The sequence below is a fragment of the Myxine glutinosa genome, chromosome 1 (assembly GCF_964187855.1).
Source record: "Myxine glutinosa chromosome 1, kmMyxGlut1.1, whole genome shotgun sequence".
In the NCBI taxonomy this organism is placed as follows: Eukaryota; Metazoa; Chordata; class Myxini; order Myxiniformes; family Myxinidae; genus Myxine; species Myxine glutinosa.
In genome coordinates this window covers 217,157,909-217,446,266 of record NC_136261.1, presented here as the reverse complement: position 1 = coordinate 217,446,266, position 288,358 = coordinate 217,157,909, and the positions used below count along the sequence as shown (strand labels likewise).

Genomic DNA, 288,358 nt, shown 5'->3' with positions numbered 1-288,358 from the left:
CTGGTGAGTTTCTTTTACGCTTCGGTGATTTCTTTGTTAAAAGAACCATGTCACTGATTGTTTGTCGCAGCAAGAAGTCAATAACAGGATTATATCACAGGTGGCGTGACAAAATGTACAGACAGGTACATTTGACGATTGGCTTCACAGTCGGGTATACAATGGTTGTTGCGTTCTGTATTAGTGGAAAACAACTGCTGCACGTCTACAAAAGTTATTGCCGCTTCCTCTGGAGATGGCCCGTCAACTCGACAATGCTGTTTGTCATGGAGTGGTGGCTTTACGAAATTCCGGCATGAAACAGCGTGCTATTGCTCGGCAGTATGGCATCACTCAAGGTCAGGTGTCAAAGATCCTGAAACGAAATGTTCAGAGGGGTGTCCCTACTCCAATACCGAGGTCAGGACGTCCCCGCAGAACCACAAGGAGGGATGATCGCCAGCTGCACCGGTTAGTCCGCAATGGCCGTACCAAGTCAGCTAATCGGCTTCGGGCTGAGTGGCAGCAACTGACAAATGTGCCTGTATCCAGAAGGCTAGTCAACCAACGACTGGTTCAAGCAGGCTATCGTGCCAGGCAGGCGTCCCCTGAGAAAGCCACGTCTAACCAGACAACACCGCCAGCACCGATTGCAGTGGGCCAGAGAGCACCGTCAATGGCAGCCAGGACACTGGAATCACGTGATCTTCAGTGACAAGTCTAGATTTCTGGTCTATCATCAATATGGCCGCGTCCGAGTGCGCAGACAAGTGCATGAAGCCTACAACGAAGATTGTATAGTGCCAAGAGTCCAAGCTGGAGGTGGTGGGGTGACCGTTTGGGCTGCTTTTCATGCAGGGGGCAAAACTGACCTGGTTGTTCTGAATGGAAACCTGAACCAGTTCAAGCACAGGGCCATTCTGGAAGAAACATTGCTTCCATTTTTCGTGCAGCCTTTCGAGGAAACTTTGTCTTCCAAGATGACAATGCACGGCCTCATCGTGCTCGCATGATCCAACACTTTCTTGCTGACCATGGTGTAGAGCATATGGAGTGGCCTGCCATGTCCCCGGATATGAATCCGATAGAGAACCTGTGGGCAGAATTAACGCGTCAAATCGACAACTTGGACCAGCAGCCTGCCTCTGTGCGTGAATTGCAGCAGGCTATTGACACTGCATGGCAAGCGATTCCTGTCCAAACCTTGGCAAATCTCGTGAACAGCATGCCTCGATGTGTATGTGCTCTCCTGAATGGCCGTGGGGGTTACACGAAGTACTGAACTGTAATTTTACTGTCCGTAATCCCAGTCGTAATTTAACTTTTGTTTTTGTTAAAAAAAATTTTTTGGCTAATGTGCAAAATAAAGACATACTTCTGGAAAACGCACAGAAGTTTAACACAGTACTGTCCGTGAATTGAGTTCGATATCAGTTTACATCACTTTCAAGGATCAATTTATTTGCTTCGAAATGTCAAATGTGGTTTTTGTTTCTTTTAAAGGTCACATTAACAAAATCTAGAATAATTTCAACATAATTCCAATGAACTTTTGGTTCTAAGTCATCTTGAAAAGTAAGTTCACCCCCACAAAAAAAATATTCCATATTAAATGCCAAGTCTGTATATTTGAGTTTTGGTTGAAGAGTGAATCGTGCTCAAGCAGGCTGTGAAGAATCTGACAACCAGACGTACCAACCATACTGGTCTTACAGATACGACGGGCATTGAAAAGTTTATATGAATACGATCAATACGTGAGCGTAATGGACAAGACACGGATAACATGTGGACAAGACACAGATAAGGTGCAGATAAGACACGGATAAGATGTGGATAATATGTGGACGAGATATGGACAAGATGCGGATAAGACATGGATAAGATGCGGATAAGATGTGGATAAATCACAGATAAGATGCGGATAAGACAGATAAGCTGTGGATAAGACACAGATAGGATGCGGATAAGACAGATAAGATGTGGATAAGACACAGATAGGATGCGGATAAGATGTGGACAAGATATGGATAAGATACAGATAGGATGCGGATAAGACAGATAAAATGTGGATAAGACACAGATAGTATGTGGATAAGATGTGGACAAGATATGGATAAGATACAGATAAGATGTGGATAAGACACAGATAAGATGTGGATAAGACACAGATAAGATGTGGATAAGACAAAGATAAGATGTGGAATAAGACAGATAAGATGCAGATAAGACAGATAAGATGCGGATAAGACAGATAAGCTGCAGATAAGACATAAGATGCAGATAAGACAGATAAGATGCAGATAAGACAGATAAGATGCAGATAAGACAGATAAGATGTGGATAAGATGTGGACAAGATATGGACAAGATGTGGATAAGACATAGATAAGATGCGGATAAGACACAGATAAGATGCAGATAAGATGCGGATAAGACACTTGCTATAAAAGATGACAACCCAGGTATTTTTAAAAATACATAAATATTTCTACATATATATGTGTATATATATGTGTATATATATACATATATATATATATATATATATATATATATATATATATATATATATATATATATATATATATAGTCACGTGAAAAAGTAAGTACACCCCATGTAAAGTTTTGACTTTTTCAACATAATTCAACATACAGCTATTTGATCTTCATTTGAACAATATTGATGGATAAAGGTGATATAATATAACAAATATCATGAAACATTTACAGTTTGTAGTCCATTGTATAATTTAAATAAACATAAATGCAAATTTCGCATTTGGAAAAAGTAAGTACACCCCGACATTTATCATTACTTCAAATACCTAAAATTAGTATCAGGTGCACCAGCTCAGGTGCAAATGATTAGAAATCGTTAGAGAGGATCTTGGAGGAACCTGTCTTATTTAAACGTCAGACATTTAGTTTGTTTTGCTCTTTGTTGTTGAAGTGTGCGGCGTCACCATGCCTAGATCAGAAGAGCCTCAGAAGAGCCTATATATATATATATATATATATATAATATATATATATATATTGTTACGGTTCTATGCCGCCCTTCTTCCCCTTACCAAAGGGGGGGTTAATCCCCTTGTTCTTTCTGGGCTTGGCGGAACCGAGGCTTGACACGTCCCTTCCGGGCAAACGCAGAGTAGGGCCCGGGATCAATTCTCGCTCGTACCTAATATCCTGCGCCGCCACGGAAGCGAGGAAGCAAGCCTCGCATGAGCCACGTGTGGTTTGTGTACGCCGAGCGGATTGAGTATCACGTGGTCTGTGCAGTCTTAGGTAGTGGAACCCGATTTGAGCGATCCTATTTGTACCACGCTTAGCCAATGAAGAAACCACAGAAACGATCGAATGGAAGAAAGGAAGAACACAGGTTTAATTATTGCCACACGTATGTACAATGATCGGGGACGCAGAGACACAGGGCAGCACTTAATCAATCTTATCTTATTCCACGGACTCGGGCCCGTCACACTCACAGGGAATTGCAGATGTTGATGTTCAGCCAAACGCGTCGACATGGTCCTCCAGGAACGGTCCCGTCCGGCTCTCCACAGTCCCAGCACGTCCCACGAAGATGGCAGCAGGCGATGGAAGGAACCTCATAGCGCGTCTCCTGAACAAACGCAGCCGATGAGGTGGAATGCAAATGCGGGACTTTCAGCCTGGCTGGCAATTACACAGCCGTTCTCACTCGCGCGGCTTAATGCACCGTATATGGATCGGCCTCAAACTCAACCGAGCGTCACTTATTAATAGCGCGTCTTTCGGTTCATGCGCGTCTGGCTTCGCCCGCGTAGCTTGCACAGTTCTCTGGTGCTCACAACTCCTCTTCCTCGATCCTCTAAGTTGGTTAGTGCATGCGAGTTCTCCCCTGGGCACGTCCTTTGCTCATCAGCGAGGGTCCTTTCAGGCAGCAGTCCTGTTCAACGAGTCCCTTGGTGCAAGTCCATTCACCAATCCTTTTTGCGTGAGTCCTGTGGGGGGCTTTGTACAGCGGGTTATATAGCTACACCCCCGAACCTTCTGGAACCCTCTCGGACCTTCTCACCACGCCCTGTGATGCAACGCCGCCGCCACCACCTCTGAGCCCTGATTGGCGGCTCGTGCTTATCGTCAGCGCTTCTGCCGCTCCGCCTCCGGCTCCGCCCCGACCCTCCTAGCCTGCCTCGTGTTAATTCGCCCAAAATGAACCAAAGTTAGCGCAAAGGGGCATGAGGCTAGGGAAGCTGGAAAGTCGGTGGAAGTAGGGCCTATTCTACTGACTGTACTCAATGCAGAACTAACATAGGAGAAGGACTAATCTCACAAATACTAAGACATAACTATACTATCGAGAGGCTACGCTACATGTTGCTTGTGTGACTAACTATGAGGGGGAAATTTTAACCTTTATTAAACTCACTGTACAAACTCAAAACCACAACAATATATATGTATGTGTATATATATGTACATAGATATGTATGTATATATATATATATATATATGTATATATATACGTATATCTATATATATATATATATATATATATATATATATATACAGACTTGGCATTTAATATGGATATTTTTTTTGTGGGGGTGAACTTACTTTTTAAGATGACTTAGAACCAAAAGTTCATTGGAATTATGTTGAAATTATTCTAGATTTTGTTAATGTGACCTTTAAAAGAAACAAAAACCACATTTAACATTTCGAAGCAAATAAATTGATCCTTGAAAGTGATGTAAACTGATATCGAACTCAATTCACGGACAGTACTGCGTTAAACTTCTGTACGTTTTCCAGAAGTATCTCTTTATTTTGCACATTAGCCAAAAAAAATTTCAACAAAAACAAAAGCTAAATTATGACTGGGATTACGGACAGTAAAATTACAGTTCAGTACTTCGTGTAACCCCCACGAGCATTCAGGAGAGCACGTACACGTCGAGGCATGCTGTTCACGAGATTTCCCAAGGTTTGGACAGGAATCGCTTGCCATGCAGTGAAAATAGTCTGCTGCAAGTCACGCACAGAGGTAGGCTGCTGGTCGAAGTTGTCGATTTGACGGGTTAATTCTGCCCACAAGTTCTCTATCGGATTCATATCCGGGGACATGGCAGGCCACTCCATATGCTCTACACCACGGTCAGCAATAAAGTGTTGGATCATGCGAGCACGATGAGGCCGTGCATTGTCATCTTGGAAGACAAAGTTTCCTCGAAAGGCTGCACGAGCAAATGGAAGCAATGTTTCTTCCAGAATGGCCCTGTACTTGAACTGGTTCAGGTTTCCATTCAGAACAACCAGGTCAGTTTTGCCCCCTGCATGAAAAGCAGCCCAAACGGTCACCCCACCACCTTCAGCTTGGACTCTTGGCACTATACAATCTTCGTTGTGGGCTTCATGCACTTGTCTGCACACTCGGACGTGGCCATCTTGATGATAGACCAGAAATCTAGACTCGTCACTGAAGGTCACGTGATTCCAGTGTCCTGGCCGCCATTGACGGTGCTCTCTGGCCCACTGCAATCGGCGCTGGCTGTGTTATCTGGTCAGGCGTGGCTTTCTCAGGGGACGCCTGGCACGATAGCCTGCTTGAACCAGTCGTTGGTTGACTAGCCTTCTGGATACAGGCACATTTGTTAGTTGCTGCCACTCAGCCCTAAGCTGATTAGCTGACTTGGTACAGCCATTGCAGACTAACCGGTGCAGCTGCCGATCATCTCTCCTTGTGGTTCTGCGTGGATGTCCTGGCCTCGGTATTGGACTAGGGACACCCTTCTGAGCATTTCGTTTCAGGATCTTTGACACCTGACCTTGAGTGATGCCATACTGCCGAGCAATAGCACGCTGTTTCATGCAATAATTTCGTAAAGCGACCACTCCATGACAAACAGCATTGTCAAGTTGACGGACCATCTCCAGAGGAAGCGGCAATAACTTTTGTAGACGTGCAGCAGTTGTTTTCAACTAATACAGAACGCAACAACCCTTATATACCCGATTGTGAAGCCAATCGTCAAATGTACCTGTCCTTACATTTTGTCACGCGACCTGTGATATCATCCTGTTATTGACTTCTTGCTGCGAAAGACAATCAGTGACATGGTTCTTTCAACAAAGACATCACCGAAAGGTAAAATAAACTCACCAGATTGATATACTGAGTTCAGAAAGTAAACCCAAGTCAAGAAAAAAAAACTATTCCATATTAAATGCCAAGTCTGTATATATGTGTATATATATATATATATATATATATATATATATATATATATATATATATATGTATATATATACTGTATATATATATATATATATGTGCAGTCACGTGAAAAAGTAAGTACACCCCATGTAAAGTTTTGACTTTTTCAACATATTTCAACATACAGCTATTTGATCTTCATTTCAACAATATTGAAAGATAAAGGTGATATAATCTAACAAATATCATGAAACATTTACATTTTGTAGTCCATTGTATAATTTAAATCGACATAAATGCAAATTTCGCATGTGGAAAAAGTAAGTCCACCCTTGGCTCTAATGGGTGGTATTGCCCCCTTTGGCAGAAACAACCTCAAGTAGGCGTTTCTTATAACTGTCCACCAGAGTCTGCTCTCAGGCTGAACTTGCTGGGGTGGCCTGGCCTGAACAAGTTGGCAGTTGTTTGGAATCTTCTCTACTTGTAGATGATCTTCCGGACAGTCGAATGATTGATTTCAAATTGTTCGGAGATCTTTTTAAATCCCTTCCCAGACTCGTAAGCATCTATAACCTTCTTTTTGAAGGCCTCAGAGAGCTCTTTTGATCTCGGCATGGTGACGCCGCACACTTCAACAACAAAGAGCAAACCAAACGAAATGTCTGAGGTTTAAATAAGACAGGTTCCTCCAAGATCCTCTCTAACGACGTTCTAAACATTTGCACCTGAGCTGGTGCACCTGATTCTAATTTTAGGTATTTGAAGTAGTGATAAATGTAGCGGTGTACTTACTTTTTCCACATGCCAAATTTGCATTTATGTTTATTTAAATTATACAATGGACTACAAAATGTAAATGTTTCATGATATTTGTTATATTATATCACCTTTATCTATCAATGTTGTTGAAATGAAGACCAAATAGCTGTATGTTGAAATGTGTTGAAAAAGTCAACTTTACATGGGGTGTACGTACTTTTTCACGTGGCTGTGCATATATATATATATATATACACTCAACCCTCGGCTATCGCGCCTAATTGGTGCCGCTATCGGTGCGCGTTAGCCGAAATCGCGATAGCCGAACTGAAGAACATATGGTAATAATTCTAATTGGTGCCGGGACCCCCAAGTTGACCACATATTTAACCTATTTTTGCCACTTTTTTACCAAGTGTTTCTACCATATAAAGAAACATTAATATATAAAGAAACATTAAAACAAGAATGACAATATGTAAATAAAAATAAAATGGTAAAAAAGTACTTTTTTACCATTTTATTTACCTTTTTGGGGACGATGAGGGGCTTAGGTGGTTGGGTAGGTTCCGAAGCTTGGGTGGAGTCTTATTGACCACCCCTACGTGCCTCTAACTCGTCCAGGATTGCGTCAGCTGAAGCACCAGAGAAGCGCTCAACGTCAGAGGGCTCGTGAAAGACAGAGGGCTGTGCCTCGTTGCGATGCCGTAAGCAGGGTCGGTGTCATGTGGAGGGGGGGGGGGCATTCGCGAGCCACACCCACCCAAATTAGTTATTGTGCCCCCCCTCCCCCCCCACACCCACCCACAGGCCAAGTCTTTGGCGCCAAACTTGCACGTCGGCTATATTTTGTGGTGTGTGTGTGTGTGTGTGTGTGTGTGTGTGTGTGTGTGTGTGTGTGTGTGTGTGTGTGTGTGTGTGTGTGTGTGTGTGTGTGTGAAAGAGAGAGGCTTTGCAGCATGTTTTTAAATTGGAACTGGGTTGGTGTGTTGGTTGTTGATGGCAAACTCTTATTATCAAGCATTTATATCATAGATTGAGTTCTCGAACGGCAGTTTGTGCCCCCCCCCCCCCCCCCCCGCAGTTACCCTAATGTCCCCCGATTAGACTTGTTCTGACGCCCAAGTCTGGCCGTAAGAATTCGGTGATCTGGCGTTGGCGGAGGGAGTTGACGTGGGCATGATACTGCTCCTCATAACCTGCCAGTGCCGTATTAATAAAGGAGCACCTTGCTTCAGTATTCATTGTTAAATCTTATCTACGTTTCTACGATAATCAAGGTTTTGGTAAATACCTCGCACTGTTGACTCATTTATCCCAAATTTCTTTCCAACACTTCGCTTTGTTTCACCATTGTCTATTAACTTCACAATTTCGAATTTCTGAGCGTAAGTTAGGTTCTTCCTCTTCTTGATTTCCCTTGATTTCTCTTTCCCCACGCTCGGTGATGACGTAGCACCCTTTCCACCATTTCCGGTGCGCTATAGCGCGTATTTGGGGCGCGATAGTCATGTGTTGCGCAGTTTTTTAGGTAGCCGGGATAGCAGAGAAACGCGATAGCTGAGTTCGCGATAGCCGAGGGTTGAGTGTATATTGTTGCGGATCTCCCGAAGCCCGTTTATGTACAGAGGGGGGAGGTTAAACCCCTTTTCCCCCTCGGGTCTTCGTGTCCACGAGGCCGAGTCACCACTCCCGCAGCGAGCGTGGAAAAGGGTATTGGGTCGACGCCGCATGTACCTTTGATACCCACGCTGCCATGGAAACGGGGACCGGACCTCGCACAATCCACGCTAATCGAGTACGCCCGAGCGGTGTGCGTATCACGTGACTCGTGCCGTTACCTTTTATTGAACCCCATTCGAGCGGTTCTGTTCGTGCGATGCTAAGCCAATAGTGAAAGGACGGGAATGATCAAATAAGAGGAAGAACACGGTTTATTCACTATGTACAGGCGAAGAGACACAGAGCAGGCACTTAAGCAATCGTAACAAACCCAGACAAAGGGCCCACTCACTCACGCGGGGGAAAAAGAAGGAAGGAAGTTCGCACGCCAAACGCGCCTTGCCGTCGGTCGCTCAGGGACAGCTCGCCCGGCGTGGCCCTCTGGTGGTCACGGCACGTATGCAGGAAGCCCAGGTAGGAGGATCGTCGGCGTAGGCGGCTCCGGAATGGATCGTCTCCACAAGCGCGATTAATACAGCCGCAGGGCAAAGGGCACGGGGAATTTGTGTACCGCGAGGCTATAACAAGCAATTCAATTCAAGCACTCCGACTCGTTCAGGGGCTGGGCGACTCTGACTGACTCTCTGGCTCTCGCTGGCTCTGACTCTCACAGGGGGCTCCGACAACTCAACTGAGGCGGGGGGCCTGGGGCAGGGTTTTATGGCTCCGCCCCGGCCTTACCCGAATGTTCCATGCCCCTCCTCCCGTCGCCGTGGTAAGCCACTCCCGTCGACCACCGATTGGCTGATCACGGCTTACCGGCCACTCCCCCTGCAGCTCCTCCCTTCGGCCTTGCCAGACTTGTTCAGGCCGAGCACATGGCATCCTAGCCCAATTGAGGCCTACTCACTGGCCTGCTCAATGCACAACTAACACAGGAAAGGAGACTACGCTTACATTTAAAAAGAAATAACTGAACTACAGCGAGGGTACATGTTGTGGTGCAACTACCTATGTGGGGAGGGGGGAGGGGGGGGGGGGTCATCCTTTATTCTCAAAACCACAACAATATATATATATATATATATATATATATATATATATATATAATATATATATATATATATATATATATATATATATATATATCTATCTATAATTCCAGTAATCTCTGTGTGTATGTATGTATGTATGTATGTATGTATGTCTGTATGTCTGTGACCGCTGTTTCTCGACAACCACGGGTCCGATATACTTTAAACTTGCCAGGTATATTGCTGGGGACCCGAGGATGTGCCTTTTCAAGGTTTCATATTAATCGGAGAAGTAGTTACCGAGCTATGTCCAAAAAACGATTCAACCAATCAGAGAGCAGCGAGCTATCACGTGTGCCGAACGTGGCGAACAGACTCTGCCTCGGACGGCACATTTGAGAGCGTATTCATTTATTTCACGTTGGCAAACTATGTTGGCGTTAAACTATGTTTTAAAACTAATTAAAACTAATTTGCGATTCATCGTAACTGCGATTTGCGACCTTCCGGACAGTGAAGACTTCACTTCCGGCAGCCAATCACAGAACGCGTTGTTGCGTAGGCGTGGCCGATGTGAGAGCGAGCCGAGCCGAGCGCGTGCGCCATTACGGTTCGTAATTCGATTTCTTCCGGAGAAAATAATAATTTCTCGATTTCTTATGCGCATTATTTCTCCCAATTCAGTCAGAGCGAAGGGCGGAAGCGAAGAGCGTTGTTTTTTTTGTTTACGGGCGTACGGGCGGGGTAGAGCGTACGGGTAGCGTTTTTTTTTTTTTTTTGGCAAGGAACGGGCACCCACGTACGGGCATGCCCTAGTATATATAAACACAGTCATGTTAAAAAGTAAGTACACCCCATGTAAAGTTTTGACTTTTTCAACAAATTTCAACATACAGCTATTTGATCTTCATTTCAACAATATTGATAGATAAAGGTGATATTGTGGTGAGCACAAAGGACAATAATTCCGCGCACCAGTGGGTGGCGCGAGCATCCAGGCGGGGAACGAAAGCGCATGCCCTGCCTTTCGACCGATCAGCCACGCTCGGGAACAAGGCGTGGCCTCGGGACATATATGCGGGCTCTAAGCTCGAGCCCGCCCAGTGCTGAAGTGCGAGCTCTTAAAAAAGACTCTGTTTGTACCAACGCGTTGTGGCCTACCTCTCTGGCAATCGAGTCGTGTGTGCACAGCACCACACTGGTGACCCCGATTGGTTCAGCCGTTGCTGACCCCCGAACGCGCCATGGCTAACCACGCCGTCGCCGTCAAACTCCCGGAGTTTTGGGAAGCACAAGCCGACGTTTGGTTTGTGCAGGCCGAAGCTCAATTTCAGCTCCGAGGCATCACGGCAGATGAGACCCGGTACTACCACGTGGTCGCCGCCCTCGGGCCCGGCATTGCCACCCGAGTCGTGTCCATCCTTCAGCGCCCGCCGGGCGACAACAAGTACGAGGTGCTCAAACATGTCCTCCTCACCACGTTCGGGCTCACGGAGATCGAACGGGCCGACCGCCTCCTGGACCTTCCCGCCCTCGGCGACACACGACCATCCGTCCGGATGGATTACATGCTGTCGCTGCTTGGAGACCAGCGCCCGGATTTCTTGTTTCGCGCACTTTTATTCCACCAGCTACCGATACAGGTGCGCCTCGCGCTGGCCGGTTCCAAAATCACGGAACCCCGCGCCCTGGCCGGAGAGGCTGAAAAGTATTTCGCGGCCTGCGACATGCGGTCGGTTTACGGTGCTGCCATAGTGGATCCCGGGGCAGAGGCTACAGCGCCCCCGGCTTCCCTCGTGGCCGCTGCCGCGCCCCGCCCACTACCACCGCCGCCACCAACACGGCCGCCGCGGCCCTCACCGCCGCAAACCTGGTGCTACTACCACGCCAGGTTCGGCTGCAAGGCTAAAACGTGTCGCCCGCTGTGCTCTTTTGACGGGTCGGGAAACGACCGGGCCAGCGCTCATTAGCGGCCCTGAGCGTCAGCCATTCCGGCAGCCTCCTGTTCATCATGGACACCTTGTCCGGGTGCCGTTTCCTTTGCGACACAGGAGCGCAAGTAAGCGTCCTCCCCGCCTCCACGTCCGACAAGCATGCCGCAGGCTGGGGCCCCGCTTTGCTTGCCGCCAACGGTACACCCATCCGCACATTCGGGAAGCATTGCCTCTCACTGTGGTTCAGAGGGCAGCACTTTCAATGGTCATTCGTGACCGCCAGCGTGCCAATGGCCCTGCTGGGCGCGGACTTCCTATGTGCGCATGGGCTGTTGGTCGACGTGAAGTGCAGGCGTCTCGTCCAGGCCGAAACCTTCAGCTCGCTTGCTTGTTCGCTGAGCGGCTCGTTGAGCGGCTCACTGAGCGGCTCACCGAGCGGCTTGCCAAGCGGATTGCTGGAAGGTTCCGTCCCGGCGAGTTTAGTTTGCACGCTTCCGGCAGCGGACGACTTTACCCGCCTCCTAGCCAGTTTCCCAGCCCTCACGCGGCCCACCTTCTCAGCGGTGGCCGTTAAACATGGGGTGGAGCACCATATACCCACGGTCGGGCTGCCGGTCTACGCCCGGGCACGCCGACTCGAACCCACGAAGCTCGCCGTGGCGAAAGCGGAGTTCGCCACGCTGGAGCGGCTGGGGATCGTACGGCGCTCCAACAGCGCTTGGGCTTCTCCTCTGCACATTGTGCCGAAGCCCGGCGGGGGATGGCGGCCGTGCGGGGACTACCGCCGGCTCAATGATGCCACCACCCCCGACCGCTACCCGGTCCCGCATATCCAGGACTTTTCCGCACGGTTGGCAAACACGACCGTGTTTTCCAAGGTGCACCTCATCCGGGGCTACCACCAGGTCCCCGTACAATCGGGCGATGTCCCGAAGACGGCCGTCATCACCCCTTTCGGCCTCTTCGAGTTCCTGCAAATGCCTTTTGGGTTGAAGAATCCGGCCCAGGCGTTCCAACGGCTTATGGACAGCGTCTTGCGTGACTTACCTTTCCTCTTTGTCAACCTGGAAGACATCCTACTCGCGAGCGCGTCCCGGGAGGAGCACCTGCTCCACCTCCGCACGCTTTTCGAACGCCTGGGCCAGCATGGCCTAATCATCAACCCCGCAAAATGCCGTTTCGGCGTCGCCACCATCGACTTCTTGGGGCACCGCATCACCAGGCACGGGGCCATCCCTTTACCGGCCAAGGTGGAGGCGGTCAGGGATTTCCCGTGACCCCGCACGATCAAGGGGCTCCAGGAGTTCCTGGGCATGGTAAATTATTACCACCGCTTCGTGCCCCACGTCGCCCAGCTCCTCCGCCCCCTGCACGAGGCCCTCCGGGGCAAGCCGGGCAAAGGTGACATCGCCTGGTCGGAGCCGATGGCCGCGGCGTTTGCAGGCACTAAGCTGGCCCTGGCCAACGCCACCATGCTGGCGCACCCGGCGCCCGATGCGCCAATCGCCCTCACCGCCGACGCGTCGGACTACGTGGTGGGCGTGGTGCACGAGCAGTGGGTGCGTGGTGCTTGGCAACCGCTGGCGTTTTTTAGCCGGCAGCTTCGCCCGCATGAACGCTGCTACAGCACCTTCGACCGCGAGCTGCTCGGGCTCCACCTGGCGGTCCGACACTTCCGTCATCTGCTGGAGGGCCGCCCGTTCACGGCTTTCGTCGACCACAAGCCCCTTGTGTTCACGATGGCCAAGGTCGCCGAGCCATGGTCGGCACGGCAGCAGCGTCACCTCTCTGCCGTGTCCGAGTATACGACGGACATCCGTCATGTGGCGGGTAAAGACAACCCGTTGGCGGATTGCCTTTCCCGGTCTGTCGCGCACGCGGTCCACCTCGGGATCGGCTATGCCCGGATGGCGGAGGACCAGACCACCGACCCTGGTGTCCAGGCCTTGCGGACCGCCGTCACGGGCCTCCGCGTCACCGAGGTGCCGTTCGACGCCGCGGGCGGGGCCCTCCTGTGCGATGTCTCCCTCGGCCGGCCTCGCCCCATTGTGCCCGCTGGCTGGCAGCGCCCAGTGTTCGACGCCATCCACGGCCTGTCCCACCCGGGCACGAAGGCCTCTCAGAAGCTCGTCGTGGCGAAGTTTGTATGGCATGGCCTCAGGAAGGACGTCCGCGACTGGGCCAGGACGTGCCTCGCGTGCTAGCGCGCAAAGGTCCACCGCCACACCCAGGCGCCGTTGTCCCCGTTTGTGGTGCCCGAGCGTCGATTCGACCACGTGCACGTCGACCTGGTGGGACCTCTGCCCCCCTCGCGGGGGTTCACCCACCTTCTCACCATGGTGGACCGCACCACATGGTGGCCGGAGGCCGTCCCATTGGTGGTGACGTCTGCGGCTGAAGTGGTGCAAGCCTTCATCGCCACTTGGGTTGCCCTGTTCGGTGCCCCCTCGGACATCTCGTCCGACCGCGGCCCCCAGTTCACCTCGGAGCTCAGCCGTGGTGGCGCAAGGGCTCGGCATGAAACTACAGCGTACCACGGCCTCCCACCCCGAGGCCAATGGCCTGTGTGAGCGCTTTCATCGCTCGATGAAGGCCGCGCTCCGGGCCAGCCTCCGCGACGGCAGCTGGGCTGACAGGCTCCCCTGGGTCCTGCTGGGCCTCAGGATGGCGCCCAGGGACAACCTGCGCGCGTCCTCGGCGGAGCTGGTCTTTGGGCAACCACTGCGGGTACCGGGCGAATTTATCCCCGACTCCACGGCTCCTTGGTCCGCGGCCCAACAGCGCTCCGCCCTTCAGGAGACCGCCCGGAGGTTCGCCCCGGTGCCGACGGCACACCACGGTTGCCCGTCTTCCCACGTCACCCCGGAGCTTCGCACGGCGGAGTACGTCTTCGTCCGGCACGACGCCCACCGGGCACCGCTACGGCCCCCGTACGATGGGCCCTTCCGCGTGCTGGAGACCGGGGACAAATATTTCACCATCGACATCGGCGGTGCCCCGGATCGCATCTCCGTGGACCGCCTCAAGCTGGCCCACCTCGATCTGGACCACCCCCCGCAAGCAGCTCTGCCTCCGCATCGAGGCCGCCCCCCAGCGGTCAGACCCCGGCACCCCCCATCCCCACCGTCCCGCTACCCCCCAGCCCTGCACCCATCGCCAGGGGGCGTTTCGGCTGGGTCATCCGGCTTCCCCGCAAACTCACCCTTCAGGTGCGCGGGAATTCTGGGGGGGGCGCGTGTGGTGGGCACAAAGGACAATAATTCCGTGCACCAGTGTGTGGCACGAGCGTCCAGGCGGGGAACGAAAGCGCATGCCCCACCTTTCGACCGATCGGCCACGCCCGGGAACAAGGCGTGGCCTCGGGACATATATGCGGGATCGAAGCTCGAGCCCGCCCAGTGCTGAAGTGCGAGCTCTTAATAAAGACTCTGTTTGTACCAACGCGTTGTGGCCTACCTCTCTGGCAATCGAGTCGTGTGTGCACAGCACCACAATATAATATAACAAATATCATGAAACATTTACATTTTGTAGTCCATTGTATAATTTAACTAAACATAAATGCAAATTTCGCATATGGAAGAAGTAAGTACACCCTTGGCTCTAATCGATGGTATTGCCCCCTTTGGCAGAAACAACCTCAATTAGGCGTTTCTTATAACTGCCTACCAGTCTCTGACATCGACTGGGAGAAATTTTTGCCCACTCCTCCATGCAGAATTCTTTCAGCTATGCGATGTTTGAGGGGTTTCTTGCATGCACAGCTCGTTTCAAATCCCCCCACAACATCTCGATGGGAATTAGATCCGGGCTTTGACTTGGCCTTTCCAGAACCCTTCATTTCCTTCTTTTCAGCCATTCCTTGGTGGATTTACTGGTATGTTTAGGGTCATTGTCATGTTGCAAGGTCCACCCTCGGTTGAGCTTCAGCTTTTCGACAGATGGCCTCACATTATCCTCAAGCACCCTCTGGTACAATGAAGAATTCATAGTGGATTCTATGATGGTGAGCTGCTCAGGCCCTGATGCAGCAAAGCTGCCCCAAACCATAATATTTCCACCACCATGCTTTACAGTTGGTATCAGGTTCTTGTGGTCAAATGCTGTCTTTGGTTTTCGCCAAACACGTCTTCTGGTGCTGTGGCCAAATAGCTCTACCTTTGACTCATCTGTCCAGAGCACATCATTCCAGAAGTACTGGTCTTTGCCTCGGTGTTCATTGGCAAACTTTAGTCTTGCCCTGATGTTCTTTCGGGACAGCAAAGGTTTCCTCCTGGCACACCTACCATGTAGATCAAATTTGTGCAGCCTCTTTCTAATGGTAGACTCGTGCACTTTGACATCAACAGTGGCAAGAGCTACCTGTAGATCCCGTCATGACATTCTGGGGTTCTTAGAGACTTCTTTCAGCATCTTGAGGTCTGCTCTCGGGCTGAACTTGCTGGGGCAGCCTGGCCTGAACAAGGTGGCAGTTGTTTGGAATCTTCTCCACTTGTAGATGATCTTCCGGACAGTCGAATGATTGATTTCAAATTGTTTGGAGATCTTTTTAAATCCCTGCCCAGACTCGTCGGCATCTATAACCTTCTTTCTGAAGGCCCTAGAGAGCTCTTTTGATCTAGGCATGGTGACGCCGCACACTTCAACAACAAAGAGCAAACCAAACTAAATGTCTGAGGTTTAAATAAGACAGGTTCCTCCAAGATCCTCTCGAACGATGTTCTAATCATTTGCACCTGAGCTGGTGCACCTGATTCTAATTGTAGGTATTTGAAGTAGTGATAACTGTAGGGGTGTACTTACTTTTTCCACAAGCGAAATTTGCATTTATGTTTATTTAAATTATACAATGGACTACAAAATGTAAATGTTTCATGATATTTGTTGTATTATATCACCTTTATCTATCAATATTGTTGAAATGAAGATCAAATAGCTGTATGTTGAAATATGTTGAAAAAGTAAAAACTTTACATGGGGTGTACTTACTTTTTCACGTGAATGTATATATATATATTGTTGTGTCTTAGACTATTGTAACGCTTGTTCGTAGAACATTTCCAACACCCTTCATATTACACATTCATACAATTTATACATGCATTATATTTTTAACAATTAAAAATTGGTTCAAATTTGCTGTGAGAGAATCCCTTCAAAAGTCTCCAAGATGGCGGATCTTTGGCAACAAACAATATGTCCACGCTCAGTTGAAGGATTGCTTTGTCGTCGTTGACTTTTATGGATGCATTGGTGAGAAATTCGCAGTACGCGGACAATCGGTAAGTGTGGAAGGGGGTCTTGAGGAGGGTTAAGGAATTGCCATGATTTAGGGGGTAGAGTGGTGGGACAAGAAAAAGGTGGGGAGAAATGTGAGCAAGATAGAAAGGGAGGAGGTGATGGGGAGGTGTGAGTGAGGTGAGGAGAGGGGGGTTGCAGGCTGGCCCCTTGGTCCCACAAAGCTAGTTCAGGAAGGAAGTCGTTTGGAATAATTGAAATCAGCTTTGAAATAAACACGCGGGAACCGCAGCTCGTCTCGATCTCCCTCCGCCTCAGAGTTAGCAGTCACGGCTACAGGTGCAGCTCGATTTCCGCAACGCACCGGCACCCCCATCGCAATGTCCTCAACAGCACTCGGTCACCATTACTAGACATTTACAGCTACGTATACCATGCTGGGTTATCTCGAGCATGACGTCAACAAAATCGCACTTGATCACCACCACAGCATATCATCACGATGCACCGTGTACGCACTACGCACTACACCATGGAGCCATCACCACACCTCCACCCCCAGCTATACACGACTGTTAGTAAAGGCCCTTTCCTTAAACATAATGAAAACCATACGAACCAGCTCGCATAAACGAATAACAAACGACTCCCCTGATAAAACTAAACATTTTGACACAATGAAGCATAAACCTTTTAGCTTTAATCTTCAAGATTAGTTAATTACATTTATTCAACATCTTGCTGTCGTTTTGATTTCATTTTAATGTGGTATCACAACAAAATAAACGGAAACGTCATCTTAACAAATTAAGGGTTATGGTACAGGTCTGTCTCTGTACACTACATGACCAAATGTATGTGGACACCCGAACATCACACATCTCATTCCAAAATCATGGGCATTAATATGGAGTTGGTCCCCCCCCCCCCCCCTTTGCTGCTATAACAGCCTCCACTCTTCTTGGAAGGCTTTCCACTAGATGTTGGAACATTGCTACAGGGATTTGCTTCCATTCAGCTGCAAGAGCATTAGTGAGGTCGGGCACTAATGTTGGGTGATGAGGCCTGGCTCGGTCGGCGTTCCAATTCATCCCAAAGGTGTTCGATGGGGTTGAGGTCAGGGCTCTGTGCAGACCAGTCAAGTTCCTCCACACCGATCTCAACAAACCATTTCTGTATGGACCTCGCTTTGTACACAGGGGCATTGCATGCTGAAACTGGAAAGGGCTTTCCCCAAACTGTTGCCACAAAGTTGGAAGCACACAATCGTCTAGAATGTCATTGTGTGCTGTAGTGTTAAGATTTCCCTTCACTGGAACTAAGGGGCCCAGCCCGAACCATGAAAACCAGCCTCATACCATTATTCCTCCTCCACTAAACTTTACAGTTGGCACGATGCATTTGGACAGGTAGCATTCTCCTGGCATCCGCCGAATGCAGATTTGTCCGTCGGACTGCCAGATGGTGAAACGTGATTCATCACTCCAGAGAACACATTTCCACTGCTCCAGAGTTCAATGGCGGTGAGCTTTACACCACTCCAGCCGACGCTTGGCATGGCGCATCGTGATCTTAGGCTTGTGTGCGGCTGCTTGGCCATGGAAACCCATTTCATGAAGCTCCCGATGAACAGTTGTTGTGCTGATGCTGCTTCCAGAAGCAGTTTGGAACTTGGCAGCGAGTGTTACAACTGAGGACAGACGATTTTTTACACACTATGCGCTTCAGCACTCAGCGGTCCTGTTCTGTGAGCTTGTGTGGCCTAACACTTTGTGGCTGAGCTGTTGTTGCTCCTAGACGTTTCCACTTCACAATAACCGCACTTACAGTTGACCGGGGCAGCTCTAGCAGGGCAGAAATTTGATGAACTGACTTGTTGGAAAGGTGGCATCTGATGACAGTGCTAAGTTGAAAGTCACTGAGCTCTTCAGTACAGCCCATTCTACTGCCAATGTTTGTCTATGGAGATTGCATGGCTGTGTAATTAATTACCTGTCAGAAATGGATGTGGCTGAAATAGCCGAATCCACTAATTAGAAGGGGTGTCCGCATACTTTTGGGCACGTAGTGTATATATATATATACATATATATATATATATAACTCAGTTTGTGTGTGTGTAATGTTACCGATAGACTCCTAAACGGCGAGGCTCATGTGCTTGATATTTGGCATAGACATGGCCATTGAGCCTGGGAAGAACATGGCCTACCTAAAGATATTTGACGAGATCCATATTTTTTATTCATATTTACCTCAGCGCATTTCAGCGAGGAATATTATACACGGAATCTGAGCCGGTGGCAGAGCAGCACGCTGATTCACTCAGAGCGATCACGTGATGTTCCATCCTTGCCGCCATAAACTCACAGTTACGCGTTCGCACGTAATTCAGAGCGAAAAGCGATTGCGTTTTTTCCATTTCAGCGAGGAACATTGCCATTCACACAACATAGGTTTTTTTTTCTTTCATCTTTAGATCCATATTTTTTGCCATAACGTAGCGCATTATGGCTCGCTCGAGCTCGAGTTAGCCAATCACCTGGGAGCATGAGGCCACGTTGGCCATGCCCAGGACACGACGCAGAGTTGCAATCTTGCGTTTGCGTCGTTTGTTACCACGTGTAAACGTAAAAGTGAAAAAAATTGAATTTGTCTACGAGTGAGTGACTGGAAGACTGACTGTGATAAAGGCAATGGCACCGAAGAAAAGAAATTTGTCACGTTCAACCTCCCGAGCAAGGAAAATCGCTGATCGGAGACTCCATGAAACGGATGAAGATACTTTTCACCATCGACAAGCCAATCAAGAACGTGTCTCTAGATTCAGACAGCAAGAGACAGAAGATGAGACAGAGGCACGTCTAAACGCCAATCAACAACGTCTGGCGAGGGCCAGACAGCGAGAGACAGAATATCCAGAAGAAGACAGAAGAAGTACAGAAGGCAGACAGAAGTCAGACAGGAGACAGAAGTCAGAGACAGAAGGCATCTCCTCTATGGTCAAAAGTGACGAAGTTGAAACTCAGCACAAACATGCGTGTCACCCTTCATGGAGTAGCCGCAGGCGCCTTTTCAGCGAAGCTGTTACAGATCGGAAACGGAGATTTGGAGACGTGCTCTGAAGATGGACTGGACATCGTACCATGCGGCAACAATGTCACCACGGCTGACGAACTCAAGGCGAACGTCTTCCCCAGCATCCCCGCCAACTACCGAAATCACTCCTGGCTCTGTGAAAGGGCAATTCTAGCCCCAAAGAACGATGCAGTGGACAAAATCAATTTGGATCTTCTGCAGACTATTCCTGGGGATCTAAGAACTTACCGATCTGTCGACTCAATGCAAAACGACCACGAGACTGTCCATTACCCGGTAGAGTTCCTCAATTCGCTACAGCCTCCCGGTGTGCCTCCCCACATACTCCATCTAAAGGAAGGTGCTCCAATCATGCTCCTGAGAAATATCGATCCTCCAAAACTGTGCAACGGCACACGACTGGCTATCAAAAAGTTGATGCCTCACGTAATTGAGGCCAACATACTTACGGGAAACTATAACGGGGAACAGGTCTTCATTCCGAGGATACCAATCATACCATCTGATCTGCCATTCGAGTTCAAAAGGCTCCAATTCCCCGTACGGCTCACCTTTGCCATGACCATCAACAAGGCGCAAGGACAATCTCTCAAGGTGGTCGGACTGAACCTTGATTCCCCGTGCTTCTCCCATGGCCAACTATACGTAGGATGTAGTCGGGTAGGACAAGAGAACAATCTATACATCCTATCCGAACAAGGAAAGACAAAGAACATTGTTTGCAAGGAAGCACTGCGTAATTAACTACGTGTCTGGTGTGTTGTGATGATTGTGAGAATATCGATTCTGATTCTGATTCTGATCTGATTTTTATGTGTATTTATGTGTATTTTATGTGATTTTATGTATTTATGTGTATTAAAAAAACACACAAAAAAAGGCACGAAGGAAAATAGTTAATTACTCCGACACATTTAGCTGCTGTGATTGAAAAATCACTGGACAATTATTGTTGCTGTTTTGATGCTTTTTACTGCTGTTTTGATGCTTTTACATTGCTGTTTTGATGCTTTTTACTGCTTTTACATTGCTGTTTTGATGCTTTTACATTGCTGTTTTGATGCTTTTTCACTGCTGTTTTGATGCTTTTTCACTGCTGTTTTGATGCTTTTTACTGCTTTTACATTGCTGTTTTGATGCTTTTACATTGCTGTTTTGATGCTTTTTCACTGCTGTTTTGATGCTTTTTCACAGCTGTTCTGATGCTTTTTTGCCGTTTTTTAAAATATAAAAATCTCATTAAAAAAAAAAAATCCAAAAAAATCTCACAATGATGACATATAATTCAGAGAAAACGTTGAAGCAACCGCGTAATATTGCGGTGTTGTTTAACTCTGAGTGAGAATAGTTCTAAATTTTAAAAACTTTCATCTGATATTTGTGATTTATTTCAAACAAACTGTATTTCCCATCTACATGGCCATGTATTCCTATTAACGTTATGTAAAGTACATAAATTGTGTGGATTACATCATTTGTGGATGTGATCAATTGTGACCATCTATATCCCTCCCCTCCCCTCCCCCCTCCCTTCCCCCTCCACCCTACCCTCTCCACTTCCCCCCTCCCCCTCCCCTTTCTGTATTTTCTTACATTTCTGTATTTCATTTTCAATAAATTTGTCGAAAATTCTAAAAACATGTTTTCACTTTGTCATTATGGGGTATTTTGTGTCGATCGGTGATAATTTAAAAATAAATCTTATCCATTTTAAATTCAGGCTGTAACATAACAAAATGTGAAAAAGTCAAGCGGTATGAATACTTTCTGAAGGCCTTTTTTAAAAAAATACTTTTTCTGAATATATATATTATAGACATATATACATATATACATGTACACACATATAAACATGAACACACACATATATATATATACATATATACTGTATATATAAATATGTGACCGGCTCTGGCAAAAGCAGACACTTGGGGGCATTTCTCTTAGCGAGAAAAAGCCGAAGAGAGTCAAAATATGACCACAGGGACCAAATTGAGAACTTTATATGGATAGAAAGAGTAACTTCTCCAGATTATTATGCACCAAAACATTTTTCCAACAAACAACAGAAAAGTTGTGAAATTCGATGAAGAATCGAAAATGTCATTCTCAAAATGTGCTCAAAAAGATACGAAGATCGTGAAATTTCGATGTTTTACTACGAACCATACATCGTAATTCGAAGGAGATCCCTGACATACATAGTTGGTATGAATGAAAAGCTCGACGTGTGCACATTCTTTGTGCGTGTGAACTGTATTGTGAACTTTGAACCTAATTATCTCCATTGTTTAAACGAAAATATAATTGTCATTAAAATACCATAACTTCGTTAATTTTCATCCAATTAACATAATGTATATATCAAATGAAAGAGAAAAGCATGGGGAATCAGATGATATCGAAGTCTCAATTTTGATTTTTGCCCCCAAGTGTCTGCTTTTGCCAGCCAGTCACACACACACACACACACACATATATATATATATATATATATATATATATATATATATATATATATATATATATATATATATATATATGTAACCCTACCCTACCTAAAAGTCAAGCGGTGTGATAACTTTCTGAAGGCACTGTACATGTATATATATATATATATAACCCTACCTGAAGTGTGGAGTTGCTGCTATTTCTCACAGTTTATATATAACTCTGGTCTGGTCAGATCTGACCTATCCCACGACATTGAATTAAACATACGGGGTAGCTTAGATCGTATTGGGGCGCAATGTTGTCGTTTCCACGGGCAAATGGACGCCACCGTGACAGGGTCTCTGTAAGACAGGAAATTGTAATTTGTTCATGGTGTCGGCGATAATTTGCTTACTCTTCGTGGAAAGATGCCAACCTATGCGATCTTTAACGTCCACCAAATCATGCTGGCAGATGGGACACTCGGCGTAACGTCCATCAGAGGGATGGTGCACTTTGTGGTGCAACAACTTGACTGTGACGCACCAATCCTACAGTTTACAGTCGGGTCGGAAATCGAACCAAGACGAAACACCTCAAAGTGTGCGCTCGCTACCTCTAAGCTCTGCTGTTTGATAAATCGGCTTAATTTGCTAAGTAAAGAATTTTCAAACCAGAAAAAGTACGATTGTTGATTAAAGAACTGTTGTAAACGTATTGTTACAGACACGACTTTGATGTTAAAGTGGGCCGAGCGGAATGGCCGTCGTGTCCGCACAAATTACCCGACTATACTCGACGTTGACGAAGTCGCGCTACGCTGGCTCAATAAGGAAAAAGAAGACACCCGGCTGGCTTACAATGACATACGACACCAATGTTTCAATTCTCAAGACCTCCGGAGGAGATTATATTCGTACGGAAAGGTTAGATTACAGGGACGAGAGGTACATCATAGAAAGACAGGCACTTAGACACACTCTTATATTAACCCTAGACAGACGACAGATAAACGGGACAACGGCTGACTCACACGGGGATTGATTGCAGGGAAAGGCAGGTATCGGTGGCTCCAGGTGCACCTGTGCTCAAAGGTTAGAATCGACCCGGTCCGGTCCAGAGATGCGGGGAGGTTTCGTCGCAGCGCTCAGAGGTGACGTTCTTTCTCAGGCGGGTTCTCTTCCTCTCAGCGGTCGTAGGCAAGGCAACGTTCTTTCTCCAGCTGGGGGCGCATCTGACGTCACGTCCGCTACGTGGCCGCGTATATCCGGCGGGGAGTGACACGCCCTCGGCTCGCTAGCGCCGCCCCAGATGGAATCGGTCCGCCCTTCTGATTGGGTGCGGGGGGTTACCAGGCTCCGCCCTTGAGGAGGAGCTGACAGCCAGCCCCTCCGTGGTAACCCCGTGGAGCGCGTGGTCAATGGCGCTAATCGAGCCGGTGTGAGGACGCATCCTCCCCCGCTCCGCCGCCATCTCCTCTGTTGTTGTTGTAATTGTTGGGGAAGAAGATGGAAGGAGGTATGGGAAAGGTCCTAAACTCACTACTGATGCCATATAATCACATTCTGGTGCAACGAAGAGTCATAATTAATGGAGACGAGGCCTTAACTGACATAGAATAAGAATAACTAGGAAGATGTCCGAAAGTTGTCTACGTGTGGTGCGGTGGACCTGGGCACGACATTTAATGGGGGAATAAGGGGAAGGTCGGCTCTACTGATTGTTATTTACATGCAATGGGACTAGGGAATGGGGGATTGGGGAAAGTTGGGGAGTATTGGAGAAAATAGGGGAATATTTACAAGCGGATATGGAGGCCAAATTCCATATTCGCAACATTGCACCCTTCTCTACCCTCGGGGCGTCCCGACCCGATAAATTTTTACCTACTTTAGTGTGGCACGCAATGTAGTTCCCTCTACTATTAACTCTACCCTGAGTGCGACAGTTTTACAGATATTCACAAATGAGTAAATATGTCCCCCTGCGACGTTGCACCCTTCTCCTCACAGAAACACACCCACAGGATAACCGAATCCGGAAAGAATTCGCAAACTACACATACAGCCGGTAGGGAGCATTATTTACAAGATTACGCTGATATCTACACTACGATCCAGGACCTGTCTTTGGAGGAACACATGCAGATGTTATGCATAGAGAGAGCGCGCTTGCCAGCATCGATACACCAACCCACGAGTGCTCTGTGGCCGACGGCCTTTAATAACGTGCAGAGCACCCTTTCCCAGCATCAAAAGCACCACCCCACCACCAATCGGTGCAGTCACCATTGTTCATTGGAATAAAAATAAATTCGACAACCCCTAACCCTGCAGGTGTCTCTTGCTCTTCGTGTGGCCTTCAGTGGTGTTAATTAACAGTGGTTCACCTTTATGGCATAGGTGCCACGTTGACCCATAGGTCCATCCCCGGGTGGTGCTTGGCCGCAAACGAACTGCGGTCCATTGTGGGTGGCCACAAACATTGCGGTCCATATGGTGTATCGATCCCGGCAGCAAACAGCGAAAGTGCAGGCCCACAACTGCGCAGCCAGCACCTCTCTCTCCTCTCTCTCTTCCCCAAAGCCAGATCCTCGGAGGTGGGAGACAAAAGAAGCAGACAAGTGAGTAAGGTGGTAAGGGCGCAAAAGTGCACGCAATGTAAGGTGATGCACACTGGGGGCACATGGGAACCAGGTGAGACAGGTACGTTCCTATCGTACGCCCCCCCCCCCCCCACCAGGTAACCTACATGGCCCCTCCCTTACCCCTTACTGTATCCACAAAACACAACACTACCCATAAACATCTACTTTACAAATCAACAAACATCCCTACTGTCTTCCCCGTTCCTCCCATAAACCAAATTCGTCTTCTCTCCCTCCTAACCAATCAAATTTGCCATTTTCAACTCTCATCAAAATTTGCCATCTCCAACTGCACATCAAAATTTGCCATTACCAATTCATCATCAGTCCCTCCTAGGGAGGGAGAGATGGAATCACCCCAATGTCTCATCCACGTCGTGATGCGTCTCACAAATCCTCACAATCTCATTTCCTGCAACAAAACAAAGAAAACACAGGTGTGGAGTCATCATCACCACAGGTAAGTGGCTGCGTATGGTGCGACAGGTTCATCAATCCTAACTATTTCCTAAATGACTAACAACTTTACACTACCCGGGGTCTTTCTCCGGCCAAACCATTGGCCCTCTTACACTATGGGTTCTAAAAACCAATTCCCATTGGCCAAACTGTGGTGCTTTCCAATTTGGGGTCTCACTCCCCCGATTCATCTCCCGGTGCCCTCGCACAATTTCTGGGCTGTGGCGTGTACCTCTCCCAGTGGGTCTACCCACCTGCACACCTCCACCACTGCGGTTGCCTCCGAGCTTACCTGCTCCTTACCCTAACCTAACTACCTGGGGAAGGCCCTCTGGCACTCTCCCCACTCGGTGCCCTCTCTGGCACTGGGCTACCCGGGTCCATCCTCCGGATCCTCGGGCCCCATCCACAACTCTACCGGCTCCCAGAGCCCACCTGCGGCCTCACCTGGCCGACATCCTCACAGTGGTGGAGTGCCCAACCAACTACACACACTAACAGGCTACACGCCCAGCCATTTCCACAACACTAATGCACCCATCCACAACACCATTCTGCAACCGCACCACAGATGCCAATATCCAACCACAATTTACCTGTACCCTCTACCTAACACTTACACTACCCGCCCCGGGTATCCGTGATGGGGGTCCACTCTTCCCCCATTCACACCTTCGCACCATGCACACCACTCCGTACCACTCACTCCAACTCTCTCCACACACCTGTACCTGCACACCTGTGCTCTCACACCTGGTGCCACCTGCACCCTTCTCTCCCCAAGCGCATTCGCGCTGATCCACCACACTCACTACTCACACACTGCTCCACACACCTGTCCAGTTGCACACCTGTGCAATCACACCTGTTCAATTCTCACACACACAGCATCATCTCAGCTAACTACTCCCTTCTGAAACTTGCGCTTCCCAGTCGTCCCTTTAAACTATTGCGCTCCCACGTCATTATCATCCACACTAATCTACCTGCGTCCCCACTACAGGTATCAGTCACTAACTAACCTTAACGTCACCTAATGTCATCTTCTAGGGCCCTATTGATATAACCTAACCCACCCGGGCTAGTTTTCACTGCCATACACCCCATAAACTATTGCTCCTTTGCCCCCACCTGTGAGGGATGGTGGATTTGCCATCCCACCACATCGGGGGTCTCTCACTACCAATTTTGCACATCAAATTTCAACAAATTAAAAATTTGCCAATCACTGCCCATCATCTGCCAATCACTACTGCCAATCCTTTGCCAATCATCAAATTTTGTTTTTCTCTAATTTTGGGTCCAAAACACTAACCTCATCACCCAGTCGACTCACTAATACCTCTCGGTGCGCCAATCCCTGTCCAAAGCCCGGCTTCGTAAAGCCAAGCAATGGGTGCTGGTTGTTTTGTGCCAGCGGCTGGATACATCCCGCATTCGGTGCAGGGAAGGAGGTTTACCCGGGCCGAGATCCCACGCACCATCTCGGCACGGAGCCATCCCATGGCTCGATCTCGGCCTGCCGGAATGCCTCAACAAAAAGTGGTCGCCATGACGACTCTTTCTATCGGGCCGCCCGCTCCGCCTATTGGAGCACAGACGCGGCCGTTCAAAGCGAGGCCCAGCGTGGATCGCGCACGGCGGTCCTTTCGAACCCGCCGTGGCTCGGATCCCCGCTGGTTCTCGCGGCACGCGAAGCCCGGCACGCACCGAGGGCCCGATTCGGCTATAAGTCGTTCTAAACTCTACCCCGTCTAACGTCGATGCTTCACCTGCATGCTTACATCCCGCAGCCCGTTCCTTGCTCACACATCCCGCCGTGCCCATGCTCCTCGTACCTTTCCTTACACACCCAGGTACACCCATTCCACTCACAGCCTTGGTCACACACCTGACCACTGAACACTTTGGCACACATTCGTTGGTCGCACACCTCACCAAAACACCTCTTCGCGCCCCCTCCTCAGTCACCTCCTCTGTGACAATCACAGGTGTGCCCTCATTCGCACACCCAACCACGTGCCTCACCACCAACTCCAGCGTGCATTCCCACTCACGCTCTACCATTCCAGGTGTGCATCCTTCCATCCCAGGTGTACATCCTCGCTCACCTGTCACAACCAACCCACTCTCCTTGTCACTCTCACTACTCTCACCTCCATTCTTGACAGCGCACTCACCCTTACTCTTGACAGCGCACTCTTTCCTCATGCACCTGTCCGTCACACACCTTTCTCGCGCACACTCTCCCGTTACACCCTCTGTAACACTCACCACAGGTGGACACTCTTCCTTACTTCTGACAGCGCACTCTTTCCTCATGCACCTGTCCGTCACACACCTTTCTCGCGCACACTCCTGCGCACACTCTCCCGTCACACCCTCTGTAACACTCACCACAGGTGGACACTCTTCCTTACTTCTGACAGCGCACTCTTTCCTCATGCACCTGTCCGTCACACACCTTTCTCGCGCACACTCCTGCGCACACTCTCCCGTCACACCCTCTGCAACACTCACCACACCGCGCTTCCACGTGCTCCCTCGCACACACGCTACGACCGACTCACTCTCGCCAGCACACTCACTCCTTGGCACGCACTTTTTCCTCACACACCCCAGAGTCGGACTTTCTTGCACCCCTCCTCTTTCGCACACCAGACCTGTCGCACACTTCACCAACGGCCTCTCACGAACACCCGGGTCTATCTTGACCCCCAAGCTCCTTAAATCCCCTGGCGCATCATACGCACGACCATATTGGTCACCACTTACACCGGGTCCTCTTCCTCTTCGCTTCTCCTCCATCACCTGCGAATCCCTCATTCGGTTAATGAGCACATCACGATCCAAACACAGACTTTGGACCAATTCTTTTATCTCCTCTTTTATCTCTTTGTTATCCCCTCTCCGTCGCTTCTTAATTTCGCTCATCCCTTCTTCCACTTCTTCTAATTTGTGCTTCACCTCTTTTATTCCCCGGTACGTCTCCTCAAGCTCATCCTCTAAGGCTACCTTGACCGTTTCCAGGTGCGTCCTCACCTGCCGGTCCTTCGTCTCCATTACCTCTATCACCTCGTCCAACCTCGTTGTCAGTCCCTCACGTACCATCTGACATTCCCTCTTTGTCGCTATCAAGTCGTTTTTTATGTCGTTTTGTGTCGCTTTTAAACCTCCTAATACCGCAGTGTTCCTTTGAACCTGCTCCACTAACTCCGTTTGTCCCACCGTCAGCTGCTCCACCTCCTGCGTCAGGTCCTCTATGCCCCCTTGTAACTTTACAGTCCCCTTTCTCACCTCCTTCTCCATGTGCTCCTTACAGTGCCTCACCTCCTCGCGCACTCCTCCGACCTCCTCACTCACTCCTCTTCTGATCTCTTCTCCCATCACTTGCATCTCCTGCCCAGATGCCACCCTCATCTGCTCCATTTCCTCCCTGTGAGCATCCAGTTTGGCTTCTACCCCCATTCTGACCCCCTCTATCTGCTGCCCCATTTGGTTAACTTCCCTTTCCGCTTGGTCCCTCATGTCCCTCAATTTGCCTTCCATGGTGTTTTCTAACCCCTCTAACCCATTTTTCACTCCCTCTATCTGATTCTCCTGGGCAGCCATTCTATTTTCTACCCCCATTAACCCATTTTTCACTTCTTTTATCCCGTTGTCTAACCCCTCACCGGTACCCCTCGCTTCGTCCCTCATTACCCCCATTTGCTCACTCTGAGCCTCCATCCGGTTCCCCATTACCCCCATTTGGCCCTCCAATCGCTCACCCAATCGCTCAATTTGGCTCCCCATACTCATCTGTACAGCTGCCTGTAGCTGCGCAATGAGGGCCTGTATGTCAATCGGCTGCATGTTAAAGCCCGTTGATACAGCGGGCTCGGCTACCGCGCGCTCTTGCGAGGCGCCATTTTGCGTGCCTGCTACCCTCGCTGTTTCGCTCTCCTCATGTCCCTCATGTCCCTCAATTTGGTCCTGGACCGACCCTGCTTCACTCTCCCCTACCGGACCCCAGCCGTCTTGATCCGCCATAGCGCGACTTGCAAAATTCGAGTTTCGTAAAACAAATCCAAATTTTTTTTTTTTTTTTCGTTATAATTTCGGCGAGCGCAGTAACCGCGGGACCGCGCTCCGGCTCGATTTTGTCGAGCGCAGTACGCGCTCCGAACCGATTTTCCCTCCCAAAATTTGGGCCTAACTAATTTAGTCCCGGGTCCGAATCTCACTCCTCGACACCAATTGTTACTCTAATAGTACAATTGGTGTTCCAAAATTTGGGCTAAATAAATTTAGTCCCAGGTTCGAATCCAACTCCTGACAACCAATTGTTACAGACACGACTTTGATGTTAAAGTGGGCCGAGCGGAATGGCCGTCGTGTCCGCACAAATTACCCGACTATACTCGACATTGACGAAGTCGCGCTACGCTGGCTCAATAAGGAAAAAGAAGACACCCGGCTGGCTTACAATGACATACGACACCAATGTTTCAATTCTCAAGACCTCCGGAGGAGATTATATTCGTACGGAAAGGTTAGATTACAGGGACGAGAGGTACATCATAGAAAGACAGGCACTTAGACACACTCTTATATTAACCCTAGACAGACGACAGATAAACGGGACAACGGCTGACTCACACGGGGATTGATTGCAGGGAAAGGCAGGTATCGGTGGCTCCAGGTGCACCTGTGCTCAAAGGTTAGAATCGACCCGGTCCGGTCCAGAGATGCGGGGAGGTCTCGTCGCAGCGCTCAGAGGTGACGTTCTTTCTCAGGCGGGTTCTCTTCCTCTCAGCGGTCGTAGGCAAGGCAACGTTCTTTCTCCAGCTGGGGGCGCATCTGACGTCACGTCCGCTACGTGGCCGCGTATATCCGGCGGGGAGTGACACGCCCTCGGCTCGCTAGCGCCGCCCCAGATGGAATCGGTCCGCCCTTCTGATTGGGTGCGGGGGGTTACCAGGCTCCGCCCTTGAGGAGGAGCTGACAGCCAGCCCCTCCGTGGTAACCCCGTGGAGCGCGTGGTCAATGGCGCTAATCGAGCCGGTGTGAGGACGCATCCTCCCCCGCTCCGCCGCCATCTCCTCTGTTGTTGTTGTAATTGTTGGGGAAGAAGATGGAAGGAGGTATGGGAAAGGTCCTAAACTCACTACTGATGCCATATAATCACATTCTGGTGCAACGAAGAGTCATAATTAATGGAGACGAGGCCTTAACTGACATAGAATAAGAATAACTAGGAAGATGTCCGAAAGTTGTCTACGTGTGGTGCGGTGGACCTGGGCACGACATTTAATGGGGGAATAAGGGGAAGGTCGGCTCTACTGATTGTTATTTACATGCAATGGGACTAGGGAATGGGGGATTGGGGAAAGTTGGGGAGTATTGGAGAAAATAGGGGAATATTTACAAGCGGATATGGAGGCCAAATTCCATATTCGCAACAGTATTCAACGTAGAAATAGTTATATTGTTCGAAAAGTAACTTTCGTTACCATAATCGTTTGAATGTTTATATTATTAATAGGCTATCCTTTGATCAAAGCACGATCTACCTGATCAATACTTGTACACCTTGAAGATTGCATGTATGTGATTCTGAGTAATGCCATAAAGGGAATTAGGACTAATCAAGAAAACCACCAAGATCCCTTATAAACACCGGTATAATCCATAGAGGGTGTTTCAAAAGTACGGAATCCGAGGAAACATTAATTATTTTAAAAATTGTGACGATGCTTTTGAGTTGGATAGTACGTCCTAGACCGACAGAATGCCCCCACCGAGTCCAGATTTAACACCACTTGACTGTTTTTCTTTGGGGACATCTGAAGTCAGTGGTTTATAGCACGAGCGCGAGGCCACGTAGGCTACTATTGAATATCTAAAGAATGACATTATAAACGAATGTGCTAAGATCGATGTGGCAATGCGTAGTTCCCGTGTTTGTGCTAATATAAATATATATATATATATCAACCCGGCGTGCCCTAGGCCTCCACTAGCTTTTATCAAGAGTAATTCCCTTGTTTACCTCCTCCCAGATATACCTGGGGGAAGGGGTGGGCCTATTCTGTCAACCAATCACAAAGTTGTGTTGCGAGACCTCATGACCATTGACCTGTGACAAGCTTGTGTTGCAAGTGTTTTGTGCGTGTTTGAGAGTTGTATTGTGTTTGTGTTTTGAGAGCTCAAACACGCACAAAACACTTGCAACACAAGCTTGAGATTTCATTCTTTGGTCCCTCTGAAATCTGTCTGTTGACAGAATGGCCGGGCTTAGGCCTCCGGGACGGAGGTGACGCTTTGGTCTAGGACTTCGGTCCACAGGAGATCGGGACAGCGCTCGTCACGCTGTTATGTCATTGATTATTATCCCGGCCGATCGCACCGCACCCCCTGGTTTTGGTTTGTTCTGGCGGGAACGATGATCTGAGTGGCAGACTTGGTTGGTCCCTTGCGGATTATGCGGTTTCTACAGTGTGAGACATAATCCGTGGCTGGTGCTCACCATTAAAGCTAGGAGGTGCCTTGATTCATATATATATATATATATATATATATATATATATATATATATATATATATATATATATATATATATATATATTTAAAATATATATATATACATATATACAGACTTGGCATTTAATATGGAATATTTTTTTTGTGGGGGTGAACTTACTTTTCAAGATGACTTAGAACCAAAAGTTCATTGGAATTATGTTGAAATTATTCTAGATTTTGTTAATGTGACCTTTAAAAGAAACAAAAACCACATTTGACATTTCGAAGCAAGTAAATTGATCCTTGAAAGTGATGTAAACTGATATGGAACTCAATACACGGACAGTACTGTGTTATACCTCTGTGCGTTTTCCAGAAGTATCTCTTTATTTTGCACATTAGCCAAAAATTTTTTTTAACAAAAACAAAAGTTAAATTACGACTGGGATTCCGGACAGTAAAATTACAGTTCACTACTTCGTGTAACCCCCACGAGCATTCAGGAGAGCACGTACACATTGAGGCATGCTGTTCACGAGATTTGCCAAGGTTTGGACAGGAATCGCTTGCCATGCGGTTGCAATAGCCTGCTGCAATTCACGCACAGAGGCAGGCTGCTGGTCCAAGTGGTCGATTTGACGCGTTAATTCTGCCCACAAGTTCTCTATCGGATTCATATCCGGGGACATGGCAGGCCACTCCATATGCTCTACACCACGGTCAGCAAGAAAGTGTTGGATCATGCGAGCATGATGAGGCCGTGCATTCTCATCTTGGAAGACAAAGTTTCCTCGCTAGGCTGCACGAACAAATGGAAGCAATGTTTCTTTCAGAATGGCCCTGTCCTTGAACTGGTTCAGGTTTCCATTCAGAACAACCAAGTCAGTTTTTCCCCCTGCATGAAAAGCAGCTGAAACGGTCACCCCACCACCTCCAGCATGGACTCTTGGCACTATACAATCTTCGTTGTAGGCTTCATGCACTTGTCTGCACACTCGGACGCGGCCATATTGATGATAGACCAGAAACCTAGACTTTTCACGGAAGATCACGTGATTCCAGTGCCCTGGCTGCCATTGACGGTGCTCTATGGCCCACTGCAATCGACGCTGGCGGTGTTGTCTGGTCAGACGTGGCTTTCTCAGGGGACGCCTGGCACGATAGCCTGCTTGAACCAGTCGTTGGTTGACTCGCCTTCTGGATACAGGCACATTTGTCAGTTGCTGCCACTCAGCCCGAAGCCGATTAGCTGACTTGGTACGGCCATTGCGGACTAACCAGTGCAGCTGGCGATCATCCCTCCTTGTGGTTCTGCGGGGACGTCCTGACCCCGGTATTGGAGTAGGGACACCCCTCTGAGCATTTCGTTTCAGGATCTTTGACACCTGACCTTGAGTGATGCCATACTGCCAAGCAATAGCACGCTGTTTCATGCCGGAATTTCGTAAAGCCACCACTAAATGACAAACAGCATTGTCGAGTTGACGGACCATCTCCAGGGGAAGCGGCAATAACTTTTGTAGATGTGCAGCAGTTGTTTTCCACTAATACAGAACGCAACAACCCTTATATACCCGATTGTGAAGCCAATCGTCAAATGTACCTGTCCGTACATTTTGTCACGCCACCTGTGATATAATCCTGTTATTGGCTTCTTGCTGGGACAGACAATCAGTGACATGGTTCTTTTAACAAAGAAATCACCGAAGCGTAAAAGAAACTCACCAGATTGATATACTGAGTTCAGAAAGTAAACCCAAGTCAAGAAAAAAAAAAATTCCATATTAAATGCCAAGTCTGTATATATATATATATTCAAACAACTCCATGGTAAGATCTCCAACCTTTAATTGAACCAACAATGACTCAACGTTTCGGTTAACAACATGTGAAAAACCACATGCATCCGTTAACCTTCCTCAAGAGTGATAAAATAACCTCAAAACCCCCCTTATATACTCTAAGGTGGGGGTGGGCAAAGCTGGACAACCAATCAAAACACATATTCACATCGCTCTCGTGAACTCAGACCGTTATCATCAAATTTATAAATTAACAGCAAATTAACGGCTCAAAACCATAATGTAAATAAAACAATAATGTAAATAAAACAATAATGTAAATATCTCTCTATAATTCCAGTAATCTCTGTGTGTCTGTCTGTATGCGACCGCTGTTTCTCGACAACTACCGGTCCGATATACTTGAAACTTGCCAGGTATATTGCTGGGGACCCGAGGATGTGCCTTTTCAAGGTTTGAAATTAATCGGACAAGTGGTTCCCAAGGTATGGTCACCGTACTCGCAAGCCGTTCGCTTTGGCTTTGCGAATGGACCAAACCATTTCATGTAAATAGAGGGGGGGGGGGGGGGTTCTGTGGTCGTTACTGCCACGTGGTTTCAAAGTTTTTTTTTGTTGTTGTTGTTTGCACGCATGTTTTTTTGCATGCACGTACGGGCAAGCACGTACGGGCAAGCACGTACGTGCGGGCACGCCCTAGTAACCATAATGTAAATAAAACCTAAATGTAAATAAAACCATAATGTAAATAAAACTACAATGTAAATAAAACCTTAATGTAAATAAAACCATAATGTAAATAAAACCACAATGTAAATAAAACCTTAATGTAAAAAAACCATTATGTAAATAAAACCATAATGTTAAAAAAACCATAATGTAAATAAAACCATAATGTAAAAAAACCATAATGTAAATAAAACCATAATGTTAAAAAAACCATAATGTAAATAAAACCATAATGTTAAAAAAACCATAACGTAAATAAAACCATAATGTAAAAAAACCATAATGTAAATAAAACCATAATGTAAATAAAACCATAATGTTAAAAAACCATAATGTAAATAAAACCATAATGTTAAAAAACCATAATGTAAATAAAACCTTAATGTAAATAAAACCATAATGTAAATAAAACCACAATGTAAATAAAACCACAATGTAAATAAACCATAATGTAAATAAAACCATAATGTAAATAAAACCATAATGTAAATAAAACCACAATGTAAATAAAACCTTAATGTAAATAAAACCATAATGTAAATAAAACCTTAATGTAAATCAAACCATAATGTAAATAAAACCATAATGTAAATAAAAGCACAATGTAAATAAAACCACAATGTAAATAAACCTTAATGTAAATAAAACCATAATGTAAATAAAACCACAATGTAAATAAAACCACAACGTAAATAAAACCACAATGTAAATAAACCATAATGTAAATAAACCATAATGTAAATAAAACCATAATATAAATAAAACCACAATGCAAATAAAACCATAATGTAAATAAAACCTTAATGTAAATAAAACCATAATGTAAATAAAACCATTATGTAAATAAAAGCACAATGTAAATAAGACCACAATGTAAATAAACCATAATGTAAATAAAACCATAATGTAAATAAAACCTTAATGTAACTAAAACCTTAATGTAAATAAAACCATGATGTAAATAAAACCATAATGTTAAAAAACCATAATGTAAATAAAACAATAATGTAAATAAAACCTTAATGTAAATAAAACCACAATGTAAATAAAACCACAATGTAAATAAAACCACAATGTAAATAAACCATAATGTAAATAAAACCATAATGTAAATAAAACCATAATATAAATAAAACAATAATGTAAATAAAACCTTAATGTAAATAAAACCACAATGTAAATAAAACCACAATGTAAATAAAACCACAATGTAAATAAACCATAATGTAAATAAAACCATAATGTAAATAAAACCATAATGTAAATAAAACCACAATGTAAATAAAACCTTAATGTAAATAAAACCATAATGTAAATAAAACCATAATGTAAATAAAACCACAATGTAAATAAAACCATTATGTAAATAAAACCATAATGTTAAAAAACCATAATGTAAATAAAACCATAATGTAAATCAAACCACAATGTAAATAAAACCACAATGTAAATAAAACCACAATGTAAATAAACCATAATGTAAATAAAACCATAATGTAAATAAAACCATAATGTAAATAAAACCACAATGTAAATAAAACCTTAATGTAAATAAAATCATAATGTAAATAAAACCTTAATGTAAATAAAACCATAATGTAAATAAAACCACAATGTAAATAAACCATAATGTAAATAAAACCACAATGTAAATAAAACCTTAATGTAAATAAAACCATAATGTAAATAAAACCACAATGTAAATAAAACCTTAATGTAAATAAAATCATAATGTAAATAAAACCTTAATGTAAATAAAACCATAATGTAAATAAAACCACAATGTAAATAAACCATAATGTAAATAAAACCATAATGTAAATAAAACCACAATGTAAATAAAACCTTAATGTAAATAAAACCATAATGTAAATAAAACCATAATGTAACTAAAACCTTAATGTAAATAAAACAATAATGTAAATAAAACCATAATGTAAATAAAACCTTAATGTAACTAAAACCTTAATGTAAATAAAACCATAATGTAAATAAAACCATAATGTAAATACAACCATAATGTAAGTAAAACCTTAAAGTAAATACAACCATAATGTAAATAAACCATAATGTAAATAAAACCATAATGTTAAAAAAACCATAATGTAAATAAAATCATAATGTAAATAAAATGTTAATGTAAATAAAACCATAATGTAAATAAAACCATAATGTAAATAAACCATAATGTAAATAAAACCACAATGTAAATAAAACCATAATGTAAATAAACCACAATGTACATAAAACCACAATGTAAATAAACCATAATGTAAATAAACCATAATGTAAATAAAACCATAACGTAAATAAAACCACAATGTAAATAAAACCTTAATGTAAATAAAACCATAATGTAAATAAAACCAGAATGCAAATAAAATCATAATGTAAATATAACCATAATGTAAATAAAACCGGATTATAACCCAAATGTTTAGCTACACTCTGGAACAATCAGTAAAAATTTTAACAAGTGATCATAAGTTAGTGTAACCCTATTAGTTAGTGAGATGAAAGCACAAAATAACCTGTAATGGTATCAATATCAACACATGGCCATTGGCCATATGCTATGGGTAAAGATGTGGGGAGAAACAAAGGGGGGTGGGGTGGTTTGGGCGATATTGTCCTGATAAAAACCTTGGATGACAACATTATGTGGAATCTCTATTTAAAGTCAAGGAATCCTCGCTCCGCTCCGTTTACGCAAGAGTGGATCAAATTATGATTATTGGCGGATCCGACTACTTTTGAGCAGTTAATCTCAGACCCAACTAAGAAGGAGGAATGAAGGTTGAACACATTGCTTACCGTACCAGAAATAAAGTGACTGGCGGACTGTAGACCATGGTATCCAGACGGCTATACAGCAGCAATGGAGTGGCCCCCAGGGCGTACGGGCTACCAAAGGTGCACAAACAAGGAGTCCCATTACGATTAATCGTCTTGTATTAAAGGACCATCATATGCTTTATCCAAATTTTTGGCCAACAATCTCAAACATTTGGTAGGGGAAACAGAGCGATCCTTACACAACAGCACCCACCCCCTTTGCTGAAAGTGAAGTATCTCACAATCGAATCGCACGAGACCATGGTATCCATGGTATCCATGGTATCGTTTCACGTTGTCTCGTTATTTACCATCGTGCCCACAGCCCTGTCGATCGAGGTGGCGAATCGACGTTTGATGGAAGATGATCGCTGGAAACAGACTGCAGGAGCCTTAATGGACGTATGTGACATGCTTTCTACTCGCCTCTCTTCCACCTACTTTGTGTTTAATGGGGCATATTACAAACAAGTTTTGGCATCGCTTTTGGTTTCCCGGTATCGGCCGTGATTGCTAACATGGTGATGGAGGATTTGGAGGAACGCACCATTCCATCCCTACGAGTGCAGCCACGTGTTTGGTTCCTGGTTCCGTTACGTGGATGACACATTTGTCATCTGTCCCTCTGATAAATTGGACATCAGACATGAGGCCATAAATAATACCTTTTTCCTCCATTAATTTCACCCTTGAAGAAGAGAGAAATGGAACCCTCTCCTTCTTGGATACGCTCGTAACAAGGGATCCCGAAGGAGCCCTAAATGTAACAGTTTACAGAAAACCAAGTCACACCGATCACTACCTCGATTCCTGCCATCCAATGGAGCACAAAAGATCGGTGGTGCACACCCTCTAAAAAAGAGCACGTGAGTTACCATCTACCTTCGAAGACAAGATGAGAGAAGTAGACCATCTTCAGAATGTGTTGAGGGCAAATGGTTACCCTGACAGCTTGTTACCAAAGAGGAAAACGATAATGGCTGCACCACACAACAGGCTGGGAGCGAAAGAACAACCAAGGTGGTTTTGTGTTCTGCCCTTTATACCGGGGGCTTCACAGAGGGTCGGCAGAGTTTTGAAAGCGACAGGAGTGAGGGTTAGTTTCAAACCGGTTTTCACCCTTAGACGAAGCTCTTATGAGGGCCAAGGAGAGGCTTCTCAGGAAGGATATGGCAGGTGTGGTGCACACGGTGCCCTGTGTTTGCGGAGCCGAGAATGTGGGAGAGATGGGGAGGACCTTAGGTCAGCGTATTACTGAACACAGCTAGGCATTTCAATGCAATTATCCCAACAGATCTGCTATTGCCAAACACGGTCTTAAGGAAGGGCACACACCTTTGTGGGATAGGGTTAATATTTTGGGTTCTACCAATATATATATATATATATATACACCAGAAGATATACATATATACCAGATATACATATATACCAGATACACACATATATAATATATATATATATATATATGGACATAGATATACCAGAAGACGTATCTTGGAGGCTTGGCACACGGAAGAAACTGCAAAAGGATTATGTCGATCACGCAGGAGGTGATTGATTTACCATTAGCATTTGATCCACTCTTGCAAAAATGGAGCCGGGATTCCCTAACTTTAAATTGAGATTTCACATAATGTTGTCATCCAAGGTTTTTATCAGGACAATATCCCGCAAACCACCCCACTCCTCCCCCACCCCTTTGTTTCTCCCCACATCTTTACCCATAATATATGGCCATGTGTTGATATTGATACCATTACAGGTTATTTTGTGCTTTCATCTCACTAACTAATAGGTTACACTTTACACTAACTTATGATCACCTGTTAAAATTTTTACTGATTGTTCCGTAGTGCAGCTAAACATTTGGGTTATAATCCAGTTTTATTTACATTATTGTCTTGAGCCGTTAATTTTTAAATTTGTTGATAACGGTCTGACTTCACGAGAGCGAGGTGATTTGTGTTTTGATTGGCTGTCAAGCTCCCCCCCCCCCCCCCCCCCCCCGCCTTGAGTATATAAGAGGGTTCTGAGATTATTTTATCACTCCTGAGGAAGTTTAATGGATGCATGTGGTTTTTCACGCTGTTAACCGAAACGTTGAGTCATTTTTGGTTCAATTAAAGGTTGGAGATCTTACCATGGAGTCGTTTGAATATATATATATATATACAGGGTGAGTCAAAAGTAGTACCGATTTCTATTTTTTCGGCTGTCAGATTCTTTCTGGGATCTCATGTTAATAATTGTCTTGCAGATTGTTAATTTTCTTAATTTTTTTTTTGCAGGTTATTGCTGAGAGTTTGGAAAGTTACTGAATTTGCACCAAATTGAACCATGAATTACCTTTCAATGAATCAACGCATTGCGGCCGTGAAACATTACTACAAATGTAATGAACAACCAACGATGGCGGCACGCCGTTTGGCACAGGAATTCGATATTAACCCACCCCAGGGAAGAAACATACAATTGATTGTCGAGAAATTTGAAGCAACAGGGTCGGTAGCCACTGCAAAGAAGTCCGGTCGTCCGAAAACGGCAACGAATGTAGCTAAGGGTTTCCCCCGTAATAATTTTCCATAATAATTTTCCCCCGAATAAGGTTAGATAAACATGTCATTCATTTATTTCTACCTTCTTGTACACTGTAATACAAATGGCAAACAAACAATCAACTGACAGAAATATATATATATATATATATATATATATATATATATATATATATATATATATATATATATATATATATATATATACATATATATATATATATATATATATACATATATATATATATATATATATATATATATATATATATATATATATATATATATATATATATATATATATATAAACAGAAATTAGGCGCTACTCTTGACTCACCCTGTATGTATATATATATATACAGTATATGCCTACCCTGATTGACAGGGACAGGTCAATTCAAAGCTACTAAGGCAATATGTTACCTAAGTTGTTTTAAAGGTGTAAAATGTTTAAATTCGCTAATTTAAATATACAATACAAGCTAACACTGGTGTGTAATTTACTTACATGTGCATGTAATAGCCTATATTGGTGATCAATAATTCCGTGACAAGTACAGTATTAAATGCAGTCATTCTCCTTGTGCTGCTGCTCTGCCTGAAAGCATGTTCAGTGCGGCCAAAGGAGGGTCACAGCAAGGATTACACTGGGTGGTTTGCCTTTGCGTTTTCGGCGATAACCAGGGCAGGAATTTGTCATGTTTATTTGTCATGAATTTTGTCAGGTTTATTTGTCACTGGAGTGCCGGTGATAACTTCGTGAAAGACACCATGAGATTTTTAACGTCCACTAACGCCAGCAGACGAGCCATTCACTCGGTTTAACGTCCCTCCGAGCAACAGAGCACTTTGCGATGCAACAACGCACAACATGTGAAGCACCAATCTGACGGTCGATGGTCGTGTTGGGAATCAAACCCTGACTTGACACCTCAAACCCATAGCTTCAAGGTATACAGTACATGCGCTGCTTCTGCAACATCTCATAAAACACAATGAATGGGATGATTAAACATTTAATTGGTACAAAATGACTGCGAAAGAGAGCTTATAAATAGACAAAGAGAAAATTCAGAAGAAAACGCTTCGGTCATGGTCAGTCAATGATTTTTAATGTCACGCAACGGATAGATTTGCCCCTTGTATGAGTCATGTCAACTGTCGTTTAACCTGTACATACATACCTCATCGCTACCTCATATGTCTGATGTACAATTATTGCTTGTAACGTCACAACGAAGTCCTTTCTCCATCACCTTGATCTACCTGATAGTAGATATTTATATGAAAGCAATAACGACTGTAGATGTACACTTTGCCATCTCAGCGCAACCGTGTGTATATATATATACATATATATATGTTCAAAACACACCTGGTCACAAGTGTGCCGCACTGACCGGGTCCTCAGTCGAGGTCCTCAGCATCATCCCGTTTCGGCCCTTCAACCTCGATACGGTCAGCTAAGGTGGGCCAGCAGGGGCACGTACACATCCACATGCAGCAACTGCACCTGGATGCGTACATACCCCCACCCCCAGCCAGTGATAACCATGGATTAAATCATCCTAAATAAATAAATTAGGAATAGGATTCATCAATAGCATCCTATTCATCATCAATCCATCCAATAGATTCATTCAATAGCATCCTAAATAGGATTTTTTACAAAACAGATATCCAATATATATATATATATGTATGTATGTTTGTGTATATATATATATATATATATATATATATATATATATATGTATGTTTGTGTATATATATATATATAATATGAATACAATAATATAATAATATAATAAATAATAATATAATAATATAATATAATAATATAATATAATATAATATAATATAATAATATAATAATAATATAATAATAATATAATAAATAAATAATAAATATATTATAATAATAATATAATAATATAAATATATAATAATATATATCACTGAAGACTACCTAGGGTTCGCGAGACTCACACTTTGGCTCCTGGGAGAGGATACGGACATTGGTACAGGCTTTTGTGCTCCTGGTGCTTATCACCACGCGAGATGGATGGCAAAAGGGATTTATTGTCTTAAAATCTTTGGATTTCGCCATCAAATCCACATGAGCAAGCGCGAGATGGACTCATTGCGACAAATTTGTTTGTTTGTTAGTACAATCTATGCAAGCTTCTGGTTTGCAGCACCTTTGGTGACAGCTGCTCCTACAAATGACTTATTAATGCTACAGCTGATCGAAGATTACCATCAAGTTGACAGCAAAATTGCCAGAGTCGCAGAAAATAAAATGCGGCTGCACTTGTGGTACCTAAGTGAGAACCTTGCAGCACTCACTGCCTTTGTTCAGCGATGACAGCACTGATGAAGATAAGGGGGCTATCGTCAATGCTCTGCAGAGAGATCCACTCCCAGAAGATGTTCCACGTATGGCTCCAAACAAGATCCCCGAGTTCCGGAACCTTTCCGTGGCACAGTTTGTCACACAGCGCTCGCTCACCCTCTTTGAATCACTTCATTTGTCACAGGAGTTCCTGACGGCCGCAGTAGACACATGGTTCGAGCGTGATGACTACATTGCAGCGTGCAAGACTGTTCGTGCGCTCAAGGTGGTGAACGACTGTGCAGAACGTGCAGTCAAATTGGCTACTGACTTTAATGAAGTCCTTACCAAGAATGACCAGCAGCGCCAGCTCCTCTACCAGGTCGTTGAGCATCATCGGAAGCTTCTGCCAACCAGTGCCACTAAAAATCAACTGGTCAAGAGCACCAAGTAACACTGATAGCCTGACTGCCCTGGCACCATTGTTTTGTTACTAAAGAGATTTTGTTTTTAAACACTGTTTTTTTTTTGTGTGTGTTAAAAGAATGCAGTTTCACATTCACAATTATTTAAATAAAGTGTGTTTGATTTTGGACTCGATGATGTTGTTCATGGGGGACTTTGGGGCCATTTGTGGGTCAATGGGGATGATGTGTTTTTTTTAAACTGAAAGGACTTATTAGATCAAGCTAAAATTTGGGTCCACATGGAGGCTGGTGTAGATTTGAAAAGAATTGGCCCAGAGAGAAAAAAATTATGGACACCAGAAATATCAACGAATCCGGTCTTGCAGAGTACTTTTAGAGGGTTGTGGGAGACCACTTACTCTTGATGGAGTGCCCTAAGATTTGTACGGTGCTATTGTTTCATCACGACACCCCACATGAGAGGATGTGCGATATACAATGCAAACATTTAATTTTCGGGCCACCCTGATTTATATATATATATATATATATATATATATATATATATATATATATATATATATATTTATATATATATATATATATATATATATATATATATATATATATATATATATATGTATGTATATATATATATATATATATATATATATATATATATATATAAATATATATATATATATATATATACTAGAATATAAGGCCCTTCACTTCACTGATGGAAATACCAATCTTTGCTGCGATGGCTAATCTACGAGGGAAAAAAAAAAAAGGTTTCCTGGGAGATCATGCTCTCCGTTCAGAGATAACCAACATCAAGTGTTGGCATTTGCAGTTTTGACACACGTATCCATGTACCGATAAAGATATGTATGTAGATATGATTATTATTTGTTTTTGGATCACAAACACTTCCGGGAGCTACCCGAATCCACCGTAGTTGGATTTATTGAAATCCGTTAATCCGTTCTCAAGTTATAACACGACAGACAAACAGACAGACACGGCTTCTTTTATAATATATCTTCTTCTCTATATATAAAAGAAAGGTTTTGTTTGTTTGTTTGTCTGCACGCACTAATCTCCTGAACGGTGAAAGATAGGAGGAAACCTCAAACAAAAAATGTTGGGACGGGCCCCGGGAAAGTTATAGGCTAGGTGGTGAGGCCGGTCGAGGCCGTTTCGGCTGGGCTGGGCCCATTTCGCAATTAAAAGCTGAGCTGAATTAATCGTTGTCAATCTTCTACGGCCACGAGTATAAGCTGAATTATAGTAGTAAATTCATTCAAAAATAACTAAAAATATCGGGACGGGCCCCGGGAAGGTTATAGGCTAGGTGGCGAGGCCGGTCGAGGCTGCCTCGGCCGGGCAGGGCCAATTTCGCAATTAAAAGCTGAGCTGAATTATTGTAGTCAATCTTCTACGGCCGCGAGTAAAAGCTGAATTATAGTAGTAAATTCATTCAAAAAGAACCCAGGCAACGCCGGGTGCTTTCGGCTCGTATATAATAATATACACTGTATATATCTGTGCAGTGTCTGTCACTGAACTACTCCCTCAAACTTTTATGAAATGGCACTCAACTTCCAGTCTGTACCCATATGTATGTCATGTGCTAAGGGGTTTATTTTTAATTTCTTGAAAAATAAAATTTGAAATATTTTGGGAAAAAAATGGAAATGTTTTCGAAAAAAAACAACATTTTCAACCTAAATCTTCAACTTAAATTGCATATAAAAATGTAATATCACGAATATTAGAAATAAATTTGTACAAAAATGTTTGTATTATGATTGGTGTGAATCATTGCAACACAGCATCTTACATAGCCATTATCCTGTGTTAAAACAAGCCCATACCGATGCAGCGATGTGTGGTGAGGCGAGCGCAGCAAGCTGATCCACGCTACTACATATATATATATATATATATATATATATATATATATATATATATATATATATGCCCATGTACATCATCTGGTAATGTATATATTGAAGGTGCAAACGGTATTGTAAAATGAATAACACAATTTGTATAGATTGAGGTGCTGTATATAATATTTATCATTATAACAACGGGTCCTTGAGACCATCTTTTCAAAGGTAAACTGCATGTGCTGCAGGTGCATCAGACCATCATTGGTGGTGCATTCATGTAATAACGGTACAGAGTAGTATACAGCAGTACCATAACACGTGTAGACAGTGGAGTGGTGTGGGCGCCGAGTATCACGGACTGCACTGTCAGCCATGAGGTATTTAGGACTTTCGATATTTAGGTTCGGCTAGTAATGCACTTCATCACGATGGACATCAGGAGTACGCTGCTGCGCCCGTAAGATCGCTTAGATTCCTTCGAGCTGTGTGTTCTCTCCTTGGGGATGTCCATCTTCGGTTCCAATCTCGACAAAGCCATAAAACTCGTGTGTTCCGTCCCTCGGAGACCCGTTTGTCACCGCCAGTCGTTGGTGGACAAAGAAGATCCTAAGGCGTTTTTTTGTTTTTTTTACAAAGAGCAAGTGAGTTATCGCCGGCATTCTAAACAAATTTGAAATACCTGCCCAAATAACGTTTATTTGAACGTCATGCCTGGCCAGTCGGTTCGTGAAAGACCTAGGCCAAAAAGGTTCCTTGGCTGATTCCACAAGAAAGTGGACATTATTGGGGTCGTTAAAGGTAGTTGTAGTAATAGTAGCAGCAGCAGAGCGTATGCAGGGCAGGCCGGATTCAAAACCGACAGTTACAGACCAGACAACCTGAGAATTGGAGTCGATCGGGAAAGTGCTCCAACTTGCCCGAAACTTTCAGGGTAAAAAGTAACTAAAGTTACTTTAAATTAAATTTCAATACTTTCGGGGGGGGGGGGGGGGTGAATACTATTATTTTTCAAGTTGCCAAAACAGGCCACATTGGTTGTCAAACAAAACGTTGCGTGTGGGATTTTTCGAGATCCGCAAAACTCTCCCATCAAGGGTAAACGGCATTTATTAGTTCGTGCATCTTACAGCAACGGTAAAATGTTTACAGTACAGTATACAATGCCAAAGAACAAATACTGTATATATTAAATTATAATCACTTTTCTGACTATCGAAACGCTCTCCAAGCGTCGTTCTGGACACTTGCACGTTCATGTTCCTGGCGAGGAACGAATGCAACAGATATGTACAGGTGCATCCATGACATCATATATATATATATAAATATATATATATATATATATATATATATATATATATATATATATATATATATATATATATATATATATATATATATATATATATATATATATATATATATATATATATATATATGATCTGCTGCTCGATGTCGGAGGAACCGGCTATGTGGTTCGGATGGAGGTGATTGAGATCATTCATTGCGAGGAACCTCGGCCGGGTGAGCGGAGGGCGACGAGAGCCTGGCTTCGCGCTTTTAATGGCTTTTCCACTCTTTTGTCAATGGCTTCTGCAGACGCGCAATCCCAATGTTCTGAACATCAATCTGACGTCGGTTGTGTAAGGGAGCAGCGCTTTCCCAGGCCGGGGGCTCCTTGCAACTCAGGGATCTGGAATGGAATCCGGGACCGCAGCGATGTCGAAAGGAGAATTTGTACATGGGATATGTACGGAACTCGTGAACGATCATTTAGATATTCGACATCGGGTCCAAGAAGATGATGGAGGTGTCTGCCGGCTGCAAGTGCAGATTCACGAGGCGCCATTGTCCTGCAACGTCCAGTTCATTTATTCAAACTCATTCGAACTGCAGGAGACGCTTGTCGAAGTCATCTCAAACAGATAACTATCATTCGGCCGAACGTGTTTTACTTTTACGAGCCGTGTTGTCCAGCATACGCACGTTGTACAAGCGAGCAGGATGTCCCGAGATGCGGACTGCGCGTCCAGGGGGATCCTCAATGCGACGCCATGGACCAGGCTCCCTCCATCCTCCATACGGAGAACGCGTAGCTCAAGCGCTCGTGGGCAACGTAGCTGCAACTGGCCATCTTGCTGTCCATCTGGTCGCTCTGCAGCACCTGGTACAGGAAGTCGATGTAGCGCGAAGCCAACTTGAGGGTCTGTATCTTGCTCAGCTTGTCCGAGGGCAGCGTCGGGATGATCTTGCGCAGCGACGAAAACGCCTCGTTCAGGGACTGCGTCCTCTGGCGCTCACGGACGTTGGCGAGGACTCGCTGGTTCTGCACCTCTTCGAAAGACTGGGCGGGCAGGCTCACCTTCTTGGTTCGCTTTCCCAGGTGCAGACTGCCCTCATCCTCGGAGGACCTGCCCGAGCAGCGTTTGTGCGGGAGCCTCCGATGGAACAGCCGCTCGGTGTCCTCCTGGTCGCTCGTTCCCGCGCTGTCCCCTGGCGATACCGGACACCCGTCCATTAGCATGTTGAACGTGCTCTTCGCACCACCTCGAGTCACAACCTCGGCCCAGCTCTTATATCGTGCCTCTCGCCTTCGCCGTACTGCCTGGCGGCGAGTACAGCCGTGTCCCCGCCCATCACCGCGGGGGTGTTTTTGGGGGGGGACCGCGTAGGGGTTGGAACCACGTGGGCGGTGCTTAGATCCAGCAACACCGTTGGCCCAGCAGCCTTTACGCACGTAGCGCTCTATCCAGCACGGGCAGCGCGTGGGGGGTCACGGGGGCACGCCTGGGGGCACAGAGACGCGCTGAGCGTCATGCCATCCAGAACCATTGGAATTGTCCACGTTTTTTTGGAATAGCTTTTATATCGCCGAAGTGACCATCGAGGTCCCGTCAATTGCACAGCTGGTCCAGGCGAGATTTAAACGCAGTTTGAACACGGACTTGGACCTGCTCCCCCATACTCCGCAGAGCTCCCACTTTGTCTGTCATTCCAAATGCAGCCTACATACTACATGTGTAACTTGTAGAAGTTCATGAAATTTCCAGTCTGGGACACAATTCCCATAAACACTTTATGTGATAATAATAAAAAATAATAACTAGAACGGCACTCAGTAGAGAGCATACCTCCGCCAGGTGAACAGTTTACGTTTTGTATCCCAGAGTAGACCAGAAAATCACAATACAGAATCACATTTAATCAAAATCGTCCGTCAAAAACTTTATGATATATCCTGCTATGTATCGTTTTATGTCCAATCTGCCAATGGTGAAGAATCACTGAAAAAATTATACTAGCCGGATCCGGATCTTCACCAAACTTCAATCTATTTATTTCTTGTCACACACACAACCTGTCCACCAAGTTTCGTCCAAATCCGTCCATAACTTTTTGAGATATCCTGCTATAAGTTGGTTTTAGCCCCATCACTCGATGGTGAAGAATCACTTCAAAATTAAATAACTTCTATATCCGAATCCATATTCAGATCTTCACCAAAATTGAATCAATTCTTCCTTGTCACACACACAACCTCTCCACAAAGTTTCGTCCAAATCCGTCCATAACATTTTGAGATATCCTGCTATGTATTGTTTTTGGCTATGTATCGTATCAAACTATATTCCCAAAACACTCGTTGATCATGTGCGTGAAGTTTCACATCGATCTTCGACGCCGTTCTGGAGAATATAATATTGTAAGTTTTCTTCCTCAAACAATTAAAACATTTTCGCTGCCAGACCGTGCGTCCGATCACGTTGAAATATTAAACATGAATTCCACTTGACGTGACTAGAACATGCATATAAAGTTTGACTTCAATATATGAAGCGGTTTCAGAAGAATCGTTATTTATTTGTTTGAATTTGATCCAATATGGCTGCCCAAACACATGACCAATGACATCCAAAATTAACACTCCGCCTATGATTGGGTAGGAGATCGCGTGTATGAAGTTTCGTGTTGATCGGAGAAGGTTCGTTTTTCTATCCAAGATGGCTGCCAAACCACGTGACATGTGACGTCATCGTTTCCACACTATATGCAGCAATGGTATGAGATGATATTTATCAAATTTCATGTCGATAGGACAAGCGGTTTTAGAGAAATAATTTTTTGAATATTTTCCTTAAATCCAATATGGCTGCCAAACGATGTGACTGATGAGTTTTTTTCCAACATTATATCCCCATGGGTAGTTGGACATATGGTTAAAATTTCGCATCGATCTGTTCAGTGCTTTCAGAAAGAATATTTTAAATTTTTGCATAAAATCAAATATGGTTGTCAGACCACGTGGCCTCTGACTTGATCGTTCGCAAAATGTATTTCCCAAGGCTAGTCAATCATGTGTGTGGAGTATCACATTGATCTAGTAAGCTGCTCTTGAGAAGAAGATTTTTGAAGATTTACATTTTCAATCCAATACGACTGCCGAACCATTTGACCAATGACGTCATCAATTTAATTTTCCCCATGCAATTTTTTTGCAGAGATGACGCTCAATGAATTTCATTCTTATGGGATCAAGCATTCTACTTGTCGAATTATGACGTCATAAAGGAGGAACCTATGACATCAATAACATCTTATTCCCCATGGGGAGTACTTTACAAGGAGACATGTGTCAATATTTTCCATGGAGCGGTTTCGGAGATGTAGAAGGGTAAAGTTTTCCAGTTAAACAGTATCACGGTATTTTGAACCAATTTCAATGGTTGCTAGAAGACAGGGCAGCATGTACAAGCATACTAACATAATCATAAGACTTTAAACAAACAAACAAGAAAATACCTATTTGGGGGGGGGGGGGGCGGCGGCAGAGTAATCCCTCCCTCCCTCACTGAACACCCCTTCAGGTCCTGATGTTTTTGATGCCGTGAACAAACTTTGGTACGTCACGGGTGTTGAAAGTTGTGGTGAAGTTTCACCAAAATTGTGTGCGTAGTTTCTGAGAAGAAAGCAAATACCTATTTTGAAGGGTAACCCTCGCCATAGACCAGACCCCCCCAGGGCCCGATTTTTTTTTTAATGCCGTGAACAAACTTTGGTACATCACGGGTGATGAAGGTTGTGGTCAAGTTTCATTGGAAAAAGCAAATTCCTATTTCTGGGGGGATCAAACCTGGATCCACTTTGACACCCGGTAGACCCCCTTAGACCCCTTTTTTTTTTTTTTAAAGCTGTGAACAAACTAGAGTAGCAACATACGAAATATCATTTGTGCCAAGTTTGGTCACAATCCCATCAGCGGTTTCGGAGAAGAAGTTGCATGTGTTTACGGACTGACGATGCACCATCGCATAAGCTCCCCGGAACTTCATAAGTTATATATATATATTCGCTAATTCGCACCACCTCGAGTACATGGTGTAATAAGTGAGCTGACAGAATTACCCTCTCCCTCCCACAGTTCTCTCGATGTCCCTGCTCTCAAATGTTGTGTTTGTGTGCTTCTGCCTCTCTCCCCATCTTGTCTACCGCTCCCCTTATTATATGTTTTATGTGTCCGTTTTTTTTTTTTTGTGATTAATGTTAGCTCTTTCACGAGCCTCGATCTTGTATACAAAAAAAAATAAAAAATAAAAAATAGTGATTTGCAATTAAACCATCAGCCCAATATAGACTACCAAATAACTCATGAGTGTATAATGTACGAAAATGCTCAAAATGCTGAATGAATATTTTTTCAAAGCTCCATATGGGTTCCCTTACAAGGAACTTCAACGCAGGACGAGGCAATTTAGCCCATTATGCCTGCGCAATGGTTGCCAACCTATGGTTGTCTGTTCGTGCTCCATTCTTTTTAAATGCTGAGCTTTAAGCAAGGAAGCGGCACGTACCTGTTTGTTAAGTCTTCGGTATGACTCGGCTGGGCCTCTTCACCTACTAGTCAGGTTCACTATGTTTTTTCGTTCAAAATTTTTGGAGATTAGCAAAACTATACATTTCTGGAATATTCAGAGCGTGAGGAATCCAAAAATTAATGTTTACATTTGCGTAGACACCTTTGCGAAAATGACCCTCGGGACAGTGATTAAGATCTGCAAAAGCATATTCCTGAACGGTGTAGACCTCGTAGATCCTGCGTATCGGACTTATAGTTCAATCTGATACTAACAAGGCTGCTTTCTTGCTTTATAAACCCATACCTATAACTTCAAAGGACTTGCAATATCATGTATTATGTAATACAGTTATATCACAAATATAAAGACAATGGTTTTCAATTACCTTTGTTTGTTGCTTTTCTATAATCCTGAGCACTATTTTGAGGCCTTTATTGGATTCCTTAACCCAGAAAACATAGGATTAGCATATTTAATTAAGTCTCTAGGTTGACTAGAAGCCGAGATCGCGCAAAATATGTATTTTATGGCGGCCATTTTCAAAATCCAAAATGGCGGCCATGCAGGTGTCTGTGCAAATGCCAACATTTATTTTTGGATTCCTCATGCTCTGAAGATTCCAAAAATGTACAGGTTTGCTAATCTCCCAAAATTTTGAACGAAATTATATTTGTTAACATAGTGAACCTGACTATCTTCATCACTGTCCTGAGTGTCATTTTCGCAAAGGTGTCTACGCAAATGTAAACATTAATTTTTGGATTCCTCATGCTCTGAATATTCCAAAAATGTACAGGTTTGCTAATCCCAAAATTTTGAACGAAATTATATTTGTTAACATAGTGAACCTGACTATCTTCATCACTGTCCTGAGTGTCATTTTCGCAAAGGTGTCTACGCAAATGTAAACATTAATTTTTGGATTCCTCATGCTCTGAGTATTCCAGAAATGTATAGTTTTGCTAATCCCAAAATTTTGAACGAAATTATATTTGTTAACATAGTGAACCTGACTATACCCTCCATCCTACCACCCCAGTGTATTGTAACTTTACCTGCAGGATTTAATAAACCGCCCCAGAGCATCCCCTACAATTATTGATGCTGAGATCAAAGAAAATAAAAGTACGTACTGCAATTATTAGCTCACCTGGAACGAAGTTCAGGGGAGCTTATGCGATGGCGCGTCGTCGGTCAATCAGTCCGTCAGTAAACACTTGTAACTTCTTCTCCGAAACCGCTGATGGGATTGTGACTAAACTTGGCACAAATGATATTTATTATGTTGTGACTAAATTTTGTTCACGGCATTTTTAAAAATCGGGGTCTAAGGGGGTCTACTGGGGGTCAAAGTGGATCCAGGTTTGACCCCCCTAAATATATATTTGATTTATTCTCTGAAAGTACACATACAATTTCGATGAAACTTCACCACCCGTGATGTACCAAAGTTTTTGCACCGCATTAAAAGAAGAAATCGGGCCCTGTGGGGGTCTACATGGGTGAGGGGGGGGGGGGGGGGGAGATGGCCCTCAAAAATAGGGGGGTTTTTTTGTTTGTTTGTTTAAAGTTTTTTGATTATGTTGGTATGATTCTGCATTTTTGCCCTGTGTTCTAGCAACCAATGAAATTGGTTTAAAATACCTTTAGTCAGTTCCGTATACTGTTTATTATACCAGGTGAGCACCCAGGGCATATTGCCCCTATGTTTTTTTTAGATATGAGAGTAGAGTATCTGGTACTTTGGCATATAAAAACATCAACTATTGTGGGGAAAAAAAGTGGTCGATGAAATACACTTTCATTGATCAATTTCTAACTTAGCAATCTCATTCACAAGTACCGACAGTGTAATTGATGTACCAAATAACTATTGACAGCGGGTGCTGTCTAATAGCTAGAAATGAACAAAACGCATTAGCATTACCCTTTAGAACCCTCTAGAAATACCCTTTACAATGACATTTATAACCCTTTAGAATTATTCTTTAGAATTACAGTACTCTTTAGAATTACCATTAAGAATTATGCTTTATAATTACCCTTTAGAATTACCCTTTAGAATTACCCTTTGGAATTACCCTTTAGAATTACCCTTTAGAATTACCCATTAGAATTACTCATTAGAATTACCCATTATAATTACCCTTTAGAATTACCCATTAGAATTACCCTTTAGAATTACCCTTTAGAATTACCCATTAGAATTACCCATTAGAATTACCCATTAGAATTACCCTTTAGAATTACCCATTAGAATTATCCTTCAGCATTACAGTACTCTTTAGAATTACCCTTTCTAAATTACCCATTAGAATTACCCTTTAGAATTACCCATTAGAATTACCCATTAGAATTACCCTTTAGAATTACCCTTTAGAATTACCCTTTAGAATTATCCTTTAGAATTACCCTTTTGAATTACCCTTTAGAATTACCCTTTAGAATTACCCTTTAGAATTACCCTTTAGAATTACCCATTAGAATTACTCATTAGAATTACCCATTAGAATTACCCTTTAGAATTACCCATTAGAATTATCCTTCAGCATTACAGTACTCTTTAGAATTACCCTTTCTAAATTACCCATTAGAATTACCCTTTAGAATTACCCATTAGAATTACCCATTAGAATTACCCTTTAGAATTACCCTTTAGAATTACCCTTTAGAATTACCCTTTAGAATTATCCTTTGGAATTACCCTTTTGAATTACCCTTTAGAATTACCCTTTAGAATTACCCTTTAGAATTACCCTTTAGAATTCCCATTAGAATTACTCATTAGAATTACCCATTAGAATTACCCTTTAGAATTACCCATTGGAATTATCCTTCAGCATTACAGTACTCTTTAGAATTACCCTTTCTAAATTACCCATTAGAATTACCCTTTAGAATTACCCATTAGAATTACCCTTTAGAATTACCCTTTAGAATTACCCTTTAGAATTACCCTTTAGAATTACCCTTTTGAATTACCCTTTTGAATTACCCATTAGAATTACTCTTTAGAATTACCCTTTCTAAATTACCCATTAGAATTACCCTTTGGAATTATCCATTAGAATTACCCTTTAGAATTACCCTTTAGAATTACCCTTTAGAATTACCCTTTAGCATTACCCTTTAGAATTACCCATTAGAATTATCCTTCAGCATTACAGTACTCTTTCGAATTACCCTTTCTAAATTACCCATTAGAATTACCCTTTAGAATTACCCTTTAGAATTACCCTTTAGAATTACCCTTTCGAATTACCCTTTAGAATTGCCCTTTAGAATTATCCTTTAAAATTACCCTTTTGAATTACCCTTAAGAATTATCCTTTAGAATTACCCTTTTGAATTACCCTTCAGAATTACCCTTTAGAATTACCCTTTAGAATTACCCTTTCGAATTACCCTTTAGAATTGCCCTTTAGAATTATCCTTTAAAATTACCCTTTTGAATTACCCATTAGAATTATCCTTCAGCATTACAGTACTCTTTAGAATTACCCTTTACAATTACTCATTAGAAATATCCTTTAGAATTACCCTTTAGAATTACCATTTCGATTTACCCATTAGAATTATCCTTTAGAATCACCCTTTAGAACCCTTTAGATTACCCTTTAGAATCATACTTCAGAATTACCCTTTAGAATTATTCTTTATCATTATCCTTTCGAATTACCCTTTAGAATTACCCTTTAGAACCTCTTCGAATTAACCTTTAGAATTACCCTTTAGAATTACCCTTTAGAATTACCCTTTAGAATTACCCAATAGAATTATCCTTTAGAATTACCCTTTAGAACCCTTAAGAATTACCCTTTTGAATTACGCTGTAGAATTACCCTTAGGATTACCTTTTAGAATTAACTTTTAGAAATACCCTGTAGAATTACACATTAGAACGACCTCTTAGACTTAGAATTACCCTTTAGAATTTTACTTTAGAATTATGCTTTAGAATTATCCTTCATAATTATCCTTTAGAATTACCCTTAGGATTACCTTTTAGAATTACCCTTTAGAATTACCCTTTAGAATTATCCATTAGAATTACCCTTTAGAATTACCCTTTAGAATTACCCATTAGAATTACCCATTAGAATTATCCTTCAGCATTACAGTACTCTTTAGAATTACCCTTTCTAAATTACCCATTAGAATTACCCTTTAGAATTACCCATTCAAATTACCCTTTCGAATTACCCTTTAGAATTGCCCTTTAGAATTGCCCTTTAGAATTATCCTTTGGAATTACCCTTTAGAATTACCCTTTTGAATTACCCTTAAGAATTGCCCTTCAGAATTGCCCTTCAGAATTGCCCTTTAGAATTATCCTTTAGAATTACCCTTTAGAATTACCCATTAGAATTATCCTTCAGGGCTAGTGGCTAGGAGTGCTGGCTTAGGATTCCTAGGATCCTGGGTTCGAATCCCGGTCAATCACTGAATTAACACCAGGGGGATTGACTCAGCCTGTTTCATTCCTTCCGAGGTCGGCTAATTGAGTACCAGTTCACTGGTAATTCCCTGTTTGTCGTTAAAGGCAGCAAAAAGGGTTGGCGTCAGGAAGGGCATCCAGCCGTAAAACATTGCTTCAAAAAGGGGACCAAAAAACAACAACCACGGTTCCCGAAAAAGTGCCAACCCCTGCTTTGCGGGGAAAAATGGCTTCTAAAGGTGGTTATTTATTTATTTTATATTACAGTACTCTTTAGAATTACCCTTTAGAATTACCCATTAGAAATATCCTTTAGAATTACCATTTCGATTTACACATTAGAATTATCCTTTAGAATCACCCTTTAGAACCCTTTAGATTACCCTTTAGAATCGTACTTTAGAATTACCCTTTTGAATTATTCTTTATAATTATCCTTTCGAATTACCTTTTAGAATCACCCGTTAGAATTACCCTTTAGAACCCCTTAGAATTAACCTTTAGAATTACCCTTTAGAATTACCCTTTAGAATCACCCAATAGAATTATCCTCTAGAATTACCCTTTAGAATTACGCTGTAGAATTACGCTTAGGATTACCTTTTAGAATTAACTTTTAAAATTACCCTGTAGAATTACACATTAGAATGACCTTTTAGACTTAGAATTACTCTTTCGAATTTTACTTTAGAATTATGCTTTAGAATTATGCTTCATAATTATCCTTTAGAATTACCCTTTAGGTCCCTTAATAATTACCCTTTAGAATTACGCTTTAGAATTACCCTTAGGATAACCTTTTAGAATTAACTTTTAGAATTACCCTGCAGAATTACACATTAGAATGACCTCTTAGACTTAGAATTACCCTTTAGAATTTTACTTTAGAATTATGCTTCATAATTATCCTTTAGAATTATCCTTTAGATCCCTTAATAATTACCCTTTAGAATTACGCTTTAGAATTACTCTTAGGATAACCTTTTAGAATTAACTTTTAGAATTACCCTGTAGAATTACACATTAGAATGACCTCTTAGACTTAGAATTACCCTTTAGAATTTTACTTTATAATTATCCTTTAGAATTACCTTTTAGAATTAGCTTTTAGAATTACCCTTTAGAACCCATTATAATTATCCTTTATAACCCATTAGCTTTACACTTTAGAATTAAACACGGTGGTTTGGAAAGGTTCTTCATTTTTGACGGACGGATGGACGGACATAGCCAAATATTGAAGTGGCTTTACCGCTTAAAAACCTGCACACAATCACCCTGAAAGTTCGACAAGTTGGTGCAAAGGCAGCGGAGTGCGCTCACGTCCGATGTGATGTACCGTACTAGAGCGTTGGTTCTGCCCAAGCAGTTTGTCGGCCAGGATCATACTGGGTGGTTTGCCATCCTTCTCCCAGCAGTTGTCAGGGCAGGAATTTTGGAATTCGGTAATGGTGCCGGTGATGGCTTGCCTACTCTTTGAGAAGGACACTGTGGAATCTTTAACGTCCACAAAGTATTGCCGGCTGATGGGGCACCCAGTTCAACGCCTTTCCGAGGGACGCACAAACACTGATGAATCACCTTGCTTGTGTAACAATGACATTGTGTCGGAATTTGTCGGAATAATAGCTGTGTCGGAATTTGAACCCGGACTAGACAGCTTAGAGGCAAGTGTGCATACCTCAAGGCCGTCCTCTTACGTGTCTAATCTGGGTTCGATTCCCAATCTGACAAAACCAGTCGGATATCTTGCTTGGCAGGCAGGTGTGTTGCCTTGCAAAGCATGCCATCCCTTAGGGCTTCGGTGGATATTAAATTGGCTGTCCTCTTTGCTAGCATTGTTTGGTGGACGTTAAATTCCCACCCAGTCTTTAGCAAAGAGTAGGTGAGTTACTACTAGCACCATGAACAAATTACAAATTCTGTCCCAAATCATCTGCAGTCGAACGACAGGCCTGCCCAGCCAGTTAGTGAAAGACTTGTGCCAAAAGCGGTCTCCGGCTGAGCCCACAAAAAGGAGGGCATAGATGGAGGCATTAAAAAAAAGTTAGTAGTAGTAGTAGTCCTAGTAGTAGTTGTAGTAGACACAAATCGCTAACACCCCCTCACCACCCCTCATTCCCTCCCAAGTTGTTTATTGTTTTTTAAAGTGAAGGTTCAAATGTAAACAAAATAAAACCACAAAATGTTGAAATGATAATGTATAGAGATGACTCTCAGCAATTCATACAAAGCCTAAACTATGGGAGAGATGAATGAAGGTGGTGGTGGTGGCCTTCGGAAGAGAATGTCCATAATGTGCAAGTTCATTCGAAAAGGGTGTGGATAAGTGAAATCAAGTTCATTGTAACAATAACATTGGGATAGAAAGCCAAGAGGAGTTGGATAGTCATGGTAGCATTGTAAGGCTGGGAAAGAAAAACAAGTGAATTTATAGATTCATATGCAGTTTGTCTCAGCTGCGAGCATCATCAATGGGAGTCGGGTTTGCTGCTAAAACAGTGCCACCTGTAGAGTAGGCAAGGAATTTGTAATGTATTCAGAGGGTGCAGGCAAGAAGTCATCTACTTTTCATGAAACACATGTAATCTTTAACGTCCACCAGCTAATTCTAACCGAGACAACAAGCTTAAAGTCTATCCAAGGTAAGGCACACTTTGTGATACAATGCCCTCCCTACCTGTGAAACACGAATCCAACAGATTATAGTCCAGATAGGGAATCCAACCTAGCCTGTGCACAAGTTAATGGAGTGTTGATATGGTACAGTGCAGGCATGTATGTTGTCCTTAGTGGTCTCCTCATCTGTCTTAAGCTCAATTTTAGAGTATGGCATATCCTTGTATGACAAACAAAATGGAACTCAAAGGAGACATGAGAATTCCAAAGTACCAGAATCTACATGAAATTGAAATAAATACTTAAATAACAGGAAAGATTTGTGCAAAAATACTACAAATAAAATGTTAAGATATTGTCACGTCAGAGGCTCGCAAATGCGATATGCCTCAGCTTGGCATATTTGATCCCACAAACAGCCAAAAGGTGGTAATCTAAACTGCGTTCAAATACGAATTACCCTGCGCTCGGATTCACCTTTCGATGCCCCAAGGTTATTCCCAATTAAGCCAAATTTGGCAGTTGAACATGTGCGCGAAGTGAAAAATGGGAAACATCTCTTGCCCTTATAATGCTTTATTTTCGATAAAAAGAAAAGAGATATGGGGAGAGGAGGTGGATGAGACATGGGGAACGGAACAAACCATGCAACATAACAGACACATATAGGGAGAGGGAATGTACAAATTTATATACAATGATAAATAAACAAAACAATCCTAACCTAGCTATGACGCCACACACCGCACTCTTACTAACAAAGGGAAGCAGGCCAAGACTTTCCAATTGCACAATGGCGGTCGGGCGTTGCCGCGCGTGTCACTTTCTGGATCGGGGCAAACAACATGAATGCACTCTCCTCCTTGTTCCATGGCAGCGACAAAGAGAGTGGGACGGCGCTCTCTCCCTAGCGTTCATCCCACCATCCCACCCCCCCCCCCCCCATCCAGAATGTTCCTGCAGTTCTCAGGCTGTTTACTACATCATCCACCTCCTGCCCTTGGCAGATTCGCTATAGCTGCTCTGCTGCCCAACTCATCGCCATGGCTTGCTTGCAATGGTCGGACAGTTCGTAATCAGTGGTGTTGATTACGAACTGTCTACAAGTCCTCACCTTGTCCCACCTACTCCCACCTACTGTTTATAAGAGTAAATCTGCACGAGACAAATCACACGGACCATACCATAGGTTTACTATACATTCTAACTATGGATCCCAATTCCACCCTCCACTCCTTCCATGTACATATTTGTATATATATATATATATATACATCTATATATATATATATGTATATATATTGTTGCGGATATGAGGACTGTATATTTTTTTGATTGTGTTGTATTGTGGTAAATTGGTGTGAATTATTATTATTGTTGTTATTGTTATTCTGTGCCTCCTGCCTCCGGAGCTGTGTAAAGATCAAAAGGGCGTTCCATAATTAGTCCACAAGCATACACGTCAGCCAATCATAGAATATCCATGTTCGATAGTTATATCTTATTCTGTGTTTTAGGATAAGGCTGTGTCTTCCATTAATAGAAATACTCCATTGCACCAGTGAAAGAGATAGATTCCCTTCATTCCCACTCCCAAAACTTCCATTCCCATTCCCAAAACCTCCCTTCCAATTGCCTTCCGCATTTTGGGCGGTTTTCTTCAACCACCATTGGCCACGAGGCAGGGTTGGGGAAGAAAGGCGTGTCTCCACCTCGTCATAGAGGGGAGGAGTGAGCCAGCCCCACTCGACCAACCATGAGCCAGGGGTTTGGCTAGAGAGGGCGGAGGAAGAGCGATCGGGGAGGTTCGCAAAGGTTGAGGGGCGGGGGCCTATATAACCCAAGGCAGGGCGTGTCCAAGGGGGAGATGCGCTTTTACAGAGGAGAGCAGAAGACAGAAAGGCCTTGAGTTGGACTAAGCAAGAGAGGAAGTTGTTGGCCTGGGTGGGACTAAGGAAGAGGGAGAAAGAGTCCTGAAGCTTGTGAGGGAAGGAGAGAGAACCCGTCACACCAACCTCCACCAAGCGTTCACCTCCACCAAGCTCCGCGTTGGCTCCACCAAGCGTTCACCTCCACCAAGCTCCGCGTTGGCTCCACCAAGCTCCGCGTTGGCTCCACCAAGCGTTCACCTCCACCAAGCTCCGTGTTGGCTCCACCAAGCATTCACCTCCACCAAGCTCCGCGTTGGCTCCACCAAGCGTTCACCTCCACCAAGCTCCGCGTTGGCTCCACCAAGCGTTCACCTCCAGCCATCCACCTCCTGCCATTCCTGTCATTCCCCGCGTGAGTCAGTGTCTTGTTTGTTCTGTCCTGGGTTAATTAAGACTGTAGGTAAGCTAATCATTTTCACTGTGTCACCTGCGTCTCATGTGCCTGTAAATAAACGTGACTGCTTGCTTTTTGCTTGTGTGTAAATAATAATAAACCCAGTCACTCTTCTGTCCGTCTTCTCGTTTTATTCCTTTTCCTCTTTGCATTCGGTCGTTTTAGTCTTTTCCAGATTGGGCAGCTACGGTGCAATACGGCCAAAGTTAGGGTGGAATCGGGTAAGTTTGTTAGGTCGCGGTCACCAACCGCTCGGTCTACAACATCTAACCGCGATCTGTAACAATTGGTTGTCAGGAGTTGGATTCGGACCTGGGACTAAATTTGTTAGGCCCAAATTTTGGAACACCAATTGTGTTATCAGTAACAATTGGTGTCTGGGAGTGAGATTCGGAGCCCAAACCAAATTTTTTTTTAAAACATCTAGAAAAAATTTGGTCAAAAATTTGGAGCGGCCGAAATTTGTTTTGTTTTACAAAACCTGAATTTTGGAAATCGCGCCATGGCTGGTCAAGGCGATCGGATGCCGGTGGGTGAGCTAGAGGAGGGGTTAGGAGTAACCCAGGATCAAATGGAGGGGAGCAATGAGGAGGCGGTTGAGGGAGTATCAGACGCACAAGATGGCGTCCTCGCGCACATGGTTGTTGCGGCACCAAATTTAGTCGCGGCAGCCGAGCCCGCAGTGCCAATGGACTTTTGCCTATTTATGACGCATTTCATGGCATCTATGAAGGGTGATAGTAGGGGATTGGATGCAATGATGGCTACCCAGGGAATCGACATGAAAAAAAGGAGGAAGGAAGCAAAGGACAACCCGAAGGAATATCGGGAGCAAATAAACGACAGCATAAAAAAAATGGGGGAGTTCGTAGACGGCATGGGAGGCGGGAGAGGCACATCGGTGCACGACGAGGTAAAGCAGGTCGAGAAGCACTGGTTGAACGAAGTGGAGGAAAGCACGGGTAACCGGACCGGGGTAGAAATCGCGACACGGGGTTTGGAAAAGCCGGCGACCGATGAGGTAGAGGGAATTTTATTAAAGCCAACGGTCGTCGAGGTGAGTAAAGAAAAAGTGGAAGTGGGCATTGAAATTGAAGAGACCGGGGACTTAGAAAACCACTCGCGGCGGGAGGAAAAGATGGAATATGTGCAAAGTCCCTGCTCACATCACGATGCTGTGCTTAACCCAAATGGAAGTTTGCAGGTTTTGGTGCAGGGAGGAAGAAGAACCCCGAAGGTGAGACGTGCTGTGTATTGTGCGGGAAGATTTTGTAAGAGGATGTTTGGCGACAAAAGAATTTTCGCGCGCTTGGGATCGAGGAGGCATCCGGGCGTTGGTGAAGGGTCCCGTGTGAGTGGAAATGGCACGCGTGGGAGGAAAAAGTGTGCGTCGGCGAGTGGGTGTGCTATAAAGTGTGGGAGTGAAACCGAGTGCGAGCGAGAATGCACGTCGGGGTGTACGGAGTGTACGTGCGAGGGTGAGAGTGACACGAGGAGTGAGTTGGTGGTGGAGCGGGTGCGAGAATGCACGCTTGGAATGGTTGAGGGTGTGCGAGGAAGCACACCTGAGTGGGTCATGGCGCGAGTGTGGGAGAGCCCATCTGAGCGCGTTAGTGGGTGGATGCCAGAGTGTACGCCCATGGTGAGTGTTACGGAGGACGTAACGGAGGAGAGGTGTGGACCGAAGTGTGCGCAAGAGTGTGCGCGAGAGGTGTGGTGTGTAACAGAGAGAGCGTTGGTGGAATGTACGGACGGCGTTGGAACGCCAGGTTTTGGGAGGGTGAAAGGGGTAGCGTATGCGTGTGAGCATGCAAGTAAAGCATCGACGGTAACCAGGTTAGTGGTTAGGGCGACGGATAGCCGATGCGAGCACTCGGGGCGCGGGGTGCTTTGTTGGGTGCGAGGCCCGGCGCGGGTCGATGCTGCGTCGCTTCTCTTCGAAGCGTCGTTGCCGATTCGGGCTTGGCCCCGCCCCGCACGGTCGAGTCCGGGCTTTGTCGGGCGAGGCGACCGGTCCGGTTCAAGGGCGAGTGGGAGGAGGCGGAACGGTGCCCCCTCGTGGGGACGGGGTTCCGACCGGGGGAGATTGAGCCATCGGGCCCGGGACCGCAAGGTGCCGCGCCGAGATGGTGCGTGGAGCCTCGGTCCAACCAAACCACCTCCCTTGAACCGAAAGCCGGACGGATTCAACCTGCAGGCAACCAAACCACCTGAATTCATTGCTCGGCTTTACGAACCGAGTTTAATGATGTCACGACGCACCGAGGCTAGGATATAGTGGACTGTGATGATGATAGTAGTGATTTGATACGAAATTTATAATAGTGGGTAGAATTGGCAGTAAATGGAAAATTTTTGAATTGGTTGGAATCTGGACGAACAAAATTGATAGTGAGAGACCCCCGATGTGGTGGGATGGCAAATCCACCATCCCTCACAGAGTGGGGCAAATGCGCTATAGGTTATGGGGTGATGGCAGTGAAAACTAGCCCGGGTGGGTTAGGTTATATTGATAGGGATCTAGCGAAGATGACATTAGGTGACGTTAAGGTTTAGTTAGTGACTGATACCTGTAGTGGGGACGCAGGTAGATTAGCGTGGATGATAATGACGTGGGAGCGCAATAGTTTAAAGGGACGACTGGGAAGCGCAAGTTTCAGAGGGGAGTAGTTAGCTGAGATGATGCCGTGTGTGTGAGGATTGAACAGGTGTGATTGCACAGGTGTGCAACTGAACAGGTGAATGGAGCAGTGTTTGAGTGATAGTAGTGGTGACTGTGTATTGTGATGACCAAATGGTCCAGGAAGAAAGGAGGGTGCAGGTGGCACCAGGCGTGAGGGCACAGGTGTGCAACGACAGGTGAATGGAGGACAGGTGTATGGAATAAATGGTATGGAGTATTGGAATGGATGGTCGTGGAGTGAGTATGGTGGAAATTGTGGAGTGGAGTGGATGGTGCGAAGGTGTGAATGGGGGAAGAGTGGACCCCCATCACGGATACCCGGGGCGGGTAGTGTAAGTGTTAGGTAGAGGGTATAGGTAAATTGTGGTTGGATATTGGCATCTGTGGTGCGGGTGAAAGAATGGTCTTTGAATGGGTGCAGTAGTGTCGTGGAAATGGCTGGGCGTGTAGCCTGTTAGTGTGTGTAGTTGGTTGGGCGCTCCACCACTGTGAGGATGTCGGCCAGGTGAGGCCGCAGGTGGGCTCTGGGAGCCGGTAGTAGTTGTTGTGGATGGGGCCCGAGGATCCGGAGGACGGACCCGGGTAGCCCAGTGCCAGAGGGCACCGAGAGGGGTGACAGAGCCAGGAGGGGCCTGCCCCAGTTAGATAGGTTAGGGTGAGGAGCTAGGTAAGCTCGGGTGGCAACTACAGTGGTGGAGGTGTGCAGGTGGGTAGACCTGCTGGGAGAGCTACACGTCGCAGCCCAGAAATTGTGCGAAGGCACCGGGAGATGAATCGGGGGAGTGAGACCCCAAAATTGAGAAGCACCACAGTTTGGTCAATGGGAATTGGTTGTTAGAACCCATAGTGTAAGTTGGCCAATGGATTGGCAGGGAAAGACCCCGGGTAGTGTAAAGTGTGTTAAAATCATTTAGAGAATAGTTAGGATGAAGGATCTCCTCGCACCATCTGCATCCACTCACCTGAGGTGACAGGTACTCCACACCATGCCATGGTTTGATTATTTTTTATGATGCAAATGTTTGGATTGTGAGACGCATCATGACGTGGGTGTGACATTGTGCTTTGTTGTTCCATCTCTTCCTCCCTATGAGGATTGATGATGAATTGGGTGATGGCAAATTTTGGTTAGAGGGATTGTGGAGACGAATTTGGTATAGGAGAAATATGGGAAAGACGTGACAGTAGTGACGAATTTGTAAATGAGTAGATTTTTGTACATATGGGGTAAGGGCAAGGGTAGGGTAGGTGACAGGGGGGTGACGTACGGTAGGGACGAGCTTTCTCACTTCGCCCTCCGTACGCATTTCGCCTTGCATTGCCTTATTGATGTGTACCCTTGTGACCTTACCCCTCGCTCAATTGTCTTTCCCCTTTTGTCTCCCACATGACCTGTGCGCCATTGGGTGCCGAGGGGAGCGTGCGTGGGTCGGCCATTGTGCGCCCGAAATTCCCAGAACCAGCTGTCTGCATCGATGCACCACATTATGGACCACATGTCTGTGGCCGAGCACCACTTATGGACCCCATGGGTTGGGGCATGGCCCCTCTGCTGGAACCGGCCATGAGGGCCCGAAATCTTGCTGGTGGACCTTGGCCACAGGGCACCGATGCCCCACAGGTGAACCACACATAGTCGGCCCTGTGGGCCATAAATAAAGAAAATAAAAAGGACACATTGGGCACACTTTATTGCAAATAGGCCGCCAGTAAGCAAAGCAAAAGAATGACAACATCTGGAAGACAAATAATAATAACCAGCAGAGGGAGCCGAAGAGCAAGAGATCACCTGCAGGGTTAGGGGTTGTTTGGTTATTTTTATTCATGAACAGTGGTGACTGCACCGATTGGTGCTTGGGTGCTTGTATTGGTGCGTTTTTGGGTGCGTTCATGGTGCGTCGATGCAGAGCAGACTGTCTCCCCTCCAGAAAGAACAATTACAGGTCCTGGGTTAGTCTTGTAAATAAAAGTAGCATCAAGTGTAAATAATGCTTCCCACCGTCAGTGTGTAGTTTGAAGACCATTCCGCAATTCGGTTAACTGTGGGCGTAAGTCTGTTAGGCAGGGTGCAATGGAGCAGCGGGACACATTTATTTATGTCGCACTCAGGGTCAGGTTAAAAGTAGAGGGAACTACACCTACGTGTCACACTAAAAGTAAAAGTTGTAGGCCCGGGTCGTGCCTAAGAGGAGGAGGGTGCAGTGTTGCGGATATGAGGACTGTATATTTTTTTGATTGTGTTGTATTGTGGTAAATTGGTGTGAATTATTATTATTGTTGTTATTGTTATTCTGTGCCTCCTGCCTCCGGAGCTGTGTAAAGATCAAAAGGGCGTTCCATAATTAGTCCACAAGCATACACGTCAGCCAATCATAGAATATCCATGTTCGATAGTTATATCTTATTCTGTGTTTTAGGATAAGGCTGTGTCTTCCATTAATAGAAATACTCCATTGCACCAGTGAAAGAGATAGATTCCCTTCATTCCCACTCCCAAAACTTCCATTCCCATTCCCAAAACCTCCCTTCCAATTGCCTTCCGCATTTTGGGCGGTTTTCTTCAACCACCATTGGCCACGAGGCAGGGTTGGGGAAGAAAGGCGTGTCTCCACCTCGTCATAGAGGGGAGGAGTGAGCCAGCCCCACTCGACCAACCATGAGTCAGGGGTTTGGCTAGAGAGGGCGGAGGAAGAGCGATCGGGGAGGTTCGCAAAGGTTGAGGGGCGGGGGCCTATATAACCCGAGGCAGGGCGTGTCCAAGGGGGAGATGCGCTTTTACAGAGGAGAGCAGAAGACAGAAAGGCCTTGAGTTGGACTAAGCAAGAGAGGAAGTTGTTGGCCTGGGTGGGACTAAGGAAGAGGGAGAAAGAGTCCTGAAGCTTGTGAGGGAAGGAGAGAGAACCCGTCACACCAACCTCCACCAAGCGTTCACCTCCACCAAGCTCTGCGTTGGCTCCACCAAGCGTTCACCTCCACCAAGCTCCGCGTTGGCTCCACCAAGCTCCGCGTTGGCTCCACCAAGCGTTCACCTCCACAAAGCTCCGTGTTGGCTCCACCAAGCGTTCACCTCCACCAAGCTCCGCGTTGGCTCCACCAAGCGTTCACCTCCACCAAGCTCCGCGTTGGCTCCACCAAGCGTTCACCTCCAGCCATCCACCTCCTGCCATTCCTGTCATTCCCCGCGTGAGTCAGTGTCTTGTTTGTTCTGTCCTGGGTTAATTAAGACTGTAGGTAAGCTAATCATTTTCACTGTGTCACCTGCGTCTCATGTGCCTGTAAATAAACGTGACTGCTTGCTTTTTGCTTGTGTGTAAATAATAATAAACCCAGTCACTCTTCTGTCCGTCTTCTCGTTTTATTCCTTTTCCTCTTTGCATTCGGTCGTTTTAGTCTTTTCCAGATTGGGCAGCTACGGTGCGATACGGCCAAAGTTCGGGTGGAATCGGGTAAGTTTGTTAGGTCGCGGTCACCAACCGCTCGGTCTACAACATCTAACCGCGATCTGTAACAATATATATATATATATATATATATATATATATATATATATATATATATATATATATATATATAATCATGATTTGTACACTTTAATGACTTATACATAAACTATCTTCACTTCTAAATCGCTATCAAACAACGAAAAATATGAACAACCATTCTTATACACATTTACACTGCATTCTCAATACTTTTACTTTTGTGGGGGTAGGTGGGATGAAATAACTTAGTCGAGATATAATCGTGTAGATTTAGAGAGCTCCGCACGTCGCGAAGAAAAAGAACCTCGATGTAACTAAGTTGGGACTCTTTATAGTATAAGATCGTATATGTGTCTCCATATGAGGGGTGAAGCTATGCTAATTAGGTAGGGCTTAAGGATAAACCCCAGTGTGTAATTGCCCTGTGATTTTTCACTTCGTTGTTATTGCATCAAAAAGGGCCGCCATTACAATAACTACAACGATCGCACTGTAAATGGATTCATTCGCTCACAACGCCGCCAGGGCTAACGAACACCCAGCACATTTGCCGATCGGCACGCCAGCCCCGCCTGACGGCCTGGGAGGCCACGCCCCGGACTTCGTGATTGAGTTGCGCTCGGTGATTGGACAGAGAGTGTGACGTCATCGTGGAACATTCAAGAGTGAAGAGAAAAGACACCGTCGTGCCATCTTGCTTTTCTGGTCCTGGCTTTGATAGTGGGCAGTCACATTTCCTCCTTGTTCCGGTTTGGTTGCGGGCGTGTGGTCTTTGGTTCGTGTGCGATCTTGGGAAAGGGCTGGTGAGAAACAGCGGTTCGGGACAGTCGGAACTACAAGGCACAGGATCGACGTCAGCGGTAGACTGGGTCCTTGTCGTGTTTCCTCTAGATGTCGAGGAGCGCGATTCCGCGCAATTTTGTGTGTTTCCCTCACAGTGGTTTGAAGGCGACGAGCGACCAGCTAGCCTTACCAGCCATTTGTGGACGCAAAGCTGAGTGCCGGCCGATTACCAAAGCATTATTTATTTTCTTTTACTTTCGTTTTCCCCTGTTTGTATACAAGTCTGAGTGGAGACGTCGCAATTAGCAATTTTAGTTTTTACCTCACCTTCCATTGTTATTTGCATTCAGTTTCATTAAATTTTTATTTGTCGAATTTTACTTTTCATGTATCGTGGATTTTGCTGTCCCTTCTTTGTGGCTGTGGGTTTGGATTAACCCCTGCGTGTGTTCTCAATTAGATAAGGCTTGGGCCTTCCCGCACACGCCAAAGACAATCCTGCCAAGGTTCGGAGTACGCCTCGGAATTTAAGCTCATTACGGCTATCCGTCAGCTCGGGCATCTTAATCCCTGGCGACGCGACAATACATAATACCCAATTTTGTCATAATTTGCTGTATATAGCATCTTCTTTCGAAAAAATATATTGTAACAAAAATGACTTCCAGGTTAATGATTGTAATTCTGATGAATCATACTCTGTTAGAGAGCATCGGTGCTGCCGAAGCAACGAGGATTATACTGGGTGGTTGGCCATTGCTTTGACAGCAGTAAGAGCAGGAAGTTGGAATTTGTCCATGGTTCCGGCGATAATTCGCCTACTATTCGCGAAGGCCACCGTGGGATCTTCAACCTTGACCAATTAATGCCGGCAGATGGGACGCCCGGTTTAACATCCATCTGTGGGACGTGATAGGGATATTTTTTAGACAGTAGTATGTAATAGATGAATCAAGAAATTCAATGTCCATAACCTTGTCAGAAGATGAATCACAAATTTTAATTCCCGAGGAGGACAACACTTTCTGTCTACAAGGAAATACACAGCCAGAACCAATAACCTTTATCAAACCACAGAAGAGCATATTACAATTCACAAATTACATTGCAAGATTCACAGAAGGTCCCAAGTGAAATCCTGGTACAGTAGAGATGTACATCAAAGGAAACATCATAGAGATACAGTAGCATGCACAGTATACAGTCAACATACAGTGTAACCATACAGAATCGACCAGCCAAGCAAAACATCCTAAGTACAACATTTACAGCATTACAAACCTAGTGAAAATCCTAAAGTACAACACACCAACATCTTACAAATCCAGTGATAATCCTAATATTTTGACGTCAGTCCTGATTTTTATACAATCTGAAGTGGGAGGAGCAAGTGGAGGGGAGAGGAGCGAAGAGAGGGGAGGAGAGCAGTAGGATTGGTTGGGCAAAGTTTGGGTGGGAGGGAGCAAGGATCGGGGGATACAATGTGATTGGTCGAGTGAAATATTGAGATGAGAGTACTCCCCGCTGAGAGCAGGTCTGCATTTTCAAATTATTTAATGCGGTTCTCTGTTTTCCCATTGTCTCCTGCCAGACATTTCGGAGCCAGCTTCCCTCTAATCCTGTATGAAGACTTCAAGAACATTTGAAGGTCATTCTCAGCGAAGTGGATATATCTTTTACTCATTTTCGACACGACAAGAACAAAGACCACTTACTTTATTTCAAAGCACATCTTCAACAATATTATCCTTAGTCATAATTAAATAATTACAGTGCCTTTATTATTAAAACTATACCAAATGATTTACCATTCTGTGGTTTTATCTGTAATTCATTTATTGTTTGATGCAAGGGTTATCACACAATATTGCAAATTAACACACTAGTAACATGAGTTTTAATAAGTCATGTTAAAACTTCAAAACAGGCATGCAATTAAAAAGTCCTTATTTAATCGATAGGTCACTCAGTAGCTATGACAACCACATCCTTTTTCAATCTGCAAACTCATTTTTTCCCTCATAAGTCAAAATCATATTAAGAGGTATGAACCTATATACTGCAATCCCACAAAAAGAAATCTTTACTGAGAAGATATTGGATCAGAGAGCCAGAGAGAGCTAGCCTACATGGATTTTTATAGGATTTTATACTTTAGACTAACCTTTATCAAATACTAATAAGCTTTATAGCTTATTTTGATTCAGTGTTTAATTATCGTTCTTTTGAAAGATTTTACTGAGAACGTTGACAATTTCATGAAACTATCTATTAGATAAACTACAAGTGGAAAAGAAAAAAGGGTGCGCTGAGCTTATCTTAACAACGGCCAGCGTAGAGCGATTCATCCACTCCCATTGTTCAACTCTGCAAAATAATTACCATACTAGTTCACCAAGCACAATGGGATTTTGAAAACAGTTCAGTGAATGCTAATTACTTCAGACGCCCAGCTCAGACATTGTGGCATCAGTTGTATTATTTAATTATTTACCAAGAAAACAATATGTTTTCTCCAATTTGCTTATATAACTCAATAAGACATACTCGATCTAACATTACATTATTTCCAAAAACCCTATTTGTAATCATATTACCCTCAGTCATAAAATGATTTTGCCATGACAATATGTGATCTACCATTGCCTCTACTAAGAATTTTACTTTTCTCGAGCAAACGAATTTGATCAGTGTCTGAGATGACTTGCCAACTGAAGGAAATCCCAACTTCTGCATGGAAACCACAAAAACACTTGCACACGAGGAGAGCAGGTTGGAGCTCATAGAAATTACTTGATTTGATAAATTTTACACTTCCACAGACGGCACACACGATGAAGAATCTGCTAGCATACTGGGCCCAACAATGGTGAGGTAACACCTAACAATTCTTTTAGAGCGGAGTAACCTGCAGATCTGTTTTCAGCCGAGGGCACTTGTGTTAACAATTCTCAAAGAGATGACTTATAGGTGAGGGAAGTAAGCTGTAACACGTGCCCTTTTGTGGTTTGTTTTCAACGTATCCACTCACGTGACTGTTGTCGCGAAGGGTGCACTAACCGGAAGTTACGTAGTTCCGCGGGCGGCTATACAAACATTTCGTATTATTTTTCATAAAACTTTATATTGTTAGAAAGAGAATTACTTCTAGCTTGTCGGAAAGTTAAAATTTTAAAGATCAGACAAGAATTAAGCGAGTTATGATCAAATAACCTACACCGTTTCCTTAATTTCCGGCTGTAACACGTGTCCTTTTGTGGTTTGTTTTCAACGTATCCAATCACGTGACTGTTGTTGCGAAGGGTGCACTAACCGGAAGTTACGTAGTTCCGCTGGCGCCTATAAAATGGGTTGTGATGTCCGGATGTCTGTCCGCCCGTTAACATTTTCATATTTTTGCTACTCCTCCCTTATCACCCGGCTGATTGTTCTGAAACTTGACAAATGAATACAAGATAGAATCGTGCACAAATGCTTGGGCTTCAATTTTTCGATTTTGGATCATGAGGGCTCCCAGGGAGGGGGGGGGGCAAGGGGGGAGTGGTTACCCCCCAAACTTCGGATCCCTACCCAATTGATCTGAGACCCAATACAGCCCTTCTACTCGATGGCCCACGCGAAGTTGCCCCCTTAAACTTCAGATCACTACTCGTTCCTTATTCACCAGCCGATTGCTCTGAAACACGATACAGCCCTTCTTCTCGATGGGAGAGGGCAGGCTGACCAGGTGTCCCGTATTTTACGGGATTGTCCTGTTTTTTACTGAAATGCCCCGTGTCCCGTTTCAAACCTTCCCGGGACGCCATGTGGCCCGTATTTTTCATCCTCTAACGATATTTGAAAAGGGAAAGGAAAGGCGGCATGCAGCGCTGATGCGTACGCTTCCATCATGGCAACAATATGCCGTCAATAAGGCCAAACAGCAGCTGGAAATGAAACACTGTCAATCCTGTCATGGCGTCATGGGACTCATCACATGGGACTGGGATTGATGTAATCTTAAAGGGCCAAAGTTCACTGAAAAAAAAGAAGGCGACCACAAAAAGGACGTGTGTCTTTCGTGATGAATGGATGTGTTATGATTGGTTGATGAAGGGTACTGAAAACTGTCATGGAGCTTACTGTACAGTTACAGTATGCTCGCGGATTTTCTCCATTTCCCACGGCAGCTTATCCAATATCAAGCAGCAGGAAGCACGCACAAGTCTACATTGATGGTGTTACACTCGTGGGGTGGATTGATTAAGGATGGTACACTCATGGGGCTGGGTTTGCAATGGCGAGAAGCTGTGATCATTGGGGTGTACCTTATGTGAAATTCCGGGCCGGCTGTGAAACCAGATTTTGCTCTTTTTTTTCTTCCTTCCCTATAGATTTTATTTTTATTATTTTGTTAAAAGAAAAACAAAGATCTTCCTTATCGACTTTCTCCCTCCCACCGGAGCTCTACATAATTGAATAGAGAAAGAACCTTTGGGAAGAAAGAAAGAAGAGGAGATGGAGGAAGAAGAAGAGGGCGTCTGATCGGTGGAGAAAGGCGAAAACTGAAGGCAGGACGCGTGGTCCAAATTTTGATGAGAAACTCCGCCTGTGTGAGCTTTTTGAGGCTTTGATTAATCTCTCTGAGGGCTGCCTGTTGGAGGGACAGTCGGTGCAGGAGAGATTTGGGTGGAGGAGGCTTTTCTCGGTGCATGCGGCAGGGGCGCCGCCAGGGATTTTGGGCCCCATGAAAAGATATCACAATGGGCCCCTATGAAGCACGTGCGCACATTTTCCCCCCGACATTTTTGCCAGGAGGTTGAAACAATGCTTACATTTCTGCATACAGTATGGAATTCACTATTTGATGCAAGACTGATACCCACACAAGAAATGTGCTAAAGGCCATCTTTTACAGTCTAAATGTAATTTTAATGGTAAGAATTACAACATACATTAACCTCTTCAATTAAAATAAATTAACATTATCTATAGAATGATATAACAAACAAAATAATAAAATCAGCAACAGAGTATACATACAAGTGTGCACACCAAGTGTAATGATCCAATATCCACAGCCATGCCATTTAGTTATCACTGGTCCTTGCTCAGCCTTACACACCAAGAGCCCAGCGCCGAGCCTTGTTGCCAGCAAAGTCACTGATCAAGTCTTTGAAGTCCAGCTTTCTAGCCAACTGACTTTCAATGGACAGCATGGCAAGACTGCAAAGCCTGGTTAATAATTTAATATTGAGAATTTTTACCTAATGTTCTAATAATTTTTAGGGCCCTTGTCAGTGCAGGGCCCTTGTAATCATCCTAACTTTCTCCCCCTTACAGCGCCCCTGCATGTGGGATCGATCGTGAGGAAGTGGGAGAGGCAGCCAGAAGCTTGTGCTCCTCATCAAGTTTCGTCAGAGCCGACCAGAGGCAACGTGCGGCTTCATGGTCTTGCAGGAACTGCTCTGGGCAAGTCGTTCGTGGAGTTTGAGGACACCCACTGAGAAAGAGAAGAGTGGAGGGGAGGCGCCACCCTCGGGACACGTGGCTGGGGCGAGGCAGCCATGACGCCATCTGAAACAGGCCTGAATTCCCCTCCTCCCTTTCCAGTTTTATTTTACCTTTTATTTCCTTTATATCCTGGCGAATATTTCTTTGTTATTTTGCTACCCTCTCCCTCCCCTTTGGGATTAGCTAGGGATACTGGGTGGATCGTTTAATTGTCTTGTCTGTTTTGTCTTGGCGCCTGTCTGTCCTTTAATTACTTGATCTTTGCTGCTTTTTCAGCAGGATTTATTTTCCTTATGATTTATCTTTTCCTTGGTGTTGTACCCTGTGTTTTTTTTCTTCATTCTGAGTAAAGGATTTGCATTTATTCCCCTGTTTGAATTTGCATTGCATTTCTGAATTGGCATACTGTGTGTTGAGATTGGGGGGGGGGGGGGGGGGTGTAAAAAAATTGCGCCAGCATTTGGATGGTAGCTTCGCTCGGTCACTTCTGATTGCTCATATGGCGCGACCCGCCCACGGGGAACGTATTGGTCTCCCGAGCACATCGATTAGGATCTCCGGAGCAATAAGCGGTACCCCGAGCCCTTCACACAAGGGCTCGGTTGTAACAATGGTTACCGCATATCAAGCAGCAAGCTGCAGCAAGTACGCACAAGTCTACATTGATGGTTACCGCATAGCAAGCAGCAAGCTCCAGGAAGCACACAGAAGTCTAAATTGATGGTCGCCACAACAAGCCAAGTGATCAAAACCTTCTTCACAGTAAAATACTCTTCAGAAGCAGAAAAGGTAACCTGGATAATAAACATTCTAAAGAAAGCTTGGTAATTATTTACTTTTTCATGTAAACCTGTTGTGATTCGCATTTTCTCATCAGACTTGATAAGATGAATTTCTAGCGTTTTCCCAAATTTTAGTGCAAGTCTCCATTTGGAAACACGTTGTTTTCATGTTATTACTTGAGCAGAACATAGTTATTTCAAAGAGTAAAGATCGAATTACTGAAAACTTTTTTGCCTTAATATGTAAATACTACGTATGGCGCTGCTTATCTATTTGATCGAAGGAGCAAAGAACCCGATGGACGGGATAATTCCCACACTTTTATAATGTCCCCTCCGTCCACCCTGAACAACCAGGACTTCTAATGGGTTCTAAAGGGTAATTATGAAGGGTTATAAAGGGATCTAAAGGGTAATTCTAAAGGGTTCTAAAGGGTAATTGTAGTTGGTTCTGAAGGGTAATTGCCTGTGTCCCGTATTTTTTTCCCTCGGACCTGGTCACCCTGGGAAAGGAGGGAGGGAAGAGCGTGAAGGGAGAGGCTGAAGTGTGAGGGGAGAGGATGAAGTGTGAGGAGAGAGAGGGTGAAGTGTGAGGGAAGAGGATGAGGAGGGAGGGAAGAGGATGAGGGTGGAGGGAAGAGGGGAGAGGGTGAAGGGAAGAGTGGGTGAAGGGGAGGGAGGGGACAGGGGTAAGAAAGGATGAAGGGGAAAGAAGGTTAGAGGGAGAGTAGGGGAGGGAGGAGGCAAGGGGAGGTGAGAGGAAGGAGGGGGGGGGGGGTGAGTGGAGAGGATGGAGGGAGACGATGAGGCCAGAAGGGCGAGGGTGAGGGGAGAGGATGAAAGGTTAATAGGGAGGAAATGGGGAGGATGTCGGGGAGGAGGAGGAGGAGGAGGAGGGAGGATGTAATGTCCCCAGGATCCACTATCACTCCTTGAAGTTCATCAACAAATGTTTATTGTAAGCGAAAACCAAAGTCATTGATCAGCAGGCAGCAATAATCACAGCAAACATCTCCATTGCCAGCATGGCGCGCTCCCTGAGCTCCACCCTTCCGGATCCGGATGTATATTTTAAAAACTTCAAATAGCACAATAAAGCAAATTAACACAATTAACTTATAACACTATCTCACAGAGGTGGAGGGTGAGGAGAGGGGTAGAGGGAGAGAGGGGTGGGGTACAGGGAGAGAGGAGAGGGGTAGCGGGGACGGGAGGTGGAGAGGAAGGGGACGGGAGGCGGAGAGGGAGGGGACAGGTAGGGCGAAAAGGAGTATGAGAAGGAGGGCGAGAGGAGTGGGGGAGAGGGGGGAGGGAAGTGGGGGAGAGGGGGGGGAGGGAAGTGGGGGAGAGGGGGGGAGGGAAGTGGGGGAGAGGGGGGGAGGGAAGTGGGGGAGAGGGGGGGAGGGAAGTGGGGGAGAGGGGGGGAGGGAAGTGTGGGAGAGGGGGGGAGGGAAGTGGGGGAGAGGGGGGGAGGGAAGTGGGGGAGAGGGGGGAGGGAAGTGGGGGAGAGGGGGGAGGGAAGTGGGGGAGAGGGGGGGGAGGGAAGTGGGGAGAGGGGGGGGAGGGAAGTGGGGGAGAGGGGGGGAGGGAAGTGGGGGAGGGGGGAGAGAGGGGGGGAGGGAAGTGGGGGGGAGGGAAGTGGGGGAGAGGGGGGGAGGGAAGTGGGGGAGAGGGGGGAGGGAAGTGGGGGAGAGGGGGGGAGGGAAGTGGGGGGGGAGGGAAGTGGGGGAGAGGGGGGGAGGGAAGTGGGGGGGAGGGAAGTGGGGGGGAGGGAAGTGGGGGGGAGGGAAGTGGGGGAGAGGGGGGAGGGAAGTGGGGGAGAGGGGGGAGGGAAGTGGGGGAGAGGGGGGAGGGAAGTGGGGGAGAGGGGGAGGGAAGTGGGGGAGAGGGGGAGGGGAGTGGGGGAGAGGGGGGAGGGGAGTGGGGGAGTGGGGGGAGGGGGGAGGGGAGTGGAGGGGAGTGGGGGGGAGGGGAGTGGAGGGGAGTGGGGGGAGGGGGGGGGAGTGGGGGAGAGGAGGGGAGGGAGAGTGGGGGAGAGGGGGGAGGGGAGAGGGGAGAGGGGGGGGGAGTGGGAGAGGGGGGGAGGGGAGTGGGGGGGAGGGGAGTGGGGGAGAGGGGGGAGGGGGAGAGGGGGGAGGGGAGAGGGGGGGAGGGGAGTAGGGGGGAGGGGAGTAGGGGGAGGGGAGTAGGGGGGGAGGGGAGTGGGGGAGATGGGGAGGGGAGAGGTGGAGCATAGGGGAGGGTTAAGGGGGGTGGAGGGTGAAGGGGGGGAGGGTGAGGGAGGGTGAAGGGGGAGGGTGAGGGAGGGTGAAGGGGGAGGGTGAAGGGGGAGGGTGAAGGGGGGGAGGGTGAAGGGGGGAGGGGGAGGGGGAGGGTGAAGGGGGAGGGTGAAGGGGGGGAGGGTGAGGGAGGGTGAAGGGGGGGAGGGTGAAGGGGGAGGCAAGGTGAAGGGGAGGAGGGTGAAGGGGAGGGAGGATTAGAGCCTTAGAGGGAGAGTAGGGGAGGGTGAAGGGGAGGGGGGCAGAGAGGATAGAGGGTAGGGAGGATGAAGGAGAGGGAGGGGGAGAGCCTTAGAGGCAGAGTAGGGGAGGAGGTGGAGTGGGTAGAGGAGAGCGAGGGTGAATGAGAGGGAGGAGGGAGGGGAGTGGGGGAGAGGTGGAGGATAGGGAGGGTTAAGGGGGGTGGAGGTGGAGGGTGAAGGGGGGGAGGGTGAGGGAGGGTGAAGGGGGAGGGTGAGGGAGGGTGAAGGGGGAGGGTGAGGGAGGGTGAAGGGGGAGGGTGAGGGAGGGTGAAGGGGGAGGGTGAGGGAGGGTGAATGGGGAGGGAGGAGGAGAGCCTTAGAGGCAGAGTAGGGGAGGAGGTGGAGTGGGTAGAGGAAAGGGAGAGCGAGGGTGAAGGAGAGGGAGGAGGAGAGAAAGGGAGGAGGGGAAGGGGAGAGGAAAAGGAGAGGAGAATGGAGAGAGGGGAGGGGGAAAGAATAGGGAGGGGTCACGTAAGGGCATTATAGATTCTGGTAGATCAATGAAACGTCTCTGAAACTTAGGGGGAAAAAAACAACAACAACAACAACAGCAGCACAAGTGGGAGAAGAAGGCGGAGTAGCTTTAATAGTCACCTGATCCATGTAGGAAGTAGTAGAATCCAGTTTGCAGTCGGATCTTTTTCGGTAGTTACTCCAACCAAGGTGTTTTTTTGTTTTTTCGAAGTCTTGCTCTCTTTGTTGTTTGTTGTGGAGATCGAGATAAACGCGGTCTCGTCTCTCACATATGACATATCGCTGCGAATTACTGAAGGTACATTTTTGTATTATTACATTGTACATTGAAGGTACATTGTTTTTTGAAGGTATTTTTGGATTTATATCCAAATGGAATCGTGTGCGGAAGCTGCTGTTTGACCAGAAGTAACTCAAACACAACAACAGGAACAACAACAACAACCAAATGGCTTTCCAGGTCTTGCGTTTTGTGCACTGCTTCATCTGCATCTGTCTCCTTCACAAGGTAATAACAATTCAATATTTAAAATCGGGATAGCGATCTTTTGTTTACTAATAATACCGTGGGCAGTAAAATAGCTTGGCTGTCTACTCACAATCGGTGTTTAGTCTGTGTTCGATTCCCGCCTTGGTCGCTCCAAAAATGCAATACATTTCTGTGACGATCAAGTGCCAGCAGGGGGGGGGGAGCTGCATCGCTGAGCACGCCTTCCTTCGGACGCGCATTGGACTACTCTCCAAACTAAATTTATGTTAAAGACGTGAAATACCCTCGAAAATAGCAGGTCATTGTGTGGAGTAACTTGGACAAATTAAGTAAACTTTCTTGTAACTTGCCTTGGGTTTGCTGTACGTATTAATCCACCTCCTGTGGAGTGTTGAGCACAAGCATGTTGAGCTTAAGAGCCCTTCCATTGTGTCCTTCTCAAAGTATTTCTTACAAAAAGTTAATGAAACTGGTGTATATATATATGTATATGTATATGTATATATTTAACTAAAGAAGCACACTAACCCTATGACATGACGCTGACATCATGTGCATAAATTATACCAGCATTTCCCAACCTGAGGGAAATTTCCCCCTGTGGGGAAATTTTAGGATTTCAGGGGGGAACTTTGTGTGTGTGTGTGTGTGTGTGTGTGTGTGTATGTTGCTATATTTTTATGTTATTAGTCCCCTACCGGTGTGCACCGGAGGGGACTATAGGTTTGCACTCCGTCCCTCCGTCCGTCAGTCCGTCATGCAAAGAACAGTTTTCCGGACTTTTTTTTCTAAACGCTTAACGCTAATGATTTCAAACTTGGCACATGGTTTCCTCATGATAAGTTACAGATCGAGATCGAACTTCTTGACGTTTCGATCATTTTTGACAAAGTTATGGCATTTTGAACTTTGGTAATTCTGATAATTCTGATGATCCTTAACTCAGTGCCATTTTAAGTTTTAATTTCCTTTAAAAAAGATTTTCTCTGCAATAATAGGACCGATTGAGATCAAATTTTCACTGTAGGGGGGACTCGGCCTGTAGAATATTTTAATGGTAATTATGACGTCACAGGGCACGTGGTTCGGCCGCCATATTGTTTTTTGTGAAAACACAAAAAAACCCTTTTTCTCTGCAACGGCTGAACAGATCGAGGTCAAACTTTGCAGGCAAAATCGCATACCCATGACGAACAAAAAAGTCAGCGAGCGTGACGTTATGCGTCGCATGGTTTCAGAGTTATGACGTTTTTAAGCATGAACCTTTAAAACCGAGCCCCTCCCTCATTTTTGATCCAATTGAGGGGAAACTTCACAGATCTGTTCAGCATGTCAGTCTACTAAAATGTCCTTTTGGAATTTGTGATAGGGCACGTGGTTTGGTAGGTTTCGTTAATAAACGAAAATATTTTTTAAAATGGATATCTCTTGTTTATTCTAAAGTTCTCAAGCCGCACCGCACGCCCTCAGCCTCATCTCGCGAACGTCAAAAGCGCGACACAGCGCGCGCTTTCGTGAGGGGCGGAGCCAAGCCGAGCAACATGTATATACACATCGATCATTGATCGTGAACCGGAAAATATACTAAATTACTGATATTTAGCGACTGGAAAGGTTCTTTATCAACAACTTATTTTCTCGTGCTTCTGCTGACCTGTCTGCAAGGTGTATAAATTGAAGTCCCGAGTGCGAATCGCAGGTGAGCCCATCCTGAGGTAATTAGCGATTGGGAACGATTCAGAACCTGTGGCTAAATAACCCTTGGTAATTTCCCCAACAGTTTTCCGGACGACATACTGCCGGTAGGGGACATGTATTGCAGCGCAATACTCAGAATGCTTGTTTATTATGTTATTTATGTTATTAAGCAAATACATTTTGTGTTTTGGCTACTTTTTTCTTTGTTCATATACTGTATATATATATTGTTACGGTTTTGCATGACCCCAGTTCCTTTACCAAGGGGAGATTAAGCCCCTTGTTCTTCTTGGGTCGTCGCAACCGCGAGATTTGAATCGCCACTCCCGGGCAGATGCAAGGTTGGGTTTCGGGACAATTCTCGCACGTACCTAAATACCTGCGCCGCCGCGGAAGCGGAGATCAAGCGTCGCACGAGCCACGCGTAATTTGAGTACGTCCGAGCGGATGACGTACCATGTGGTCCGTGCAGATCTCTGGTATTGGAACCCGATTCGAGCGGTTTTATTCGTACCATGCTTAGTCAATAGATGGAAGGGACGAGACGGTCGAATAAAAGGAAGAACACAGGTTTAATAATTATTCACACTATTATGTACAAGGATCGCCAGAAAGCAGAGACACAGAGCAGCCTTATACAGTCTTAACTGATTCCCAGACATGGGTCCGATCACACTCACAGGGGGAAATGAATGAAGGAAGGATGATGTTCACTCGCCGAACGCGCCGACTTGGTCGTCCCGGAACGGCTCCGCCCGGCGTGGCTCTCCCCCGGTCACAGCACGTCCCGCGATGAAGGCAAGCAGGCGGTGGGAGGGATCCTTGCAGCGCGTCTCTCGAACAAAGGGCAGAGCAGGCAGGTGGGAAGGAAATGTACGCGTCTCTCGCCAGGCTTGGCGGTTTCTCACAGCGTGATTAATTACCGGCACGCTCTCACTCGCGTAACTCGATAGAGGTTCTGCCTCAAGCTCAACCGAGCGTTTAAGTTGTAAGAGCGCCTTATTACTTGGTTCATGCGTGTCTTCTCTCAGAACTCGTTCAACAAGCGCTTCTCCCTTCTCATAACTCAGTCATTCGTCAAGCTCCTCTCCCATAACTGGGGTGGGGGCTTCGCGCAACGGGTTATATTGCCAACCCCCTTAGCTCGCTCGAATGTTCTAACCACGCCTTTTGACGCAGTGACGCAGCCACTCCCTCCGAGCCCTGATTGACGGCTCGCTCTTACCCCCGGCTTTTCCTCCGTCTTCCTTCAGTCTTGCCTCGATTTGTCAGGCCTGCCTCGTGTTAATTTGCGCCAAAAGCCAAAGGCGGCATAAGGCGGCATAAGGCGGCATAAGACGGCATAAGGTGGCATAAGGCAATGGAAGGGACCTAACTCTCATTATTCTACTCAACGCAAGACTAACACAAGAAAAGGACTATGCTTACACATACTAAGAAATAACTGAACTATCGCGAGGCTACGTGTTGTAGTGTGACTAACTATGAGGGGGAAAATTAACCTTTATTTGTACAGACTCAAAACCGCAACAATATTAATTTTTATATTAAAAGTTGACTGTTTTGTTTTGTTTTTCACTTAACTCCTTCCTGAAATTGTTTTTGTCTGGAAAGTCAAGGCTTGTGGAAGAGCTAGCTGTAACACAGAACAGAGTGGCATGTGGGGAAACACACCAAAAGCAGGATGGGGGATACTTGGAGGAATAATGGGTGAAGAGAAGAATGAGGAGGAGGACACAGAGAAGAGCAAGCTGGATACAAGTTGAAGCACAACAAGGGGGCTAAAAGAAGAGGAAAGGGAAACCTCACAATGAAAAGGCAATGGAACAACAACAAAAAAGACCCTGAAAAGGTTGGTGGAGGGAGAGGGGAGAGAAACACAATAACCTGGAAAGGAAGGGGTGGGCTTAATGAGGATGGTGAAGTCTTGGAGAAGGATTGTCATGGAAGGTGCTAAACAACCATTTTAAAATAATTGTATTGGGGGGGGGGGGGGGGCGGGGAAAGAAGAGGAACAAGTGAGTGGAATCTGCATCCTTCTGCCTCATGTCCCCTCTTTCTGCATCCCTCCTCACCACACCCTCTCAATGCTTCCCCTCTCATCCCACCCATTCAAACCTTCCCCCACACTCATCCACTCAACCCTTCCCCCTCCAAGCCTCACCCTTCCCCTGAAAAGCCTCCTTCCCTGTCCTGCACCCTCCCAACCCCCCTTCCCTCTCCCTGACTGTGTGGACCTCAAACATCCGAGGTCTTCGCTCTAACCGCACAGATAATGCTCTAACCACAGACTTTCAGATTCCATGGTTCATGGATAAATTTGTGATCGTCAAGGGCTTGGGAGGGGAAAATGAGAGTGAAAGTGTGTTGTTTATATACAGTACATTGCTGTGCCAATATGTCAGACATTTTGCATTTTCTACTCTGATACATAAGCAAACTAAAATTTTGTGTTAAAAACAAATACACCTTTATGAAAAAGAAAATCTTAATCAAATAACTAAATATATACACAATATACCTTGACATTAACTAGTAATAGTGAGTTTGCCCACCCTTTTCCTTCAAATCCATTGAAATTATTCTCAGGACACTTTCAAATAATTTTGTTATAAACTTGTGGAATGAAGGGTGTTCCACTCTTCTTCCAAGACATTCCAAAGATCATCTAAGTTGCTGGTATTCCTTTTTCATTGTATTTGTCCAAATAGTCCCATGTTAATGATGAGGAACACCTGATAATAAATCATCAATTACATCTGATTGGTAAATGTGCTTCAACAACACTTCATATTGGCTGCTCATGTATAGTTTACTTTGTTGTTGTTGTGATCACAAGTTTTTGAAGATTCTGATCAATGTGAATTGATGATTACTAAATGACATGTTTAGTTTCTTCTCACCGAAACGAAGGTGTATTAATAAGTCAACATTGTTGTAACAGTAGAAAACACTAGTGGAGGTTTTGACAATCTTTGATGCTCATGACATACATATGTTGTAAATCCTGAATGTGTCTGTGACTTTTGCACAGCAGTGTATGTTTAATTCCCTTATAATCTCACTGACCTCTGCCCCTTTCTTTTCTGTCACACATTCACTCACATTGTGATGTCCTTGTCTCCCTGTTTACATTTGATCCTCCGTCAATCTGAGAACCTGCTGACCTCTCGTGTAACTGAACCAATCTGATATTTCTGTATGTTATCTTTTGAAAATAATGATAATAAAAAGGGAGGAGGAGACCTGCAAGGTTTGTGGAGAGCTCAGAGGTTACCAACCTGGTAATCTACTTCTAAACCTCGATATTATATTGATCTTTAAGATTTAAATTCCACATACGTAATTTTTTATTATTATTCTTTTTTTCCCCTGAAGACGAACAGCAACTGGAGTTTGTTTCTCTCTTTAGCTGGTGGGGATAATGGGACTTCTGAGCAAAGTCGGGGCACCACACATTCAAAAACGTTCATTTATAGAGAGAAATAACATTTTGTATGCAGTGAAGTAGTTTCTATATAAATATTTTCCTCTAGATGTATGTAATGTTAAATTCTTATAAAAAATGCAATAATAATGAATTAAATGTGCTCCTGAGCGAAATTATTTTATGGCCCAGAATATAATAATGTTTCTTGCTAACTGAATTATTAGGGTCCAAAATGTAATTTGTGTGTTTCGAGTCTATATCGGTATTGGTATTTATTACTAACTAGGGCATGCCCGTACGTGGGTGCCCGTTCCTTGCCAAAAAAAAAAAAAAACGCTACCCGTACGCTCTACCCCGCCCGTACGCCCGTAAACAAAAAAAACAACGCTCTTCGCTTCCGCCCTTCGCTCTGACTGAATTGGGAGAAATAATGCGCATAAGAAATCGAGAAATTATTATTTTCTCCGGAAGAAATCGAATTACGAACCGTAATGGCGCACGCGCTCGGCTTGGCTCGCTCTCACATCGGCCACGCCTACGCAATAACGCGTTCTGTGATTGGCTGCCGGAAGTGCAGTCTTCACTGTCCGGAAGGTCGCAAATCGCAGTTACGATGAATCGCAAATTAGTTTTAATTAGTTTTAAAACATAGTTTAACGGCAACATAGTTTTCCAACGTGAAATAAATGAATACGCTCTCAAATGTGCCGTCCGAGGCAGAGTCTGTTCGCCACGTTCGGCACACGTGATAGCTCGCTGCTCTCTGATTGGTTGAATCGTTTTTTGGACATAGTTCGGTAACTACTTCTCCGATTAATATGAAACCTTGAAAAGGCACATCCTCGGGTCCCCAGCAATATACCTGGCAAGTTTCAAGTATATCGGACCCGTGGTTGTCGAGAAACAGCGGTCACAGACAAACAAACAAACACACACACAGACACACAGACACACAGACACACACACACACACACACAGAGATTGCTGGAATTATAGATAGATAGTACACCCGTTCCCTATGGGAGCAGCAGGGGGAGTCATGTTATTATCATTATTATTATTGCCAATTATTATTACTTATGTTAGATCCGGTCATTGAAAAGATAAGACCATGCCTCACCATTCTAAATTCCCGAGATAATACAATTTACTTCCATAAGGGTGGAGGGGGATTGGGGGGGGGGGGGGGGGGGTGGCGGGATATCGCAAGTTACAAAACCCCTGCGGGAGGGGGTGGGGGGGTTATTGTTTTTAACATCAATATTATGCTATTACCAACAACACAACAACAACAGGCATTTTAAGGTCATTTCCCTGCTAGAGTGGGGGTTAGCCTTGCTGCCCCCATGACAATCTTCTCCATTTTGCCCTATTTTCTGCATCTCCCCTTGTTAACCCCCTTGCCCGCATTTCTTCTTCCACCATCTTTAGCCAAGTCTTTCTCGGTCTTCCCCGTCCTCTACTTCCTTCTACATTCATTTCCATCACTCTTCTCAACCAGTCACTTTCATCCTTCCTCAACACAGGACCAAACCACCTCAAACTGTTTCTCTTCACAGCATCAATCACAGGCTCTATTCCCATCATCTTTCGCAATTCATCATTTGTCTTCCTCTCTCTCAACGATACTCCACACATCCACCGAACCATTCGCATTTCCAGCCTTTCCAACCTTCGTTGCTGCTCTACGTTCATTACCCATGTCTCGCTCCTATAAATCATAACACTTCTCACACATGCAGCATACACCTTTCCCTTCAGCTTCAACGACACTCCCCTCCTTGTCGGCATGCCACTCAGTTCCCGAATCTTCTTCCATGCACATCTCGCTCCAGCAACCATTGCCGAGTCTGATACACCTTCTCCATTCAGCATGTCTCCAAGGTAGTACAATGTTTTCACACCTTTGAGCTTCACGCCGTCTCCAAGATCCAACTCAACATTTCCTCCATCTGCAGCTCCGTCTGTGCACACCTTACACTTGACTGTAGCTGCCGCACCAGTTAATGACCCTCTCAAACCACTACATTTTTGACGAACCCACTCAGCGCACATTGTACATTGAATGGCGTTCACTCCGACACCCTTCCTGCACACAGCACACGTCCACTTCCCAGTTCTTTCCACCTCGCCACATGCTTTGCCACTTGCCATCACTTTCGTTTTTCCGATATTCAACTTCAGAACGTTTGTCTCCATACATTGCTTCCACTTGTTCATCTTCTCCTTCAGTGCATCCATACTTTCTGCAATCAACACCAGATAATCTGCATACAACAACTCCCACGGCAAACCCTCCTTTACGTTCTGAGCCAGCACCTCCATCACAGCTACAAATAGTGGTGGACTTAGTACCGACCCCTGATGCACTCCCACCTTCACGTCAAACTCACCACTGTTCCCGTCCTTCGTCCTTACAGCTGTGCGCGCTCTTTCGTACATTGCCATCACTACTCTGATCAACCATTCCTCCACTCCTAACTTCCTCAATGCCCATGTCACGACTTCGCGTGGGACCCTATCGAATGCTTTCTCCAGATCAAGAAACCCAAGAAACAACTTCTTCCTCTTCTCCATGTACTTCTCCTGCAACTGCCTTGCAATAAAAAGCACATCTGTCGTTCCTCTTCCTGGCATAAATCCAAACTGCATTTCGTCGATCTTCACTTTCTTCCTTATCCTCCTCTCCAACACCCTTTCCAATACCTTCATTCCATGCTCCAATAACTTTATCGCTCGATACGAGCCACAGTCCAGAGGGTCACCTTTCCCCTTGTATAGAGGGACCAGGGTACTCAGTTCCCAATCCACTGGAATGCGGCCTTCATTCACCACCAGATTACAGATTACAGATTCATTCTGTTCACACCCCAACTTCCTGCTGCCTTCAACATATCTCCCACAACTCCCGTCGGCCCTCCCCCTTTTCTACTCTTCATTGCTTTTATCGCTTCCTCAACTTCCTTCTCAGTTATCTTCTCAGCTGGTCCTAAAACTGGGTTACTCTCTATGTTGCCATCCCATTCATTCTCTGTATTCAACAGCATTTCTATTTATCTCTTTCATTTCCTTTAATTCCATCTGGGTCCACAACGATTTGTCCCACTTCATCCTTCAAGCAACTCACCCCCATCACATCACACCTCTCTTTCGCTATCTGCTTTGCAATCCTGAATACCGCTCTCTGACCCTCTTCCGAATCCAAGCGGTCTCCGAACATTTTCCTACATGCCTCCTGTATAACCTGCATGCCTCCTCCATGAATATTTCCTACATGCCTCCTAATCTAAATATTATGCTATTACCATAAGTGTTATTAATTACCTCCGCCACCAAAGGTGGACGGAGGTTATGTTTTCACATGAGTCTGTTTGTCTGTTTGTGAACAATATATCTCAAAAAGTTGTGGAAGAATTCAGTCGAAATTTGGCAGAAATGTAGCGTATGTGACAAGGCAAAATGATTAGATTTTGGTGAAGATCTGGATTCGGATCCGGCTAGTATAAATTTTTAAAGTGATTCTTCACCATTGGGAGATAGGGCCAAAAACGATACATAACAGGATATCTCAAAAAGTTGTGGACAGATTTGGATGAAAATTAGTGGAGAGGTTGTTTGTGTGAAAAGGACGAATTGAGTTAATTTTGTTGAAGATCTGAATATGGATTCAAATACGAGAATTATTTAATTTTTAAAGTGATTCCTCACCATTGAGTGATAGGGCTAAAACCAACATATAGCAGGATATCTCAAAAAGTTATGGATGGATTTGGACGGAACTTTGTGAACAGGTTGTGTGTGTGACAAGGAAGTATTGATTCAATTTTGGTGAAGATCCGGATCTGGCTAGTATAATTTTTTAAGTGATTCTTCACCATTGGGAGATAGGACCAAAAACGATATATAGCAGGATATTTCAAAAAGTTGTGGACGGATGATTTTGATTAAATGTGATTCTGTATTGTGATTTTCTGGTCTACTCTGGGATACAGAACGTAAACTGTTCACCTGTTGGAGGTATGGTCTCTACTGAGTGCCATTCCAGTTACTTTTGTTATTAGGAGTGGCCTTGGAAAAATGTCATGAAAACACCACTTTAGTGGCAGGAAAGATCATGCATGATATTAACCCTTGTGGAGTATATATAGACTACAGTAGATCTTCGCTCGGTTCTGTAATTAAAACTGGTCTCACCAATGTGTCGGGATTCCTCCACATTCCTTTCAGTTTCGTGTTAAACATTAGTAGCGACTGTTTAAAAAGGTAATCATACGTGTTTGTGGTTTCTAATATTTTTACTTCTGGTAGAAGTGCTTCCATGAAAACGGCACGATAAGCTATTTATACATGTTAACACAGCGTTTGGCCAAGGAGGAAACGCCCCTTGGGGAGGTGGGATATTATTAGACAAAATTAGTATCAATATTGATTTGTAATACCATTAATATTATGCTTTTGTTATCAGAAGCGGCCTTGGAAAAATGCCATGATAAAACTATATTAACATGGATATACAGTATACACGGATAAAACTACATATGGGCAGGGTACAGCCCGAAGTGGAGATCGGTTTCTGAGGTTTGGGACATGGAATGTAGGGACAATGACAGGGAGATCAGGAGAAGTGGTGGAAGTATTGATCAGAAGAAGAGTGGACATATGTTGTGTGCAAGAGACGAGATGGAAGGGAAGTGGTGTGAGAATGGTGAAGGGTAGGCAGGGACAGAAATACAAGTTTGTGTGGCAAGGGTGCCCGGAGGGCGTGAATGGTGTTGGTGTCCTGTTTTCTGAGGAGTTTGTAGACAGTGTGGTGAGTGTGACTAGAGTGAGTGATAGGTTGATGATGGTGAAAATGATGACTGGAAAGCTCTTGGTGAACGTCATCTCGGGATATGCTCCGCAGGTTGGTCGGAGCGATGAAGAGAAGGACAAGTTCTGGTGTGCGATAGAGAAGCTGATGGAAAACGTGAAAGATGAGGACGTTGTTGTGGTAGGAGGAGACCTAAATGGACATGTGGGAAGGAGTATGGACGGTTTTGAGGGAGTTCATGGGGGTTACAGATATGGTGTGAGAAATGGAGAAGGTGAAAGGATTTTGGAGTTTGCTGATGGAGCTGATTTGTTGATTTGTAATACTCAGTTCCAGAAAGAGGATAATAAGCTTGTTACATACACGTCAGGTGGGTCGACGACAACCGTTGATTACCTGGTGGTGCGTAGGCGAGATATGGGGCACCTCCGGGACACAGGTGATCCCGGGGGAGGAGGCTGTTTCACAGCACCACTTGGTTGTCTGTGACATAAGGGTGAAAGGTGCGAGGAGAGCTCGGCGGGTGAAGTACCAACCGAGAATGAAGGTGTGGAGGTTGAAAGAGGTGACAGTAAGGGAGGCATTAAAAGAGAGGCTGAGTAGGGTAGAGGATGATGTGGTTGAGCTTGAACGTGGTTGGATGTCAATGAAAGATAGTCTGTTGGGAGCCGTTGGTGAGGTATGTGGATGGACAAAAGGACCACCGAGGCACTCGGAAACATGGTGGTGGGATGAGGAATTTGGAAAGAGGATTGACGAGAAGAGGAAGAAGTTCAAGGAGTGGCAGAAGGCGAAGGGTACGGGAGCAGAAAAAAGCAGAGCATGAAAGTTATAAGGCAGCCAAGAAGGCTGCAAAGAAAGAGGTAGCAAAGGCGCAGGAGGCATGGAGGAAAATTTTCGGAGAAAGCTCGGATTCGGAAGAGGGTCAGAGAGCGGGATTCAGGATTGCAAAGCAGATAGCGAAAGAGAGGTGTGATGTGATGGGGGTGAGTTGCTTGAAGGATGAAGTGGGACAAATCGTTGTGGACCCAGATGGAATTAAAGGAAGATGGAAAAGATATATGGAAATGCTGTTGAATACAGATAATGAATGGGATGGCAACATAGAGAGTAACCCAGTTTTAGGACCGGCAGAGAAGATAACTGAGAAGGAAGTTGAGGAAGCGATAAAAGCAATGAAGAGTAGAAACGCGGGAGGGCCGACGGGAGTTGTGGGAGATATGTTGAAGGCAGCAGGAAGTTGGGGTGTGAACAGAATGACAGAGATCTGTAATCTGGTGGTGAAAGAAGGCTGCATTCGAGTGGATTGGGAACTGAGTACCGTCGTCCCTCTATACAAAGGGAAAGGTGACCCTTTGGAGTGTGGCTCGTACCGAGCGATAAAGTTATTGGAGCATGGAATGAAGGTATTGGAAAGGGTGTTGGAGAGGAGGATAAGGAAGAAGGTGAAGATCGACGAAATGCAGTTTGGATTAATGCCAGGAAGAGGAACGACAGACGCGCTCTTTATTGTGAGGCAGTTGCAGGAGAAGTACATGGAGAAGAGGAAGAAGTTGTTTCTTGGGTTTGTTGATCTGGAGAAAGCAATCGATAGGGTTCCACGCGAAGTATTGACATGGGCATTGAGGAAGTTAGGCGTGGAGGAATGGTTGATCAGAGTAGTGATGGCAATGTACAAAAGAGCACGCACAGCTGTAAGGACGAAGGACGGGAACAGTGGTGAGTTTGAGGTGAAGGTGGGAGTGCATCCGGGGTCGGTACCTACTATTTGTAGCTGTGATGGAGGTGCTGGCTCAGAACGCAAAGGAGGGTTTACCGTGGGAGTTGTTGTATGCAGATGATCTGGTGTTGATTGCGGAAAGTATGGATGGACTGAAGGAAAAGATGAACAAGTGGAAGGAATGTATGGAGACAAAAGGTCTGAAGGTGAATATAGGAAAGACGAAGGTGATGGCAAGTGGTAAAGCATGTGGTGAGGTGGAAAGAACTGGAAAGTGGCCATGTGCTGTGTGCAGGAAGGGTGTCGGAGTGAACTCCATTCAATGTACAATGTGCGCTGAGTGGGTTCATCAAAAATGTCGTGGTCTGAGAGAGTCATTAACCAGTGTGGCAGCTACATTCAAATGTAAGGTGTGCACAGAGGGAGCTGCAGATGGAGGAAATGTTGAGTTTGATCTTGGAGACGGCATGAAGCTGGAAGGTGTGAAAACATTTTGCTACCTCGGAGACATGCTGAATGGAGAAGGTGGATCAGACTCGGCAACAGTTGCAAGAGTGAGATGTGCATGGAAGAAGTTTCGGGAACTGAGTGGCGTGCTGTTGAGGAGGGGAGTGTCGTTGAAGTTGAAGGGAAAGGTGTATGCTGCATGTGTGAGAAGTGTTATGATTTATGGGAGCGAGACATGGGTAATGAACGTAGAGCAGCAACGAAGGTTGGAAAGGGTGGAAATGCGAATGGCTCGACGGATGTGCGGAGTATCGTTGAGAGAGAGGAAGACAAATGATGAATTGCGAAAGATGATGGGAATAGAGCCTGTGATTGATGCTGTGAAGAGGAACAGGTTGAGATGGTTTGGTCATGTGTTGAGGAAGGATGAAAGTGACTAGTTGAGAAGAGTGATGGAAATTTATGTAGAAGGAAGTAGAGGACTGGGAAGACCGAGAAAAACATGGCTAAAGACGGTGGAAGAAGAAATGTGGGCAAGGGGGTTAACAAGGAGAGATGCAGAAAATAGGGCAAAATGGAGAAGATTGTCATGGGGACCGCAAGGCTAACCCCTGCTCTAGCAGGGAAAATGGCCTTAAAATGCATGTTGTTGCTGTATACACCTCAACATGCATCCCCATTGGCGGGGAAAACCCCCTTGGGGAGGGGGAGGGCAAATGAATTCACTACAACCTTAATTGTGTGACCATTAGTCCTCCTGTTAAGTTTGGTAGATATTGGATAAATAACAACCAAATGTATCACGGTTAGACAGACAGACAGATAGCCAGACATCAAATTGCATATTTTAGTATGATACAAGCTTCCATCATACATAGTGATGTGATTAATTCAAGCATCCACATTAATCCCACAAAATTGTTCGCTTTCTTGACAAAATTCTATTTCTGTAATCTCTGCTGTAAATACAAAAATATTGCTTGTCATTGTGATAAACTGAATCTTCTTCCTCCAACAAAAGTGTATGTTTAAGTCGTGTATATGGAACAACAACCCTGGATTTGAATCGGTGCTGAATATCCATAGAACACTTTTCAAATATGTAAAGTAATACAGTATTGTAGAAAAAACAAAAAAAAATACTGAATGTTTTAAAGATGAATGAACAAACAAATATAAAGCGATTAAGTTATTTTGAAACCCAAACCTGACATAAATGAAAAAAATAGGGAGACATCACCAAAGTCCTATTCAGTTTATAGATATGTTAATGAGAATTTGCTATATTTCTGTCCCTTCTGGATTTTTACGTTTTACTTTTGAACTTTTCTACCTATTTCTCTGATTGCCTTTTAACCATTTTTTCAGTTCTGTTATTTTAAAATGCATGTTTGTGCAACTTTCAGTTTATCATTGTGTGGAACCTAATGTCATCCCTTCTTCTACCCTTTCTTTCAGTGGTTACCCACGAGTGCTGAGCGCTCCTTTTCCATCGATTATGACGGTGACCGCTTTCTGAAAGATGGTGAGCCCTTCCGTTATGTATCTGGGAGTATTCATTATTCACGAGTGCCTCAACTTTACTGGAAGGACCGCCTTATGAAGATGTACATGGCCGGCCTGAACACCATCCAGACGTAAGGTCTCGCACAAGGTGTTGAGCAAGGATCTGTGATAGATTGTGGAGGGAATTGGTGGATGATGTGTAATGAGGCCGAAAGACTAATTAATAATTTGATAACAATTAGAGGTCTATATAAACGTTTCTAGTATTGAACCGTTCCTGAACTGGTTGACATTCAGATGCAGGATACTCGACTGAAGGTGCTGGAATTTGAATTTTTTTCAGGGTACTGGCGCTAACACGATAACACTTCCTCTTGTGAAAACACCGTGGGATATTTAATAAACACCAACAACCAGTGCTGGCAGTCAAGTCCTCCAGCTTAACGTCCTTCCAGTGGATGGTGCACACGTTCTGGTGGATGCCTCACACTGCGTGTGAAGCACCATGGTGATATTTTATAGTTGGATCGATATTCTAACCAATGCTGGACAGCCCAGAGGCGAGTGTGCCTACGCACACCACCATGTAAAAAAAAAAAAAACCACGTTTGATTACATTAAACTGGTATATGTCAGCAGTAACGTGAAATGAGGGTTACAAACAAGGGAGGTAACTGAATTTCATAATATCAATATCCCTCAACCTAACACTCCATTCCTGACCCCTCCTTCAAGCTTTCATGCCATAAATCACGAACCTTAAGCTCCACGCATAAAACGTATGTTCTCTCTTGTTTGTTTCCTGGTCTTTCCAGTTATGTTCCCTGGAACTTTCATGAGAAAAGTCCTGGCATATACAACTTTACTGGAGACCATAACCTCTCTTTGTTCCTGCAACTGGCCAGTCAAGTTGGCCTGTTAGTCATCTTGCGACCAGGCCCATATATATGTGCAGAGTGGGACATGGTAAGGTAATCTTTACACCTCTCAATCTAAATTTACTCTTCGGTTTTTTTTTTGAAATGTTAATTTCTTAGGATAGCTAGGGAACTACATTAACTTGCTAGCATAGTCATGCGTGGATCCTATTCGTATGGGCTTGTGTCTGTATATGCTCAACCATGATTTGATTATAAATTTTTCACAGGGATATAAGGCTCAAAGAGAAGATTTGTACACATACCCTAAGAAATATTACATTAACACACAATGGACAAATTGACATGGTACAATGCATGGGACATGAACCTATGATCCCAACATCATGAGCGATGTGCTCAGCTGCGAATGTCAAATGGGCCATCCCAATTTGAGGACAAACTAAAATCGACCTTACGTTCACCCAATGAGTGCTAGCTCTCTGATAACTGACCTCTGATTCACTGATATCTGGCCTGTTGCGAATAAAATTACACAACTTGTGCAATTTGAATATTGGTGCAACTTCAACATTTTATATGCATATATGCTGCACTTGTAAATGTAGACACCATGTGGGATTTGGATCAGCTATAAGGAATATGGTTTGATGGAGGAGCGACATTATTATTTTCATTTTTTGGCATAGTGAGGAAATCGGCAATATGCGACTTTTAAAATGACGTATTAATTTCAAATGACGCCTTTTGCACATGCTGTGTGTGTGTGTGTGTGTGTGTGTGTGTGTGTGTGTGTGTGTGTGTGTGTGTGTGTGTGTGTGTGTGTGTGTGTGTGTGTGTGTGTGTGTGTGTAAAAGAGAGATAGAATTGTGAGGAACAGAAATGAAAAAACGAGATGTGTGTGTGTGTTTGCACTTTTTGGTTTGGCTCACAGGGACCTTTGAACCCACTATTGCCAGTGCAAAATCTGTTATTAGTCCCCGACTGGTTTCACCAGAGGGGATTATAGGTTTACTCTCCTCTCCATATGTCTGTCTGTTTGTCCCACCTGTGGTTTTCCAGACTTTTCCCCCATGCACTTTAACATATTCAACTGAAACTTGGTACATGGCTTGGTACATGGACTAAGTCCAGCTGAGTTTTTGTCGACACCCAGTGTCCGTCATCCGTCGTCTGTCTGTCGTCTAAACAATTCAACGTCTACGCTCTAAAAGTCACAAATATTGATTAAATTTGATGAAACTTGTTATGCAGCATCTTTAAGACAAACTAGTTTGGGATTGCATTTGGGCGTTGCACGCCCAAAAATGGGCGTGGCAGGGCGGCCACATTGAAAAATCAATTTTTGTCATATATTTTTAGCACATATAAACTATATATAGACTTGGCATTTAATATGGAATATTTTTTTTATTCTTGACTTGGGTTTACTTTCTGAACTCAGTATATCAATCTGGTGAGTTTCTTTTACGCTTCGGTGATTTCTTTGTCAAAAGAACCATGTCACTGATTGTCTTTCGCAGCAAGAAGTCAATAACAGGATAATATCACAGGTGGCATGACAAAATGTAAGGACAGGTACATTTGACGATTGGCTTCACAATCGGGTATATAAGGGTTGTTGGTTCTGTATTAGTGGAAAACAACTGCTGCACGTCTACAAAAGTTATTGCCGCTTCCTCTGGAGATGGTCCATCAACTTGACAATGCTGTTTGTCATGGAGTGGTGGCTTTACGATATTCCGGCATGAAACAGCGTGCCATTGCTTGGCAGTATGGCATCACTCAAGGTCAGGTGTCAAAGATCCTGAAACGAAATGCTCAGAGGGGTGTCCCTACTCCAATACCGAGCCCAGGACGTCCCCGCAGAATCACAAGGAGAGATGATCGCCAGCTGCACCGGTTAGTCTGCAATGGCCGTACCAAGTCAGCTAATCGGCTTAGGGCTGAGTGGCAGCAACTGACAAATGTGCCTGTATCCAGAAGGCTAGTCAACCAACGTCTGGTTCAAGCAGGCTATCGTGCCAGGCGTCCCCTGAGAAAGCCACGCCTGACCAGACAACACAGCCAGCACCGATTGCAATGGGCCAGAGAGCACCGTCAATGGCAGCCAGGACACTGGAATCACGTGACCTTCAGTGACGAGTCTAGATTTCTGGTCTATCGTCAAGATGGCCGCGTCCGAGTATGCAGACAAATGCATGAAGCCTACAACGAAGATTGTATAGTGCCAAGAGTCCAAGCTGGAGGTGGTGGGATGACTGTTTGGGCTGCTTTTCATGCAGGGGGAAAAACTGACCTGGTTGTTCTGAATGGAAACCTGAACCAGTTCAAGTACAGGGCCATTCTGGAAGAAACATTGCTTCCATTTGCTCGTGCAGCCTTTCGAGGAAACTTTGTCTTCCAAGATGACAATGCATGGCCTGATCGTGCTCGCATGATCCAACACTTTCTTGTTGACCATGGTGTCAAGCATATGGAGTGGCCTGCCATGTCCCCGGATATGAATCCGATAGAGAATTTGTGGGCAGAATTAACGCGTCAAATCGACAACTTGGTCCAGCAGCCCACCAATGTGCGTGAATTGCAGCAGGCTATTGTCACTGCATGGCAAGCGATTCCTGTCCAAGCCTTGGCAAATCTCGTGAACAGCATGCCTCGACGTGTACGTTCTCTCCTGAATGCTCGTGGGGGTTACACGAAGTACTGAACTGTAATTTTACTGTCCGTAATCCTAGTCATGATTTAACTTTTGTTTTTGTTGAAATTTTTTTTGGCTCATGTGTAAAATAAAGAGATACTTCTGGAAAACGTACAGAAGTTTAACACAGTACTGTCCGTGAATTGAGTTCGATATCAGTTTACATCACTTTCAAGGATCAATTTATTTGTTTCGAAATGTCAAATGTGGTTTTTGTTTCTTTTAAAGGTCACATTAACAAAATCTAGAATAATTTCAACATAATTCCAATGAACTTTTGGTTCTAAGTCATCTTGAAAAGTAAGTTCACCCCCACAAAAAAAATATTCCATCTTAAATGCCACGTCTGTAGTTTGTGGTTCTATTATGCATATTCTAACCATATTGATATAGACCAGTTGAGTTCAGGTTCCCTGGAACCTCTCTAGTTATGATAAGTTACAGAAACTGGAACATATTCTGTAGCAATTGCTGAGTGCTTGGAACAAGAACATTTATTCGGACCAGTGGAGGACATGTATTGCAAAGCAATTCTCCCTCTTGTTGAAATCATATTTTAAACATGATTTTCAGCATTTAGACAAAAGAGTGGAAATTTCAGGATGGTTAACCATAATTGTTCTGTTCCTAAATGCAAATCGACTCACAGAAATGTAAGAAATATATGAGAGTTGATCGGATCATATCATTTCCTCTTCGTGTTAGTACATTCTACGGGTGGCTGTGGAGTGTGGATAGAACACACACACACACACACACACACACACACACACACACACACACACACACACACACACACACACACACACCACCACCACCATCCCTGGGAATATTGCCACAAATGAACTACAACTGGAGGCAATCCGGTGTTCGGTGACAATCCTGAAAAGAGCCCTTGGAACAAAACTCAAAAAAAGTTGAACAGCTTGGTCCATGAACCGTGATCCCTGAACGAAGCGGAGATGGATACTTTGGGTCCTGGGAGGACTCTGTTCCACCTCATGAAACCCATAAATGGAGATAACAACCAACGACACACACACACACACAGACGGACCTTTCTTTCATCAATAGATGCAAAAATATAGTATTTCTCTTGTGACTCTGGCACCAAACAAAAATATATAATTATAACAGCCCTTACGCTCCCCCTGGCCCTCCGCCCAAACATTAAGAGTGAATGAATGAATGAATGCTCGTTTTTAAGACCATTTTTCCCCGCTAGAGCGGGGGTTAGCCTTGCGGGCCCCATGACAATCATGGTTCCCTGTTTGAGGCAATGTTTTTATTGCCAAACATTAAGAGTAAATATCATTATTGTCAACTTACCCTGTGCATTGACAAGAGTCAGATATGACCTTCCCATCGGTGTTAAGAAGCACAAAAGTTTGGTTAGAACGCACATCTGCGAACCTTTGGCATTTCGCGGGCGTACATCATTGGTAGTTTTTGCAATATGAACTGCAGCATGTCAACTCTTGGACGAGTTGATCAGGAAGTTCTCCAACTGCTTCATTTTGCAGATGAAGCCTGGTGTTGGCTTAATGGTTAAAGCTGGCTGGCTTGAGATCTCAGGGTCTTGAGTTTGAGCCACTGTGGTGCTGTTGAAAGGGGTTGTCTCAGCCTGTCATCCTTCCGAGGTTGGCAAAATGAGTACCAACTTAATGGTAAAAGGGGCACTGCATATGCGGTGCGTGAATTGCAGCAGGCTATTCAAGAAATTTGAAATTTTTGAAAATTTGAAAATTTGAAAAAAAAAATTTTTTTTGAAAAAAAAAAAATTTGAAATTTGAAAATTTGAAAAATTCAAGAAATTCAAAAAAAAAGCAGCACTTCCAGAAATAATGCAACCAGCAGCCACAAGCTACATACGAAACAACAACATTGTGCAGAGGCACACCATTTTTTCGCAGGTATACTTACAAGTACTTTCAGCTTCTTCAAAAGTTTTTTTTTATATATATATACATTTCATTCTGCAATCGTTATCTGGGAGATATGAAAAATGTGCAGGCCGCCCCGATTTACTTCATTACTATGCGTTTCTGTGCATGCTTGCCGAGCAATCTGGGATGGACGACTTCATTTTGAAAGTTATGATCCCTGTAAAACCAATTGTGGTTTTCAACGAATTGTGGATCCCTGTAAAACGAATTGTGAATATTGTGGTTTTCATTGTAGTTTAGCGGTTAACAAGACCATCACTTGTGGTCTATTAGCAACATTTATATTTGCGTAAAGCAGTCCCTCACTGGATAGTTAAGAAATGTATTTGTTGTGTCACGTTAATATTAATCCTACTCTTCTTTTCATAATCATCTTCCCTATGTGAATCTAAAAGCAGCTATTGGTGATGGCATGATTAAAAACTTTTTTGGTAATGGAAATCCGTGGATGTGAGTACTTTGACACCATTTACTTTATGCAGTATTACGTGCAGTAGCGTGAATTACAAAATGAGCATTAGATACAGTAATACCCCTGTTTACGGCGGAGATGTAAACCTTCTCTTCTTCTCCAATGGAGGAGATCCTCTTCTCCAATGGCTTGATCTCTGATCATCAATTTGGTTTCAGACCTGGTCACTCTACTCTGGACATGCTGCTTCTGCTTTGTCAACAATGGATGGAGGTCCTCAATGCCAAACAGGAAATTAGAGCAGTCTCCCTTGACATATCACGTGCCTTCGATACGGTCTGGCACCCCGCTCTGCTCACCAAACTCTCCTCTTTTGATATCCATGGAAATCTCCACGCATGGCTGGCGGACTTCCTCTCTAGTCGTAGTCAACGTGTGGCCCTGAATGGGTTTCTCTCATCTCCTCTTTCTGTTCAGGCTGGAGTTCCACAAGGCAGTGTTCTGGGCCCTGTGCTTTTTCTGGTCTTCATCAATGATCTCTCTGACTCTCTTGAAAATCCTCTCTATCTCTTTGCTGATGACTCTACTCTCTGTCGCTCCATTCTTCATCCCTCAGATCGGCAGTCTGCAGCCTCCTCACTCTCTGCAGACCTGGACAAAATCACAGACTGGGCAAACAAGTGGAACATGTATTTCAATCCTGACAAATCTCACACTCTTACGATGTCTCTCCGAAAAGACCGACTGGACAACCCTCCCATCCACTTTCTGAATAATCCTCTCCACGAAGTTCTGTCACTCAAGCTTTTGGGTCTCACTATCTGCCATGATCTTTCCTGGGAAAACCACATTTCAAATCTGGCCTCCAAAGCCAGTCGCCGACTGGGCATCCTCCGTCGTGCGAAGTCCTTCCTTGGCACACCTGAGCTCCTCACCACATACAAGGCTTTCATCCGCAGCTCAATGGAATACTGATCTCCCCTCTGGGCTGGTGCTCCTGCCTCACACCTAGCTCGTCTTCACGCTGTTGAAACCAAAGCATTCAGAATCATTGGAATCTCCCGCGATGAAGCTAACTCCAAGGGCCTCTCACTCACTCACCGCAGGCAGGTTGGTGGTCTTTCCATCTTCTACCGACTCCTCTCTGGCCTTGCCCCCCCCAGCTCTCTCTGGGCTCTGTCCCGCAAATATTCCTACAGGTCGCACAAGATCTGCCTGCAACCCTCTTATGGTTAAACTGCCAAAATCAAGACTCTCTGCTCACCTTCACTCCTTCATTCCTCTTTTCTCCCGCCTCTGGAACAAACTCCCTCACTCTCTTCAATCCCACTTCACCCTCCAGGTCTTTAAAACAGCTGTTCACCACCATCTCTTATCTTCCCCCAGCCAAAACCTTGATCTTTTCTACCCCCGCTAATTTCACCCCAATTCCACTTTTTTGAAATACCAACCTCTGTCCTGGAAGTCCTTGGTGTCCTTGTGTTTTATACTTCTCCCTCCCCCCCCCCCCCCTCTCCCTTCCCACGCCTCCTCCCCCCAAGCCCTCTCCCTTCCACACATCTCCCTGCTCTCAAATGTTGTGTTTGTGTGCTTCCCCTTCTCTCCCCATCTTGTCTTCCGCTCCCTCTTTTTATATATTTTGTTTGTCTGGTTGATTTGTTTGTGAAGTAAATGTTAGCTCTTTCACGAGCCTCGATTCTGTATACCAAAAAAAAAAAAAAAGATGTGTTCCTGACAGCTGCGACGAATATTTAAATGTCGAAAATCAAAGCAATTTTCCTCATAAGAATGAATGGGATAAAGAGAAGACTTGTTGCTACTTCCTTGTTAAGATAGTCGAACCACTTGGCTAGCAAACTTTCCTTAACCTCCCATACCTTACTTCATAGTTTCATTATCAGTTAAAATCTAATCGACTCTTCCTTGTCACATACCCAACCTGTCCACCAAGTTTCGTCCAAATCCGTCCATAACTTGTGGAGATATCGTGCTATATATCGGTTTTAGCCCCATCACTCAATGGTGAAGAATCACTTTAATATTTCTCTGATCCGGATCGGGATTTGAATCTTCACCAAAATTGAATCAATTCTTTCTTGTCACACACACAACCTGTCCACCAAGTTTCATCCAAATCTGTCCATACCTTTTTGAGATATCCTGCTATGTATCGTTTTTGGCCCTATCTCCCAATGGTGAAGAATCACTTAAATAATTCTAGTAGCCGGATCCGAATCCGGATCTTCACTAAAATCTAATCATTTCGTTCTTGTCCCATACCCAACCTCTATGCAAAGTTTCATCCGAATCCATCCACCACTTTTTGAGATCTCTTGTTCACAGCCAAACAGACAGACAAGGGTGAGAACATAACCTCCATCCACCTTCGGTGGTGGAGGTAAATACTGTACATAAATAATATATTGTGCTCAACAGTATAGTGCATTTCTTTTTCCATGACGCAACGTAGTTTGTGTACAGGGTAGGTGGAGGCGAAGGCTGAGGTGACAGGTACGACAAAGGGCGGATACTGTCAGTGATGTATGTGTGGGTTGAGGCGATGCAAATCAGGTAGGGCAATTAAAGTGATGCGTATTTTCAGAATGACGTAAAAGGGGGAGACGTAAATCGAGATATTACTGTATTTGCTTCTCTGTCATTTGACTTGACCTGGTACAATTACCACTGTTCATCTGCTTGTGGAAATGACACCACAGTAGACTCGAATTGACACGCACATGAACGCACACACCTTCATGCAAATTCACTGCGCCCTTCCCTGTATTCCAGAACACATCACAACACACTGCGTAAGACCAAGGCTGGTTTGGAGCACTGAAAACAGAGAATGTTTTATTTGCCTTCATTTTCATGACGACTGATTGTTGAAAACGTTCTGTTGCCTTCAGTGTCTTGTACATTTGCGCTGTATTCGTAGTCATATGCCATTGGAAGGGATTCTCATTTGTCATGTTTATGGAAAACTTTGGAAAACTCATTCGCATGTTTAAATTATTTCTTTTTCTTTGCTCTGTGTTGCAGGGAGGCTTACCCCATTGGCTATTACATAATTCATCAATTGCTTTGCGTACATCTGATGAAGGTGATTATTATTAGTAGTAGAAAAAAAAAACACAGTTCGGAAAGTTTCCTCAACGACTAATAAAGTTAGTTTCGTGAGCAACAAGTGGTTCCATTGTTTTTGTCATGCAGGTTATATGATGGCTGTGCGGAGATGGTTGGGTGTACTATTGTTGGTTGTCAAGCCATTCCTCTATCAGAATGGAGGCCCCATAATCACCGTACAGGTGGGCTGAGATAGCCTCACAAATTCTGCAAGCGAAGGCAGATGATATGAGAGCAGTTGTCAGTTTTGTGGCTGTTTTGCATCATAATCCAGGTGACATTACATCGCTGATGTATCTGTCTTATTTTACTGCTTTGCTGACTATTGTTTCCAGGTGGAAAACGAGTATGGCAGTTATTATGCCTGTGACCATAATTACATGAGATCCCTCGTGCAGTTGTTCCGTTTCCACTTGGGTCCCGACGTTGTTCTTTTCACGACTGATGGTGCTGGAGCAAGTTATCTAAAGTGTGGCACTATCCAGGGTGCTTATGCCACAGTTGACTTTGGTCCTGGTGCGTTGTTGGACTTGCTGTTTTTATTTTGCGCTTATGTGATTTTGCTTGTTATAAGTTATACACTAGGGACAAACGTTGTCACTGTTTACTTTTATCTTTTCACCTGTTTGCAGAAGTAAATATTTCTTCTGCTTTTGCTGTTCAGAGAGCTGTGGAACCTCATGGACCAAGGGTGGGGCTTTTTTTTTTTTTTTAAACGATTGAGTTTTGGATGGAATTTGATTTTAAAACTTTTTTTTGACAGACAGGTTATGGAAGATATCTTAAGCATTTTGACCAGGGTAGATGTGAGGAAATGGAAGGAAGGAGAGAAGGAAGAAGACGTAGACCAGGCTGAACATTGATGATGTCAAGTCTACTCGGGCAATGATGACATTGCCTTTCTATGGCTGATACACATGGGTAAGTGTGTAGTATAGACGGTGGGTCGCCACTCCTCTTCGTCTCTCTCTTGGCCGTTGGGGAATTCACCCTCTTCCGCCCATGCTGTTAGAGTCGACTGGACTGTCATCCACCAGATGTGCAGAGCCATCTGCCATTTAAACCGCATGGCTGCGGACCGTTACCCTGGTAAGGGGGGCTGACAGGTACTACACCTTGCCCACAGGTGGCCTGAGGTTATGCAAGGCAGGGGCATCCATCTCCCTGATGTATCAGAACATTGCATCACGAATGGAAATTGTTGGTTGGTGGGTCTGAGAGTATTACTTAGTGGATATTAAAGATTTGTTGTGTCTTTCATGAAAGTGGGCGAGTTATCACCGGCATCGTGAACAAATTCCAAATTCCTTCACATTCAGCGAATGTCAAACTTGGTCAGCCGGTTCTTGAAAGACTTGGGCCAAAAGCTTTCCCCAGCTGACTATTGTGTAGTAGTAGTAGTAGTAGTGGTGGTAGTAGTATTTGTATTCGTTTCAATAGTATCATGTTCCAATATATTTATATACATGTGTATATGTATATATATATATTGTTGCGGATCTGTCGCCGGCCTTCTCCCCTTACCAAGGGGGGATTAGTCCCCTTGTCTTTGACTGACCTGGCGCGACCCGAGACCTATGACGTCCCTTCCGGACAGCGCGAAATAGGGTATCAGGACCAAATTCGCTGTTACCTAAATACTCGCGCTGCCCTGAAGCGAGGAAATAAGCCTCGCACGAATCACGTGTGTTGGTGGATGCGCCGAGCGGTAGCGTACACGCGATCCGTGCCGTTTATCACTTACTAGACCCGATTGGAGCAATTGGATTCGTACCACGCTTAGTCAATGGAGAAATCACAGGTACGATCGAATCAGGAAAGACAGGAAGAACAAATGGTTTAATTACTATTGCACGTATTTACAGTACAGGATGCAGAGACAGAGAGCAGCTTATACAGTCTTACTCTTAATACCCAGGACAAATGGGCCCGTCTCACACACACACTCACACGGAGGTTGCTGATGGGCAGGTTGATGTTCACCAGCGCGTCCAGGGATGGCTCCCGTGCAGCTCTCTCTCCGGTCCCCGGCACGTCCCGTGTAGATGGAAGGAGGAGAAGGCAGGAGCTCGCCGCGAGTCGTCTGAACTGAGCGGGTTATCACGGGGCGAATGGTAGGGAGCGGACTTCGGCGTGGCTGGCGGTTATTCACTTGCGGCTATGGCCGCGCTTACTCGCGTGGGTGAAAAGCGCAATATGCGTTACCAGCGCGTCTGGCTGCGCCCGCGTACTTTGTACAGTTCAACGCCTCTTCTTCTCTCTCTCTGCGCAAGTCCTCAAACAACGCGCGTATCCTCTGCAAGTTCTTTCACCACTGGTACAAGTCCTTCAAGTCCTTTAATGCTCTCCACTTGCGAGTCCTAATCCTTTCGCCACCGCCGTTCAAGTCCTCAAGCAAAATCCTTCAAGTCCTTCCGAGGGCTTTGCGCAGCGGCTTATATAGGCACGCCCCGCGAACCTTCTGGAACTCACCAAATGCGCCTCACAACGCCCTCTCACGCCATGCCACTAGAGCTCTGATTGGCTGTTGGCTCTTACCGTCATCGCCTCTGCCGCTCCCCGACCTCAACGCCGCCCCCACCTTTTTAGGCCTACCTCGTGTCACTTGACTAGTGGTCAGCCGAATGGGGCGTGGGCTGGATTACGCCCATAGAGGTAGAATTGGAGGTTGGAAGCAAAATGAATGGGGCCTACTCTCCTGTCTTTACACAACGCAGGCACTAAGAGGGGAAATGGCCTATGCTTACACATACTAAGACATAACTATACTACAAATGGGCCTTTATGTTGCTCGTGTGACTAACTATGCGGGGCAACCCTTTAACCTTTAATGACTTCAATGTGCCAATCTCAAAACTGCAGCTATATATATATATATTGTTACAGATACGACTTTGATGGTATGGTGGGCCGAGCGGGATGGCCGCCGTATCCGTACAAGTTACCCCGATTGCACCCGGGGTTGACTAATCGCGCTATGCTAGACCAATGAAGGAAAAAGAAGACACCCGGCTGGGTTATAATGACACAATACGACACCAGGGGTTCAGTTCTCAAGACCTCCGGAGGAGGTTATATTCGTGCGGAAGGTCAGATTACAGGGACGAGAGGTACATCATAGGAAGACAGGCACTTAGACACACTCTTATATTAACCCCGGACAGACGACAGACACACGGGACAAAATGCTGACTCACACGGGGGTTGATGAAAAGGAAAGGCAGGTAGCGATGGCTCAAGGTGCACTCTTGGCTCAAGGCAGAATCGACTCGGTCCGGTCCAGAGATGCGGGGAGGTATCGTCGCGCTGGGGGTGGCGGTGGCTTCTCTCTCCAGTCTCCAAGCTGAGGCGCATCTGACGTCACGTCCGGCAAGCGGCTGCGTATCCGGCGGGGAGTGACACGCCCTCGGCTCGTTAGCTCCGCCTCGTGGAATCGGCACGTTGCTTCTCATTGGGTGCGTGCGGGGGGGGGTTACTGGCTCCGCCCCCGACGAGGAGCTGACAGCCAGCCCCTTCGGGGTAACCCCGTGGAGCGCATGGTCTGGAGCTAATCGAGCCGGTGTGAGGACGCATCCTCCCCCGCTCCGCCGCCATCCCCTCTGTTGTTGTTGTAATTGTTGTTGTAGTTGTTGTTGTAATTGTTGTTGTAGTTGTTGTTATTGTTGTTGTTTGGGGAAGAAGATGGGAGGAGGTATGGGAAGGTCCTAAACTCACTACTGGTGCCATATAATCACATTCTGGTGCAACGAAGAGTCATAATTAATGGAAACGAGGCCTTAACTGACATAGATTAAGAATAACTAGGAAGATGTCCGAAAGTTGTCTACGTGTGGTGCGGTGGACCTGGGCACGACATTTAATGGGGGAATAAGGGGAAGGTCGGCTCTACTGATTGTTATTTACATGCAATGGGACTAGGGAATGGGGGACTGGGGAAAGTTGGGGAGTATTGGAGAAAATAGGGGAATATTTACAAGCGGATATGGAGGCCAAATTCCATATTCGCAACATTGCACCCTTCTCTACCCTCGGGGCGTCCCGACCCGATAAATTTTTACCTACTTTAGTGTGGCACGCAATGTAGTTCCCTCTACTATTAACTCTACCCTGAGTGCGACAGTTTTACAGATATTCACAAATGAGTAAATATGTCCCCCTGCGACGTTGCACCCTTCTCCTCACAGAAACACACCCACAGGATAACCGAATCCGGAAAGAATTCGCAAACTACACATACAGCCGGTAGGGAGCATTATTTACACGACTACGCTGCTATTTACACTACGATCCAGGACCTGTTTTTGGAGGAACACATGCAGATGTTATGCATAGAGAGAGCGCGCTTGCCAACATCGATACACCAACCCACGAGTGCTCTGTGGCCGACGGCCTTTAATAACGTGCAGAGCACCCTTCCCGAGCATCAACAGCACCACCCCACCACCAATCGGTGCAGTCACCATTGTTCATTGGTATAAAAATAAATTCGACAACCCCTAACCCTGCAGGTGTCTCTTGCTCTTCTTGTGGTGCACTTGGTGGTGTTAATTAACAGTGGTTCACCTTTATGGCATAGGTGCCACGTTGACCCATAGGTCCATCCCCGGGTGGTGCTTGGCCGCAAACGAACTGCGGTCCATTGTGGGTGGCCACAAACATTGCGGTCCATATGGTGTACCGATCCAGGCAGCGAACAGCGAAAGTGCAGGCCCACAACTGCGTAGCCAGCACCTCTCTCTCCTCTCTCTCCACCCCAAAGCCAGATCCTCGGAGGTGGGAGACAAAAGAAGAAACAAGTGAGTAAGGTGGTAAGGGCGCAAAAGTGCACGCAATGTAAGGTGATGCACACTGGGGGCACATGGGAACCAGGTGAGACAGGTACGTTCCTATCGTACGCCCCCCCCCACCAGGTAACCTACATGGCCCCTCCCTTACCCCTTACTGTATCCACACAACACAACACTACCCATAAACATCTACTTTACAAATCAACAAACATCCCTACTGTCTTCCCCGTTCCTCCCATAAACCAAATTCGTCTTCTCTCCCTCCTAACCAATCAAATTTGCCATTTCCAACTCTCATCAAAATTTGCCATTTTCAACTCAACATCAAAATTTGCCATTACCAATTCATCATCAGTCCCTCCTAGGGAGGGAGAGATGGAATCACCCCAATGTCTCATCCACGTCGTGATGCGTCTCACAAATCCTCACAGCAATCTCATTTCCTGCACACAGAACAAAGAAAACACAGGTGTGGAGTCATCATCATCACCACAGGTAAGTGGCTGCGTATGGTGCGACAGGTTCATCAATCCTAACTATTTCCTAAATGACTTTAACAACTTTACACTACCCGGGGTCTTTCTCCGGCCAACCCATTGGCCCTCTTACACTATGGGTTCTAAAAACCAATTCCCATTGGCCAAACTGTGGTGCTCTTCAATTTGGGGTCTCACTCCCCCGATTCATCTCCCGGTGCCCTCGTACAATTTCTGGGCTGCGACGTGTACCTCTCCCAGTGGGTCTACCCACCTGCACACCTCCACCACTGCAGTTGCCTCCGAGCTTACCTGCTCCTTACCCTAACCTAACTACCAGGGGAAGGCCCTCTGGCTCTCTCCCCACTCCGTGCCCTCTCTGGCACTGGGCTGCCCGATCCACACCCGGGATCCTCAGGCACCCACTCACAACTACCGGCTCCCAGAGCCCACCTGCGGCCTCACCTGGCCGACATCCTCACAGTGGTGGAGTGCCCAACCAACTACACACACTAACAGGCTACACGCCCAGCCATTTCCACAACACTAATGCACCCATTCACAACACCATTCTGCAACCGCACCACAAATGCCAATATCCAACCACAATTTACCTGTACCCTCTACCTAACACTTACACTACCCGCCCCGGGTACTCGTGAAAGGGGTCCACTCTTCCCCCATCCACACCTTCGCACCATGCACACCACTCCGTACCACTCACTCCAACTCTCTCCACACACCTGTACCTGCACACCTGTGCTCTCACACCTGGTGCCACCTGCACCCTTCTCTCCCCAAGCGCATTCGCGCTGATCCACAACACTCATTACTCACACACTGTTCCTCACACCTGTCCAGTTGCACACCTGTGCAATCACACCTGTTCAGTTGCACACCTGTGCAATCACACCTGTTCCATCCTCACACACACGGCATCATCTCAGCTGACTACTCCCCTCTGAAACTTGCGCTTCCCAGTCGTCCCTTTAAACTATTGCGCTCCCACGTCATTATCATCCACACTAATCTACCTGCGTCCCCACTACAGGTATCAGTCACTAACTAAACTTAACGTCACCTAATGTCAATCTCTTCTAGGGCCCTACACACGATATATCCTAACCCACCCGGGCTAGTTTTCACTGCCATACACCCCATAAGCTATTGCTCCTTTGCCCCCCCATATGGGAAGGATGGTGGATTTGCCATCCCACCACATCGGGGGTCTCTCACTACCAATTTCGCACATCAAATTGCAACAAATTAAAAATTTGCCAATCACTGCCCATCATCTGCCAATCCCTTGCCAATCATCAAATTTTGTTTTTCTCTAATTTTGGGTCCAAAACACTAACCTCATCACCCAGTCGACTCACTAATACCTCTCGGTGCGCCAATTCCTGTCCAAAGCCCGGCTTCGTAAAGCCAAGCAATGGATGCTGGTTGTTTTGTGCCAGCGGCTGAATGCGTCCGGCACTCGGTGCAGGGACGGGGGCTTACCCGGGCCGAGATCCCACGCATCACCTCGGCGTGGAGCCATCCAATGTCCCGATCTCGACCTGCCGGAATGCCTCAACAAAAGGTGGTCGCCATGACGACCCTTTCTATCGGGCTGCCAGCTCCGCCTAGTGGAGCCTGGACGCGGCCGTTCAAAGCGAGGCCCGGCACGCACCGAGGGCCTGCTTCGGCTAAAAGTCGCTCTAACCTCTAACCCGTGTAACGTCGATGCTTCACCTGGACGCTTACACCCCGCAGCCCGTTCCTTGCTCACACATCCAGCTGTGCCCATGCTCCTCGTACCGTTCCTTACACACCCAGGCACACCCATTCCACTCACAGCCTTGGTCACACACCTGACCACCGAACATTTTGGCACACATTCGTTCGTAGCACACCTCACCAAAACACCTCTTCGCGCCCCCTCCTCGGTCACCTCCTCTGTGACAATCACAGGTGTGCCCTCATTCACACACCCAACCACGTGCCTCACCACCAACTCCAGCGTGCATTCCCACTCACGCTCTACCATTCCAGGTGTGCATCCTTCCATCCCAGGTGTACATCCTCGCTCACCTGTCACAACTAACTCACGCTCCATGTCACTCTCACTACTTTCACCTCCACTCGTGACAACGCACTCACCCTTACTCTTGACAGCACACTCTTTCCCCATGCACCTGTCCGTCACACACCTTTCTCGCGCACACTCTCCCGTTACACCCTCTGTAACACTCACCACAGGTGGACACTCTTCCTTACTTCTGACAGCGCACTCTTTCCTCATGCACCTGTCCGTCACACACCTTTCTCGCGCACACTCTCCCATTACACCCTCTGTAACACTCACCACAGGTGGACACTCTTCCTTACTTCTGACAGCGCACTCTTTCCTCATGCACCTGTCCGTCACACACCTTTCTCGCGCACACTCCTGCGCACACTCTCCCGTCACACCCTCTGTAACACTCACCACCCCGCGCTTCCATGTGCCCCCTCGCACACGCGCTACGACCGACTCACTCTCGCCAGCACCCTCACTCCTTGGCACACACTTTTTCCTCACACACCCCAGAGTCGGACTTTCTCGCACACCTCCTCTTTCGCACACCAGACCTGTCGCACACTTCACCAACGGCCTCTCACGAACACCCGGGTCTATCTCAACCCCCAAGCTTTTTAAATCCCCTGGCGCATCATACGCACGACCATATTGGTCACCACTTACACCGGGTCCTCTTCCTCTTCGCTTCTCCTCCATCACCTGCGAATCCCTCATCCGGTTAATGAGCACATCATCACGATCCAAACACAGACTCTGGACCAATTCTTTTACCTCCTCTTTTATCTCTTTCTTATCCTCTCTCCGTCGCTTTTTAATTTCGCTCACCCCTTCTTCCACTTCTTCTAATTTTTGCTTCATCTCCTTCATCTCTTCGTGCGCCCCTTTAAGTTCTTCCTCTAACTCCACTTTATTTTTTTCTATGTGCTCCCGCACCTCCCGCTCTTTAACCTCCATTACCTCTACCACCTTGTCCATTTTCCTCGTCAGGTCCTCATGTACCGTCTGACACTCTTTTTTAATTACCCCTACGTCCTTTTTCATCTCCTTCTGTGTCGATTTTAAACCCTCTATTACCGCTGTGTTCTTCTTTACCTGGTCCCCCAACTCCTTTTGTCCCACTGTCAGTTGTTCTACTCCCAGCGTCAACTCCTCTATACCACCTTGCAATTTTACAGTCCCCTTTCTCACCTCTTTCTCCATGCGCTCCTTACAGTGCCTCACCTCCTCGCGCACTCCTCCGACCTCCTCACTCACTCCTCTTCTGATCTCCTCTCCCATCACTTGCATCTCCTGCCCAGATGCCACCCTCATCTGCTCCATTTCCTCCCTGTGAGCATCCAGTTTGGTTTCTACCCCCATTCTGACCCCCTCTATCTGCTGCTCCATTTGTTTAACTTCCCTTTCCGCTTGGTCCCTCATGTCCCTCAATTTGCCTTCCATACTGTTTTCTAACCCCTCTAACCCTTTTTGCATCCCTTCCATTTGATTCTCTTGAGCGGCCATTCTGTTTTCTACCCCCGTTAACCCATGTTTCACTCCCTCTATCTGATTCTCTTGAGCGGCCATTCTGTTTTCTACCCCCGTTAACCCATTCTTTACTTCTTTTATCCCGTTGTCTAACTCCTCAAAATTATTGTCTAACTTCTCAATTTTCTTGTCTAACTCCTCAAAATTATTGTCTAACTTCTCACTGGTACCCCTCGCTTCGTCCCTCATTACCCCCATTTGGTTTCCCAACCGCTCACTATCAGCCCTCATTTGCTCACTATCAGCCCTCATTTGCTCACTATCAGCCCTCATTCCCACCATTTGTTCCATAAGGGCCCTCATTTGCAGGAGGAAAAGGTTCGAATCCACCAGGGGCGCTGCCACGGTCGCGGGCGCGGTGACCAGCGAGGCGCCATTTTGCGCGCCCGCTTCTTCGTGCGTGACGGCGCTATTTTGCGAACCTGCCGCCCTCACTGCTTCGCTCTCCTCCTGTCCCTCATTTTGGTCCTGGACCGACCCTGCTTCACTCTCCCCTACCGGACCCCAGCCGTCTTGATCCGCCATAGCGCGACTTGCAAAATTCGAGTTTCGTAAAACAAAACAAATTTCGGCCGCTCCAAATTTTGACCAAATTTTTTTTTTCCTCTATTCGTTTTTTTTTTTTTTTTTTTTTTTTTCAAAATTTGGTCGGGCCTCGAATCTCACTCCCGACACCAATTGTTACAGATACGACTTTGATGGTATGGTGGGCCGAGCGGGATGGCCGCCGTATCCGTACAAGTTACCCCGATTGCACCCGGGGTTGACTAATCGCGCTATGCTAGACCAATGAAGGAAAAAGAAGACACCCGGCTGGGTTATAATGACACAATACGACACCAGGGGTTCAGTTCTCAAGACCTCCGGAGGAGGTTATATTCGTGCGGAAGGTCAGATTACAGGGACGAGAGGTACATCATAGGAAGACAGGCACTTAGACACACTCTTATATTAACCCCGGACAGACGACAGACACACGGGACAAAATGCTGACTCACACGGGGGTTGATGAAAAGGAAAGGCAGGTAGCGATGGCTCAAGGTGCACTCTTGGCTCAAGGCAGAATCGACTCGGTCCGGTCCAGAGATGCGGGGAGGTATCGTCGCGCTGGGGGTGGCGGTGGCTTCTCTCTCCAGTCTCCAAGCTGAGGCGCATCTGACGTCACGTCCGGCAAGCGGCTGCGTATCCGGCGGGGAGTGACACGCCCTCGGCTCGTTAGCTCCGCCTCGTGGAATCGGCACGTTGCTTCTCATTGGGTGCGTGCGGGGGGGGTTACTGGCTCCGCCCCCGACGAGGAGCTGACAGCCAGCCCCTTCGGGGTAACCCCGTGGAGCGCATGGTCTGGAGCTAATCGAGCCGGTGTGAGGACGCATCCTCCCCCGCTCCGCCGCCATCCCCTCTGTTGTTGTTGTAATTGTTGTTGTAGTTGTTGTTGTAATTGTTGTTGTAGTTGTTGTTATTGTTGTTGTTTGGGGAAGAAGATGGGAGGAGGTATGGGAAGGTCCTAAACTCACTACTGGTGCCATATAATCACATTCTGGTGCAACGAAGAGTCATAATTAATGGAAACGAGGCCTTAACTGACATAGATTAAGAATAACTAGGAAGATGTCCGAAAGTTGTCTACGTGTGGTGCGGTGGACCTGGGCACGACATTTAATGGGGGAATAAGGGGAAGGTCGGCTCTACTGATTGTTATTTACATGCAATGGGACTAGGGAATGGGGGACTGGGGAAAGTTGGGGAGTATTGGAGAAAATAGGGGAATATTTACAAGCGGATATGGAGGCCAAATTCCATATTCGCAACAATATGTATGTATATATATATATATATATATATATATATGTCGGAATGGGACTTAGAACTTGGGACTCAGAAGACTCAGAGAAAGGAGCAACGGATATATTTATTAGAACTCGATACACAAGCTTGCGGAGAAGCAGGAAGTCGCAGGAAGCTCACATGAAATGACCAACACTACAACAAGATGCTCTGAAATAATTCGATTAAAACTTGCTTTATATAAGGAATATCGGGTGTGGTTTTAGCTCACAAGATACAGAGACAGAATGGGCTCATTGGTCCTCCCACCATAGTCCCATCCTGTTGTTCAGTTAGTTAGAGGAAGCTCATCCAAGGCCACTCATAGGTTAGCTCAGATAAGGAGATGGTCAGCAATATGTGGCAACATGTTTACAACTTTCTGTATAGAGACCTTGGTTGGGAAAGTACAAAAGGAGGGGACACTCATAAATGTGTCAGCCCACAGGATATTGGCAAAGTTATGAAGGAGGCTGAGAGATAGCAGCTGCAACCAAGGCCAGGAAGGGGAACAAGAGATTGTGCCCACACAGGCCAAGGGCTCACAAGCACAGAACTCCTTATTAGGATATTACACATCCTCAATGCACAAGAAAGGACTAAGTATTATAAAAGAGTACAGCAATCAGTCAAAACAAAACATATAATTGGTTATACTTGGTAATTGGTAAAGCAGCAAGAATTAACAAAGGGGGAGGGGCATAATAGCTCCCTACATACCGCCCTTTTGGATCTAAGATACAAAGTTATCTACGAGCCAATCAAAGGCCTTTATTTCAGACAAAGCAGAAACAAATCAAATCAGAAAAGTCCTTCAACATATCACGCGAAGGCAGCCCAGTGAGCATGTCCCGTACCCAAAGTACCACACATAGCACTCAGCAGGATGATTCGCGTCTGTATGTGAGTATGCAATGTAAGTCCGTAAAAGCAGGGTGATCAAATGGCATGAAAAATCCTCCAAGAGAGGTAAGATAGACAGTGTAAAGGGTTCACTAAACATACCACGCGGATGCAGCCCAGTGAGCATGTCCCGTACCCAAGTACCACACATAGCACTCAGCAGGATGATCCGCGGGTATGTGGGTGTATGTGGGTGTATGTGGGTGTATGATGTAAGTCAGGTGTAGATGGGTGTATGAGGTGAGACCGTAGAAGCATGAAGATCGAATAGCGCGTCAAATCCACAACGAAGACCTCTGGTTCCGCCGGGGTCCACACCCAGGAAGATCTCCCGACCCACCCTTGGTCCACAGAGGTGCGGCCAGGACTCCTCCCCGACTGGAGCTCGCCCAGGCTTCCCCAGGTGAAATCCTTGGAGATCTTCAGCGCTCAATCGATATTCATGTTCATGAGGTCTCTTACATGCTGGTGATCTGGGGAAGACACAATGTCATCAGTATCAGGTGGCTCAAACCTATGGCCATAAAACAAAGCATAACGGTCCAAAGGAGGGAGAGCAACTTCCTTTGGGTCAAAGTCGAGATCGTCCGAGGCGATGCTGCTTCCATCGCTGCTATCCCTGGACGAATTCGTAAAACAATCAGATTCGGAACTCAGAGTATCTCCATGATTGAGTTCCTCTCCATCCGGGCTTGGGGTTGCAGGTGGGTCCAAATCCCGGACTGGGTCAGTGACGTTTGACTCACTGTGAGCTTGTGAGACATAAAGGTGAGCTCGTGAAACATAAAGAGGCAAGGCCTGCATTGAGACATAAACATCAGTCGGGGACCCTTGCAAGTGGCCCACATCATCATTGGTAACATCATCAGTAACATTATTCTCAGGTGGCGTAGGCCTGCGGCGTCGGCGGCCAGCAACAGTCATAGCCTTACACATCGAGAAAAAATGCGAGGAATCCCTTAGGAACTCGTTGGCGTCTGCATGCGACATGTTGGGGTCCAGAGTAATCGGCCTCCTGGCAGCCTGAAATGCTCTGAGGTCCGCAACTGTGTAATCAAAATCATTATCGGTAATATCAACAATGGAAGAACAATCTTCGGAAGCGGAGATCTCATTGTCGCGGCCCAGTGGCTCGTTCGGGTCGTCGTTCCAGGATCCGCGGTCTGCAGTCACGTCGACGGCCGGTGTGTCATCTGGACCCGCAATCAGCTTATCGATCATCACCATGGCCTTTTCTGTTGTCGTCTTCAGTGTCCATCCTGTGGAAAACTTTCTCACACACGCAAGGACTAAAGCCTTGATTATTACACAACTGACCACGATTCCAAGGACTATTGCCAAGGCGGTCAATACCCACTTTACTATCGTACCTGTCCACCCTTTGAACCAGTCGGTAAGCCACTGGTGGGAGGCTTCTCGATCCATTCGATCCCTTGTCAATATATGAGCACTTTCCCTTAACCTTATAATAGCAGCACTGACCCCCTGTGAAGGATCAGGAATAAAAGTACAACATCTACCCTCAATTATCCCACATACCCCTCCTCGTTCTGCCAGTAGCATATCTAACGCAACCCTATTTTGCATAACCATTGTACGCAGGTGGACAACCGTGTCCAACATTTCGTCATGTGCTGTAGCGGTGTCGTTGGCCACCCGTTCTAAGATTAACGCAATTTTGTCAATGCGGTAACTGCTCATGACCGTCCCAGCCCATGGGAAGAAGAAACTAACGGCTTTCTCCCAATCAGCGCCGTGTAAGGTGGTGGTGCCGTCGTCGTGCCAATAGGTGCTTCGTTGGGTCCTTATGAGTGCAGGGGTATTATGCAAGTGTTGTCGCATTTCCATTTCTGGGAAAACTGATCCTAAATAGCAAATTCCTCCCCAATTATCAGGTAAATACGGGTAAGCTTTATTCCCACATACAAACATGGTCCCGTGCGGAGCCACTAAATGGGTGGTCATGCAAGTGCGAAGGTCTGGGATAGTGTTTGTTCCGTTTTCCCCTTCCCATGCCAACTGGAGGTGTGTGAGGTTATGTAAGGGCGAACTTGTAACATTTACTAACAGCATGTGTTTCCCTTTCCTAGGGTCCGCGAGGAGGGTATCTCTACACACGGATTTACCTACCATTATTTGGCCCTTTCCTTCTAAGCAGAGGGCCCCCTTAGCCGGCTTAACCCAAACCGGCGCTGGACGTTCCCCAAAGTGTCGGGACTGGATGGGGGGGGAGTACTGAAAAACTCGTTTACACGCGGTTCCGTCAGAACCTTGGCTTGTCAGGGTTGTACTAATGCATTTGGTGTCTAGTGGCTTCGAGCACAAATCATTGAGCGATAGGGGTAACACTACCATTGGTATTCCTGCTGTGCTGGTGCGGGGAAGGTGCATACACATCCAACACCGTGTCCTGTTCTGTACTGTGGCCATATGCCGTGCGACCTTCCAGTATGTGTTCTCCTCTGGCTTCCTTCTTACTTCCTGGGCAGGCGGGGTTTTAATGACGTAAGCGGCGCAACTAGGTCGGACGTAGGGTTCAGTTCCATTTGGGATTAATGTGCGAGGGGGCCATATTCCACATTCAAGAATCATTGTTGTATCCGGGCCAATGGGGGTATAATGCAATAAGAGGGTAGTATTTTCGATGCCCTTGCCCCATCGATATCCTGGGGCATATCGACTGCTTATGTCCCCAGTGTATGTTCCATTTTCCACTTTCCTAACCTTAGTCAGGACTAGGCGTGGTCTTGTCATGCGTGCCTGTGGTGTCTTATTGTGTACCACTATAGCTTCCACCCATCTTACAGATAACCACTTAAAGCTTGTTTCCAAGTTACAGCAATTCACCGCTATTTTGTCTCCCCAGCGAGCCGTTATATACTTGACGGGGTAGAGGGGAAATGCTGAATAGTTGTCGGGTCCTGGGTACTTGGGGAGGTCCTTTCTCGATAGCTCAAAGTGCAAGAGCCTATCTTTGGCAGGGGGTTTTCGGCAGCTACCCAGAATTCCCATCATCATGACCGTCATCGCCGCCCTTAGGAGACTGTAGTGCCCTAGACGGTGCATTGTCTTCAGCAATGTGAGGTGCGGTGTCTTGTGTGGCTTGTGGTGCGGGGATGGACAACTTACAATGGGTGGCGTGGATCCACGAAGGTTTACCCTCGCAGAAGACTGCCGTCGGTGTAACCAGTAGCACCTGGAATGGTCCCTTCCACCGCGGCTCCAAAGCAGCCTTGCGGGTGAAGTGCTTTACGAGCACCCAGTCACCGGCCTGGAAGTCGTGGATGGCGTGGCCTATTGGTTCAGGCAGCGCCTCTCGTACTCGAGCATGGATGCTGCGTGCCACATTGGACAAGCCTATGCAAAATCTCAAAAGCATGTCATCCATTACTGGTAAAGCAAGGGTGGACATGTCCGTTGGTGCTGAAACGAGCAAGCTCATAGGTCGTCCCATTAATATTTCGTGGGGGGAAAGGCCCGTAGTGCGACCCGGGGTGGAACGGATGCTCATCAACGCAAGCGGGAGAGCCTCTGGCCACCTCAAGCCTGTGTCTGCGCAAAGTTTCGCTAGTTTATTCTTTAAAGTCTTATTCGTTCGTTCCACAAGTCCCGATGACTGTGGGTGGTAAACGCAATGGAAGGACTGTTTAACGCCCAACGCCTTCAGGATGCCCTTGACCACCTGCGCCGTGAAATGACCCCCTTGATCTGACGAGATTATCTGGGGAATGCCAAATCTGCACATAAAATCCCGCACAAGGCGCTTCACTACTGTCAGGGCATCGGACTTGACGCATGGGTAAGCTTCGACCCATTTGGTGAACATATCTACTATTACCAACACATAGCGAAACGACATGCTTGGTTCCAACTCTGTAAAATCGAACTCGATAGTTGCGAACGGCCCACTAGGCGGGGGCCGTCCCCCGTCATGTGCATGTCTCGGCGGCGCCCCTCTATTGTGTTGCTGGCAGACCACGCACGATCGGCACACTTCGGATACAATCCGTGACAGTCCTGGCGCTGCCCAAGTGTAATTTATCTGTCCCATCACCCCCCTCTGGCACACATGACCATTCTGATGAGCCATGCGTGCCAGCCAAGGCAGTAAGGCCTGGGGTGCTATAGGTTTCCCCTCAAGGGTCCATATTTCTCCTGGCCCAAGGCGTATCGCCCCTCGCTTGAGCCAGTCCTCGTGTTCGGCCGTCAGTGCAGCGTTCTGCAAATTTATGATATCGTCCTTAGTTGGTGTGGCGGGTGGTCCCACAGTCGGTATGTCAGCCATCTGTGCGGATGTCTTCTTTGCTCGTGTCACCATTGGCATATTGCGTTCTATCTGTTGGTTGGCGGCCTTTCCTGCCGCCTCGTCCGCCCTTGCATTGCCCCGGGCAACGTCAGTGTCCGCCCTTTGGTGGCCACGACATTTAATTACCGCGATAGCGCGGGGAAGTAAAATGCTTCGGAGGAGCCCTTCTACCAACGCGCCATTTTTTATCACTGAACCGGCAGATGTGAGAAAACCTCTCATCTTCCAGATGGCCCCTTTATCGTGGACTACGCCGTGAGCATAGGCCGAATCTGTGTAAATGTTGACGGCAAGGCCTTCCGCCAAGCTGCACGCTCTGGTCAAGGCGCACAGCTCCGCCTGCTGTGCGGAAAAAGTAGGTGGAAGACGCCCGCTTTCTACCGTTTCGCTATCTGAGCACACGGCGTACCCGGACAACAGGGACCCGTCCCATGCGCGCCTAGCTGATCCATCGACATAATATGTACAATCGGGGTATTCTAGGGGATTGTCCTTTAAATCCGATCGCACCGTGGAGACTAGCTGCACAACGTCGGCGCACACATGGGGTTCGCCCTCCTCAGGGGTGGGCATCAGTGAGGCTGGGTTGAGTGTCGTGCAACGTTCGATCGTGATGTTGGCTGCAGTGATCAGTGCGGATTCGTATTGCATTAATCTAGTGTTAGACAAATGCTGTGTGCTTCGCTGTAACAACAGCGAAGTGACGCAATGCGGTACCCGTAGCGTTACTGGGTGTCCCATAACGATGTCCGCTGTTCTTTCTACTGCGTACCTGGCCGTTGCCACGGCTTGCAGGCACACCGGAAACCCTCATTCGACCGGGTCTAACTTTTTACTAAAGTAGGCTACCGGCCGCTCCTTATCCCCATGGGTCTGTGTCAAAACTGACTGGGCGAAACCTCCCACGGCGTGAGTGTAAAGGGTAAATGGTTTCGCATAATCCGGGAGTCCTAATGACGGTGCCGTGACCAACGCCTTTTTCAGCCCGTCAAAACATCGCCTCAATTCATCCGTCCATACCAATTCGTCCGGGGCGTTTGATTTGGTCGCCTCGTACAGTGGCTTAGCCAGCAGCGCAAAATCAAGTATCCAAGTGCGGCAATATCCCGTCATACCTAGGAAGCGCAGCATTTGCCGTTGCGAGCGAGGGCGAGGCAGCTCCATGATAGCGGTCACCCGTCCAGCATCCAATTCTCGTTTTCCGTGCGAAATGGCGTGTCCCAAGTAAGTTACAACCTTCCGCACAAACTGAAGTTTTGGTCTGCCTACTTTGTGGCCTTTGGCCGCCAAGGCCTTTAATAGGGCCATGGAATCCATTTTGCACGCCTCCTTCGAAGGGGAGCAAATCAACAAATCGTCAACGTATTGCAACAACACTGACCCTCCCATCAATTCCACATCCGCCAGGTCGCGGTGCAGCGCCCGGGAAAACAGAGTGGGGCTATCTGAAAACCCCTGAGGTAGTACTGTCCAAGTATACTGGCGCCCCCTATGGGTGAAAGCGAACAAGTATTGTGACTCAGCCGCGATGGGCACAGAGAAAAACGCAGAACAAAGGTCGATAACTGTGAAGTATGTTGCGTCCGGCGGGATTGACATCATGAGGGTTTCTCCATTTGGAACTAGTGGGTGTATGCCCTGTATCACCTTGTTCACCTCCCTTAAATCCTGTACAAACCTCCATTTGTCCTTCGACGGCTTTTTTACTGGCAAAATTGGTGTATTACATGGGCTGTTAGTTTCCACGATAATTTTCTGTTCCACTAGGGATTGAATTACTGGTGCTATGCCTACGTCGGCCTCAGGTCGTAGCTTATACTGTTTTACGTTTGGCAAGCACATCCCCGGCTGCACTGCTATCACTAGAGGTTTGGCGTCTCGCATCCGTCCAACCTCATCGTCGCTCTGAGGCCATAAATTGTCTGGCACCTCCGCTAGGAGGTAATCTGACTCACCCGGGTCCGTCAGCACTGCCCTCATGGCATAGGTGCCCTTAGGGGGCAACTCTGCTACTTCGAACACTCCATCCCTCCGTTGTGTCTTGAAGTCAATTGAGAACCCTTCGCCATTTTGGAGCCGTTTCAAAGTCCAGCGGCCTCTCTTACTCCGATAACCTTGTAAGGGAACTTCTCGTAACCGCCCCACCATCCAACCTACACTTTCCGGCGGCCACCCCTTGGCAGTAGTGAGGGTAACATGGGCGGCCGCTCCTTCGGGGTATTGGGTCAACGCACGCTGACTCGAGGTTAGGACTGCCTCGATTCCTATTCCCTCACGGCCGATCCACATCCGTGATAAGTGTAGAGGCGTGCGCTCGCCCAGCTTTTCCTTAACCTTCTCTCGATAATTCTCGTCCCCGCCCGTTGCATCATAATACGCAGTGCAATGGGGTGGATTATCCTTTAAGTTTTTTATCGAAATTTGGTGCAGTTGTAGCCAATCTCGCAGAACTGAACTGTCCAAACACACATTATCTATGATATGCGTCCAAGTAGCCAGAGCCCCTTCATCCAAGCGCCACCAATACGCGGTGGGGCCGGGCCGAGACAATGCCATCATCAACAAGTCGCGTTTAGATTCCGCGACGTCTACGAAAACTCCCTCCTCTGTACATGAGATTTGACAGCCCAATCGGCACAACAAGTCCCGTCCCAACAGATTTGTCGGGGCGGTAGTGGTCATCAAGAACGCATGTTTAGCCTCCAGCGGGCCGCATGTTACTCGCACTTCCTCCGAAATAGGAAGCGCTTGCGGTAAGCCCGAAACACCCAGTATTTGAACGTTCCTCGCCGTGGGGCGCAAAGAGGGCAATTGCCCCTTGTTAATTGTGCTGCGAGTCGCACCCGTATCGACGAGAAATTCTAATTGTCTTCCCTCCACGTCCAACGTCAAGGTCGGTTCCTCTGCCGGTGTCATGGTCAAGAGAGGACACTCCTTGGGCGACCCGCCAGCGTCCCGTCAATAGGCCCCTCTATTGTATTGGGGCGGAAACCCTTTACGAGCACTTGGGCAATCACGTCTCCAGTGTCCCATTTGCTTGCAATAAAAGCACGGTTCCTGCGGAACCGGTGGTGCGGAGGGCATAGGTCGTCCCTCTACAGCGCCCCTTCCGCCCAGCCGGCGTTCTGGCGGCCCCCACGGTGACTGGTTTACTGGTTGCCATTGCGGCGGACCCCGAGACGGGGCCCAGTTCCCCCTTGGTCCATTCTGCATCCCACTATTGGGGGGTGGTCCAGGGGTTTGGAGAAGGGGTCTTGGTGGGTACCAATTTTGGGGAGGGGGCCCTTGCACGGTCCAAGTTTGAGGGTTTTGAGGAGGAGGAGGAGGAAGAGGGGGTGGTATTGTCCATTGTTGTTTTATTTCGTCCATATTAATTAGTCCAAAGTCCTCAGCAGTACAACCTTCGCAGTCGTTACCTTCACGGTGGATCCACTCTCCGTTGGGGAATTGGCCCCTATAGAAAGGCAAACCGCTCCTCCCGTGGTCCTCATAACCCCGGACAGGCCCCCACTTCTGGCACTGTTCGCGTATGTAGTTCTGACTCTGATCCCCCTTTTTATTTTGATTAAATTGAGCCCGTTTTTCCTGGACAAACATTTGCAATATTTCCTCCTTAATATCCTTCTTCTCCTCTAAGGAGGAGCCCGGGCATTGTTCCAGCTTGTCGCATAATTCGTTGGTTGTCATTCCCTTCCAGCCGAAAAGGACGGACTGTACCTGTTTCTTTAATATCGGCCGAAGCCCCTCGATTAGATATTGATTTACCAATGGTTGGGGTAGCCCTCCCAGCTGCATCGGACCCAGTCCTCCCCAGCGCGCGATGGCCTTTTCCAACCTTTCTCGGTAATCTCCAATTGATTCTCCTGGTTTTTGTTTTATGGCCCCGATTTTTCCCCAATCCGGACCTCCTGCTGGCAACAGCGCCAGCTCGATGGCATCCAGCAGCCGGACCTTCAGTGCCTCCCATTGCGCTAGTGTTATCTGGCCCGCTCCTGCTGCCCTTGGATTGACCATCGGCCAGTGTGCTCTTTGTCTAGCCCTTTCCCATACTTTGGGTGGGAGCACGGATACTCCCATATGAGTTATGTCTCGATAGTCGCACTCGCCAGCTAAAAACCAATTCGACATGGTTGGCACTATCTGCCGTGGATCCTCAATAAGCAAATGTTGAATCCTTTCCCGCATTACCGTTAAAGAGGATTCTTTCCATGGTACCCTTTCTCGAACCCCCTGACCTTGAGCATTAACTCCAATAATTTGTACGGGGCACAATGTTTTCCTTCCCTTTATTTCCTGACATTCCAATGGGGTAGTTTGTGAGGTCTCTTTCCCATTACAGCCTACCAGTGAGGGATATAACCCATCCTGTCCTATCGGTGGCGGGAACCCTGCGATGTCGGTCCCGTCATCTATCCCGTTAGCCCCGAGTTGTGCAAACGGACTTCCCTGGCTCGGGTGGTTCTGGGGTATCTGGGGCGCGATGGTAGCGGGGTTGCAGGGAGGTGGTGGCGGGAGCGCAGAAAGGATAGGTGGTGCCTGAAACCCCGGGACAGGGCTTAGGTCTGGCGCTGGGGAGGGTAGATTGGTCACTACTTCCCCTACCGCGGGGTCTGGGTTTTCAACGAGCGACATCAGTCGCGCGTTGGCCTGCCTCTCTATTTCTTTAATCGCTTCATCCTGTATTTTAGTCGCCTGTTTCCTCAGACCCTTGAGTTTTGTTACCTCACCGGCCAAGCTGGCCTGTTTTGACTTTGCGTGTCGCTTCATCGCTTCTTCCTTCCACCAACCAAAGACTTTCCAATAGTCAGGCGGGAAGTGTTTCGTGGCCTGTTCCAACTTTTCTAATGCCTCATACAACACGTCCAATTTTTCCAGCGCAAAAGACCCTCCTTCGGGCCACGGTTCACCTAAATCCTTAGTCAGCGCAACCCATGACTTCCCTGGTCTCGCAGCATCATAGTCATACCTCCGAAACATGAAAAATGCTGGGGTATTTCTAAGCGGTTCACCTGCCTTTACAGTCTTATTACCCATCCTGTTCCCCATCCTAGGAAAATTTAGTTTACCGACGTAGCCTTGTACCCGTGAGGATCGCCCGCCTCATGTGGTACGGCCTTCTACCTAACTCTTGAGAGACTCGTAGCCTTGTACCCATGAGGTTCGCCCGCCTCGCGTGGTACGGCCGTCTATGTACTCTCCTGAGAGGCTCGTCCACCTACACAGCCGTCTATCCTACCCTTACTGTACTCTCCTGGCGTCCTACGCCCTTATAATACTTCTAACCTTACTTATAATTCCAACGTCTCCCGGGTAGGCCTCGGATCGGGACGCCGCCCTTATCCTTACCCTCACAACCCAGAGATCTATTACTCCTTACCCTTGGGCGCCCAACGTGGGGCACTTCCCCTTACGTAACGTTACCCTAACGAGTCCATAAACAGTCAGTTGCTCCGGGACCCAAGCGGTCCATATTTAAATTTAGGTTCGTGGATCAGGTTTGAGCAGGGAACGGAACAAACGGCACCCGAGCAAGAGAGTGGGTTACAATTTGGACTGACCCCCAGGCTATAAAGGAAAAACAAAAGAAAACCACAGCTCACCTGACCTGGATCAATTGCCAGCTGGTCTCACCACTCACTTGCCTGGGACCGCGTCCCGGACTGCACAGACTGATCCCACCGCTGCCACCACTTGTCGGAATGGGACTTAGAACTTGGGACTCAGAAGACTCAGAGAAAGGAGCAACGGATATATTTATTAGAACTCGATACACAAGCTTGCGGAGAAGCAGGAAGTCGCAGGAAGCTCACATGAAATGACCAACACTACAACAAGATGCTCTGAAATAATTCGATTAAAACTTGCTTTATATAAGGAATATCGGGTGTGGTTTTAGCTCACAAGATACAGAGACAGAATGGGCTCATTGGTCCTCCCACCATAGTCCCATCCTGTTGTTCAGTTAGTTAGAGGAAGCTCATCCAAGGCCACTCATAGGTTAGCTCAGATAAGGAGATGGTCAGCAATATGTGGCAACATGTTTACAACTTTCTGTATAGAGACCTTGGTTGGGAAAGTACAAAAGGAGGGGACACTCATAAATGTGTCAGCCCACAGGATATTGGCAAAGTTATGAAGGAGGCTGAGAGATAGCAGCTGCAACCAAGGCCAGGAAGGGGAACAAGAGATTGTGCCCACACAGGCCAAGAGCTCACAAGCACAGAACTCCTTATTAGGATATTACACATCCTCAATGCACAAGAAAGGACTAAGTATTATAAAAGAGTACAGCAATCAGTCAAAACAAAACATATAATTGGTTATACTTGGTAATTGGTAAAGCAGCAAGAATTAACAAAGGGGGAGGGGCATAATAGCTCCCTACATATATATATATATATATATATATATATATATATATATATATATATATATATATATATATAGATAGATAGATAGATAGATAGATAGATATATATATATATATATATATATATATATATATATATATATATATATATATATATATATATATATATATATATATATTGGAAGTTTTAATTATTAAGTGACAGATATCACAAGTTGAAACAGCATTCAACAGCCATTTGTATGAACATGCACAGTCAAGATTAGAATATTCCAGTGTTATTGCTCATCCAGTTTCACATTGTGATTTTTGTTTCATAGAGTTTATTGTAAATAATTTGATTTATGGAAGGTAACTAATGTTTTATTGTACAATTATGTGGAAAGTTACTTAACAATTGGGCATACCCTACATACTTGGATGTGAAAAGAACAGCGGGTAGAGTGTGTATGCATGAATCGAGCAAACATGATCTCCAAAACATTACATTTGAGCCCATGATAATGCAACTACCTTCGTAGCAATAATGATGCAAAATTTGCATAAATGTTGTTGCCACAATTCATTTATTTTTCGGCTTCTTGCAAGCTCCCATGCTGGAGTATGTTCATTGCCTCTCTCATGGCACCCCCCCCCCCCCCCCATCTCATGTTCGCCATCATCTAATGTCATGCCAAATCTCTACCTGTAATATTTTCTTCGTTCATTTAACCCACCATGAGAAAAAATTTATTGTGGCTAGAAAAATTTTCTAATGGTTTTCTTGTTTCAGGAAAACTTTTCAGTGACCTAATAGTCACTTTTCTTTTGTTTTTGACAGTGCTTGTAATTGAAGGTAGCATTTTTGTTTGGTATTGTTGGTAGATAGATGTTTTTCTTTGCTTTTGTTCGGTTATTCATTATCAGGTCATACTTAGGTGCATTAATTTTAAAGAAAATGCTACATTCTGCCAGATACTGAAATTGATTTTCTTGATTTGTCTTTTTGGCAATGGTTGCCTCGACAACTGAAGTCCGATTATGGGCTCCCTTTCGTGACTAACTGCTGTTTTTCAATTTTTTTTTTTAGGAGCATAACATTTTGATTAAAATTGTCTTTATGTGATTGCATGCATTGGGAATATGAGCTTTTTTCACATTTCAAATTCCTATCATCTTGTCGTTAATGTTTCAACAAAAAATTATGTAAAATATCACATTTTATAAAATCATATTAAAATTGCAATTACTCCTGAATAAAACTCTTGAATTTTGAAATGCGTTATCTTAATCACACTCTTGTACCTTGTAGTGCTGTGGATTGGCTAATATGCTTTATTGTCTACGCAGGTCATCGAGGGGTTTGATATCATTGCATTTAGCTTAATTATGTGTATTAATGCTAGTTTATTCGATAAATGACAAATTATGAATAATATCCATTAAAATTGCTTTTGTTTGCTTCCAGATGACTCTTTATCCAGTGAGGTCTTTATTCCTTTCCTCATCATTTGCACAACATGTTTTCAGGTTAATTCGGAGTATTACACTGGCTGGTTGGATCACTGGGGAGGTTCTCATTCTACGATACCGAAGGGTGTTGTTGCGCAAGGACTGGACCAAATGCTGGCTATGGGGGCAAGCGTGAACATGTACGTTTGCTTACTCGACCTTTGCTGGAATGCTTTATATTCAAGAGTTGCAATTGCACGACTCTCATGAAGAACTTTAGGCCGTGAAAGCATGCTTGCTAAAATTGTAGGTTCACTGTGCATCAATGGTTTAATCTAAGGAACAGAAATGAAAGCCAACTACTTCCATACAGCTTAATACTGTTTCCTCTTGTCACCTGCTGCCCTAGGTACATGTTTGAGGGAGGGACCAATTTTGGATATTGGAATGGTATGTTTTCGTGTTTCAGATACAATATTGTGCTATTGCAGTGAGGATGTCCAACTCTGTTTACCATCACCTCGGGAGAGCAGACTTTAGTGTTTCTCTTGTGCTACTAAATCACAAAGAATTGTTTGTTTCAACTAAAATGTCGCAATACCATCAAATTTGTCGGTTGCAACATTTTGATAACACTTCCTGCGAAATGCTGAGGCAGCTTTTAAATCATGCAAAAATTCCACCATTTGTAAAATCAATGGTAGGTGTGGGAGAGAGAGGTGCAAACAGAAAAGCAGATACGTACCCTATTAAACACGAGTACACATGAACCACAAAATGCTGATTACAGTAAATTAAGAGATTCTCTTTTTGATTACATTTAATATACACAGTATTGGAAATATATATATATATATATATACAGACTTGGCATTTAATATGGAATATATTTTTTTTCTTGACTTGGGTTTACTTTCTTAACTCAGTATGTCAATCTGGTGGGTTTCTTTTACACTTTGGTGATTTATTTGTTAAAAGAACCATGTCACTGATTGTCTGTCGCAGCAAGAAGTCAACAACAGGATTATATCACAGGTGGCGTGGCAAAATGTACGGACAGGTGCATTTGACGATTGGCTTCACAGTCGGGTATACAAGGGTTGTTGCGTTCTGTATTAGTGGAAAACAACTGCTGCACGTCTCCAAAAGTTATTGCCGCTTCCTCTGGAGATGGTCCGTCAACTCGACAATGCTGTTTGTCAGAGAGTGGTGGCTTTACGAAATTACGGCATGAAAGAGCGTGCTATTGCTCGGCAGTATGGCATCACTCAAGGTCAGGTGTCAAAGATCCTGAAACGAAATGCTCAGAGGGGTGTGCCGACTCCAATACCGAGGCCAGGACGTCCCCGCAGAACCACAAGGAGGGATGATCGCCAGCTGCATCGGTTAGTCCGCAATGGCCGTACCAAGTCAGCTAATCGGCTTAGGGCTGAGTGGCAGCAACTGACAAATGTGCCTGTATCCAGAAGGCTAGTCAACCAACGACTGGTTCAAGCAGGCTATCGTGCCAGGCGTCCCCTGAGAAAGCCACGCCTGACTAGACAACACCGCCAGCGCCGATTGCAGTGGGCCAGAGAGCACCGTCAATGGCAGCCAGGACACTGGAATCACGTGATCTTCAGTGACGAGTCTAGATTTCTGGTCTATCGTCAAGATGGCCGCATCCGAGTGCGCCGACAAGTGCATGAAGCCGACATCAAAGATTGTATAGTGCCAAGAGTCCAAGCTGGAGGTGGTGGGGTGACCTTTTGGGCTGCTTTTCATGCAGGGGGCAAAACTGACCTGGTTGTTCTGAATGGAAACCTGAACCAGTTCAAGTACAGGGCCATTCTGGAAGAAACATTGCTTCCATTTGCTCGTGCAGCCTTTCCAGGAAACTTTGTCTTCCAAGATGACAATGCACGGCCTCATCGTGCTCGCTTGATCCAACACTTTCTTGCTGACCGTGGTGTAGAGCATATGGAGTGGCCTGCCATGTCCCCGGATATGAATCTGATAGAGAACGTGTGGGCAGAATTAACGCGTCAAATCGACCACTTGGACCAGCAGCCGACCTCTGTGCGTGAATTGCAGCAGGCTATTGTCACTGCATGGCAAGCGATTCCTGTCCAAACCTTGGCAAATCTCGTGAACAGCATGCCTCAACGTGTACGTGCTCTCCCGAATGCTCGTGGGGGTTACACGAAGTACTGAACTGTAATTTTACTGTCGGTAATCCCAGTCGTAATTTAACTTTTGTTTTTGTTAAAAAAAAAAATTGGCTAATGTGCAAAATAAAGAGAAACTTCTGGAAAACGTACAGAAGTTGAACACAGTACTGTCCATGAATTGAGTTCGATATCAGTTTACATCACTTTCAAGGATCAATTTATTTGTTTCGAAATGTCAAATGTGGTTTTTGTTTCTTTTAAAGGTCACATTAACAAAATCTAGAATAATTTCAACATAATTCCAATGAACTTTTGGTTCTAAGACATCTTGAAAAGTAAGTTCACCCCCACAAAAAAAAATTCCATATTAAATGCCAAGTCTGTATATATATATATATATATATATATATATATATATATATACATATATATATACATATATATATATATATATATATATATATATATATATATATATATATATATATATATATATATATATATATATATATATATATATATATATATATATATATATATATATATATATACAGTCACGTGAAAACGTAAGTACACCCCATGTAAAGTTTTGACTTTTTCAACATATTTCAACATACAGCTATTTGATCTTCATTTCAACAATATTGATAGATAAAGGTGATATAATATAACAAATATCATGAAACATTTACATTTTGTAGTCCATTGTATAATTTAAATAAACATAAATGCAAATTTCGCATGTGGAAAAACTAAGTACTGACTAAGTATATAACTAAAAACTAAAAACTAAGTATATATATATATACTGAAACGCAAAAGAAACTTACCACTTGTTTGAAATGTAATAAAATTGTGACAGTTCAAAATAAAACAAACCAACAATTGCTAATTGAAACATTGGCATTTTATTGATGACATGTCAAGTTTTTGACCAAGATACACCATCTCATCAGTTTGTTCTACAGTACAGAACAGCACAGGGTGCAATGTCAGTCCCCTTTCAATAGCGTGTGTGGCCACCATTGTTTTGGATACAGGCAGTGCATCGTCGGCGTATACTGCCTACCAGTCTTTGGATGGATTGCTGCTGGATTCTGTCCCACTCAGTCCTCAATGTCTGAAGCAGCTCTGCCCGTGTCCTGGCCCTGCCAACTACGCATCTCCCAAGCTCATCCCACAGGTGCTCTATGGGATTCAGGTCAGGGGAGAGCGCAGGCCACTGCATGGTGTTGATGTTCTCGCCTTGGAGAAATGCAGTGGTAAAGCGAGCAGCATGGGGACGAGCGTTGTCATGCTGAAAGGTTCTCAGTTCTGGGTGGTCTAGCAGGAATGGCAGCAGATGAGGTCGCAGGATGTTATCCACATACCGCTGGGCGTTAAGATTCCCATCCACAACCACCAGTGGCGTCCTGTACCGGCCTGATATGGCGGCCCACACCATCACACTTGGGCCACCCCACCTGTTGACTTGACGCACGCAACAATCGGCATATCGCTCGCCAGTTCTTCTCCAGACACGTTCATGCCCATCAGGACTGTCCACACAGAACCTTGACTCATCGCTGAAAGCGACCTTTTTCCACTGCGCCAAGGTCCACCGCCGATGCTGCTGGCACCATCTCTGTCGGTTGCGGCGATGGGCAGCCGTCATAACGGGGCCTCTGTATGGTCTTCTGGCAGTCAGACCATAGTCAGGCAGTCGTCTTCGTGCAGTATCATTGGAGATCTGTGGGTTTGCACGCCCCGGAGTTTCTGCCGCAGTGCGGGATGCTGGACGGAATCGATCCCGCAGGTGACTTCGGACCATCTGCCTGTCCTGCCTTGCAGTGGTGACTTTTGGCCTCCCTGATCGAGGTCTGTCATCTGCAGAGTTGTGGAGGGTGTCTCTGTCCACCAGGGCCGATATCGTCTGGTGTGAACAGCCAAGGCGACGTGCCACCTCACGGTAGCTCAGTCCGCCTTGCAGCATGCCCAGGGCACGCTGCCGTTGATCCCTTGACAATCGTGGCATGTTGATTGAAATGCCCATTTTGCACTGGCCTTTTTAAAGCCAATATCAAGACATCACATGCAGCTCATTAAAATCATCCCGTACCCCTTGGCTAATCACTGACAGTCAAAACGGCTGTTCAACAGCTGTGCTATGAAGTGACCATTGAAGGTTCAAGTGACCATCCGTGACCGTTTTGTCTGACAGTGAGGACACTATTGTCCACAAATAAGTTCACACATTTACTACACGCAGTGTTATTGTTGATATTTAAAGGTTTCAAAGGTGGTAAGTTTCTTTTGCGTTTCAGTATATATATATATATATATATATATATATATATATATATATATATATATATATATATATATATATATATATATATATATATATGTATGTATATACATATACATACATATATATTGTTGCGGATCTCGAACGTCGGCTCTCCCCTTATCAAGGAGGGGTTAATCCCCTTGTCCTTTTATCTTGCCGACGTGAGTCCTGGAAGTTATAACGTCCTTCCGGGCCCGTCTCACACACGGGCCATGTCGGCGTTAGATAGGGTTTGTTAGGCCTCGGGGTTCGCTAGTACCTAATTACTAACGCCGACCGGAAATGAGGGAATAACTCCCGCTCGAATCACGGATATGGATGGAAAATGCCGAGCGGATAGCAATCCGCGATCCGAGCTGTTAACAATTGACTAGACCCGATTATAGCGGTTGCGATCGTGCCACGCTTACCCAATTGGAGAAAAGACTGATGCGATCGGATGGAGAGGAAACCAAGAAAATAGGAAGAACAAAGCAATTTATTAACAATTTACAGAAATAAGAGGAAACGAAAGAAATGTACAAGATAGGAAGAGGAAGAAGAAGCACACAGGGCAGCCTTAAACTGTCTTACTCTATTCCCCAGACAAATGGGTCCGTCTCAGACACTCACACGGGGATTGTAGATGGTAGGGTGGAACAGGTTGAGGGTCCGGCGATGGCGTCCACCTCGTCCGGTCCCCGACTCGTACCGTGCAGCAGATGGAAAACGGCAGCAGCTCTCCGCGTGGCGTTGGCGCGGGCGGACAATTATACAGGGAAAGGTCGGTAAGGTGACGGTTATAAAAAGCGCCTTTCACACAAGTCCTTTTGCAATCAATGCTCAATGGCAGTCAATCCCTTTCTCCAGCACGAGTCCTGTGAATAGCGCTCTCTCTCCAACACGAGTCCTCATGAATTGCGCTCTCTCTCAATAAGTTGTGGACAGTCCTCTGAAAGGGCTTTGCATTCGCGCTTTTATAACTGAAGCAGCGATCGCTCCGCCAGCCCAAAAGCCACGCCTATCAGGCGATGTTACCTCAGCCCTGGTTGGCTGGTCAGGTCTTACCGGCTCCGCCTTTGACGGCTGGGTGACGTGGCCACACCTTCTTCCTGGCGCTCCGCCCCCTTTCTCGGGCCTCACCTCGTGGCTTATGGCGGTGTTTGGGTGAGCGCAAGCTCAAGGGCAGCGAAGGCTGCTGGTTTGGGTGGAAGCCCAGCGAGGTTGCACACGCCGCTGGCCCTAAAGGGCGAGGGCGATGGCTAGCGCTTAATGGCGTCGCTTGGAGAGGGAGGCTGAATGGATGGGGACCTACTCCTTATTTGATTGACACAACGCAGATTCAACTATTGGAAACATGGCCTTATCTATACACATACTAATGAAATAACTGAAGTCCTATGGTGACCTACGTGTTGCTTGTGGCCTACCTATGGGGTGCAACCTTTAACCCTTTAATGATGTCATATTTACAAGTGTGGGTTCTCAAAACCGCAACTATATATATATATATATATATATATATATATATATATATATATATATATATATATATATATATGTATATATATATATATATATATATATAGTGAAACCTTGACTTACGAGTTTAATTCGTTCTGTGACCGAGCTCGTAACTCAATTTGCTCGTTTCTCAAATTAAATTTCCCCATTAAAATGCATTGAAATGCTATTAAACCGTTCCAGCCCGCCAAAAACCACACCAATTTTTTTTTTAATATACAGTATATATAAAAATATCTCACGCTTTATATTTCACCTGTATGCAGCATACAAGTTGGCAGGATGGCCTGGACTGGAGGTACGCACACTTGACTCTAAACTGTCCAGCCTGGGTTTGAATCCCGACCCAGCTATAACCTGTCATGTCGGTGTTTCACAGGCAGGGTGATTCATCAATGTGTGTACCGCTAAACTGGGCGCCCCGTTTGCGTCCCATTAGTTGTTGGATGTTAAGGATCTCACCGTGTTTTCCACAAAGAGAAGGCGAGCTATCGCCGGCACTCTGAACAAGTTGTGGCCTGGCATGCTCTTCTCCTCTGCCGTTTATATATACGTCCTCCTCGGCATCCTTTTCCAGAAGAGCCCTGTCTCGTCACAGTTGAAGATTTGCTGGGGGATGTATCGTTCGGCTTCTATCAGTTCGGCAAAAGTTATAATAAAATCTAACCAAAATGTTAATAAACATTTAAATATTTAAACATTAAAACATTTAAAACATTTAAAAATTTAATAAAAATAACCAAAATGCGAAAACAAAGCAGCAGCGATATACGGCAGAGATGCTTGCACGGCAAGATAACCACGTGACCGGAACCCACCTGGTGGCGGGTGGCGTAAGCTCCAAAATAACCAAAATGCGAAAACAAAGCAGCAGCGATATACGGCAGAGATGCTTGCACGGCAAGATAACCACGTGACCGGAGACCACCTGGTGGCGGGTGGCATAAGCTCCAAAATAACCAAAATGCGAAAACAAAGCAGCAGCGATATACGGCAGAGATGCTTGCACGGCAAGATAACCACGTGACCGGAACCCACTTGGTGGCGGGTGGCGTAAGCTCGTAACTCAGATCTCGGCTCGCATCTCAAAGCAATAAACCGCCCGAGCGACGGCTCGTATCTCGGAAAACTCGTAAGTTGGTGCACTCGTAAGTCAAGGTTTCACTGTATATATATATACAGGGTGATTGAAAAGTAACTCCCGATTTTAAAATACTTATAATTTATTTCTTAACTATAATTTTTACAAGAAATGGATATAAGAAGAAAGCGTATAGCATGAAGTTTTATTTAAAATTCGATATGGGCACCAGAATTCGCCACCAGCTTCTCAAGCCGCCCGGGAACCGCGTCAACTGATTTCATCAGGAACTCTTGTGGGATGGAAGACATAACTTCTCGTATTCGCCGTTCAAGTTCTTCCAAAGTCGTTGGTTTGGTACAGTAGACTTGCTCTTTTACCCAACCCCAAAGAAAAAAAGTCACATGGTGTTAAGTCAGGGCTCCTGGCTGGCCACTCATACGGACCACGACGACCCATCCATCTCCCAGGGAAGTGGGCATTCAGCCATTCACGAACAACAATAGCAAAATGTGGAGGAGCGCCATCTTGCATGAAAATCAAATCTTCAACATTCTCCGAAGCACTGATAATTGGCCAGATTTCGTCTTGCAGCATGGTGAGGTACCTTTTGGCATTCATGGTATCGCGAAGAATGAAGGGACCTACAATCCTTTCCGAAGTCATTCCACACCACACCGTTACCTTGGGCCGATATTGCGTTTTTTCAGAAATAACACGAGGATCTTCTCCTGCCCAGTAATAGCAGTTGTGATGGTTCACAAACCCACCGATGTGAAATACCGCTTCATCAGACCAGAGGATATTTTTAAAGAGATCAGACCAATCTTCATACCAAGCCAGCATCACCTCCCCAAACTCCATGCGAATGTCGCAGTCTTCAGCAGAGAGTGCTTGACAGTAGTGCGGCTTCCAAGCATGCCATTTAAGCTCCTTTTTGAGCACAGTTCGTACTGTGTGAAAGGAGAGCCCACTTTCCCTTGCTGCTTGTCGAATTGACTTTCTTGGGCTATGTGTAAACATTTCTTGAACTGCTTGCACTGTCTCCGGGTCACTGGACTTGGAAGGGCGACCGCTTCTTCGAGTATCAGATACAGATCCTGTAGCCATGAGTTTGGCATGACAATTCTTGATCGTCTTTGCCTCAACTTGAGCATGTGCTCCTTTAATGGTCCTCCACCATCTTTGCACTTGAACAACGGATTTCCAAACTTCGTAACGTGCCGCTAGCTGGGCACGCTCCTGCAGGGTAAGACGTCCAGCCATGTTTGTAGGGCTTCCGAATTTCAAACAAAAAATAATCTGAAAAAAACCAACACAGATTAAATTCTCATACATTAAGGAACAAACACTAAAAATTTGAGAAAAATATTACAATAAATAAATAATTTCTAAATATTTTAAAATAGGGAGTTACTTTTCAATCACCCTGGTATATATATATATATATGAGCAGTCTCCCTTGACATATCACGTGCCTTCGATACAGTCTGGCACCCCGCTCTGCTCACCAAACTCTCCTCTTTTGGTATCCATGGAAATCTCCACGCATGGCTGGCGGACTTCCTCTCTAGTCGTAGTCAACGTGTGGCCCTGAATGGGTTTCTCTCATCTCCTCTTCCTGTTCAGGCTGGAGTTCCCCAAGGCAGTGTTCTGGGCCCTGTGCTTTTTCTGGTCTTCATCAATGATCTCTCTGACTCTCTTGAAAATCCTCTCTATCTCTTTGCTGACGACTCTACTCTCTGTCGCTCCATTCTTCATCCCTCAGATCGGCAGTCTGCAGCCTCCTCACTCTCTGCAGACCTTGACAAAATCACAGACTGGGCAAACAAGTGGAACATGTCTTTCAATCCTGACAAATCTCACACTCTTACGATGTCTCTCCGAAAAGACCGACTGGACAACCCTCCCATCCACTTTCTGAATAATCCTCTCCAAGAAGTTCTGTCACTCAAGCTTTTGGGTCTCACTATCTGCCATGATCTTTCCTGGAAAAACCACATTTCAAATCTGGCCTCCAAAGCCAGTCGCCGACTGGACATCCTCCGTCGTGCGAAGTCCTTCCTTGGCACACCTGAGCTCCTCACCACATACAAGGCTTTCATCCGCAGCTCAATGGAATACTGCTCTCCCCTCTGGGCTGGTGCTCCTGCCTCACACCTAGCTCGCCTTCGCGCTGTTGAAACCAAAGCATTCAGAATCATTGGAATCTCCCGCGATGAAGCTAACTCCAAGGGCCTCTCACTCACTCACCGCAGGCAGGTTGGTGGTCTTTCCGTCTTCTACCGACTCCTCTCTGGCCTTGCCCCCCCCAGCTCTCTCTGGGCTCTGTCCCGCAAATATTCCTACAGGTCGCACAAGATCTGCCTGCAACCCTCTTTTGGTTAAACTGCCAAAATCAAGACTCTCTGCTCACCTTCACTCCTTCATTCCTCTTTTCTCCCGCCTCTGGAACAAACTCCCTCACTCTCTTCAATCCCACTCCACCCTCCAAGTCTTTAAAACAGCTGTTCACCACCATCTCTTATCTTCCCCCATCCAAAACCTTGATCTTTTCTACCCCCGCTAATTTCACCCCAATTCCCCTTTTTGAAATACCAACTTCTGTCCTGGAAGTCCTTGGTGTCCTTGTGCTTTATACTTCTCCCTCCCCCCCCCCCCCCCTTCCCATGCCTCCTCCCCCCGGGCCCTCTCCCTTCCACACATCTCCCTGCTCTCGGATGTTGTGTTTGTGTGCTTCCCCTTTTCTCCCCATCTTGTCTTCCGCTCCCTCTTTTTGTGTATTTTGTTTGTCTGGTCGATTTGTTTGTGAAGTAAATGTTAGCTCTTTCACGAGCCTCGATTCAGTATACAAAAAAGAAAAAAAGAAAAAAATATTGTTACGGACACAGCTAGGATGTTGTTTGCCGAGCGGATGGCCGCCGCGCCCGAACAGTTACCCCGACTAACCCGATTCCTGAACGTTGGCCAAAATCGCGCCACAGGTATTCAATGGGGAAAAGACTAAAGCGAAGGATGTGAAGAAGAAGAAGACAGAAGTAGGGAATACGGATATAATTTATTTGCTATTTACAACCAAAAGTAACCAAGGAGAAGGAAGGATAATAAAATAATTTACAGAAGAATCAAAGAGACACAGTGAAAATCGGTAGCTTCTCTAAACAGGCTTAATTAACCAAGGGACAAGACACACAGAACAAACTCACGTACACGAATGGGGAAATTGCAGGCAGGAATGACAGGAGGTGGGTGGCTGGAGGGGGAGGAAGGTACGGAGCTGGCTGAAGCTTGATCCCGCACGGGACGTCGGGCTGGACCTCGACGGCCGCCGATGCCACCGATCCTGTCGTGTGCGCGGGGTAACGGGTCGGAGCTGCTTGGTGGAGCCAAGCTGCTGGTGGGGGGTCTGGCGTGACGGGTTCTCTCTCCCTCTCTCACAAACTCCAGGACTCTTTCTCTCTTTGCTTCGCTTCGCCCCTTCTCTCCTCTCTCTTTCTTAGTCCAACCCAGTCCAACAACTTCCTCTCTTGCTTAGTCCAACTCTTAGTCCAACTCAGTCCTCTTTTGCTTAGTCCAACAACAACTTCTAGGCTTTCGCGCGCGCTCTTTATAGCGCCTCAGGCGATCAAGCCGCTGGTGTCCAGGACACGCCCATCGGTGAGCTCGCCTCGGCCTTGATGACGATGGGCGGGCACGCCCAGGAGTCGGCAGCTCCTCCCCCTTCTTCTCCAAGCCGACCTCGTGGCGAATGGAGTCGCGGAGGGAACAGTTGGCAATTGTTGGAAGGGGAATGTGAATGAAAGGGGATCTACTCTTATTTCACTTGGTGCAATGGAGTATTTAAATTAATGGGAGACACAGCCTTACACTAATACACATAATAAGAATATAACTATTGAACAGGGATATATGGTGTCCTTCGTGTATGCTTTATGGAATTAACTACGGGAACGCCCGTTGACCTTTATACACAGACTGGAGGCAGGAGGGTCCAGAATACAGCAATAAAAAACACAATAAAAAACACAATCCTCATATCCACAACAATATATACACTAGCGTGACTCGGCGCGCTCCGCGCGCCTCACCACACGTCGTGTCAGTGGGGTAGGCATCTTTGACCATTTCAGTGTCTTTTGGGTCTTCAGGGCCATTTGGGTCTTCAGGGTCTTTTGGATCCTCTGGGCCCTTTAGGGTATTTTGGGCCTTTGAGGCGTTTTGGGTCTTCAGGGTCTTTTCGGTCTTTGGTGTCTTCAGGGTCTTTTGGGTCTTTGGTGTCTTCGGTGTCTTTTGGGTATTTGGTGTCTTTTGGGTCTTCAGGGGCTTTTGGGTCTTCAGAGTGTTTTGGGTCTTTGGGGTGTTTGTGTCTTCGGGGTGTTTTGGGTCTTCGGGGTGTTTTGGGTCTTCGGGGTGTTTTGTGTCTTCGGGGTGTTTTGGGTCTTCGGGTATTCATGGTCTTTTTGAGCCTCAGGGCCTTGAAGGGTATTTTGGGTCTTCCAGGGTCTGAAGTGGTCTGAAGGGTCCGCACGGTCCGTGTAAAGACCCTGGGGAGTTACTTTCAACACATAAAATAACCCTGGGGTTTGGATATTGGGTGTGCCGGAAAGTAACGTTTTGTTAAAGCTTTGTATTCCTCTTTGAAAAACGACATTACTTTCCAGTACACCTAATATTTCCATATGATTCTGTTTAGTTCGGTTACCCATCCCCTCTTATGAAGGATAGGTCTACATACAACTCCATACCCAAACCACATTATCAAATCACTTCACTTCACCAGTATTTTGACCAAATAATTGCCGTTCCAGCACTGCAAGTGGTGCCGTCTAAGTCCCAGTCATCGCGACATTAGAGAGGACAGGGCCAGCTCCGGGGGACAAGTCTGAGTGGTGGGGTGGAAGCGAGCGTGCCACAGCGAGTCAGTGTGGCTGGATGCCGAGGGTGGTTGTGGAGTTTGGGAGTTTGTGCACTCTGTGGAGTACAACACTTTACGCAGTCGGTGGAGTTCAACACTTTTTGCAGTCTGTGGAGTTCAACACTTTGTGCAGTCTGTGGAGTTCAACACTTTGTGCAGTCTGTGGAGTTCAACACTTTGTGCAGTCTGTGGAGTTCAACACTTTGTGCAGTCTGTGGAGTTCAACACTTTACGCAGTCTGTGGAGTACAGCACTTTATGCAGTCTGTGGAGTACAGCACTTTATGCAGTCTGTGGAGTACAGCACTTTATGCAGTCTGTGGAGTACAGCACTTTATGCAGTCTGTGGAGTACAACACTTTACGCAGTCTGTGGAGTACAACACTTTACGCAGTCTGTGGAGTTCAACACTTTGTGCAGTCTGTGGAGTTCAACACTTTGTGCAGTCTGTGTCATGAAACAGAGTGCCAAGCGAGTGCTGAGGGCACCGCTCGCTGAGGAATGTCAAGCAGTTGCATGGAGCACCAAGCGAGTACGGACCAAACTGCAGAAGTGACCTCTCTTGCACCTCTCACTCACCGCACCTTACAACATGTTCGGTACCATGTGAGCTGTCCGGTTCATGTACAGCTGAGGCCGGGTTGACCCTATACCCCCACCGACTTCTACCCCACCCCCCCACCCCACCCCCACAATTTCCCTCCGCCCTGCTGTCTATCACGCATTTCTCTTCCAACTTCCCTGAATGAATGTGGCGCATGTCTGTATTTCATTTTAAGGCTGATTGTATGAGGGGCTGGTGTGATTAAGGGTAAAGTTATTTCCTTTTGTAAACTGCATTGCTGTATATACGTGTCTTTTGTTAATACAATATTTATTATATCCAACCTGTCCGCGTGTCTCTTACCTCCTTGAATAAACGCCATGTTAACATGTACAGTATAAATAGCTTGTCGTGACATTTCTTGGGGTGCCGCAAAAATATTATAAACCACAAACGCATATGATTACCTTTTGAAACAGTTGCTACTGCTGATTAACATTAAACTGAAAGGGACAAAAGTTGGGGTATGTTGAGTTACCAAGCATGCAGCCATATAGCACTTGCCAAGCCAGCCGTTCCTTATCAACGGTTTTGAATGGAGTGCTTGCTCGAATGCTTAAGCCGCTTGGCGGGCGCTCTACAAGAAACTTGGCAATTGAACACACCCCCAATGTTCTTGAGGCCCGAGCCAAGATCTACTGTAATCTGTATAACCAAGAGTGGATAATAACATGACCCTTCCTGCTGCTTCAGTGCGGAGTGAGTGTACTAGTATTATTCAATTTGCTGTGGTTGAACTTCTTTGCTTGTTTGCTTGTGTGAAGTATCTACCGCAACATGTTTTTTGTGATGACTAAAAAAAAGGTTATTTGATCGATCGATGTCGAATTGGCAGTCGAGCATAGTGCACACTTGTTTATTTTAAAATGATGAAACACAAGCAATACTCATCCACATGGCACTGTACACAGAAAAGCAAATGATGAATGGCTTTTTCTCGCAGCTCTTCTCCTTAGCCCAACTTATATAGACAGCTCACGAACATTTCCGAAAGCCCCCCTCTCTAAAAGCCACTTGTATATACGAGATGGTTATACGTATATCCGGATGGAGCCAGATACTGCTCGTACAGCAAATAGCTCCGTATCCCAAAGCGGCTCAATTTTTCCCGAATAGTCGTGATCTTTCCACAAGATGTAAAATCTGACTTCAGCATTAGCACTTGTCATCTTCACACTTAGCCTCTATTCCCATTAAACATTACAAAATCACATATATAAACAATTTGTTCCATAACGAATCATAGGTATACAGACAGCTCTCATATTTTAATAAATTGTGCATTTTTTGAGAAAAGCATGAAATTTCTAGCATAGTTAGTATATACCATAAGGTTTATTTTCAGATGTGGAGGGAAGTCAGATTTGACCTCTGAGGACCGTGAGAGGTCAAATCCAAAATGGCCGCCAGTCCACCGGGTCTAATGTTCAAACGCGCTTAGAGGTGTCATTTCCAACTAAATTGGGGATGCCCATTCATTTGGTGATACTTTTGAGATCGCCAGAACTCAAGGACATGCATTTAGGTCAAGGTCAAGGTCAAATTACATATCCATTTTTATGATACTGCAGTTGGAACTGCTATTGGAAAAAGTTCATTTGAACTTTTAAAACTTAATTTTTTCAGGTACAGGGAGGGATAGGTACAGAACACCCAAAGACCAGAAATGATGAAAAAAAAAGTGTTTACACTGCAAGGAATGATGCAATAACCTCTGAAAAAATAACTGTAATTAACCAAGTATGTCCACCAAAGCTTACATTAAATCAAGTGCAATGATGAAAATTGGTAATGATCTAAATCTAACCGTCTCCAGAACAGAAGCACAGTGCAGTGCACTTGAATGCAGCTTTGGCACACTTGCAGCATCCAGTGCACCCTTTCCTGCAGCCACAGTGGATCAATTCATGGCACGATTTTGATGCTTCAGGAAGAGTGGTCCAAAGAGGCTGCCACCCAGTTGTCTCCTTTGTCCAGCCCCAGTCAGGTGGGTCTGGCTTCTCTGGATCCATGACCAATGCCTGGTTACAACAGTTGGCCTGGTATGGTATGGTAGCAAGTGCGCTTGATGTGCTGCTTGAGTGTTGCCTGGGTTGGAGGAATGTTCTCTAGAGTTCTACACTTCTGTGTGAAGAGCTGTTTCCTGGCATCATTCACTTCCGTGCTCTCACTGGTTCTATCGTACATCAGCACCACAATTCGCTCTAGCAGTAACATTGAGCCTTCACTGACTTCACTTGGCATGCCTAGGAGTTCATTGAAAGCATCATTCACCTCTGGGCATCCCCAATTTAGTTGGAAATGACACCTATAATGTTTTTCTACACTATTTGGTTCCAAAATTAAGCGCGTTTGAACATTAGACTCGGTGGACTGGCGGCCATTTTGGGTTTGACCTCTCACGGTTCTCAGAGGTCAAATCTGACCCCTCCACATCTGAAAATAAACCTTATGGTATGCACTAACTATGTTAAAAATTTCATGCTTTTCTCATAAAATGCACAATTTTTGTGTTTATCTGCTGTACTATAACGCATAACGGTCACTGAACACAAAGAACATGTGACAGTTTTGATATTCTTTGTCATTTTCTATCTACTTGTCCAGGTGCCAATCAGCCGTTTTCCCCGCAGCCAACAAGCTATGACTATGATGCACCTCTCTCTGAGGCCGGAGACCCCACTGACAAATATCATCTTTTACGATCGACCATCCGCAAGGTCTTTATTGGTATTTGTTTGTGCAAGAAACGTTGATTTAAATGATAACAGTGGGTAATTGCTTACCTTTTCGACCATAATTATTCTTGTGAAATTATGGATTTTGTATCATAACCTTGAGTGACCATTTATCTCGTGCATCCACATTTCCTTGGCAAAATAATTTATCCCTGAAACGAGAGCCCATTCAGTTTTGATTGCATTGCATGGCAAATTATGTTGACCTCAACCTGCACCTTAACTGTCACCTTTAAAGTAGCCTAAGACCTCGTGGCCTTGCACATGATGATCTTTGCGAAATGATTCTGAATTGACATTTTAGATGTCCTTCAGGTATATGCTTCAGTAAATGTTCTCTTATCGGTTTTTTTAAACAAATACCAAGCGGTTTTCCAAATCACTAACCAAGCTGGTCTCTCTGTTGTCAGCATTTGAGGGTGCCACAGGGGCCGGTTCTCCCGGCAACACCCAAGTTTGCCTATGGACACGTCATCCTGAAAGCGGTATTTTTATTGTACTTTGACTTCTTCCTCTCTAACTACCACCTTGACCAACAGTTTGTCCTCATCAACACATCCCTACTAAATGCTTAATTTCCATCAAACCTTCTCATCTTTGACTCTTTTCCTGCAGGAAGTTTCACTTTTGGATGCTTTGGATGTGATATCTCCATACTACAAACACAGTACATTCCCTCTCACTTTTGAGCAAATGAATCAGGTGGATATTTTTGTCTCATATCTTTTATAGTTTTATTAATAATAAAATTGTACAACCCAGGTTATGCCCATTTCCTTTTACTCATACTGCAGTTTTTACTGTGTAAGGGTTTATCATCCTCTTTATTGTCCCCCGTCGCACCGCAGAGCGAAAGGGGGACTATGGTTTTCCCCTCCGTCCGTCCGTGCGTGCGTGCGTACGTGCGTGCGTAATTATTTGAGGCTTTGCCTTTATTGTTCATGTTGAAACAAATTATTTAATTAAAACTTGAGCGTTCATAGAACACCTTACCCCACACAGTTCTCAGAAAAAGGACATGAGAAGGGTCTTTTTGTCCCCTGTCGCACCGCGGAGCGAAAGGGGGACTATGGTTTTCCCCTCCGTTCGTTCGTTCATGCGTGCGTGCGTGCGTGCGTAAGCAAAGGACCGAATTCTAATTTGGTGTGTGGGTGCAATCCACGTCAAAATCCAAGATGGCCGCCGCCATATATGTCTGACGCCATGCATGTCTGAACCTTGTGAGCGGAATATCTTGAAAAATAAGCGAAGTACCAACTTCTAATCTGGTGTGTGGGTGTATCTAGGCATAAGGAAGAACCCTATTGAAAATTGGGTCGCCACGTCAAAATCCAAGATGGCCGCCGCCATGTATATGTCTGAACCTTGTGAGTGAAATATCTTAAAATAAACGAACTACTAACTTCTAATCTGGTGTGTGGGTGTACCTACGCATAAGGAAGAACGCTATTGAAAATTGGGTCGCCACGTCAAAATCCAAAATGGCCGCCGCCATGTATGTCTGAACCTTGTGAGCGGAATATCTTGAAAAATAAGCGAAGAACCAACTTCTAATCTGGTATGTGGGTGTATCTACGCATAAGGGAGAACGTTATTGAAAATTGGGTCGCCACGTCAAAATCCAAGATGGCCGCCTTGCGTCTTCCACTTTGTCAACTCACATCACTTCACCGACAGGGGACCTAGGCGTAATGCTTGTTAACTCTTGTTTTGCATTTTCGAGCATGATCTATGTCAGCTTTGTTTGTGACCTTTGAATTACAGGTACCATGGCAACCATTCAAAGCCAGTGGGGTCAAACGGAACAGTCCAAAGCTGAACTTTCGGCCAATTCTTCTCGGAGAAACTGACAATTTTGTAACAATCTTTGATAAAAAGATGCACCAAACAAACAGATCTTTTGGACGAAGTTAGCTCTGTCATTGCATCGCCAGATGCTGTCATTTTGTCTGAATTTTGCTGTTACTCCACCCTCAACATGCGGCATATTTGATTGGTTGAGATGGCATAACATTTTGCCCAAGTACTTCTAAACTAGGGTTTTGAAAGTGCAAACAAGGCGATTTGTTTTCTGCATTGTTGAAATATAGAATTCAATTGAAATAGAATAAGGTTTTAAAGGCTGTAGAAAGAAACAAAACAAACCATTGAATCAGATGTTTACCACCTTTGATGTTGTGTCTTGCACCACCTTATTTAACACGTTACATTAGCTCTTCCTGTCTGATGTTTGTGTCCTTTATAACATCCTTAAAAACAGTGTTTCCTGTTTGGAATGATTTTCAATTTTGTTTGACTGCCAGGCAGTTCGACAGAGTAAAAAAAATTATGTCACTCCTCTCTGCGCATGTGCGATCGGGACAAATTCAGAGACAAAGTACTTCAGAGACAAAGGGCAGGTTTATGTTCTGATTCGTGTTCAAAATATAACGTTCAATTTAAATAAGTTGTTCCTTGATCATAAACTGATAAGACAGACAGATGGATGGACGACCACAAACCAATTGCTTAACGCTGTTTCTTGATTCGCGTGTACGGAATATTGAAGGTTAAATCTGATAAATCTTATTAACTAGGAAATAGATTAATTCTTAGTTTAGTTGTTAACTCGTTCAATTATTGTTCATGTTTGCAATATACAAGGGAATGCCGGAATATAATTTCCTTGTATCTTAGTTTTTAGTGGATTTTGTGCATTATTTCTTATAAATTTCATAGTACAATTGCAGCGATGGATGAATGAATGATGCCACAAGTTACCTGTGCAATGTGTGTTGTCCTATAGGGCCATGGTTATCTGCTTTATAGCACTTGTTTCCCTCGTGCATATACCAACGAGACACTGCTCACCTCTCCCTTCGATGGCGTACATGACCGTGCCTATGTCATGGTGAATGGGGTAAGGGATTCATTTTCACTATCATTGCATCTCTCGAATTGGTGCAACTTCAACTTGCATTTGTCATAATATTCATCATTGCTCATGAAAAATGTATATACAGCATAGATTTTCATGAATCCTTAAGTAAAGAATTTGCACAGATCGTTTTAGAACTTTTTTTTTCAGTTAGATGATATTTGAACTTCTCACTTTGATCTATTTTTCAAAAATTGCAATTAAGAATATGAAGAAAGATAAATCATCTTGTCCAACTGGAATTGTTATTGAGATAATAGAAGCATCTGGTAAACTTGGAGTAAGATGGATCATGGACCTTTGCAGAATGATATAGAATTGTGGGTGGATTCCTGAAGATTAGTTTGATAGCATTATTATACCTACCGTATGTATAAGATGAAGGGAGATGCATACTGCCTTCATACAGGGTGTCTCAAAATAGATGGAACCCATGAACATGATAATAATTTATTACTCAGACAAGAAACTCCAAAAAAGATTACATTTCCTGGAAGCTGATATGATAACAATAAAAAAAACTGAAGATTTGAGGTCTCTAGCTCAAAGGATACATTTATTAGAGCACATGTTCCAAATGACTGCCTTTGCGCCTTCGACACACTTGAAGCCGACGAGCGAAGTTGTCAATCACCCTGACACACTCTTCCTTCCTGATGGCACGAATCTTCTGGGTGATGGCCACTTTCAGTTCAGAAATGGATTGAGGACGATTCTCATACACGTGGTCCTTCAAGAACCCCCAGAGATAAAAATCTGGGGGGTTCAGATCGGGTGAATGCAGAGACCACTCGGGTTCGCGGCGCCTGCTGATCAGCCGATCAGGGAATCGGTGGTCCAGATACTCCATCGTGATGTTGGCTGTATGTGGAGTTGCCCCATCTTGTTGGAACCATTGCACATCTCGATTCATGCCACGACGTCTCCCAAGTCCCCTCCAGAACTTGTTGAGCACCACAATGTAACGCTCCTTTGTGACAGTGACTGCCTCCTCGTCTGCGTCTTCAAACCAAAACGGCCTGATTATGCCATGTTTTGAGATGGCCACCCAGGCCGTGCATTTCACAGAGTGCAAGGGCCTCTGAAGCACCTCGTCTGGGGCTTGTGTGCCCCAGAACACATTGTTCTTGCTATTGACATGCCCACAGAGCAAGAAGTGTGCTTCGTCGCTGAACCAAACATCATCAAGAAAGTCAGGATCCTCTTCGAACTTGTTCTCGAACCACCGGCACATCACAACACGTTTTGCCATGTCAGCTGGTGTGAGTTTATGCTTGATCTGGATCTTGTATGGGTACAGCTGAAGATCCTTGATCAAGATTCTTTGCACTGACGCACGTGAAAGACCCAGCTCTTGGCTACGTCTTCGGATGGACTTTTTCGAGCTCCTTCCGACAGAATGTCTCACCGCATTCACATTGTCAGGAGATCTTGCAGTCAGCTTCCTGCCAGAACTGGGTGTTTCTGCCTTCTTGTTGAGGTTGTTTACTGATCCAGTGGCTTGAAATTTGTGTGCCCAATGATAAATTTCGTTTTTCTGGGGATAGTTGTTGAAGTTGAACTTCCTGCGAAATTTTGCTTGCACCGTTTTGAATGATTTCGTCTCCAAATAAGTAGTGATGCAAAATATTTTTTCCTCCTTTGTCCAAGGCATTTTGATTGATAATTATTAGTTGTTATGGTCTCCTCTCTTCAAATCTGAAAAAAAAAGAACAAGAACATTAATATTGGCAGAATTATTAGCAGTGACATGGGTTCCATGTATTTTGAGACACCCTGTATTATAGAGGGATTAGAATTGATAGAACAAGCCTTGGAAAAGGTGATTGATGAGAGTGTAAGGGAGGTCATAAATTATAGATGGGAACCAGTTTGGATTTATGAAAGGATGATCTACAACTGATGCAATTTTCATTATTGTTAGACAGATCCAAGAGAAATATTTGGCAAAAAAGAGGAAATTGTATCATGTTCAATATTGAAGAAAACGTATGATATAATACAAAGAAAAGTTTTTCAATGGCCACTTAGGAAGCAGGGAGTGCTTGTAAGGGCAGTGCTGTCAATTTATCAAACTCTGAGAACAGCAGTGAGAACTAGATATGGATGTACGATTGTACGGAATCTTTTCATGTGAGGTTCGTGTACATCAGGGATCCGTACTAAGTCCGCTGTGGTTTATTCTTCTGTTTGAAGAACTCGTGGAAGAGGTTGGAGTTGGATTTCCTTGGGAATTATTATATCCAGATGATTTACTCTTGACAGCTGAAACAGAGGAACAAGTGAAGATGATGCTTCACAGATGGAAGGAGGCAATGGAGAATAAAGGACTTGAGTAAATCTGGGTAAGACCAAGATTATGGTTAGTGGTGAAGAAAAGGGGAAAGTGGCCATGTGTTCTGTGTGGCAAAGATATTGGAGGCAAACTCGATTCAGTGCTCTGTTTGTGAAAGGTGGTGCCACAATAAATGTGGTGGAGCAAAGGGTGGTTTGAATCAAGAAGCTGGTAGGTTTAAATGTAAGGAATCATACTAAAATATGCAATTTGGTGCCTCTCTGTCTTTTTGACTGCGATCCATTTGGCCGTGACTTATCCAATCTCAACCAGACTTGACAGGAGGATTAAGGGTCACATGATGGAGGTTGTAGGGACTTAATTTGCCCCTCTCCCCAACGGGGTTTTACACCTTGGGCGAAATCCGTGTTTAGGGATATATATCATGCTAAGATAGCTAATCGTGGCATTTTTCCAACACCGCTTCTAATATCAAAAGAAATAGCATCACTTTTGATAACAGCATAATATTCATGTTATGACAAAACAATATTAATACTAATAATATCCCCCCTCCCCAAGGGGTTTTTCTTCCTTGGACAAATGTCATGTTAACGTGTATTATAAATAATAAATAGCCTATCGTGCCGTTTTTGGGGGGGCACCCCGACCAGAAGTAAAAATATTACAAACCACAAACATGTAGGATTACCTTTTTAAACGGTCGCTACTGCTGTTTGACATGAAACCCTCCCCTCATGAACTCCCCCCGAACCCCTCCCCTTCAAAACTCCCCCCCAACCCCTCCCCTTCAAATCTCCCCCCCCCCTCCCCTACCATCCCTCTCCAATTCTCCCCCTTCCCACATGCTTCTCAAAGCTGCCTCCTCCCCACTTCATCTCCCTTCTATCTCACACCTCCACCTCCCCCAACCTTCTACTTTCCTCTGCCCCCCCCCCCTCAAAGAACCCCTCACTGTGCCTCATCCCATCACCATTAGCCTTTCATCCTCCTCATCCTTCCCTTTCTTGTAACTCTTCTGTAATCTCTGACACACTATCAACTGCTCTCCCTACCTCCCCCTCTCACCCTTCATCTGACCCTACCCCTCCCCTGTCCTGCACCCGATGCTCCCCCTGTCTCCTCATTAACGATATGGACCTCAAACATCCGGGGCCTTCGCTCAAACCTGATTGATCTCTCCATTCAGGGTGCTTCTGACAATCCAGACTTGATCTGCTTAACAGAAACTTTCCTCCTTCAAGATGTCTCTGATTCCTTAATATCTCTTCCTGGTTACTCCCTCCTCCGGTATGATAGACCTGAGCCTCATCCTGGTTGTGGGGTTGCTATCTTTATCAAAAGCTCTCTTCCTCACTCTCCTTGCACTGCCCTCTCTCCACCCCACCCCCAGGAGTACTTCTGGCTATGGCTTCCTCTCCACTCCCTCCTTTTGTTCATATGTGTTCTGTACCGTCCTCCAAACAGTGATGACTCCATTTACATGTCGCTGTCTGACAACATGGACCAACTTCTATCAACTCATCCCAACTCTCTCTTCCTCATATGTGGCGACTTCAACTGTCATCATGCCAGCTGGCTGGGTGTGGGTTCCTCTCTCACCAACCATGGCACCTCAGCAAAGGACTTCTGTGACTCATTGGGACTGACACAATCTGTCAATTTCCCGAACCGGATCTCAGTCAATGGAGTATCTTCTCTTCGAGACTTGGTTATGACAAACTTCCCTGCAAATGTCTGCTGCTCTTCTTCTGCTCCAATCGGTTCTTCTGATCATGTGCTTGTTAAAGTGGACATCTCTCTGGCCATTCTCAGAGAGCCTCCTCAGCGCCGACGAGTCTGGCATTTCACTCAGGCTGACTGGCACGTGCTGCAAGCAGCCATCAATCATCTGGACTGGTCTCCCATCTCTACTGCCTCTGACATCAATTCTTCCTGGGAATTCTTCCAAAGCAAACTGCTCTCTCTCATGCACAGATTTATCCCATCTCGTCTTCAGTTGTCTTACCCTTCCTCCCGTCTATGGTACACTGAATCTTGTGGTGAGGCAGTTGCCCTGAAACAACTTGCCTTTGCCTCTTGGAAGGCAAATCCAACTGAAGGCAATCTCATTTCCTTCCACCAAGCTCGGAACAAGTGTGTGTCTACCCTCAGGAGTGCCAGGAAGCACTGTCTCTCCACACTCAAGAATGAACTCTCAAACCTGTCTCCTTCCTACAAATCCTGGTGGCGTCTGGTCAAATCCGTTTCTGGTGTTTGTTCCCCCTCCATCCCCTCCCTCACCTCAAATGGCTACACAGTTGACACCGCACGTGACAAAGCCGAATGCCTCAACTCTGCATTTGCCTCAGAATCTTGTGTCCCACACCCATTTCTCTCTGTTCCCACCTTACCCAGTCGAACCCAACTGCTCCTGGAGTCTGTGTCCTTCTCTCCTGACAAGGTGGAGAAGTTTTTGTCAAACCTCGACTCTGATTCTGCAACTGGACCAGACGGCATCAACCCACGGGTCCTAAAATCCTGATCTGCTGCTCTATCTCACCCTCTCTCTGTTCTTTTCACCCTCTCTTTTGCTCAAGGTCATCTGCCAGCATCTTGGAAATCAGCAAACATTACCGCTTTACACAAAAAAGGTGCAAAAACAGATCCTTGCAACTACAGACCAATCAGCCTGCTCCCAATTATCAGCAGTCATGGAATCCATCATTGCTTCGGATATCAAATCCTTCCTCTTCTCCAATGGCTTGATCTCCGATCATCAATTTGGATTCAGACCAGGTCATTCTACTCTGGACATGTTGCTTCTGCTGTCTCAACAATGGATGGAGGTCCTCAATGCCAAACAGGAAATCAGAGCTGTCTCCCTTGACATATCACATGCCTTCGATACGGTCTGGCACCCAGCTGTGCTCACAAAACTCTCCTCCTATGGTATCCATGGAAATCTCCACGCATGGCTTGCGGACTTCCTCTCTGGTCGTAGTCAACGTGTGGCCCTGAATGGATTTCTCTCATTGCCCTTACTGTTCTAGCTGGAGTTCCCTAAGGTAGTGTTCTGGGCCCTGTGCTTTTTCTGGTCTTCATCAATAATGATCTATCATCTATCAGATGATCTGGTGTTGATTGCGGAAAGTATGGATGGACTGAAGGAAAAGATGAACAAGTGGAAGGAATGTATGGAGACAAAAGGTCTGAAGGTGAATATCAGAAAGACGAAGGTGATGGCAAGTGGTAAAGGATGTGGTGAGGTGGAAAGAACTGGGAAGTGGCCCTGTGCTGTGTGTAGGAAGGGTGTCAGAGTGAACTTCATTCAATGTACAATGTGCGCTGAATGGGTTCATCAAAAATGTAGTGGTCTGAGAGGGTCATTAACCAGTGTGGCAGCTACATTCAAATGTAGGGTGTGCACAGAGGGAGCTGCAGATGGAGGAAATGTTGAGTTGGATCTTGGAGACGGCGTGAAGCTGGAAGGTGTGAAAACATTTTGCTACCTCGGAGACATGCTGAATGGAGAAGGTGGATCAGACTCGGCAACGGTTGCTCGAGTGAGATGTGCATGGAAGAAGTTTCGGGAACTGAGTGGCGTGCTGATGATGAGGGGAGTGTCGTTGAAGCTGAAGGGAAAGGTGTATGCTGCATGTGTGAGAAGTGTTATGATTTATGGGAGCGAGACATGGGTAATGAACGTAGAGCAGCAACGAAGGTTGGAAAGGGTGGAAATGCGAATGGTTTGATGGATGTGCGGAGTATCGTTGAGAGAGAGGAAGGCAAATGATGAATTGCGAAAGATGATGGGAATAGAGCCTGTGATTGATGCTGTGAAGAGGAACAGGTTGAGATGGTTTGGTCATTTGTTGAGGAAGGATGAAAGTGACTGGTTGAGAAGAGTGATGGAAATGAATGTAGAAGGAAGTAGAGGACGGGGAAGACCGAGAAAGACTTGGCTAAAGATGGTGGAAGAAGAAATGCGGGCAAGGGGGTTAACAAGGAGAGATGCAGAAAATAGGGCAAAATGGAGAAGATTGTCATGGGGACCGCAAGGCTAACCCCCGCTCTAGTAGGGAAAATGGCCTTTAAAATGCATGTTGTTGTTTTTGTATCAATGATCTATCCGACTCTCTGGAAAATCCTCTATCTCTTTGCTGATGACTCCACTCTCTGCCGCTCCATTCCTCATCCCTCAGATCGGCAGTCTGCAGCCTCCTTACTCTCTGCAGACCTGGACAAAATCACAGACTGGTCAAACAAGTGGAACATGTCTTTCAATCCTGACAAATCTCACACTCTTACTATGTCTCTCCAAAAAGACCGACAGGAAAACCCTCCCATCTACTTTCTCAACAATCCTCTCCAAGAAGTTCTGTCACTCTAGCTTTTGGGTTTCACTATCTGCCATGATCTTTCCTGGGAAAACCACATTTCAAATCTGGCCTCCAAAGCCAGTCGCCGACTGGGCATCCTCCGTCGTGCGAAGTCCTTCCTTGGCACACCTGAGCTCCTCACCACATACAAGGCTTTCATCCGCAGCTCAATGGAATACTGTTCCCCCCTCTGGGCCGGTGCTCCTGCCTCACACCTAGCTCGGCTTCACGCTGTTAAAACCAAAGCTTTCAGAATCATTGGAATCTCCTGCAATGAAGCTAACTCCGAGAGCCTTTCACTTACTCACCGCAGGCAGGTTGGTGGTCTTTCTGTCTTCTACCGACTCCTCCCCCAGCGCTCTCTGTGCTCTGTCCCCCAAATATTCCTCCAGGTCGCACAAGATCTTCCAGCAACCCTCTTATGGTTAAACTGCCAAAATCTAGGCTCTCTCCTCACCTTCACTCTTTCATTCCCTTTTTCTCCCGCCTCTGGAACAAACTCCCCCACTCCCTTCAATCCCACTCCTCCCTCCAGGTCTTTAAAACAGCTGTTCACCACCATCTCTTATCTTCCCCCTTCCAAAACCTTGATCTTTTCTACCCCCGCTAATTCACCCCAGATACACTTTTTCGAAATTCCAACTTCTTTCCTGGAAGTTCTTGCAGTGTCCATATGTTTTATACCTCTCCCACCTCCCCCCAAGCCCTCTCCCTCTGCAGTTCTCTCAATGTCCCTACTCTCAAATGTTGTGTTTGTGTCCTTCCCCCTCTCTCCCCATCGTCTACCGCTCCCCTTGTTTTTTATGTTTTTGTGTCGGTTTCACTTTTTGTGTGATTAATGTTAGCTCTTTCACGCGCCTCGATCTTGCATCCAAAAAAAAAAAAAAAAAAAAAAACCGAAAGGGAGAAAACCTGACATTCTTGAGTCATTCCATGCTTATTGTGTCCACCACAAACTAATGGACCCGAGCCTAAATCTATCGTAATCTATATACCCAGAGAGGATAATAACATGACCCTTCCTGCCGTTTTTCATAGAGAGTGAGTGTGCCAATGTTGGAAAGGAAGAAAACCGGATGATGACAATACAATGCAGGAATATATAATATTTGAAGTGGAAATTGAAAGGGTGAAGAAATTTTGTTATTTAGGAGAAAGTTGTTGGGGGGGAAAGGTATGGGAGTCAATAACAGCTACATGGAATGGTATAAATAAGTCTTCAGGCACTTTTTAAAAGATTCAACTGTCGTTATATTTCTTGTTGAAATTAGGAGTTTGTTCCAAAGCCTTGAGGCAATTGATTAAAAGGAACTATAGCCGGCCTTTTTGTGAAATGTATGTACAATAAGGGAAGGAGCAGCTGCAGAAAGAAGTTAATGACGTTTTCTATGCTGCGTAAAACATGATGAGATGTATACTGGAAGAGAAGATGACACGGTGTTGAACGTTTGAAGAATTATTCAATATTGTTTTCTCTCTGCAACTGGGAGCCAGTGTAATTGGCTAAACATGGGAGTTACATGGGACCATTTAGATTGCTGAAAGGTCAGGTGAGCAGACTTGTTCTGCACTTCCTTTAATTGATTCAAATTCTGCTTAGTGATTCCACCAAGTAAAGAACTACCGCAATCCAGCCTGGAAACACGAGTGCACAAACAACATTATGACAAGTATCTATTCGTATACTCCATGATGCAATTAAGATTATAGATCTGCCAATTAAGAGAGTGACACAACTGTGCAACCTGATCAGACATCGTCATGTCATGATCAGACATTACTCCCAGATTGCGGATAGTCGGGGAATGAGGGATTTCCTGACAGTGGAAGCTGAAAGTAGAATTAACGACCTGTTTATTGTTGTTTGGTGAAAAATTTGGTTTTATTCGAATTCAGCTTCAACTTACTACATACCAGCCATGCCCATATGTCGTTGAGGCATTTAGAGAGAGGAAAGCGAGTACAGGTAGCATCACCAGGTCTGGTTGGGTCAAAAATAGTATATTGAAGGAGCTGCGCTCAAACGCGAGTCGAAAGAATTGACGCGACCAAAGACGGAATTCGTTCGAGTTGCTTTATTGAAACAAAACAGCTCAGGTATTCTGACAAAGCCCGTTTATCGGGCAGCAATATATATACACATTTATGCCCGGGCGTTTGCCCGGGAAAACCGAGACCGGGCATGCCCGGGTGTCAAGGGCGAGTCCTGGAAAGGCGAGTCTGGACATGCCCGGGCGTCCTGGACGCGGCCTGGCAAGTCGAGGCTGGGCGTGCCCGAGCGCTCTGGGCGAGCCCTGGAAAGGCGAGAGCGGGCATGCCCGGACGCTCTGGGCGAGCCCTGGAAAGGCGAGTTTGGACATGCCCGGGCGTCCTGGACGCGGCCTGGCAAGTCGAGGCTGGGCGTGCCCGGGGGCTCTGGGCGAGCCCTGGAAAGGCGAGAGCGGGCATGCCCGGGAAAGACGAGACCGGGCGTGCCCGGGAGGTTCGGGCGTGCCCGGGAACAGCGAGTCCGGGCATGCCCAGGAGAGGCGCGTCTGGGCCCGTCCGGACGAGCCCGGCATGGCGATCGCGCCCTGGCCGCGTCCTGGCAGGTGCAAGGCGATTGTGTACATTCAGCGGGAACCGCTACAATATAACGGAATATCATCTGCATATACAGGGTGTTGGGCTAGCGGCTAGGGTGCCGGCTTAGGATCCAAGGATCCTGGGTTCGAATCCCGGTCGATCGCTGAATTAACGCCAGGGGGGTTGACTCAGCCTGTCATCCTTCCGAGGTCGGCTAATTGAGTACCAGTTCACTGGTAATTCCCTGTTTGTCGTTAAAGGCGGCAAAAAGGGTTGGCGTCAGGAAGGGCATCCGGCCGTAAAACATTGCTTCAAATAGGGGACCGAAAAACAACAACAACCATGGTTCCCGAAAAAGGCCAACCCCCGCTTTGCGGGGAAAAATGGCCTCTAAAGGTGGTTATTTTTTTTTTTTATATACAGGGTGTGGCAAAAAGATGGGACATATTTCAGGGTGGAATAATGATATGATAATGGAAGGTAATTTTGCTTTTTTGAATTTGAGGTTGTATTAGCTGAACTGAAGATTTTAAAATATTAATTAATCTTCGGGGATGGAAAAATGGTCACATGAACAACTACTAGCATTTGTGGTTGAGCAGTATTTCTTCCATAGATATTCTATGCTTTCGGCACAAATATAATTCAAAAGACATTTCCAAGTCTGTGACGCATCATCAATAAAACTAATGAACATATGTGTGGCAAGTTTTCATGAAACAACATGACGGGGCTACATGCCATACCCCAAGGCTATGCATGGAACTGTTGCATATATATATATATATATATATATATATATATATATATATATATATATATATATATATATATATATATATATATATACAGTATATCATATATATCATATATATATATCATATATATATATATATATACAGTGCATTCAGAAAGTATTCAGACCCCTTCACTTTTTCCACATTTTGTTATGTTGCAGCCTTATGCTTAAATCGTTTAAATTCATTTTTTCCCTCATCAATCTACACTCAATACCCCATAATGACAAAGAGAAAACAGGATTTTAGAAAGTTTTGCAAATTTATTAAAAATAAAAAACTGAAATATCACATTGACATAAGTATTCAGACCCTTTGCTATGACACTTCAAATTTAGCTCAGGTGCCTCCCATTTCTCTTGATCATCTTTGAGATGTTTCCACACCTTTAATGGAGTCCACCTATGGTAAATTCAATGGATTGGACATGATTTGGAAAGGCACACACCTGTCTATATAAGGTCTCACAGCTGACAATGCATATCAGAGCAAAAACCAAGCCATTAGGTTGAAGGAACTGCCTGCAGAGCTCAGAGACAGGATTGTTTCGAGGCACAGATCTGGGGAAGCCTACAAAAAAATTTCTGCTGCATTGAAGGTTCCCAAGAGCACAGTGGCCTCCATAATTCTTGAATGGAAGAAGTTTGGAACAACCAGGACTCTTCCTAGAGCTGGCCGCCCGGCCAAACTGAGCAATTGGGGGAGAAGCGCCTTGGTAAGAGAGGTGACCAAGAACCTGATGGTCACTCTGGCTGAGCTCCAGAGATCCTGTGTGGAGATGGGAGAAACTTCCAAAAGGACAACCATCACTGCAACACCCCACCAATCTGGGCTTTATGGCAGAGTGGCCAGACGGAAGCCTCTCCTCAGTGAAAGACACATGAAAGCCCGCTTGGAGTTTGCAAAAAAGCACCTAAAGGACTCTCAGACTGTGAGAAACAAGATTCTGTGGTCTGATGAAACCAAGATTGAACTGTTTGGACTCAATTCTAAGCGTCATGCCTGGAGGAACCAGGCACCGCTCATCACCTGCCCAATACCATCCCAACGGTGAAGCATGGTGGTGACAGCATCATGCTGTGGGGGTGTTTTTCAGCAGCATGGACTGGGGGACTGGTCAGGGTTGAGGGAACAATGAACAGAGCAAAGTACAGAGATATCCTTAATGAAAACCTGAAACAGAGCGCTCAGGACCTCAGACTGGGCCGAAGGTTCACCTTCCAACAGGACAATGACCTGAAGCACACAGCCAAGACAATGCATGAGTGGCTTAGGGACAACTCTGTGAAGGTCCTTGAGTGGCCCAGCCAGAGCCCTGACTTGAACCCAATCGAACATCTCTGGAGAGACCTGAAAATGGCTGTCCACCAATGGTCCCCATCCAACCTGACAGAGCTTGAGAGGATCTGCAGAGAAGAATGGCAGAAAATCCCCAAATCCAGGTGTGAAAAGCTTGTCGCGTTATACCCAAGAAGACTCGAGGCTGTAATCGCTGCCAAAGGTGCTTCAACTAAGTACTGAGTTAAGGGTCTGAATACTTATGTCAATGTGATATTTCAGTTTTTTCTTTTTAATAAATCTGCAAAACTTTCTAAAATCCCGTTTTCTCTTTGTCATTATGGGGTATTGAGTGTAGATTGATAAGGGAAAAAAAAGAATTTAAACGATTTCAGCATAAGGCTCTAACATAACAAAATGTGAAGGGGTCTGAATACTTTCTGAATGCACTGTGTTTATATATATATATATATATATATATATATATATATATATATATATATATATATATATATATATATATATATATATGTATGTATATGTATGTATTCGTCCCAAGTGATTGGAAAAGATAGCAAAATATCCCACCCCCCTCTCTCACTCTCTCTCCCTTCCCTGTGGCACTCTCTCTCCCTCTCTTTCTCCCTCCCCCCAAACTCCCCTCTCCCAACCCTGTCCCTGCCACTCCCCTGTCTCTGCCACTCCCCTGTCTCTGCCACTCCCCTGTCTCCGCCACTCCCCTGTCTCCGGCACTCCCCTGTCTCCGCCACTCCCCTGTCTCCGCCACTCCCCTGTCTCCGCCACTCCCCTGTCTCCGCCACTCCCCTGTCTCCGCCACTCCCCTGTCTCCGCCACTCCCCTGTCTCCGCCACTCCCCTGTCTCCGCCACTCCCCTGTCTCCGCTACTCCCTGTCTGTCTCCCTCCCCTCTAAATAATTATTTAAATAATCTATTTACTAAATTAATTATTTTAATAACATTATTTTCCTGATGAAGGGTTATTATCATCACTAGGTGACTCAAGGAATACTGGAACGTTACTCATCTGGTACGCTAAAAGTGAGTGGGCCCCTCAACACTCGGCTCGACCTGCTGGTTGAGAACATGGGACGCATCAATTATGGAAATCACCTCAACGATTTCAAGGTTTGCTCCTGTGTCGGGTTGAAAAATGTTTGTCAAGAAACAAATTTATTCAGCTTGTTCATCTTCGTCTTGAAGAGGCTGCTTTAGAGTTTTTCTTTCTTGTAGTTTGAGGTGCACAAGTACAGTAACTAATTATCTTGAATTAAACTGATGCATATTTCTAAAATTCTGAATGACCAATTTCCTTTTGACCTCATTATAATAGTTGGTGAGGAACCGAAGTGGGACAAACTTGGCTTACCTGTTCTTTAATTCCCACCATGTCAGAGTAATGTGATCTCATTTTTAAAGTTGTTTTTCTACTATCATATTTACTATCACATGAACTGTCATATTTACTATCATATGAACTACTTATTAGTGACAAACTCTGAAGTATTGGGTGTTGCCCTCAACTGTGAATTTGACTCAAACTCTGTATATAAGTAAACAGCAAGCATGGACCATCATGATGGTTCCTGTTTAAAATGTACTTCTGAGACAAATTTATGAGAATCAAGCAAGTTTGTAGGTTGAAATACTTCTTCACTTATCTTCATTGACAAAAGAGGAAATGCTAATCTGTAATTTATGCTTTGATGCAATTGTAATTTTCATCATATCTAAGGCAGTGGGTTGAAGGGGCTGTGAGTGAGGGTGTCATGATTTGGATAATTATTTCGACCTCTACTGTACTCTGAAACAATTTTTTCAAACACACATAACACATCTTGATAAATGCAGGTTCATACCAAGAACGGCATTCGGTAAAGCGCATACCTCTGCCAAGCTGAACAGTTTACATTTTGTATCCCACCGACAGGCCGGATCTTGATTTGGAACTGAACCAAAAGCTAATTGGCTTGTTCTTGTCACTTAACCAACTCATTCACTAAGTTTTGTCATAACTCGTCCACAACTTTTTGGAATATTGTTATATATCATTTTTGGTCCCATCGATCTTGTATACAAAAAGCCTCGATCTTGTATACAAAAAATATATATATATATATCTTAATGGTGAATGAATGAATGAATGATCGTTTTAAGGCCATTTTTCCCCGCTAGAGCGGGGGTTAGCCTTGCGGGCCCCATGACAATCATGGTTCCCTGTTTGAGGCAATGTTTTTATGGCCGGATGCCCTTCCTGACGCCAACCCTTGGTCACGCTCTTACGATGCGCAGGGACACGGCGTACCTATACTAAATCGGGGTACACACCGTGATCATTCATCCCAGCAAGCTGGTACTCAATTTGCCGACCTCAGAAGGATGACAGGCCGAGTCAACCCCCCTGGCGTTAATTCAGCGATCGACCGGGATTCGAACCCAGGATCCTAGGATCCCAAGCCGGCACCCAAACCGCTAAGCCAACACCACCAGGCCAACATATATCTTAATGGTGAAGAATCACTTAAAAAAATTATCGTATCCGGATTCGAATTTTTTTTACCAAAATCGATTCAATTTGTCCTTGTCACACGTCTAACCTGTCTACCAAGTTTCGTCCAAATCTGTCCATAATTTTTTGAGATATCTTGCTATATTTCGTTTTTGACCCTATCTCTCAATTGTGAAGAATCACTTAAAAATTGTTGTATGCGGATCCAAATCTTTACCAGATCTAATCTAAATGATAAATCTAATCATTTCGTCTTTGTCACACACAAATTCCTTGTCTCACACACACTTGGATAAATGTAAATACCCCTTTTGAAGATAATTAACGGCCTTGTTAAATTCCAATAAAAACAGGCTTTATCCATGGTCGGCCTGCGTTCACCTCACATTGTTCTTATTCCACCATTTTGTTTGGCCCACAAAAATGCCTTGCCCTTTGAACAGGTCGTAACGGTTTCGGTACGATAAAGCACTCATCATTGAATACTTGTCTTGGAGGATGATGTCCTACGAATCTTAACGACAAATTGCTAATCGCTTGCTAAGCCAACAGTTCCTCATCAACCACTTCTTGGAGTGCTTGCTCGAGTGCTTAAACCACCTGGTGAGCGATGTACAAGCTGCTTGGTAATAAACACACCCCGGTTTCACCATTCTCTTATCTTTCCATTTGCTTTATTATTTTTTTCGCTTAGATATTTGTAATGATTTTCTTGCTCAACTTTGAGTGCTATTCTTGTTTGCTTGCACCCTTTTTGTGTAAATTGCTTTCACTTAGGATGTTACTTCATTTCATTAGGAGCTTGGAGGATGTTGTTTTTTGTCATTTTTCTCACAATTCATAACTTACTAGGCGAGCCTCCCCGTCACTTCACTAATGGGTATCATCAAAAGACATGTTTTACTTCACAAATATAATATTAATTGCATACTGGTTGCATACCAGTATCTGTGAGTATCATCGACGATGTAAAATAATAATAATAATAATAATTCATTTATTTTGTATGAAGTAAAACACGCAAAAAGGGATATTTTATAACATTTAGTTGTTGTTTGTGTGCTCCTTCCACGTACTTTTATTGCTTCAAGAAATGTTATACGATCTATAATTTTGAAGGCTGCTTCCGTGTCCTTCTAAAGGGTTTCTGTGTGAGGAAACCATTAGTGCTTCTTCTTTCTCAAAATCGGAAGAAGTTTAAAAAAAATTAAAATTGAATATTATCTTTCGAATGGAACCCTTTTTTTTTAGGTAATCTCATCTCGATTCTCGAATATATTAATTTAAAAAATGGGTCATGTTGTCCAGATGTCAGTCAGTCTGTCCGTCCGGTTGTCCATCCGGTTGTCCGTTAACTTTTTGCCGTTTTTGCTACTCCCTTATCTGGCTGATTGTTCTGAAACGTGACACATGAATACAAGGCAGTATTCTGCACAATTGCTCGAGCTTAGATGTTTCTATTTCGTATCGGGGCCCAGGGGGTGCCCCAAATCAGCAAGAGTGTAAACTACAACCTCAAGAGTCAGCCCACTCAGGGCTATTTATACTACTCAGGCTACTCAGGGCTATCCTACTTGTCATGTATTTTGTTCGTAATATAATATGTAGACATAAGATAGGTTAAGTGACAGAGGTAAACAAAAAGAAAATATATATAACACTAGAATAGTCATACACAGAGGTAAAAATATTGGAAAGAAAGGAAAAAAGAAAAAAAAAACATGAAAGGCTGAGGGTCATCAACTCCATATACCATGTTATCATTGAGGCTTCAAACCTTACTGAAGTAAAAACCACAAGAGAGCTCAAATAGCACTTTACTTCATACAAATACAGTTATCATAAACAAGGAAAGGTGGTATCGTATCCGCGTGGTTTACAAAGAATTCCACAATTTACTGTGTAATGTGTTGTCACCCAAATTGCAGCCTGGAAAATGCAAAATAACTAACCTGAGATTTAGTCCGTGGGCTGAGTAGGGTTTACATGCACCCCCCCCCCCCCCCCCACAACTTAACTTCCCGGGTATGTCCATGTATCCCCCACCCTAGGGGTTAGGAAAAACCATGTTAACAGAAAAAAAAACTCATTCCCTCATAGCTTGACCTCTGGTGACCTCATTAGTGACCTCATTTGCATATAACACATATCATTGTAAAGAGTGTCCCAGGACAAACATTTTGAGGGGTCATATGCAACCATAGGATGACTAGGTAAAAAGCTATGGCCATTTGAATTTCGCCTACCCCTAATTTTCGGAAATCACTGACACAGGGGGGGTAACATCAAAATATGCGTGGGAGGTACCTTGGGAATGAGTTTTTTTTTCTGTTAACATGGTTTTTCCTAACCCCTAGGGTGGGGGGGTACATGGACATACCCGGGAAGTTAAGTTGTGGGGGGGGGGGGGTGCATGTAAACCCTACTCAGCCCACGGACTAATTATCAAAAAATAAAGCAACAGCTAACAAGAGTCCAATGTTCCATTCACATAGTGGACTTCATCAGGGACAAACACAAACCTCGTGTGCTTGGATAATAAATTCCCTCCCAGAAGAGCGGGAAACAAAGACCACCCAATCACCCATTAGAATTACCCTTTAGAATCCATTAGAAGTACCCTTTGAACCCTTTAGAATTAAACATGGTGGTTTAGAAAGGTTCGTCTTCTTCATTTTTGATGGACGGACATAGCCAAATATTGAAGTGGCCTCACCGCTTTAAAATCATACAAGATCATTCATAATGAAAAGAAAATGCAATCGGAACTTCTTGGACAAAGACCTTTATAATAAAATTGGTTTTATGGTCCCTGTCCCTGGTCGAGGAGTTAAAAAGAAAATCGTCAGATAGACACACACAGAACCAAACAGAATAAGTGTATTATTACACAAGAGATTATTTATTATTATGTTCACATGCAGATCTACCTTAATATAGATTACTCGGATCTAATGTAATTTATATACCTTGGCAAGGCTCGCAAATTGTTAAATGCTCAATTATTTTATGTTGAAATAATTACATTTATTCAGGCAACAAAATTTTTGTCCTTGCTGTGTTATATGATTTATTCCTAAACGTGTTTACCAACTAGACACCAGCCATTTCCAGAATATTATTTTGTTACTTTCACCAACTGAATACTGTACTCTGTCTTGAGAGTGTGAATCTTCTTTTCATACAACAGGGCCTCACCAGAAATCTGACTCTGGGTAAGGACATAATAAAGAACTGGACCATGTTCGTTCTGGATGTGGATACTGCTGTGGCTAGCGGTCTTATTGCCGTTGCAAAAAACACGACCAGGTCTCATGCAAGATTCAGCCCGACATTTTACTCTGGAAGTTTCACAATTCCAGAAGAAATTCCGTATCTCCCTATGGACAGCTTCCTCAAATTCAACGGCTGGACAAAGGTGGGCTTATAATAATATTTTTATGCCTCCGCCGATGAAGTCGCCAGAGGTACAGTATTATGTTTTCGGATTGTGCATCTGTCCATCCGTGATTGGTTTCCGTTGCCGCGATAACTTGAAGAACAGCTGAAGAGATTAAAGTCAAACTTGGTACAAGTATGTATAATAATGCAAAGATGAACAGATTATATTATGGGGTCAAGAGGTCAAAGGTCAGTGGTCCCATTAGGTAAAAATTCTGTTACCGAGCTAACTTGTGAACTAGTGATGGGATTTAGACCAAACTTTGTATAATATACATTATGACGCAACAGTGAACTGATTAGATTTCAGTGTCAAAGGTCAGAGATCATGCCATTTAAAATGTGATACTTGAGAACTGCTGAAGGGATTGAAATCAAACTTGGTTCGAGTATGTATAATGATGTAATAATGTGGGCGGAGGCATATCGGTCGACATTGCGACGTCGGAGAGTGGTGTTCTAGTTAATATAATGGCTTTACGGCGGTGGGGCAGGTGGAGGGAGAGGAGGAGAAGGAGGGGGCTTTGTGTACCTTTGGGAAATTGCTGGAAAATTATTGACATGTTTTTTAAAAATATTTTCTTCATGTGAGCTGTGTATAATTTCTCATCTGCATTAATTGTTGGATTTGTCTCATTATGTTTTGTTCCTATCGGTAACATTTTCTTTCCTTTATCTCAAACTCTAATTGTTTTCGACATTGATGATGCATCTGTGCAGAAATGTCCATCAAGCATTACTCTCGTCTGTGTCTTACACTCATCACCATGCATTATGTTACTGTCATTATGATATTGCATTCTGCTGGAGATCCCTCACCAAGTTGCAGCATATAACTGTAGCTAATGCAACAAACTAAAAATGTTTTTCTCCAGATTGGGCCAAACATGGAGGATGAATATTGTACAAAAGAAGTGCAGTTGGTTGGTAGGGTTTGAATTTTAATAGAACTTGCTGACCACAGATATCCACATGTAACACATACACATGGGTCTTTGTTTCACTTTTGTGGGGTTATCTTCACATCCTTCTTGTATAGCCATGGTAACTGTCAATATTAGACAGCTGGGGCAATGGAAAATCACTTAGGACTTCCTGGCATTACCATCTGTACATAAATGCAGATATCGTTGGATTAAATGTAGTAGAAATGCAGATATTCTGGTTGATCTGCCAAATTTGTATTCTTGCCTAAAAAGCCAGGTTCATATTGTGCTGAAACACATCCGTGGCTCCTGCGGGGTAGGCCACTTGTGGAGTTTATATCTGCTGTAAGCAGCGTACAAGCATTGGATCATACAAACACACCTACATATTTAGCCTTGTAAATCTGTGTGCTATTGCTTGGTAAATAACATCCCAGAAATAAGTAGGACTTCCCTTTTTCAACAAACCAACCATAAAACTCGTGAATCTTCTGATAAATTGAGTTTGTGATTAATATTGACAGAACTATTGGTTAATTTGTAGGGAAACAATAATTTGAAACTTCGGTGGGATGTCGTTTCCCTTTGTTGACTTTTGTGATTCACATTCACTTTGTGATTCACATTCACTTTTGGTGGGGATTCACTCTTCTTTTGAAAATGTGAATGTGTGATTCAATGATGATGCTGCTCATTTCTCCTTGTTGTATAGATTGAGGTGTTTGCTACTTGATGTGAGAGAGACCCATTTGAAAATAAACATAAAAACAACAAAGATGGTTGAACAAATTCGAATTCATCCTCTTGATTGAAGGCGTCAGGAAGGGCATCCGGCCATAAAAACATTGCCTCAAAAAGAGAACCATGACAATTACAACTACATGTGGGCAGGGTACAGCCCGAAGTGGAGATCGGTTTCTGAGGTTTGGGACATGGAATGTAGGGACAATGACAGGGAGATCAGGAGAAGTGGTGGAAGTATTGGTCAGAAGAAGAGTGGACATATGCTGTGTGCAGGAGACGAGATGGAAGGGAAGTGGTGTGAGAATGGTGAAGGGTAGGCAGGGACAGAAATACAAGTTTGTGTGGCAAGGGTGCCCGGAGGGCGTGAATGGTGTTGGTGTCCTGTTTTCTGAGGAGTTTGTACACAGTGTGGTGAGTGTGACTAGAGTGAGTGATCGGTTGATGATGGTGAAAATGATGATTGGAAAGCTCTTGGTGAACGTCATCTCGGGATATGCTCCGCAGGTTGGTCGAAGCGATGAAGAGAAGGACAAGTTCTGGTGTGCGATAGAGAAGCTGATGGAAAACGTGAAAGATGAGGAAGTTGTTGTGGTAGGAGGAGACCTAAATGGACATGTGGGAAGGAGTATGGATGGTTTTGACGGAGTTCATGGGGGTTACGGATATGGTGTGAGAAATGGAGAAGGTGAAAGGATTTTGGAGTTTGCTGATGGAGCTGATTTGTTGATTTGTAATACTCAGTTCCAGAAAGAGGATAATAAGCTTGTTACATACACGTCAGGTGGGTCGACGACAACCGTTGACTACCTGATGGTGCGTAGGCGAGATAGGGGGCACCTCCGGGACACAAAGGTGATCCCGGGGGAGGAGGCTGTTTCACAGCACCACTTGGTTGTCTGCGACGTAAGGGTGAAAGGTGCGAGGAGAGCTCGACGGGTGAAGTACCAACCGAGAATGAAGGTGTGGAGGTTGAAAGAGGTGACAGTAAGGGAGGCATTAAAAGAAAGGCTGAGTAGGGTCGAGGATGATGTGGTTGAGCTTGAAAGTGGTTGGATGTCAATGAAAGCTAGTCTGTTGGGAGCCGTTGGTGAGGTAAGTGGATGGACAAAAGGACCACCGAGGCACTCGGAAACATGGTGGTGGGATGATGAAGTTGGAAAGAGGATTGACGAGAAGAGGAAGAAGTTCAAGGAGTGGCAGAAGGCGAAGGGTACGGGAGCAGAAACAGCAGAGCATGAAAGTTATAAGGCAACCAGGAAGGCTGCAAAGAAAGAGGTAGCAAAGGCGCAGGAGGCATGTAGGAAAATGTTCGGAGAACGCTTGGATTCGGAAGAGGGTCAGAAAGCAGTATTCAGGATTGCAAAGCAGATAGCGAAAGAGAGGTGTGATGTGATGGGGGTGAGTTGCTTGAAGGATGAAGTGGGACAAATCGTTGTCGACCCAGATGGAATTAAAGGAAGATGGAAAAGATATATGGAAATGCTGTTGAATACAGAGAATGAATGGGATGGCAACATAGAGAGTAACCCAGTTTTAGGACCGGCAGAGAAGATAACTGAGAAGGAAGTTGAGCAAGCGATAAAAGCAATGAAGGGTAGAAAAGCGGGAGGGCCGACGGGAGTTGTGGGAGATATGTTGAAGGCAGCAGGAAGTTGGGGTGTGAAGAGAATGACAGAGATCTGTAATCTGGTGGTGAAAGAAGGCCGCATTCCAGTGGATTGGGAACTGAGTACCCTCGTCCCTCTATACAAGGGGAAAGGTGACCCTCTGGAGTGTGGCTCATACCGAGCGATAAAGTTATTGGAGCATGGAATGAAGGTATTGGAAAGGGTGTTGGAGAGGAGGATAAGGAAGAAAGTGAAGATCGACGAAATGCAGTTTGGATTCATGCCAGGAAGAGGAACGACAGACGCACTTTTCATTGTGAGGCAGTTGCAGGAGAAGTACATGGAGAAGAGGAAGAAGTTATTTCTTGGGTTTGTTGATCTGGAGAAAGCATTCGATCGGGTTCCACGCAAAGTATTGACATGGGCATTGAGGAAGTTAGGAGTGGAGGAATGGTTGATCAGAGTAGTGACGGCTATGTACAAAAGAGCACGCACAGCTGTAAGGACGAAGGACGGGAACAGTGGTGAGTTTGAGGTGAAGGTGGGAGTGCATCAGGGGTCGGTACTAAGTCCACTACTATTTGTAGCTGTGATGGAGGTGCTGGCTCAGAACGTAAAGGAGGGTTTACCGTGGGAGTTGTTGTATGCAGATGATCTGGTGTTGATTGCGGAAAGTATGGATGGACTGAAGGAAAAGATGAACACGTGGAAGGAATGTATGGAGACAAAAGGTCTGAAGGTGAATATCGGAAAGACGAAGGTGATGGCAAGTGGTAAAGCATGTGGTGAGGTGGAAAGAACTGGGAAGTGGCCCTGTGCTGTGTGTAGGAAGGGTGTCGGAGTGAACTCCATTCAGTGTACAATGTGCGCTGAGTGGGTTCATCAAAAATGTAGTGGTCTGAGAGGGTCATTAACCAGTGTGGCAGCTACATTCAAATGTAAGGTGTGCACAGAGGGAGCTGCAGATGGAGGAAATGTTGAGTTGGATCTTGGAGACGGCGTGAAGCTGGAAGGTGTGAAAACATTTTGCTACCTCGGAGACATGCTGAATGGAGAAGGTGGATCAGACTCGGCAACGGTTGCTCGAGTGAGATGTGCATGGAAGAAGTTTCGGGAATTGAGTGGCGTGCTGATGATGAGGGGAGTGTCGTTGAAGCTGAAGGGAAAGGTGTATGCTGCATGTGTGAGAAGTGTTATGATTTATGGGAGCGAGACATTGGTAATGAACGTAGAGCAGCAACGAAGGTTGGAAAGGGTGGAAATGCGAATGGTTCGACGGATGTGCGGAGTGTCGTTGAGAGAGAGGAAGACAAATGATGAATTGCGAAAGATGATGAGAATAGAGCCTGTGATTGATGCTGTGAAGAGGAACAGGTTGAGATGGTTTGGTTATGTGTTGAGGAAGGATGAAAGTGACTGGTTGAGAAGAGTGATGGAAATCAATGTAGAAGGAAGTAAAAGACGGGGAAGACCGAGAAAGACTTGGCTAAAGATGGTGGAAGAAGAAATGCGGGCAAGGGGGTTAACAAGGAGAGATGCAGAAAATAGGGCAAAATGGAGAAGATTGTCATGGGGACCGCAAGGCTAACCCCCGCTCTAGCAGGGAAAATGGCCTTTAAAATCCATGTTGTTGTTGTTGTTGATTGAAGGACCTCAAAGAAAATAATAACATTCTCACACTTGGAGGTCATTTTTGAAGAGACTTTGTGACTATAGTTTACAAAATATGCTATGTTTTATGAAAGACTGAAGTGTACTTTGATACCATTAAATGGTAAAATATAGTGGATTATGAGATGTGTAAGGTAGTAGGCTAGTAGAGACTCGGTATAAATAAACATATTGTCATGTCTGAGTGCCCGTTAAGAGAGTACCTTCAAAGCCAGGATCTTTCGTCCTGGGAGATGGCCCAAAAAGTCTTATTGCACTGCATTCAATAAATTATACACCTTTACCGGTCTCCAATGATCGTTCAATTGGGCCAAAATCTACAGCAAACGTACACAGAAAACTGATGCCTCAAACACGTTTTCTTACCTTTTACTGTGAAGGATTTATTTATAAAGGAAAGTACTGGGAGGATGGTAATCAAGATGCTATTAACAAAAACGGAACAAACCAAGCCAATCAAAAGGACACAGAGGTACATGGGAACATGCAATCGAATGTACAGTAGAATGATTGGAAAAAAGCAATTCCCAATCCACGAGACACCACAGATCACTCAGCCCAGCCAAGTCCAGACTTGAATCCCATTGAGAATTTGTGGAAAGACTTGAAGATTGCTCTTTGCTGACGCTCCCCATCCAACTTGACAGAGCTTCAGCAAATCTTCAAAGAAGAATGGGAGAAATTCCCCAAATCCAGTTGTGCAAGGTTGATACAGACATACCCAAGAAGACTCAAAGGTGTAATCGCTGCCAGAGGCGCTTCTACAAACTTAGGGGGTTGAATACTTATGTGAATTAGATATTTCTGTATTTCATTTTCAACAAATTTGTAACAATTTCTAAAAACAGGTTTTCACTTGGTCATTATGGAGTATTTTGTGTAGATCTGTGACAAAAAAAATCATAATTTAATGCATTTTAAATTCAGCCTTTAACACAACAAAATGTGAGAAAGTCGAGGGGTGTGAATACTTTCTGAAGGCACTGTACTTGGCATCAGAGCAATGGTTGATGTTTGAAGCGGCAATGTAATGATTTGATTTGATTATTTTACAACCAACGCTTGATACGAGTGTATAAAAATGAAGTTTGTGTAAGTTCACAGGCTTCATCTCCGCTAATTTAAATATGGTTGGGCATTTAAAATAAATGTCCATATATCTATACTGAAGCATGCAGAGTCTTAACCCTTATTCTTCTTGCTGCATTAATTGTAAGTGACATAGCCTGAATATTTCTTTCAAAAATCAGTTTAGCCAGTCAAAAGTTAAAGCTAGAAAAGTCAAACACTTGTGTGACTGTTTTTATTGCTTGAGAAGGCTTTTTTTTCGACATTGATGTAAGCCCTATGGAGGAACTTGTACGTATTTCACATGCATGTTGACAGTCGGATATATATGTGTGCTTTTAAATGAATTACAAGGATGTCAGAAGACAATGGACAAATCATAGCAAATTTATTTTGAACAAGAGATCTCAGTTTCATTAGCCTTGTGCTTAGATTGGAACACCAAACAAACCTGTCCATACTGTTGCTATCTCATCTGTACTTTACCAACCTTTGAAATTAAAAAGTGTAATCTCATTGTCATAAAACCAACGTTCGTTTTGGGATAGATGTCCAACCGGCAGACGAGTGTCATCCAACTTGTTTTTTGAGGAGATAAAACACAAGCAATACTCAACCACAGTCATGACACACTAACCGGCAAACAAAAGGTGTCAAAGCAAAAGCTCTTCTCTCTCACTCCACCTTGCCATTTCTGTACTCTATTCAAGAACATCCATGAAAGCCCCCTTACACTAGAAACACTTATCCAGATGCCACTAGAAATTGCTCGTTAATGTCAGATGGTTCACTATCCGGAAGCATCCAGAAAACTCAGGAACACCCGTGATCTTTCACACGTTTAAAGTCTAACTACCATATTACTCGTCACCTTTTTATTCTTCTCAACTTTTACAATGAACATCTCGCCTCGACAAACATGACAGTCTTATATAATAAGCAGCTGGTTCTGTATTGAATCATATCGGTATACAAGCATTAACCATGGACTGAAAACAATGCACCACTGAACAGTCACTCCTAAAGAATATGTGATACGAATATGGGTTCCTGGCTTCTTCCCCACCTCCGTGCCTCATGTTCTCTGCTTTTGATCCACAGGGCCAGGTTTGGCTAAATGGCTTCAATCTAGGTCGCTATTGGCCAGTCAAGGGACCACAGGAGACTCTCTTTGTTCCTGCCAGCTTGCTGTTCACCAAAGTTGCCAACAACATCACATTACTGGAGCTAGAAGGGGCAAAGTGCTCCACAATAATGAAGCAGGGCACGGACTGCAGCATCGAGCTGGTTGATCGCCCTATCCTGAACGGCCCAGTTTGATATGATTCGGGTGGCCACTGCCTGGTTGATAGCCACACAGAAATGGAGTTTAAGTGATGTTAACCTGGTCATAAGAACATTTTGGGTTATCTTTACCCATTTTTTATTAATTTGTTTCTTTAAGATTATGTGGGGATTGTGGGTGTCTGTCGGCTGTTCTTTAAATTTGTTGAATATGAACAGTCTTGTTCAGCGATTTGTGTCATGCGGTAAAGGGATATACATATTGGTCTTTTAAATACTGTTAAGGTGCTTGCAAAACTGCCGCATGTAGTGATCGTGTCATTAAAGTGAATCTTTTTTACAATTGCAATTATTTTGTTTTGGTTTTACTTATTTATTACCCTCCCAGTTTTGCATATTTGTCAAAAACTTTACATTCCAGTTTGCCACATTCAACCTCTATATCTATGTAATCTGTTTCCTTCAAATGGAACCATAGTGATGTTGCAGCATGTTACAAGCAGCTTCCCAAATCATGAAAATCATATTATTTCGAAGGTGGTATACGCATTATTTGTATATATCAGGTTACACGTTTCCATCAATAATCTTCTCTTTCATTGTTTGTCTTTGATTAGTGGTTATGAAAACATTATTAATACTCTCTTCGTTGATTTGGACAAATTTATTTCGCTTTTTTAATTGAGGCTCGTGGAAGAGCAAGGTGACGGAGGGTATGAACTGACAGTAGGGCAACTCTTGGGCACAGGCAAGAGAACAGAGGAAAGTGAGAGGTAGGAAGGAAACACTGCAACCTGAAAGTAAGGGGGTTGGGTTAAGAAGGGTTAATGGGGGTAATAAAGAATGTGGATAAGGATGGGGGTAGTGAAGGCTACCACAATACCACATCCACCCCCTTGAAGCCATGGAGGGAAAAGTGGGAGAACACATCCTCTGGAAGCAAAAGAGTTGAGTTGAGCAGTCAGCCTGGATTTTGGAATTTGAACTATGAGTGGGTTACTAGAAGAGCACATGCATCCAGAACTTGTTGAGGAGTGTTGTTGGAGGCCTGATAGCGCAGAGGTTGATAAATCAGAGCTCCATCTGATCTCTCAATCCTCAAAGATGTATTGAAATGCTCTCTCAATCGATTAACAATGTGGTGTGTCAAGTGAGAGAGACACAGCATAATATTGTTATTTGCATGGGACAGGGTGGATGCTTCCAAAGGGTCATCAGAGAGAGGTTAGAGAAATTTGTAAAATTTCATCAGAGATAGTGGAACTTATAATGGGTTGTGACTTCTGTCTGTACATCCGCTATCTTTTTGCTATTTTTTCTACTACTCCCTTATCTCCCAGCTGATTGTTCTGAAACTTGACACATGACTTCAAGACAGTATCCCGCACAATCACTCAGGCTGCCATTTTTAGATTTCAGATCATGGGGGCTCCCAGAGGGGAGGGGAGGAGGAGGAGTTTACCCCCAAATTTTGTATCCCTACTTGTCCCTTATTTACCAACCAATTGCTCTGAAACCCGACATATCCGTTCCACTCGATGATCCGCAGGATCACTGGTCTTCGATTTTTCGATTTTGCATCAGGGAGCCTCCTAGGAGGGGTTCCCCCAAATCAGCAGAGGTCTGAACAACCTCCTCAAGAAATGACCGTCAGAATTTTTTTTTATGACAGATCTCGCTCTCATTGTCATCCTGCTGGGAAGAACATTAGCGTCGTTGTCCCTTCTGCTATCATTAGCTGGTTGGCGTTAAAGATCCCACCATCTCTTGCGCGAAGAGTAGGCAAATTATCACTGGCACCCTGAAAAAATTTCAAATCCCTTTACAAACTACATGGTATTCTTAGAATACTTACCCTGCAGAGTCAACTTGATGCGAGCCAACTCTTGTTTTTGAAGGTTTTTTTTTTTTCTTTGATCCAATATGGTTGCCAGACCACGTGAGCGATCACATCATAAATTTATATTCTCTATTGTTGCATAGATCACGCTCAATAAATTTCAAACTGATCAAACTAAGCGTTGTCCCTGTCAAATTTTGGCGTCATAATTATGACACCAATGAGGTCATCGTTAACAACACCTATTCCCCATGTGGAGTTCTTTACAATGAGCCACGTTTCAACCTTTTCCATGGAGTGGTTTTGGAGATATAGAGGTGTAACGTTTTTTAGTTTTTCCAAGATGGCGCCTGTACCACATGACCTATTACATCATAATTATCATTAAAATATTATACAGGAAAAGGCACTCCTACGGTGAAAATTTCGTGTCCATCAGACCAACAGTTGCAGAGAAAAAAAATTCACACTGATCGGATAAAGCGTTATACTTGTTGAATTATGACGTCATAACGAAGGCACTGATGACATCACTAACATATCTTATTCCCCATGGGGAGTACTTGACAATGAGCCTTGTTTCAACTTTTTTCAATGAGTGGTTTGGGAGATATAAAAGTGTACCGTTTTTCCAAGATGGCGCCTGTACCACGTGACCTATGATGTCATAATTATCATTAAAATATTCCACAGGAGGAGGCGCTCCTATGGTGAAAATTTCGTTTCCATCAGACTAACTGTTGCCGGGAAAATTAATTTTAAAAATGCAGACACTAACGCATACGAATGACTAACCCTGATTTTTGCTTCGCGAGCGCAGGGATTACCTGCATCAGGTGTGACCAGCCAGTTCGTGAAGGATTTGGGCTATTGAAGGAGAGTGCGGTAGTAAGACTTTGGAGTTTGGTGGAATCTGTAGGACCTCTAAGTTTGGTTTGTATGTTGATGGACAGAGCACAACGCAAGTCATGCTGAGGATGCATGCGGTTCGTTGCTTTAGTCTTGATTGCAACGACATCTGAAAATCCTTGTTCACAGAGATGTATTGTTGGAAAAGGGAGGACAGCTTTTTCAGCTTCCTGAGTCAGAATGGGCTTATCCTCCAGTTGGGTCCAAAATTTCGAATACAGGAGCTTTTCAAAGCGTTGCTTCTGCACTTGATTTTCCTGGAGTTCTGCAAGTTCTTCTTGAAATCCCGGAATATTTTCTCCGACTTCACTGACGTCCACATTAAACACATTTCTGATCAAACTATGCTTCTTGAGGTCGACGTTTTATGGAAAATACCTGTCCATTTCTTGCTGAAGGTTCTTCAGATGATCTTCGAAAATACTTTTGATCCAAGGGATATTTCCGACGCATCTTCCAGCACAGCACTCAGTTCTGGAAAGGCAGCCGTTTTCCCTTGAGCCAGTTTTTCTCTCCAAAGAACAAGCTTTTTTTGAATGAGGCAATTTTTTCACCTATGTTCACCATGGTATGATTACGGCCTGCATGTCTGTATTCAGGTGCATGAAGATGTCATCCAAATGGTCAAGCTTTGCCAGCCAAGCAGCATATTTAAAGCAGTCTGCCAATGCATATCCATATCTCTTCTCACGTAAAAAAAAAGAAAAAATCAATTTCCGTTTTTAGTTCAATAACTCCTCCGAGAATCTTCCCTCGAGAGAGCCAACGAACATCAGAGTGGAACAGCAAGACCCTGGTGATGTGATCCCTTCTCTTCACACATTTTATGGAAAATGCCCTGGCCCTGGCCTTGACAAAATTCACAATTTGGTTAGCATTATTGAGAACTACATGGAGGTCCGGTTGCAAACGTTGAGTGGTAAGGTTTTCCCGATGTAAGAAACAGAAGTATTATATCAGGGTTTTCTGCTTTAACACAAGAAAGAAAACCCAAAGGACTTCCCATCATAGATGGGGCTCCGTCAGTGCACCCAGCCAAACGATTCAACCAGTCTAGATCATGTTTCTTGAAAAAATTGTTCATCATATTAAAGATGTCTTCTCCAGTGGTGCTACTTGACAGGGCATTGGAGAAAATAAATTCTTCCAGAATGTCGTCTTTTCCTCTGTACCTTAAAAAAACCAACAGTTGAGTGTCACCTGCAATGTCTACCGATCCATCCGTCTGCAACGAAAATTGTCCTGCTTTTTTCAGTGCCACAATCAGTTGAGCCAAAATATCATCTGAGATGAGATTGATTCGACGTTTTATGCTATTGTCAGAAAGTGGTACCGATTCAATCTTCTTGGCAACATCTGCTGCACAAACAGTTTTCACCATTGCCACTGCTGCTGGCTTCACCAGCTCCTCTCCAATGTTATGGGGCTTTTTGCATCTTGAAATATATCACGCCACTTCAAAGGACGCCAAGGAAGCTTTCTCCAGAGAAAAGGCTGAACTCGAGGGAGCCATCAATCCGGCTTCGTTTTACCTGTTCGTCTTTGTCCTCCCAGTAACTCAGTGGCTTTTCGACAAAGTTTGGATGAACTGAATGCAAATGACGCTTCAATTTGTTTTCCTTCATAGATTCATTGGCGAGGACTTGCAGGCACTGAACACACTGAGGTTGCTCATTCCCAGATTTTTCTCTCATCTCAGTGAAGCCATATTAAAAAAAAACTCAGGCTTATACAGCAGTTATATATATTGTGGGTAAATCTGCTTCAGGAAAAAAAACTTTCATAAATCTTGGCTCTTGAATAGAAAAAATGAAAAGATTGTAAGTTTTTTATATTTTGTTAAACACCCTATGATTTGTATTGTATCTACAACAACCAGAGCAATGCGACCAGGAGAAGTAGAAGGTGAAGATTATTACTACATTTCAATGGAGGAACATATGCGATTGAGGAACTTATAAGCTGCTGTATAAAGCAATGGATTGAGGAATTTGTCAAACCTCGACTCTGATTCTGCAACTGGACCAGACGGCAGCAGCCCACAGGTCCTAAAATCCTACTCTGCTGCTCTATCTCACCCTCTCTTTGTTCTCTTCGCCCTCTCTTTTGCTCAAGGTCATCTGCCATCTGCTTGGAAATCAGCCAACATTACCACTTTACACAAAAAATGTGCAAAAATAGATCCTTGCAACTACAGACCAATCAGCCTGCTCCCAACCATCAGCAAGGTCATGGAATCAATCATCGCATCTGACATCCAATCCTTCCTCTTCTTCATTGGCTTGATGTCGGATCATCAATTTGGATTCAGACCAGGTCATTCTACTCTGGACATGCTGTTTCTGCTGTCTCAACAATGGATGGAGGTCCTCAATGCCAAACAGGAAATCAGAGCTGTCTCCCTTGACATATCACGTGCCTTCGATACGGTCTGGCACCCCACTCTGCTCACCAAACTCTCCTCCTATGGTATCCATGAAAATATCCACGCATGGCTTGCGGACTTCCTCTCTGGTCGTAGTCAACGTGTGGCCCTGAGTGGATTTCTCTCATCTCCCCTTCCTGTTGAGGCTGGAGTTCCCCAAGGCAGTATTCTGGGCCCTGTGCTTTTTCTGGTCTTCATCAATGATCTCTCTGACTCTCTGGAAAATCCTCTCTATCTCTTTGCTGATGACTCCACTCTCTGCCACTCCATACCTCATCCCTCAGATCGGCAGTCTGCAGCCTCATCACTCTCTGCAGACCTGGACAAAATCACAGACTGGTCAAACAAGTGGAACATGTCTTTCAATCCTGACAAATCTCACACTCTCACTTTGTCTCTCCGAAAAGACCGACGGGACAACCCTCCCATGTAGTTTCTCAACAATCCTCTCCAATAAGTTCTGTCACTCAAGCTTTTGGGTCTCGCTATCTGCCATGATCTTTCCTGGGAAAACCACATTTCCAAGTTGGCCTCCAAAGCCAGTCGCCTACTGGGTATCATCCATCCTGCGAAGTCCTTCCTTGGCATACTTGAGCTCCTCACCACATGCAAGGCTTTCACCTGCAGCTCAATGGAGTACTGCTCTCCCCTCTGGGCTGGTGCTCCTGCCTCACACATAGGTCGGCTTCACACTGTTGAAACCAAAGCTTTCAGAATCATTGGAATCTCCTGCGATGAAGCTAACTCCGAGGGCCTTTCACTCACTCACCGCAGGTAGGGTGGTGGTCTTTCTGCCTTCTACCGACTCCTCTCTGGCCTAGCTCCACCAGCTCTGTCTGTGCTCTGTCCCCCAAATATTCCTACAGGTCGCACAATATCTGCCAGCAACCCTCTTCTGGTGATCTGGTGAAACTGCCAAAATCAAGACTCTCTGCTCACCTTCACTCTTTCATTCCTCTTTTCTCCCGCCTCTGGAACAAACTCCCTCACTCTCTTCAATCCCACTCCTCCCTCCATGTCTTTAAAACAGCTGTTCACCACCATCTCTTATCTTCCCCCATCCAAAACCTTGATCTTTTCTACCCCAGTTAATTCACGAGTTGGACAAGCGAGCTGGGGAGGAGTTGCCTGATGAGCTCAAGTGGTTCCTCAACCTTGACCTGTCTGGCTGTGACCCTGAGATGGAGAAGTGTGAGAGGACGTGCCGGCTTGTCTACTCTATTGGACAGGACCTCTATCGAGCAGTGACTAATAGACAGTGGAAGTTGTCGAAGTATATGTTCCTGTGCACAACTCTCCGACACCTCTACCGCAGTAAGCAGTTGACGATGATCTTGAACCGACTGGGTCACTGCGAGTCTTATGACTTTGGGTTAGAGCTGGAGACAGCCATAGCCAAGGCACTGGACGAGGATTCAACTTACCTTACTCCTCAGATCATCTTTGGCGAGGGCAATGTTGTGTTCCACAGTGAGTGGGACAATCTCAACAAGATCACCATGAACATTGTCAGGGATTAAATATTCATATTGACAATATTGTTAGAATATATATCAATGTAATCTTGTTTAAAGTGGAATTATGTTTTACTTTACGAATGAGCAAAAGAGCATAGAACTAGCATTAACATGTGGTCAGAAGAGTTAATTTCAGACAAGAATGTGTAACGCTCTCGGACCGCCACCTGTCGATCATTAATAGCCTCTGTTCAGGGCACTGCGCACACGCTGCAAATTCTTTTTCAGCAGGTCAGAGTATTTGACCTCTTGAACAGAAATAAGTATTTGCTGGCCAAGAAAGCCATATAAGGTTTTTTGGATAAGGAACACCCTGCATGCTCTGCAACATCAAAGGAGTTTGGGGCTTTAAAACCAGGAGAAAGTTGCGAGGAGAGAGAGAAGAGTGGACTGGGACAGTGAACTGAAGAGGAGTGAAAACTGAAGACCAGTTGAAACTGATCAACCAACTGGAGATTGTCAACAACTGAACGAGCTTCAGAAGACCTACTGAACGAGCTTCAAAAGACCGACCAAACGAGCTTCAACAAACTCTGGAACAAAGACTCATTAAAGATCTCGGCTTAGTATACAACAAATTCTCAAAAGTGAATAAAACATTGATTTTGCTAAAACGAGTTTCTGAAGTTTCTGAAGTAGAACAGTAGTTAAAATTATTATTCTACAACATCCATGGCTCGAACATGGTCAACAGTGCAGGGGGCATCATGATCCAGGAGATAACGCCTGACGCTACCCCAAGCACTGAACGGACCCTCCCTCTGTACGACAGAAGCAAGAAGAGGAGCCTGAAGCTGGATACTCCAGAGACTCTCCCTCCTGTCACCACTTACAACAGGGAGAGCGCCAAGTTCCCAGAGAATGCGTCTTTTTCGCCTCCGGATGATGAAGTCTTTGCTGCCAGTCTCCGAGAATACATGTGGCTCCTGTGCAGGTGGGACTTTTGCAATGAGCTACATATATGTATCCATATATATTGGATTGTTAAATTTCCTTCTAATAGTGTCATTCAGTTTATTCTCTGTGTTGTACTCATTCTTACTGAAATATTTGTTCCAGGATGATCTCAAGCAAGGGCAAGCAGGAGGTGCCTGGCCTGGGTGGCTTCATCTCGGCCACTGGTGTGACGCCTGCCAAGAAATCCACCATCGACTACTACACGCCCATCAACCTGCCCATCACTCAGTACGAGACGGTGTAGGAGCTGCTCCGGCGATCAGAGGAGGCTACGCGAGAAGTGGGCCAGAAGTACACCATCAACACCTTCAATCTCGGTGTGCGCATGAAGGCACTCCCACTGGTGTGGAAGTATCCCGACAAGTTAAAGGACCATGTGATCCACCCTGGGCTTTCCACACATCCATGAACGACATCGGGATGATCACCAACCACAAGTGCCGAGGTTCAGGGTATGCCGAAAATCTCTTGGAGGCGCAATTGGTGACCAGTGGCTGCCTGAAGAGTGTGCTCTCTGACGAGGCATATGCCAAGGCCCTCTTCTGCCTGAAGACTGTCTGTGAGGTGCTGGAGAGCCTGCTGCTCGAGGTTTTCATTGAGGAGATGAACATCCAGATCTCTCCTGCGGCTCTCCTCAACCTCATCAAGTCCTGCAACTGCCAGCACCGCAGCTCGGCGTGGCGTGGAAGGTAGTCCCAGAGGTGCAGGAGCAGTTGGAGGTCTTAACCTGCGCCATGTATGGTCAAGCCTGAGTCGAAGGTTGACATGGTTCGCCTGCCTCCCTGCCAGGACTCACTCGTTCCTCATGTGCAGCGAGTCAACCACCGTGTGGCCTGCTACAGGCGTGCTGCTGAGCATATATTTGAGTGCCCCAAACCGTATGACGAGGATCAAGGGTGACTGAAGACAGAGGAGGCGGTGCTTGAGCCTGTGTGGTCAATTGGCCCTATCTTGACCCCATGACTCCTTGACCTGTTGGACATTGATGACGCTGAAAATGATGAGGGCCAGCAAGAGTACGAAGACGCTGAGCCATATCCAGAGGAGGCTATGGAGATAGATGATGATGATCTTCTCATGGATGCTGAGGATGACTCAGACTTTGCTACAATGTCACTTATCATAGATAATAAATATGAAAGGGCTCAGTTGTCTTTCTATGATGTCTGGTTCAGGAGTTATTATAGTCACAAATTTTCATCACATGCACGGACGTCATTGCGCTAAGTGTCCCTAATTGACACATCCTATGACCTTGAAGATGACCTTAACCCCATGACGTTGACCTCAAATTGTCTTGTTAGTTGGGATAATAAGAAAAGTTTTTAAAGCAATAAGTAATCTCCTATCACCATATCTATGGGAGCTGGGTCAAAAATAATGCATGTCGGAAAATGAAAATTAAGCGATTTCTTAACAAAATGACCTTGACCTTCGCCTGAATCATGTGACCTTGACCTCCAATCGTTTTGAAGACCTCGGAAATCGATTCAGCACCTCTGAAAACCATGATATCCACACCAAGATCATCAACATCGGCTCATTATTTACTGGCATAAGACAACGTTTTAATGGATGAGAATGGCAGCCATCTTGGAAATATGCTAATTATGACCCCGTGGGACATTTTTTCCCGCCGGCAACACCAAAATTATTTAAGTAGATGTCCTAGGGGTGCTAAAAATCATTTTGGAATTTCGTTTTAGGGGGGTGCATGGGAACCTATATCTCCTGCCAAACTACGTCCATAACGTTTTAAGATTATCCAGCTCACAGACAAACAAGGGTGAAACCATCACCTATGTCCATCTATCTTTGGTCATGATAGCCCCAACCGAAGGCATCCTCGACCATGCAAGGCCTTGGCAAGGGCCAAATGAACTGAATTTCTGAAAACAGCTGAAGGCGTTTGTCGTTCCAACACAAAGTATAATTCCAAGCAATGCAAAACGATAAGGAGTGTTCTGCTGAATGACAACTCCGAGTAAGCGTTTGGAGCGGTGCGATTTGTTCGGATCGCTGCTTCCTCAGGTTTTCCGAGCGATCGAAAATTGTACTTCTGAAATAACATTTGCTTTTAAATGCAGAGAGAAGAAGATTTCAAATAGGGAACTTGAATGTGGTAATACAATTACAATATTATTTTAAAACATTCCAAATGGGGAGCGACGATGACAGGGATTCGTGGGGAACGTATGTTGGGCCCCAAAGGAAAAGGTGCATTCTTTTCTGCTCTGATCAGAATAATTTAAAGCAACAATTCATTTCCGCTTTCCTCACCCATTTTGAAACTCCGCCACAAGCTTCCTGTCTTCCTGTGTGCTCATGGTACGTGTCGGCGCACGTTTACCTGTTCGTCATGAATAACAAGGTTTACACCGTTCAGTGAGGACCTGTTCGTTGAGCGCGTGCTGCTAGGCGGTGCATAGGTATTTGCTAGCTTGCTTGAAGTGCGGTTGTGCGAGTTTATCGGGAGGTGTGTTGTGCTCCCTTTATACTGAACAAACGATGGGTTGGTGTGGAGCCTCACAGCTGGTTGGAGAGATCGCACTGGGATAGGTATTTGAGCTGTGTCCGTGCATGTACCTTTGCATTCCGATGACCTAAGCTGTGTCCCCAAACAGGGTTTCCTGCACGGTGTGTGGAAGACCACGTGTCATCATCGTCCACCTGTTCAACATGTCATCAAAGAGCTTCCCAAATGCCGTGGTGGTTTTGTCGAACACCGCGTCATCGCTTCCTGTAATTCCTCGCAATACAATTATTATTTATGGTCATTCCTCCTTTTATGTCCTTTTACAAAGTATTTCAGTTACATTTAATATAATTTACTTCATTGTATTAAAAAAAAAATTCTTAAAAAAAATAAAAAATGCTCCTTATTTCACTCTCACTTACACACCTGTCTGTACCTTTTGTCCATGTACCCACCAGAGGCCGTGACAGATGCTTTTGTCTACTGGCGATGCAGCGGCCTGCGCTGTCATCTGCACCTGCACCGACGCGGCGCCGTGTTCTGCTGGGGATTGTTATCCTTCTCTTTGTGGACATCATTTGGGTGGCCTCGTCTGAGCTGTCATGTGTGAGGCTCTTCTCTTCTGATTAAGTACACACGTGTTGGCTCGTAGTATTAGCATGGTGCCTAATAGCAATACTTCAATGTTCGGATGCACACACGTTGTTGAAACACCAGGATGACAGCTTATAGCTGGGTCAGGATTCTAACCTGACCCCCCCCCTTCCCACGCCTCCTCCCCCCCCCCTTCCCACGCCTCCTCCCCCCCCCCTTCCCACGCCTCCTCCCCCCCTTCCCATGCCTCCTCCCCCCCCCCTTCCCACGCCTCCTCCCCCCCCCCTTCCCACGCCTCCTCCCCCCCCCCTTCCCACGCCTCCTCCCCCCCCCCCTTCCCACGCCTCCTCCCCCCCCCCTTCCCACGCCTCCTCCCTCCCCCTTCCCACGCCTCCTCCCCCCCCCTTCCCACGCCTCCTCCCCCCCCAAGCCCTCTCCCTCCCACACATCTCCCTGCTCTTAAATGTTGTGTGCTCTCAAGTGTTTGTGTGCTTCCTCTTCTCTTGTCTTCCGCTCCCTCTTTTTATATATTTTGTTTGTCTGGTTGATTTGTCTGTGAAGTAAATGTCAGCTCTTTCACGAGCCTCGATTCAGTATACAAAAAAAACAAAAACAAACCAGGCTAGACAGTCTGCGTACCTCCAGACCATCCTCGAGCCCTCCAATAGCAATCAGTCGTGCAGATTTGTTGCGACTTTCTTATAAGACAACTTCTTTCGTATGCAGCACAAGGCGGCGGGGTAACATGATTGACTGAGGGCTCTTCTGTGCTGCGGATGCAGTGCCCCTCGTAGGTTTGAGAAGGAATTTGTAATTTGGCCAGGATACCAGTGATACCTCACCTACTCTTCACAAAGGACATCGGGGGATCTTCAACATCCACAAGCAAATGCATTATAACCCAATAAGTTGCCTTGTATATTAACCATGCAAGCCTTCTTACTCCATCATGCTACTTTCCCATGTGTGCAAGGTGTGAGCTGATTGATATACTCACCTTTACATCTGCACAGCTTGACTTGATCTCTGGATAAGCACTGGTTTGTATTGTGCTCTGAAAGTATACTGCATGTAGTCCTACGTAAACATGAACGAGCAGAAGCGTCTTACAAGCTGGGAACCAATACAATTGTGATGTAACTGATGAGCTGATCCTTCCTTTTGGAGCTTTTTAGGTCATACCTGTACTTTGAGTACAGTATAACATTGCTTACAATATGTTTTAAGCAATGTTATTTAGCAAGTGAATATACATTGAAGGTGCTGGAGAGGATTCTGGATAAGCAAGGGTGTGGAGATGGAGATCGGAGAAGAGCAATAGGGGTTCAGAAAGGGTAGGGGAATGACTGATGGGATGTTCGTGCTGAGACAGCTGGTGGAGAATAGGTTGGAGGTGCCAGGTAAAATGGCATTGGGATTTTTGGTCCATGAGAAGGCCTAAGACATGGTCCCGAGAGAGATGGTGATGGCGATACCGAGATGGAGGGGAGTGCCGGAAACAGAAGTTAGGTTGGTGGAAGGGATGTACAAGGGAACGAAAGGAAGAGTATTGGTTGGTCCTGGGATGTCGGAGGAATTCAGTGTGGACATCGGTTTGAAGCAGGGAAGCGCTCTCAGCCCACTCATGTTTATCATCGTGGTGGAGCTGGTAAGCACAAAGATAAACATGAAAGGTATTCTGGAGAGGATATTGTATGTGGACGATCTTGCTGTTGTGGTGGAGAGTGGGTGGGAGATGCAGCAAGTAGTGGGGGTAGTTGAAGGAGGCGTTTGAGAAACATGGGCTGAAAATGAGCATGGAGGTGATGTGGGTTGGGCAGCAGAGAAAATGAAAGAATATCAGGTTAGAGGTGACGGAGATCAGACGGGGAAATAGGTTTGCATATCTGGGGGGGAACAGTGACCGGAGATGGAGGCGGAGGTGCGAGGAGGATTCAGGTGGGTGCGAATGCATGGATGAAGGTGGATGGAGTAATGGCAGACAGAAATATTTCAAGGAGATTGAAAGGAAAGGTTCTGATGTCGTGCTTAACACCAGCCTACCTTTGCGATCTGGAAACAGACAGACACACAGACAGACACACACAGAGAGAGAGAGAGAGACACACACACAGAGAGAGAGACACACACACACACACACACAGAGAGAGACAGAAACACAGAGACAGAGACAGAGACAGACACAGAGACAGACACAGAGACAGACACAGAGACAGACACAGAGACAGCCACAGAGACAGACACACAGAGACAGACACACAGAGACAGACACACAGAGACAGACACACAGAGACAGACACACAGAGACAGACACACAGAGACAGACACACAGAGACAGACACACAGAGACAGACACACAGAGACAGACACACAGAGACAGACACACAGAGACAGACACACAGAGACAGACACACAGAGACAGACACACAGAGACAGACACACAGAGACTGAATATTTGTGAGAATAACTGGGTCTGGAGGACTATGGGAGTGTAGAGGGTGGATATAAGGAGGATGAAGTGATGGATGAGCTTGATGGGGAGATTGGTTAAATTCCGGTTAAGATGGGCTGGAGACTTGGTGCAGATGGGGGAAAAGAGAATAGCAAAGAGAGTAGATAGGTTGAGGGAATAAGGTCGGAGGAAAAGATGTAGACGACAGTTGAAGTGGGAGGATCTGTGAGGCATGAGGAGGGATATCAGTAAGGTGGGAGTGGTTAGAGAGTGGAGATTGTTGGATGAGGACAAGGGAGTGGAGGATTATCGTGGTCAAGGCAGGGCAGGAGCTTGGTACCATTTAACTTCACCCCTTATAAAGGGAAGAGGAGGACAACATTTAGCAAGTGAATTGTCTGGCCCGATTTAACTTGCAGGTGAAAAGGATTATCAAAGGTCTGCTTGTTGAGCTGAACATCACTTTGAGATGTCCGCTTATCTTTTAAAGCATGGGATGACGATTATGATGCTCTTTGAGGTTATTTATTTATTTTCCTCTTGATTACCGCTCCCAATCACCCTCTCCGTATATCCATCTCCCTTATCTTCCACAGTATATTTTCCAAGGCTTCCAAAAGCCCTTTTTCAGCACATTTGCAAGGTCCTCTATGTTTGTCGTGTATCTGCTTGGGTTCCTTATTTGGAAACCATGGAGGGATAAGTGTCTGCGCTGTGTAGGCTGTCTTCCTCCTGCCAAGGTGAGCCTCAGTTGCCAAACGTTACACGCCATGCGATGTGTGGTGTTAGGTATCCGCTCTCTGATATTATCGCACAGCTTGAGTTGGTGAAGCTAAAATGGGGAGAGGTGGTGGAACGATATTAAGGAGTGGGTATATTGAGCAGAGCAAGGGGGAAAGGGAGAAGGAAGATGCAATAAAAAGTTATTGAGATGGAGGCGGAGGGAGATGCCATTTGCAATATTGATGCAGCCCGGTAGTTACTAGAGTGACCAAGTAATGTGAACCATTGTTTCCCTTTTGTACTTGCACTTTTGATTGGTGGTATAACCTGCTTTAAAATCACCCTGTGTAAATTAGCTCAACATCATTGCATCAGTATGAGTGCTTGCACTTTCATGTTTTAGGCATGTAAATACTATCATATACTCTACCTTTTTACAGGCCCTGGAGACAGATGGACATTATGTTTTGGGAAAAGGTGGTGGAGATCAACGAGGAAGTGCTGAGTTGGTGAGCAGGCGATTCCAGAATATGGGGGAAGGTTGGATTTGGGGTTTCTGAACATCTTTGGGGAAATATTGTAATTTGTTTAGCTGGCCTGTAGCATTCCCATCAGAACCCCTTGCTCATGATGTTAGGAACCCAGGTTCAAATACACTACATGACCAAAAGTTTGTGGACACCCGAACATCGAACATCTCATTCCAAAATAATGGGCATTAATATGGAGTTTGTCCCTCCCCCCTTTTGCTGCTGTAACAGCCTCCACTCTTCTGGGAAGGCTTTCCACTAGATGTTGGAACATTGCTCCAGGGATTTGCTTCAATTCAGCCACAAGAGCATTAGTGAGATCAGACACTGATGTTGGGTGATTAGGCCTGGCTCGCAGTTGGTGTTCCAATTCAACCCAAAGGTGTTCGATGGGGTTGAGGTCAGGGCTCTGTGCAGGGCAGTCATGTTCTTCCCCACCGATCTCGACAAACCATTTCTGTATGGACCTTGCTTTGTGCACGGGGGCATTGTCATGCTGAAACAGGAAAGGGCCTTCCCAAAACTGTTGCCACAAAGTTGGAAGCACACAATCGTCTAGACTCTAGATCTAGAATGTCATTGTGTGCTGTCGTGTTAAGATTTCCCTTAACTGGAACCGAGGGGCCTAGCCCGAACCATAAAAAACAGCCCCAGACCATTATTCCTCCTCCACCAAACTTTACAGTTGGTACTATGCATTCAAGCAGGTAGCGTTCCCCTGGCATCCGCCAAACCCAGATTCGTCCGTCGGACTGCCAGATGGTGAAGCGTGATTTATCACTCCAGAGAACGCATTTCCACTGCTCCAGAGTCCAATGGCGGCGAGCCTTACACCCCTCCAGCTGACACTTGGCATTGCGCATGGTGATCTTTGGCTTGTGTGCGGCTGCTCGGCCATGGAAACCCATTTCATGAAGCTCCTGATGAATAGTTGTTGTGCTGACCTTGCTTCCAGAGGCAGTTTGGACCTCGGTAGTAAGTGTTGCAACCGAGGACAGATTATTTGTACGCGCTACGTGCTTCAGCACTCAGCGGTCCTGTTCTGTGAGCTTGTGTGGCCTAACACTTCACATCTGAGCTTTTATTGCTCGTAGACGTTTCCACTTCACAATAACAGCACTTGCAGTTGACCGGGACAGCTCTCGCAGGGCAGAAATTTGATGAACTGACTTGTTGGAAAGGTGGCATCCTATGACCGTGCCACTTTGAAAGTCACTGAGCTCTTCAGTTTATCCCATTCTACTGCCAATGTTTGTCTATGGAGATTGCATAGCTGTGTGCTTGATGATATATACCTGTCAGCAATGGGTGCGGTTGAAAGAGCCAAATCCACTAACTAGAAGGGGTGTCCGCATACTTTTGGTCATGTAGTGTATCATGTGCTATAGGTGTTTGTCCATCATTACCTCTGCCATCTGCAATGGACAAAGGTTGTGTTTTCACCCCTGTCTATTTTTTTTTGTCCAGGATATCTCAAAATTGTGGATGGATTTGGAGAAACTTGGTGGACAGGTTGGGTGTGTGATATGGATGGATGGATTCGATTTTGGTGAAGACCGGAACTGGTTATGAGAGTTTATTAATTAAGTGATGCTTCACCATCGAGTGATTGGGCCGAAACGATATTTCAAAATGTGGACGAGTTGTAACTACATTAGGTGGACGGGTTGGGTAGGTGACAAGACCAAGCTGATAAGACTTTGGTTCAGGTCCGAATCCAGATCCAGCCTATCAGTGGGATACACAACATAAACTGTTCACTGTTCAGTCTGGCGAAGGTATGTGCTCTACCGAATGCTGTTCTAGTTACCTCCGCCACCAAAGGTGGATGGAGGTTATGTTTTCACCCCTGTCTGTCTGTCTGTCTGTTCGTTTGTGAACAAGATATCTCAAAAAGTTGTGGACAAATTCGGACGAAATTTGGCAGAGATGTAGCGTATGTGACAATGAAGAAATGATTATATTTTGGTGAAGATCTGGATTCGGATCCGGCTACTAGAATTTCTTAAGTGATTCTTCACCATTGGGAGATCGGGCCAAAAACGATACATGGCAAGATATCTCAAAAAGTTGTGGACGGATTTGGACGAAACTTGTTGGACAGGTTGGGTGTCTGACAAGAACGACTCGATTCGATTTTGGTGAAAATCTGAATATGGATTTGGATAGGAGACCTATTTAAATTTTTAGGTGATTCTTCACCATTGGGAGATCGGGCCAAAAACGATACATAGCAGGATATCTCAAAAAGTTGTGGATGGATTTTGACGAAAATTGGTGGACAGGTTGGGTGTCTAACGAGGACTATTCGATTCGATTTTGGTGAAAATCTGAATATGGATTTGGATATGAGAATTATTTAAAATTTTAAGTGATTCTTCACCATTGGGAGACAGGGACAAAAACGATACATAGCAGGATATCTCAAAAAGTTGTGGATGGATTTTGACGAAAATTGGTGGACCGGTTGGGTGTCTAACGAGGACTATTCGATTCGATTTTGGTGAAAATCTGAATATGGATTTGGATATGAGAATTATTTAAAATTTTAAGTGATTCTTCACCATTGGGAGACAGGGACAAAAACGATACATAGCAGGGTATCTCAAAAAGTTATGGACGGATCTGAACGAAACTTGGTGGACCGGTTGGGTGTGTGACGACAAAGAATCGATTCAATTTTGGTGAAGATCCGGATCCATCTAGTAGAATTTTTAAAGTTATTCTTCACCATTAAGTGATATGGCCAAAAAGAGGGGTAGATCAAGGAATGAAAGACTGGACCTATGGTGATTCTGGTGATTGATTTTGATTAAATGTGATTCTGTATTGGGATTTTCTGATTTACTCTGAGATACAAAACGTGAACTGTTCACCAGGCGGTGGTATGCTCTCTACTGAGTGCCGTTCTACTTTAATAATGTCTTTGTAATTCATGTTGATGTACATTGATGTTCACTTCTGTCTTTGTCTTGCTTTTAATTTGTGTGCAAACACTTCCATGAGCCTTACATCTCTGTGGCAATGTAGTTGCTTTTTTATTGTCACAATCGAATTAACTTTGGTCTGTGTCTTGTTTGCTTACTATTTCCTTGTGACATTACTGGCCATGTTCACATGTATGGCACGTTGTTCACATCTTTCAACAGGGTGCTCCACTGTACGCACCAGTGAGATTCAATGATTCGGCGAGTGAGAAGAGTAGCCCGTGTTGTAGTGATGGTGAGGATGGAGGTGAGAACAATTGGACGTCCGTGATTGTAGCATCCTCCATTAATGTAATTTTTATTTCACTTGTCTTCGCCCTTTTCTTTCAGTCATTCGAAAGCCGCGTGTGCGGTTCTCACGACTTGCTGAGGTCCGGCAGCTTCCTTCTCGGCAAATTCTGGATGCCAGCCAGTCACGCAGGCAGTATGGAGAGCCTGATTGTCAGGAGGGAGGATCCAGAATGGGGCTTCCCATCCCGCAGGTCGCAAAAACAAGTTTACTCTTTTGCTTTGTGGTGAGTGGGCGGATGAGACTGCACACAGTCTTTTTATGTCGATATTACTTGAACATGTGTGCACAGCAAAGTTCAATTTTGGGGGGGTTTTATCCCCCTAAATTTGATATTCTTAGATGAGTTAATATAAAATGTCTATAACAATTCCTTGCTTCTTTATTGTCACAAAAACGATTGTCTTGTGGTTTCAGATATAGTAATTTGCACTTATTGATTTCTATTAATGATGTCCTGCATTTCGATTTGCACAAAACTCTGTTGCATGTGCACTTGTTTATTTGATACACCTTCCTGGCATGCTCATGTCTGCCTCCATATTCTTGGTTGAAAAGATGGTTGTAAGCATTTAATCAACATTGTGACACATCCGTGCATATGTGGCTCCTCTGGCTGTGAGTTGTCACCATTTCTGGGATTGTGCATATGCAGATGATGCAGTTTCCTCGGATTAGAGCTCCAGCTTGAAATAGGGCCAGGTACAGGCACACAATGAATGAATGAATGATCGTTTTAAGGCCATTTTCCCCGCTAGAGCGGGGGTTAGCCTTGCGGGCCCCATGACAATCATGGTTCCCTGTTTGAGGCAATGTTTTTATGGCCGGATGCCCTTCCTGACGCCAACCCTTGGTCACGCTCTTACGATGCGCAGGGATACGGTGTACCTATTCTAAACCGGGGTACACACCGGGATCATTCATCCCAGAAAGCTGGTACTCAATTTGCCGACGTCGGAAGGATGACAGGCTGAGTCAACCCCCCTGGCGTTAATTCAGCGATCGACCGGGATTCGACCCCAGGATCCTAGGATCCCAAGCCGGCACCCTAACCGCTAAGCCAACATCAGGCTATAGGCACACAATGGTTGTGTATGTATATATATATATATATAGATATATATATATATATATAAACATATATATAAACATATATATATATAACTGTTGAACTATATATATATATATATATATAACTGTTGAAATATATATATATATTTATTATATATTTTTATTTATTTATTATATTATATATTATAATTATTTATTTATTATATAATATATTTATTATATATTTATCATATATAAATATATATATATATATATATATATATTTATAAATAACTGTTTAACTATATACTATATATATATATATGTATGTATATATATATATATATATATATATATATATATATATATATATATACACAGGGTATTCAGAAAGTATTCAGACCCCTTCACTTTTTTCACATTTTGTTATGTTGCAGCCTTATGCTGAAATTGTTTAAATTAATTTTTTCCCTCATCAATCTACACTCGATACCCCATAATGACAAAAAGAAAACAGGATTTTAGAAAGTTTTGCAAATTTATTAAAAAGAAAAAACTGAAATATCACATTGACAGAAGTATTCATACCCTTTGCTATAACACTTGAAATTTAGATCAGGTGCCTCCCATTTCTCTTGATCATCTTTGAGATCTTAAAGATGATCAAGAGAAATGGGAGGCACCTGAGCTAAATTTCAAGATGTTTCTACACCTTGATTGGAGTCCGCCTATATAACCACCTTTAGAGGCCATTTTTCCCCGCAAAGCGGGGGTTGGCCTTTTTCGGGAACCGTGGTTGTTGTTGTTTTTCGGTCCCCTTTTTGAAGCAATGTTTTACGGCCGGATGCCCTTCCTGACGCCAACCCGTTTTGCCGCCTTTAACGACAAACAGGGAATTACCAGTGAACTGGTACTCAATTAGCCGACCTCGGAAGGATGACAGGATGAGTCAACCCCCCTGGCGTTAATTCAGCGATCGACCGGGATTCGAACCCAGGATCCTTGGATCCTAAGCCGGCACCCTAGCCGCTAGCCCAACACCAGGGCTATAATCCTGCCTATGGTAAATTCAATTGATTGGACATGATTTGGAAAGGCACACACCTGTCTCTATAAGGTCTCACAGCTGACAATGCATATCAGAGCAAAAACCAAGCCATGAGGTTGAAGGAACTGCCTACAGAGCTCAGAGACAGGATTGTGTCGAGGCACAGATTTGGGGAAGCCTACAAAAACATTTCTGCTGCATTGAAGGTTCCCAAGAGCACAGTGGCCTCCATAATTCTTAAATGGAAGAAGTTTGGAACAACCAGTACTCTTCCTAGAGCTGGCCGCCCGGCCAAACTGAGCAATCGGGGGAGAAGGGCCGTGGTATATCTGCATATCCCCTTGTTAACCCCCTTGCCCGCATTTCTTCTTCCATCACCTTTAGCCAAGTCTTTTCTCGGTCTTCCCCGTCCTCGACCTCTTTCTACATTCATTTCCATCACTCTTCTCAACCAGTCACTTTCATCCTTCCTCAACACATGACCAAACCATCTCAACCTGTTCCTCTTCACAGCATCAATCACAGGCTCTATTCCCATCATCTTTCGCAATTCATCATTTGTCTTCCTCTCTCTCAACAATACTCCGCACATCCGTCGAACCATTCGCATTTCCACCCTTTCCAACCTTCGTTGGTGCTCTACGTTCATTACCCATGTCTCACTCCCATAAATCATAACACTTCTCACACATGCAGCATAAACCTTTCTTTTATATAACTTTTTTTTTCTTTTTCTGGAAAGGTATTTTAGGATTTTTTTTTTCATGTTCAAAACTGAATGCTAGATGAAACATTTCGATGAAACTATTAGATGAAACAGCAGGCATAATATTCCCATCAGAATGCTGGTGTACTCTGATGTAAAATAAAAGTCAGCCAGTGCAGCCTCACTCTGCTCATGGTGGGTCGATGGAGTTTACAACAACATGCATTTTAAAGGCCATTTTCCCTACTAGAGCGGGGGTTAGCCTTGCGGTCCCCATGACGATCTTCTCCATTTTGCTCTATTTTCTGCATCTCTCCTTGTTAACCCCCTCGCCCGCATTTCTTCTTCCACCATCTTTAGCCAAGTCTTTCTCGGTCTTCCCCATCCTCTACTTCCTTCCACATTCATTTCCATCACTCTTCTCAACCAGTCACTTTCATCCTTCCTCAACACATGACCAAACCATCTCAACCTGTTCCTCTTCACAGCATCAATCACAGGCTCTATTCCCATCATCTTTCGCAATTCATCATTTGTCTTCCTCTCTCTCAACGATACTCCGCACATCCGTCGAACCATTCGCATTTCCACCCTTTCCAACCTTCGTTGCTGCTCTACGTTCATTACCCATGTCTTGCTCCCATAAATCATAACACTTCTCACACATGTAGCATACACCTTTCCCTTCAGCTTCAACGACACTCCCCTCATCATCAGCATGCCACTCAGTTCCCGAAACTTCTTCCATGCACATCTCACTCGAGCAACCGTTGCCGAGTCTGATCCACCTTCTCCATTCAGCATGTCTCCGAGGTAGCAAAATGTTTTCACACCTTCCAGCTTCACGCCGTCTCCAAGATCCAACTCAACATTTCCTCCATGTGCAGCTCCCTCTGTGCACACCTTACATTTGAATGTAGCTGCCACACTGGTTAATGACCCTCTCAGACCACTACATTTTTGATGAACCCACTCAGCGCACATTGTACATTGAATGGAGTTCACTCCGACACCCTTCCTGCACACAGCACATGGCCACTTCCCAGTTCTTTCCACCTCACCACATGCTTTACCACTTGCCATCACCTTCGTCTTTCCGATATTCACCTTCAGACCTTTTGTCTCCATACAGTCCTTCCACTTGTTCATCTTTTCCTTCAGTCCATCCATACTTTCCGCAATCAACACCAGATCATCTGCATACAACAACTCCCACGGTAAACCCTCCTTTACGTTCTGAGCCAGCACCTCCATCACAGCTACAAATAATAGTGGACTTAGTACCGACCCCTGATGCACTCCCACCTTCACCTCAAACTCACCACTGTTCCCGTCCTTCATCCTTACTGCTGTGCGCGCTCTTTTGTACATTGCCATCACTACTCTGATCAAGCATTCCTCCACTCCTAACTTCCTCAATGCCCATGTCAATACTTTGCGTGGAACCCTATCGAATGCTTTCTCCAGATCAACAAACCCAAGAAACAACTTCTTCCTCTTCTCCATGTACTTCTCCTGCAACTGCCTCACAATGAAAAGCGCGTCTGTCGTTCCTCTTCCTGGCATAAAACCAAACTGCATTTCGTCGATCTTCACTTTCTTCCTTATCCTCCTCTCCAACACCCTTTCCAATACCTTCATTCCATGCTCCAATAACTTTATCGCTCGGTACGAGCCACACTCCAGAGGGTCACCTTTCCCCTTGTATAGAGGGACGAGGGTACTCAGTTCCCAAACCACTGGAATGCGGCTTTCTTTCACCACCAGATTACAGATCTCTGTCATTCTCTTCACACCCTAACTTCCTGCTGCCTTCAACATATCTCCCACAACTCCCGTCGGCCCTCCCGCTTTTCTACCCTTCATTGCTTTTATCGCTTCCTCAACTTCCTTCTCGGTTATCTTCTCTGCCGGTCCTAAAACTGGGTTACTCTCTATGTTGCCATCCCATTCATTCTCTGTATTCAACAGCATTTCCATATATCTTTTCCATCTTCCTTTAATTCCATATGTGTCGACAACGATTTGTCCCACTTCATCCTTCAAGCAACTCACCCCCATCACATCACACCTCTCTTTCGCTATCTGCTTTGCAATCCTGAGTACTGCTTTCTGACCCTCTTCCGAATCCAAGCGTTCTCCGAACATTTTCCTACATGCCTCCTGCGCCTTTGCTACCTCTTTCTTTGCAGCCTTCCTGGCTGCCTTATAACTTTCATGCTCTGCTGTTTCTGCTCCCGTACCCTTCGCCTTCTGCCACTCCTTGAACTTCTTCCTCTTCTCGTCAATCCTCTTTCCAACTTCATCATCCCACCACCATGTTTCCGAGTGCCTCGGTGGTCCTTTTGTCCATCCACATACCTCACCAACGGCTCCCAACAGACTAGCTGGAGTTTACACTCAAACTGATATATTGGGATGTCCAATTAAATGTACAATCATGGGGTGGCACACACATTCATGAATTGTCCTGCCTGTGAAACACTGGGATGATGGTTTATAGCTGGGTCGGGATTCAAAGGTGTGTGTTTTAAAAACAAAAACATAAATGCTGATTATGCCCCCCCCCCCCCCCCACCCCCTTGCATAGTGTTTGCTTTTAACCTTTGTTTTGACCTGAAATTTAAAGAATTTGCATATTGGGTCACTGAATTGGTTCACCACTCAAAAGCTGTAAGCCGATTGTGTTTATTTATTTATTTATTTTTTCCAATCGAAAGGTCAAAGGTTGCATAAAATTGTCAATTTTCATCTGATTGACTTTAAATGTGAGTAGGGTTTGCTTATTGGGTCATTATTATTATTGTTATTATTTATTATTGGGTTTGGGTTATTTAGATTTTTGGTTATTGGGTTTGCTTATTGGTTTGCTTATCCCGGTGTGTACCCTGGTTTAGAATAGGTACACCGTATCCATGCGTGTCGTAGGAGGCGACTAAGAGGGTTGGCGTCAGGAAGGGCATCAGGCCATAAAAACATTGCCTCAAAAAAAAGAGAACCATGACAATTATAACTACATATGGGCAGGGTACAGCCCGAAGTGGAGATCGGTTTCTGAGGTTTGGGACATGGAATGTAGGGACAATGACAGGGAGATCAGGAGAAGTGGTGGAAGTATTGGTCAGAAGAAGAGTGGACATATGTTGTGTGCAAGAGACGAGATGGAAGGGAAGTGGTGTGAGAATGCTGAAGGGTAGGCAGGGACAGAAATACAAGTTTGTGTGGCAAGGGTGCCCGGAGGGCATGCATGGTGTTGGTGTCCTGTTTTCTGAGGAGTTTGTAGACAGTGTGGTGAGTGTGACTAGAGTGAGTGATAGGTTGATGATGGTGAAAATGATGATTGGAAAGCTCTTGGTGAACGTCATCTCGGGATATGCTCCGCAGGTTGGTCGGATCAATGAAGAGAAGGACAAGTTCTGGTGTGCGATAGAGAAGCTGATGGAAAACGTGAAAGATGAGGAAGTTGTTGTGGAAGGAGGAGACAGAAATGGACATGTGGGAATGAGTATGGACGGTTTTGAGGGAGTTCATGGAGGTTACGGATATGGTGTGAGAAATGGAGAAGGTGAAAGGATTTTGGAGTTTGCTGATGCAGCTGATTTGTTGATTTGTAATACTCAGTTCCAGAAAGAGGATAATAAGCTTGTTACATACACGTCAGGTGGGTCGACGACAACCGTTGACTACTTGATGGTGCGTAGGCGAGATAGGGGGCACCTCCGGGACACAAAGGTGATCCCGGGGGAGGAGGCCGTTTCACAGCACCACTTGGTTGGCTGCGACATAAGGGTGAAAGGTGCTAGGAGAGCTCGGTGGGTGAAGTACCAACCGAGAAAACCCTAACCCTAACCCTAACCTAAAAAAAAGAAAAAAAAAGAAATGAAGGTGTGGAGGTTGAAAGACGTGACAGTAAGGGAGGCATTAAAAGAGAGGCTGAGTAGGGTAGAGGATGATGTGGTTGAGCTTGAAAGTGGTTGGATGTCAATGAAAGATAGTCTGTTGGGAGCCATTGGTGAGGTATGTGGATGGACAAAAGGACCACCGAGGCACTCGGAAACATGGTGGTGGGATGATGAAGTTGGAAAGAGGATTGACAAGAAGAGGAAGAAGTTCAAGGAGTGGCAGAAGGCGAAGGGTACGGGAGCAGAAAAAGCAGAGCATGAAAGTTAGAAGGCTGCAAAGAAAGAGGTAGCAAAGGCGCAGGAGGCATGTAGGAAAATGTTCAGAGAACGCTTGGATTCGGAAGAGGGTCAGAGAGCGGTATTCAGGATTGCAAAGCAGATAGCGAAAGAGAGGTGTGATGTGATGGGGGTGAGTTGCTTGAAGGATGAAGTGGGACAAATCGTTGTGGACCCAGATGGAATTAAAGGAAGATGGAAAACATGTATGGAAATGCTGTTGAATACAGAGAATGAATGGGATGGCAACATAGAGAGTAACCCAGTTTTAGGACCGGCAGAGAAGATAACTGAGAAGGAAGTTGAGGAAGCGATAAAAGCAATGAAGAGTAGAAAAGCGGGAGGGCCGACGGGAGTTGTGGGAGATATGTTGAAGGCAGCAGGAAGTTAGGGTGTGAAGAGAATGACAGAGATCTGTAATCTGGTGGTGAAAGAAGGCCGCATTCCAGTGGTTTGGGAACTGAGTAGTGGACTGAGTCCCTCAATACAAGGGGAAAGGTGACGCTCTGGAGTGTGGCTCGTACCGAGCGATAAAGTTATTGGAGCATGGAATGAAGGTATTGGAAAGGGTGTTGCAGAGGAGGATAAGGAAGAAGGTGAAGATCGACGAAATGCAGTTTGGATTTATGCCAGGAAGAGGAACGACAGACGCGCTCTTTATTGTGAGGCAGTTGCAGGAGAAGTACATGGAGAAGAGGAAGAAGTTGTTTCTTGGGTTTGTTGATCTGGAGAAAGCATTCGATAGGGTTCCACGCGAAGTATTGACATGGGCATTGAGGAAGTTAGGAGTGGAGGAATGGTTGATCAGAGTAGTGATGGCAATGTACAAAAGAGCGCGCACAGCTGTAAGGATGAAGGACGGGAACAGTGGTGAGTTTGAGGTGAAGGTGGGAGTGCATCATGGGTCGGTACTAAGTCCACTACTATTTGTAGCTGTGATGGAGGTGCTGGCTCAGAACGTAAAGGAGGGTTTACCATTGGAGTTGTTGTATGCAGATGATCTGGTGTTGATTGCGGAAAGTATGGATGGACTGAAGGAAAAGATGAACAAGTGGAAGGAATGTATGGAGACAAAAGGTCTGAAGGTGAATATCGGAAAGACAAAGGTGATGGCAAGTGGTAAAGCATGTGGTGAGGTGGAAAGAACTGGGAAGTGGCCATGAGCTGTGTGCAGGAAGGGTGTCGGAGTGAACTCCATTCAATGTACAATGTGCGCTGAGTGGGTTCATCAAAAATGTAGTGGTCTGAGAGGGTCATTAACCAGTGTGGCTGCTACATTCAAATGTAAGATGTGCACAGAGGGAGCTGCAGATGGAGGAAATGTTGCGTTGGATTTTGGAGACGGCGTGAAGCTGGAAGGTGTGAAAACATTTTGCTACCTCGGAGACATACTGAATGGAGAAGGTGGATCAGACTCGGCAACGGTTGGTGGAGTGAGATGTGCATGGAAGAAGTTTCGGGAACTGAGTGGCGTGCTGATGAGGAGGGGAGTGTCGTTGAAGCTGAAGGGAAAGGTGTATGCTGCACGTGTGAGAAGTGTTATGATTTATGGGAGCGAGACATGGGTAATTAACGTAGAGCAGCAACGAAGGCTGGAAAGGGTGGAAATGTGAATGGTTCGGTGGATGTGCGGAGTGTCGTTGAGAGAGGGGAAGACAAATGATGAATTGTGAAAGATGATGGGAATAGAGCCTGTGATTGATGCTGTGAAGAGGAACAGGTTGAGATGGTTTGGTCATGTGTTGAGGAAGGATGAAAGTGACTGGTTGAGAAGAGTGATGGAAATGAAATGAAATGAAGAGTGATGGAAATGAATGTATAAGGAAGTAGAGGACGGGGAAGACCGAGAAAGACTTGGCTAAAGGTGATGGAAGAACAAATGCGGGCAAGGGGGTTAACAAGGGGATATGCAGATATACCACGGCCCTTCTCCCCCGATTGCTCAGTTTGGCCGGGCGGCCAGCTCTAGGAAGAGTCCTGGTTGTTCCAAACTTCTTCCATTTAAGAATTATGGAGGCCACTGTGCTCTTGGGAACCTTCAATGCAGCAGAAATTTTTTTGTAGGCTTCCCCAAATCTGGCTTATATGTAGATCAGTGACGAAAAAAATGTCGGTTTAGTCCCTGTTATATTCAGGGTGCAACACAATAAAATGTGAAAAAAGGGTGTGTGTGTGTGTGTGTGTGTGTGTGTGTGTGTGTGTGTGTGTGTGTGTGTGTGTGTGTGTGTGTGTGTGTGTGTGTGTGTGTGTGTGTGTGTGTGTGTGTGTGTGTGTGTGTGTGTGGTGTGGTGTGGTGTGTTCGTGTTCCCGCCTCTGGAACAACTCCCACACTCTCTTCAATCCCACTCCTCCCTCCAGGTCTTTAAAACAGCTGTTCACCACCATCTCTTATCTTCCCCCATCCAAAACCTTCATCTTTTCTACCCTCGTTAATACACCCCAAATCCGCCCTCCTTCAAATTCTGGTTTCCTTCCTGAAAGCCCCTGTAGTGTCCATCTTGTCTATCCTGTGTACCTGCCCAGCCCTCTCCCTTCCACCGATCTCCTTGTTCTCTACTGTTGTGCTTTCTTCTCCCTCCCCCCTCCCCCCCCCCCCTTGTCTCCCGCTCCCTTTATTATATGTTTTATGTGTTTCTGTTTGTTTTTTATGTGTTTTATGTGTTAGTTCTTACATGAGCCTCGACTTTGTCTCCAAAAATTTTTTAAAACCACTAAATCATAGGTCATGTTTTCTGGCAGCCATATTGGATTGAACGCAAATCTTAAAAAATATATTTCTCTTGAATCGCTCCATCTTGCAACATGAAACTTCTAGACTATGAACTCGTCGCTCAGAAGTAGAAGTAGTAGTAGAAATTGAATACTGTATTTGTTTAAATTTTTAATGTGATCTGTCACATGTTCTGGCAGCCAGATTTTTTTTATTGGTTGAAGAAGAAGAAACTCTACATTTTAATCTTCTCCAGCCATGTGACTTTTCAGTATATCTATTAATTACATACTGTTTGAACTTGGTGACATCCTGTCTATTAATTATGTACTATTGGAATGTACCTGTCAACCCTTTGGACTGCTGAGACCCCTTAGACCAGTGGTTCTCAAACTTTTTTGGACTACCGCCCCCTTCTGCCCTCTTGGACCGGCCCAATGCCCCCCTTGTCCTATCGTTTGTGGTTGGACACCCAGAATTTATGTAGATAGAAAGCAAAAATAACAGAAGCCAAATATTTTCTGAATAATATTTTACTTTATTTTACTTTACTTTTTATTTTATTTTGCACGACCTTCAATGTTTCAGCAGAACAGGTCCAGGTGAGGCAAACTGGGAATCTGTTATCACAGGCCCAAATACCGTTAGTGTGAAGGGTGGGCCCATATCTCCACGAATCTTCTCAAGGTGATTGCAATAAACGAGCAGCTCTTCATCAGAAGCAGCAGTTTCCTTTGCCAACTGGGGAAAGTGGTACATATCTCTGCGGCCGAGGGTTTCCCTGTGCAGAGTCGCCTTGGTTACGAACGCGCCGATCACTTTCTTTGCTTTAATCAGCGTCATATGGTCACCCTGGAGTTGTTGACATCATTCAGTATACTGAATATGTCCGTGAGGTAAGCCACATCATGCTCAATCGCAGTCACTTTCTCCGATAGCTCCGTATCAATTTCCGACAGAAACTCGACCACTGTTGAGAAGAGGGCATGGAAACGGGTCAAACCTAATACCTACACGACATCAGCAAATATGTGATCATAAAAACAATGCGGAGGGGGAAAGAATGTGGTCGTTGATTGGATGGCCAATTTGCTGAATGGCGCCGGGTAACCTGTTCAGACTGCAGGAAGCCCAATGAGCGCTCCAAATCGCCGCTGCTCGACTCCTCCAAATCGCCAGTGCCCCCCAAATCATTGCCTGCGCCCCCCTACCACCCGTAGACTCTGGAGCGCCCCCCTGAAAGTTCCCAGCATCCACTGGGGGGTGGTAGGGACCACTTTGAGAACCTATACCATAGACCTTTGAAGGCCCTCAAGACCCTTAAGCCCACCAAGACCCCAAAATACCCCGAAGAACCTTAAATACCACGAATACCCCAAGGACACAAAATACCCAAAAGTCCCCCAAGGACCCAAATTACCTTGAAGACCCAAAAGTCCCCCGAGAACTAAAAAACCCAAAAGACCAAAAATACACCAAAGACCCTGAGGAAACAAAAGACCCCAAGACCCCAAGGACCCAAAAGTACCCCGAGGACAAAAAAAACAAAAAAACCCCCAAAAGACTCCAATGACCCAAAATAACCAAAATTCCCCAAAGACGCCAAGGAAACGAAAGACCCAGAGGACCCAAAAGCCCCCTCCCAAAATCCTTAAGATCCATAAGACCTATTTTACCTTCAATTAGTATTAATATTGTTTTGCAATAACGTTAATATTACTTTTGTTATTAGAAGCAGCATTGGAAACAGACCACAATAAATGCCTGCAGTTGTTAAGTGGCCCAGGAGAAGGTGGCTGTCCAGATATTATAATTATTATTATTACTATGATTAATATTATATATATACAGTATTTTTAAATCTAACTTTTTGTTTCAGAATTTTCAAAAAAAATTTGGCCCTAAAACACTTCCCGGAGCTCATTGATGAACCTCTGAAAGATTGACGATGATCCATTTGGCCATCTGAGAAAAATGGCGACACTTTTGTTAATCGTTTGTAGTTAATTAGCCTAGTCAACTCGGGAATCATAATAATTTTGGTGCATCACATTCCACATCAGAAAGCTACAGTGGAACTCCAGAAAACATGACACACACACACACACACACACACACACACACACACACACACACATACACACACACACACACACACACACACACACATACACATACACACACTTCAACGGACCAACATTGCTCTATTCAAAGTTACGAGCGTTTTTTAATTTTTGTAACCAAAAGTTCATTTATTCTTCTCCTGACTTTGGCAATTCATATCTCTTTATCGATAAATTAATTAATCTCAGTAAATATTATTAATCAGCATTTATGTTTTTGTTTTTAAAAGCATCACATTATTTCTAAACAACTGATTTTGGTTAAGTGTGAATAATGTGAACGTTTTAATATATTTTTGTTTGTTCTATTTATTATACTTTGTCATTCTTTATCTCCAACAAGCTTTTGTAATTTCCCACTCTCATTCCAGTGGTTCATTGCTAACCTATCGTACCAGACCGCCTTGTTAAAAACGCATGTCACTCTTGCCAGCATCTTGATCTCCACTTCTGGTGAGCACCTTGATGTCTCCACAATTCATCATGGCAGATACTCCCACCTGTGCTCATCATCTTCTTTGTTGTGTTTTTAACATTTTGTAATTCATATGTCTCTTCTTTTGTATTGCATGATTATCTACCTGGAATATACAATGTAATACCTCAGTTTGAAAGTTTTGCAAGGAATATTTGTATTTGCAGTGTTCACCATCTTGTTTTCTTTACGAGAGGCTCAATGAAGAGAAACATCACTGAGCGTATGAACTGACAGTAGGGTAGCAGAGCAACAATTAGACACAATCAAGGGAATGAATGAAAAGGAAAAGAGGAGGGGGTTACTTCCAAGTTAAAATGGAGAGAAAAGATCACGGGTTGGGTTGGGGGATAACATGAAGTGGCAATGGACCACCTGCTTGAAGCTCTGGATGGAAAATTGTGATTGACCAGTCTACGGAAGGCAGTTCCACAGGCAGGAGAAGCTCGGGACAAAATAATGGATGTGTGCAGTCATCCTGTATTTAGGGGGTTTAAACAGGAGTGGTTACCAGAAGAACTCGTTTGTTTTTACTTATTAGGTATCGAATCCTGGTCGAATATCGAATCCTGGTCGATCGCTGAATTAACACCAGGGGGGTTGACTCAGCCTGTCATCCTTCCGAGGTCGGCAAATTGAGTACCAGCTCACTGGTAATTCCCTGTGTGTCGCAAGAGGCGACTAACAGGGTTGGCGGCAGGAAGGGCATTCGGCCATAAAACATTGCTTCAAAAAAGGGGACCATGGTGCCCAAAAAAGGCCAACCCCTGCTCTGCAGGGAAAAATGGCCTCCAAAGGTGGGTCTTTATTAGGTAATTATATCGGTTCCTCGGTACCGCTGTAAAAGAAAATGGCAGACAAAGATATCAATGAGATTGAAAGGGAAGGTTCTGATGTTGTCGTGTAACACTCGTCTATCTTTATGGTCTGAAAACGGTGGCACTGGCAGAGACAACAACATCGGCTGCAGGTTTTTTTGAGAACAACTGGGTCAGGAGGATTGTGGGAGTGAAAAGGGGGGGATACAAGGAGAATGGATGAACTGAGGGAGGAGATTGGTGTGCAGATGAGCTTGACGGGGAGATTGGTGAAATGCCGGCTGAGATGGGCTGGGCAATTGGTGCAGATGGGGGAAGAGAGAATAGCAAAACCAGTAAATAGGTTGAGGGAACAAGGTCGGAAGAAAAGAGGTAGACCACAGTTGAGATGGAAGGGATTGTGTGAATAGGGATATCAATAAGGTGGGAGTATTTGGAGAGTGGAGAGAGTCGACTGTGGACAGAGGGAAGTGGAAGAGGATCATGGCCAAGGCATGGCAGGAGTTTGATGTCATTGGACCTTACCCCTTATGAAGGGAAGAAAAGGAGTGGATGATAGAATGTTTTGCAGCTTCCTAGAAGCATTAATCTGTCACTTCCAGGGAACCATTTTTTAATTGCATGCAGTTTATGAAAAATTGATGCATTTTTTTATATTGAGAGGGCAGTGCATACCATTTATAAAGTGCATACTGCTTGCATTTTGCTTCTGATTCGAGCTATCCTGACTTCAAAATTTCGAGCTGAGCATTTGCCAAGAGGACACCACCTTTTACACAATTTTAATTCGTACAAACTTCCATATTGCAATTGCTGATTTCGCATTATTTTGATAGTTTCACTCAATCACTTGCAGGAATTTGTAATTAAAAAAAAAAAATTCTCACGTCAAGAGTAACAAACAGTACAGAGACGTTGTAAAATGGTATGTAAAAATAAATTGCTATTAATGTTTCTACCTCACTTTTTAAAGATGCTCTGCATTGAAAAAATTTATTACATCATTTTTGGAATGGTGATTTTTTTGCCTGCGACGTGTCACAAGTCTTAAAAGAGTTCCACGTGGTTGTTGTTTCTGCTGTTGTTGTGGTTCTTGTTGGCAGTCAATTTTTGAAATGTGCACCCATTGGTCAGACAGCTGCCAGACCCTACCCACATTTGTCGCTTGACTCCACCCACCATGGCACCCAGACAAAATAATATGGCCACCACCTTGGTTTTCTTGTGGGCCTAAGACATCAGGCCTCTAGGCCTCTGCTGACTATACATTGCCCGGGTTTGTTGCATCAGATTTCCATTGGCTTTGTTTGGGTCGAGTGTTATTCATGATGAGGGATCCCGAAAATCAAGTCGTGTGTCGAATAAAAATTATTGTTCATGTTTGCTCAAACTCCTCAGCACGCAACGTATGTGTCTACCTAAAAAAATAGCATTACATAATTTTTGAACGGTTTCATGTTGGGGTTAAACGATCCGTGACCATGTGACGAATCAGCTCGTTCTGATATAACCATGGATGTCATGAATGAGAAGTGTCGAGTTAATCTTTTAATAGCGCATTAAATGTGTGTTTCTCAATCGTGCTGTTCATATTTCAAGAGTGCTTTAAATGTGCATTTCCCAATCACCCCATTTCTGAATTTTGTTGCAGGTTGTGACCACAGTGTGGCCATTGTTGTTGTAATTATGATTTGACTATTGATGCCCTGCATGGTTTCTTTCCTTCCAGGAGTGTTCACTCTTATCCTTTCTGGGGTATTTCCGAGTAACAGTGCAGATCGCTTCACTCTGTCCAAGCTGCTGGCTGTCTGTCTCAGGTTAGTTTTGTTAGTGTCCAAGCATAAAGGCTTGTTGGCACGATTATGGTATTACCTATTTGGAATTTTGTCATCTGCTTGTATGTAACACTTGTGCAGATTTGTCTGATTTGATATGGAATGATTGTGGTAATGTTTTTTAAATTTTTATTATTACAATATTTTTTGGAGGCCCCATGAACCTGATATGTCAACTGGGTTTTGTTTGATGTGTGACAGCATTGGTGGTGAAGTGCTCGTGAGGGTCTCTCTTGAAAACCTTATGAGTGAAAAGCATCATCTTGGTTTGTACCTTGCTCGTCTCCCTCGATGCTCTAAGTTTCTGTGCCGACATATCTTGTGGACAGCAGCAGTACAAATTCTACTATTAATTTACAATTGGTCACTGGCTTTGACACAAATACAAATTTTTATTATGGACCCTCTGCATCAAAAAGCTACATTAGGGTGGCACTACAAACCGAATGTTTCATAATTTTAGGTCTTCGGGTCTGGTTTTGTTTGATCCCATGAGAAAACACTCTTGGTAAATTTTCAGTGATCAAATCATATTTAGAGGTTGCTCATGGCCTCTAAAGTTTCTCTACTGGCGTGGTCAACCCAACACGCGCGGTCTAACTCACTCGGCCACCGCGCTCCCTAATAATAATAATTATTATTATAATAATAATAACATTAATAATAATGGGGTACGTTTTTGTTTTTTCTTTTCTATCTTAACCCATTAAAGCCCAATGGCAACAATAGTTGCCAGTGATTTATGTTCATTATTTTTGAAGTTTATGAATTATTAATGATCAGATTATATTTGTCTATGTTGCAGTTTGTTATGTAATATGTGTATGGACATAATAATGTAATTATAATATTTTTATATAATTGTATGTAATTATACAATTTTGTATTGGATGCTCACTGCAACAAGCCATGTTGCAGTGAGCAACCCCTAAATATTATACGATTTGCATAAAATTTTACGTGTGTGATTTCTACAATAAATGGAACCACTTTGAATGGTAAGACCATAATTTTCATGTTTGAAATTTTACCCCTATATTAGTGCCACCCTAAGCTACATATATCAAACAAAGTTGGACATGGAGCACATCACTGCGATTAGAGCATTTACATTGCATCAGATGTGGCAATAAATGTGCATTGATGCTCCCAGCTTGCCGGCTCGATGACAGATGTCGCCATTTTATTTTTTGACGCTTCCATCCCTACCCTGTTTCGAATCCTGTGCTGGCACGGGCAACTTGCTAGTGGAATGTAATACTTGAACTCCCGCTGGCAACCACATCCCATGCTGGGTCATACCTAAAGTCCTACTGCTCAATATATTTTCTTAACAGGTCAATGCCAAGCATTTGCCGCAGGCCTATGAACCAGCAGGGAGAATCACATTCTGTTTTGCAAAAAAAATAATATATATACAGATTCGAGGTTCGTGGAAGTGCTTGAAATGGGATTTAAGAACACTGAATGGATCAGGATGCAACATGACAGAAATAGCAGTCGTGATAGGGGGAAAACAGCAACAGCCAAGTTGAAGGAAGAGATAGAGGGAGATGTGTGTTGAGGGTGTTGAGAGGAATGAAGGGTAAGGGAGGATGCATGAGATGGATACAGAAGCAAACTCTCAGTAAGTTAAAACTGGAAATGTGGAAGGAGGTGGGATTTTGAGTTGGGTGGGTGTTAACAGGGGTACAAAAGGTCATGGTTTTAGATGGGGGATGATCTGAGATGATTGTTGTTTTGAAGACTTGGAGGGAAGAATGAGATTGAAGAGAATGTGGAAGTTGGCTCCACAAATGGGGGAAAAAGAGGAACAAATGAGAAGAGGTGAGCAGTAATTCTGGATTTTGGGAGTTGCACCAGAAGAGAGTTGATGCTTCATCGTGCGAGATTCCAATGATGTTGAAGGCCTTAGTTTAGGAGTTGCACCAGAAGAGAGTTGATGCTTCATCGTGCGAGATTCCAATGATGTTTGAAGGCCTTAGTTTCCATGGTGTCAAGCTGAAGAAGGTGCGAGTCAGGGGAGCCAGCCCAGAGGGGAGAGAAGTACTCCATAAAGCTGTTGATTAAGTCCTTGTCGGTGAATAGGAGTTCATGTGTGCCAATTAAGGAAGGACTTTGTACAATGCAGGATGCCCAGCATGATGCAAAGGTACAAAATGGAAAGGGGGAAACACCAACAGCAGAGTAGAGCAGAGATCAGGTGAGAGTGAGATAAAGGGGAGGGGGAGAGTAGAGGACAAATGGGGTGAGGAATCTGAAACCCAGGAAGAATATGCAGGAAGGTGAATGTGAGAAACTTCATATTATAACACTTGATACCATAACAATAAATCAAACCATCTCCTCCCAGTAGGACGTTCAATTTAAAACAATTTGGACTTCATACAATAACAAGAAATCAAACTATCTACCTCGAGACGCCACACACTAACGCACAACCCCCACCCCCCCGCCCCCCTAGGCCATAGTTTGGAGATATTCTGAAGCATAAAAGTCAGGCCTGCAATGAAACGGCAAGTTGAATAAGGGATTTGCAGCTAGAGACTCGCAATAAACAGGATTCTCAGCTTCGGCTTCGTCTTCCTCTGGATCAGGGCTACCACTAATCTCTGTCTCAACCTACCAACATTTCTGCTCCACATGTGATGACAGACGACAGCTAGGAGGAGATTTGGTTCCTTCTCTTTGCTGGTGGGGGGAAATGTGACGTCCCCTCTTCCACACCACCAAGGGTCTGCGCAGGCGCACAGAGAACGAAGAATGATAACTTTATCCAAACTAGCTCTAAAGCCACAACCCTAACTCCTAACTAGCAGGTTAGGAGTCCTAACAAGCAGGCATCCTTAAGGCCATAATTTAACTATTTTCCCTAACCTCAGAAATGTAACAATAGCAATGCCCTGCTCAGATAAAGTTCATTTTTGGACTTTTGAAAATGTTTGTTTTGAAAATATCTGTTGACTTTAATTTCTTCCCAAACACATGACTGTGAGCAGCAGGTCTGCTGTGGTCCTTGGCTGGTGCTGCCCTTTACTCCATATACATTGTGGCTCTTAAGAGGCGGGTGGACCGCGAAGACCACATTGACCTACCGATGTTTTTTGGTGAGGCTCTCCCATGAAGCTATGACTTTGATGTGGAGCTTCCACAAGGTTGTTTATCATTATTCATTCAGCTCTTATCCTTATTATTGTTGCTGTTATCTTTTGTGTAATTTTTTGGGGGGCTGGGGGTCCAGTTGACTCCTTTGGCATGCTAATCATCGACCTTGCATAAACTCCGATCATCATCTCATCATGGTTATTGACGACTGTCTTCTTTTTGTCGGAATAAATGTGGAATTTATTTATTTCATTAATCCAGGCTTGTGACCTTGTGTGGATATTTGAATGGTGGTTTCAGGTCATAATACGTGTATTAATTTGATGAGTTATACCGGCTGGAGAAGCTAGATTTCTAACTAGATATGAGCAGAGCCCTTGAATTTAGGCTGGTTAAAAAAAAAAAATCCTGTTTATCATCACTTTTTTTTCAAAAAAGTGGGTAGGGAGGGAGGGGTTTTTTTTTTTTTTTTTTCCAGAGTGAAATTTTAATGGATTATTCAAAACAATATGTTTTTTTCTTAAATATACTTGATCAGACATGCATGATGAATCATGTTATGATTTCTAAACTAGTAAACCTTCGTATGTATGCACTGATACGATTCAAATAAAGAAAATAAAGAAACCTATGTCACATTGAGTTATGTTTACTTTTAATATTTGCTGATACGTATAACAATGGTGGACCAAAACTTCGGCTTTTAAGAATAATGTCCGGTTGCCATACATGTATCTATCAGCAGCTATTGCCATAGCATTCATACATATCGAAAGCATTATGTTCATTGGTCTTCTGTTGGTTTGGCTGATCCAGGACAGTAATAACGAACTCAATGAAATTTCCAAGGGTATTGATCACATCTGCCAATGTTGAATCTCTAGCTGCAACATGGGTCATAGTCTTTTTATCTCCCACCGAGATGTTTACCACTCCATTGGTGTCCTCAATTGGTACACCTGAAAAAGAAAAATCACTATAAAATATACTTGTATATTGTCTACTATACTGTTTACCTATCAGCCAAGCCACAAACATCAAGGTTCAAACAACAAAAATGTGGGGAAAAATTGTACATTGAAAAAATGAGCACCCCCCCGCCCCCCCTCCACACACACACACACACACACACACACACACACACACACACACACACACACACACCCTTTCACAACTAATAATTGCAAGTATTCATCAGTCTCAGATCAAATTCAGTGTTTTGTACTGAAATTCTGTTTTTTCCAAGTCTGGATTTGGTTTGGAATTTTGAACCACCCGGGAATGAAAACTAGAAATACAGATCTGGGAACCCAGTACAGATATATCGACAGATTTTTGTTTAGAACAGAACTGGAGTCCAACATTTCCCACCATTCTTTATGAATAAAATAAGGAAGCGCACACCCCATTTATCAGAAGCAAAACCTTGCGGTCCACGTAAATGGCGAGTGAGGGGGAAAACCCGCACACACTAAATATTCAACAACAACAACAACGTACATTAAAACGGTTATATTTCTTACCATCAAGCGTTCCCGACACGAGCTCATAATACAGTTCGTCTGGCGTGATATTTTCTGGCACTTTGACACCAACCCAGGCCTTCAGAACACTGGACGTTCGCCGAATTTGGCAAACAACGAAAGGCATTTTCTGTCAAACTGTTGCGCACATGTAACTTGGCTCAGACAGTACGCGAGCACATACAAAATTCGAACCTGTTCCACTGAGCGGGAACGGATTTTACTGACTTCGCGAGCAAAAAAAAAAAAATTTTTTTTAGGGGCGGACGACTTTTATGGGGCGGGCGGCGATGATAAACAGGATTTTTTTTAACCAGCCTTAGCTGACATTGAATTGGTGTTGTTTGTGGGATTGTTGATCCTGAGGTGATTACACTTGATTTACAAGCCCTTATTATGTTCGCTTATCATTTTGAGAGTCTAAATTTTCATTATGACCTCGGTCCACTGTGAACTCAGGTTTCATTGGCCTACTTTGTCTCGTGCTCCTGTGGCCACTGTTCTTCCTCCTGCATTACACTGGTTTGGAGACCTTTGAGTTGCCGAACCGTTCTGTGTGGCTCTGCCTCCTTGTCAATGGTCTTTTGGGAACTGCTATCACAGAGTGCCTTTGGCTTTGGTAGGAAATGCAAACAAGTTTTACTGTATATAATTGTTTATTTCAAGTGTAATCGTTAAAAGAAACTCCTCTCGCTTTTCAATTTAATTTTGTCGTAAAGCATAAAATGTATCGTTATTTTTTTCTTTTCCCTCATTACCAAGTTCCTAATTCAGAACTTTTGAAGCATATTTCCCATTTGTTCTTGCAGTGTGTGATTTTGTTTGGGCATGGCACATTGTGACAGAACCTACTGGTGCTGCGCAGGAAATAGAACAGCAAGAGAAGAGAGCAGAAGCAGATGGGATTTCAAGTTTACTCACAATAACAGAGACTGAGATTGGGCAACAGATTGGAGAATTGACTCGGGAAACAAAATTGGAAACTCCACAACATGATCAAAGATTGACAAAAGCAAATGCTGTAACGACACCCCTAGAGAAATAACAACTCGAAGTTACTAACTCAGCTCAACCTGTATCTTTGCAAACAAAACAAATAATAGCAACAAAGATAAATCACAATGAGGAGGAGAATAATGGACAACAGAATGAAGAAGAGGAAGAGGAGGTTGACAATGAACAGCACAGTCTAGAAGAGGAGCTGATTAATTATATGGAGGAAATTTAACTAGTATCACCCAGATAAAGACTGCAATTCCACGGAATAAAAAAATAAATAAACTGAAGATACAAATAAGAAGTATAAACCAAGCAGTCACTAAAATGCTCCCCAAATCACCGAATCAGATAGAAATTGACGATATGAGTTTTGCAGCAGCACAGTATGTCCAAGAGAAAATAACAGGCAAACAACACCAAAAAGATAGATCTGATAATCTGGCCAGAAACAAAACACCACCATGGAAACGGGGACTGGGGAAGGAGAGAGATCATCTGAGGAAGGAGATGGGACAAATAGAACAATTCAAGAAGGGAAACAGAAGTCCAAAGCTCAAGAAAAGGATCAGACAAATAAAAAAGAAATACAACATCGAAAATAATGGGCTTAGAACCATTAGTTGCCTATAATAAGCTCCAAATACAACAGAGAGCAAGGAAAATAAAAAACTATGATGAGGCCAACAACAGAAGAAATCAAAATCATCAGTTTGAAAACAACAGGAAAAAGTTAAACAGAGAACTAGGGGAAAAGAAACAAAATATGGCAACTCTCCCTAAAAAAGAGGATCTGGAAAAGGATATACAAAGATTGAAGAACACAACAAGGAAGCAGAATGGATATGACACTTGGAAAAGAGAAAGCAACATCTACAGGAAATGTACCCAATGATAATTAATAGATGAAGAGAAAATCAGAGAACATCCCACAAAGCATCAAATGCCCAGGCTGGGATGGGATTCCAAACTTCTCGCTAAAACAGCTACCGTATATGCTCTCCATCCTCGCTATGCTCGAGCAATTACCAAACTCATCAAAGGGGAACAGTCAATGGATCAATGGTTCACGGAAGGCAACACTCTTCTCATCCCAAAATATAATGAAACCCATCTACCCCATAAATATAGACCGATAACATGCCGACCAACAGCATACAAACTTTTAACAAGATTATTCACCGATGCAATTTGTGAACACCTCACTGGACAAGGAGCATTAGAGGCAGAAAGAACAGAAAGGATGTGAGAGGATGCTAAGGACCGATAGATCAATTGTTATTAAACAGGTCAATACTCGAAAATTGCAAGCTTCATCAAACCAACTTATCCACAGCCTGGATAGATTACAAAAAAAGCCTTTGATAGTATCCCAGTCCTACGCTCATGGATTATAAAATGCATGCAAGTATACAAGGTTAACCCCCAAATAGTCTCACTGACAGAGAAAGCATTGACGCTCTGGAATACAATGCTGATACTACCTCACGTGGAAGGAAAGATTGAAATCCCAAGAGTAAAGATACGATGTGGTATCTTACAAGGTGTCAGCTTTTCCCCCGCCTCTTTTATCTGGCTCTGGACCCAGAGGCATATATATATATCCAGTCACGTGAAAAAGTAAGTATACCCCATGTAAAGTTTTGACTTTTTCAACATATTTCAACATACAGCTATTTGATCTTCATTTCAACAATATTGATAGATAAAGGTGATATAATATAACAAATATCATGAAACATTTACATTTTGTAGTCCATTGTATAATTTAAATAAACATAAATGCAAATTTCGCATGTGGAAAAAGTAAGTACACCCCTACATTTATCACTACTTCAAATACCTAAAATTAGAATCAGGTGCACCAGCTCAGGTGCAAATGATTAGAACATCGTTAGAGAGGATCTTGGAGGAACCTGTCTTATTTAAACCTCAGACATTTAGTTTGGTTTGCTCTTTGTTGTTGAAGTGTGCGGCGTCACCATGCCTAGATCAAAAGAGCTCTCTGAGGCCTTCAGAAAGAAGATTATAGATGCCTACGAGTTTGGGAAGGGATTTTAAAAGATCTCCAAACAATTTGAAATCAATCATTCGACTGTCCGGAAGATAATCTACAAGTGGAGAAGATTCCAAACAACTGCCAACTTGTTCAGGCCAGGCCGCCCCGGCAAGTTCAGCCCGAGAGCAGACCGCAAGATGCTGAAAGAAGTCTCCAAGAACCCCAGAATGTCATCACGGGACCTACAGGTAGCTCTTGCCACCGTTGATGTCAAAGTGCACGAGTCTACCATTAGAAAGAGGCTACACAAATTTGATCTACATGGGAGGCCAGGAGGAAACCTTTGCTGTCCAGAAAGAACATCAGGGCAAGACTAAAGTTTGCCAATGAACATCTCGGCAAAGACCAGTAGACAGTGGGGCGATGGCTTATTAATGTCTTGGATAAATATTTTCGTAGTCTCCTCATTGGCATTGGAAATAAACTTTATAAATTGAATTGTCAATAGTTACCAAGGAAGAAAATGCATTGTTCCCTATTTTTTTAGTGCACATTAATTATATAATCTATTAATTAGTCAAATTGGCAATTTTTTTTTTCTTGCACTATTAAAGTATTTACAAAGGGATGTAGTTTATTAGAAATGAAAATATAAACATAAATTTAATTATAAACCATAAAATTGCCAATTTGAATGGAAAAATAGTGATTTTGAATGTTCCATTGTTGCCAATTTGATGATTTAGTGCTATTCACATTAAGAAATATAGCTGTGAATGAACTATATCTCGCACTGTGACAAAAATGGGCTCAAAGTTTGTATTTTTTTTTGTTCTTTCTGCTCATGTATGTATGATGTTTATGACTAGCAGTTATTTCACCAAACCACTAATATGTGGGGTTCGTCCTGGATGGGTTAACCTCACCATATATTATTATAATTTTGTAATGGACAGTTCATGAAAACGCATTCAGATCATTAAACCCAATCAAAAATCTGCACAAAAAAGCGACATAACTTGTCTGATCATGTTATTACCAATTTATTTCGTAAAATATACTAGGTGAAATTGCCTTGTCATATATAGAGTAGCATACACTTTATGTTTGTATTATATTCTTTTATACTTGAGCACCTTACTTGCGAACTTACAGGTCCTCTCCATATTCCTCATCACCTTCACCATTGTGGGGGTCTTCTGTCTCTTCAATGTCTGTTGGGAGCTGAATGTTCTCACATTTCTTGCACTGGCACAGATCTGTACATCTCAGTCCAAGAGAGATACAGCATGACTCATCAGCATTTGGAGGTTTACACTTTGATCCCCTACATCTGCAGAATGCAAGTTCTAGAACACTTTCAGGAGCTGGAGCTAGGTCCATCCAGTCAATTGTGAGCTCATTGCCATCCATCTTCCAACCATTGCCTGCAGGAGATGGCAGATCTTGGTGTTGCACCAGGCTTTTCTTGTAGATGCTGGCTTGATAGTTAGCTCTCTGGATGTGCTTTTTGAGTGAGTCCTAGTTTGGGGGCATGACACTTTCAGTTCTGGTTGCTGTCTTCAACATGAGATATCTCACTTCATTTACTGAAGTAATTTCCTTCTGCCCATACAGTAGGCATACAAACTCTTCCAGACGACTGACCATCTCTTCAGATATGTCATAAGATGTACCAAGTTCCTTGAATGACTATAAGGGTGGGATTCTTCTGCAGTAGTTTAAAGGCTCTTTGTTTCCCCTTTCCATAAAAGGAACTGACCGAATCACAACCGGTGAAACAGTGGAATCATATGAGAGCTTCCGTCAGTTCATCTCCCAACTCCTGCTGAACAGCACCGACATCAATTGTGCGCACTTTGTCCTCTCTACCAGTATAAAAGTACAGCGGTGAACTGATTTGATTAGTAAGTCCCAAGGCGATCACAAATACATCTGTATCTGGGCTCCTGATGATAACTGGTGGGCTGTTACTTGTAGCAGCTATGTACTTGGCGTGTAATAGCTTGCGAGTATCTGCTTCCTCGTGGTCACAGGATAATTCTTCTATTGCTTCAAACTTGACAGTTCCGTCTGTGTCTGTACAAATTGAATGACATTTGTCTTCATGGGCTACAACCAAGTGAATTCCTTTGAGCTGGTCTGCCTTGCATCTCTTCCATTCTGCCACAAGGAATTTCACCAGCTGATGCTTGTTGCATACAAGGATGTTGCAAGGTGTGTTGTTGCAAGGATGCTGCCATGAAAATGCATACCGACTAAGCCTACCGAGTAAGTATAAAAAAGTATTGTTGTTATAATTCATTCTCGGACAGAACATGCACAATTGAACGCTTAGCTTACTTCTATAAACACAAAGTCGTCTCCGTGCGCTAGCACAGAGACGAAGCTGGATCCATATCAATATGATGGTAATTTATGCCACACGGTGGATTTTGAATCTTTTAATATCCTTTTAAATACGTTTCTATGAATATCGATTATATTTCATAAAAACATGGTTAGCTTGAATATGACAAATGGTGGTGGAGTGGTCTACTGCAGTGACTGCCTCCGTCATGCTCGTTACGAAATGTTAGATCATCACTCTTTGTTTGGGAAACATAATTACCTTCGCAAAAGCGGAAGGTTATGTTTTGATCGCTGTGTATTTATTTGTATGTCTGTGTGTGTGTGTGTATGTTATTCGCATAACTCAAAAAGTATTCAACCGAATTGCATGAAATTTGGTGGGATGATTGGTTATTATACGGGACACATTTGATTAGATTTTGGGAGCAATCGGGTCAAAGGTCAAGGTCACGAAAAGGTCAAAATCGTATTTTTACCATAGCGCGGTCAATTTTTATCCAATTGGCATGCAACTAATGCCAAAATGTTCAGAATTCAATGCCCGATCTTGTTTGTCATAACTCGGTCAATTCTTATCCGATTTGCATGAAATCAGCACCAAACTGTTCACTGTTCTGTTCCCTACACTCCCATGCCAAGTACAGAACAGTAGCTGCGGCGAAGGTATGCGCTCTACCGAGTGCCCGTTCTAGTTTACATTGGTAAACAGAGCTGACCGCACCCATGGCAAATAAATGGAAAATGTAAAATGTCACTTTTTCACTTCAAAATCTGTGATCGAAGTTGTCAATGTCGCCTTTCTAAGCCAAATTTTCTAGGCTTTCATCATCACTAGATCACATCTAAATTAGTAAATATAATACCCACGAAACTCACCTTTGATTAGTTCTGTAGGACAGTCATTTGTAGGCTTTCTTCTCTTTCTTTGGGCTTGTTCTATCTTAGATTTATCGGTGAATTTCTGATAGCATCGCCGATGGAATCGACCATTATGAGGCTTCGGATCACTCGTACTCATAGTCGTAGCTGTCGTACTGGTACTGGGTAGATCTAATTGCACACAGTCCGAGCTACCGCCGATGGAACTTATGAAATCGGTGGCGATTTTGGCCTTTTCTCCGTCAGAACTCTTCCAAACCTGAGCACATTCCAATGCTCTGGACCAAGTTGTATCGGTAAATGGTTTCAGAACGGCTTCATTTACTGAAGAAAAGTGAATGAAACATCTGTTTTTATCAGCGACCACGGCTTTCGCGGAAGTGGCGTCGTCCGCCATGTTGTTGTCAAGTATTCTTCAGTCGTGAACGAGGATGCTATAACTGCTTTGTGATTGGTTCATTTCGTCGATGCAGGGTTATTTATAGCCGATTTTAACAGATATTCTGAGACCAAATAAAGCTTTTATTTTATTGATTTTCAAGAAGAGACGGGATGTTTATTGAGGGAACAAAACGATTTTGCGATTATTATATTTTTTCATACATTTGACAGAGCTTTTTGGCCTCTGCCATTGAGGGGACTTCGAAACAACATCTTAAATGGGCTTGCCCCACAGTCTACAGCACTTCTGGAACAATGTGCTCTGGACAGATGAGTCAAAGGTGGAGCTATTTGGCCACAGTACCAGAAGACTTGTTTGGTGAAAACCAAAGACAGCATTTGACCACAAGAACCTGATACCAACTGTAAAGCATGGTGGTGGAAATATTATGGTTTGGGGCAGCTTTGCTGCATCAGGGCCTGGGCAGCTCACCATCATATAATCCACTATGAAATCTTCATTGTACCAGTGGGTGCTTGAGGATAATGTGAGGCCATCTGTCGGAAAGTTGAAGCTCAACCGAAGGTGGACCTTGCAACATGACAATGACCCTAAACATACCAGTAAATCCACCAAGGAATGGCTGAAAAGAAAGAAATGGAGGGTTCTGGAATGGCCAAGTCAAAGCCCGGATCGAAATCCCATCGAGATGTTTTGGAGGGATTTTAAATGAGCTGTGCATGCAAGAAACCCCTCAAACATTGCACAGCTGAAAGAATTCTGCATGGAGGAGTGGGCAAAAATTTCTCCCAGTCGATGTCAGAGACTGGTAGACTTATAAGAAACGCCTACTTGAGGTTGTTTCTGCCAAAGGCGGCAATACCACCTATTCGAGCCAAGGGTGTACTTACTTTTTCCACATGCGAAATTTGCATTTATGTTTATTTAAATTATACAATGGACTACAAAATGTAAATGTTTCATGATATTTGTTATATTATATCACCTTTATCTATCAATATTGTTGAAATGAAGATCAAATAGCTGTATGTTGAAATATGTTGAAAAAGTCAAAACTTTACATGGGTGTACTTACTTTTTCACGTGACTGTTTATATCGTCACCTTCGTGCCATTCTTGCTCAAGTCAAAAAAAGCGTTTACGACATAATCACAAAAAACGTTTGTTTTTTTTTCAGCCATCTGGATCAGTACTGAATTTAAATTCTGTTAAGTGAAGAAAACCGAGATTATCATTGCATGCAATTGTAAAGAAACATGTAACTAAGCTAAATGTATAAATAACAGATGTTAAATCACCGTGAGCAATTTTGGCTTGGGCAAATCACCGTGAGCAATTTTGGCTTGGGCAATTATGGCACGGAGAAGTGCTGGAGACAATATTGCTCACGGTTCTACCTAAATGCTGATGACCCTTTGGAACGAATAATCAAGAAATTAATTTTTATGATACATTGACTTTGTTTTCATTTATAGTTATACACTAGTTTTTTTAGGTCATCTCCTTCTGGAGATAGGTCACTAATATTGCCGGTCTCGATGTCCGTCCATCCGTCCCCACTTTTTTCAACCAGGGTTGGAGAGATGGGTTAGGGTTCGTTGAATTTAATGGGAGGAGTCATTATTTCGGTGATATACGATGAGCGGAAATGGCACGAACACTCGATAAGGATCCTGGGTTCGAATCCCGGTCGATTGCTGAATTAACGCCAGGGGGGGTTGACTCAGCCTGTCATCCTTCCCAGGTCGGCTAATTTGAGTACCAGTTCACTGGTAATTCCCTGCTTGTCGTAAAAGGCGACAAACAGGGTTGGCGGCAGGAAGGGCATCCGGCCGTAAAACATTGCTTCAAAAAGGGGACCAAAAAAAACAACAACAACCACGGTCCCCGAAAAGGCCAACCCCCGCCTTGCGGGGAAAAATGGCCTCTAAACGGTGGTTTAGTAGTTTTAGACTCGATAAGCAGAAATGGCACGGAGTTGAACAAACACATTTTTTCGGCAGAAAAAACGTGTAGACATTCTATTATGAATTGACAGTAACTAGACACAATAACCAATCACCGGATAACAAAATGTCATATTCGATAAAATTCGACTTGAGCAAGAATGGCATGAAGGTGACGATAGATATATATATATATATATATATATATATATATATATATATATATATATATATATGTATGCATGTATGTATGTATGTATATATATATATATATATATATATATATATATATATATATATATATATATATATATATATATATATATATATATATATATATATATATATATATATATATATATATATATATATATATATATATATTGTTGCGGATATGGGATTTGGCCTCCATCCATATCCGCTTGTAAATATTCCCCTATTTCCCCAATACTCCCCAACTATCCCCAATCCCCCATTCCCTAGTCCCATTGTCTGTAAACAACACTCTGTAGAACCGACCTTCCCCTTTTTCCCCCATTAAATGTCGTGCCCAGGTTCACCGCATCTCACGTAGACAACTATAGGACATCTTGCTAGTTATTCTTAGTCTATGTCAGTTAAGGACTCGTTTCCATTAATTCTGACTCTTCGTTGCACCAGAATGTGATTGTATGGCACCAGTAGTGAGTTTAGGACCTCCCCATACCTCCTCCCATCTTCCTCATGAAACTACAACAACAACAACAACAACTACAACAACAGCGCGCAGGGAGTGTGCGTCCTCACTCCGGCTTGGTTAGCCGCCATTGCCCATGTGCTCGACGGGGTTACCAAATAGGGGCTCCCTGTCAGCTCCTCGTCAAGGGCGGAGCCCGGTAACCCCCCGCACCCAATAAGAAGCGGCGGGCCGATTCCATCTGGGGCGGAGCTAACGAGCCGAGGGCGTGTCACTCCCCGCTGGATATACGCAGCCACTTACCGGACGTGACGTCGGATGCGCCCCCAGCTTGGAGAGAGAAGTAGCCACCTCCGAGCGCTGAGAGACCTCCCTGCATCTTTTGGACCGCGCTTTATCCTGTCCCTGAGCCAAGGTGCACCTTGTGCTATCCATCGACTACCTGCCCTTCCTTGCCATCAATCCCTGTGTGAGTCAGTCTTGTCCCGTTTATCTGTGGTCTGTCGGGAATAAGATAAGTGTGTTTAAGTGCCCACCTTCCTATGCTGTACCTCTTGTCCTTGTAATCTAAACGTTCTGCATACAAATATTATAACCTCCTCCGGAGGTCTTGAGAACTGTACCCCTGGTGTCGTGTCATTCAACCCAGCCGTTGTGTCCTTTCCTTAATTGATTTAGCATAGCGCGATTTGGCCAACGTTCGAGTGTAATCGGGTAAACTGTGCAGACGCGGTCATACCAAACCGCTCGGTAAACTAACATCCAAAACCGCGTCTGTAACATTTGGTGTCGAGGAGTTGGATTCGGACCTGGGACTAAATTTGTTAGGCCCAAATTTTGGAACACCAATTGTACTATTAGAGTAACATTTGGTGTCGGGAAGTGGGATTCGATCCGGAGCGCGTTCCACGCGCTCGAAATTATAACAGCGAAATTTAATTGTGTTTTACAAAAAAAAAAAAAAAACTCGAATTTTGAAAGTCGCGCTATGGCAGACCAAGACGGCTGGGTTCCGGTAGAGGAGAGGGAGGCAGGGTCGATCCAGGACCAAAATGAGGGACAAGAGGAGAGTGAAGCAGTGAGGGTAGCAGATTCGCAAAATAGCGTCGTCGCGCACGAGGTTGCGGGCGCGCAAAATGGCGCCTCGAACATAGCCACGACGACCGCGCCCGCGACCGTAGTAGCGCCGCTGGTAGATTTGAACCTTTTTTTTATGCAAATGAAGGCCCTTATGGACAAGAATAATGAAGAAATGGAAAACAGAATGATGGGGGCCCTTATGGGACAAATGGGGAATCGGATGGATGCTCAGAGTGAGCAAATGAGGGCTGATAGTGAGCAAATGAGGGCTGATAGTGAGCGATTGGTGTGAGCGATTAGAGGGCCAAATGGGGGTAATGAGGGACGAAGCGAGGGGTACCGGTGAGGGATTAGACAAGAAATTAGAGGGGTTAGACAATGGGATAGAAGGGGTGAAACATGGGTTAATGGGGGTAGAAAATAGAATGGCTGCCCAGGAGAATCAGATAGAGGGAGTGAAAAATGGGTTAGAGGGGTTAGAAAACAGGATGGAAGGCAAATTGAGGGACATGAGGGACCAAGCGGAAAGGGAAGTTAACCAAATGGGGCAGCAGATAGAGGGGGTCAGAATGGGGGTAGAAACCAAACTGGATGCTCACAGGGAGGAAATGGAGCAGATGAGGGTGGCATCTGGGCAGGAGATGCAAGTGATGGGAGAAGAGATCAGAAGAGGTGTGAGTGAGGAGGTCGGAGGAGTGCGCGAGGAGGTGAGGCACTGTAAGGAGCACATGGAGAAGGAGGTGAGAAAGGGGACTGTAAAATTGCAAGGGGGCATAGAGGACCTGACGCAGGAGGTGGAACAGCTGACGGAGGGACAAAAAGGACTAACGGAGCAGGTTCAAAGGAACACTGCGGTATTAGGGGGGTTAAAAGCGACACAGAAAGAACTAAAAGACGACTTGATAGCGACGAAGAGGGAATGTCAAATGGTACGTGAGGGACTGACAACGAGGTTGGACGAGGTGACAGAGGTAATGGAGACGAAGGACCGGCAGGTGAGGACGCACATGGAAACGGTCAAGGTAGCCTTGGAGGACGAGCTTGAGGAGACGTACCGGGAAATAAAAGAGGTAAAGCAGAAATTAGAAGAAGTGGAAGAAGGGGTGAGCGAAATTAAGAAGCGACGGAGAGGAGATAAGAAAGAGATAAAAGAGGAGATAAAAGAATTGGTCCAAAGTCTGTGTTTGGATCGTGATGATGTGCTCATTAACCGGATGAGGGATTCGCAGGTGATGGAGGAGAAGCGAAGAGGAAGAGGACCCGGTGTAAGTGGTGACCAATATGGTCGTGCGTATGATGCGCCAGGGGATTTAAGGAGCTTGGGGGTCGAGATGGACCCGGGTGTTCGTGAGAGGCCGTTGGTGAAGTGTGCGACAGGTCTGGTGTGCGAAAAAGGAGGTGTGCGAGAAAGTCCGACTCTGGGGTGTGTGAGGAAAAAGTGCGTGCCAAGGAGTGAGGGTGCTGGCGAGAGTGAGTCGGTCGTAGCGCGTGTGCGAGGGAGCACATGGAAGCGCGGTGTGGTAAGTGTTACAGAGGGTGTGACGGGAGAGTGTGCGCGAGAAAGGTGTGTAACGGACGGGTGCATGAGGAAAGAGTGCGCTGTCGAGAGTAAGGGTGAGTGCGCTGTCAAGAGTGGAGGTGAGAGTTGTAAGAGTGACACGGAGCGTGAGTTGGTTGTGACAGGTGAGAAAGGAAGCACACCTGGAATGGTAGAGCGTGAGTGGGAATGCACGCTGGAATTGGTAGTGAGGCACGTGGTTGGGTGTGCGAGTGAGAGCACACCTGATTGTCACAGAGGAGGGGGCGCGAAGAGGTGTGTTGGTGAGGTGTGCGACCAACGAATGTGTGCCAAAGTGTTCGGTGGTCAGGTGTGTGACCAAGGCTGTGAGTGGAATGAGTGTACCTGGGTGTGTAAGGAAAGGTACGAGGAGCATGGAAACGGCTGGATGTGTGAGCAAGGAACGGGCTGCGGGGTGTAAGCATGCAGGTGAGGCATCGAAGGTAACCGGGTTAGAGGTTAGAGCGACTTTTAGCCGAATCGGGCCCTCGGTGCGTGCTGGGCCTCGCTTTGAACGGCCGCGTCCGTGCTCCACTAGGCGGAGCGGGCGGCTGGATAGGAAGGGTCGTCATGGCGACCACGTTTTGTTGAGACGTGCCGGCAGGTCGAGATCGGGACATTGGATGGCTCCACGCCGAGATGGTGCGTGGGATCTCGGCCCGGGTAAACCTCCTTCCCTGCACCGAGTGCGGGACGTATCCAGCCGCTGGCACCAAACAACCCGCATTCATTGCTCGGCTTTACGAAGCCGGGCTTTGGACAGGAATTGGCGCACCGAGAGGCATTAGTGAGTAGACGGGTGATGAGGATAGTGTTTTGGCCCCGAAATTAGAAAAAAGCAAAATTTGATGACGGTATGGGTAGTGATTGGCAAATTTTTGATTTGTTGAAATTTGATGTGCAAAATTGGTAGTGGGAGATGCCCGATGTGGTGGGATGGCATCCCTGCCACCCTTCCCATGAGTGGGGCAAAGGAGCTATAGATTATGGGGTGTATGGCAGTGAAAACTAGCCCGGGTGGGTTAGGTTATATTGTAGGGATCTAGAAGAGATTGACATTAGGTAACGTTAAGTTTAGTTAGTGACTGATACCTGTAGCGGGGACGCAGGTAGATTAGTGTGGATTATAATGACGAGGGAGCGCAATAGTTTAAAGGGACGACTGGGAAGCGCGAGTTTCAGAGGGGAGTAGTTAGATGAGATGATGCCGTGTGTGTGAGAACTGGACAGGTGTGTGGAGCAGTGGATGAGTAGTGAGTGTTGTGGATCAGCGCGAATGCGCTTGGGGAGAGAAGGGTGCAGGCGGCCCCAAGAGTGAGAGCACAGGTGTGCAAGTACAGGTGTGTGGAGAGAGTTGGAGTAAGTGGTACGGAGTGGTGTGTATGGTGCGAAGGTGTGGATGGGGGAAGAGTGGACCCCTTTCACGAGTACCCGGGGCGGGTAGTGTAAGTGTTAGGTAAAGGGTATGGGTAAATTGTGGTTGGATATTGGCATTTGTGGTGCGGTTGCAGAATGGTATTGTGGATGGGTGCATTAGTGTTGTGGAAATGGCTGGGCGTGTGGCCTGTTAGTGTGTGTAGTTGGTTGGGCACTCCACCACTGTGAGGATGTCGGCCAGGTGAGGCCGCAGGTGGGCTCTGGGAGCCGTTAGTGTCAGTGGGGCCCGAGGATCCGGAGGACGGACCCGGGTAGCCCAGTGCCAGAGAGGGCACCGAGTGGGGAGAGCGCCAGAGGGCCTTCCCCAGGTAGTTAGGTTAGGGTGAGGAGCAGGTAAGCTCGGAGGCAACTGCAGTGGTGGAGGTGTGCAGGTGGGTAGACCCGCGGGGAGAGGTACACGCCACAGCCCAGAAATTGTGCGAGGGCACCGGGAGATGAATCGGGGGAGTGAGACCCCAAATTGAAAAGCACCACAGTTTGGTCAATGGGAATTGGTTTTTAGAACCCATAGTGTAAGTTGGCCAATGGATTGGCAGGGAAAGACCCCGGGTAATGTAAAGTTGTTAAAGTCATTTAGGAAATAGTTAGGATTGATGAACCTGTCGCACCATACGCAGCCACTTACCTGTGGTGATGATGACTCCACACCTGTGTTTCTTTGTTCTGTGTGCAGGAAAGGAGAATTGCTGTTTGGATTTGTGAGACGCATCACGACGTGGATGAGACATTGGGGTGATTCCATCTCTCCCTCCTTAGGAGGGACTGATGATGAATTGGTGATGGCAAATTATGATGTTGAGTTGGAGATGGCAAATTTTGATGAGAGTTGAAAATGGCAAATTTGATTGGTTAGGAGGGAGAGAAGACGAATTTGGTTTATGGGAGGAACGGGGAAGACAGTAGGGACGTTTGTTGATTTGTAAAATAGATGTTTATGGGTAGTGTTGTGTTTTGTGGATACAGTAAGGGGTAAGGGAGGGGCAATGTAGGTTACCTGGTGGGGGGGGGGGGGGGGGCGTACGGTAGGAACGTACCTGTCTCACCTGGTTCCCATGTGCCCCCAGTGTGCATTACCTTATATTGCGTGCACTTTTGCGCCCTTACCACCTTACTCACTTGTCTTCTTCTTTTGTCTCCCACCTCCGAGGATCTGGCTTTGGGGCAGAGAGAGAGGAGAGAGAGGTGCTGGCTCCGCAGTTGTGGGCCTGCACTTTCGCTGCTTGCTGCCGGGATCGATACACCATATGGACCGCAATTTTTGTGGCCACCCACAATGGACCGCAGTTCTTTTGCGGGCAAGCACCACCCGTGATGGGCCTATGGGTCAACGTGGCACCTATGCCATACAGGTGAACCACTTTTAGTTGGCCCCCTGACGGCCACAATTCAGAAATGGACGCGGTTGGCGCCTTTCTTTATTTCTAAGGAAGCCAGAACACCAAGTGCACCACACGAAGGCAAGACCAGCGGCAGAACATCGGCCGGCTGCGACACCACCGGTGACTATGAACACTTTATTGGTGCACCGGATGGTGCTGACTGTACATGATGGGGTGGTGCTTTTGGTGCTTGGATGGGGTGCTCTGCACATTATTAAAGGCCGTAAGGCCACAGAGCACTCGTGGGTTGGTGTATCGATGCTGGCATGCGTGCTCTCTCTATGCATAACATCTGCATGTGTTCCTCCAAAAACAGGTCCTGGATCGTAGTGTAAATATCAGTGTAGTCTTGTAAATAATGCTCCCTACCGGCTGTATGTTTAGTTTGAGAATTCTTTCCGCGATTCGGTTATCCTGTGGGTGTGTTTCTGTGAGGAGAAGGGTGCAACGTCGCAGGGGGACATATTTACTCATTTGTGAACATCTGTAAAACTGTCGCACTCAGGGTAGAGTTAATAGTAGAGGGAACTACATCTGAGTGCCACACTAAAGTAGGTAAAAATTTATCGGGTCGGGACGCCCCGAGGGTAGAGAAGGGTGCAATGTTGCGGATATGGGATTTGGCCTCCATCCATATCCGCTTGTAAATATTCCCCTATTTCCCCAATACTCCCCAACTATCCCCAATCCCCCATTCCCTAGTCCCATTGTCTGTAAACAACACTCTGTAGAACCGACCTTCCCCTTTTTCCCCCATTAAATGTCGTGCCCAGGTTCACCGCATCTCACGTAGACAACTATAGGACATCTTGCTAGTTATTCTTAGTCTATGTCAGTTAAGGACTCGTTTCCATTAATTCTGACTCTTCGTTGCACCAGAATGTGATTGTATGGCACCAGTAGTGAGTTTAGGACCTCCCCATACCTCCTCCCATCTTCCTCATGAAACTACAACAACAACTACAACAACAGCGCGCGGGGAGTGTGCGTCCTCACTCCGGCTTGGTTAGCCGCCATTGCCCATGTGCTCGACGGGGTTACCAAATAGGGGCTCCCTGTCAGCTCCTCGTCAAGGGCGGAGCCCGGTAACCCCCCGCACCCAATAAGAAGCGGCGGGCCGATTCCATCTGGGGCGGAGCTAACGAGCCGAGGGCGTGTCACTCCCCGCTGGATATACGCAGCCACTTACCGGACGTGACGTCAGATGCGCCCCCAGCTTGGAGAGAGAAGTAGCCACCTCCGAGCGCTGAGAGACCTCCCTGCATCTTTTGGACCGCGCTTTATCCTGTCCCTGAGCCAAGGTGCACCTTGTGCTATCCATCGACTACCTGCCCTTCCTTGCCATCAATCCCTGTGTGAGTCAGTCTTGTCCCGTTTATCTGTGGTCTGTCGGGAATAAGATAAGTGTGTTTAAGTGCCCACCTTCCTATGCTGTACCTCTTGTCCTTGTAATCTAAACGTTCTGCATACAAATATTATAACCTCCTCCGGAGGTCTTGAGAACTGTACCCCTGGTGTCGTGTCATTCAACCCAGCCGTTGTGTCCTTTCCTTAATTGATTTAGCATAGCGCGATTTGGCCAACGTTCGAGTGTAATCGGGTAAACTGTGCAGACGCGGTCATACCAAACCGCTCGGTAAACTAACATCCAAATCCAAACTCCAAACTAACATCCAAAACTAACATCCAAACTAACATATATAATATGGAATATATATATATATATATATATATATATATATATATATATATATATATATATAGACTTGGCATTTAATATGGAATATTTTTTTTTTCTTGACTTGGGTTTACTTTTTGAACTCGGTATATCAATCTGGTGAGTTTCTTTTACGCTTCGGTGATTTCTTTGTTAAAAGAACCATGTCACTGATTGTCTGTCGCAGCAAGAAGTCAATAACAGGATTATATCACAGGTGGCGTGACAAAATGTACGGACAGGTACATTTGACGATTGGCTTCACAATCGGGTATATAAGGGTTGTTGCGTTCTGTATTAGTGGAAAACAACTGCTGCACGTCTACCAAAGTTATTGCCGCTTCCCCTGGAGATGGTCCGTCAACTCGACAATGCTGTTTGTCATTTAGTGGTGGCTTTACGAAATTCCGGCATGAAACATCGTGCTATTGCTCGGCAGTATGGCATCACTCAAGGTCAGCTGTCAAAGATCCTGAAACGAAATGCTCAGAGGGGTGTCCCTACTCCAATACCGAGGTCAGGACGTCCCCGCAGAACCGCAAGGAGGGATGATCGCCAGCTGCACCGGTTAGTCCGCAATGGCCGTACCAAGTCAGCTAATCGGCTTAGGGCTGAGTGGCAGCAACTGACAAATGTGCCTGTATCCAGAAGGCTCGTCAACCAACGACTGGTTCAAGCAGGCTATCGTGCCAGGCGTCCCCTGGGAAAGCCACGTCTGACCAGAAAACACCGCCAGCGCCGATTGCAGTGGGCCAGAGAGCACCGTCAATGGCAGCCAGGACACTGGAATCACGTGATCTTCAGTGACAAGTCTAGATTTCTGGTCTATCGTCAATATGGCCACCTCCGAGTGCGCAGACAAGTGCATGAAGCCTACAACGAAGATTGTATAGTGCCAAGAGTCCAAGCTGTAGGTGGTGGGGTGACCGTTTGGGCTGCTTTTCATGCAGGGGGCAAAACTGACCTGGTTGTTCTGAATGGAAACCTGAACCAGTTCAAGCACAGGGCCATTCTGGAAGAAACATTGCTTCCATTTGTTCGTGCAGCCTTTCGAGGAAACTTTGTCTTCCAAGATGACAATGCACGGCCTCATCGTGCTCGCATAATCCAACACTTTCTTGCTGACCGTGGTGTAGAGCATATGGAGTGGCCTGCCATGTCCCCGGATATGAATCCGATAGAGAACTTGTGGGCAGAATTAACGCGTCAAATCGACCACTTGGACCAGCAGCCTGCCTCTGTGCGTGAATTGCAGCAGGCTATTGTAACTGCATGGCAAGTGATTCCTGTCCAAACCTTGTCAAATCTCGTGAACAGCATGCCTCAACGTGTACGTGCTCTCCTGAATGCTCGTGGGGGTTACACGAAGTACTGAACTGTAATTTTACTGTCCGTAATCCCAGTCGTAATTTAACTTTTGTTTTTGTTAAAAAAATTTTTTGGCTAATGTGCAAAATAAAGAGATACTTCTGGAAAACGCACAGAAGTTTAACACAGTACTGTCCATGAATTGAGTTCGATATCAGTTTACATCACTTTCAAGGATCAATTTATTTTCTTCGAAATGTCAAATGTGGTTTTTGTTTCTTTTAAAGGTCACATTAACAAAATCTAGAATAATTTCAACATAATTCCAATGAACTTTTGGTTTTAAGTCATCTTGAAAAGTAAGTTCACCCCCACAAAAAAAAAATTCCATATTAAATGCCAAGTCTGTATATATATGGAAAATGAGCTTCATTTATGTTGTATGAAGCAAAGTTTAACATCGCTTATATTCCTTGCTATAAAAGGAATAACACAAAGTGATGAAAGCACGGAACATTTCTGATCTCATTTGTAGCCGATTACATTTGTAGTACAGTTCAACTTCGATTCTTAACCAAGTTGTAAACTCAAATGTGTTGTTTAAGTGAAAAAGGTCAAAATGAAGGTTCTACCATCATCCCAAATTCAAAAGCTCTCTCTCTCTGTCTGTCTCAATTTATTGCGGTTAGAGGCAACCACCTCGGTTGATCTGTACAGAATTCCTATTAAGAAGAGATCGCAAGCAAGCTTTCACCAAAATTGCACGCTCGTCACATGGAAATTATTGGCACACCTTGCACACCTTGAATAAAACCTTGCTGAAATTTTGCTACTGTTTACAGCTGTTTCTGTTGTTCATTAGCTCATGTCTTTTAATGATGTGATATAAATCTGTTTTGTAGCCTATGAATGCAAGGTTACAGAAATTTAGTGAAGCTCCAGAGTTTGCGGAAGAAGTCTCATTTGTCAGTCTGACTATTTTTCTATTTTTGTTTGGGTGAGCAGGGGCTGTTTCTTGACCTCATCACTTGTGGGCACGCTAGCACTCAGCTTAGCAGTCCCTCTTGCTGTGCTTGCTGATGTCTGGTTAAATAAGGTGTGATTTCTTAATGACTTCTGCTTTCCTTTAATGTTATATGTCATGCAAATCTTTGCAAGGAAAGAATTTGGCAATAAAACAATGTTGGCTGCATTTGATGAGTTGTCCAAGTACTGTTGAGATATGCAGTTTTGATAGGTTAGCTGATAAAAGCACTATTTCTACCTTTGTCAACAATGTCCCTGCCAGTTACGTTGCTCGTGGCTCTTCTTCCTGGGCCTTGGACCTCTGCTGTTGGCCTTCGGAGCGGCGGCGTTACTTTGCCAATACAGCAACTGGGATCCAGTCAATGTGGGTCTGCGTCGATCTCTGTCATTCCTATGCCGCAGGTCTCGTTTGCAGAGGTCAGTTATCTAACTGCAAATGTTGCAGTCATTTTTATTTTTTAGCAGAATGAACATCGGAAATTGTGTGGAACAATTAAAAAAGTCAGGTTTTAGTGTTTACCATTTGTAAAAAATGATTAACATTTATGTAATTGGTAATTTAATGGTAACGATGCAGATTTAGGCAGATCGTTGTTTAGATTTGCCATTGAATGTTGAATGTAAATAGCAAAACACAATGGAAAGAAAAACGAGTAGAATTGTCATCGGTAAGTCTCGTAAAGAAAGCACGGATTTTCTTAAAGTGATCGTCCCCAAGTCATGGCATGGATGATGACATCGTCGATGCACACCTCTAACCCCTCATGTTCCATGGTAAGGTCATTGATGTGGTGTTGAAATGCAACGGGGCCGTTCTTTAGACCAAAAGGAAGAACTTAATACTGGTAACGTCCATTCAGTGTCATAAAAGCAGAGATTTTCTTTGCTTGTTCAGTAAGAGGAATGTGCCTGCTCCCTTCAATAAGTCAAACATGCCTTTACTTTAGAATTGAACTCACCTGTGTTGAGTTGCAGGTGCCTGCGATGTAAAAATCACCCATTCAACCAGTTTGAATGGAGAAAAAGAGTCATTCTGCTGTTTTGTGTCACTGTGTGTACCGCAATGAGCATGGAGAAAAGAAAAAAAACCAGAGAATTGTCTGAGGAGGTCAGACACAAGATTGTAACCAAGCATGGACAATCTCAAGGTTACAAGTCCATCTCCAGAGACCTTGATGTTCCTGTGTCCACTGTACGCTATGTTATCAGGAAGTTTAAGGCCCATGACACTGTAGCCAACCTCCCTGGACATAGCCGCAAGAGAAAACTTGATCGAAGATTGCAGCGAAGGATTGTTTGAATGATGGAGAAAGCACCTCGATCAACTGCCAAACAGGTACAAGCTGACCTTCAGACACAAAGTACGAAAGTTTCAACGCGCACCATCCGTCGCCAACTCAATGAAAAGGGGTTCTATGGTAGGAGACCCAGGAGGATTCCACTGCAGAGAGAGAAGAGAAGAGAAGAGAAAAGAAAGCCCGACTGGAGTTTGCCAAAATCCTTCTGGGAGAATGTGCTGTGGACAGATGAGACCAAATTAGAGCTTTTTGGGAAAGCACATCATCTCTATGTTCATAGAAAACAAAATGAAGCCTTCAAAGAAAAGAACACCTTCTCTCCAGTCAAACATGGAGGAGGTTCAGTGATGTTTTGGGGATCCTGTGCTGCCTCTGGCACTGGGTGCCTTGAATGTGTGCATGGCATCATGAAATCAGGAGAATACCAAGGCATTTTGGAGCACAACGTTCAACCCATTGTCAGAAAGCTGGGTCTCCGTTGAAGGTCATGGGTCTTGCAGCAGGACAATGACCCCAAAGACACTTCAAAAAGCACCCAGGAATGGTTCAAGACAAAACACTGGACTGTTCTGAAGTGGCCAGGAATGAGTCCAGATATAAATGTCATTGAACACCTGTGGGGAGATCTGGAAGCAGCAGTTGGGAGAAGGCACCCTTCAAATCTGGGAGAACTGGAGCAGTTCACACAAGAAGAGTGGGCCAAACTGCCAGTAGAGAAGTGTAGGAAGCTCATTCATGGCTATAGGAAGCACTTGACTGCAGTTATTATGTCCAAAGGTCATGCTACCAAATATTAAGTCTAGGGTGTCGATAACTTTGTCAATGCCATTTCTTTTTATTTTCTGATTTAAAAATACATATTAAGTTCTGAATCAAAAACAAAGGTTCTGTAATATTAACAGTGAAATAAAGAATTGTGGAGACCATATACTTTTGTGAATTTCAACTTATTTTTAGAGAAAATTGTGAGTTATTTGAAAAAAGTGCAAGGGTGCCAATATTTTGCCCATGACTAGGCCTTGCCCAGGACAATTTTTTTCCCCAAAGATTTTCTCACCATTCCTATCTATTCTTCATTGATCTCACAACTTCCCCTCCCCACTCACCAATTTATTTTAAAAATCCTGTTTTCTGTTTCATTGCTAAATCATTGTCTGGATGCTGAAAACCCCTTCCAATTGCTCACTTATTTCTTTCAATAATGTGCTTGCTTCGTGTGTCTTCATTGGCTTGCATTGAGACATCAATCCCTTAACAAAGTTTCCTAGTCCTCAGATGAAGCCATGATCTTTGTCTCAAACAAAGATCATCTTGATTTGAAGTGGACTAAATTTGGTGAGTCCTGCATTTAGACCGATACATAAAAAGTATCTCCTCTGTTTGTTTTGGCATCCAATACATCATGCGATTTTTGCATACCGACAGAACTGCTTGACTGACATGTTCTGATGTATGGAGTAAGCGCAGACGTATGAGAGTATTTATTACAAATGATGGAGGTAAAATGTCCACGGGCAGTGCTTCAGCATTTTTATTTCAGCCAGCATTGTTTAAAGGTAGGTCTAAACACACAAATAGCAAAGCCATTTCATTATTGATGCCATGTGGCTATTGGCTTTGGAAATGAATGAATTCCTACCTGTAAGTTACCACGTCGAGTTAAATTTACATGATGTTCAACCAGGGATGTGGGCCCTAACGAAAACAACCAGTGGCTGTAGACCATGAAAGAGAGTCTCTTGACAATTATTGTAAAAAGGTTTCGTTAAGTCGATGAAAAGGGCATGTTGGCATAATTGCAAAGAATTTCTCTGACTCATTTCGATAAACTTCCGTGCCTTAGGTTTTTAGAGATGGTGTAGCATTTTGTTTTGGAAAAAAGTGGTATTTTGCACTTTGATCTATTTATTTTACGTAATTGCTTCATGCCTGCGTGACTCCCTTTGGGCAGCATTTCGTATTGCCAAGTGCCACGGTTACATAGAAGTGTGAATATGTGTAAGAACACACACTGTTCACTGTTCAGTCCCTGCATCCAGAGATTCCTATTATGACAAATTATTTGTAGCTCTGTAATGCTCGCTCCTGCTAGAGCAGTGTTTCTCAGTCCGGTTTACCAGACGACCCACCCATCCCGATATTTGGTCACCGCGGCCCGTTATCCCTACAAGAGTTGAGTATTAAATAAAACACCCAGGTGGAGAAAACTAGACTGGGCCTATTAGTGCCAGCCCTGACTACAGGAGCAGCAAAAAGGCTGGAATCTGGGCCATTTTTATTTCCTTTTTTGCACAAATGTCAATTTGGAGACTCGTCTTACTCGGCGAACATCGTAGCTCACTCTCAACATCGATCAGCCTATTTCTGACCTTAGTTTTGATCACTACTAAGCTTGAGAATGCGAGTTCACATCTAGGTAAGTCATCGGGAACATTACTAGGACTTGTGTAACTACTTCGCACAGACAACTCGCAGCTCCTCTGGAAACCCACTTGCGCCCTTGGGGGGGGTCACAACCCGCTGTTTGAGAAACACTGTGATGGAGTGATACATTTGAGCAACACATGAAAATGCTGTTTAAATGATTATTATGCAATTGTTTCATTGTCGTCAGGTACATTCATCAACTTTATATTGGCCTCATTTTCAAATGACAGCAATATTGCTATGTAGTTCCATTACATAAAGTAGGAACCTGCTCTGAGTGTGGCCCTGTGCTGGCTGCATCTTTTCTTGCATGTGAAGGAGTTGAGCACCCATGAATTGTGTAATTTGTTGTTGACCTACAGAAAAGTTGTGCCAGTTTGGAATATCTTCTTGGTGAATTATGCAAATTAATCCTGACAGTGTTATGGTAAATTAAAAATAAATAAATTAAAGACTCAGCATCTCTACTTTATCTCCATACTCTTGCTGCTTTTCCGGTTTCTACCTAGGGCATCTGAAGATGCGGAGCAATGCGAGTCTCTCATCTCCCTTGACCTGGTCTCCTCTCTTGACCCTCCCACGGAGTTCCCCCGGAGTGGTCCATGATGAAGAGACAGCAGGCAGGAGGGCTCAAGGAGGAGACTGGAACGAACAGGTATTGCACATGTAAAATGGTAAAGTGAAAGAAGTGCAGAGAATTTGATGAATGTTTTTGATACATTTTATTTTTCCACAAAAGACAAGAACATATAAGAGCGGATGTAAAGTTTCACAGATAGATTATATTTTTGGCAGAAGGGGTAAGTGGAAGGAGGTCAAAGACTATGTAAGGTCATACCTGGCGATGTAGTAATACCGCAGCATCGAATGTTGGTTTTAGACATGGTTATCAAGAGAGTGAAATGATGTAAGCAACAATAAAAACCAAAAGCGAGGTGGTGGAAACTGGGAGACGAGGAGTACAGGGAAGTATTTTTTGAACGAGTCTTTTGAGAGAGATGAGAGCAGATGAAGTATGAAAAGGGAGCTCTGGGTGGGAGAATATTTCAACCAGGATCAGGAAGGCTGGAAAAGCGATTTTGAATAAAACTACAGGTAAACAAAAGGGTGATAAAGAGACCTGGTGGTGGGATAGGGAAGTACAGGAGGTGATTCAGGAGAAAATGAAGTGGGGTGACGTCAATGACCAACAAAGTGGAGATGAGTTTAGGAAAGCAAATAAGAGAGTAAAGAACGTGGTAGCAAAGGCATAAGCTTGCACAAGGATGTATGATGATTTGGATACAGAGGAGGGATAGAAGAATATCTTTAGAATTGCAAAAGTCAGAGACAGCTCAGCCAAAGATAACTCCCAGATACGAATGATAAGAAATAGGGGCAATACCCCTGGGCGCTCACCTGGTAGAATAAAGCAGGATAGAATAAAGCCTGGTGTTGGCTTAGCGGTTAGGGTGCCGGCTTAGGATCCTGGGTTCGAATCCCGGTCGATCACTGAATTAACACCAAGGGGGTTGACTCAGCCTGTCATCCTTCCGAGGTTGGCAAATTGAGTACCAGCTTGCTGGGATGAATGATCCCGGTGTATACCCTGGTTTAGAATAGGTACACCGAACCCCTGCGCATCGTAAGAGGCAACGAAGGGTTGGCGCCAGGAAGGGCATCCGGCCATAAAAACATTGCCTCAAACAGGGAACCATGATTGTCATGGGGCCCGCAAGGCTAACCCCCGCTCTAGCGGGGAAAATGGCCTTAAAACGATCATTCATTCACTACACTGACTAAAGGTATTTCAAACAATATCAAGGTATTTAAACCAATTTCAATGGTTGCTGGAAGACAGGGCAGCATGTACAATCATACGAACGTGATCATAAGGCTTTAAACAAACAAAAAAAAAACAATATATTTTGGGGGGAAACCTCCCTCCATCCCGGTAGACCCCCTTAGGCCCCGACTTTTCTAATGCCGTGAACAAACATTGGTAAATCACAGGTGATGAAGGTTGTGGTTAAGCTTCATCGAAATTGTGTCTGTAGTTTCAGAGAAAAAAGCAAATTCCCATTTTTCGGGGTCAAACCTGGATCCCGGTGGGAGAAAAATTATTTGTAGCTCGTTAGCCTGATTACCCGACTCGTTAGCCTGATTTTTGCCTCATGATTTGCATGAGGGTGGTTCATTACTCAGTCAGTTGTAGCTTATGACATCACGATATTTGAGGATGCACACTAAAGACCCCCTTAGATCCAGATTTTATTTATTTATTTATTTTCATGCCATGAACAAACTTGAGTTGCAACACACAAAATATCATTTGTGCCAAGTTTGGTCACAATCCCATCAGCGGTTTCAAAGAATAAGTTGCAAGTGTTTACGGACTGACAGATGAATGGACGATGCACCAGATAAACTACATTCCAGGTGAGCTATAAATGAGGACAATACAGTGCTGAGAGATGATGCAGAGATATGAATGAATGAATGATCGTTTTGAGGCCATTTTTCCCCGCTAGAGCGGGGGTTAGCCTCGCGGGCCCCATGACAATCATGATTCCCTGTTTGAGGCAATGTTTTTATGGCCGGATGCCCTTCCTGACGCCAACCCTTGGTCGCCTCTTACGATGCGCATTGTGCAGGGATACGGTGTACCTATCCTAAATCGGGGTACACGCCAGGATCATTCATCCCAGCAAGCTGGTACTCAATTTGCCGACCTCGGAAGGATTACAGGCCGAGTCAACCCCCCTGGCGTTAATTCAGCGATCGACCGGGATTCGAACCCAGGATCCTAGGATCCCAAGCCGGCACCCTAACCGCTAAGCCAACACCAGGCTTAGATGATGCAGAGATAATGAAACAGAAAACCAAATACTGCATTGGAGTCATCAGAAAGAACCAAAAAAAGTAGAGCAAAGATGCAACACAAATCAAGAAGAGAATGGTAAAGAGGAGATTGAAAACATACTTTTAGAAACTGCTAAATGAGGAGAACCCAATAATTCAGAGGGCAGATCCTGCTGCAAACCAAGGGACAACAAGAACCATGCAGAAGGAGGAGGGAGGGAGAGCGTTAGTAAGAATGTAAAATAGTAAGGCTGTGTTGACCTCTTGCGCATAGCTGAGTTGAATCAAAGTGTCTGGTTCCTGTCATAGTTGTCATTTATTTTGCAGGACCCGCATTGAGAATAAACAGTGTTGCGTCGCCTGGCATGGGGCCCAGCTCATGCTGGCACTATTTGCACGCGCTGCTCAACTGCAGGACTGCTTCATCCCACTGAACAGCAGTTGGTACGCTTGCTGGGCAATTATTGGAAGAAAAGGACTCTGGGAGATTTCCCTCCTCCGCCTCGTCCATGTGATGTGTTGCAGGATCTGTCCTGTTGCTACCTCATGGTCTCTGTTCCTTGTTTTGATGTTTTTTTTTCAGCCATGGGTCGCATTTTTACTCACTAAGGAAAAGAGGCTAAATTGAGATATTGTGAGTTGATCTTGGAAACAGGAGCTTTATCGATTTAACCTTAAGTTCCACACTAAAGTGTAGTTCAGTCCTTGTCTCTTATTGGCTGTTGAAAGTGTCTGGAAACCTAAAACGAAGTTTTCCGCAATGACGAAACCACTCTTCCTCACTTCACTTTGCATTACAATACCCGTCGTGTATTGCAGGATGTGCATTTTTATTTCGTTTTATTCATCACGTGGCGTTACTGGCCGTACAGAAGTGTTTCGTTCCGCCTGTACCGGTACTCGTATTCTCGTTTGGGTGTGGAAGTGCCTTAGCCCATGCTATAGATCGTTATTTTTTATTCATCTCTCGGCTGCATAACCAAAGATCACCTTTTTGCCCACGGCTCTTGGGTTCAGCTCGGCAGCGAGGTTTTATCAGGAGTGATTTAAGGGAAATTTTTTGGAGTTTATCTCTATTTCACACACTAACATCACAATGTGCGACGAGTATCTCATCATACTTTTCTCGGCTCTCGCTTGGTGAAAGTGTTTAGCGTGCTCGGTGGAATCGAGTGACTGTCTCTGCTTCAGCCCAGAGTTCAGGGACCCGACTCGTTAGCCTAGGGTTTGATTTTTGCCTCATGATTTTCATGAGTGTGGTTCATTGCTCGGTCAGCTGTAGCTTATGACATCGCGATATTTGAGGATACACAGCTGTTGTGGTAGTATTAATGGTATGGATAATTGCAATTTTGAGCACGTTTTAAACAGGTTGGTCCTTGTGGACTGGAAATCGCAAGTGCAAGTGGGTTGTTGGACATGATTAGTTGTTTTGGGAATAGCTTGCATCCAACTTGGAGATGATTGTTGTTGTAATATCCCGCAGTGGAAATGTATTGTAATTTGGGGATGTTAACAAACGGTACTATATAATGTAAAGCTTGCGCTCGATTCTGACCACTGGGGATTGTGAATCGATAGGAAAGCACATGCTGGTTACGCAACGGTCTACAACTCGTCACTTTTTGGTGATGTCACTTCTGTTGCTGTGACAGGAAGTTACACCCTTTGTAGATTTTTTTTTTTTTTTTTAATGAATCTGTTAAATGTGTTTATATAAATGCAAATGTGTTTATGGATTTATTTGCTGTATTTGCAGAGATATTTATATTGTTTGATTAAAGCAGATCTGTGATTATCAATTATTGCTAATGTAGTTTGATTGTGGAACATATATTGTTGTACACCGCACCTTTCCTATTCCATCCCCAGGCACTGCATTACGTCATCGCCGGGCACTGAAGGGGACCCGGCGATGACGCGTGCTGAAAGGGAGTACTCAGTGTTCATACTCCGGATTCTTTCTTGTTTGTCTGGACGATATCTCAGCCATCCTTTGACCTAGAAAGCTGAAATTTCAGCACAATAGTAAACAAGTGCTTTGGCAAAAACTATATATTTTTTGTTTTTTCATTAATCAATTAATTGATTAATTACTTAATTATTATCGGTTAATTAAGGACTTATTTATTTCCTTTCTCATCTGGGCAATATCTCGGGCACCTTTTGAGTTCGGAAGCTGATATTTGGACACGGCAATGACCAAGTGATTTGGCTGCAAAGGCTATTTTTGATTAATTGATGAATCAATTAATCGATTAATTATTGATTAGTCAATGAATTTTTTATTTTTTTTGATGACATAATTTTTCAAGAAGTTACAGTTTCGGATGAAACACTGGTGGTTTAGGTATGCTATTAGCCAATTGATTAAGAAATTATTTTATGATTATTGTTTATTGATTTTTATTATGCAATTAATCAATCAATTATTGTACACCTCTCCCTCACAATACCATCTCTATGTGCTGCACGGGGGCATCGCCGGGCGCCAAAGGCGGACTTTGGAAATCGCCATGAGATTGTGGTGCACCAAGACGCAGGTCTCACTATCGATGTTGCGCCATTCTTCACCATTCAATGGCCACTTCCAGTTGATAGAGATTCTGGGTGGATATAGTGACCTAATGACGTACCTGTTCAAGGTTTTCAGCCTAATAGTCCAGCGGAATTGTGAAAAAGCATGTTGTAGCGTCATTATGAACTTTTTTTGTTGATTCATTATCTCTGAGCTATCAGAATCAGGCAGGTGCCAGACTGGGACCCTTGAGGAATTTTTCTTAGAGGCAAAAAACAAAATGGCCGCCACTGATTTCCAATGAATTTTGTTTTGTGCAATATCTTCACTTCTAATGTACTTAGAAGAACAAATTTTGGTGACTATTATTATGTTTTCAAGGTCAAAGATTCCGATAATGATACAATTCAAGTTGTATATATAACACATTTATTGTGAGGCAGTTGCAGGAGAAGTACATGGAGAAGAGGAAGAAGTTGTTTCTTGGGTTTGTTGATCTGGAGAAAGCATTCGATAGGGTTCCACACAAAGTATTGACATGGGCATTGAGGAAGTTAGGAGTGGAGGAATGGTTGATCAGAGTAGTGATGGCAATGTACAAAAGAGCGTGCACAGCTCCCTTTTTACACAGCCTGCTTTTTAAGGATGAAGGACAGGAACAGTGGTGAGTTTGAGGTGAAGGTGGGAGTGCATCAGGGGTCGGTACTAAGTCCACTACTATTTGTAGCTGTGACGGCGGTGCTGGCTCAGAACGTAAAGGAGAGTTTACCGTGTGAGTTGTTGTATGCAGATGATCTGGTGTTGATTGCGGAAAGTATGGATGGACTGAAGGAAAAGATGAACAAGTGGAAGGAATGTTTGGAGACAAAAGGTCTGAAGATGAATATAGGAAAGACGAAGGTGATGGCAAGTGGTAAAGCATGTGGTGAGGTGGAAAGAACTGGGAAGTGGTCATGTGCTGTGTGCAGGAAGGGTGTCGGAGTGAACTCCATTCAATGTACAATGTGCGCTGAGTGGGTTCATCAAAAATGTAGTGGTCTGAGAGGGTCATTAACCAGTGTGGCAGCTACATTCAAATGTAAGGTGTGCACAGAGGGAGCTGCAGATGGAGGAAATGTTGAGTTGGATCTTGGAGACGGCGTGAAGCTGGAAGGTGTGAAAACATTTTGCTACCTCGGAGACATGCTGAATGGAGAAGGTGGATCAGTTTTGGGAACTGAGTGGCGTGCTGATGAGGAGGGGAGTGTCGTTGAAGCTGAAGGGAAAGGTGTATGCTGCATGTGTGAGAAGTGTTATGATTTATGGGAGCGAGACATGGGTAATGAACGTAGAGCAACAACGAAGGCTGGAAAGGGTGGAAATGCGAATGGTTCGGTGGATGTGCGGAGTATCGTTGAGAGAGAGGAAGACAAATGATGAATTGCGAAAGATGATGGGAATAGAGCCTGTGATTGATGCTGTGAAGAGGAACAGGTCGAGATGGTTTGGTCATGTGTTGAGGAAGGATGAAAGTGACTGGTTGAGAAGAGTGATGGAAATGAATGTAGAAGGAAGTAGAGGATGGGGAAGACCGAGAAAGACTTGGCTAAAGATGGTGGAAGAAGAAATGCGGGCAAGGGGGTTAACAAGGAGAGATGCAGAAAATAGGGCAAAATGGAGAAGATTGTCATGGGGACCGCAAGGCTAACCCCCGCTCTAGCAGGGAAAATGGCCTTAAAATGCATGTTGTGTTGTTGTTGTGGATATATATATATATATATATATAACACATGTATCATACTTTGAAGATGGCATCCACCGATAACGATAAAATTCAGATAGAGTCATCGATTCACATTACTTCTAATGACCCTCATTCAGAACAACCAGAACAAACTGATTATCACCGGAAAAGATCCAACACCAGTACAAACATGGAACAATTCCATTCTTGGGAGACGGGATCTGAAAACACAACATGAAGAAGCAGATGTCATCATCATCCATCATTTAGTCCAAATAGTGTCAGGTATCAGTGAGGACTCGCACATCAAAGTTGTCTGCGACGATACAGATGTCTTTGTCTTGCTGCTTCATTTCTACCTCAAGGAAAAGATGACTGTGAATGTCAGCATGGAGAGTCCATGTGCTGGGAGGGCCAACATAGACATACGGCAGACAGCACTGAAACACAAAAGTGAATGAATGAATATCTACCTGCTCTACATGCTCTGACTGGATGCGATACTGTGTCGTATTTATTTGGCATTGGAAAGGCCACAGCATTGAAGGTACTAATGAGAGGACATCACCTCACCTTACTTGATCAGATGGAAGCAGACAAGGAAAAGATGATATCTGAAGCAACGACTTTTATTGCTGCCTGTTATGGTTCCAAAGTGGAAGGTGATATGGCCACACACCGGTATCATTTGTGGAAGTCAGAGATGGCCAACTCTAAGATTATATCTGCTCCAAAATTAAAGTCGTTGCCCCCATCACATGATGCCTTTGTTCAGCATATACAACGTGCTCATTATCAAGTATTGATATGGAAATCAGCCACTCAGCCAGACCCTCCAAACTTGGACCCCATTCAGTACGGATGGCAAGAAGGTGAGGACGGTGCAACTTTGTGTCCAACCACACTCCCACCTGATGTGTCTGCTGCACCGGTCACCATTCTGCAGCTGATTAAGTGTGGATGCTCCACCAGTCGGCCCTGTTCTACAGGGAAGTGTGGTTGTGTGCTAGCACAGATGCCATGTTCGATATTTTGCAGTTGTAGTGGTGAATCATACTGCTGTAACGAACAGAGAAGGGCAGTAGCTGCTTATCAGGACGAAGATGATGAAGATTGAACATTGTGTAAAACATTAATAAGGATGCATGTTGCTCCAAACAAAGTTATTATTTGTCAGTCTGAAAATACAAGTAAATTTCAAAATCATATACTTGTTTTGTCCACTTTTTGTTTGAATTGTTATGTTTATTTACAACGCAAGTTTTACTAGAAAAGGTCCATGGTCATTGTCAACTGTCCACATGTATCCAAATATATTTGTGTAAAAAGCACAATCCAATATACCGTAATAACCAATGCATTAATAATTGCAAATAAGTTACTTCAGCTGTCATAAATACATATTTGGTTGTGACTGTTATTGTATTAATATTTGAAGGTTCATCAAATTCAATTTCTAACGAAGTTATCAATGGAACTGCAAAATAGCCTTTTTATATAGGGAAATGGTGGCCATCTTGAAAATATGATACAGGATTAATGTATACATCTTTAATCTTATCATTATCGGATTCCTTGACAATGAAAACATAGAAGTAGACACCAAAATTGTGTTTATAAGTGCATTAGAAGTGAAGATATTGGCAAAAACAGAATTTATCGGAAAGTCGTGGCGGCCATTTTGTTTTTCGCCTCCAAAAAAATTTTCCTCAAGGGTGCCAGTCTGGCACCCGGCTGATGTATGCTTCAGGATAGGTCAGAGATGATGAATCGACCAAAAAACTTCATCATGACGCTCAAGCACGCTTTGCCTTGAAATGCCCGTTTGGCATCTGCACGATAAGGCGCCCCGGCAATGGCGCGCAGTGGGATGTTGTTTATTTATTTGGCATGGGGGCGGTGTACTTTGTATCTGTACTTGTTTTATAATCTTATCAGTTCATCGTTGCGAGTACAGTAATATATATTCTGCCCTTTTTAAGTCGTCTCGTAAATACATCGTCCCGTTATTAACGGGACGTTGCCTCAACTCGCACTTGTGTCGATTTTCGAAGCCATACCGTTTATTCTCGAGCCTTTTCAGAACTAACAAGACTGATAAAGATGTCGGAATACATCGAGGAACTACCCAATGGCGACATTGCAAAATCTCCGAAAGAACTACAGTACTTTGCTTCACGCACAATGTGTTGTACCGTAGATTGGCTAAGAGTAAGAGGCATTGCAAAAGTGTTACCCGAGAAGTGAAATTGGATGTTATCCGTCAAATGGGTGCTGGTTGTTGTTGCCGGGTTATCACGTTTACCTCCGATCTATAAAAACGCCGACGTTCATTGACAGAGGAAGAAGAAGAGCTACCAACAACTTTGACCGCTTCTGGAAGAGGTTTATTTTTATTTCAATATGTCTGGTAATTGTTTATATTTTTATGGTTCATGTGTACTTGAATGTAACTGTCATTGATCAAAAAAGGGTAATATCTCAACATTATTGGCATCTCCTGCAATGAGGCCAAAGTACGAGTCCTGTTACTCTCACATTGCAGACAGGATGGTGGCCTATTCTTTTCCAAAAAATCTACGCACTCTGCTGACCGTCACTACTTTCTTCTTTTCTCCCGTTTGTAGAACCACCTTACTGACACTGTTCCCGACAGGGCTTCAAAAATGTGGTGCACCACAATCTCATGGCAACCCCCACGCCTGCTTGTCACCTTTTGTACCTGCATTAAACCCACCTAACCCTTAACTGCAGGTTACTGTGTTTCTTCTTCTTTCTCTGCTTTTACTGTTTCATTTGTTCCCTTGCATTCGTTTTTCATTCTTTATTTATTTTAAACCTTCTGTCACCGTTCTCTTCCATTCGCCTAGATTTTGTATTGGTGCAAGGAAATTCTTCTGATGAATTTCATTGGTGAGATGAATAACGGATCATTTATAATCCTCACATATAAATTAAGCAACAAGTTTTTAGGCTTGTATGTTCAAATATGTTAATATTGTGGGTGAAGAGGACCAGTATATTAATGTGGACACTTCATAAACAAACATGTCATTGGAAAGCAAAAAGTCAAGTTGTACGAAAGCAGCATTGCTGTCTGAAATAATTGTGCAAATTGGCAACGGTGACGGTCTTCTAATGATCTCAGACAAGTTTACATTTGCAGAAATGTCTTCAACATTTGCGACAACTTTTGAGTCCAATACAAGCTTGTACACGTCTGTTTATCGAACAAATCAAGACGCAGGTCTCACTATCGATGTTGTGCCATTCTTCACCATTCAAGGGCCACTTCCAGTTGATAGAGATTCTGGGTGGATATAGTGACCTAATGACGTACCTCTTCAAGGTCCCAAGCATATTCAGTTGGATCTGTAGGTTGTGCAGGCCAGTGCACATGTGGTAATGAGATCCGAAAATGCAATTTAAAGTCAGCCCATACTATCGGGTTCCCCCTTCTCCTCCAAAAAGCTGATCATGCTTCCTAATGCCACAATTAAATTGCTCTGCACCTCATCTCCAGACTGCAACATACCCATCTTTGGTGTCTAGGCATATTCTGGATAAATAAATAAAAATAACCACCTTTAGAGGCCATTTTTCCCCGCAAAGCGGGGGTTGGCCTTTTTCGGGAGCCGTGGTTGTTGTTGTTTTTCGGTCCCCTTTTTGAAGCAATGTTTTACGGCCGGATGCCCTTCCTGACGCCAACCCTTTTTGTCGCCTTTAACGACAAACAGGGAATTACCAGTGAGCTGGCATATTCTGGATGTGGCGGAGAAAACATAGCACCAACGGTTCACCTTCCATTTCTCCACTACTGTCCGTTGCTATTGATAGCGCAGTAAGAATGATGTGGAGCAGTGGTCTTTGGGACCTCAAGCCACTAGCAGGAAGCTTGCTCCGAAATGTCTGAGTGGAAATTTGATGACTTGTTCTTTGAAGGTTAGTATATAGAGATTGTGCTGTTGAAAGGCGGATCCTTCTTACAAAGGTGACGTGATAATGACCCACAGAGTTGTAACATTTTGGTGACCGGAACGAGGTGTCTCCGTGAACCTTCCAGTCTTGGCGGTACCTTGTCAGTAGCCCAGAAATAACTGCAATGAACATTGGACTAGGAAGCAATGGCAGTTTGCATAAGCACGACTAAGAAATTTCTGAATTGTAAATCCATAGTTTGTTACTTGTGAAAATCTAAGATTGGTTGGTCTTGTGCGTTGTTCTGTCTGTCTATCTAGATGTCAGTCGCCTAAAGGTCACAATTTTCAACCAATCTTCACGAAACTTCACCAAATGGTAGAGTTGGTCATAAGCAAGAAGCTTATTGTTTTTGAGGCCAAAAGGTGAATAGGTCAACATAGGCCAAAGGTCACCAACTTTGTCAAATTTCTAAAATCCTCAATTTTCATCCGATTGACTGTAAATTTGATGAGGATTTGCATATCAGGTCACTGAATTCAACCATCAATTATATTTTTGGTCATCATATTTCCATTCCGAATTTCTAAAATCCTCAATTTTCATCTGATTAACTTGAAATTTGAAGAGGATTTGCATATCTGGTCACTAAATTCAACCACCAAGTATTTTTGAGGTCAACATCGGCCAAAAGGTCAACATAGGCCGAATTTCTAAAATCCTCAATTTTCATCCGATTAACTTGAAATTTGAAGAGGATTTGCATATCTGGTCACTAAATTCAACCACCAAGTATTTTTGAGGTCAACATAGGCCAAAAGGTCAACATAGGCCGAATTTCTAAAATCCTCAATTTTCATCCGATTAACTTGAAATTTGAAGAGGATTTGCATATCTGGTCACTAAATTCAACCACCAAATATTTTTGAGGTCAACATAGGCCAAAAGGTCAACATAGGCCGAATTTCTAAAATCCTCAATTTTCATCCGATTAACTTGAAATTTGAAGAGGATTTGCATATCTGGTCACTAAATTCAACCACCAAGTATTTTTGAGGTCAACATAGGCCAAAAGGTCAACATAGGCCGAATTTCTAAAATCCTCAATTTTCATCCGATTAACTTGAAATTTGAAGAAGATTTGCATACCAGGTTACTGAATTCAACCACCAATTATTTTTGAGGTCAACATAGGCCAAAAGGTCAACATAGGCCGAATTTCTAAAATCCTCAATTTTCATCCGATTAACTTGAAATCTGAAGAAGATTTGCATACCAGGTTACTGAATTCAACCACCAATTATTTTTGAGGTCATCATAGGCCAACAACTTATTTTAGGGATCTCGCAAGTATCGTGCTATGCTCGACATATTTCTTGTTTAAAAAGTTGTTGCTTAGTTATTTTTAATGTGCGGAGTGTATTTGATATTTGCAGCAGTGTCACAACGCGGCCTGCTTGAATTGGAGAATGAAGGAGTCGCTTCGGTTTGATCACTACAAATGGCAACACAATAATTCCCAAAATAACCTTTCCCTTGATGTGCACATCCCCACAGTCCTAAAATGGACATGTCTGATATTCTCATTACTGACCATATAATGCTTTGAAGCTTGATTTGGATGGAAATGCTTCTCTTCTCCCACAGGACTCTTTTTAAAATGATGAGAATAAATCTTGCAGACAGAGACTGCTTTTATTCTCCTAACGATGTAGAGCTAACCCAAGTCGTCCTGCTATCACAGCCAGTCGTGTATGCTCAAAAGCATCTCTCCATCACTTTTTTAATGGCAAAAATTGAAAAGTATCACTTTCTGAAGTCAAGAGTTGGGGCTTGGAGCTAGGGCTCGGAGTTAGGGATCTTTGTTTCTTTCAATTTCTTTCTATGTTTTCACATTTCTCGTTCATTCTAATTCTTGCCTGTTCTTTCTTTTTCTCTTTCTTCATCTATCTGTCCAAGGAGAAGTTAATTATTGCAGAGATTTTTCTGCAAGGTTCAGTTGGCTCACCAGGATGGGATTGAGGGTTGTGGAGTAGCGGCTGAAACCCCAATCCTATCCAGGTTCCTCCTGATGACTCCATCTTTGCTTATTCGGGATCCTTCTGATGACTCCAATGTAGTATTTGGTTTTCAATTTCATTTGATTACTGCAACACTTTGGCATGCCCATAGATGATCACAATGACATACCTCAGCTCGAATGTAAAAAAAGGTATTTCATTTTATCATAAAATTGTTTGAAACACAAGGCCAATCAATGCTGGATTAAGACTGACTGTTGAGGAGGTGCTTACTGGGCTAAGCCCAAGTTGAGGAGTTTGATGGAACCAGGAGACCACTATTCAAATAAAATACGTTTTTTTCCATGTTGATAGCTCCGTAGCATGATGATATTTCTGGACCTGCTATAGACAATTTGTACCAGTAGACGTCTGTTAGACGCATAGTTTGACAACCGACTGCTTTTGAGAAACTTCCACCTAATCTGCGTAGACCTGTGAGCATACACCTGAGGAAGGAGAAAATCGTAACTTCAGGAGAATGTTTGACAATTTATCCATCTGGGAGCACCTTTTTTCTATCCATAATGGCATGATTAAGGTCTTGAAGCTTCAGTGAATATCTAATTTAAATGAAAATCGAATTACTGGACAAATGAAAAAATACCGAGCAACGACCCTAGATAAACCCCCACAACAAATGAAACTTGTGGATACAGGGTTAGATTATAATTTATCAAAAGCTGTGACTATGCCCTTGAAACAGGCTAGGTCATGTGTCGTGATGGGTCATATGACAGAAGTGATGAATCTTGAATATGGCGTCTAGAATGGTTACAATTATTGCCACCTCGTAGAATTGGCCGGGGATTTTATTTTTTTTGCCCGGCCTGACATTTCACGGTATGTCAGGGCAGGAATTAGTAATTTGCTCATGGTGCCGACCATAGCTCGCCTACTCTTCACGAAGGACACCGTGGGATCTTTAACGTCCAACAACTAATGCCGGTAGACGGGACGCCCAGTTTGAAGTGCCGGTTCGTTTTCGGCATTTTCGGGCCATTTTCCCTCCTAGAGCGGGGGTTAGCCTTGTGGGCCCCATGACAATCTTCTCCATTTTGCCCTATTTTCTACATCTCCCCTTGTTAACCCCCTTGCCTGCATTTCTTCTTCCAACACCTTTAGCCAAATCTTTCTCAGTCTTCCCCGTCCTCTACTTCCTTCTACATTCATTTCCATCACTCTTCTCAACCAGTCACTTTCATCCTTCCTCAACACATGACCAAACCATCTCAAACTGTTTCTCTTCACAGCATCAATCACAGGCTCTATTCCCATCATCTTTCACAATTCATCATTTGTCTTCCTCTCTCTCAACGATACTCCACACATCCACCGAACCATTCGCATTTCCACCCTTTCCAGCCTTCGTTGCTGCTCTACATTCATTACCCATGTCTCGCTCCCAAAAATCATAACACTTCTCACACATGCAGCATACACCTTTCCCTTCAGCTTCAACGACACTCCCCTCCTCATCAGCACGCCACTCAGTTCCCGAAACTTCTTCCATGCACATCTCACTCTAGCAACCGTTGCCGAATCTGATCCACCTTCCCCATTCAGCATGTCTCCGAGTTAGCAAAATGTTTTCACAAAAAAAAAGTGTACATGTGTCATACGTGTCACAAAAAGTCACATACATGTGTCATAATCAATGTAAACAAGCATTACGCCTAGGTCCCCCGTCGGGGAAGTGATGTGAGTTGACAAAGTGGAAGACGCAGAAAACATGCTATGATATGACATTTCGCTCACAAGGTTCAGACATACATGGAGGCGGCCATCTTATATTTTGACGTGGCGACCCAATTTTCAATAGCGTTCTTCTTTATGCCTAGATACACCCACACACCAGATTAGAAGTTGGTACTTCGCTTATTTTTCAAGATATTTCACTCACAAAGTTCAGACATATATATGGTGGCGGCCATCTTGGATTTTGACGTGGCGACCCAATTTTAAACAGCGTTCTTCCTTGTGCCTAGATACATCCACACACCAGATTAGAAGTTGGTACTTCGCTTATTTTTCGAGATATTTCGCTCAAGGTTCAGACATATATTTGGTGGTGGCCATCTTGGATTTTGACGTGGCGACCCAATTTTCAATAGCGTTCTTCCTTATGCCTAGATACACCCACACACCAGATTAGAAGTTGGTACTTCGCTTATTTTTCAAGATATTTCACTCACAAAGTTCAGACATATATATGGTGGCGGCCATCTTGGATTTTGACGTGGCGACCCAATTTTAAACAGCGTTCTTCCTTATGCCTAGATACATCCACACACCAGATTAGAAGTTGGTACTTCGCTTATTTTTCGAGATATTTCGCTCAAGGTTCAGACATATATTTGGTGGTGGCCATCTTGGATTTTGACGTGGCGACCCAATTTTCAATTGCGTTCTTCCTTATGCCAAGATACACCCACACACCAAATTAGAAGTTGGTACTTCGCTTATTTTTCAAGATATTCATCTCACAAGGTTCAGACATACATGGCGGCGGTCATCTTGGATTTTGACGTGGCGACCCAATTTTCAATAGCGTTCTTCCTTATGCCGAGAGACACCCACACACCAGATTAGAAGTTGGTACTTCGTTTATTTTTCAAGATATTCAGCTCACAAAGTTCAGACATACATGGCATCAGACGTACATGGCGGCGGCCATCTTGGATTTTGACGTGGGTTGCACCCACACACCAAATTCGAATGCGGTCATTCGCTTACGCACGCACGCACGGACGGACGGAGGGGAAAACCATAGTCCCCCTTTCGCTCCGCTGTGCGACGGGGGACAAAAAGAGGCTTTGTCCCTTGGATGGCCCATCATCCAAAATATTTAAATCACAACCAATAGGGCTTTTGTAACTCAAAATTATCCACTTTTAGGAATGCTTTCTTGCATGTTCAATGTATTAATATTTTTTAATTTGGTCAATTATTGAATTAACATGTTTGAGTGACTCTTGAAAGTGCTGATGGAAGCCTACTAGTCATCGATTTATTCGATGTCATCGATGGGGTCATCGATTTATTCCGTAAGCAAATATGGTGGCTTTGCTGCCCTACCCCTCTACCCCTTTCCTCACATGTTCCATTCATTCCCTCTCCCTCCCCTTACTCCTACATCATTCAAACCTTTCCCTTCTCTCCCTATTCATCTTGTACTCCAATACCTCTATTTTACATTTAACCACTCATATCTCATCATCCCCAGTATGTACAAAATAAACACATGGCCCCTAATATGCTCCCATGACCATGGTTCCTGGTTCACTTAAAAATACATTGGATGAATTATTAGATACAATCAATAATGGCTCTTTATTTAAATATATATATTTTTAAGCTTACAATTTGACGAGCACCAAATTATTCATGAAGGTATAGAAATTTCTGCATGAAAATAAATAGATTTATTTATTTCATCAACAGGAAAAAAACATTTTTCGGTGGAACTGCGCTCCAACGAAGCAGCTGCGAAGCGGCCGCATTGCACGGCCTCCAGATCTGTATTGCTGAGTTTCTAATCTGTGTTGCGGAGTTTGTAATCTGTGTTGCGGAGTTTGTAATCTGTGTTACGGAGTTTGTAATCTGTGTTGCGGAGTTTGTAATCTGTGTTGCGGAGTTTGTAATCTGTGTTGCGGAGTTTGTAATCTGTGTTGCGGAGTTTGTAATCTGTGTTGCGGAGTTTGTAATCTGTATTGCGGAGTTTGTAATCTGTATTGCGGAGTTTGTAATCTGTATTGCGGAGTTTGTAATCTGTATTGCGGAGTTTGTAATCTGTATTGCGGAGTTTGTAATCTGTATTGCGGAGTTTGTAATCTGCATTGCGGAGTTTGTAATCTGTATTGCGGAGTTTGTAATCTGTGTTGCGGAGTTTGTAATCTGTGTTGCGGAGTTTGTAATCGGTGTTGCGGAGTTTGTAATCGGTGTTGCGGAGTTTGTAATCTGTATTGCAGAGTTTGTAATCTGTGTTGCAGAGTTTGTAATCTGTGTTGCATTGCCGGTCATACAAATATACTCAACGGTGGTTTGCCTCCAGTATTATTGAAAGTGATTGTGAGGTTGTGTGCGCGCATGGGATGAGTTGCGTTGCCGGGTGACGAGGAATGAAATTTAACTGAAGGTTGCATTTCTTTCGAGCTATATGCAGATTGAATCGGCAATTTAGGGACTCTCCTGTAATAGGTTGTGGTATGTGTGCAGCAGCTGCTGTTCCTCATGTAGTGTCAGGTCCAGGTAATCCTCCTCATGCTCTGGAATGTCTGCCACGGCCTCCTGCATTGCTTCCCTTTCTTCCAGTCTTGTACTCTCCTCTGCCAGGGTACACGGATACGCACCTTTAACTTCATACATTCCCCTTTATTGCCTAGTTCTCACTGTTGCTGTAGATTTTATGATTTGTACCCGTAGGTGAAGGGTCAGTTGATGACGACGATGACGACGATGCCAAATTGTGCTGGAGAGGAAGAAATCCTCCGTGCGCCACGAGCACATCTATGGCCTGTTCCACAATGCCGGAACATCTGTTCAATGCTTCAGCAGCGATGCTGCGAACAAACCCCATTGAAACCACCTGCGGCCACAATGTAGAGGCAATGCTGTACCACCAATTTAATGTCCAAGCAACAACCCAAGAGAAACCACTTTGTGAATTTCAAAAAATCCTAAAAAGAGATACGATCTTGACAAACTGACTTGCGTTGTGCAGTACCTGCATAATCTGCTCTTCTGTAATGGCGGCAGATGTTGATTCGTCACGCAGCTCTAGGAGTTCTGGCTGTTCTTGCAAAACCTGCAACAAGAGTGGGGGTTTTGTTGAAGCAGAAAGTGTTGTTTAGCATGTTTTGAGGCAGACAGCAAAGACTCAGGCCCATGTGGATGTTGCGAGTAATTATTTGTGATTTGTGAAAAAACACCTCCAAGGCCCGATCGAGGTCATTATCGGCTTGGCGCAGCGCCTCAGCTGCTGATCTAGGTGTAAATCCCATGCCTGTAAGCCTTGCATGCTGGGCTCTGTCCACCCAGTGTCCACCGGCAGTGCGGCCGTACTTTCGCACACGCCGTGCTTGTCGCCGCTCTGCATGTTCTCTCTGCCGCTGTGCCTGCTTTTCCTGAAAGAAATTGTATTTAAGTCGTTATTACAATAACAGGCAGGTCCCATGAATCAGATCCTTTTTTTTGCATTTTTGGGGACTGTTTGGCTTTGGGGTGGTTTGGGGTGGGGGTGGAGGGGTTTGAATCAATGATGTGGGGACTGTTTGGGTTTGGGGTGAGGGTGGAGGGGTTTGAATCAATGATGTGGGGACTGTTTGGGTTTGGGGTAGTGGTGGAGGGGTTTGAATCAATGATGTGGGGACTGTTTGGCTTTGGGGTGGTTTGGGGTGGGGGTGGAGGGTCTTGAATCAATGATGTGGGGACTGTTTGGGTTTGGGGTGAGGGTGGAGGGGTTTGAATCAATGATGTGGGGACTGTTTGGGTTTGGGGTGAGGGTGGAGGGGTTTGAATCAATGATGTGGGGACTGTTTGGGTTTGGGGTGGTTTGGGGTGAGGGTGGAGGGGTTTGAATCAATGATGTGGGGACTGTTTGGGTTTGGGGTGGTTTGCGGTGGTGGTGGAGGGGTTTGAATCAATGCTGTGGGGACTGTTTGGCTTTGGGGTGGTTTGGGGTGGGGGTGGAGGGGTTTGAATCAATGATGTGGGGACTGTTTGGGTTTGGGGTGAGGGTGGAGGGGTTTGAATCAATGATGTGGGGACTGTTTGGGTTTGGGGTGGTTTGAGGTGGTGGTGGAGGGGTTTGGATCAATGATGTGGGGACTGTTTGGGTTTGGGGTCGTGGTGGAGGGGTTTGAATCAATGATGTGGGGACTGTTTGGGTTTGGGGTCGTGGTGGAGGGGTTTGAATCAATGATGTGGGGACTGTTTGGGTTTGGGGTGGTTTGGGGTGGGGGTGGAGGGGTTTGAATCAATGATGTGGGGACTGTTTGGGTTTGGGGTGAGGGTGGAGGGGTTTGAATCAATGGTGTGGGGACTGTTTGGGTTTGGGGTGAGGGTGGAGGGGTTTGAATCAATGATGTGGGGACAGTTTGGGTTTGGGGTGGTTTGGGGTGAGGGTGGAGGGGTTTGAATCAATGATGTGGGGACTGTTTTCCCACCTCACGTCTGTGTATAATGTGAGTGCCAGCCTGTTCTATGTTTCCTCCACAAGCTCGCAGACCCAAACGGGCTTCCTGTTCTGAGAAACCGAGTGCGACGAGTTCCGACAGCTTTTCTTCATCCACAGTGAGCAAATTCATCAGTGTTCCAGCCTGAATAAGAACACGTTCATGTGGAGAGCTGTTTTCCTTTGTCTTACTCCTTCAAGTCACAAGCGTAGGCCCATAGCATTGTCCTGTAGTTGCTAATTCCAGCAAAATCTAGTGGTCTACATTGGTGGCCCAAGAGTATCTTTTGCTATGACAAACGATAGTCTGAAATGTCGGCACCTTGTGATTCTTTAAGGCGGATAACTCTAACCATTTAATTCTTATGTTTTACATAGCATTTTAAATTGGAGCTCAAATACCTATAAGGTCAAGCTAAAATAAAGGCCTCGTCAGGGACATATCCTTTGAAACTAACCTTGTTTAATTGTTCTCTTGCCTCAGCCATGGTTCCTTGGTGAAAGGCAATGATGCCCTGCAGGAGATGAAGCCTTAGATACAAAGCCTGCTCACGTCCGCTGCTGCCCTGCATGCAAATGAACACGCAATTTTACAATTTGACAATGAGATGCCAGCTTCAAAAACAGTTCGAGTTAACTAGACTAGTGAGGTGCCCGTGCCACGCAAGGGTGGGAGGCCAGAAACAAACAGGCAATACAGATACGGCGAATGCTAAAACATGAAACCAATAAATTCCACATTCCTGTAGCACCTTCAGTCGCACGTTAGACATGGACAGCAAATTCGTGAAGGACTTCCATTAAAAACGTACCCAATGGGGGTACGTTTGTTCCATACTCAGTCAATGGCGAATCTGCATATGGCGATCCGCGAATTCACGTTTAGAAAGTAGAAACCGTCATGGCATTCCGTCATTCACTTGAACTCGATATCTCTTTTTTCATTCCAAACAGCATAACTCCAATCACAAATTAAATAACATTAATATAAAATATAAACTTTTAACTACATTCGTGACATAAACAAATATGTAATCCTGACGTGAAGTTCCGTACGGTTGGGTGAACACAATTACGAATTCAAAATCGTAATTGTATTCACTCGATTCCAATCATCAATTGATACTTTAACAAAACGATTAACACAATTAACGCTTAACGATTTAACATTACGATTGAATGACGGTTGTATTTGGGTATTATCAAACCCGTGCATTGCCGTCATCTGTTCACGTCCGGATTTGCTGCAGGTTCGTAATTGTCCTCCGTCGCACCGCGGAGCGAAAGGGGGACTATGGTTTTCCCCTCCGTCCGTGCGGGCGTGCGTGCGTAAGCGAAGGACCGCATTCGAATTTGGTGTGTGGGTGCAACCCACGTCAAAATCCAAGATGGCCACCGCCATGTATGTCTGATGCCATGTATGTCTGAACCTTGTGAGCGAAATATCTTAAAAAATAAACGAACTACTAACTTCTAATCTGGTGTGTGGGTGTATTTACGCATAAGGAAGAACACTATTGAAAATTGGGTCGCCACGTCAAAATCCAAGATGGCCGCCGCCATGTATGTCTGAACCTTGAGCGGAATATCTTGAAAATAAGCGAAGTACCAACTTCTAATCTGGTGTGGGTGTATCTAGGCATAAGGAAGAACGCTATTGAAAATTGGGTCGCCACGTCAAAATCCAAGATGGCCGCCTCCATGTATGTTTGAACCTTGTGAGCGAAATATCATATCATAGCACGTTTTCTGCGTCTTCCACTTTGTCAACTCATCACTTCCCCGACGGGGGACCTAGGCGTAACGCTTGTTGTCATAAAAATCTAAACAGTATTTGTAGAATTTCAATAAAAGCCACATCACTGTTCATATCGGTAAATATTATTCCATCATGTTTGGAAAAATAATATAGCCTATTTTACTCCCAGGGGTCCCAGAAATACCCACCCCAAATATCGTTGCGATCGGTTGAGCCGTTTTTGCGGTACCTTCGAACGGACAGACGGGCATTTGGTGAATTATAGTAAGATAAACCGTAGCTTTCCTTGACAGCTGCTCACCTTTAAAGAGAACAGCCGCTCAAGGTTCACTCCGTAGCACTTGTCAAGAGCGTCCCTGGCGCGTGAGAGCCTCTCATGTGCGTCTGGCAATGCATCCAGACAATGCAAAGCCACGTAGCACCACACTACATCCAGGCAAAGTACTGCATAGTTGTCCACCACCGAAATAAGCTCAGAACCACACGTCCTAATGAAGAAACCAGACCAGCTCTCACATTCTTTAAGGTCTTCAAATCTCTGATCTCTGCCTTACCAAATCTCATAACTACAGAGAAGAGCTTTTCGCTTTGCTTTACCTGAAGTCCTGATCTGCTTCAAGCAGAAGCACCAGTGCACCAGAGTGATCACCGTGCTTCAGTAAAGATCTGCCTTTTTCATGTAATGTCATGGCGGTCATCAGTGCCTGGGGATAGGAGACAAACTTGGTCAGAGAGAAATGTAGAAATGCTGGCACCATTGGGAACGTTTTCCAAGATGACAACTGAAAATTTCTCAAATAATTACAAAAAAAAACCCAACTGATTCTACCTGTTACTCCTTTGCTCATTCATCATCATCCTTTTATGACTCGTAACCTTTCTTTCATCATTATCATATTCATATTTCACTGTTGTTCTTAATTGCCTCTCCCATACAGTTCTTTCATCTTTTCTGTTCCCTTCCTGGTTAGCTCACATGCCTGTGCCCATGTTCTGTCATTGTTGTCCAACTGCACTACTTTTGTTTGTGCTTTCAACCACCCTTCGCTCTGCTAAGGGCAATGTCTGTCTTTGCCTTTCTGAACTTTGGATCCAGAAGAGAAACCCGGTTTGCAGTCAGTCCCGGCTCAAGACCATGAACCAATGAAGCCCCATCACATCCTGCCATCCCCACTCTACACCCTGCCACACCATCCCACGCACAACCTCAGATTATATTAATCCTCTCTCCACATGGAATATAAACCCAATGGAGAGCAACTATAGGTCATGTCCCAAAAGTTTGCAATAAGTGTGGGTCCACCCATAGGCAAGCCAGGAAAACATGTTGCTAACCTCATGGTTGAACTCTCCAATTAGTCTCCTTTCTCAAACTTATGGTGGTGCCTCGTCAAGTCTGTCTCCAGTGGATGGTACCCCGTATTCCCTCGCTCATCTCAGTCTCTGTTTGAGACAAGGCAGAATGTCTCAATGCTGTTTGCTTCCAAATCTCATCTACCCAACCCATCCTGATCTGTCCCATACTGTATTACCCCCTTTGCACCCAATGTACAACTGTACAGTTGCTGACAGTTAATCAGAGGCATTGTTTTCGGGTTGTCCATTCATCCATGATGTGATGGCATTGTTTGGCATTGAGGCATTGTTTTCGGGTTGTCCATTCATCCATTCATCCTTGTCCGATGTGATGATGATGTCGAGTCTCCTCGGGCAATGATGGCATTGCCTTTCTATGGCTGGTACACACGGGTAAGTGTGTGGTATAGACGGTGGGTCGCCACTCCTCACCGTCTCTCTGCTGGCCGTTGGGGAATTCACCCTCTTCCACCCATGCTGTTGGAGTCAAATGGACTCTCATCCACCAGATGTGCAGAGCCACCTGCCATTTAAACCGCATGGCTGCGGACCGTTACCCTGGTAAGGGGGGCTGACAGGTACTACACCTTGCCCACAGGTGACCTGAGGTTATGCAAGGCAAGGGCATCCATCTCCCTGAGGTATCAGAAGACACCCGCATACCCAATGATGTAAAGATGAACTGAATAGATTATTGGGGCCAAAGGTCAGAGGTTATATTTGGTAAAAACCCTGTTCCCACGATAAGTTGTGAACCAGTGATGGGATTGTGACCCAACTTGATGCAAATGCATATTATGCTGCAAAGAGGAACAGATTAGATTTCAGCATCAAGAGGTTAAAGGTCAGAGATAATGTCAGGATAAAAATGTTATTGAGGTCGGGACTTAAACTAAACGATGTACATGTACCATGATCCATATGTACAGATTAGGTATCGAGGTCAAATGGTCTTGAGATTTTAGATCAAAGGTAGAGTAAGCAAAGACAATGTGGGTAGAGGCATATCGGTCGACGTCGTGATGTCAAATTATGTCGTCTCATCTGAGAAGGTAGAGATGGTTCTGTCCAGCCTTGACCCTACATCAGCAATGGCCTCCAAATACTTCAGTGCTTATGTTCTCGAATTATGATCTGCAGCTGTTGTCCACTTTTTACACCTTTATATTAGACCGTATCATTCCATACGTCAGTAAACAAATCAGCCATTTTTTTATTCAATCATTGATAAACAACTCTGTCAAAATACAACACAACAGTTCAAATAATTTTCTTTTTTTTCAGTAATCTCCATGGTTTATTTTTTTCCTCATCATCAATTTCAAGCATCAGCAAAACAATTTTTATTATGATAGACCTGAGCCTCGCCCTGGTGGTGGGGTTGCTATCTTTATCAAAAACTCTCTTCCTCACTCTCCCTGCACTGCCCTCCCTCCACCCCACCCCCAGGAGTACCTCTGGCTACGGCTTCCCCTCCGCTCCCACCTTTTGCTCATATGTGTTCTGTACCGTCCTCCAAACAGTGATGACTCCATTTACATGTCGCTGTCTGACAACATGGACCACCTTCTATCCACTCATCCCAACTCTCTCTTCCTCATATGTGGTGACTTCAACTGTCATCATGCCAGCTGGTTGGGTGTGGGTTCCTCTCACACCAGCCATGGCACATCAGCATTCAGTCCAACTATTGTAGAGAAAATGATTTATAAAGGAAATAAATCTGAAAAATGGCAGCAGCACAATCAGTTAAATGGCCTGAGAAGAAAAAGTGTTGCGTTTCTTCTTCTTTCAACAATAACGACTTCTAACTTCCAAGCCATAAAACAATCATGTTGAAATTTTAAACGTATTCCCCTTGATGAGAGCTACATTACATTAAAGTTTCAAGTCGATCAATACAGCGTTTCAAGAGATATAAGCTTTTAAGATTTTCGTTCATTTATCTATTGCGGCCCAAAACCATCTGATTTATTGAAACTACCCAAGTAAAGTTTTAACTTCCCCACATGGGGAACATTTGTGTAATGTTTCCACTCGATATCTTCAAAAATTAGAGAGGAGATAGGTTTTAAAGTTTATGCTTAAAAACGTCATAACTCCAAAACCATGTGACGCATTTTATCATGATCCCTGAACTTTTTGCGATTATGCATGCTAAGTCTGGCCTCAATCTGTTCAGCCATTGCGGAGGAGGTTTTAGTGTTTTTCACGAAAAACAATATGGCGGCCAAACCATGTGACATATGACGGCGAAATTTTTTGCATTCTGATTTTTTTTTTTCACTTCGGTCATATCAAAACTGGAGCAATGCGACTGTCGCCAATATGCCTCCACATAGTCCCACAATGGGTAGATGCCCTCGTTCTCTGTCCTAAAAATAAACAAGTTTGATTTAAATCCCTTCAGCTGTTTTCAAGTATCACATTTTCACCAGCCATGACAGGTTTCACATCGATCGGTGAAGCGGTTTCAGAGAAGGGATTTTTTTTTAAACATGAGCTTTCAAGCTAATATGGCTGCCATACATATGACACCAAGACACCAAGTCGCTGCCATACACGTGACATATGACCTTAAAAAAAATGTACACTCTGCATATGTATGGTAGGGTATCACATTTGTGAAGTTTCGTGTTGTTCGGATAAGGTTTGTTTTTCTATCCAAGATGGCTGCCAAACCACGTGACCTACGACATCATTTTCAAACTATATGCAACAGTGGTAGTGGCGTTAGATGATATTTGTAAAATTTTGCATTGATAGGCTAAGCGGTTTCAGAGATATAATTATTTAATATTTCACTTCAATCCAATATGGCTGCCACACCATGTGACCAATGATGTTTTCGTGATCATCTTTTAATTGCCATGCCTAGTCAATGACACGTAAAGTTTCGAGTCAATCGATTTGGTGGTTTGGGAGATGTCTTTTTTAAGGTTTTAGGTTAAATCCAATATGGCTGCCAAACCATGTGACCTGCGCAAAATGATGTAAAAAATTTAATATTTCAATACAAATGGGTCATAGATCATGTGCATGCAATGTCAGAATTTTAGGATAAGGAATTCGATTAAAACATCATGCTTTTGTTCCCCATCGGGAGTACTTGACAATGTGCCAAATTTCAAATTTTTCCATTCAGCGGTTTCTGAGATATATATTTTAAATTATTTGCGTTTAATCCAAGATTGCTGCCATACCACGTGATCTATGACATCACACTTATCATAAAAACATTCTGCATGGGTGTCACTGCTACCTTTAAAGTTTCGTCTCAATTCGACATGTGGTTACTGAGAAAAACGAGGATCAGCCCATACGGACGGATGGACGGACAACCTGAAAACATAATGCCTCCAGCCACCTTCGGGGTCGGAGGCATAAAAATATCATTTGTGGCATCAAGGGGTCTATTTGTCGAATTCTAACTTTGTAACTTTAGCACTTTTAATATCCTAAATAAACACATTTTTTGGTCCCATTACAGAGTTTTTTAGAATGAGCCATCACTCAATTTTTTTCCATTGAGCCGTTTCGGAGATAAAGAGGGGCAAAGTTGAAGGTGTTTTCCAAGATGGTGCCCATACCACGTGACCGATGACGTCATCATTAGCGGTAAACAATTCTACATGTCTAGCCAATCACTTGGTGAAAATTGATAGGCCGGATCTGCATCTGGACCTGAACCAAAATCTAATTGGATTGTTCTTGTCACCTAACCAACTCGTCCACCAAGTTTTGTCATAACCCGTCCACATATTTTTGAAATATCATGCTATATATCGGTTTTAGCTCCATCACTCAATGGTGAAGAATCACCAGTATTCGGATCTTCACCAATATCTAATCAATTTGGCCTTGTCACACACCCAACCTGCCCACCAAAATTAATGAGAATCCACCCACAACGTTTTGAGATATCCTGCACACAAACAGACAGGGGTGATAAAATAACCTCCGTCCATCACAGATGGCGGAGGTAATAAGATTTGAACCTGGGAAACCGTCAGCATGAACCATCTCAGATGTGAATGCCAAAAAGGTCAATCCATTATATTACAAAGTTATTTGGTGCTATGTAATACCTCAAATCCCTTTTTAAAAACTGGTGCAAGATTTGTAGATTTAACTTGCAGATTCCTCCTCTGATTTTTATCCCCCTCTATTATGTCCTGCTCCTGATATTGTGTCTTCCTCCTCATTTTTACCCCCAATCTTGCAAGAGCACATCAAATCAAATCAGCAATTCGTACGATTGGTGAACCTTTGACAAACACTCATAATCTTCTGAACACCATGATCCTCGTGTGGAGATTCTAAGCATGAATGGTAGTGGAAGGGGGTGTAGGATGTGAGGCGGGGGGCGGAGTAGAGGAGTATCTGAACAGACTATTGACACATCGTATTTCTATTTGTGGTATATTTGAAACCACAGCAGCAGGGCAATGCCAAAGTATGTTGTAAAAGCAAATGCATCCATCTCTATGAAATAGGAATCTGCAACCACAAGGGCTGAATTTTTATGAGACAATAGGTTTGAGGAATATGGGGAAAACTTCTTCACTCTGCCAGTTATTCCAACTTTTCTATTAAACGAGGTCATGATTTTCCCTCTCCTCGTTGCACCATGTCCCATCAAGTTGGGATTGGTGGCTCATGGAGCGTCATTCTCGGCCTTAATTTCAGGAACTGGCTGGACGGGCCTGATATTTGACTGAAGCTGTAGGAATTTGGAATGTTCAGGGTGCCTGTGATAACTCACCTACTCTATGCCAAATTACACTGTGGGATCTTTAAACGTCCACCAGCTTGTGCCATCTGATGTGTCCCTTGCTCAACGTTCCCCATTTGAGGGATGCCTTACCCTTGGATGGATGTTGCACTTTGACACCCTGCCTGGGAAGCACAAATCCAACAGTTTATAGTTTGGTCTACAAACAAACCCACGTGAGGCAGCTCAAAGGTAAAAGGCTACCTGTACACCCCATTAAAGATTCCTTTGCATCTTTGTACTCTCCCTGTCATTCAGATTTTTGAGGGGGGCAAGAAGAGCATTTAACCTTTTTCTCTTGTGCTGGGATCTGGATGGGATTCCCCCTGTGGTCAGCAATTTGCAGGAAAGGTCCATCTTCAGCATCTGCCTCATCTGCCAGACAGAGGGGTGATTATTGTTTCAAAGTTTTTGAGCGGTTTGCAGAAGCAGGGGGGAAAAAAAGACAATTGTCGAGGGATTTTTACTGGAATTGGAGATAGCTCGGAGGAAGCATAATTACCTTTGCAGGGGTCGAATTACTCTGTAGGGAGGGCACAGCAATGTTTGCCTTTGATGACTTCAAATTTTTTGGGGCACCAAGGCATTTTCTTTTGGGTTTGGGGGGCACAAAGGCATTTTCTTTTGGGTTTGAGGGGCACCAAGGCATTTTCTTTTGGGTTTGGGGGGCACCAAAGCAATCTAGAATTATTATTGTGGGCACAAAGGCAAAGTGTGTCGGTAACTTAAACAGGCAGGGAAATGTTACTGACAGAACAAGTAAATCAACTTACGGTAAACTTTTTAATAACGTATTTTTAGAATATAAACAGTTTCAGAAAACTCAACTCAACTCAGAACTGCATTGTCATCATGGCCATGTAACAAAGTTTAACCTTTGTTTGACAGAACAAGTAAATCAACTTAAACTTTTTTATAATGTATTTTTAGAATTTGAATCTCAATAACAGTTTCAGATTTGATTTCTCTCAAAACTCAACTCAACTCAGTCAGAACTGCATTGTCATCATGTCCATGTAACAAAGTTTAACTTTTGTTTGACAGAGTTGAACTTTTTTCATCATCATCATCAGACATCATCTTTACTGAATACTGACTCAGTCTTGAGTCAGGTATACATGATTACAATTCAATCACCCTTGGGGGAGAGGGGTGTGGTATCAGGCCTACATCCAAATGCACTCATAGAATGCCACCTGGCAACGCTACGTGTAGGATCAAAGTCGTCGGGGTCGGGCCCTTCTGTGCTGATGCGCAGAAGGTGTTCCTGCATACCCAACCCCAGTTTTAGCCTCCAATCCCCAAGAATACGCTTCACTGCTGAGAACTGCCTCTCTATATGTGATGTGGCCACTGGGTACACAAGGCAGATCTGCACCAGATGAAGTATATTAGGGTATTTGTGGCCCTTTTCTGTCAGAATGGTCTTCATAGACCTAGGAAATTGGACTCCTCTCCATGATTTCTGCTGATGTCAAGCTTCAAGGAAAGCCATTCTCTTTGTATTTGACTTGGATCACAACCATTTCTTTCAATGATTTGCTGAAAGTGATTGCTAAGGTAAGTGACTTTGGCATTGCCATAGGCAGCAAGGGTGTCCTTGCCCTTTGGCATGTTGCTGGGGTCAAACACCTCAAACGCAATCAGGACCTCATTCTCATAGAATTCGTTAAATCTCTTGTCCAAACAATCAATCACTTTGTCTTTCCATTAACTTAAAACAAAAGCTGTGATCGAGGACAGTCAATTTAATGACATAAAAGCCCATAACCTCCTTAAAAATGAAGAGAACTGAATGAAAATGAGTTAAAATCAGTACATGTACATGATGCAGCAATGACACTACGTATAACTTCGGCGACACTTCCCGTACATGATCTCTGTGGAAGAGATGGTCACTAGATATGCTGCCATTTCTGCTGATTTTACGTTGCTGAATGTGTTCGCAAATCATTTGACATCCACTCTCAAGATGATCAAAATCATCATTTTTTGCAAAATTATGTCAGACTAACTCCTGAATCATCCATATTTTGCGTGATTGTATATCCACGATCAATATTTTCATACTAAATATCGGGCGACAATCGGCGAAAAAATTCAACAGTGTAAGTACATCGTATCACACAGGTCGCCATCTTTTCTCAATGTTGCTCAACACGGCAAGGACCATGCCCGATATCGGGGCCAAAATATCTTACTTTGCATCATCAGATTGCAATGAAATTCCACCACAAACTAGATAACATGTTGGAGAAACGTCCAACATACCTTTTATTTTGTCCGGAACATTCGATCGTTGATTTGAAAAGTGCTGAACACAAGCCAAACTTTCGAGTCGATCGTATGACAGAAATTGAAGAGGTGTCGTGTAAATTCGAAAACGAGGTTAGAAGCGCGAACAATTCCACTACGTCATCGGCTATGACGTACGCGGAAATACCCTCCCCGACAGCCAATGAAAAACCTGCATTTCTTGGAGATCCCTACAGCCTCTCGTCGACATGTGCGCACAGGTACAGCGGCAGATGTACACCACCGCTGACCTTGCGGGATTGTAACATACCTATAGTCGGGACGGAAGCAATCGAAAGGCCGTCTCAACCATGAGTATTACCCCCGCTAATACAGCGCGGTTGGTAGGCAACGACGTGGGTGTGCAAACATCGGCAATAATAGCCACGCTGTAATTTATGCGCTCATAGTAGCCCATAATGCTTTGCGTTTCATTGATGATGCTGGATGACGTATGGGATGACGAATGGTCGTAGGCGGAGCCAATATAAATTATGGGATGCCCTTGAACCTCGTTTCCCGTACCCAAGGACGATAGTAGGACTGCAACATTCTGTATTCAGTAAGAGAACGGGAAACGAGGTAGCCTAGACAATGTATATGCTTACTACGCTAATGTTCCGACATGCACTGAGAAAATGAAAGCCGACGAAGTCAGTTTGTTGTTTTCATCATTACTTTATTCATACTTTGGTCTCTATTATTATGCTTTATTGACAAAAAGGGCACAGCAGCAACTGAAGAAAAAGGGCACTGCAACTCTCTGCCGTAGTGATCATGAAAAGTTCGGGGGCAGCACGGCAAATAGCTTCGGCACGCCGGCTTTTGCCGTCGATAATTTCGACCCCTGCCTTTGAGGTGTCTAGGTCTGGGTGTGATTCCCAACCAGATTACAAGTTATATTGGTACTTCTCAAGCAGGGCATTGCATCACCGAGTATGGCATCCTTCAAAGGAAATGTCGGCAGTCCCATCTGCTGGAATTTACTTTAAGGAATTCGATCCCACAGTGGTTCGAGTAAGGATTTAAATTTAAAAAAAATTCCCAATGCATAATTAAGTAGTAAATGAAGCTTCAGTGAATTTCCCAGTAATTTCTGTCGAGGTAGACGCGTCTTGCATTAGGGTCCAGTGGAGTTTAATTTCCCTTTAAAATTCAAGCACCTTGTATCTGTTTTTGTTCATGTATGTGTCTTACCCAGGTTAGCGAGCAGCTCGGCACCACGACGTGTTCGGGCAAGTTGCTGCTGCTTGTATTCCTGGTTACGATCAGCACCATCTGGAATTTGCATTCTTATAGCCAGGAGCTGACAATTCTGCTTCACACCCTGCTGGCAGGCCTTCTCAGCTGGAAACCAAAACACGCACATGATACATAGTGACATATGGATTCTGTAGTTCAGAAATGTGATCTTTAAACAATTGAAAGGCATTTTGGCTACTCACAGTCCACAATGATGTGTCCAGCTGCGATTACTCGGAGATTTTCCATTGGGATTCCACTGATTTCGGAGATCCTGACAGCCAAAGAAGCATCTTTTAATAACTAAATAATTTATTAACAATTAAGCATCTGAGAAAAAAAATCTATGAAGTCATATTGGTGAAAAGGCAAATACAGGAAGTGCCTGGGTTAACATTTGTGTCTGATTTCCTGTGCGCCGAGTGCAATATGTTCGAAAAGCGTATTAAACCCAATTTTTTTTTTTTTAACGTAAAACATTATTCAATGTACTTTTAAAACCAAAAATGAATAATTAGAGTAGATCAAATGTGTGTAGTGAAAGGGGTGACAAGGGATAACGAGCTGGTTATTAGGGCAACGTGAAGCAGGCAGCTTTCTCATGTGGTAAAGAAGAACAAATGACGTGTGAAATAACAGAAGAGGTATGGAGCAAAGACCATGTGAATGTGGTGTGAAATACGTTGTGAATGGGTAATCAACTCTCAAGGTTCGATTTCCTGCATTTAGTGTTTAGCGCACAGTATGTTCAAAAAAGCCGTGTTCGTGTCGATGGATTATAAAGACTAAAACATGATTATAGAGTATCATGTTCGTATGAATGGATGTTCGGAAAACGGGGACTATCTGCAATGCAATATTTTGGGGAAAAACAAAAAAATAAGCCTTGATGATGCAAGCATAAGTATGTCTGTGGCAGGAAGGCTACAACCAGGAACTAGGCAAGTGGTGATATTAAAATTCAACCCTTACCCGCACCACCACCACAAGTTCCTTTATTTTAGTGCCACATAAACCGCTCACGTAGGTCGTGTTTGCTAAGGCTTCAAATATAGCATTTTACCTCGTCTTCAATTCCAGTCCTGACACATCCAGCCTGGTCTCAAAGGTCTCCGTTTTGCTTTCTCCCTGTGGATCATTTGGTTGTGGGAACAGACAGTCGGTCAACAAAGGGGATCAACACAAGGTAACATCATCTATTCAATTCATACTTTGTACAGATTTGTACAAAGTATGTGAGATAGAATACATAAATTAACTAGAACGGCGGCACTCGGTAGAGCGCATACCTCCGCCAGGCTCAAAAGTTTATGTTTTGTATCCCACTGATGGGCTGGATCTGGAATCGGACCTGAACCAAAATCTAAGCTTGTTCTTGTCACCTTACCAACTCATCCATCCTCCAAGTTTAGTCATAACTCGTCCATTACTTTTTTAAATGTCATGTTATATATCGCTTTTTGCTCGATCTCTCAATGGTGAAGAATCACTTATTAATTAAATAACTCTCGTATCCAAATCCCAATTCACATCTTCACCAAAATTGAATCGATTAGTCCTTGTCACACACCCAACCTCTCCACCAAGTTTTGTCCAAATCCGTCTATAACTTTTTGAGATATCGTGCTATGTATCATTTTTGGCCCTTTCTCCAAATGGGGAAGAATCACTTAAAAATTTCTACTAGCCGGATCCGAATCCAGGTCTTCACCAAAATTTAATAATTTCGTCCTTGTCACATAAACTACCTCTCTGCCAAATTTCGTCCGAATCCGTCCACAACCTTTTGAGATATCTTGTTCACAGACAGACAAACAAACAAACAGACAGGGGTGAAAACAATAACCTCCATCCACTTTTGGTGGTGGAAATGATAATAAATCATCTTAATAAATCCTTGCTTCGTGTCCAACTAGACAACACATTTAAGGAATTGTAAAGAAGTTATTTATTTTTTACTATGTTTGATCAATATAACGTCTGACTTGACCACAGAAGTGCACTTTCCTTTGACCTATCGAGTATGGGTTCATTTCTTGACCCGATGATAAGCTGATGGACTAGGACAGCTCAGGCAATGCATTGCACCATTGAGTCCATTGTTCATCACATGGATGCTAAGTTGGGCACCTGTTTTCTAGCACTGATTTTTGGTGGACGTTAAAGATCCCACAGTATCTTTACATGAAGAGTAAGTGAGTTAATGTGTGCATTCTGGAAAATTTCCAAATTCATACCCCGAGTATTTCAAGAGCCTGCATTTCTCCTGCGCTGGTTTGTATGTTACCGATGCTTTCAGAGTTTCCCTGCAGCATCAATTGTCACTTTGTGGACTGTGGTCAGCCTCTGCACTCTTCCGCTGCACCGAAGTGTATCGGCATCGGCTCTGCAGGCAGCCTTGTCTGATAATGATAATCTCTGATCATTTCGTCCTTCACCCACTCTTCCCAGCTCTTGGTCTATCCTCCCACTCGCAACATCCTATCAGGCCCAATTATATATATATACATACAGTGCCTTCAGAAAGTATTCACACCCCTTGACTTTTTTCACTTTTTGTTGTGTTACAGCCTGAATTTAATATGGATTAAATGGAGATTTTTTTTTGCCAATGATCTACACATAATACCCCATAATGTCAAAGTGGAATTTATTTTTTAGAAATTTTTGCAAAATAATTAAAACTGAAAAGCTGAAATGTCCTGAGCCAATAAGTATTCAACCCCTTTGCTATGACACTCCAAATTAAGCTCAGGTGCATCCAAATTCCTTTGATCATCCTTGAGATGTCTCTACAACTTGATAGTTCACCTGTGGTTAAAAAAAAAAAAATAACCACCTTTAGAGGCCATTTTTCCCCGCAAAGCGGGGGTTGGCCTTTTTTGGGAACCGTGGTTGTTGTTGTTTTTCGGTCCCCTATTTGAAGCAATGTTTTACGGCCGGATGCCCTTCCTGACGCCAACCCTTTTTGCCGCCTTTAACGACAAACAGGGAATTACCAGTGAACTGGTACTCAATTAGCCGACCTCGGAAGGATGACAGGCTGAGTCAACCCCCCTGGCGTTAATTCAGCGATCGACCGGGATTCGAACCCAGGATCCTTGGATCCTAAGCCGGCACCCTAGCCGCTAGCCCAACACCAGGGACCTGTGGTTGTTTGAACAAAATCGTTAATACTGCAAATATGTCGAAATAAATCTCATGGCTAGTGGAAATATTTTATACCAAAGTTCTGGAAATACCATACTCTATACTCTATAGTCTATAGTATTATATTCACCGATGTCTTGAGTCAGGCTAACCCCCGCTCTAGCAGGGAAAATGGCCTTAAAATGCCTGTTGTTGTTGTTATTGTTTTTGTTTTGATGTCTTGAGTCACAATGTACTGGTAGTGCAGGCCCATATGTCATAACAATATTGTTTGTGTTTTTTGTTTGTTAAAATTGATTTAGCAATGGATTCTGCTTCAGAATATTATAGAGATGTAAAAAAAATAGGGTTCCATTTTTTCTTTTACGTCTAATAGGTAGTAATTCGAAGAAATCCAAGATGGCCGCCATAAAATTTGGAAAATACACTTTTGTGCATATCTTTGTATCTAGATATCATATAAACATGAATATAATATGTCCTTTTATATGTTTTCAGACCCAAGGAAGCCATTTCTGCCATTGTTTTTACAGAAAAATGCAAGGAAAATAAAATAGTGGACATATACCAGCCAAAGTGGGGTCGGCCGGCATGAAATCGGTTAATTAAGTTTCCACCATCTAGTTAAGGTCTGGTTTTGACTGTGTTGACGAAATGTGAATCTGAATAGTAGTATCTATCTTTGCAGGACCGACGACAGTTCAAGAGTGTCTAGAAAATTACACCTACCTTCAAGATGAGTGACTCACCACCCAGGAAGATTGAGAAGTCAGTAGATTTCGGACTTTGTTTTGTATGCCAAATGGCCATAGGGCAAACAGACTATACAACCTTTGTAACGAAACCAAAACTCTCCTCTGTCGAGAAACTGATGGCAGGTGCTGAGGAACAGTACACGTATGGTGAAACAAAGTTTGCATCATTGAATAGACGTTTGCAATATTCCTCTGCTGAAGAATTGCTCGCAAAAGGTCTCCGCTACCATAAAGCTTGTTACAAAGATGTTACCAATAAGATGCACATTGATCGAGCAAAGGCTAGGTTTGAGAAAGGAACAACATCAGGCAGTGCCGCAGAAATCCGACTGAAAAAGAGAGGACGACCAAGTTCTAGTGATCTAGGGGAAAGCACGTCAACATCCAGAAGGTGTTCCCGAGAACAGACATTTGACGCGCTCAGATGTGTCATATGCCAGGAAGACAGAGGAAGTGAACTACACAATGTGTCAACAAAGAACATGGGACTCCAGATCAGAAACATTGGCCAAGAAACAAGTAATGACAATCTGAAAGTGAGACTGAACAGTGTCATAAGTTCGCCTGACCCATTGCAAGCAATGGCTGAGGACATGAAATATCATTTACCATGTGTAGTTAAGGCCAAACGTGCTATAGTTAAGACGGAAAAACAAACAGAAACAACCAATGTTAACTTTGGTCAGGTGTTATCAGACCTTGAACTCATTGAAATTGTTGAAACTGCGTTGAATGATACTACTGAAAATGCTGTGCTCAATATGAATGAAATTCATGTAACCTATGTCAATTTACTTAAGGAGCACGACTTTCCGGTCTCAGACAACCATAGTTATAAGCCATACCTGAAACAATTGATCCTAGACAACATTGCCGATGTTCATTTCAGCCGGCCCTCAAACAAAACAAAGCCAGAGCAGATTCTTTCCACAAAGCTCAAAGACCACATGATATCAAGCACAATTACAGCAGACAGCATCAAAGACGATTTTAAAGTACTTTTGCGAGCTGCGAAAATATTGAGGAAAGACATCGCATCTTCCCCAGCATGGAAATTTAATGGAACCTTTGCTGATTACAAGCCACCCCCGATGCTCAACATCTTCTGCAAGCATGCAGTCATGGGAACAAGGAAAGTAGGAAATAGCAACAGGGAGGACTCCATTGGTGTGAGTGCATCATTGTTGGCGCAGCACTTTGTCGGTGCTTATAAATCTGACCGACAGGTATCGTACGAACCAAGAAGCGAGGATGGATCATTCAAACAACGATTTGAAACTCCATTGAGTGTGGGCTTAGCTCTCGACATACACAAAAACACACGATCCAAGGCGCTTGTAGAGAAACTTGCACATCTGGACCTCGCCATCTCCTACAAAAAGGTCATGGAGATTGAGACCAGCATTGCCAACTCCGTACTGAAGCAAATGGAGTCCACCGGAGGCATCTGTCTACCACCATGGTTGGTTCAGGACACGTTCGTCTGGTTTGCCATGGACAACATCGATTTTCTAGAGACAACTCCTTGCGGGATGAATACCCTTCATGGTACAGCAATTGCGATCTACCAGCCTGTATCACCGGAGAAATCACCCATGATACCACCAATTGAACTTGACCGGTCATCAAAAGCTCAAACGATACATGATGCAGTTGGCTGTAAAACGTTGACCTGCAAGAAGCCAGCACCCGAGAAGAGAAAGAGCGACTGCAAGCTGCTCACATCAAAACCCGAGACAGACAAGAACAAGAAAACCGATATGACCTGGATGATTGGATGCCTGAACTTCGAGGAAGAAGGAGAAGTTGACGTCAAACTCACAGCTCCGGGGACGTGGGGAGCCTTCAATTCCTTGCTATCTTCGTCCAGTGAGAAGACCAATGTTGCTCTCGTTCCTCCGTTGATAAGGTCGCCTCCTACAGACTATGATACACTGTACACGGGTCTGATGAGAGCTCACAACATCACAACTCGTGTTATGGGGAGTGAGGCAATCACAGTCATGACTCTCGATTTGCAGCTATACGACCTGGCGATGAAGCTGTGGGTGGAACGCGAGGACATCAGGAAGCAATTCCTCTTCCGACCTGGTGAGCTACATGTTGTGTTTTGGGCCTTAGCTGCATTAGGAAAATACGTGGAAGGGAGTGGAATTGATCAGGCATGGGTCGAGGCTGGACTTTTCTCGCCAACCACAGTGAGCCAAATACTAAATGGGAGGCACTTGTATCGAGCTCTGGAGGCACACATGGTAACACTGATCGCTTTGTACAACCTGTACTTCCAGAGATTCCTGGCAATGGAACCTGAAGAAAGGGCCTATCTGAACGAGTCATCTGTTCGTCTGGGAGAGGTATATCAGAGAGACATCAGCGGGAGCATGGAGCCAGAGAAGAATCTATGCGACATTCTCAAAAAAACATTGGCCATGATGGAGTCCAGAGATATGACCAAAAAACTGGAACAATTTGAGGTCAGCACAAACAAGATACAGCGCTTCATCCTGAACTACATGAAACAGTTTGAGACTATCCTTCTGTTCATTAGAAGTACAAGACAACGTGATCTGCTGCTGCATATGGAGAGCATCGAGTCTCTCACGAAGTACTTCTTCGCTCACGATCATCTAAACTATGCTCGGTTGCTCCCTCTCTACATTTCAACAATGCAGGAGACTGAAAAGCAGCACCCAGAACTGTGGAGGGAATTCATGAAAGGGAACTTCTGTGTGACAAAAGGATTGGCAGGCTTCACATCAATAGCCCCAGACCATGGCATTGAGCAAGAAAACCGTACACTGAAGGTGATTGGAGGAATCGTAGGGATAACTCAAAATGAGAAGGCGCTTGACAAGTTCTTCCTCATTGCATCTGAGCTGTCAAAGTCACTGCACGAGTTTGCGGAGGGATATGGTCTTGGTGAAAACCAGAGCAGAAAACAACACCACGAAATCATGGGGGGAAAGCTTTCCCGGGTGATGAGCCATGCCTCCAAGCTTTCTAGGGTGTTCCGTGAACATGGCGATCCATTTATGGAAGAGGAAGTAGACGAGGTCTACAACCTGCTCACCAAAGAAGTCATGAATGAAAAAGTGTCCAGCGACATCTTAGAGCGCGACGAGATCGGACAACAGATGTTCCAGCAATTTGCCACAGATCGTTTAGCTGAGGGAAAACTTTCTGTGTGGGACAAAATGACGAAAAGAAAACTTCGAACATTCAAGAGTTCGAATGCCACAACAGAAGTGAGATCGGGCGACAAGCTGATCAAAGTCAAAGAAGAGCGAGGATTGTTGCAGAGGTTCATCGTTATCTCACGGAGCCGACCAGAGCTCGACCTGAAAGAATGTATTGGCACCTATGAATTTGGCATCGTTCCACGTTCTTTATTTGCATCTGATGGATCCCTCTTGTTGGCATACGACAAGGCAAAAATCCTTCGTCAACTTGAGCATCTGGCTGAGCCTGAAGAGCAGGATGTACATGATCCACCAGGAGAACCTATTTCGACAGAAATCAATGAGCATCAAGACGCGGGAATTGCCGCTTTGAATGATGCAGCAGCACACGCTGGGGAAGAAACTAATGACCCATCAACTGACTATGAAATCTCAAGCCAAAATTTGCAGGAACCCTCTCAGGAGCCAAAACCCAGACAAACCAAAAAAAAAAAAAAAAAAAAAAAAAAAAGATCAGCCAAAACCCAGACACAACCACAAGATCAGGAGTGATCAATGAAAACGAGACTACTTCTCGCCATAGAGTGATTAATCATTGATGGCATGGCTCTTGTTAACGGGATCTCCAAAACAGAACAAATGATTACATGCAGTGACTTTGCTCAATCGTTCATTGAACGCCTCGAAAATATTGCCGTGCATTATGATGACGTGAGGTTGGTATTCGACCGATACATCGATAACTCACTGAAAGACAAAATGCGCCTAAAGAGGACAAAGGGGAAATCAACATACTATCACGTCAGGGATAGTACATTGATCCAGAAGATTTCACTCAAAGATTTCCTTTCCAATGTGAAGACCAAGGCAGAGCTTACAGAGTACTTGGCTGTGAAGTGTCTATCTTACAGCAAGGCTCATCCAAACAAGTTGAAGAAGTTCATGGTGACATCAGGAACTAAGACCACGGGCAACACTGAAGTTCCAGACAGTCTACTCACGCACAGCCAAGAAGAGGCCGATACACTCTTAATTCTGCATGCTCTCACAGTCGACAAAGATGCAGAAGTTATCATTGATTCGCCAGATACCGATATCTTCCTCCTACTGATTCAGAGATTTCACGATCTACCACCTGCTACGAGGTTTCTCACTGGGAAGGGAAAGTTGAGGAGGAGCATTGCAGTCCAACCTATTCATGGCATGCTAGGAGAGAAACGTGCGTCTGCAATACTTGGATTCCACGCATTCACGGGAAGTGACATGTCTGGAAGGTTCGCTGGCAGGAGCAAGGACTGGTGCTTTAAGGTCTTCATGACATGTGACAACAAGATATGGGAGGCTCTGGAGTCTTTGGGACAAACTGATCCGTCACCAGAAGTGTGTTCCCAGCTGGAACGCTTCGTCTGTCTGCTGTACAAGTCTAAAGTTCACACGAAAGTAAACGAGCTTCGCTGGTTCTTATTCTCCAACCGTGCTGCTGAGGGAGAGAGTCTTCCACTTACCACTGGTTCGCTAAAGTTACACGTTCAGCGAGCACATTATATCGCAATGATATGGAGAAAGGCAGCAGAAAGCCATCCGTCCCTTCCATCACCTGTCGAGTATGGTTGGCAGTTACTTTCGGATGATGGGGTTTATGCCCCAAGTCGATGCCTGAATCCTCCAGCCCCAGAAGCAATAATGAATCTCGTGAACTGTGGGTGCAAGAAAGGGTGTATGGGAAGATGTAGCTGTCGCAATAACAATATTCCTTGTACTGAAGTTTGTGGGTGTGTGGGTTACAGTTGTAACAACAAAGCAAACATCAATGAACCGCGTGTGATAGATATGGATGAGGATGAATGAGGCATTCGTTTATGTGATCGTTTATGTTCATTCATCGTTTATGTTTAGGTGTGTGTGTATGTGTGTGCGTGTGTGTGTGTGTGTGTGTGTGTGTGTGCGTGTGCGTGTGTGTGTATTCAAAATAAATGTTATCAGTGAAGATTGTTTATTGAATCGATTCTAATTGGGAAATTATACGATCCGATTTCACGACGGCCGTCTCCATTTTGGCTGGTATATTGCCCACTATTTTAATTTCCTTGCATTTTTCTGTAAAAACAATGGCAGATATGGCTTCCTTGGGTCTGAAAACATATAAAAGGACATATTATTCATGTTTATATGATATCTAGATACAAAGATATGCACAAAAGTGTATTTTCCAAATTTTATGGCGGCCATCTTGGATTTCTTCGAATTACTACCTATTAGACGTAAAAGAAAAAATGGAACCCTATTTTTTTTACATCTCTATAATATTCTGAAGCAGAATCCATTGCTAAATCAATTTTAACAAACAAAAAACACGAAATTACTAATCGCCCTAGACTATGGGCTTGAAATCAGCAAAACAGGACAAGACTTACAGTCACGTGAAAAAGTAAGTACACCCCATGTAAAGTTTTGACTTTTCCGACATATTTCAACATACAGCTATTTGATCTTCATTTCAACAATATTGATGGATAAAGGTGATATAATGTAACAAATATCATGAAACATTTACATTTTGTAGTCCATTGTATAATTTAAATAAACATAAATGCAAATTTCGCATGTGGAAAAAGTAAGTACACCCTTGGCTCCAATAGGTGGTATTTGGCAGAAACAACCCTTTGGCAGAAACAACCTCAAGTAGGGGTTTCTTATAACTGTCTACCAGTCTCTGACATCGACTGGGAGAAATATTTGCCCACTACTCCATGCAGAGTTCTTTCAGCTGTGCGATGTTTGAGGGGTTTCTTGCATGCACAACAACAACATGCATTTTAAAGGCCATTTTCCCTGCTAGAGCGGGGGTTAGCCTTGCGGTCCCCATGACAATCTTCTCCATTTTGCCCTATTTTCTGCATCTCTCCTTGTTAACCCCCTTGCCCGCATTTCTTCTTCCACCATCTTTAGCCAAGTCTTTCTCGGTCTTCCCCGTCTTCTACTTCCTTCTACATTCATTTCCATCACTCTTCTCAACCAGTCACTTTCATCCTTCCTCAACACATGACCAAACCATCTCAACCTGTTCCTCTTCACAGCATCAATCACAGGCTCTATTCCCATCATCTTTCGCAATTCATCATTTGTCTTCCTCTCTCTCAACGATACTCCACACATCCGTCGACCCATTCGCATTTCCACCCTTTCCAACCTTCGTTGCTGCTCTACGTTCATTACCCATGTCTCGCTCCCATAAATCATAACACTTCTCACACATGCAGCATACACCTTTCCCTTCAGCTTCAACGACACTCCCCTCATCATCAGCATGCCACTCAATTCCCGAAACTTCTTCCATGCACATCTCACTCGAGCAACCGTTGCCGAGTCTGATCCACCTTCTCCATTCAGCATGTCTCCGAGGCAGCAAAATGTTTTCACACCTTCCAGCTTCATGCCGTCTCCAAGATCCAACTCAACATTTCCTCCATCTGCAGCTCCCTCTGTGCACACCTTACATTTGAATGTAGCTGCCACACTGGTTAATGACCCTCTCAGACCACTACATTTTTGATGAACCCACTCAGCGCACATTGTACATTGAATGGAGTTCACTCCGACACCCTTCCTGCACACAGCACATGGCCACTTCCCAGTTCTTTCCACCTCACCACATGCTTTACCACTTGCCATCACCTTCGTCTTTCCTATATTCATCTTCAGACCTTTTGTCTCCATACATTCCTTCCACTTGTTCATCTTTTCCTTCAGTCCATCCATACTTTCCGCAATCAACACCAGATCATCTGCATACAACAACTCCCACGGTAAACCCTCCTTTACGTTCTGAGCCAGCACCTCCATCACAGCTTTTTTTGTATACCAGATCGAGGCTCGTGAAAGAGCTAACATTAATCACACAAAAAGACAAACCGACACACAAAACACAAAAAACAAGGGGAGCGGCAGACAAGATGGGGAGAGAGGGGGAAGGACACAAACACAACATTTGAGAGCAGGGACATCGGGAGGACTTGGGGGGAGGTGGGAGAGGAATAAAACATATGAACACTGCAAGGACTCTGGGGTGAATTACCGGGGGTAGAAAAGATCAAGGTTTTCGATGGGGGAAGATAAGAGATGGTGGTGAACAGCTGTTTTAAAGACCTGGAGGGAGGAGTGGGATTGAAGGGAGTGGGGGAGTTTGTTCCAGAGGCGGGAGAAAAGGGGAATGAAAGAGTGAAGGTGAGCAGAGAGCCTAGACTTTGGCAGTTTAACCATAAGAGGGTTGCAGGCAGATCTTGTGCGACCTGAAGGAATATTGGGGGGACAGAGCACAGAGACAGCTGGGGGAGCAAGGCCGGAGAGGAGTCGGTAGAAGACAGAAAGACCACCAACCTGCCTGCGGTGAGTGAGTGAAAGGCCCTCGGTGTTGACTACATCGCAGGAGATTCCAATGATTCTGAAAGCTTTGGCCTCAACAGCGTGAAGCCGAGCAAGGTGTGAGGCAGGAGCACCAGCCCAGAGGGGAGAACAGTATTCCATTGAGCTGCGGATGAAAGCCTTGTATGTGGTGAGGAGCTCAGGTGTGCCAAGGAAGGACTTCGCACGACGGAGGATGCCCAGTCGGCGACTGGCTTTGGAGGCCAGCTTGGAAATGTGGTTTTCCCAAGAAAGATCATGGCAGATAGTGAGACCCAAAAGCTTGAGCGACAGAACTTCTTGGAGCTACAAATAGTAGTGGACTTAGTACCGACCCCTGATGCACTCCCACCTTCACCTCAAACTCACCACTGTTCCCGTCCTTCGTCCTTACAGCTGTGCGCGCTCTTTTGTACATTGCCATCACTACGCTGATCAACCATTCCTCCACTCCTAACTTCCTCAATGCCCATGTCAATACTTTGCGTGGAACCCGATCGAATGCTTTCTCCAGATCAACAAACCCAAGAAACAACTTCTTCCTCTTCTCCATGTACTTTTCCTGTAACTGCCTCACAATGAAAAGCGCGTCTGTCATTCCTCTTCCTGGCATGAATCCAAACTGCATTTCGTCGATCTTCACTTTCTTCCTTATCCTCCTCTCCAACACCCTTTCCAATACCTTCATTCCATGCTCCAATAACTTTATCGCTCGGTACGAGCCACACTCCAGAGGGTCACCTTTCCCCTTGTATAGAGGGACGAGGGTACTCAGTTCCCAATCCACTGGAATGCGGCCTTCTTTCACCACCAGATTACAGATCTCTGTCATTCTCTTCACACCCCAACTTCCTGCTGCCTTCAACATATCTCCCACAACTCCCGTCGGCCCTCCCGCTTTTCTACCCTTCATTGCTTTTATCGCTTCCTCAACTTCCTTCTCAGTTATCTTCTCTGCCGGTCCTAAAACTGGGTTACTCTCTATGTTGCCATCCCATTCATTGCCTATGTTGCCAACATAGAGAATTGCAGAATTGCATTGCAACATAGAGAATGCCAACATAGAGAATTGCATTCTCTATGTTGCCATCTTGCATGCACAGCTCGTTTCAAATCCCACCACAACATCTCGATGGGATTTGGATCCGGGCTTTGACTTGGCCATTCCAGAACCCTCCAATTCTTTCTTTTCAGCCATTCCTTGGTGGATTTACTGGAATGTTTAGGGTCATTGTCATGTTGCAAGGTCCACCTTCGGTTGAGCTTCAACTTTCCGACAGATGGCCTCACATTATCCTCAAGCACCCTCTGGTACAATGAAGAATTCATAGTGGACTCTATGATGGTGAGCTTCCCAAGCCCTGATGCAGCAAAGCTGCCCCAAACCATAATATTTCCACCACCATGCTTTACAGTTGGTATCAGGTTCTTGTGGTCAAATGCTGTCTTTAGTTTTCACCAAACATGTCTTCTGGTGCTGTGGCCAAATAGCTCTACCTTTGACTCATCTGTCCAGAGCACATTGTTCCAGAAGTGCTGGTCTTTGCCTAGGTGTTCACTGGCAAACTTTAGTCTTGCCCTGATGTTCTTTCTGGACAGCAAAGGTTTCCTCCTGGCACACCTCCCATGTAGATCAAATTTGTGCAGCCTCTTTCTAATGGTAGACTCGTGCACTTTGACATCAACAGTGGCAAGAGCTACCTGTCGGTCCCGTGATGACATTCTAGGGTTCTTAGAGACTTCTTTCAGCATCTTGCGGTCTGCTCTCGGGCTGAACTTGCTGGGGCAGCCTGGCCCTAACAAGTTGGCAGTTGTTTGGAATCTTCTCCACTTGTAGATGATCTTCCGGACAGTCGAATGATTGATTTCAAATTGTTTGGAGATCTTTTTAAATCCCTTCCCAGACTCGCAGGCATCTATAACCTTCTTTCTGAAGGCCTCAGAGAGCTCTTTTGATTTAGGCATGGTGACGCCACACACTTCAACAACAAAGAGCAAACCAAACTAAATGTCTGAGGTTTAAATAAGACAGGTTCCTCCAAGATCCTCTCTAACGATGTTCTAATCATTTGCACCTGAGTTGATGCACCTGATTCTAATTTTAGGTATTTGAAGTAGTGATAAATGTAGGGGTGTACTTACTTTTTCCACATGCGAAATTTGCATTTATGTTTATTTAAATTATACAATGGACTACAAAATGTAAATGTTTCATGATATTTGTTATATTATATCATCTTTAAATATCAATATTGTTGAAATGAAGATCAAATAGCTGTATGTTGAAATATGTTGAAAAAGTCAAAATTTTATATGGGGTGTACTTACTTTTTCACGTGACTGTATATTGATAGTAAATGCAATTTTCCTTTACAATATCAACATAAGACAGGGGCATGCTGCATCAAATTCAGATGCATGGGGTCAGTGACAGTTTATTTTTGGAACTTGCACGCTGAATTTAAGATGGTGCAGAGTGAGCGAAGCAACAGATGTCAACAGCTGTAGAGAAAAAGAAATGCTCTGGGTCAACTCTACTTGTTGGTTGTCTTGCTGATCAGCATCCAACAGTGGTGTCAGTCTTTTTACCATGAGGCCATAAACAATATGTATGTATATATATATATATAGTGGGTTTAAGGGCTACCTATAGATTATGCATGTATAGGAGTGGAATATACCCAGGTAGCAAACTATATCCAGGTCAGTAAGTGGTATTGACGATGTCGTGTACCTCCTCTTCTTTAAGCACAAACCATTGAGGCTGTGCCAACTTTACTACAGGCTTTTTAGCTGAACCAATGACCATATTTGCTCGAGTTATAAACGTACCCTAATTATCTCGGAATATAATTATCTTGGCCCAGCTTTGAACCACTTCACTCCACGCTAGGCTGTAATGGTGTTGACCAATGGCCATCTCTGCTCTGAACCGAGGTTCAAATCTATAGCATTAAGACTTCACATTGTATGCTTTGCTTATGGAAGGAGATAGAGCACAGCAGATATCATCTGGGAAGTCTGAGAGCTCATAACTGATGTAGTTCAGCTGATGTGACTATGGGCCTGATGTGAGCCAATGTAATTGAAGCTATTTGACCCTTGATTATGGACCAATTTTTTTTGGACTTCTAAAGTTGAAGTGACCTGACATTTTATAATTGAGGGTTGACAGATACGTTTGAGCAACAATTGAAAAAGCCACAACCACTCAACATTGCTCTCTATTTTCCCACCATTCAACTGAAATTTCCTATGTCTATACAGAAGAAGAACCTTGGAAAATATCAGTATGCTTACCGTCTTCTCTGCAATTCTGCAGCGGAGTGTGGCAATCCCATCGTTCTTGAACCGTTCGTTGTGTGTGAGTCGAGTTAAAGTGTGCTGTTGCAAAGCCTCAAGTGTCTCCTTGACCTGCTCTTCTCCTATTCCCAGCTCTGTTCCATATCGTAATGTCAGCTCCTGTCATGTTCGAGAAGTTTGGTTCCAAAGACAGAAGAGATGTAAACAAAGAAAGCACCGTTTTTTAAAAAAGCCTTTTCCAGTTATTTTAACTAGATAACAAAATACCCCACTAAACAGCACGGCCATGTCACAACATCCAACCATTGTAAAGAAACCACATACTGGCTGGTGGGTAGAACATTTTAAATCTGATAGCTGCAGTGTAGTCTGCATGTGTTGTTAACCACTCTGAACAAATAACATTCTGCATTGTTTTGCAGGTCGTTGACGATTACAGACGAGTGAGTACATTGTGGACAAGAAAGAGCAATCAGAGATTGCACACCCTCACCAGGACGTTTGTATTTTGTGTGGTGTTTATTAGCTGCTGTGTTTGTGTGGTTTATTGATGACATAGATTTATGTTCAATCCAATATGGCTGCCGAACCATGTGACCGATGACGTCATCAATTTAATTCCCCCATACAATTTTTGCATAGATCACGCAATAGGAAATTTCAAACTGATCGGATTAAGTGTTCTACTTGTCTAATTATGACGTCATAATGAAGGCACAGATGACATCATCATGAATATATGTTGTTTCCTATGACGAATACTTGACAATGAGCCATATTTCATTTTTTTCCATGGAACCATTTCGGAGATATAGAGGTGAAAAGTTTTTCGGTTTTTCTAAGATGGCGCCATAAGTGACCTATGACGTCAAAATTATCATTAAAAATTCTACAGGAGCCCTGGGGTGAATATTTATTGACAGTTGGACCAAAGGTTACAGAGAAAAGCATACTCACATTCTGTGCAGACAAACAGACAGACAGACAAACTAGAAATCTGTCACAGACCGAGGACTTGCCGGAATGTACTTTTTTTTCAGGTGTGTTGGTTAGAAGGGAATCGGATAATGTTTGACAGAGTTATTAGTAAAGAAACAATTTTAGACCTTGAGTTTGACCTTTCAAGGACACTCAAGGTCAAAGGTCATGGTGCCAAATGAAATGTCGCATGTGACTTCCTATATGTCAGTAACAGTAAGTGTATGCATACCTCTTGTACTTTTAGAGTTATAGTTGTTTGAAATATATTTTAAATGAAAACTCGACCCCCCTGATTTCACGTTTTGGGTGACCTTGAGCTTGACCTTGGGCCTAGAGAGTTAAAAATTGGGCACAGTCTATTCCAGGGCAAGGCAAATATGTGTGTAAAGTATGGCGATGCTATGTGCAACGGTGTAGACGTAGTACTGCGCACAAACAGATAGACAAACAAACAGAGAGACAAACCAACCAACCAACCAACATACTTGCCGGAATCTTTTTCGGCAAGTAAAAATCGGTCAGACACCGAGGACTTGCCGGAATGTACTTTTTTTTTGATTTGCCAACCACTCGCCACCATCACGGCACTATTCTATTCAGCACTTTCGGAGATATAGAGGTGCAAAGCTTTTTGTTTTTTCCAAGATGGCGGGCGAACCACGTGGCCGATGACGTCATCATTATTTTTTTTTCTCCACCAGTTTATGCCGACATGGCGCTCAAGAAATTGCATCTTGATTGGATGAAGTTTTGTACTTGTCGAATTATGATGTCATAATGGAGGCCTTGGGCCTTGAATTAAAAATTATTAAGAGTTAAAAATTGGGCACAATCTATTCCAGGGCAAGGCAAATATGTGTGTAAAGTATGGCGATGCTATGTGCAATGATGTAGACGTACTACTGCACACAAACAGACAGACAGACGGACAGACAAACCAACCAACCAACCAACATACTTGCCGGAAAAATTCCGGCAAGTAACAAACAAACAAGAAGACGTCATGCAGAGCCCGATACTTGCAAAATCCAGCCCTCTCCCACCCAACAAAGGTTGCCATTGATCCATCAAATTGTCCATTTCATCAAGATTAAAATTGACGATCTTGATCAAAGCTCGGGTCAATAGGATGAAAATTGATTTTTCAGATGAAAATTGATGATTTTAGAAGTTTGACCTTGAGTTGACCTTTGACCTTTTGACCTCCAAAAATAGTTTGTTTCCCAATTCAGTGAGGCTCTATGCAAATGCTGTTAAATTTTCAAGTCAATCGGATGAAAATTTATGATATTAGGAGTTTGACCTTGAGTTCACCTTTGACGTTTTGACATCAAAATAGTTGGTTTCCCTATTTAGTGAATCAATGTGCAAATGCTGTTCAATTTTCAAGTCAATTGGATGAAAATGGCGATTTTAGAAATTTGATCTCCAGATGACCTTTAAATAATAATAATAATAACATAGGTTTTTTTCAATTCCACTTCCATCATGGCCAAAGGCCAAGTTGAGGTAAGTTTTACAGTTTATGAATTTAACAAGTCAAATAAAAAAATGCAATGTGGCAAAAAATTATAAAATACAATAAAATGAAAACGATTACAAAAAATGACAAAAGGAACACCACCAATGTAGAACAAAAATAAAAGAACACCATCAACAAAAAACAATTTAGCAGTAATTTGCCTATTCACACCGCATCAAAGTTCAGCAAACACTACAATTGGTTTATTATACGGTTGAGGGATGCCATTGGGCTATTCTTGAATCTTGTGGTTTTGCATTTCAACTCAGTTAGTTGTTTTGAGTTTCATAGCAAATAGACAAGGTGAGATCTGTCTGCAGGTAACAAGTGGTGAAGCTTGGAATGTGGAAGCAATCGCGTGAAAGAACAGCAGAGTTGCTCACGTCTCTTCTCAAGTGACTCCAGACCACAATCACGATCACGGACGAATAAAAGATGTAAAAATGGTTACAAGATCATTGCTTGGGAGGGAATGGTATTTTAACTTCTGAATCATGTGTAAACGACTGTTCGCTCTTTTAGCAATGGAACTGACGTGCATCCCATGTCAAGTCTGCCTGAATGAAGATACCCAGCAATTTAATGACATTACAATTTGAATCACAATGTCATTCAATGACAGGTTGGAATGGGGGTGATTTGTTTCGAGCGAAAAAGGTGTCAACAATCGCACACTTTTTGGGGTTAAAACACATTCCATTCTCTACAGACCAGTTATGAAGTTGTTCAAGAACAGCTGGCATACCAGATCCAGTTTGAGTGTTGTGCTTTTCAATAAATGTAAGGTCATCAACACATTTAAAACAATGAATTTTTGTTGTGACAATTTTGCATCATTGATCTTGGCAAGAAATACAACAGGTCCCAGCTTTGTTCCCTGGGGAACTACGGCATTAAAGCATGACCACTCAGAAACCTCGTCAGCATACTTAACACACTGTTCGTGATTTGAAATGAAGTCGCTTATCCAAGAAACAAGAGATTAATCTTCTCCCATTTGTAGTAGTTTTGAAATAGCAATTGTGTGATCAATGTGATCGAAAGCTTTACAAAAGTCTGTGAGCATCATTGACGAAATTGATCCTGGAGTTTCCGCATGTTCATGAAGTGTGTGCAGGATGTCAGACATCGTGAAGTCGATACACCTTTAATATTTCCAAACTGATTGGGGTCATGGTTCCGCTTCAATGCTTCCATCGTTCGCTGTGCTATGAAGTGTTCTGCAATTTTTGAGAAGTAGGCAGTTACAGAAGTGCATGGAAGAAGTTTTGGGAACCGAGTAGCGTGCTGACGAGGAGGGGAGTGTCGTTGAAGCTGAAAGGAAAGGTGCTTGCTGCATGTGTGAGAAGTGTTATGATTTATGGTAGCGAGACATGGGTAATGAACGTAGAGCAGCAACGAAGGCTGGAAAGGGTGGAAATGCGAATGGTTCGGTGGATGTGCGGAGTATCGTTGAGAGAGAGGAAGACAAATGATGAATTGCGAAAGATGATGGGAATAGAGCCTGTGATTGATGCTGTGAAGAGGAACAGGTTGAGATGGTTTGATCATGTGCTGAGGAAGGATGAAAGTGACTGGTTGAGAAGAGTGATGGAAATGAATGTAGAAGGAAGTAGAGGACGGAGAAGACCGAGAAAGACTTGGCTAAAGGTGATGGAAGAAGAAATGCAGGCAAGCGGGTTAACAAGGAGAGAGAGAAAAAAAAAACACCTTTAGAGGCCATTTTCCCCCGCAAAGCGGGGGTTGGCCTTTTTCGGGCACAGTGGTTGTTGTTGTTTTTGTTGGTCCCCTTTTTGAAGCAATGTTTTACGGCCGGGATGCCCTTCCTGCCGCCAACTCTGTCGCCTTTTTACGACACACAGGGAATTACCAGTGAACTGGTACTCAATTAGCCGACCTCGGAAGGATGACAGGCTGAGTCAACCCCCCTGGCGTTAATTCAGCGATCGACCGGGATTCAAACCCAGGATCCTAGGATCCTAAGCTGGCACCCTAGCTGCTACACCAACACCAGGCTTTACGGGTTAACAAGGAGAGATGCAGAAAATAGGGCAAAATGGAGATCTTCATGGGGTCTGCAAGGCTAACCCCTGCTCTAGCAGGGACAAGCGTTACGCCTCGGTCCCCCGTCGGGGAAGTGATGTGAGTTGACAAAGTGGAAGATGCAGAAAACATGCTATGATATGATATTTCGCTCACAAGGTTCAGACATACATGGAGGCGGCCATCTTGGATTTTGACGTGGCGACCCAATTTTCAATAGCATTCTTCCTTATGCCTAGACACACCCACACACCAGATTAGAAGTCGGTACTTCGCTTATTTTTCAAGATAGTCCGCTCACAAGGTTCAGACATACATGGCGGCGGCCATCTTGGATTTTGACGTGGCGACCCAATTTTCAATAGCGCTCTTCCTTGTGCCTAGATACACCCAAACACCAGATTAGAAGTTGGTACTTCGCTTATTTTTCAAGATATTTCGCTCACAAGGTTCAGACATATATATGGTGGCGGCCATCTTGGATTTTGACGTGACGACCCAATTTACATTAGCGTTCTTCCTTATGCCGAGATACACCCACACACCAAATTAGAAGATGGTACTTCGCTCATTTTTCAAGATATTCATCTCACAAGGTTCAGACATACATGGCGGCGGCCATCTTGGATTTTGACGTGGCGACCTAATTTTAAACAGCGTTCTTGCTTGGGCCTAGATACACCCACACACCAGATTAGAAGTTGGTACTTCGCTTATTTTTCAAGATATTTCGCTCACAAGGTTCAGACATATATATGGTGGCGACCCAATTTTCAATAGCGTTCTTCCGTATGCCGAGATACACCCACACACCAGATTATAAGTTGGTACTTCGCTTATTTTTCAAGATATTCAGCTCACAAGGTTCAGACATACATGGCATCAGACATACATGGCGGCGGCCATCTTGGATTTTGACATGGGTTGCACCCACACCAAATTCGAATGCGGTCCTTCGCTTGCGCACGCACGCATGCCCGCATGCACGCACGCCCGGACACACGGATGGAGGGGAAAACCATAGTCCCCCTTTCGCTCCGCTGTGTGACGGGGGACAAAATGGCCTTAAAATGCCTGTTGTTTGTTGTAGGCAGTTCGAGCAACTAGACGCAAGTTGTCGATGGTGGCGACGATTTTGGAATAGGAACAATATGTGCCCTTTTCCATTGTGCTGGAACTGTCTGTTGCTTATACACTACTGGGCAAAAGTTTTAGAACACCTCAATTTTTCTAGTTTTTATTGAAATTTACGCAGTATTATGTCTCAATGTACTCTGAAATTAAACATAGAACAAATAAACAATTGGAGATAAAAAAAAAGAAATCATAGAATCATTTTGTTTAACAAAATTTAATTTAAATTTTTGATTCAGCAAAGTAGCCACCTTTTGCAGATAAAACCGCCGAACACACTCGTGGCATTCTTTCTACAATGGAAATTAAATATTGTTCGGGAAGTTCTTCCCAACACTGTTGCAGAAGTTCCCACAAATGTGTTGCACTTGTCAGTTGCTTTGCTTTCACCCCTCTGTCCAGTTCATCCCAAACCAGCTCGATGGGGTTTAAGTCTGGAAACTGTGCTGGCCATTTCATGATTTGAAGCCTACCGTCTTGTTCTTTTCCTCGAAGGTAGTTTTGACAAAGCCTGAAGGTGTGTTTAGGGTCATTATCTTGTTGCAGGATGAACCCCTGACCAACGAGACGTATACCAGAGGGTATTGCATGGCGCTGCAAAATGCTGTGGTAACTCTTTTGGTTCAGGGTGCCAGTCACTCTGTGCAAGTCGCCGACTCCGGATCCAGCAAAAGAGACCCAGACCATCATGCTTCCTACTCCATGTTTGACAGTTGGTGTCACACACTGAGGAACCATCCTTTTGCCCACTCAACGGCATACAGAAACCCTGCGTGATGAACCAAAGATTTCAAATTTTGATTAATCGGTCCATAAGACCTTCCAGTCTTCAGTAGTCCACTGGCGGTGCTTCATGGCCCAGGCAAGCCTCTTTTTCTTATTGTGCCATCTTAGCAATGGCTTTCTTACTGCCACTCGACCTGTCAAACCTGCAGCTCAAAGTCTTCTTTTCACAGTTGAAACTGAGACTTGCTTACTTCGACCAATGTTAAGCTGTGCTTGAAGCTGTTGTCCTGTGAGCCGGCTATCACGCACGCTGTTGACTCTCAGAAACTTGTCTTCTGATTCTGTTGTGGCTTTGGGTCTGCCAGACCTCTTCCTGTCAGAGTTTCCTCCAGTTTCCAATATACTACTTCCTGCAGTGCAATATTGTCCAAATAATGTTTCAGAGGGTGTCATAACAGTCTGTTCCAATACTGCTTTTATCAGACAGGGGGTTTGTAATCAAATAATCAGCAGAGGTTGGGACACCTGCAGGAATTGTTTGCATCAACTTTCAAGGCTTAATTTACTTACATTGCTGCAGAACACCTGTAAGTTGTTAACCCATTACCTGTTCCCTGAAGGACTTTAAAAAAAATAATATAGCTGTGCATTTTACATTATTTTCCCGTTTTTGCTCGCCTAAACTTTTTTTTTTTTTTTTTTACCTCGAGCAGTTTACTGCTTACCTTTGTACCATTTCAGATTATTTACTGGACTTGAATTGCTTAAATTTCAATAAAAACTGGAAAAATTGAGGTGTTCTAAAACTTTTGACTGGTGGTGTATGACGCATTAATTACGTCCGTCAGAGGTTCAGCTAGTTCATAAGAGAGCCAACGGATAAGTCTGGCAGAAATATTGTCAGGACCGCTTGCTTTGCAAGTTTTGATTTTCCCACCCATGGCTGGACTTGACAGATTTGGAGAGATGGCAAATACGCTGGGAGAAAACAAGGGGTTCAGCGGTTGTAAATCTCCTCCAATGGATGCAAAGTAAGAACATATTGCATCATCGATATTCTCAACTGCAATATTGCGATGAGAGCTGCTGCTGCCAGCTGTCATTACACTAATCTCGCGATACCATGCGGGTTCAAACGGTTTAAACGTTTTACCTTGAACGTGTAGCAATTCCGCTTTGCTGCCTTCATTTCGCGTATGACCCGATTGCAATAATATATCCATCGTGGACATTTTCCGCTAAGGTGGAAGGCACATTTTCCGCTTTGACCTCAAAATCAATAGGCTTCTCAATTGTGACCTCTACAACTGGTGAAGTTTCATGACGATCAGTTTAGAATTGTGACCTGTAGGCCGATGACAAGCAAACAGGCAAATAGACAGAAAAACAGTGTGTGTATGTGTGTGCATGCGAGTAGTTGTACCCACAGTCCCAACTTCACCCTCTGCTCAGCAAAATATGGGTACGTCTACTAAGTTCGTAGTACAACATGAGAACGACTAAGTATGTAGCAAAATTTTATTTAATATAATTATCACCTACATCTGATGCAACAATCTTTGCTTTTAGCAAATATGTTGATGTCGACTTCAGACTGCCACAGTTAGCTTGTACCAACAGTAAATGAATGGTACTAACCCGATACCTCTCATCCATGGATACTTCCCATATTTGTGTGAGTCCTATTTGCATTCAGGAACTGAATTATATAGTTAACCACTTTAAAAGTGCCAATCTTTCGTCTAAATGTTGAAGATCATGTTATAAAGACGATTTGAATCACACATTTCGCGCTAGTAACGGCAGGTTAAAAGTGCCCGGCGACCCGAACCGAGTCACTGTAAACACACATACGCATGCGCATGCGCAAAAGCCCTCATTTAGCATTCACACGTCATTTCGAAAGTCCCGTATTGGCGGTATTTCCCACTCAACAGCTCCCTTCAAAAATGGGCAGCTGCTTAAGGCAACACCTAGGATGTACACTGTACCATAGTCTTTGTAATGTCGAAATGGTTGTAATTGAATTGAATAAGTTTATTTTAACGTTATCTGAAATGTAACCGTGAATGACGTAACAAACTACAAAGTGAGACGTGTGTGCTGAGGTGAGAGTGAGACCTGCAGACCCCCGGGTAACGAATACGGCTCCAACCACAGGCGGACACCTTCAGCACGGAGCTTCTCCCGAACTCGAACTTGCAAAAGCTCGTTCCGCAGAGAGTCCTGACACAAGCCAGAGCCAGGGTCGGGTGTTGTCATGGCCTTAGTTTCAATTCCGCTTCACTTGCTTTTAAACTTCCTCTCAAGGAAGTGTTGACTGTTGTTCCAAGGTTCGCAGAAGGAACCGAAATAATCTTCCAAAGATCGCAAGCTGAGCGCTGGAAAATGAGGACAAGACCCTTCGAATAAGTACCACACAAAGTAACAAAAAATAAATAAGGAAATGATCAAATAAACAGCAGATGATTCGAGCTTACCCTGTTACGAAACGTCTCTCCACCTAACTCAGCAAATATTATTATTCATTCCCTTTCATTCATTCGACAGAAGGGATTAGTCTCCCAAAGGTTTCCTTCAACTGTATTTCTTGCTTTTTGCTATCATTATGTATCGTGAGGGATTATTTTGGAAACACTTTGTCCACAATAATTTATTACGAAGTCATAAAGCTTGGATTTAAAAACCACAAATTATTGAACTGCCTATATTGACCAACTCTGCCCGTCTTTTACACCGCTCATAATGTTATCGCGAACGATGAAGAGATTCACCATTGAAATAAAAAGGGAATCCAAAAGTGATTCTTAAATGACTATTAAATATCAAATCAAAGCTGCCTTGAGGAGGCAACCCGTCTGGTTTCGTTCTAAACGAGTACCAACGTTTATCGATGAATGGTGATACATCCTGAAGCTCTGCAAAGAGTATGGGCATGAATTTGCTTTTAAATCAAACAAAAGAATTACTTTATTAAGCTTTAAAATTGTTATCGTTATTAAATCTTTTATTTTTTTTACTGCTGAATTTGTCTTTTTACCTCAATGCTGAAGTGATTGTCGCGCTAGAACAATGCGGTGTATAGGTGATGTACACTTGTTACTACATCTGAAAGGCATGTTAACTCACTGTGAAATGCGATGTTCATATAGAGACCTATCACATTCAACAATCACGGCGGTTAGCTATGTACGGGTCGACGAAAAATACATCAGTGGTAGCAGAATTATTTTGAAACTTTTTTTTTTAATGTGAGAGTGTAGCGGCTACCGCTGGGTTTTCACAATCGCCTTGCACCTATCAAGGACGCGGAGCGATCACCATGCCGGGCTCGTCCAGGACGCCCGGGCAGGCCCGCGCTCAACTTGCCAGGCCTCGGTCGGGACGCCCGGGCATGCCCGGGCAGGCTCGCCCTCAACTTGCCAGGCCGCAGCCAGGACGCTGGGCCACGCCCCCTCTCGCCTTTCCTGGGCAAACGCTCCGGGATAATATGTATATATATTGCTGCCCGATAAACGGGCTTTTCAGAGTGCCTGAGTGTTTGGTTTGATTAAAGCAACTCGGATGAATTCCAGCTTTTTGTCGCGTCCATTCTTCCGATCGACGTGGGAGCCCCAGCTCCTTCATTGGTGACCTACCGACATGGACACGGCAGTCGCCCTTAAACTGCCTACCTTCTGGGAGGCTCACGCGGCGGTTTGGTTCGCATAGGCGGATTCCCTGTTCGCCCTGCGAGGCATCACGGCCGACGACACCCGCTTCCACCATGTGGTAGCAGCGCTCGGTTCGGCCACCGCGGCCCGCGCCCTGAGCCTCCTCGAGAGCCCGCCAGCCGCTGACAAATATGGCGCGATTAAGAAGCTTCTCCTCGACGCTTTCGCCCTCCCATCGGCGGAACACGCACGGCGCCTGCTCGACCTGCCCAAGCTCGGCGACACCACGCTTGGTCAGGTGGAGGCCACATACCAACCATGGGATCATACCCATACCCCCTTCCGAGCGAATGGACTACATGCTTTCACTGCTCGGCGAGCACTCTCCGGCATTCCTGTTCCGGGAGCTGTTCCTCCGTCAGCTGCCTAACCCGGTACGCCTCGCCCTGGCAAGCACGACGATCACAGATCCCCGGGCCCTTGCCAGAGAAGCCGACAAGATCTCCGCCGCAGGTCAGCGCATCGCAGCGGCGACATGGGACCCACCGCCGTCCGACGCAACACCCATGGCGCCCGAGCACCCGGCACGGTCGACGACCGAACTGCCGACGCAATTGGTGGCCGCTACACCGAGCCGACCACCTCCAGCACGACGACCGGGGCCTCCACCTGACCAAGCGTGGTGTTACTATCATGCCAGGTTCGGACAGAAGGCCCGGACATGCCGACCCCCGTGCACCTTCGGCAGGCCGGGAAACGGCCGGGCCGGCGTTCATTACCAGCCATGAGCGCCGGCCACATGGGCAACTTACTGTTCATCACGGATAAAGCGTCCGGACGGCGCTTCCTGTGCGACACCGGCGCCCAACTGAGCGTCATACCCGCCTCTGACCAGGACAGGCAGTCCGCGGTTTGCGGCCCCTCCTTGGTTGCGGCCAACGGATCGACCATCCGCACCTTCGGCCCGCGCAACGTCACCCTCTGCTTCGGCGGCCAACGCTTTGCTTGGACGTTTGTAACCGCAAACGTGCCCATGGCTCTGCTAGGCAACGACTTCCTCTGCACACACGGACTGCTGGTGGACGTCCAACGGCGTCGTTTAATCAACGCCGAAACCTTCAGCTCCCTGGTATGCACATTGAGCAGCTCCGCGCCGACCGAGCTGGCATGCGCCGTCCCGGCGGCGAACGAGTTTGCTCGCCTGCTCACGGAGTTCCCGGCCCTCACGCGGCCGACGTTTTCGGCCGTCGCAGTACGGCATGGGATCGAGCACCACATACCAACCACGGGCCCGTCGGTCTACGCCAGGGCCCGCCGCCTCGACCCAGCCAAGCTCGCCGTGGGGAAGGCCGAATTCGACGCGTTGGAGCACCTCGGCATTGTGCGGCGCTCCGATAGCGCGTGGGCCTCGCCACTGGTCATCGTGCCAAAGCCGGGGGGTGGATGGCGCCCGTGTGGCGACTACCGCCGTCTCAATGACGCTACCACCCCCGACAGGTACCCGATCCCGCATATCCAAGACTTCTCCGCCCGTCTGGCAGGACGGGTCATTTTTTCGAAAATTGATCTCATACGGGGATATCACCAGGTACCTGTCAGGGCGGCCGACGTCCCTAAAACGGCAGTCATCACGCCGTTCGGCTTATTCGAATTCTTGCGGATGCCGTTTGGTCTCAAGAACGCGGCTCAGGCGTTCCAGCGCTTGATGGACGGCGTGCTGCGTGACCTGCCGTTCCTTTTCGTTTACCTGGACGACATCCTCGTCGCCAGCACGTCCCGGGCCGAGCACCTCCTCCACCTCCGAACACTGTTCGGGCGCCTCAGCGAGCACGGCCTCATCGTCAACCCGGCCAAATGCCACTTCGGCACGACGGCCGTTGATTTTTTGGGCCACCACATCACCAAGAACGGGGCCGTGCCGCTGCCAACCAAGGTCGAGGCCATCACCACATTCCCGCGTCCCCGCACCATAAAGGCCCTGCAGGAATTCCTGGGAATGGTGAATTTTTATCACCGCTTCGTGCCCCGCGCTGCTCAACTCATGCGGCCCCTCTACGAAGCCCTCCGGGGCAAGCCGGCCAAGCACGACATCGCCTGGTCCGCAGCAATGGATGCGGCCTTCCAAAGCTCAAAGCGGGCCCTCGCCGACGCAACACTGCTCGCTCACCCGGTGCTCAACGCTCCCATCGCCCTCACCACGGATGCCTCCGACTACGCGGTGGGCGCCGTACATGAGCAATGGGTGAACGGGGTTTGGCAGCCACTCGCTTTTTTCAGCCGGCAGCTCCGGCCGAACGAGCTCAAATACAGCACGTTTGACCGGGAGCTCCTCGGTCTACACCTGGCCGTCCGCCATTTCCGCCACCTCCTGGAGGGCCGACCTTTCACGGCGTTCGTCGACCACAAGCCGTTGGTTTACGCCATGGCCAAGGTCACGGAGCCGTGATCGGCCCGCCAACAGCGCCACCTCTCCGCCGTGTCGGAGTTTACCACGGACATCCGGCACGTCGCCGGCAAAAACAACGCCGTGGCCGACTGTCTTTCCCGGGCCAGCGCGAACGCGGTCCACCTGGGCGTGGACTTCGCGCTTATGGCGGCGGACCAAACCACCGACACCACGGTGCAAGCCCTCCGGGCGGCGGACACGGGCCTCCGCCTGGCCGACATCCCCTTCGCGGACACTGTCCTGCTCTGCGACGTCTCCCAAGGCCAGCCTCGTCCCATCGTGCCCGTCACCTGGCAACGCCGCATCTTCGCCTCCCTCCACGGCCTTTCCCACCCGGGCCGGAAAGCTTCCCAGAAGCTGGTGTCGGCGCGATTCGTCTGGCACGGCCTTCGTCGGGACGTCCGCGATTGGACCAGCACCTGCACGGCCTGCCAACGGGCCAAGGTCCACCGACACACCCAGGCCCCGCTGGCACCTTTCACCGTGCCCGAACGACATTTCGACCACGTCAACGTGGATCTGGTGGGCCCCCTCCCCCGTCACGGGGGTTCACACACCTGCTCACCATGGTGGACAGGACCACCAGGTGGCCGGAGGCCGTTCCCCTCGTCTCCACCACCACCGCCGACGTGGCGCAGGCTTTCATCGCCACCTGGGTCGCCCGCTTTGGCGCACCGGCGGACATCTCGTCAGACCGCGGACCACAGTTCACCTCCGAGCTGTGGGGCGCGGTCGCCCGCAACCTGGGGGTCAAGCTCCACCGTACTACGGCCTACCACCCCCAAGCAAACGGGTTGCGCGAGCGATTCCACCGCTCCATGAAGGCCGCGCTCATGGCCGGCCTTCAAGACGGCGGTTGGGCCGACCGGCTGCCGTGGGTCCTTTTGGGGCTCCGCACGGCCCCCAAGGAGGACCTCCAGGCATCCACCGCCGAGCTGGTCTATGGCCAGGCGCTACGCGTCCCGGGCGAATTCGTGCCCGATGCTACCAGTCCCTGGTCCGCAGCTCACCAGCGCTCGGACCTCCAGGAGGCCGCCCGACGGTTTGCCCCCGTGCCAACATCCCACCACGGTGACCCCCAGTCCTACATCCCCCCAGCACTTCGCACAGCGGAGTATGTTTTTGTGCGTCACGACGCACATCGGGGGCCACTCTGGCCGCCGTACGACGGGCCCTTCTGGGTGCTGCGACGGGACGACAAGTCGTTCGTCATCGACATCGGCGGCAGGTCGGACCGGATTGCAGTGGACCGCCTCAAGCCGGCGCACGTGGACGTCGACCACCCACCACGGGTGGCCCTTCCGCCGCGGCGAGGCCGCCCCCTGTCCACGGTGCCCCCCACTCGACCGCCCACCACCACACCGGACACCCTCCCACGACCCGCCAGGGGTCGCTTCGGCCGGGTCATCAGGACCCCCCTCAAATTGACCCTGCCGGTGCAAGTCGATTCTGGGGGGACGTGTGTAGCGGCTACCGCTGGGTTTTCACAATCGCCTTGCACCTATCAAGGACGCGGAGCGATCACCATGCCGGGCTCGTCCAGGACGCCCGGGCAGGCTCGCCCTCAACTTGCCAGGCCGCAGCCAGGACGCTGGGCCACGCCCCCTCTCGCCTTTCCTGGGCAAACGGTCCGGGATAATATGTATATATATTGCTGCCCGATAAACGGGCTTTTCAGAGTGCCTGAGTGTTTGGTTTGATTAAAGCAACTCGGATGAATTCCAGCTTTTTGTCGCGTCCATTCTTCCGATCGACGTGGGAGCCCCAGCTCCTTCAAGAGACTCTTTACAGTTTACGGAGGAGACCATTCAATCACATCAGTGTCACTCATCATGGAGTGAAAAATGACATGAGTGAGTCCACCACAGAAGTCGAAATATTTGAAACACTGGGCACCTGCAAAGCGAATAAAGCCCAGGTGTGTGTTCATTTACCAAGCAGCTTGCTAGCGCTTGCCAAGCAAGGCGTTCCTTATCAACGATTTCGAATGAAGTGGTTGCTTAAATGCTTAAGCCACTTGGTGAGCGCTCCATAGGAAACTTGGTAACTGAACACACCGTCACACCCCTGGTGGCAAAATTGGAATTCCTGCCGGAGTGCTGCCGAAGACGTTTGATGGATTACATATTGGACCTTTCAGTACTGTGTGGAAAGCGCAACGAATTCCTGGTGAGTGGTCGAATGCAGTGTTCGTAGTAATACTAATACCGAAGGACATAGGTCCCCTATGTCCCCTATGCTGGTCTAGACATGCTGGAAGACATAGGGGACCTCACATACGGGGACCTTACATAGAGGGCTTCAGATAGGAAACCCCACATATAGGGGACCGATCACATAGGGGGACCTCACATTGGGGGATCTCACATAGGTGACCTTAAATATGGGGACCTCACATAGGGGGATCTTACATAGGGGGCCTTACATAGGTCATAGGTAACCTTACATAGGGGGACCCCACATAGGGTGCCTTACATAGGGAACCTCACATTGGGGGACCTCACATTGGGGGACCTCACATAGGAGACCTTAAATAGAGAGACTCCACATAGGGGTACTTCCATAGGGGGACCTTCCATAGAGGGACCCCACATAGGGGGACATTACATAGGGGGAGCCCACATTGGGGGACTACATAGGGACCTCACATAGGGGGAGCCCACATTGGGGTGCCTCACATAGGAGATCCTTACATAGGGGACCTTAAATAGGGGGACCTCACATAGGGGGACCACACATAGGGGTCCTTACATAGGACATAGGGGGACCTTACATAAGGGGCCTCACATAGGAGATCCTTACATAGGGTGACCTTATGTAGGAGGACCTCACAAAGCGGATCTCATATAGGGAACCTCACATAGGGGCACCTCACATAGGGGAGCTTAAATAGGGGGACCTTACATAGGCCATGGGGGACCTTACATAAGGGGCCTCACATAGGAGATCCTTACATAGGGTGACCTTATGTAGGGGGACCTCACAAAGAGGATCTCATATAGGGAACCTCACATAGGGGTCCTTACATAGGCCATAGGGGGACCTTACATAAGGTGCCTCACATTGGGAGACCCCACATAGGGGACCTTACATAGGGGGACCCCACATAGGGGGTCATACATCGGGGTGCCTCACATAGGGTGACCTTACATCGGGGGACCTTGTATAGGCGGCGTCACATAGGTGGCCTCACATAGGGGGGTCCCACATAGGTGACCTTAAATATGGGGACCCCACATAGAGGAACCTCACATCGGGGGATCTTACATAGGGGGCCTTAGATAGGTCATAGGTAACCTTACATAGGGGGCCTTACATAGGTCATACGTAACCTTACATAGGGGGACCCCACATAGGGTGCCTTACATAGGGAACCTCACATTGGGGGACCTCACATAGGGGGACATCACATTGGGGAACCTCACATAGGGGTCGTTACATAGGCCATATGGGGACCTTACATAAGGGGCCTCACATACATAGGGGGACTTCACATAGGGGACCTTACATAGGGGGAACCCACATAGGGGATGTTACATAAGGGCCGCACAAAGGCGGAGCCGACATAGGGGGGCCTCACATAGGATGACCTCACATAGGATGGGCCTCACATAGGAGGGAGGACCTTATATAGTGTGACAGCTAGCGTGGAATCAGCTTTCAATATGTAGTGGGAAAGGTGTGGGTTTTTGTATACATGGTCGAGGCTCGTGGAAGAGCTAGAGCAGAATGGAAGAAACGAAATGGAATTAGGGAAACACCTACAGCAGAGTATGAGAGGTGATCAATTTGTTTGTGGCCCAACAAAGAGAACACTATAGTCTAGGATCCACACGTGAGAAAGAAATCCCAACAAAAAGGGATGGACTTGACATGACCTCCCACACTCCTTGTATGTGTTTTTTTTTTATAGTGGGTTAGTTAGACTGAAAAGTAAGATTAACAATAATTGGTATGCTTGGCTGGAATAATTGCGAAAAAATCTAGATGTTATTCATGGAATACTTACCCTGCTCAGTCAACTTGGTGCGAGCCAACTCTTCTGTTTTTGAAGGTTTTTAAAATTTGATCCAATATGCCTGCCAGACCACGTGAGAGATTACATCATAAATTTATATTCTCGAATAAAATTGTTGCGTTAATCACGCTCAATAAATTTCAAACTGATAAGACTAAGCATTGTCCCTGTCGAATTATGACGTCATAATTAAGACACCAATGACGTCATCGTTAACAACACTTATTCCCTATGCTGAGTTATTTACAATGAGCCACATTGAAATTTTTTCCATGGAGCGGTTTTGGAGATATAGAGGTGCAACGTTTTTCGGTTTTTCCAAGATGGCGCCTGTACCACGTGACCAATGACGTCATAGTTATTAAAATATTCTACTGGAGGAGGCGCTCCTATGGTAAAAATTTCGTTTAAATCGGACCAGGAATTGCAGAGAAAAAAAAATTCATACTGATCGAATCAAGCATACTTCTCGAATTATGACGTCATAATTGAGGTAATTAAGGTACTGATGACATCATCATTAACATATGTTATTCCGCATGGGGAGTACTTGACAATGAGCTATGTTTCAATTTTTTCCATGGAGCGGTTTCGGAGATATTGAGGTGCAACGTTTTTCGATTTTTCCAATATGGCGTCCGTACCACGTGACCTATGATGTCATAATTATAAATAAATAAAATTCAATCAGCAGAGGCACTCCTATGATAAAATTTTGTGGCAATCGGTCCAACGGTTGCCGAGAAAATGAATTTTAAAAATTCAGACACACCACATGCACATACGCAGCCGAATGCCTAACCCTGCTTTTAGCTTTGCGAGCGCAGGGTAATTATGGGCATATTTATGCATGTACCTCATTTCAGTTGTCATACCCTTCCACCCATGCATGGTTCACTAAAGCTTGTGATGAGGCAGATGCCCTGAAACAACTTGCCATCGCCTCATAGAAGGCAAGTCCAACTGAAGGTAATCTCAGGTCCTTTCATAAAGCCCAAAACAAGT

General features: G+C 44.8%; 4 protein-coding genes across 11 annotated transcripts; 2 read left to right on the top strand and 2 right to left on the bottom strand.

Annotated features, from left to right (window-relative positions):
* Positions 1-45,932: 45,932 nt before the first annotated feature.
* LOC144889781 (twist-related protein 2-like) lies at positions 45,933-47,106 on the bottom strand. The gene has a single exon (XM_078770979.1). The coding sequence runs from the start codon at positions 47,043-47,045 to the stop codon at positions 46,563-46,565; it is 483 nt and encodes a 160-aa protein (XP_078627105.1). The 5' UTR covers positions 47,046-47,106; the 3' UTR covers positions 45,933-46,562.
* Positions 47,107-76,054: 28,948 nt separating this feature from the next.
* Positions 76,055-165,979, top strand: LOC137434010 (beta-galactosidase). The gene is made up of 17 exons (XM_078783595.1): positions 76,055-76,165; positions 76,327-76,484; positions 90,030-90,208; positions 90,893-91,043; positions 99,057-99,117; positions 99,228-99,322; positions 99,476-99,656; positions 99,773-99,831; positions 122,908-123,029; positions 123,239-123,279; positions 138,018-138,130; positions 138,559-138,633; positions 138,764-138,850; positions 140,934-141,047; positions 153,377-153,508; positions 158,080-158,307; positions 165,448-165,979. The coding sequence occupies exons 2-17, from the start codon at positions 76,425-76,427 to the stop codon at positions 165,664-165,666; spliced, it is 1,917 nt and encodes a 638-aa protein (XP_078639721.1). The 5' UTR covers positions 76,055-76,165; positions 76,327-76,424; the 3' UTR covers positions 165,667-165,979.
* A 9,450-nt stretch (positions 165,980-175,429) lies between these two features.
* Positions 175,430-230,024, top strand: SLC35F5 (solute carrier family 35 member F5). 7 transcript variants are annotated; one of them, XM_078783593.1, is made up of 16 exons: positions 175,430-175,606; positions 175,903-176,020; positions 176,213-176,360; positions 179,397-179,540; positions 179,964-180,032; positions 183,203-183,275; positions 183,371-183,555; positions 195,516-195,597; positions 198,167-198,254; positions 198,474-198,538; positions 201,272-201,379; positions 203,360-203,519; positions 221,636-221,726; positions 221,919-222,073; positions 225,891-226,036; positions 228,550-230,024. In XM_078783593.1, the coding sequence occupies exons 2-15, from the start codon at positions 175,980-175,982 to the stop codon at positions 225,985-225,987; spliced, it is 1,506 nt and encodes a 501-aa protein (XP_078639719.1). In that variant the 5' UTR covers positions 175,430-175,606; positions 175,903-175,979; the 3' UTR covers positions 225,988-226,036; positions 228,550-230,024. The 7 variants fall into 7 exon arrangements, with proteins under 7 accessions (XP_078639719.1, XP_067982676.2, XP_067982651.2 ...); XM_068126575.2 differs by having other exon boundaries at positions 183,203-183,287; XM_068126550.2 differs by having other exon boundaries at positions 175,436-175,495.
* An 11,731-nt stretch (positions 230,025-241,755) lies between these two features.
* On the bottom strand, positions 241,756-279,784 carry NUB1 (negative regulator of ubiquitin like proteins 1). Of its 2 annotated transcripts, XM_068126523.2 has the most exons (15): positions 279,717-279,784; positions 279,358-279,617; positions 270,828-270,989; positions 257,106-257,170; positions 256,246-256,316; positions 255,998-256,147; positions 252,795-252,880; positions 246,973-247,079; positions 246,677-246,863; positions 245,075-245,182; positions 244,609-244,761; positions 243,373-243,567; positions 243,168-243,248; positions 242,861-243,029; positions 241,756-242,769 (listed from the first exon to the last, which is right to left on the bottom strand). In XM_068126523.2, exons 2-15 carry the CDS (start codon positions 279,496-279,498, stop codon positions 242,621-242,623), a joined length of 1,824 nt encoding a protein of 607 aa, XP_067982624.1. In that variant the 5' UTR covers positions 279,499-279,617; positions 279,717-279,784; the 3' UTR covers positions 241,756-242,620. The 2 variants fall into 2 exon arrangements, with proteins under 2 accessions (XP_067982624.1, XP_067982615.1); XM_068126514.2 differs by lacking the exons at positions 279,358-279,617; positions 279,717-279,784 and adding an exon at positions 278,779-279,058.
* Between the last annotated feature and the right edge of the window lie 8,574 nt (positions 279,785-288,358).

Excerpts from the sequence above, each read along its gene's own strand:
- LOC144889781 (XM_078770979.1), bottom strand. The coding sequence starts at position 47,045 with ATGCTAATGGACGGGTGTCCGGTATCGCCAGGGGACAGCGCGGGAACG.
- LOC137434010 (XM_078783595.1), top strand. The coding sequence starts at position 76,425 with ATGGCTTTCCAGGTCTTGCGTTTTGTGCACTGCTTCATCTGCATCTGT. Across the intron at positions 99,323-99,475 it reads GCCCCATAATCACCGTACAG|GTGGAAAACGAGTATGGCAG; the intron begins GTGGGCTGAGAT and ends TATTGTTTCCAG. Across the intron at positions 123,030-123,238 it reads ATGGGGGCAAGCGTGAACAT|GTACATGTTTGAGGGAGGGA; the intron begins GTACGTTTGCTT and ends CTGCTGCCCTAG.
- SLC35F5 (XM_068126535.2), top strand. The coding sequence starts at position 175,450 with ATGACAGGGATTCGTGGGGAACGTATGTTGGGCCCCAAAGGAAAAG. Across the intron at positions 183,556-195,515 it reads GTTTACTCTTTTGCTTTGTG|TGGTTCATTGCTAACCTATC; the intron begins GTGAGTGGGCGG and ends CTCTCATTCCAG. Across the intron at positions 198,255-198,473 it reads CTGCTGGCTGTCTGTCTCAG|CATTGGTGGTGAAGTGCTCG; the intron begins GTTAGTTTTGTT and ends GATGTGTGACAG.
- NUB1 (XM_068126514.2), bottom strand. The coding sequence starts at position 278,928 with ATGCAAATAGGACTCACACAAATATGGGAAGTATCCATGGATGAGAGG. Across the intron at positions 252,881-255,997 it reads CGAGCTGCTCGCTAACCTGG|ATGAGGCAGATGCTGAAGAT; the intron begins GTAAGACACATA and ends TCTGTCTGGCAG. Across the intron at positions 244,762-245,074 it reads CAAGAGAACAATTAAACAAG|GCTGGAACACTGATGAATTT; the intron begins GTTAGTTTCAAA and ends GTTCTTATTCAG.